Here is a 263,605-nt window from a genome sequence, read left to right on the forward strand (position 1 = left end):
AACGAAAGAGGTGAATCTCCAGAACGTAGAATGAGAAACGAAAGAAAGATGGAAGATCTCCCTATCGAGGATCACAGAGTGGCAGGAATATGAGAAATTCATATTATGAAGAGAGAGTCTATGAGGAAGATGTACTTCCTAAACTCTATGAAAGTTTGTATCCTGAATTGTCCTGGGCGCAAGACAGGAACAAAAACGACTAGGAAATAGGTCAAGCTCCAGTACAGAATTGGGCTCATAAAGATCATAGACCCTATGTAGACATAGAAATTTTCTGGAGGCATCGTAACATGCAATGGGCCAAGAGCCTTAGTAGATACAAGAGCAGAGGCCACTTTGATATATGGAAATCCCAAGACATTTAGAGGACAGTATTTTCCAATTACAGGATTAGGTGGTAAAGAGACCCCAGCAGTACAAACTAATCTCCAATTAAAGACTGGACAAATACCAATAAAAAGAATATAGTGTACTAGTTGTGCCCCTTACTGAATATATTATTGGAATTGACATTTTAAAAGAATGACACTATGTTTAGATGATGGATATTACCACTTTAGAACGAAACGCTATATCTTAGCTAATACTGTGAGAGTAGGTCGCTTGAAAATTCCTCCTGTGAAGGTGCCTCAGGCGACTAAAGTAATCTCCATGAAACAGTATAGAATTCCAGGTGGGCATGATGAGATCAGTGCTATCCAAGACTTGATGGATGCCGGGGTTGTGGTTCCGATTACTTCTGCATGGAACAATCCCGTGTGGCCGGTGCGCAAAAGTGATAACTCATGGCGCATGACAGTTGATTACCGCGAATTGAACAAACATACACCGTCTTTGACTGTTGCTTTCCCTGACACTGTCACTTTTATTGAGAGAATTCAGAAACAACCAGGGACTTGGTACGCGACTACTGATATTGCCAATGCTTTCTTTTCCATTCCTATAGCTCCTGAATGTCAGGAACAATTCAGTTTTTCATGGGGTGGCAGACAAATGACATTTCGAAGTTTGCCACAAGGTTATTTACACAGTCCGACAATATGTCACCGGCTGGTGGCAGAACATTTAGATGAGGTACAGATAACTTCTGGTGTGCAAATTTGTCATTACATAGATGATATATTGATACACGGTGAAACACAGGAGCAAGTTCAGACACAATTAGACCAAATTGTAACTCATTTGCAAAGCAAAGGGTGAGAGATTAATCCTGATAAATTACAGGGTCCAGCACAGAGTGTGAAATTCCTAGGTATTCAGTGGCATCAGGGAAATTGAGTGGTGATCCCACAAGTGAGACAGAAAATTAAGGAGTTTGCAGTACCCCGAAAGAGGAAAGAGACTCAGAGCTTTATTAGCTTGGTTGGGTTTTGGAGACAACACATTCCCCATTTGAGTCAGATTTTGGCCCCTCTGTACAAGATTACTCGAAAGAGGCTATTCAGCATGCTTTGGATTTGTGGCCAGTGCGTGATGGTGATGTCGACTTGAATGTGACCGTACAAGGCTTATATGCAAATTGGAGTTTATGGCAAAAACATGGTAAGACAAAAGTACCCCATGGATTTTGGACAAAGAAATTGCCCGACGCTGGTGAGCGTTATACACCTTTTGAGAAACAGTTACTTGCATAATATTGGGCTTTGGTAGACACAGAACAATTGACTTTGGGACACAATGTTAATTTGAGACCTGAGATTCTGATTATGCAATGGGTTATGAGCTCCCCTAAAACTCATAGAATTGGACACGCACAAGAAGCTAGCGAGATCAAGTGGAAGTTTTACATACAGGACAGGGTTCAAGTGGGTCCTAAGGGTACAGCAATGTTGCATGAGCAGGTGGCGCAGGCACCAATAGAAGAGACGAATGTGGAGTACAACGTACCTATAGTACAGGAATCCCCTGGTAAATGGGGTAAGCCGTTTAGCGATCTCTCCGTGGAGGAGAGGAAGCATGCATGGTTTACGGATGGTTCAGCCAGGTATGTTGGAGCAAAGAGACAATGGAAAGCAGTATCCTATAACCCTGTTACCCAGAAATTATTGAGTACAACTGGTGAAGGAAAGAGCAGTCAGTTTGCAGAACTTTATGCTGTTTATCAGGCTTTGAAACAGGAATTACCGGGAGTTTGCCATATTTACACTGACTCTTGGTCGACCGCTAATGGATTGGCGTCTTGGCTTCCCACATTGTATGCTCATAATTGGCTTATCAATAAGAAATAATTGTTGGGAAAAGAATTGTGGAAGAAAATGTGGGATATTCTTCCTCAAAGTACTGTATTTGTTTTCCATGTGGATGCCCACTCATCTGTTGATTCACTCGATAGGTTGTTTAACCTCATTGCAGACGAAAATGCTAAGATCTCTGAGGCAGAGGTGGAAACACAGAATTCTGACTGGTTGGATTGGCGAGATGGGCCCATCAAAAGTGTGGACATTTTGGAGAAAAGATTACTAGCAGGTGGGCAGCAGATAGAGGGATACATCTTCCCTATGATATGGTTAAAACAGTAATTTTGCAATGTCCTATTTGCCAACATTCTCGACAACGTGACGTACCACAGATAGTGAGAGGTCAGTTACACCGAGGTAAGTCACCAGCACAAATTTGGCAGATAGATTACATAGGTCCCCTGCCAACATGCAGAGGTTGTAAATATGTATGTACAGTTGTAGACACTTATTCAGGATATTTGGTTGCATCCCCTTATAAACATGCTACTCAGGTAAATACACTGACAACTTTGGATTTGATTGCTCATTATTATGGGGTGTCTTCACAAATTCAATCAGACAATGCCACACACTTTAAAGGGAGGATGGTGCAAGAATATTGTGCTCAACGCAATATCGAGTGGGTCTTTCATATTCCTTATTTCCCACAGGCTGCGGGCCTCATCGAACGTATGAATGACCTTTTAAAAGATCAATTGAAAAAACTGTCTAATGGTTCTTTACATAATTGGCAAATTCACCTAGTTGATGCCTTACAAATTTTTAACAATAGACCTGTACATAATTCTGAGACACCCATTATGTGAATGTTGTCCCCTTCTGTGAATGTGCAACCTCATACCGCAGTAGCTACCATTGTTTATTGGGAAATTACTCTTGGAGCCTTGGCTCCACACAGAGCGACTCCTGAAGCTGCTGGTTTAGATTTGCATACTTTGAAAAAACATATATTAAAGCAAGGAGATATTGTCCTCATTGAAACTGGAACTGGTGTCCAAATACCAGTAGGGCACTTTGGTTTGATCGCCCCACGCTCTGGACTAGCGCTGAAAGGCATCCAGGTGCTGAGCGGTATAATCGATTCTGATTATCAAGGTGAAATCAGAATTATTCTGTTGAACAGTGGTGATCTGAATTTGACAGTTCAACCTGGTGATCGAGTTGCCCAGTTGGTTATAATGCCAGTCCTTGGATGGGCGGTGAGAAAAGGGACTGCCCCAACCCTCCTAACTGTACGTGGAGAAGGAGGTTTTGGCTCAGCTGATAAAAACCCAGGAGCCAAAGTGTAGGTACAGTCGCCTAATCGACCCCCTGAACCAGCTGAAATAATCGCCACGGGCGGTGATAACACTATATTAGTCATGAAACCTGGACAGGAAAAATGGGACCACGTGCCCGCTGACAAATTTTATCTATGAGAATGAATAATGCCTGTTTTTGACTTGCTTTCTTTAGATCATTGGATGGATTGCCGCTGCGGGATGTGTCGTCGCTGGACTCCTTTTGGCATGGTGCGTTTGGGGCCGAGATGGGCCGTGGAGGATCGAAAGCGAGACGATCATCAGAGAGCGCAGGACGGATTTGATCCTTTTTGACACCGCAAATGTTTGGGAAATCTTGGCTACCAAAGTACTGAATCACTCCTATTTCTGCATGTCCAACATGAAAAGCGTCCCTGACATTTTGTCCACATGCCTTGTTTCAGTTCCAACTCCGACGGCAGTTTTAATCAAAGCTTTCAACGTTACAAATATCGATAGCAGTGTTGACATTGACACGGTGAAGTCGGCTGTCAGTGTATGACTATTGTGCCTCCTGCAGTGTTACCTGATCTTGACCCGTCGAAGACTTTTACCGTTACCACTTATAACATTACAGTAGGCGATAGTTGCTTTGATTTTACGTGTGATCCACGATTGATTGGCAAATGTATTCAATATAAATTAGAGAATGTTTCCATGCTCCCCGACATGTACAGATTTTGTGTTATAATCGTAAACCCCATATGTGCCTTTCGGTTCGTAACTCTATGTCCTGTAGAACGACAATTCTTTCAGTCAGTTATTACAAACACGTTCTATTGCCAAACAGATGGTTATTTTCCTGCGGGAATATGTCTTGGTCCTTTATTCCTGCGAACATTTCCGGTGGACCATGTGCCTTAGCCAGACTCAGCCTGACTATGTTTCCTTTGCTACCATCTATGCATACTCGAACTGCACGTGAGGCACCTCAATTGGATGAACATTGTGAATCTAATCTGCATTTACTTTCTAAAACAGAATATGTTACCCTAGCTGCTTCAATTGTGGGAATCCCTGGGCTCTCAATTTACAATTCTAGAGCCATTAGTAAATTAGCATGTCTCATGGCCAAATCTATCAATCACACTTCAACTGTTTTATCAGAATTTTTATTAGATGCACAGGGTGAGCGCCGAGCTATTTTACAAAATAGGGCTGCCATTGACTATCTTCTTTTAAAACATGATCACGGGTGCTCCGATTTTGAGGGCCTATGTTGCTTTAATCTGTCAGACCATTCGAGATCCATTCAGTCCCACATTAATGCTCTGCATAATTTGTCCATGGAAGTTCGTCAAAATTTGGATCAGGGGTGGTTTAATTGGCTTTTTGGGTGGCTGCCTGATTTTAATTTCCTTCGTTCTATTCTGGGTGGTGCACTGTTAGCAGTCTCCTCTCTTATTGCTATATGTTGCTGCATCCAATGAGTACCTAATCTTTTAAATATGTTTCGACCTGGTACTTTATCAAGATCTGTTAGTTATGTTTCCTATTATTCTAGTAATGATTTATGACCTGTTTAATGTCTATATACATTCGCTGGAATTGGACAATGGTCATGGGTGGAATGTAGTGATTGAGCCATTTTTATGGATAATTGGCTCAATTATGACCATTGCCCACTACCATCTCAATATATTTTGCTCTAATATAGTGCTATGTAGGCCTGCAGGATGTGAACTAGCTGTAAAATAGGATTCGATAATGTTCTTTTTGTATCTGACTGTATCTTCCTTAAAGGCAGGGCTTACCTATTGGCTTTGGCATACTCTAATGCCATCTTGCATACTAATTTGGGCTCTTTGCGGGAAAAGTGGCCTATGCTTAAGCGACTCCATTTTCTAAGCTGTCGCCATCTTCTAAGCCTTTCTGGGTGAGGAGTCATGTTTTACTTCTCACTTGTTTTCCGTACTTCGTATACCAGTAGGAACCGGTTCTTGTCGGAGGAATGTGCTCGCTCTGCCTCGGAGTCATAACAGACGCCTAGCTAGCTGATGCTGTGACCTTGGTGTGGAGTGGTACAGAATCTGATGGGAACAGAGGGCGAGGCTTGCTAGAAGCTTCGACCAACGTCTCCACTTGTACTAAAGGGGGTGTTCGGGTCTCGACCACTGGTAGTCCATCACATTGCAGACGTGCAGCTGTGACAGTGGGGCAGAGAATCCTGATTCGGCTGGAGAAACGGGCTCCCCTCTGGCGAAGTGGAAGCGGGATGTGTCGAAACTTGGTGAGGTGTTCCACTAACTCTTATTTCCTGACTGTTCTTATCTAACTATTGTCTCCTATTTTCGGGTTATATGCTGATTTACATATGATTTCTATATATGTACATTCTAATTGCATTAACAATTGCTTAGGGGGGGCTTGGCTTGAGCGCCACCTAAGATGGCGGCTTTGTAGCGGGGCTCCGCTGCCGAGCATCCGACGAGGGCAAAATACGGACTTTTTACTACACGTTGCTGCACAACAAAACGTCGTCTCCTGCTTGTGATCACGAGGTGAGCATCATGATCCGCTCTGCAACCTCCAAAATCGCTCGCAAGCCTTGAATTTCGCCGAAACTCGGCCCGTTTTTGCCGCTGCCGCCATTTTGTTTTTTCTCTGTTCGCGCTGGAAATCGTTTTTAAGCGCAGAATACCACAGAAATGCCCCAATGATGTTTTTTCTTGCTAACTTTCCCTTTCTTTCGTTTGGACTCTTATAATAACTCTTGCTTACTGTTTTTTCTTGATTTCTGCGTGTCATGCACCTCTGTATGCATAACAGTGCTGCTATTTTGTCTAAGGAGGCAGTCTGAGCATTTTTCTCCTCATAAATATCTTCTTGAGGATTTCTGACGCTCTTTTGCTACATTATTGTGGACATAATTAATTGGTACGTGCACTTGCGATCATTTTTTTCTGGATTGTTGCACTCTATTTGACTGGGCTGATATTTTTCTATTTTTCCACGTTTTCTTTATGGGGAAGCTGCGCAACCTTAAGCTTTCCACCTCCTCTCAGCCTCGTACTTGTTCAGACTCCGATTCTACTCCTCCTGACATGGAGGATTCTATGTCACAAAAAACTGATGCAACTTCTGGGGCTATTCCAAAAACAAAGTCCTCAAGTAAGCTCCCGCAATTGTCATCGACTAAAAGGCTCAAGAAAGATCCGCCTTCTCCAGGCACTTCCTCAAATTCTGCTGCCATGGATCTCTTCCTGGAAGAAATTCGTGCTCTAAAACCTTTCATGACTGAAACTACCAAAACTTTGCGATTTCTACACGATAAATGGTCTTCCTTGGAATCCCGTGTTCTTCTTCTGGAACAATCTACAGAATCTCTTCAGTCTTCCTGCTCTTGGATTACACACCTGGAAAAAGATATATCCCTTCTCAAGCGCCAAGCAGAGGATTTAGAAAACCGTAATCGCAGAAATAACCTCAGTCTTTATGGTTTGCCGGAGCATACAGAAGGTTCAAACCCGACGGAGTTTTTCCAATCATTTCTGCCAAAGATTTTGAACCTTCCGACTTCCTCTACTTTCAATATCCAACGAGCACATAGACTGGGTCCGAAAATCTCCACTAAACCTCGAGGTGTCATTATGTTGTTCCTACAATATACGGACCTTCTTCAAGTCTTATCTGCTGCCAAGTCTAAAAAGCAGATTATTTGGTAAAGTCACCGTTTATATCTCTCCCAGGATGTGGCTAAATTAACGGCTGACCGGCGCAAGCAATTCTTGGATATGCGTCCACAATTATGTGCCCTCAATGCCAGATATGGCCTACTTCATCCATGCCTCTTCAAGGTTACCTACAAAGAAAAAACCACAACTTTTGAAGATCCTCTTGCTCTGCAGGAATTTCTTCGTCGACATGGAGCTGACGTTATGGACACCTCCAGAGTTGTTTAATTACTTCTTCATTTATTATGTAACCTAATTTGTTCACATATTCATTATTGTGTACCGTCCTTCTTGTGCCCTCCCTTCATTTACATATGTACAATTGTGTTTTTATTTCTTTGTCTTTGTATTGTTGCTTATTGGGTCTGTTTTCGCTTTCGTCACCTTATCGTCTTCTTTCTCTACATTCGCAGAATTCTCCTATTTCTCATCATCCCGACTTACCCTTAGTCAGTTATCATGTTGTCCTTTCCCGGATGTTCGGTGCTGTTTTGCTCTCGCTGTTGAAGTCGTCATCTCCTGGCGTCGTCACTCCTGCTCTTTAATTTGTATTTGTAACTATGTTTTTCATTGTTTCTCTTTGTCATTTACTATCATTCTTTTCTCTCCCTTCTTCTTCTTCTCTCTCTTTCCTTTCCTTTTCTTTCTTCTACCTTTGCACTTGTATAATTCAATGTTACTGGTCTTTTTTCCCAGTTTACTCTCGGCTATTTTTCCCTTTTACTTAAACTCATTCCTTCTCTCACTTCTTTTCTAATGCTTTTTTCTGCATATACGTTACTTGCTCTAAATTCCGAGTTGTTACATGGAACGTTAAAGGGTTGAATAACCCTATTAAGAGGCAACGGGTTCTATCCCATTTGGCTAGACTTAAGGCGGATGGAGCTCTTCTGCAAGAGTCCCACCTCTCTGATGCTGAAGCCTTGAGGCTTAAACGTTGCTGGGTGGGTCATGTTTTTCATTCAGCGGCTATAGGTAAGAAAAATGGAGTTGTATTGCTTTGTCACAAAAAGTTGAATGTTTCTCTTGTTTCTCTTGTTTCTCAAGAATGTGATGCTGAGGGTCGGTGGGTTCTGGTTAAGTTATCCATAGATAGAATATACAATGTTTATGCACCTACTGGTATTGATAAATTGTTCTGGCCTGCTATATCAGGCAAACCTGCTACAATTTCTGATGAATATGTTATTTTCGGTGGTGACTGTAATCAAGTCTTGGATCCAATTTTAGACAGAAATTCTAAAGTAAAATTTTCTGCTTCCAAAATGCATCCCCAATTCACTGCTTCTATCCGCAACAATGCTCTAGTTGATATTTGGCGTTTATGTAACCCTGACCTTAGAGAATACAGTTTCTATTCCCCTTCCCATCAGTCCCAATCTCGCATTGATTATTTATTTTTGAGTAAGTCCCTAGCCCAACTTACCCTTCACTCAGACATTGGATCCATTTTAAGTTCTGATCACGCTCCTGTGTTTGTGGACATTGATCTCCTTCCCTTTTCCCCCCATCCTGGACGTTGGAGGTTTAATAATTCACTTCTCCTTGATCCCTTCTTTTGCACCAAATGTAAAATTTTTGCTATGGAATTTTTTGATCTTAATCAAACCCTTGATACCCCTTTTGTGATGGGATGGGATTCCTTTAAGGCGGCTGCTAGAGGTTTTATTATCAATTTTGTGTCTCAAAAAAAGAAACAAACCCAGGCTAATTCGACTCAGCTTTTAGATAATATTAAAAAACTTGAATATACATAATATCAGTCCAACACTGAATCGTCCCTCAAAGAACTTATCGATGCTAAATTCTCTTTTAATAAATTTACCACCACCGCTGCTTCAAATTCTTTGTTGAAATGCAATTCACGTTATTATGGTGGTCAAAACAAAATGGGGAAGTTGCTAGCCAATTATCTTAAAATACGTAAAAACAGACAGAAGGTTGAATCTATTCAGAGTCCTACCGGTTTGTCTTTGTTTAAAGATAAAGATATTTTAAACGAATTTGTTTCTTTTTATAAAACTCTTTATACTCCTGAACACTCTCCTGATTCCGCCAATCTTCTTTCTTATTTTCCCAGGTTTTTCCCTCCCCTCCTTCTTCTCACGTTGATTTTCATTCCCTGGACTCTGATATTACTCTCTCCGAACTTTCCCGCCCAGTCTCGTCATTGAAACTTGTTAAAGCTCCGGGCCCTGACGGCTTTACTATTGAATTTTATAACTCTTTTGCTTCCCTTCTTCTTCCAAAATTTACTTCCAAGAATTACACTGTTTCATTCTTTTGCTATTTCCGGCTTCTCTCGTGGTTCTTTCCAAAAGGCTTTGATCTGTCTGATACCGAAGGATGATAAAGATCATCCTTTATGCAAGAATTATCGTCCTATTTCTTTGGTAAACACTGATTACAAAATCTTCGCTAAAATTTTGGCCCTTATAATGGATCCTTTTCTCCCCGACTTAATTGGCCCGGAACAATCAGGCTTTGTAAAAGGTCGCCTTTCGTCCGATAATTCCCGTGTATTTTTTAACATTTTGAGCAAGGCTTCCTCACTCTCTCTTCCATTGGCTGCCATCTCCTTAGATGCAGAGAAGGCATTCGACAGAATAGGGTGGGATTTTATGTTTCAGGCTCTCAAATGGGCGGGCTTTCCCCCTAAATTTATTTCCCTTATCTCATTACTTTATTCAAGCCCTCAAGCTTCAATATTTGTAAATGGTATGGTCTCAGATTATTTTCCGTTACAAAGAGGAGTACGACAAGGTTGTCCTTTATCCCCTCTATTGTTTGTTTTAGCTTTGGAACCCTTTCTCACTAAAATTAGGAACAACACTAATATCTCTGGGTTTCAGTTTGGTTCTCAGCAAGTTAAACTCTCGGTTTACGCTGATAATATTCTTTTATATTGCTCTGATCCTCAATCTTCTCCTTCGTTTTTTCTACAACAAGTATCCTCTTTTTCTGCAGTTTCTGGGTAACGATTAAATGTTGATAAGTGTGAAATTTTGCCTTTAAATCCTCTTTGTCAAAAACATCTTTTTGAGCACTCTGGTTTTTCTTGGCAACCACTGAAAATTAAATATTTGGGGGTTTGGTTTGCTCCTCGCCTTTCTGACACCCTTAAAATTAATTTTGATTGCATTTCCAAAAAACTAACCACTGCTATTACACGATGGAATCCCCTTTTTCTTTCCTGGTGGGGTCGGGTAAAATGATGCTAGCGCCAATATTGTATACTATTTCTATGATCCCCATTCATATTCCCGCTCACTATTTTAAGACGATCTACTCCATTCTTCTTAAATTTTTGTGGAAAGGTAAGCGCTCACGCATTGCCATTGCTTCCTTGAAGAAAGACAAATCTATTGGCGGTCTTAAGTTTCCTGACTTTAAGTCTTGTCACAGGGCCTTCTCTTTGAAACAGGCTACTAGATGGCTTTCTTCTGATCTTCTCTTTTATCCTCCTCTCTGGCTTCAAATAGAGTCCTCCTTTCTTATTCCTTTTGATTTTCATGAAATCCTAGCCTTTACTTCTAATATAACCTCTTTACGCAATCCTGTCATCTCTCATTCTCGTAAACTTCTTACCTCTTATTTGTCCTCTTCTTATCTGTCTGCTGTTTCGAATCATTTACAACCTATTTGGCATAACAAACTCCTTAAGATTCGAAACCGTTCTATTTTTTGGAAATCTTGGCATTCTGTGGTCTCAAATGGATTTCCCAACTCACTTCTTCTAAACTCCCCCTTTCTTTTCCTGATCTACAATCACGTTTTTCCCTTCCCTCCTCCTCTCGCTCTCAATATCTCTCGCTCTATCCCGTTCTCACTCAATATCTTCATTCACTACCCCCTACCAATGATATTCCTACTTCTTTTCGTCCCATTTCTTCTGCATTGGACAGCGCTCCTTCGGCCTCCTTTTTCAATCAATCAATCAATCAATCATAACATTTGTATAGCGCACTACTCACCCAGAAGGGTCTCAAGGCGCTTGGGGGAAGGGGTCCGCTATTGCTCGAACAGCCATGTCTTGAGTTGTTTCCTGAAGGCGAGATGGTCTTGGGTCAGCCGAAGGTGGATTGGGAGGGAGTTCCATGTCTTGGCCGCCAGGTAGGAGAAGGATCTACCTCCGGCGTTGGCTCTTCGGATGCGTGGTACGGCGGTGAGGGCGAGGCTTGTAGAACGTAGATGACGGGTGGGCGTGTGGAAGGTCAGGCGGTCGTTAAGGTACTTGGGGCCCAGGTCGTGGAGAGACTTGTGTGCGTGGGTGAGGAGCCTGAACGTGATCCTCTTGCTGATGGGGAGCCAGTGCAGGTCCCTCAGGTGGCCGGAGATGTGGCTGCGTCGGGGGATGTCCATGATGAGTCGGGCGGAGGCGTTTTGGATGCGTTGGAGTCTTTTCTGTAGCTTGGCTGTGGTTCCGGCGTAGAGGGTGTTTCCGTAGTCCAGTCTGCTGGTGACGCGGTCCTGGGTGACCGTCTTCCTGGTTTCGGTCGGGATCCACCGGAAGATCTTGCGGAGCATGCATAGGGTGTTGAAGCATGATGAGGAGACGGCGTTGACTTGTCTGGTCATCGAGAGGGAGGAGTCCAGGATGAAGCCCAGGTGGTCTGTTGGCTTGGGAGTGGTGCCCAGGGCGGGGGGCCACCAGGAGTCGTGCCATGCGGAGGGCGATGGTCCCAGGATGAGGACTTCCGTCTTGTCTGAGTTATGTTTCAGGCGGCCGTTCTTCATCCAATCGGCGACGTCTTTCATCCCTTCGTGTAGGCTGGTTCTGGCGGTGTCGGGGTCTCTGGTGAGGGAGAGGATCAGCTGTGTGTCATCGGCGTAGGAGATGATGTTGAGGTTGTGCTGGCGTGCGATGGCTGCAAGAGGTCTCATGTAGACGTTGAAGAGGGTGGGGCTGAGTGATGATCCTTGCAGTACGCCGCAGATGACTTCGGTGGCCTCGGATCGAAACGGGGAGAGGCGGACTCTCTGTGTTCTTCCGGCGAGGAACGAGATGATCCACTCCAGTGCCTTCTCTTGGATTCCAAAATTGGTCAGGCACTGCACTAGGGTGCGGTGGCAGACAGTGTTGAACGCTGCGGAGAGGTCCAGGAGGATGAGTGCCGCTGTTTCCCCGTTGTCGAGCAGGGTTCCGATGTCGTCGGTGGCTGCGATGAGGGCAGTCTCGGTGCTGTGGTTGGCTCTGAACCCGGACTGCGAGGGGTCGAGGGATCCGTTCGTCTCGAGGAAGGTGGCAAGCTGTCTGTTGACGGTCGTCTCGATGACTTTGGCAGGAAAAGGGAGGAGCGAGACGGGGCGGAAGTTCTTGAGGTCGGTGGGGCCCGCTGTTGGTTTCTTCAGTAGGGCGCTGAGCTCGGCATGCTTCCAGCTCTCCGGGAAGGTGGCGGTGTTGAAGGAGGTGTTGATGATGTTTTGGAGGTGGGGTGCGATGGTGGAGTCGGCCTTGTTGAAGACGTGGTGGGGGCAGGGGTCAGTTGGAGATCCGGAGTGGATGGTGTTCATCGTGCGGGCTGTGTCTTCGGTGGTCACCGTGGTCCAGGTGCGGAGGGTGGCGGTGGGGGGTATAAATCCTTTCAGTATGTGCTAGATAGAGCGAAATCCAAGGTTGAATTGGCTTGGGAAAAAGATCTTTTGCAAGATTGGTCCATTCCCTTATGGGATAAAATTTGGTAGAAAATACATAGAACCTCTAGAGCTGCTAATACTACCCAAACTCTTTATTTTATTTATAATCGCACTTTATTTACACCATTAACCTTATCGACTTTTTCCCCTGATACTCCCGCCACTTGTTGGTCTTGTTCTTGCTCGTCTGCAGATTTGAAACATATGCTATTTGATTGCCCACCCATCTCCCGCTTTTGGAATCTGGTTTGGACTCAACTTCAGAAGATTTTTACCTTTCACTTCCCCTTCTCCATTGTCAATATTTTTCTAGGTTCCCTGTCCCCTCTTTATCCCCAATCCACACAACATTACGCCTTATTGGATCTCTTGATAGCTATTGCTTTTCACCTCATCGCCTCTAATTGGAAGCAAGCTGCTGATGTCACTTTTCGTGCTTGGTGGAATGCGGTTTGTTTCCATCACAGGCTAGACACAAATTTTGTTACTCCCATTACCCTTGCAGTCAAATGGGATCTTCTGTGGCTCCCTCTAACCACTTATTTATCCTCAGTTGCTTCCTCACCCCAGTCTTCCCACGTTGAAACTGTTGAAGTTCGTAAACCACCATGATTTTCTTCCAATGCCTTTTACCATTGCTATTAATATTAATATTGTTAATGAATGTGTATTTTTACATGCTTTCAATTATTATGTTTTTCCATTGCCTCTCTCTCTATTGTATACTTTTTATCTTCAATTATTCCTAATGCTTCTTTATATTTAATTTAGTCTTTTATTACGTGAGATGATTGTCAATTGATTGTAATTTTTGATTGTTTTTTCACTTTCTGTCTTTGCTTCTTTAATCTTCAATAAATTCAAACTTAAAAAAAAACCCAATTGCTTAGGGATTGATGTGAAGAAGGCCTATCGTGACATAGTAGTAATTTTTTTTGTCCTCCATCATTGTGTAATAAAGAACCCCTGGAATAAATACCCTTATTCCTTGGGATAGGAGGTCGGGGCCTTTCTGGTCCAAGTGCTGTAGCATCGGAAGGATGGTAAGTTTCCCTTCCTGCAGGTAGTTGTTGAAGGTTGGGTTCCGCTCTTATCCAAGGAAACCAAAACCAATAAGTAATCCACCCCGAGGCATTGTTAGGAGGAGTGCGCGTTGTTTTAGCTACACCAGGGTGGGCTTTGTTTCGCATTGTTGTTACCCTGTGGCCCTTGGTATTGGGTTGTGTTTTCGTGCCCTGGGGTACGTTGTTACCTTGTGGCCCTTGGTTTCTTGCGTTGTTTTACCGAGTGACGTTGTTTTCCCGGGTTGTTGTTTCTGTCGTTACTGGTATTGTTTTTGCATTGTTGTCGCCAGTTGGCGTTGTTATTCCATAGCTCCCCAGCACGAGCCATATATCTTTAGTTATTTGTTAGTATCATTCCTTTCTTAGGTAAGTATTGTGAAGTGTTGTATCCTTTTGGGTCCTGAGAAGGGATAAGGTAAGTAAGCCCTGGTGATTGGCAAAATTATCAGGTCATTACATCTAGTCACCCCATCCTGGATTCCCCTTGGTGTCTAGTTTTCAAAAATGTACAGCTTTTCTAGGTTTCCTTATGTGTCAACTGCGCTAGGGCGCAAAATCCACAGGTAGGCACATTGCTAAAAACAAGGCAGTGCCTAGTGGGCTTTCTGCCGCCCTGCGGGGGAAAACGGGGAGGGGGTTTGCCCCGATATGCCCTTAAGGGGGGAAAAAAGACTGTCGCTATTACTTTGGGGGTTGGGGGCACTGTATGCCCATTCTGGGCCGCCCCACCCCAACGCATAAAAAAAGCCAGCATAATCGCTGGCGCCTAGTGTGCTCTCTGATGCCCCTGGGGGGCAGGTCAGGGCGACTGCCCCAATCTGTCTCCTGGGGGGGCATAAAGACTATGGCATTTTTGGGGGCATGGTGGGAGCATTGGCATGCCCATTCTAGGCTGTCCCCACCCCGAACTTTGAAAAAAATAAATCCCTGGTGCCTAGTAGGCATTCTGCCCCTGGGGGGGGCCAAATAAGCGCAATTGCCCCATCTGCCTTCCAGGGGGGCAGAAAGACTGTACCATTTGGGTGGGGGCATTGGCATGCCCATTCTGGGCAGCCCCCACCTCAACGTAAATATAAAATAAAATCCCTGCGGCCTAGTGAGATTTCTGCCCCCCCCCGGGGGCAGATCAGGGGCTATTGCCCCATCTGCCTCCTTGGAGGGCAGAAAGTCTTGTGCCTTCTTTGGGGGGGGTAAGGTGGGGAAGCTCTTCCCCACCTCCCAAAGCAACAAAAAAAAAGGGAAATCCCTCTGCTGTTTACAGCACTTATGCCATGAGCATAGAAGGGGTTAAGGAAGTGTTACAGGATTATCTGGATGTGAGCGTAATTGTTTATATCGATGATATATTGATCTTTAAAAAAAATGCTGAGGAGCATGATTTACATGTAAAACAGGTGTTGCAGAAACTTCGTGATAATCGTTTATTTGTGATATTGGACAAGTGAAAATTCTGGGTTTCTTGTGTGGAGTGTTTGGGTTTTCTCATTTCCTCTATTGGTATCAAGATGGACCCTAAATAGACTGTGTGAATCACTACTTGGCCAGCTCCTACTTGTGTGAAGGATGTACAGGTACTCTTAGGATTTGCCAATTTCTATAGTTGCTTTATCTCACATTTTTTGGACTTTATAACACCAATGACTAATCTGTTGAGAAAAGGGGTGTCCTTTGTTTGGTCTTCTGCAGCCCAACTTGCTTTGGAGATGGGGGCGCCGACCAAGATGGCCGCACTTGAGTGAGGCTCTTGCAGTTCCGGGCCAAAAAAGCATCAAAATCCTTCCCGGATGCTGAGATAATTAGAAAATTGCGACTGGTACTGGTGTCGAAACATCAGGGACACCACAAGAAGTCATAGGAGCAAAGCAAAACGACTGCTGCACGATGAAATCCGGCCTGATGCACGGAGCTCCAGAGCAGACCTAAAATGGCGGAGGCGGCCCGAGACTGACTGCTGGAGACGCAGCAAGAGACGGAGAGAGGCAGCTGCAAGAAACAGCAAGTACGGCAAGGAGGTGGTGCTGAGGCGAGAGAAAGGATCCCAGAACATGTGAGAGATCCGGCGGACTGACAAAGAATCGAGCGGGGAGACTAGAGAGGCTAGACAAAGCCATACTGTAAGTAAAAGGGCGCGGGCAGCGGCGGCGATGACCGGCACCCCGCTCCCCCCGCTGGCGACACTAGAGAAGCCCCGTTTAAGGCCCAACATAGCGCCTGACAAGCAGGAAGAACAATAAGCCCGGCTCCCTCCAATTGTGTGGTTTGGAAGGCACTTATCTCCCCTTCTGTCCAGAGGGCGGCCTAAATAGACTGCAGGAAAAGAAAGCACCCAGAGCGGGTCTCACCTGACTACGCATACTGAAAAGAGGAAGACTATAGTGAGCTGCACATGAAGGACAGGCTATGAAGAGGGCTCATACTCTGATGCACAGTGACGAAGAAGTACTCCCAGTAGGGGGCTTAAATTATTGTGCATCCAAAGAACTGTGCGGCAGAGATGCGGGGACCAAATGGGGAGGAACTCGCACATAATACACAGGCTGCACGCGTGATAAAGACTATTACACAGCAGCCATTACACTGACAAGAACCTAGAGCAAATAACGAAACGAGCAGAATATCACCACGAGCTTCCCACACAACGGAGGCGCCGCACGGACCGGGAAGATACAATAAGCTGCGGACGATCGCAGAGGAGGGGAGGCTCCCGGACTCCCCTAGGGGCAGCAACTCGAAGGCCCCAACGGCCAGACACAGCGGCATCAGCTTTGAGCTCAGGCACCCCGAACGCACAAGGTAGCTACATTCACGATGTCTGTGGAAGAAGACTGCTGAAAGCAGCCCAACCTGCAGTATCCTAGAAGGGGGACAAGGAAATAGCCGTTATTGAAAGAAATAAGACCAAGCAATAAGCGGCACACAAATATAGACTATAGAAAAGAGCGGAGGATATACAGAAGACTAACACAAGGTCCACAGGAAAACACAAGAAAGGCGCCCAGAAGCTGCAATATTTGTACGGTGACAGATATCACAAAATTAACATATAATGAATACTCCCATTGGACTAAGGCTCCCAATCCTTCCCTCCTGGCCATAAGGAACTAATAGCAAGCCAAGACGCAAAGACGCAGCAACTTGGGGAAAGCAGATGGGAAACAAACCTGACTACAATTTGACACTCGCAAATCTGCCCAAACACAAAAATAACCTGTGCACACAATGACAGAAGGGCCAAGTTCAGACAACCAGACCTCTACAGAGGACCTTAAAGAACTTTTGCTCGCTATGAAAAATAGCCTTACTTCCATAGAGGCAAAAATGGACAATAACACACATGGACAATATCAAGCACAAGACTGACCAACCCAATGAGCGCATCAAAGAAGCAGAATAAGGCATATCTGACCTGGAGGACACTTCTACGGTTACTAAGCATGGAACACCTCTTAAAAGTTATTGCCCCTAAAAATGAAGACCTGGAATCGAGACCGAGCCGCAATAACCTTTGAATTTTGGGGATACCTGAATCCACAAATACGGGCAACATGGAGGATTATATAGAACGACTGCTCACAACGGTGTTTGAGAGGATTGCATTTCGTTGGCCACTCGACCGCCGCCTGGAGCCCCCCCCCACAACCGATAATTGCTGGACTGCTCAATTATCGAGATTGTGATACTGCCATGAGATTAGCAAGAGAAAAACAAACTCTCTCCTTTGAAGGCACGGAACTGGCGATCTATCCGGACTTTCCTATGGCGGTCCAAGAGGTCTGCAAGAAATTCATACCGATTAAAAAGATGTTCCAGCAGGCAAACATCGCCTACACTGTGCTCTTCCCAGCACGCCTCTGCATTATACATCAGGTCAAACAGCGTATCTTTACACAGCGTATCTTTACAAATCCAGAGCATGTGGCTGACTTCTTGAAAACAATGGCCCGAAGATCACCCCAACATAAAGCTGCCTCTAGCCCATCCAGATCCACAGATGCTCTCTCAGACATAGAATGAGATGATAGGGAATCAATGACTGTTAGCCTATCAGAGAAAGAGACAAGACAATATACGATTGAAACGAACTTACAGAAACCTCTTGCCGCACAGTGAGTCCGAAGCCACTGATCCACTGAGAAACATCCCATGTGGACTAAGGATGCCACAAAAAATGGAATGCTACCAACGCAACTTTCTGATCTTTCATTGGACTAATCAGATATAAGGGAATCAGAACTATGCCCTGAACACCCTTGTGACCACGAAGGAGAACCATGGCGTCCTCCTGTGCTACCCAGAAGGCCACCCCTAATATGACTAGAAATAACCTCTCTAATGTTAAATTGCCACAAGATCCCGACAAGGACCAAGTTAGAATGTTGAAGGGAAGGGAGAGGGAGGGGAATTACCACTTCAGGTTTGGGCTTCTCATGTCAGTTAGGGGTGGGGTGAAGGGTTGATAGCAACACCTAAAATTGCGATGACCACAGGAACAGATGTAAGCCACTACATTACCCAGATAAGATGTACTAAGATGGCACACCATGCATATTATAAGTTGCACACACCAAAAGAATTCCCCAGACATACCTAGCTATAACTTTGCTACATGTTATTGTTATGGTTAATTGGGATTTCTAAAGCGCATTATCACGTACTGGTCTCTAAGCGCTGTGAGAGAGAGCTCAACCTCAGCATATCTGCAGGGGTGTGCATCCAATTTGGCCTAGTATGTGCCCCAGGCTTCAGTAAAAAGGAGAGTTTTTAGTTTCTTCCTAAATGGGAGGAGGACTGGTTCTTGCCGAAGGTCTGGGGGCAGCTTGTTCCAGAGTTGAGGAATGGTTGTAGAGAAGGCTCTGCCCCTTTGGAGGTGAGGTTAATGCGGGGGCAGATCAGTAGGCCCGAATCCGAAGACCAAAGGGAGCGCCCTGACACGTAGTTTACCAGGCGTTCCTTAATATATGCTGGGGCCAGGCCGTAGATTGCTTTGTGGGCAATACACAGGCCCTTGAACCTGGTTCTCTGCTTGATTGGGACCCATTGGAGCTGCTGCAGTAAGGGGGTGGCGTGAGCTTGCCTAGGGAGCCTGAAAATGAGTCTTGCAGTATCGTTCATGATTACCTGGAGCTTTGTTAGCAGGTTCTCAGGGAGGTCAATATACAGAGAGTTCCCATAGTCTAGGGGTGAGATGATTATTGCAGACACTACCATACGAAGTGCCATGGATGAGAGAACAGGGCCGGTCTCCGTAGCTGTCTTAGTATGCCCACGCATGTTCCCATCAAAGAAAAAACCTGATGGGACATGGAGAGCTTGGCGTCAGTTTTTATGCCTAGACTCTTTACAACTGGGGCTGGCTTGGGGGTGGGGCCGAGTTCTTATGGCCAATAAAAGGTCACTCCAAGGGTTAATGTCTGTCGTAATAGCCAACACCTCGGTTTTGTCTGGGTTGATTTTGAGGGAATTGGCCATCTAGTTGACTATGTACTTCAGAATATTCTGCATCCGTTCATGGGCGGTAGGAGAGTTGTCAATCTGGATGATGATTTCAGTGTCGTCCGCATAGTTAAAGACTTGTCTCTCCATATCTGTTATGGTGGCCACCAGGGGCTGGAGATAGACATTGAAAAGAAGGGGGGACAATGCCGACCCTTGTGGGATGCCGCACGTTCTATCGCCCCGATCTGACACTTGGTCAGCCAGTTGGATCCTTTGGGACCGACCTGAAAGAAAGGACACAAGCCATTGGAATGCTGGTCCCTGGATACCTAGCTCCCTAATCCGCGACAGGAGCTGGTCATTGCTGACCGTGTTGAATGCCGCGGACAGGTCTAACAGGACCAGGGCACATGGCTTTTTGTTATCGGCCATCTGTCTAAGTTCACCCAGCTCTGCCAGCATTACCAGTTCAGTGCTGTGGTGAGCCCTGAATCCTACCTGTTTCGTTTGGAAAAGCTGGTTTCTCTCTTTGTGATGGGATAGGGTTTTCAGCACATGTTGCTCCAGTACCTTTGCCAAGAAAGGGAGCTGGGAAATTGGCCTAAAGTTTTTAAGGTTCGTAGTATCTGCCCCTGGTTTTTTCAACAGGGGTATGACTCTGGCTTCTTTGATGTTGGTCGGGACATGGCCGATTTCCAGAGATCGATGTAGCAGGTTGAGGATCTCACTCTCCACCCCGTGGAGTGCCATACGGAACACCCTAGGGGGACAGGGATCCGCTGGTAACCCTGATTTAATGCTGCCCATTAGGAGGCTCATGGATTCCTGGTTTAACTTGGGGAAGGTGGAGAGGGGTTTATCGTAGGCAGGCGGTACGGGTTGGTCACTGGAATAAGGTGGATGGCCGGGGTGTGGGTGATGATTGACAGGAGGTCATTGACTTTGTGCAAAAAATTCGATTGGAATTTATTGCAGTCATCGGGGCAATCCAGGGGTTTCTGTGCTTGTGACTGTCTCAACTCAGTTAGGATCCGGAAAGTTTATTTTTGTTTGTTATCGGCTGCCAGGATCCTAGATTCATAGTTTTCCACCTTCCTGGTTATAATGGCTTTTTTGTAGGTAGCAAACATGGCTTTATATTTGGAGAGAGCACCTGGATCGTATGATTTCCGTCATGCTCTCTCGAATTGGCGTAGTATTTGTTGCTTTCCTCTTAGAGCCTCATTGTACCAGGGAGCCCCTTTGCCTTTGTTCCTCACTCTTTCCCTGTGAGCGGGGGCAACCTTATCTATGGCATTCTTCAGCCTGAGTAAGAGAAACTCGCTTTCCTGGTCAAGGTTTCCCTGTACTGGCCATATTCTGGCTGAGTTCCGCAGGGTTTCTACCACAGTTGTGATCTTTTATTTTCTTCCACCCCCGTAGCACTTTCCACTCTGGGAGAGCTGGGGCCATTTGGCCCATGATCGGAAGCAAGCACCTGATCAGAAAATGATCTGACCAGGCGCACTGGCTAATATCTGTCACACTAGCTGAGAGGTGGGTTGCCCAGACCAGGTCATGGGTGTGGCCCTTGTCATGGGTGGGCATGTTCACAAGTTGGGTAAGATCCAGGGCAGTCAGTGCCTCTTCCAGTTGTTTGGCATAGTTATCTTTAGATACTTGATCCCAGTGAAAATTAAAATCCCCTATCACCATGATGTGCTGATAGCGGGAGCGGAGGTCGCTGACTAACTCTGTGAAGCGCTCAATACATTTGGGTGGTGTGCGAGGGCGGGGGTAAACCACCAGTAGGGTTAGGCAAGATGCTTTGGAGAGGATTATTATTCCCAGAACATCTGCGCCCTCGATGTTTTCGGTTACTAGCATCTCAATCGCCAGTTGTCGATTGTAGGGGATTGCTACCCCCCCACCTCTGGTATTTCCATCTCTGTTGCACCATAGAGCCGCGTAGTCCGGGGGCAGAGATGCTATTATGACCGGGGTAGATGAGTCTTCAATCCAGGTTTCCGTGACTCCCAGGATGTCCAAGGAGTCATCCTGGAGGAGCGAGAAGACCTCTAAGTTGTGCTTCTGTAGGGAGCGAGTATTCAGAACTGCCACCGGTAATTCATGTGAGCTAACAGACCTGGCGAGTCTGGGGGGGGTGTTATATTACCTACGCTTCCTACCATAGTTGGTGTCCTCAAAAGGCCTTCTGCTCTGAGGATATCCACTACATTATTGTTTGGGGGGACAGATCCCCGGGCTAAGGCCAGGAGTTGTTCCACGGAGTACGAGGTGTAAGGACCAGGGGTTCTGGCCCCTGACCCCGGTCAGACAGGCGCAGACGGCCTGCCTTAGGCGCGACAGCGGCGTGTCCGCTGCATGCTTGCTCCAGCGTGATAGATAACATGTCAGCTCCTCCCCCCCACTAATCAGCCCTGCTGTGCAGCAGCTGAGTGTCCCAGAGCACTAGACCGCTTAACAACAGCGGAAGTGCCGTCAGGGTAAAGGAAGTGAGGATAATAGAGTGCTTGAGGTGCCAAAGAAGTTTAAAAAAATTGAGGAAAGCGTTCCCTAATAGCAACACAGCTTTGAGTCAAGAAGCGTGATTAGGACCAACACAGCAAAAAAATCACAATACAAGTAAGTTATAACAAAGATCTAAAACAGCATTCTAATATCGCGCCCTAGGCAAAACCACCACGGGGAGGTCGTCACGTCCTGGCACACCTAGACAGACATAATATACCCTGTGCCATGTTACATAAAACACATATCAGCCCCTCTATTCTGACCACTTTTGAGGCCTGATGGGTTTCTCATAGATGTTGTTCGGCATACTCCACCTACGCTGGGGGAGCAGTAATTCTCATTAGAAAGATCGTACCTAAGTAGCCCTGGGGTCAATAGCAGAACCACAGGGTCGATACTGCATCATGTGGAGGAAGATGGCATCTCTATACATAACATTTGCATGCTGCTATGTCCCCAACACTGACGACACGGAGTTCTTCAATATACTATGGGGGAAAACTTTAGACATAGGCTCCACTCACGTAGTATGGGGCGGAGATTTCAATGTCACCTTAGATCCGACAATGGACCGGCTACACCCACAACCCTATCATTACATGAAAGCCCAGCGCCAGTTACGAGAGATCATTACTGAACATTCGCTATTGGATGCCTAGAGGGTCTGAAAGGGAGGGCACATGCTACTCTACGGTGCATTCCTCATGGTCACGTATAGATGGATGGCTACTGTCCAGAGGGTTAAAAACATGGCTAACTAACTTGCGACATTTATCGTGCACATACCCTGACCACTCACCTGTATTGATGACCCGCACCCCACCCTGTACAGCAACACCCTACCAATCTTGGAGGCTACCGGCAAATGCCCTGCTAGATATTCCATTCCGTACGGAACTGGAACAAGAAATAACAAAATTCTTCCCTCGCAACAGTAACACAGTGCCCCAATTTGTGAAGTTTGGGAAGCATTTAAAGTAACCATTCAGGGAGTATGTATTGCAAAGGGGGGATGAATCCTGAAGAATATCCGAAATGCGTTTTGGAAGCTAGAGACTGAACAAAAACAATTAGAGACCCAAAATGACTTAGTTGGCTCCTGAGGTGGAAGCCGGAACTTTTAAAATCTTTGTACCTGCACTCGCACTCGCGCCTATTTTTTAACCTGTACCCCACTATAATTTTTAAAATTGCACCAGTCTCCTCTCTCACCCCCTTTCACAGCCGATTAGGCGCTGTCAGGAGGGGTAACTTGTTGAAATTGGAGGTTGTAATCCCAAAGTGGCCACCATCTTTCGGCTATCAAGCAGGTAGCGGGCTAGTTTCTTCTGCCCTCCCTGCATAAAGGCAGCGACACAGTGCTTGCGCAGCACTTAGTTGGCTCCTGAGGCGGAAGCCGGGAGTTTTAGAATCTTTGTACCTGCCCTCGCGCCTATTTTTTAACCTGTGCACGCTCTAATTTTTTTAATTGCACCAGTCTCCTCTCTTACCCGAAGTGGCCGCCATCTTGAGGCTATCAAGCAGGTAGCGGGCTAGTTTCTTCTGCCCTCCCTGCATAAATGTCAGCTGTTGGGTGTTCGCGCAGCGGACGCGCGCAGCGGGCGCGCCAGAGGCAAGCCCGTCTGCGATCGTCCGCACCCGAATGGGGCCAGGGGCAGGAAGTGCTGCTCAAATTAGAGCTTACATTTCCCCTCAAACCAGGCTCACTTATTCACCCAAAGTTTTGCTAAATATTAGGTTAAAGGAACAACTCAACTTATCACCTACCATCTGCTGCTCCAGTAAGTTTCCCATTTCTTTAGACGGGCCGGCAGCATGTAGGCTCTGTTCCTTTCAAAAAGATCTCACCATGACCAGCTCCTTACTAAATAACAAACTCGAGCAAGAAAGCTCCAGCTCTAAGTATTTTTTGTGCAATGTTAGATCGCTAGCCAAACACGCATTTGAAATTTGGGACATGATTACGACGCATTCCCCAGAACTTTGCTTCTTCACCAAAACCTGGCTAAATTCAACTAACCACCCTCAGATTAATCTTGCCATTCCTGATGGCTATACATTCATTCATCTAGACAGGGAAGGAAAAATTGGAGGTGGTATTGCCTTAGCTTTTAAAGAAAATCTTAAGGTGAAATGGACTTCTACCCTAACTTGTGATAGCCTAGAATTGGGCATTTTTAATATCATTAGAACATCAACGGAGAGCTGGAATGGAGCCTTGATTTATTGCCCACCGGGATCTAGAGTCAACTTCTCCAACATTCTGACTGAACATATAGCTTTGCAGGTCTTAGCCTCCAGCAAATTCATCTTGCTGGGGGATTTTAATTTTCATGGCGAAGACATCTCTGATCCGGACGTGAACAAGCTTATAACTAGGCTTAATCTGATAGGTCTTTCCCAAAGGGTCGTAGGTCCCACCCATCGAGCAGGGCACGTCTCGGACATGATCTTCACTAATATTGACCATTTGACATGTGACCTCCCTTTCCCTTTAACATGGATCGACCATTTTATGGTCTTGTTCTCCATCCAAACCCAGGTCAGTGAGCCGTCAATAGGAAAATCGAGTCGAACTACAGAGTTACGTAGACTCTGGAATAACCTATCCCTCGAATCCTTTAAAGAGGTATTTTCTCCATTTCCAGCAGAGAACACTCCAGCTGTCTCTGAGCCATCTCGACTGCTGGCAGGCTTCAACTTCTCCCTAGAGTCCGCTTTTAACTCTATAGTCCCTCCTAAAAAAAATGTATCCAACACAACAGCGGCAATCAGCACCCTGGTACACCCTCGAGCTTAAAACTGAAAAATCCAAGTGCAAGACCTTGGAGAGACGATGGAGACTAGCAAAAATATTTTAGACAGACAGACCTATAAATCAGCCCTGTCCAAATACCATCAAAATATTAAATCCGCTAGTCAAAATTTTATCATGAACCAAATCGACCAGGCCAGTAATTCATCTAAAGCCCTGTTCACCATAGTGAAGGACTTCGTATCCCCTAAAGCCTGCAGACAAGCTCCGCTGGAATCACAAGAACTATGTGACTCATTAGCGGAATTTTTCCATGATAAAATTGAACAGATATACGCCAACTTTGCTAATCCGAGCCCCCAAAACCCCGACTCCTCCAGTAACCCAGTAGATCCGGACGTGTCGATGGTAAGCACCCTCAAGCAGCTCGAACTGATCACACTTCAAGAGGCCACCAACTTACTACTCTCTGCTAAATCTGGCTTGCCTAAGGATCTCTGCCCAGCCAGAATAATAGCTCGGCTAGCCCCTGTATGTGCTTTTGAGATTCAAAAACTGTTCAACTGCTCAATCCAAACAGGCCTAATTCCTATTCCATGGAAAGAAGCTTATGTCCGCCCATTACTGAAAAAGCCAACAGCGGACCACCTGATACTCAGTAACTATCGCCCCATTTCGTTACTCCCCTTACTGGGCAAGAAATTGGAAACAGCCATTAATAGTCAATTAAGCCAATACCTTGAAACTAATAACTACCTGGACCCCTCGCAATCTGGTTTTCGTCCTGGTTTCAGCACTGAGTCTGCCATTCTAGCAGTGACTGACTCCATGAGGCAGGTAGTGGATGCCGGAGGATCTGTTGTCCTGATCCTCCTGGATCTCTCCGCGGCTTTCGATACTATTTCACATCTAAAACTCGTGGAGAGACTCCATTCCTGTGGCATCCAGGGCATGGCCCTAAAATGGCTACAGAATTTCCTGACCGATAGACATCAAACGGTAATGTTGGGACCATTTTTCTCAAAGAAAACCTGTATGGACAAGGGTGTACCCCAGGGCTCCTGTCTGAGCCCAACATTATTTAATGTCTATATGGCCCCCCCCGGCAAAAAATATGGAAATAATCTCATACGCGGACGACCCCAGCTTATGTTCACAATTAGTTCTAATATAGAATCGGAGAAAGCACGTTTCTCGGCGGGCATGGTCACTATCTCAAACTGGATGTCTGAGAATTGCCTCCAATTGAATCCAAGTAAGACGGAGGTAATGTTGATGGGAAAAACATCAATGTTTTGGACAGATGACTGGTGGCCATCCCAGCTTGGACTGGCCCCCATCCCAAAACAATCTGTGAAGAGCCTAATCCTGGACCACTCTTTAATGATGAAAGATCAGATTGCTCATGCTATTACAGTCTTCGCCTTCTGCGTAAGATTCTACCCTACTTACCGATGAATCATCATAGAATCCTGGTCCCACGCTACTGGAACTCTCTGCCCCTTGCCTTGCGAGAATGTCCTTCCTATAATATCTTTAGGAAACAAGTAAAAGAATGTCTCTTCTAATTAACATAGTCTTCCCCCTGCTTCTGCGAACTCTTTGACACTAAGTAAGCGCCGAGATGCCTCCGGGTGAGTCGTGCGCTATATAAGTGTTCCTAACATAACATAACAACAATGCAATCCGAACCCAGTGCTGAACTGCAGAAAAGGCTCACGGAGTAGCTGACAGAATATCAGGAGACAGCGGATAGGGAATGCAAATTCCGGGGGAAATATCATTTTGCCCAGCAGGGGAAAGACCAGGAAAGGTTTTGGCGAAACTGACCCGAAAACCAAGATTTTCCAGCACCATCTTGGAAATGATAGGATCAGATGGACAAACAGAGACACCCCAGACATACTAAAAACATTTCACGCATTTTACAAGCCCCTTTATACAACGCATAGACATGAAACCGGTAGAGTTTGAAACATATATTGAAGACATAGCATTGGGGTGGTTGGGGGATTCCCAAGAGAATTTCAATTGGCATACTTTGAGGATGCTGAGATACGCACTGCAATCATGCAGATACAGTCTGGCCGAGCCCCTGGCCCAGATGGGCTTACTGCAGAATTCTATAAGACATACAGTGATTCCCTCATCCCGATCCTAAAGAATGTTTACGAAGAGGCACATGAGGCAGGCGTACTCCCGCAAAGAACTTATCATATCCATATTAAAAACCAGGGAAGCCAGGTGACAGATGTGATTCATACAGACCGCTCTTGCTCATAAACTGCAATGCCAAAATGTTAGCAAAAATACTCGCAAATCGAATAAGTCCCCTGATGAATGCTTTGGTATTGCCACACCAAAGGGCTTTGTGCTTGGCAGAGCGACTTCGCACAACCTGCGCACTCTTTTTGCCCTCATGAAAGACCTAGACCAGACCTAGCCGTTGTTGCCGTCTTTCTGGACGCCACCAAGGCATTCGACTCCCTGGAATGGGACTACCTGGAGGACGTCTTGAAGCGTAAGGGCTTCCCTCACCCTTCCTAGCCTGGATTAAGCTGCTGTATACTAAACCGCAGGCTAAGGTACTCATAAACGGGACGTGTTCCTCCAGCTTTCATATCACAAGAGGGACGAGACAGGGATGCCTGCTCTCCCCCCTCCTTTTTGCCTTGGACATGGAGCCATTGGCGGCCAAACTCCAGCAGCACTATCGAGAATACGCTCTCCAATATCCTGAAAGGCAAATCCTAATTTCATTATATGCCGACGACCTTACACTGTATTTGCACAACCCTGAGGTTAGCCTCAACCCAATACTGCGTGCGTTTTTACAATTTGGAATGTATTCGGGAGTCAATATCAATTGGAGTAAGTCCCAGATATTCCCCCTCACAGATGCGGTTAAGAGATACGACCTGACTACCCTTCAACCTGGTGCGATAGCGAAATAAAATACCTTGGGATAGTAGTAACCAGATACAGGGCAGAACTTATTAGAGTCAATTATGGCAGGGCACTAGACACACTGACGGATTCCATCACTAGATGGATCGCTATGCCTCTCTCACTACCAGGACGGGTATCATTGATCAAAATGGCAGTACTCCCTAAGCTACTCTATCTTTTTATCAACATCCCCTATGTGTCCAGCAAACACTTTTTAAAACCCTCAATTTTCAACTTATCCGGCTGACCTGGGGGGCGCAAACAGCCCAGACTAAAGTGGGAGATACTGACCTAACCTTTTGCCAAGGGTGGGTTTGAGGTGCCAGACATGGAGCTGTACTTCTGGTGCGCTCAGGCGCATTTCGCTGCATACTGGATGGACCCGCCACTGTACATGCAACATCTTGCAGTAGAACATTGGCATATGGTACCAGCTCCTTACATGGCATATTTAAGTACACCGAACAACCCTAACTGCAAAGACCCTACCACAATTGAATGCACAAATAGAGCATGGAGTGCCATAGCCAATCGACTGAAAGTAGACACAATATATTCTCCCCTGCAGCCATTACAAGGCTGCTTAGATATCCCGGTCACGCAAGAGGGGAGATGTATACAAATGCTCTGCAAATTCGATGCTCAGACCTGGGGGGCACTGTATGAAGAGGGGACTTTTCACACCCGAGAACAATTTTTTAAAGATTGTCAGCCTACTTCCATGGAGCACTTTATGTATGTAAGGCTCCGGCATGACGTTAGGACTGCCTCTCCCAAGTTTCCAGCTGAACCTCAACTCTGGCCCCACTGTATGCCTTACTCCAAAGATCCACTCCTACATATGTGGTATCTCTGCTGTACTAGACCACCCTGACAGATAGCCGCGATCTAGGTGGGAAGAGGACCCGGAAATTCCCTTAGTGACAATAAATGGAATACTGCTGTCAGCAAACGAGGCGGGTATCGGCCAGTAGTAGACTGCGCACCATACACTTTAAATACCTCCACCACCTCTATTATACTCCTGCAAAATTACTCTGTTTCTGTCTAAGGAAGAACGATGACTGCAACAGATGTGGGAAGGAGGGAGCCAACTTTTTACATTTAGCCTGGGAATGCGCCCCTATTAAGAAATACTGGGAGTCAGTACTTGAAGCCCTGAGTCAGATGACGGGACCCCCATAACTAACACCCCGCTCATCACACTATTGGGACACCCAAAGGATCTTGAAGCCTCAATCCGAAGGTACTTCTGGCTAGGCTTACTTCTGGCTAAACGCAGGGTGGCCTGCAGATGGGGAAGGGGACGGGTACCCACATTTAAGGATTGGCTAAATGACCTTATATTCTGCAAGGAGCAGCTAACTATATATGCAGAATTGATGCCACCCATGTCCCGTCTTAGGGACATTTGGGAACACTTGCGAATATATTTGCAGGCACGATCCGACGAGCGGAGACAGTAAAGAGAAGTACGGAAAACCCATAGGTCACTCAATATGGATCTAGAGTGAGCAATGAGGCGGGCGGAGGGTAAACGTGAGGAATGTATAGAATGCAGTCAAGAATGTACGTATGACTCATAAAATGTAACTAGTAGCTAAGCTAATGCAAATGCATACAAGATTTGTAATCTGTTGTAGATATCATGTATTGTCAACAATGCTGCTATTGTGTCATGACGTAAGGCTTGTTGAAGCCTGTTTATGTTACTTTCCTATTAAAAAAACAATAAAAAGATTTATTTTTTAAAGAAACTTGCTTTGGAGACATTGGTGGTGGTCTACTTCTGCTCCTATCCTTAAACATCTAGATCCTACCCTTCCTTTCTTTGTTGAGGCAGATGGTTCACAATATGCTGTGTGTGGGGGGAGGGGGTATTGTCACAATGGCATGTAGATTCGGAACGTATGCATCCCATTGCTTTCTTTTCCAAAAAGTTGTTACCAGCTGAGCAGAATTACACTGTGGCCGAAAGAGAGTTGTTGGCTATAAAGATGTCCTTTCAGGAATGGCAACATCATTTGTGGGGAGCCAGACATACAATCACAATTTCCATGGACCATAAAAATTTGGAGTTCTTTCGATCTGCACAGGCTTTAACTCCAAGGCAAATGAGATGGGTGTTTGTTTTTTTAATTAATTTGATTTTACGATTACATATAAACCTGTGGTTCAACAAGCTAAATCAGATGCCCTGTCTCATATACATGTGGCTCCCTTGGATGATGTATCAGAAGATAGGCCCATGATTTTAAGGGAAAAGATTGGTGGGTGTACTTCTATTGATGAATTCCTTGCTTCAGTCAAGAAAAAATTGTTAAACATTGACATGACTCCGTGGTTGATAAATCCCCTATTTCAGTTGAGGGATGGATTGTTGTATCATGGTGACCAACTGTTCATACCACCAGAGTTGAGGCATCAAGTACTTACCTGGTGTCATTCCTCTTCATTAGTTGGATATCCTGGGATGACTAAGGCAAAGGAGTTTTGTCTTTGTTGGTTCTGGTGGGACACGTTGGGGCATGATATAAGGGTGCTTGTGGCATCATGTCCTGTTTGTGCAGTCAGTACAACTTCACATACCCCTCCTGTCGGTCTGTTACACCCACTACCTGTACCCACTTCTCCGTGGCATACTATTAGTATGGATTTTGTTACCTATCTTCCCTTGGAAGCAGGGTACACCACCGTATTGGTGGTTGTGGATCTGTTTACTAAAACAGCTCATTTAATACCTTTGTCTAAAGTGACTACAGCTAAAGAATTGGCTGATGTTTTCATCCAACAGGTATTACAATTAAATGGTATACCCACTGCCATTGTGTCTGATCAAGTGACGCAGTTCATTTCCCATTTCTGGAGGGAATAGTGTTCCTCGTAAAAATGGAGCTCCGGTTGTCCTCAGCTTACCATCCGCAAATGGATGGCCAAACGGAGCGCACCAACCAGCCTATGGAACATTATCTATGTTGTTTATTGTCTTCTTTAATGGGTAGTTGGGTAACAGCGCTCCCTATAGCCCAGTTTGCATATAACAACAGCATACACTCAGCCTTAAGTATGACCCCCTTCTTTTGTTCCATGTGGTTTCATCCCAAAGCTATACCTATTCAACCCTCGGGAGGGTACCAGCAGTAGACACTTTGAGCCATGGTTTGGTAGAGATATGCGAAAAGGCACAAGAACACCTATTGGTAGCTAAGAATAGTATGAAGAGACAGGCAGACAGACATTGTTGTCCGGCTCCATCCTATGCATCAGGGGATATGGTTTGGTTGTCTACTTGAGATTGGGGGGTCCTAGGAAGTTACAGCCTTGTTATGTGGGTCCCTCTAAGATGGTGCAGATGATGAATCCGGTTGCCATGAAACTAGACTTACCTGATGACTACAAGATTTACCTTGTTTTCCATACATCTCTATTGAAACCCTACACTATCACCTCCCAGACCTTGCCCCGCCTCCTCCAGTGGTGAATGATGAGAATGAGGAGTTTGAAGTTAATGCCATTCTGGATCCCTGGAAAAGGTGTGATAGACTGTTTTATTTATTGGACTGGAAAGGTTATACCCCCGGTTGGTGCGTTTATTCCATGCGCTTCATCCATCTAAGCCCCATCCAGTGGGGGGTTGTTTGGTAGGGGGTACTGTGAGGTCCCAAGTTTAGTTAGGGTCTCGCGGGGTTTGGGTCTAATATTCTTTTGTTCCTTCTTACCTTTTTTCCTGGTACTGAGAGTGAACTGATGCGACTGCAGTGATTCCTGTGTGAAGTCGGCGGCTATATAAACGCCGCTCGCCTTCACCTCCGTGCTTGGTTTCACATCCGGAGCACACCGCCGGAAGGACTTTGCCCGCAGCGTCTCTTTGACTACACGCTGCCTTCTCGTTTCTTGCTCCACTCTGGACTTGCTTGTCGGACTTTGGTTCCTGAGGTATCTTTTCTACTTCCGTGGATTCTCTGGTAGGCACTCTGTCCCATCCTTCACTGGATTGAACATTCGGGACTCATGCCAGTGAGGTAACAGGGTTGTTTGTTTGATTTTCCCATCTCACACTATTCTCTGACCACCCTTATTTTGCAAAATATTATTTTCGTTGTGGGTTTCTTGGGCGCTTTTACGAAGCGTAGAGAAACCAATCATTTCTAAAGGGATCCCTTATATGTTTACTTAAATAGGAGCGGTTTTTGCCATTCTGTTTTTTTCTCCCGCATTGAGAAGGTGGCACTCGATGATATTTGGACATTTCAGCCTTTATGAGTTTTCACTTAACCAACATTGTGTGTTATCTACTTTAAATGGATTAAGTGGAACCTAGGATGTTTCGACTACCCTCTTTGGGCAAAGTTGTGTATAGAAAGAGGTAAGAAAACAAACATCATTGCTTTATGAGCTACTAACTGGTTATGTGTGAATGGAGTTCTTTTCAGTACCTACCCTCTCCTTTTCTCTTTATACAAAAGCTGCCTGTTCTTTACCTGTGATCCATCGACAGCCAGAGAGGGGTAGCCTAAGACGGATAGTCCACACCTTGTTTTTTCTCTTCCCCTGTTTACCCACCTTCTCTCTGTGCCTTCTTCTAAATTTGCCTTTATACATACATAGGCAGTTGTGATTAAGGCATGGGTAGTGGAATGGGACATTCTTCGCTCCTGCAGGGTTGGTTTTACCTGTGAGTGGTGGCGGAACAGCTAAAGGAACACATCAAGCTGCAAAAGGCCTTCCTCCTAAAGTGCCCCAACTGACTACTAGCAACTGGACCTGAACTGGACTCTGCTGTTGGTCTCTGCCTCACATCCTGTGGGTCTCCAAGTGCCTCCCCTGAGGTCCTGGGCATCTTAAAATTGTACTGCAGTGGTTGTTTGGGCAATCAACAAAATGTTTCTAAACTTTTCCTTCAGCCCAGTGGGACTTAGAAACTATTATGAGCTTTATGACCTCCACACTTTCACCAGGAACAATCCACTTGGTGTAACTGACCTGCACCCCAACGTGGTCTGCCTGAAATTACACTGCTGCCCCAGTCTACCGCAACTATTGACTACCAATGGCACTTTATGCTTTTTTGGTGCTATTTTCATTTAAATCTTTAAAAATTCATTTCTCTGGTTCCACATATTGGATCTTTGTCTTGTTGGTGTCATTTTGTTCATTAACCTGTACTCTGTTTCTTTACAATGGAATGAGATTTTTATATCGTCGTTTTTTGACTTTATAATAGTTTAAATACTACTAAATGCTTTACACATTTTCTCTAAGTTAGGCCTCTCTGTTAGGTTATGTCGGATTTATAGAGCGCGAAGCTACTCAAAAGAGTGTCCCGACGCTAACGGAACAGTAAGGGCACAAGAGAGCTATCTACTGGACAAAGAGCCAGGTTTTAAGCATTTTCTGGAACAGTCTTTCATCCTTCATACGCCTGAGTTCTAAAGGAAGGTTGTTCCAGCCCATTGGCCCCAAAAGAGAGAAAGATCCTACTCTTACAAGCTGGACTCTCGGGACTGTGGCTAAGAGAGAGTTGGAGGACCGTAATGTTTTCGACGGGTTGTAGAGGTAAATCCTCGACAACAGATAATCTGGTCCTGAGTGGTAAAGTGCTCTGAGCATAAGGAGTGAGGTCTTAAAAATGGTCCGCTTGTGCACAGGAAGCCAGTGTAAATTCTGTAAATGGGGAGAAATGTGCTCCCTTGTAGGTAAACTGAGAATGAGCCTTGCTGCAGAATTCTGCACAGTTTGAAGTTTCCTCAACAAATATTGCGGGAGGCCACAATATAGTGCATTGACATAGTCCAGCCTGGACATGACAAACGCCAAGATATGTGTAATCCGTTTTGGGAATATCTTGAGCATATTTAGTATACCAAAACATTAGGCAACCACAGATTGAATCTGATTATGAAAGGGCAATTTATTATCAAATTTCACACCCAGGTTATTGACTGTTTCCATATGTTTATTGGGTGGAGGCTCCCCCTCTGGCCAGTGCACTTCCAACATGAGGTAAAAATTGTGCCTCACACAGAGCACCTCCGTCTTTTCGGTATTACATTTCAGTTGGAAGAAACTCATCTGACAGAAAACGGCCGAGAGGCATGGTTTTATATCACCTTGTGTCATCGGCATAGGAGATTATTTTGCTCCCAACTGACTCCACCAATTCAGTGAGGGGATTCATATAAATATTGAACAGCGTGGGGCTTAAAGCTGACCCCTGTGGAACCCTGACCGGGACAATTGGGTTACCCGAGGAGAAAGGAGGTAGCCAGACCTCTTACCGCCTATTCTCTAGAAAAGATTTCTGTCACTTCCAAACCTTGCCCCTGATGCAGTACCAGGACCGCCCGACTCCCAGCATCGATGGTGCCTTTGATCAGTTCAGATACCTTCAAGAGGGCTGTCTCAGTGCTGAATCATGGCCTAAAGCTAGACTGACTAGGGTGTAATAATTTATTGACCTCCAGATGCTTAGAGAGTTGGTCATTCACAAACTTATTCAGCAATATGAATGGTGCAAGCAAAAGGGAAATAGGCCTGTAGTTGCCCAAGATGTCAGGGTCTGCATTTGTGTTGTTTTTTTAAAGTGGTAATATTTGAGTCTGCTTCTGAGAGGCACGGAACTGTAGCTGTATTCAGGGACTTATTTAAAAGGGCGTTCATAGTAGGAATAATAATGTCCACTCCCAGAGCCAGGAGGGAAGGAGGTTAAGGATCGGCAGGTAAACCCGATTTAAGATTAAGAATAGCCCTTATGGAGTATTCAAGGGAAATCTCATTACAATCAGTCATCACACAGGAAACCGCATCAAGGGACTGCATAGATTTAAAGGCCTCAACATGGAATGATACAGCTGTTATTAGACTTTTCTGGATCTCCTAAATTTGTGTGAGAAAATAAGAAGCCAAATCAGCGCTCCATTGGTCTGAGGGGGCCTGACTTCTACGGCATGCAACTGGGTCTGAGAAACCTTTTACAATCTGAAAAATTGCTCTTGATTTGTTACTTGCCGTTTTTGTCCTACCTTCATAGAATTCTCTCTTTTAATGGTTTATCAGCGTCACATAGCTTTTGAGAGACCTTCTATACAGTGCTCTGGTCTCCACATTGTAATTCCTATGCTATTCCCTTTCCGCCCTTTTGCATAGTTTTTTCTCCTGTCTGAGCTCCTCACTAAACCAGGGGCTCGAAACCCTGATTTTGCTAGACCGCTGTGGCAGGTGACAAGTTCTCCGCTGTGGTACTTAACCAATTATCTACCTTGACCAAGTCAGAAGCACTGGAGCCCGACAGAATCAGTGTGTTGTTTTCCAGGGCCAGCAGCCAGCTGTTTTAAGAAATCTTAGAGAAAGGTCTTGTCAACCGTGAGGTAGCATGGATCCCAAGACTGCCCTGCGGCGAGGTGCGCCAATCAAAGTGGATCCCATAATGATCACTCCAAGCCAGAGGAGGTTTCGGCATAGCAAGACTGAATTTGGAGAAAACCAAGTAAATTATATGGACACCAGAATGAGTGGTGTTGAGAACCCATTGGTAAAATCCCAACTGGAACATAGTGTCAGTCAAAGTATGTCTATTTTTATCAGACGGACAGTCCCAAAGAATATTGAAATCCCCCAAATTACATATTGGGAAAAAAGCACAAAAACCTGAGAGATAGCTTCATGGAGGGAGTTTAGGAACATCCCAGCTGGTCCAGGAGGTCTATAAATAAACATACCGCCTACCGACTTTGGGCATTAAATGAGGGGCAACAACTGAGCACTTCTGCTTCCCTAAGGTCTAAAACTGGAAAGGAGGAGCAAGAGTAGATGTCCTTATAAATAATACCGATGCCTCCCCAACTTCTTATAACTCTATCCAGGTTCAGCTTCTTGAAACCCGAAGAAACGAATGGATTGACATGGCAGCTAAACAGGTAGCCCCTGTGAAAGAGATAACCTTAAGGAAGCCAAGGATATCTTCTCCTTGGTATAGTCCTCAGCTCAAGGCTCTAAAGGTTGAATGTAGAAGAGCGGAAAGCCGGTGGAGACAAGATTATAGTGAAAGTAGCAAAGCAATGTACAACCTTGCATTGCAGAAATATAAAAATGAGATAATCTCTGCCAAAGAGCATTATTTTTCCACCAAAATTAGAGATGCGGCCGACTGTAGTAAAGAACTTTTTAAAGTAGTTAACTCTTTGGCAAAACCTCAGCAGAATAATGCTTTTAAGGCTGATCAGGAGATATGTAACAATCTGGCCCTTTTCTTTCAAAATAAAGTACAGATGATATTTGACGATCTTCTAAAAGCTCAGGGACTCCAGACTACTATTACACTCAATGCAGAGGATGTCTGGCCGGCGACGCAATGTAAACTCTCCTGTTTCCCTGAACTGGTAAACAAGGAGGTGCAAGAGCTGCTCCTCTCTATAAAATCAGGCTCTCCAAGTGATCCCTGCCCCTCAGCCATCATGCATCTAGCCCCTAAGAAGATTTGCGAAAAGTTGATGCCCCTTATCAACCAAGCACTGACAACGGGATCATATCCGGCTCGGTGGAAACAAGCGCCCATTAGGCCCTTACTAAAAAAAAAAAACCTAAACCCGGAGATTTTAAAGAACTACCGCCCGATTGCAGGATTACCGACGGTGGCGAAGGTCATTGAGAAATCAATGAACAAAGTGCTGGGTCATTATTTAAACGCTAACAAGCTATTAGACCCAACTCAACATGGCTTTCGCGCCTGCCATTCCACTGAATCTGCTCTGATTGTTGCAATGGAGGAAATTCGGCGGGTGGTTGACGAAGGAGGTAGGGCCGCCCTCATACTCCTAGACCTATCGGCTGCATTTGACACAGTGAATCACACGGTGTTAGTGCAAAGGCTGAAGGATCTGGGGGTTGAGGACACTGCCCTTTCCCTGCTCACCTCCTTTCTGGAGGGGAGAGAGCAAAGGCTGGTTTGGGATGGACTGGAGTCCAAGAGTTTCCATCTTCCTTGCGGTGTCCCACAGGGATCATCCCTATCCCCCATACTTTTCAACATATATGTCACCTCGTTAGCAAGGCTCATCAAAAGACATGGTTTCGTGTTGGTATCCTACGCTGATGACTCACAGCTTGTTATCTCCACTGGTAAACAGCCTGAGGTCACAGCTGCTAAATTCCACGCTTGCATATCTGAGATCATGGTCTGGACAAACCACAATTTTCTGAAGATCAACACAGACAAAACGGAGGTGATAGAATTTGGAGGGGGACCCCCCGTATGGAACAACTCATGGTGGCAAGTTGAGGCTGGGAAATGCCCGGTCCTGGTCTCTAAGGTTAGGAACTTGGGGGTCATTTTTGATGATAAGCTAAACTTCTCAGCTCAGGTTAATAGCCTGACATCGTCCTGTTTCTTTCTCCTAAAAACTTTAAGAAAGATTTTCCCATTCATCTCGCAGGATCTACAGAAAACGGTGATGGTGAGCCTTTTTCTCTCCAAATTAGACTACTGCAACACCTTGTTCATGGGCATAGACAGAATGCAGATGGGAAAGCTTCAGTCCCTTCAGAATGCGGCAGCCAGGTTGCTTCTGAAAATTCCGAGGGGCTGCCCCACCTCATCAGGTATTAAATCATTGCACTGGCAACCAGTACAGCTGCGGGTTGACTTCAAGGCCTTGTGCTTGGTTCAAAAGGCACTTTATGGAGGGGGTGCCGATGAAGTTTCCAAGCTATTCACGCCTTATGCTCCCCCTCGCCTTTTGAGATCCACCAATTTAGGACTTCTTAAAACCTTCAGAGTCAAACGAGCCAGATGGGGAGGTAGGACACTATCCAACAGAGCAGCACATCTGTGGAACAGACTACCTCTGGATATGAGATTTCAACCAAACATGAGGCTGTTTAGGAAGAGTCTGAAGACGCTGCTTTTTGTAACTTAGGCTGGCTCAGGTTGTAGCTTTCAGGATTTGGATTCACACACATTAGCGCCAAGACGCCACGGCAATCGAGCGCTTTACAAACATTAAAAATAGAAATAGAAAAATAGAAATAGAAATAGCAATTTCTACCACCGGTTTAGAAGATGCTGCCAGACAGTATTCTGTTATGAATAATATGTCAGGACTTTCGTCCAGAAGAAAATCATGAACAAAGACTGCATGCTTCTGGAAAGAGCGGACATTAATAAGGAAAGCTTTGACAAGGGTGTGTCTTAAGAGGTGTTAATAGTGGCATATAGGTTCTTTTTTAAGGTAAGTGGTTTAGTCTTTAGGCAAAAACCACAATGGTCACACAAAAAGGTATTGCTCGACAGTTCGGGGTCCAGTCTAGATAGGCATTTCAAAGGAGAGTTAAAACCGAGTAAGTCCACCCTCGCGTATGGCAAGCTGACCTCCTCTTCTTCAACCAAATGGACATGGTGGCTGGCGCTGGACGCTTCATGGATGCTGATGGGCGCAGACAGGCTTGCCTTCAGCGCTCCAGCGGGATGCCCACTGCATACGTCCATGCTTACACCATCTAAATAGGGAAGTTACTGTGGTCGCAAGCAGTCCAAAAATAGCCGCACGACTCTACGAAACTAAAATGGGACGCCAAAAGTGAGGGGGACTAGCTAAGCCAACCTCACAACACGGAAGAGAAAATGAAAACCCTCTTAAATTCCCACAGATCCCTCACATAAAAAGAATTTACAAGCAAAAAACTATAAACATCAAAAAGTAAAACTTTTAAAATTCACAGCAGCATTTGCCCTTACTGACCGCTGTGCGTCTGTGCTTCCACCATCCAAATAGGGAAGTTACGATGTTGTAAGCAGTTCAAAAGCGGCCCGCTCACTCCAAGAAACTAGTGAAGTAGAATAGCTAAGCTCTCCTCGCGACACGGAAGAGAAAATGATAACCTCTTCACTTCCCACAGATTCCCCTGCTTTATGCCATAACTACTAGGAGTTGAGTTCAGCTTTTAAATACTGAACGTTTGACAGGACATAGCAAAACAGAAACTTTATTACCTGTGGTGGACGCAAATCCACCTCAACTAATAAATCACTTTCTCACACTGCGCATCAAAGCATCAACTAGTGCGTTGTTTTCCCTTTTATGCTAAGCATGTTGGCATAACCTTAAAGACATCATTGGATTGCCACATTAAATGTATTGCCAACAGGCAACCTCCATGTTGGATGTATCACCAAAGTAATGGGTGCGAATATGTAAAAAGCAGAAAAATGTGTTAGAATTATATAGTTTAATGACAAGCAGCAAATTTCTAACATTGGAAACATAGGTAGGAGAAGATATGACTGTCTACTAGTGAAATATTATATCAAAGATGTCACCAAACATATACCTACATATATTAACTATTTATAAACACATAATAATATTGAGTGCACTTTAGTACAGTATATCAACAAGCACAGATTTTAGTTTATGAGGAATAAGGAATAAGAAATCTGAGAACTATTAACTGATCCTAATCGATATAATGTAAAAAAAAGAATAATATAGGGTTGTCTCCCTACATATGGCCTCACCAGCAGCCGAGTCTCCGACATTGGCTGCACACTATGCATTGATAGAAGGCTTAGTTCCGATGGTAAGTAGAATAATTAAAGACCGTAGTGGTAGAGACCCAAAGATAAGAGACAATCCATGGTACAACAAGGAGTGTCGAGAAGCAAAGGCTGATCTCACAATGGCACTTAAAACAAATGACCTAATGGGCATAAAGGAGAAAAGGCTTAATTTTAAACACACCCTTAACCAAGTGAAAAGAATATGGGATGATAATATTTGGACGGACCTAATTAGTGCAGCTAAGTCAAGGGACCAAGTAGGCTTTTGGCGACTAATAACAAAGGGCAATAAAACAGGTAAGGACACTAAGGATCTTTACCTTGATGCTAAAACCTGGGAGGACCACTTTTCCAGTCTTTATGCGGCTGCTCAAAGTGAGGAAACCCTTGCAAGCGTAGCTTTTGTAGCTAATTATAATACTAATGATCAGCAGCAAATCGCCAGGGCCCGATAAAATTCCGAGGGACATGTTGAAGCATGATAGCAGCATATGGAGGCCATATATAAATCGTTTATGCAATGCAATTGCATCTGGTGCCCCCATACCTGAATCTTGGAAAGGGGCAGAGATAATCACGATTTTTAAGAAGGGGAATCGTTACAATCCCGCAAATTATCGACCAATAAGTTTAATCGACATTTTACAAAAAATCTTCCCTAGGCACATTTTAATGAGATTAAACGACTGGCTTGATGAGAACAGTGTGCTGTCCAAATTTCAGGTGGGTTTTAGATAAAAAATAAGCACAATAGATCAAGTTTTTAGATGTATTTGTTTGTGTTGGAAATACGTTACTATAAAAAAGGGCCATTTATATATTGCTTTTGTATACCTTAGGGCCGCCTTCGACCTCATCCCATGGAATTTACTTTGGGAATCATTGCAATCTCAAGGTTTATCAGATGAAATGTTCGTACAGATAAAAAAATTACACGAGGACAATTACGCCAAAGTAAGATAGGGTCCGAGGAGCGAACTCAATAAGGCCATCCCAGTCAAAAGGGGCGTGCGCCAGGGGTGTGTACTGGCGATCACCCTATTTTCATTATATGTTAATGACATCCCAAAATATTTGCTCGGTGTATCAATGACTCGCCTAAGTTGGGGGTGAGAGGGGGATCTGGTGCCGGCACTCTTATTTGCCGACTATACAATACTAATATCACAAACCCTCAAAGGCCTACAAAGCTTATTGACTCCTTCAATGCATATTTTAAGAGCAAGGGCCTCAAAGTAAATGCCAGCAAAATGAAATGCATGGCTATAAACCCTCATAAGTTTTTTTAGACAGAATCTAGTATTCAACAACCAAAAATTTGAATATGTTCAATCTTTTAATTATTTGGGCATAACCCTGGATACAAAGTTGTCCTGGAAACCACAACTAGAAAAAAATAAGATTATCTTGCTCCAGAATACATTGCCCATAATAAAGAAACGTGGAAGCAGCATTTCAAAGGCAGTGTCTCCCGCCCTAGAGGTTTTTAAACATAGAGCTGAATCAGCTTCTCTTTATGGGGCAGAAATATGGGGGCCTAATTGCAAAAAGAGCTTTGAACCAGAAAAGAAAACATTTTTCAGAAGATTGTTAAGTCTGCCTGTATGCATACCTTTAATTCCAATTCTCAAGGATCTAAACATTAAACGAACAGACCATTATGCAATCTTAAGACCTTTACTATACTGGGTCCGGCTCTGGTCAACCTCACAATTGATCCACTATAAAGAAGGTCTAGAGGAGATCCTGAGCTTTGATCAGAGCAAAAACATCCCGTGGCTCAAACATGTCTCTTCCTGGCTAGAGAAGCTGGGCCTGTACCATCTCTGGGAGTTTCCTACACAGCTAACATCACTTTCTAGGGAATTGCTTAAACCTAGATTCTGGACTTATATTCAAAACAATGTGTTTTATGCTAGGAACAAAGGTTCACTAACAATCAAATTATTTTTGTTTAAGAAGGTAGCCAGTTTCGAGTCCTTCTTAGATGAAGTTCGTCCACAATTGGCCAAATCCCTATACATGAAATTTATATATGGAGTGTTACGAACAAATATGAACACATTAAATTGGGCCATAAATCAAGATGGTAACAGTAACAAATGTGAACTATGCCAAAACATGTCCAAGGAAACTGATTTACATATATATCATTCTCGTGCCCGGCGTATGCCAAACCGAGGAACAAATGGATTAAACCATTTGTCGCAATTTGAATATCAGACATTGCACAAAAGCAGGACGAATATTGAAAACTGATACGTCACAAAAAATAGTTTTTAATGTAAGTAGATTCTTATTGAATGTAAGTCTTATAAGGGCAAAAGTAGGGTTAAAACTGTAAGGCCCATAAACCCAATGAATATGTAGTATCATGTCAATGATTAATCTATGATCTGAGGGTTATTGGTGCTACAAGGCTGATGCTACAATTGATTGTTTTAAAGTATTGTAATTCGTGCTTAATTTTAGAGAATATTATTTAGAGTTGTATATTATGCCGCCTGGTGTTAAGGATACCAGTTTAAATGATAATGAAAATGAATTTTAAATTTCTATTATGTCTAGTTTTAATTATTTATATGTTTTATATTGTCGACCATTGCGCTTAAGAAATGGAATTTACTCTTCTGAACGATAGCCCTAAACCCGTTGAAATACCATTTAATATAGGTGAAGTTGCTACGTTTGCACATTCATATTTAAACAATTTTAAAACATTTATTTTTTGTGAAGCATCTTTAATGGTTTTATGTGAGCCGAAATAAAGATTTAAATGAATAATATATATGATTCTATCGGACATTCGTCAAGTAGGAATTGTAAATCAAAAGAATATCAGTCATTTCAGGTCTGTGTAAAAATCAAAAAGACTATCAAATATTATCCAACTGTAGTTTCACAGACAATGACCCCTAACAGGTGCAAGGATAATGTGATGGTTCTAAAGAGATGAATCACCTCCATAAATCAACATTGCTATGTACCTGTAGTTACATCTTAGTACAAGACTTATTCAAAACATATGTAGAGGCAGTTTTCATTAAAATGTTATAAGAACACATTATATTTAAAAAAAACATAGGTTTTGTGGAGAACCAATTTTCCCTTATTGTTCTGGTGGATTGTAAATGAGATACAGCACATAGTAAACTGTGTTATCCCTACTGTAAATTACTTTGGATTTGTTAGGCAAATGATCTCTTAAGCAAGGAACTTCCAAAAGGAAAAACCAATGTTAAGTTATTTCAACCCTGAACAATCTCCATTGAGAAGAACGAAATGCATTGGCTAGCCTGTCTGTTTTTGATTTAAAGGAACAAATAAAGAAGTTAACCAGAAAAGTGGAAACTTATTGTTCTTTGGGAGCACTCTTTAAATGAAAGCCCGAAATTGGAGGCTCAGTGGATCTTGAAGTGCCGTCCAAATCTTAATAGGCAAAAGAAATAGCTGTAGCTAATAAAGCTCGGCCCAGGAGGATCAGCAGCCAGCCAGAATTCAGGTTGTGGGGAAAGGACTAGAGTGTGCGATAATTTAAACCACAGCTGCTAATTCCAAATTGTGACACATCTTTACAAAAAGCTTTAGAGCTTTTGCTTCTTTAGAAACTCTGCGTTAAACAATCCATGCCCTTCGTGGTTTGTTTTGAGAAGGCGATCTGTGATAGGAAATAATCTCATTCATCGCAATCATTAGTTTATTATTATGGTGCTCAAGGATTGTTGCTAGATCATTTGAAGGTACTGTTCTGTTGTTATTAGCACAGACAGTGTTCAAGTATCTTTGAAACTCAGCTCAAAGTTATTGCCAGTTGATTCTAGGGACACGCCAGGTCTAACATTGACCTCACTTTTTTCACTTATACTAATAACATATACAAAGCAACGAAACAATGATCAGACCAGGGAATGGAAAGAGCTAGTAAGTATTTACAAAATCCTAAGTCAGACAGATGAGTAGGCGTAGAAACACTTTGATCTAAATGAAAAACGATCATATTATCCAAAGATTTCAAAGCAAGTAGATTTTTATAAGACTTCACTCATGTTAAAACCCCCAGCCACCAATAAATGTTATGTTGTTATGTTATGTTATGTTAATTGGCTCTTCTATAGCGCAACGGCTACTCACAATGGAGTGTCCCGGCGCTTTGGCGAAGAGGACCTTTAATGGAAAGGAAACATAACTGAAAATAAAAGACAACACGATTCCTAAATAAAAAGCCATGTTTTTAATGCCTTTCTAAAAGACAACAGACTAGGGGCCTGTCTAAGAGCAATTGGAAGTTCATTCCAAGCACGTGGGGCCAGGTAATGAAACGAACGCCCCCCTTGTCTGGCTCGTTTGATGGATGGAACGCGCATTGTAGACAAGGAGGCGGAGCGAAGAGCTCTGCTCGGTTGGTACAAAGCAAGGCGCTTTCTAATATACCTAGGGCCCAAATCATGGAGGGCCTTATAGGTAAGCGTCAGGCTTTTAAACAGCACCCTTTTGGCTATAGGAAGCCAATGCAATTCCTTCAGCAGATTGGAAGCACTAGCTCGTCTAGGTAGACCATAAATGGCCCGAGCAGCTGAGTTTTGCACGACCTGAAGTCTTCTTACAAGATACTTAGGAAGACCTAAATAAAGGACATTAACATAGTCCAGGCGCGACCCTACCAATGCCTGGACAATAACCCTTCGATGATTCACAGAAACCAAAGGGAGGAATTTCCTAAGCATCCGTAGGATACCAAAGCACTTCCCTGCAAGACAGGCTATTTGAGGTCCAAAAGTCAACTCGTTGTCAACAATAATACCAAGGTTTTTAGCCTTGGTACTGGCATTGGCAGGGGGAAAAAGATCCTGAGGCCACCAGTTCTTCCAGTTTGGTTCGGAGACACACCCGAAAAAGAGCAGCTCCGATTTATCGGAGTTGCATTTCAGGCCATGCCTCCTGAACCAATCAAAGACTGCCTCTAAGCAGCCTCTGATGCGGGTCCCATCAAACACCTCGTTCTTATTCTGAATGAACAAGAGCTGGGTGTCATCAGCATAAGACACGATCTGGGCGCCAAACAACTCCGCAACCTCTGCAAGGGGGGCCATAAAGATGTTAAAAAGCAGGGGGCTAAGAATAGACCCCTGAGGGACCCCCACTTCCAGGGCTGACATAGCTGCGGAGTGAGGTGGCGCCCAGATCGTTTGTCGACGGTTGGCTAGAAATGATTTAAGCCATTTCCACACCGTCCCCCTTAGACCACAATCCCAGAGTCGAATTAGGAGAGTGTCATGGGGAACGGTGTCGAACGCCGCCGACAAGTCTAACATAACCAACATGGCCTTTCCTCCTGAGTCTAAAACCTCCCTAATGGCAGTGGTGACTTCCAGTAATGTGGTCTCGGTGCTATAATTCGCACGAAACCCAGATTGAGTACTGTGCAATAAGTTGTTAATCTCGATAAAATCGGAGATGGATCGATGCACATGTCTTTCCGCCACCTTTGCCAAAGCAGGGAGTAGGGAAATAGGCCTATAGTTGGCATGTATGATGGGATCCAAAGTTGGTTTTTTTATTAAAGGAATAATACAGGCGCTCTTCCAGGCCTGTGGCACAATGCCGGCGGACAATGAGGAATTTAGAATGGAATTAATGGGACTATTTAGCACAGAGGCTATTTTGTTAAGACACGAGACCGGGCAAGGATCAAGGGGAGAGCCCGATTTCAAGCTTGTCAAATGATCCAGTGAAGCAGTAAGGCTTAGCTGCGGAAATTCCCAAAGAGTGGGAATAGCAAGAGAGATAGCATCAGGATCCACAGCCCGAGGCTGAATGGAATGAGTGGCAAGGTCGGCTTGAATAGTGGTTATTTTCTCAACAAAATAACGTGCAAGTTCATTCAGCCAAGATTCTGAATGACACTGCACATACGTGGCTAAGGATGGGGAAGTGAAGTCTCTAACAATTTTAAAAATTTCCTTACAGGAATTATCCGATTCATCTATCCGCCGTTCAAGAAAGGATTTTTTTTCACTCCAGATCATCCTATGATAGGATTTGGTCAGATCTTTAAATTTTTCTCTCTCACGAGGGTTATAGTCTTTCCTCCAAGTTCTTTCGGCTCTCTTGCAATTTTGACGTAATTCTCTAAGCTTAGATGAGAACCAAGGAGCAGAAGAACGTTTCATTCCAGGTTTGACAACTTTCTCAGGCACGAGATCCGCCAGTATGGCCGTGAGCCACTCCGTATAACGGGGTAGGTCAACTTCCACCTCACCGGACAAAGTGCAGGGTGAACGAGCCAAGACCTGGAGTAACGTGTCACTAGATAGCAGATGAAAAGGCTTAAACAAACGTTTGGCAGAACTAACGGGGTTCAATCTGGCAGAAGAGACACTTGAAAGACTAAAAGTGATTAAGGAATGGTCTGACCATAATACGGGTTGGGGGGCGAGTACATTAATCGAAACAGTGGAAAATACTTGGTCCAAAGTATGACCCTTATTGTGAGTAGGATCATGAATGAAAGGAGTAAGTCCTAATGTAGCCGTAACCTCCAGAAGTTTCATCGTGTCGGGGTTTACAGCCTCATCCATATGTATATTCAAATCACCCAAAAATAAACAATGTTTAGATTTGAGACATGGGACTGAAAGAGCAACCTGTAGCTCGTCCAGAAAAGAACCTAATGGACCAGGGGCACGATATACCAAAATGCCAGTACAAGCATAATGAGGAGACAAATGGAGAGTGAAACCCAGCGCCTCGGTGTTCTGGATGTTATCTACCGTAAAAGTGGGGGGACAAGGTTAATACACAGGCAATAAGCTCTTCAAACCATGAAAACTATTTAGATAATACATTTAGATGCTGATTATGTACTATGCAACCTAAAAAAACCTGTTTTTTAATTTTTTAATTTTTTAAAGACCTTTATTGTACAAAGTGCGTTATAGACAGCATACAGCTTACAACCTCTGAGGGCCAGCCGCGTAGAGCAATAACCATGTAAAGCACTGTCAAGTTTACACAGCCGTATGGCCGACAACCCTGGGGTCCGGCGGCATATCGTCTTCGTAGTGTGCACATTAATCATATCACAAATCCGAATAGGTAAATAGGTCTACAAGGTTTTATCATTTTGTAGAATAGCTATGACGCTCTGTTATCTTCATCACAGTAATAACAGTCCCCTCCCATTTGTAGGTATTGCAGGTGGCTGTATCAGGAAGTCTAATATGGGGGCAGGGGGCATAGACTCGAAAAGCAGTCCCTTGCGATATTGCAAGTGGGGCAATAGATGTGCGTCAGTATGGCTCACTATGTCTGAAGACGAGATATTCGCTCTGACAGCAGCGTCCGGCAGGAGCCGCCATAGCCTTGGCTGTGAATTTTAGCGGTCTTGGACTTGTAGCGCCCCGCTTTAGTGGCGATGTTAGCGCGATGGCCAGTTTTGCGAGGGTATAGCCAGGGTGACTAATCCGTCCCCGAGTAGTGCGTGTGGCAGTCTTGCCCCTTAGGTCGTGTCTTTTACGTTGGCGCTATGTAGTGGCATAGAGGAGGTGCTTGATGCGGTGGCCTAAACGTGATGCCGAAAGTCTCTTGCGTAGCGCGTACAATGTCTTTGTTACCAAAACTAAAAAGAAGGCTGGTCGGCAAACAGGGCCAGCGTAGTAATGAATACATGAACCATAAAATGGGGGCGTGGGTGGGAGAGGACAATGTATGGGTAGTTGCAGCTATGTGTTCGGGAAAAAGGAAGGTAAGGTTGCAGCGTCAGCATAGGCCCGGCGGTTGGGAAGAGGTATGTATCTTTCACTTAGTTTGTGTGCGGGGGGGGGGGCTCCACCTCGGTGGCTCGTGGATGACATCCTCAGAGTGTGGTCAGTGCAGTGGTCTCGATCCGCGCGTATGGCAAGAGTCTGATGTGTGGAAGGGGAGATAGGGTGAAGGGTGCTTCACCGCAGGTAGCAGGGCAAGTGTCATGAACATTTTGGAGTGCGGGAGGGTCGCAGGTGTAGCGTAGTGTAACGTTCGCAGTGTGGCGGAGCCGTGAAGGCGCAGGTTCCAGTGTGAATCTCTCCGCCGGACAGGGGGGGGGAAAGGGGGGGAAGCAGTGGGCGCAGGCACGTTTCGTAGTGTCTCCTATATGAGTGCGAGGAGTGTTTATGGGTTCCCTCAAGTGATTCCCTGCTCCAGACATTTCTGTTGAAAGGATTGGAGAATGTCATCCCAGAGGTGTGCGATGGGGAATTTTCTAAGACCCGCCGTCTCTTCCCGTCGTAGGACTGCGCTTTCCGCCCGAGCCCAGTTGGTGAGAGACATGGACCAGTGTCGTACATGCGGAGGTTTGGTGGCCTTCCACCGCTTGGTAAGCAGGCGTTTGGCCGTGATTAGCCCTAGATCCCAGAATCGGACCGGCACCTTGTTCAGTTTCGTGCGTTTGCATAGTCCTAGGATGCAGGCCTCCCATGATTTCGGCACTTTTTCGTTGGTGCAGTGTGTTAGCAGCGCTGTTACCTCAGCCCAATATTGCTGGATATCGGGGGAACACACAAAGCATGTGTAGGAGGTCTGCGCCTACTAGGGAGCAGCGGTTGCAGGCCGTATCAGTGACCGAGAAGTACTTGTTTATCTTGTCAGGTGTGAGGTAGACCCGGTGTAATATGTAGAATTGTATGACTTTGAAGCGGGGGTTGCGTGGGACGTTAACCGGCCCAGCTAGCGCCATCGCCCATTCCTTGTCAGTCCAATCCCTTCCTCTGTCTGTCGCCCATTTCTCTCTCAACTGCGTGGTGGAGGGTTGTGTATGAATCAGGAGGGCCTGCGCCAGCCAGTGCACTATGTGGGAGCCGTTTCCCATGACATGGAGGTATTGTATAAAGTGGTGCGTTGGCAGTTCCTCAGGCATGTCGCCCCAGGCTGTGGTCAGTGTGCGGACAAGGGATGCGTGCAGTAGGAACTGCCCAGCCAGGAGAGTCGTGCCTTCCGTGAGGTCCGCAAAAGAGAGAAGGGTACCGTCATTGTAGAGGTCCCCCAGTGTTTACACGCCCGCATTGGACCAGCTCTCCAGCATAGTGTCTGTCAATGTTCCGGCTGTCCAGGGGTGCCTAGTAAAGGAAGTATCGGGGCATATGGTACCGTCCCTCAGGTGAGTCGCAGGCTTCGTAGGAAGCACTTGCGCGCCATCGCCAGGTACAGCTGCGAGGGGCGAGGGGCCCGGGTCAGTGGATGAAACAGAGTGCACACCAGCAGCTGTGACCAGCCGGCGACATCCGTGGCGGTGTCCTCCAGGTTTTTACCACTCAGCCATCCCGATACCCACTGCATCTGTGCCGCTAGGTAATACAGCTCCATGTTAGGCACTGCCAGACCCCCCGAGTCAGTGGGCATATATAGCTTTGTCAACGCAACACGTGGTCGGCCTGTGTTCCAGATCAGATCCCGGAGCAGGACCTCGAGGTCCCGGAATATCTTGGTGGGGACATAGGACGGGATGTTGGCAAAGTAATATAGGAGCCGCGGCAGGACTATAATTTTGACTAGTGCTACACGGCTGGGCACATTCAGTGGCAGGGTCCTCCAAAATCCAATTTGAGCGCGGACGGAGGCAATCGCTCTCAGCAAGTTCCCCTCCAATACATCCGTAGGGTTACGGTAAATATAGATTCCCAGGTATCGGAATGTCGTGGGATACCACTGCAGTCTCTCCCCACCGAGGTATATGTCACTTTCGGGCGCATCCGGGTCAAAGGAATTTGCTCCAGATTTAGCCCAATTAACTCTCAAGCCCGACATCTCCTCGAAAGTGCGGAAAATGGCAGCGAGAGAGCGCGGGATATTAGTTAAGTCTCTGACATAGAGGAGGAGATCATCTGCGTATAGCGAGATCACGTGGAGTCCATCCCCCATCGGGAGTCCCCACTCCTCACCCCGAGTTCGGAGGATCATGGCCAGGGGTTCCATGGCTAGGGAAAACAGCAAAGGTGACAGGGGGCAGCCCTGCCTAGTGCCCCTTCGTACCCGGATCGCGTCAGAGAGCAACGTGCCCGTGCGGACCCGAACTGTGGGCCTCTGGTACAATAAGCCAACCATGGTCTTGTAGCCATCCCCCAGGTCGAATTTCTCCGTGACCGCCCTCAGGTATGGCCACTTCACGAGTCAAATGCTTTCTCAAGGTCCAGCACCAGGCATCCGGCTCGTGGCCAGTGGTGTGTTGCGTATTCCTGTATGCGAAACAGGCGGCGGATATTATATGAGGTGTGGCGTGTTGGGACAAAGCCATTTTGATCATGGTGTACCAGGGTCGGGACCAGGGGAGCCAGTCTCCGAGCCAGGGTAGAAGCGAGGATCTTGTAATCTGTGTTGAGGAGGGCCAAGGGTCGATATGAGCCCAACTGTGTGCCATCTCTGCCGGGTTTGAGTATAGAAATGAGATTAGCCTCATTGAGCGTGGGGGGGAGGGCGGAGTCCTCTGCGGCCGCGGCACACATCTTCAAGAGCTTGGGGATGAGTAAATCTGAGCCGGCCTTGTAAAATTCGGCTGGTAAGCCGTCTGGGCCAGGAGACTTGCCGTTGGAGAGATTGTAAATGGCCTCATGGAGTTCTCAGGAGTAAGTGATGCTCCGAGGTCGTCTTGTTGCGCAGCCGTCAGGTGAGGCAGCTGCAAAGGCAATAGATATCCTGTTATGTCAGGCTGCGGGTCGCAAAGCCGGGAGTTATATAAGTCTGCGTAGTGGGTGACGAATGCCTCGTGTATGTGGCGTTGTGTGTAGAGTAGCCCCCTCCCCTCCACGTATATCGCCGATATTGGTGTCGCGCGTTCTTCCCGAGCAATCAGCCAGGCCAACAGTTTGCCTGGCCTATCACCCAGGTGGTGTGTGCGGGCAGAATGTGCCGCAAAGTTGAGACTGCGCAATCGCTCCAGGAGGCGTGCATGTTCGGCTTTTGCTTCCGCCAGGGGTTCGGCCGTGCCGTCCACCGCGTCTCGCTCGTGGTCTAGTAGTGTGGTTTCCAGTCGTGCCAGGTCACCTTCTATGTGCCTCCGCATGTGACCCTGTGTGCCCAAGCAGTGTCCCCGAATCACCACTTTAAAGGCGTCCCACTCAATCTGGGGGGAGGATGCCGTGTCAGTGTTGTCGTCAAAGTATTGGGCAGTTTGCGCTAGGAGGGAGTCGCGGAAGGCCGCATCTAGCAAAAGATCCGGCTGGAGACGCCATGTGGGAATGGGTGGATGTGGGCGCTCCCATGCAATAGTCAGAGTGTGCGGGTTATGGTCCGAGTGGGTGCGGCCCATGTATTGTGTGTCCTCTACCAATGGGAGGACACCATGAATCTGTCAAGACGCACATGTAGGTTATGCGCACCCGACCAGGAGGAATAGGTTAGTGGTGCAGGGTTGTGTGCCCGCCATACATCGTGTAGGTCCCACTGTGTAGCCCAACTAATTATTCCTTTCGTAGCGATATTTGGCGGCACCCCAGCCGGGGGTAGGGAAGAGCGGTCCAGGGTCGCATCTAAGACGCAGTTATAGTCTCCCCCCCAGGATCCACGGGACTCCATGCCAGGTCACCAGTGTCTTCGATAGGTGGGTAAAGAAACTACCCTGGTCAGTGTTTGGTGAATATAGAGAAGCTAGCACTACGGGCTGTCCATCTAATCTGCTGCGGGCCACTACATACCTGCCGTCCGGGTCTACATGTATGTCCATGACTGTCCATGGGGTTCCAGGGCGGACCCACAGAAGCGTCCCGCGGGCAAAGGAAGAGTATTCAGTGACATATAGTTGCCCACGCCATCTGCGGTGTAGAGCACGTACCTCCACCTTGTTCAGGTGTGTTTCCTGCAACAGTGCTATATGAAATTTATGTCGTTTTAAGTAAGAGTAAATCTGGTATCGTCTCGTCGGTGTATGCATGCCCCTGACATTCCAGGTACATATCCTAATTTCAGCCATTGTCCTCACTCATGCAAGTCCCACTTCTGTCATCCAGCTCCAACCCTCCGAATGGGGCCCCCCATCGGCCTCTCAGTACCTCCCCCACCCCAGGACAAACACAGCTGCAATCACATTAAAGAACGACCCAGACAGGTCCCAAGGGGTGATGGCAATGAGGAAAACATAGCGCCTGTAAGAGGCAACACAATAGTAAATACCAAAAGGTCGGCAGCGTAACATGCCGCCGTCCAAACACTCTAGTGAGCTGGGATAAACTACTAACTTGACAGTTCTAGGGGGGTGGTGTGCAGGTGGCACAGGAGCGACACAACAATAGTGTTCGTAAAGGGAGTAATATCCCGCCCCGGGCCGGAGTGGGGTGGGTGATATCTAACAAGCATTACCAGGTATCAGCAGATACACTACAGAGGAAGAGTAACTGTACATTGTAGGAGTTTGTGTTAAAGTCTGTGCGTTGGCACCCATCTCCGACAAAGCCGGGCCGAGGATCACCAGGCCAGCAGCCGCCACAGCGAAAGGTGGGATGGCGCCGCAATGACAGGGTTCAAGAGTCAGTATTGCTTGTAAAGTATTACTCACTGCGTTCCGCTGACTCGATTCCATGTAGAGCAAGAGGGGGTTCCCCTTTCGTCCATTGTCGTCAAGCGACTCTCACCTCATGGCAAACAGGGGGGTTGCATGTGTGGCAGTCACCGCTGCATGAGTGGTTGGAGATCAGCCAAGCAGATCCACTGTTTGTGGCGTGACTTCAGGTGGGTCTGCGGATTGTTGGGAGTCTGGTAGGCCGTAGATTGCTTCGTCGTCGTTGGGGAAAGTGCGCTGACTGGCATGTGGGGCAGAGGATGGTGTTGGAGAGCTGCTAATTTCCGTCACCCTGCGTAGTGCATCTTGTTGTTCCTGCAGGACTAGATCCGCTGGTGGGGAGCGGGCCGCTGTGTCTTGCGAGTCGCAGGGTGTAGGTGATCTGCGCCTGCGTCATCGTCTCGGCCCCCGGGAGCGCGCCGCTGTGACAGTGCCTCGCGCTCGTTGAGGTGCCTCCTCTACCCCTCCATTCAGCCAAGCCTCAACCTCTTCAGGGCTGGTAAAGAAGTGTGTTTTATCCTGCGCCACCACTCGTAGGCGCGCCGGGAAGAGGAGGGAGTATTTGAGACCCGTTTGTCGTAGCCTGCACTTCACCGCTAGGAAGGAATGTCTCTGCCGTTGCACCTGAATGGTGTAATCTGGGAAGAACATTACCGTGGCATTGTCTATTTGGATGTCTCCTAGTTTCCTGGACTTGCGCAGGATGGCGTCGCGGTCCCTGTAATTAAGTATACGAAAGATCAGCGGTCTGGGGTTAGATCCCGGAAGGAGGGGTCTCGTGGGTACCCTGTGGGCTCGCTCCACCACAAAGTGTGGCAATAGTGTTCCCTCTGGCAAGAGGTCTCTTAGCCACTCCTCTACATGACGTGCAGGGTTCGCTCCTTCCCATTTTTCCGGTATGCCAACCAGTCTGATGTTATTTCTTCGCGCCCGTCCTTCTGCGTCCTCAGCACGTTCCTCCAAAAATTCAACCCTGTTGAGGAGGTCACCGACATGTTTGTCTGTTTGATTCCCAGGTCAGCCATCGTGGTTTCCAGCGCGGAGGTGCGATCTTGTAGCTTCTTGTTGTCGGCCTTGAGATGGGTCAGGTCAATTGCCACGCTGTCAATCTTATTTTCTAGGGAGGTGCGGGTCTGCTGTAGAGATTCTTCCAGTCGTTCCATCACTGCTAGCATACTGTCCAGTTTGGATTTTACATCGGTATCCATTGCGGGAGGCAATTTGGTCTGTTTCCCCTTTATAGATGTTCCACCGGTTCCAGTGCGCGTCTTCACTCCTCCAGACATGAGCAAAACGGCGCGTGTGAGTGATCGTGGCTCACAGGGGAGGCGGGTCTCAGGGAGCAGCCCCTGTGGTAGTCCAGGGGCAAGTGTTTCACCCGGTCTTCAGTCTTCCCTCGATCAGTGGGGTCCGCCCCAGTCGCAACGGGAGCATCGGTAGGGTACCTGCGCTACTTCGCGTTAAGGAGTAGCAGGTGGGCGGGAATGCCGTATGTGGGCAAGGTCATCAGGATGGGATAAGCAGGAATGATATCCAAAGGGGTGTGGTAACTCCTCAGTCAGCAGTGCGGTGGGGGGCGTAAGGCGTCAGTGACTTACCGCGTGTCACCTTACAGGAGCAGGGCCCCTAGGGGCGACGTGTCACATCCAGTGTTTACGTTGGCGATGTTGCTACTCCGTCTCTCCGTGCGGTCTCTCAGTGGGGGCAATAGGCAAGGAAGGGGGGCCGCGTGGCAGCGGTTGGGGCTATTGTACCGGTTTGTCGTCAGGGAGAGCGCCCTCGACTGCGCTGCGATGTACCTTGGTGGTGCCAATTTCTCAGGAAGTCGCCAGCAGGCCGCGTTCAACAGTTTGTCTTCCTCACCAGTCCAGGTCTCCCACCTCGCAGGGGATCAGTTCACCCAGCAGCTCACAGGTAGGTGGTCCCCACCTGCGCAGTGCTTCACGGTCCCCAGGGTCAGACGTGCGGGATTATAGCGCGGTGTCCATCAGGCAGTCACCCCCGGGAGCAGATCACGTCAGCGCCAATGGCGCGTCACACCCTCTCTTGGCGTCTCCAAGCTCCCGTCTGATACGTATGCCGTAGTGAGGCTCCAGTGGGGCGTTCAATGCATCATAACGCCTGCTGCTTTGTCGAGTGCCGGTGTCTATTCGGCGTCATCTCCGCCCTATTCCAGCAGTGCGGCAGCCTCCCATCAGGTGAAGGGCAAGCGGCGTCGCTCAGGAGCGGGGGGGGGAGAGAGGGGGATCCCCGCCGCAGTTAGTCAATGCGTAGGGCAGCGGGAGGTGTCCAGTCCAGAGCCACAGCCTCCGGGTGAAGGCGCAGGGGATAGTGCTGTCCGTTAGAGCAGGTCCCGCGCCGTCGCGTTGACGAGGCCTTGCGTGATGGGCGCTACAGCAGTCGATGGGGCCGCAGCACTCCGTCGCAGGTCCGCACCTGTCTTCAGGGTGTGTCGCAGGCACTTCGGTGCAGTTGTTCCCAGCGTAAGCACCGTGGGGGGGCAACGCTCCGTCCGCAAATCCCCTACGATCCGGCGACCGCTGCCTCACAGGGCCGGATGCTGCCCCCTCTCCCTCCCCTGCGAGATCTCCGTCTTTCACCGGATCTCGCACTGGTCGGTCAGTAGTGCCGCAGGGCACCAGCGGAGTTAGCGTGTTCTCCGGCTGCGGGGTCAATCTCCCAAGTCTCGTCCTCGTGGCTCCGGGTGCCCCCTTGTTGGTTCGTGCAGGCCGCACCAGTGGGCCTAGTGGCAGGATACAGACCGCGGCCTCTCGTGCCTGCGCACGCCGGTCGGGGAGCCGCTCACACGGCCGCGAACTGTCAGGCAGCGCCGGGCGGCTCTCGACCAGCGATGTGCCTCAAAGTCGCTGAGGGTGTAGTGGGGGGCAAAATGTCACTCCGCCTCGAGTCCCAGACGATTCTGGTGAAATGTGGCGGATAATCGGCACAGGGAAGGGGAGCTCAGGACGGAGCTCTACCCCGTTGCTGCCGCCGCCATTGCGTGCCAAGCCACGCCCCCCTAAAAAAACCTGTTGTTATTCAACAGAGCACTGTAAAGCTTCTGAATCTGGAAATTGTGAATAGGAGATTGCAGTTAGGGATAAATACTTACGATAAATGATCTTAAAATTAGTAGGGACTAAGAGCCAGATGTACATAGCAATTTTGCTGTCACAAAGTTTGTGATTCACAAAATCTGAGGGTATGAGACCACAAAACGGCTTTTTGTTATATACTAAATCCATTTTGCAATTTGTTAACAGGTTGAAGTCATTAACAGCAGTTGAAGTGCAAAAGAAAGTAAGGGAACTGTGATCCAAAGTGCAATTGGGACTAAGCCTGTTAATTTGGGTGCAGTGCCTGAAATGTAGTTACAAAAAATAAAATAGTCTGCAACTATTATATTGGCCTTTCACTTTTAGGGACATATCTAAAAATATAATCCATTAGACCTTACATTAAAAATAAAGTTAAAATAATCGGTGGGAAATGCACACTATTGCCATATGAAAGCTCAATTGGTTAATTACTGCAGATGTACTTCTGTGTAAACAGACACTCACATCAGTGAATCCTGGTTGGTGCATTGAGGAATAGTGACATGTATTTGCAGTACTACAAGGTCCCAACCTGCGACTGATAGCACTGTGAACATACAAGTCATTATTTTAATATTGAATTATGCATTATTTTATGATTGTGTAAGATAGGCTGCTCCAAAATGTGTAAAATTATTTAGTTTTAAATATAAAACTACTGCTTTCAAAATAGTTATATATGAAGTACAAACCTTTTTTTAATAAGTATTAGTAGGACTCACTCCAGAACTTAGATGGTAACACCTTTACATTACCTCTCAAAAAGAATACATCTTTGTCACCATGAGGCATCTAATGACTCCATCAATTAAAGCCATATACTGGCTCCGAAGTAGTCTTGACATTTCTTCCATGTTACAGGATCTGTGGTGAGAAAGCTTCTTTTTCCCAGTCTGCTCTCACTTTTCTTCACAGTACAGGAAACCTACCCCCTTCCCTTTCAGCCAGAGGCACCTCAAGGTTGGCATTAACGGTCGGGAATGGTTGTTTATTTTTAGCAAAAAAGTAGGGGAACTTTTTTGTAGCATTTTAAAAGATTGGGAATAGATGATCCTGCTCACTGTGAGCACTGCACATTTCACAATATTGAGTACGAGAAGAGAAAGCAAAAAGATCTGCAAGAGACTTTCGTTTATTCACTAAACACACACCATCAAGAAAAGCCAAAATCTGTATCCGAAACAGTGTCAGTACTGTAGATGATGCCATTACTCAACGTGTGCTAGACATCAGCATTTCCAGCAGGACATTTCCATTTATCATCCACAAAGAAGCTATCATCATTGTGATGACAGACAATGAATTTGCCAAGCTGCCAAACAGCGTAGCTCTTAAGCAGACTAGAGTAGAGCTTTTTGCTACCCTGCAGAGGTTATTTCAGTACCTCAATCTCACAAAAACAAACAAGTTGATTGTGAGATATTTGTGAGTGCAGCAGATGCTGAAAAGGGAACATTTGAGTTTTCAAATGGCAGTAAAACTGCTTCCACTACAAGTATGCCATCAACTAATTGCACAAATTGAAACTTCAGAACACTGTGACGTAAACAAACACTTCCCAGAACTATTTTGTGGACTAGCCAAGGTCAAGAACAGATCTGCCTACACGTATATAAATACAAGTATAAAATCACTATGTATGGGTAACCCTTTTAACGTTAAGCAACAAAATAAAATTGAGATTAATAACCTGCCAAAGACAACATCAAGCTGAAAGGTCCAATATCATGGGTGTGCCAGATTGATTCAGTGCCCAAACTATATTCTAGTGGTCATCCACACATTGTAGGTGTGAGCCAATCTAACATTGTAATTTAAAGGGAAAGATGCCTGATTCAAAATCCTGATGACATGATTCATTTTCTCAGTGGTGCTCAGTTACTGTCCAGACCCGACTTGTGCTGGAAGAGTAGTCAGTCACCCTACACTACTCCCTCTTTTACATATAAGTGTATCTTCAGATATAAGTGATGGATTTTCAGTGTTTCACCAGTAGCGGAGGTGCTCTAAGAAAGAAAATGCTAAGTGATTTCATTACAAGACCGTAGGCTCCAATTATGCTCAGGCTTTTTAATTACCACTCCAGCACCTTATTAAAGAACTTTCACAACAATAAACAACCCAGAACTGGAACTTCAATAAACCATAAATAACACAAGATAGGAATGGTCCTCCTCTTTTAAATATTGTTTCTGTTCAGATAATTACCTTAGTTCAGTTTTTCTATAATGAATGAGGTATACAGATGATTGGATATCAGTGTGTAAGCTTTTAATTTTTAGAAGCAGTACATGTGTGTGAAAATATGATGTTACTAGTAGCGAAGCGATTTTAAAATATACGTTTTGTATGTTTGGGCAGTAGGAAAGGTTTTAAAGAGTAAGCGGCTTGTAGTGGGAGGAGTTAGTGCAATGTGTCTCTATTTGTAGCGAAAGAGGTTATAATATTTTTTTGGGATTTTAATACTATTTAAAATAAAAAATCTGAAATGCCAAAATTATAACAAACTATAATGAAGTGTACTAAGTTCAAAGCGATTAATTGCGTGCAGCCGTGGTACAGTTGAAATAAGTCCAACGGCAGCGCGAGGCGAAGTGCTTACCGTTGAGGGCCACCTGAAGACTTTCACCGTAGCCACAATCTCACAGAGTCAACTGACTGCGGCTCCTCATGTGCATCCATCTCTCTGCCGGGAGTTGGTCACGTGAGGGAGCATGCGAGGTCACACTTTATCATGTGATTTGGGCAGCCTTTTTTAATTGGGCTGATTACCAGGTTATTAATAGGTATCACGGATGAGCGAAACATGCTTTTCATCTGTTGGTTAGCAGCAGTTTTCTTCGGATCTGAGAAAGCGTCATGACAGTTTTTAATTTTAGTAGGAAAGTCCATTGGTGTGCAGCAAGGTGTGTCAGACGGTAGGATGAGTGAGGACAGTATTAGGAAGTTGATTCCTAAAGAAGTGAGAGATTCAGTAAAGGAGGTTGTAGATTTTGTAATGGAGAAAGAAGGAAGGATATAGGATCTGGTGAGGAGTTTGTGTCTTTGTCAGATGAGAAGACAGGATTGTGAAATCAGGTGAAATACAAAACATCTAGAGAAGAAACCATTAAATAAAATAAAGAAGGATGGAATTAACTCCATCACAAAGAATGGTGTCCGCAGAGACACACAGAGCAAAGGTGTCCGCAGCCGCACGCAAGATCTGTCTAATGACGAATATATGAATGTAGATGGTGACTTCATAAAGAGTTCTGATAAGATGTATGATGAATACATTTTGGATATAAATCAAGATGATGATTTAAATGATGATCTGAGGATTGAAGCGGGTGGTTTATCAAAGGTGACAATAAAAAACCCGTTAGGTGAGGACATATGTGGTCTTTATGATATTCACCATTCTAGGAGTGCTGATTGGATGCCTCAAGATGATGTAGGTAAATTAATTAAGGGATGGATAAGGAAAACTTTGGAGAAAGAGGTGAAAAATGTGTTTAGGGCGGAGTGATCACGGCCTGTGATTGAGGGTAATGTGTGCAATATTCCGAACCTGGCATGATAATGTTTTTCCTTCAAATGAGAAGAGATCCACGCAAGGGCTTGGAGCGATCTTTGAAACAATGCAAAGATCAGCTCTTAGATGTTCTGGGGCCTTTGGCAAAATTATGAATATGGCAGAGGAGGCCCATTTAAATGAGGAACAAGTTAATGTGGATATGTTAAGAGGATGGAGCCAAGGACCGGCGCGAGGCTGAACTGCGACCGGGACTATGTACACGATACTTAGGTCCAATTCAGCTTACTTACTGAGGGGAATGCCAATTGCATTTGTTCGACCAGGGTTTGTCACCATTGTTCTCTATTTTCTATTTTTTTTTCTTCTCTCTTTCCTTCTGAGGAGGCTGAGACACTCTTTCTTATATATATTATAAACAAGTTTTGGGGTGACAGGCACTCTGCAGGTTGGGTAGTTGGGGTTGGCGCAACCGGGTTAGCAGGGTAGCAGGGTGGGGTGAGGGACATTGGGTATAGTTACTTGTTCATGATGTTCTTCTATACATGGAAGCGAGTGCTCAGGGGAGCGACAGATGAATCTGCCTGTGATCAATGCATGGAGTGCATGCCCCAGTTAAACAGGCCCAACGGGACCCGGCAAAAAGGTCAGATGGGGGAAAATTTAACATATGACCGAACATAAAGAAATCAAGTCTTCCTGGGGGCAACGCACTGCATGTTGGCTTCACAGGCTAGACCTGTCCGAGGCCCCAAGCCACCCCGGGGCCTAGCCCGGCCACTTCTACCGCACTAGGACCAGCCTCCAAGCAGCCTCCCTAATGGGATCTAGCACGCTGGATCTCCAGCCCACCGTGTGAACACCAGGATAGTGTGAGTAGGACCCCTTTTGCAATACCGCTACTCCCCAGAGGTCTAGACCGCAGCCTACGAGGCCCTCCTCCAGGCTCTGGCTCCACTAGGCTTAGTACGATCTTCAGCAACCCCGTCAACTCAATCACTGGGCATTGGGCCTCATCTGTCTAGTCTCTTATGGGTCTTGCCTCTCTGACCCGTAGTAGGAGGCCTGCTGGGTGCCACCTGGGTCTCACCGAGGTGGATCTACCTTATTGTGGCCTGGGTTTCTCTCCAGTGGTATGCGGCCCAGCTGACTACACCGCACTGAACAGGCACCACACCGGATCCCGCAGCCCTTAGCGGCCGCAACCCTGCTCAACGGCCGCAGGGCCATCAACCAACCATGCCTGGAGGCCTTCCCCAGCAGCCCCCGTGGCCATGTCCTCACACTATTGCATGTCGCTAGCCCGGGTTCACCAGGGGCCACAAGACGGCCCTCGTCTACCCTTAAACACTTTTTTCACCAGCCCGAGGGTGTCTCTTCACTCAGGGTGACAGACCGCATGGCGGGAGCGTCGGCCCAGAACTCTGTCTGACATGGCAGTCAGATTCCCGGTTGCAATCTCGCTCCGGGGTAGTGTCCCCCGCTCTAACCCGCAGCAGACTACCGAACAGTGTCTTCTGGGCCCACGCTTCTCGGGCCGCTCTATCACCAAATGCCGGCTACCGCAGCCCAGTAAACCTCACAGACGGGCCACGCCACGCCTGTTCTAGGTTCCATCTGGTTCCTGAATGTTTATCTGGAATACCCGTGAGCAAGATGATGGAGAATGGCAATTCTCCAAGCAAAGTGAAATGAGAATCAAAATGTCATTAAAGACGCGGAGGCTAACATTACGCATAACATCTTTTATTGCCACTCCTGCAGCACCTTTAAAGAATTCAGAAAAGAATAGAACACTAGAATTAGAACACAATTCCTTAAGTACTCCTACATCCCAACATTCTTCCTCTTTTAATGCAGTGAACTGTAACTTCTTCAAATAAACTCTTCTTCTTACAATCGCCCATCTTCTTCATAAAATTTCTTCCATTATTCTGTATAAAATAAAATAAAATTAACTCTTTAGACCAACTTTAAACATTAAACTTTACACATCATTTATAATCAGTTAAATCCCAAACAACTACTTCCTCCATAATTACCCACAGGGTCGTGGAGGGTGGGATAATGTTAGCCTCCGCATCTTTAATGAAATTTTGAATCTCATTTCACTTGGCTTAGAAAATCGCCATTTCATTACAAGACCGGAGGCTAACAGTATGCATGTTCAAAGCCTCTCATAACCACATTTGAAACATGCTCAATTGGTCTGAAATAATGTCTTGGAAAAGTCCCTGCATTTGACCAATCTCCTGCCTTTAAGATTTCCTCCAACCTGCCACCTGACAAATACATTTTACTTGCCATTGCACCACGTAAGGAATGTGATTTGAATAATCTCACATCTAAACCACACTCTCTCATCACATTCTTCACCCATCTCGAAATAGTAGCAGTACTAACTGGATGAAAAGGTTTCACACAAGAAATCAAGACTTAATTATCTCCACCTCTCCTATTCTCTAAGACTCTACTCTCATACTCATGTAAACAACTCACAACACACAACTTCTCCTCCTTAAATTCTGGATAAAAAACAGAAGTTGACATTGTTTTAGTTCTTTTACTAATCTCAAATAATGCACCATCTGGTCCTACTACTCTTTTATCTATCTCCAAAGCTTTAACATCGGAAACCCTCTTTCATGATACCAAACATAACAAACACGCCAACTTTTCAGTAAGTCTCTTGATTTCCAAATACGTATTATTGCAAAAACAAAGACAACATAACATTAACATCCCATAAAACACTATAACGAATCTTAGCTGGTCTCCTTATTCTCATGCTCTTCATGATCCTACATTCCACACATTTCTACCTACAGACTTCCCATCTATTAATGGATGCCCTGCCGAAATCGAAGATCTATAATAATTAATGGTTCTATAAACCGTCATGAAATTTCTTTGTTAAAAAATTCACAACTTCCACTATAGGAGCCTCCACGGGATCCAGACTCCTATCCATGCACCAACTACTCCAAATTCTCCAAACTCCTTTGTATCTACTCCTTATACCAGGGGCCCATGACTCCTCCAACAATTCTGCATCCTCTTCCGACCTTTGATTCCGCTAGACACTTTCCAAACAGGAAGGTTCAAAACCCCACTCAAAACCAAAGGATGTTCTTCTTCTTCTGCATTCTTGAGTAGTCCCTCTCTTGCAGGCATCAAAAATGGTTCTGCACAAGCTAGCTTCATTACTGATGGGAACCAAACTTGAGATACCCAAAAAGGAGTCTCTAGGACTATCTGACTACTCTCATGTCTCAACTTCAACAATACTCTCTGAATCAGTGCAAAAGGTGGAAAAGCATAACCCTTCCTCCCTTTCCATACTTGTTGAAATGCATCCATAGCTGCTGCTTTTGGATCCGCTCTGCAACTGAAATAATCCTTCAACTGAAAAGTCAATCGACTTGCAAAAAGATCCACATTGTTTATCCTGCAAAAACAACTCCTGTCCAATTTCCAGTCGCTGAATTCCCTCATATTTCTTGAATTCCAATCTGCATACACATTAATTTCTCCTGGTAAATATTCTGCCTTTATCCCTATCTTGTGTTATAGGCAAAAATTCCAAAAATCTCTCGCTAACTCTGCTAAATTTCGGGACACCGTATGTCCCTTTATCTTCCCCTTGAAACTCTGTAAAGCATACAAACCTGCTGTCAGTTCTAAGCAATTTATATGACTGATTTTCTCTTTCCTCGACCATATAACACCTGTCTCCAAATCTCCCAAACGGGCTCCCCAACCTGTCAAGCTCGTATCTGACTCCATCACAAAATCTGGCGTCATTGCAAAAATTGCTGTCCCATTCCAAGCCTCCATATTGTCCAACCACCATAAAAGCTCCTCCCAAGCAATTCTGTCTCCATACCATAAACCTTTCTACAAGGCATTTCCTTTCAATCTCTTAAGTGCAGCGGACCTGGAAAAATTGCCTGCACTGAAGATGACAATAATCCTATTATCCTTGCTAACTCTCTTAAAGAAACTGAATCCTTCTTTAAACTGTGTTGGATTTCTTTCTTTATCATTTTCAACTTTGTCCCTGTTAAACATAACTGACATGTCTTTGTATTCACTTGAAAACCTAAAAACTCTATCTCCTGAGTAGGTTCCATACAAGACTTTTCCCTGTTCAGAATAAAACCTAAATCTTCTATTTTTTTTTTACCACTTCTTGCTTTGTTTTCTCCAATTCTTCCTTGCTTTGTGATAAAATTAGGATATCGACTAGATATATAACCCTTCTCTTCCAATAAGTCCCTTAGACAATGTATCCCCTCCATTTTGAAATATCAATACACTAAAAACCTGCTTAGATCTCTTAGATTCATCACCGGACGCCACCTTTTGTCTTTTTTCTCCACCAGAAACAAATTGCTTATAAAACATTTTTCTTTTTCCTCTATTTCTATTATTGCATTCTTTGTAATCATTGAAACTATCTCTAAATCCACAATTTTTTCTTGTTCTAATGACATTTTGATTTCTCTTTGTTCGTTTTCCTGAAAAGGAAGATCCGTAAATTCTATTATAAAACCATTTACAATTTCCAATACCCATGGATCTCTTGTTATCTTTTCCCATTCTTCTCTGAACAACTTCAATCTTCCTCCTACTTCTATTTGGGAAGAACCAATTGAAATCGTAATACTCACCTTGTCCTCCATTATTGTAAGATCCACGTCCTCTTGAATATCTTCTCTTTCTTCCTGTCCTAGATCTACTCAAATAGAATCCTGCACCATACTGGTATTCTCTACCCCTATTCTGCCAGCCATTTTGCGAATTGTGAATTGAATTGTGAACCATATTGGGACCTCTGCATACCCCGGCCAGTAAAGGGTCCCTGCCAACTGGCCCTTCCAAAAACTCCAAACACTCTACTCATATTTCCCTGCGCTTTATCCAACGCAGTAAAAGTTCAAACATATTTACCTCTTCCCTTCACCGGAACCATCACCAAACAACAAGCCTTTTGTATCTTCTTTATCCTCTTTTTGTGCCATATCTCCTAACTTTGGATTTATTTTCATTAATATCGCCTTCCTCCTCTCTTGTAATAAACCTCATTTTCTTTTCCAGACATATTTTGGTAATCATAATCCTCATCCTCATGAGTGCCGCCAAGGGCATCCACTCTTTGTGTGCCGCATGGGATATCTATTCTTTTTGTGCTGTCGAGTACACCTTTTATTTCGGTTGATTTTCCACCAACCTTTCCCTTCTGAGTTATATCCAACTCTTCAATATGTCTGTTTTTTTTAGTTCTCTTTTTTCCCACATCAGAACTCATTCCTTCACCTTCCGATAGTGAATAAAATTCCTCTCCTCATATGAATCTCTTTTCTCTTCCTATTTTTCATATATTCCTCCATTGGCTCTTTTACTTGCTTTTTCATCTCATATTCAATTAACTTTTTACCTACTTCTTCTTTTATTCTATTATTTGTTATTTCAATTCCATTACTCATATCATTTTCCATCTTAAAATCCTTCTATATTAAATCAATCTCCTCTTAAAAACCTTATTTGTTATCAAACAAAAATCTAATTTTCTCTTATTTCTCTTACCATTCACTTCAAAACACACCTTTACACCTTAAAATCAATCTGCGCAATGTTCAACGATCGTAACCGCCTAAAGCACTAACATAACATCATTTCTTAATCTTACTTTTTTTCCAAATCCAAATGGCCGACAAGATCCTGCGAGAGAATGTAATAGGTCCTTCTCGCGATCAACGCGTGCTCATACTGTTTTCTTTTATAACAAAAAATCTGTTCCACTCACGCTCTACCCACGTATGTACGGCTCCTGAAAAAATACAGTACGCAACAGCTAAAAAATACACTCTCCTCACGTGGGGAAATTTAAAAAATAAACCGCATGCGATACTTCATAACTAACTCGCATACAACAGAAATCTTATCCCCAAACAAAAACGCTAAACATATTCTCATTTAATTCCTACTATAGACCACATGTAAACTACGCTATTTATTATTTAAAATTTCAGTAAACTACGTTAAAAATACCTCATAATACATTTCTAAACACTAAACTTTTATAAAATCCTTTCCACAAACCTATATATTTTTTTACTTTCTTCCATAAATTAGAAGCTAGTTCATTAAATACTAAACATACTTTTGTTAAAAATATCAATATATAAATAATATCTCTTTCATATTAAATATAAGCATGAAAAATATATACTTATCTCTTTCAGGAACAGCAATTAAAAGAGGAAGAATGTTGGGATGTAGGAGTACTTAAGGACTTGTGTTTTCTAATTCTAGTGTTCTGTTCTTTTGTGAATTCTTTAAAGGAGCTGCAGGAGTGGCAATAAAAGATGTTAAGCATAATGTTAGCCTCCGTTCTTGTAATGAAATTATTTGGCCACACCCCATCAAATGACGTCTGTAAATAGCTCTGCGGCAGATGACACAAAAAGTATTTTGTATTGAAAACGACCAACATGTGCAGTACAGGTTATAATAAACCTGCAGTCTTCTTCGAGTTCCAACTCATGATAACCTTTATTTAAATCAAGGCAAGGGAAGACCTTTGCACCATTTAGTTGTGTCAACATGTCAGCAATGTGTAGACCTGGATATCATTCTCATTCATTTGCCTTGTTTGCCTGATGTCTATCAAAGCTTATGCGTACCACGCCTTCACTGTCCATTTTGGACACAACCAAGTTGGGAGACAACCAAGGAGTTGGACCAGTAGAAGGCTCAATGATATCATGCTTAAGTTGCGATTCAAGTTCTTTTCCAACTGCATCTTGTAAATGAAAAGCAATTTGCCTAGGTCTCTGAGCAATAAGACGGATGTCCTCATTAATATGAAACTTTACTTTCATAGGGCCATATGTATGAAAATTTGGTTTTGCGATTCTCAAATAGCGATTATTAGAGAATCGCTATTTGAGAATCGCAAAACGCTATGTATGCAGGATTTGCATATAATGTTTGCGAATCCTACATATTCTTTAATTGCGAATCGCAAATTGTAATTCGCAATTAGGGAATACCTCCCCATTCATTCCTATGGGCCTAAATAAGGAATAGCAAATTTTGCGATTCATTATTTTGTGAGGCAGTTTTGCCTTAATACATACCACTAAGCCAAATTGCGATCGCAAACGCTGAAATTCTGCGAATTTCAACGTTTGCGATCGCAATTTTGCTTGATACATATGGCCCATAGTCTTAAGCTTTCCCAAACCATGAAACAATGAAGGGAACTGACTTACTATATCATGGTGAGAAATCATGTTGTAGTTCACTGAAATCAGTCCCATATCAGCGGCTGTGCTGAAGGTGACCAGACAGGCACTTGACGCTGTCTTTTGAAGCACATAGATGGGTGCTTGCAACTCCATTTTCCTGTTTCATCGTCGCTACAAAGGAACCTTGAGTTTTTAAGGGTGTCGATGCAGCCAAAGTATACACTTTGGTTTTTGATGGCATAAGTTTTGTTGCAATTCATTATATTTCTTCTCTGGCATAATGTTTATCGACGCACCATTGTCGATGATGAAAGTTATTGAGCAACCATTAACCTTCAGGGAAAGTTTCGAACAATATTTATATGACTTTGGTATGTCAACTTTTCTTTGACTGACAATTTTCTTTCCATGCGGCCAGTCTGACATGTGCACGTTTTTCTGAAGTAAATTTCGACATGGCACAACCATCTTCTTCACTTTCAATTGATACTCATATGGATGAACTGTTTGACGATGATTTAAATGACAATCGACTTTGTTCAGAGTTGATTTGTAATACCCGAGGCCTCCGCTGGGCTCTGTGGGTGTGCCTTGAGCTTTGCCTCTGGAATGTTCCGTTGGCCATTTTGATTTCACACCTTTACACACTTGTTTTTCCTTTACTTACTTGAAAATCGGCATCTAAAACAAACTTACTTTTACGTGTAGACATCATCATCTGTGTAAAAGCATAATTTATCTGGAAAGAAATTATCAGTTAATACACAGTCATGGTCATCTAAAGAAGCAATTTTATTTCCTCTCAGCCCATGACTGAAACACACAGAGTGCAATCTGTCAAATGTTTGAAATTGCTTGGGTTGTTATCTATGTTTGAACACTCATTATTTTCCATTTTAAGTGCTAAACTCATTATCCACGTGCCACTGCAATGTCCAAACTTCGATAGAATGATAGGTATACTTCATAAAGAAAGATAAGTCTGTCAACAAAGCAAATTTATAGCAAGAACATTGGGGTCTCCTTACTCCGTCCCAAGGTCTTTGACTGAAGTAAACAACCTTCCATATGCCAGCAGCCTAGCTGCCCCCCAATGGTCACATCAGGGTTACAAATTTGTAAAAGTTGCAGTGTTACGCACATGCCTCTTTTATCTAACTTAAATATAATGCTTAAGATTTGAGAGCTTTAATGTTGAAATGTAAAAGACCAAAGAAGATTTGGAGATCTTCCTACTCTCAAGACAGTCCTGTAACCTATCAGACTACAAAACACCTTCCAAGTCTTTAGTTCGTAAAACAACTGCGTATTATTACGCTGATAAAACTATGCTACCAAATATACTAAAGAGATTTTTTGAAGTTATCAACTCACTAGCTAACCTGGAGTAGTGTTAGAATTCTTTCACTCCCCCTCCATAGGTTGTGTTATATGATTCTAGTTTTTTCCATGAAGACGTTTCTAACATACCCCAATCCCTATAACTAAAAATTCATAAAATAACTTACTAGTGATTTCCAACAATTCATCAAAGTCACTTCTTACAAAATATGATCCCACTTTCAGAACGTAGAGTTCACCTTACAGTGCATTCATCAAATCAAGCTCCCACTCAATCAATTCCCTGCCATATCTATTAGAGCAGAGCATTTTACCCCTGGTCCAGGAACTATGCAATACCTCAAATAACTATGGTTTAGTTCCGAAATGTTCTTCGTGAAGAAAGACAGCTGACCCTATGCAGCCCAACACTCACGGGCGTATTTGTCAAATGCCATTTGTAATTTTAAAAAAGCTTTAAAACGAAATAAATTTGCAACTTATTGAACATCTGGACCAAGAAAATCTGTCAATCAGATTTCCGAGCCAAGCATATCAGTAACGGTATCAGTGGTAGTCCTAGATCATGGGTACTCACAAACCTTTGCTTGGGGGCCAAAATTACAGTCTGGGGTATGACCAAGGGCCGCATTGATGGTCTGCTGGAAGCATTGGGGTCATTTGCCAAAAGAGAGAAATACAATAAACAAAGAATGACTTCAGAGTATACAGAATAGGAGTTATGAGTGCATGCCTCTTCCAAGAATCTTTTTTAAAAGGGACAATAAAATGCAGCATTTTGAAAGAAAGAAATAAGTGAATATGCTTGAAATACAACTACATGTGGGGGTGTTTGAGGAGTACTTGATAATATTTCCTAATTAAGTATTGAAAAATAGTGCCTTTTGAGTACAAATCACCCACCACATTGATAGATGGTCCAGTGATCCAAGGTGGAAAGGCTTTGTTAATTTTTAAAATGTGTTAAAGTGTCGTTGCAGTTTAATTAACACATGTGTGACAAATAAATAAGGTGTTGAACTTAATTTTTGCATTAGTGTCTGATGTAATGGATGCCATTTGACAGGCACATATTTCGTTCACTGAAGCTTGATCTGTGATGTAGAAACAATTTGTTTTTTTTTACTTAACTTTTCTGTTGGAAAAAAGTGGAAATCTTCCAAATAATTAAGCTAAATTTCTCACAGGGAGAACAATTGCCACTACTATTGATTTATTTGAATACCTGGCACATATATCTAGTGCTAAGAAAGTCAGAGCAGAAAAATTATTAAAATATGAAGAGCTGTGCACCATGTGATCACTCTGAGAAGCCACAGAGCAGCTTAATTTGTGGGCCAATTCATGTTGGTGTGGTGATGCGGGGAAAATAAGTGATTTGCCACCCAGAATCACACAATGTTGAGCTCATGCCAGAGCATGAAGCAAAGCTTGTTCCCCTGTTCCAAAGTCTGAAGTTCTGCCAATTAAGCAACATTTCCTCCCCAGTTTGTCTAAAAAATATGAAAACACTATATGGGAGAAGGGGTTTGTGAGCAGATAAGAAGGATGAGATCAGTTTGATCTGAAGTGATGCCCAAACAACTTGTGTTTTTAAGTGTAAAAGCAGTGGGGACTGGCAGGGAAGGGGGTGGCATGAATAAATTAAAAAAAACACTTACCCTTTTTGCCTGCCGTCTCTCCTCAGTTTCGGTCGATTCTCATGCCGCCTTCTTCTCAGCTTTGGCAGAAGCAGGAAGCACACAGGCTCCCTCCCCTAAGCCAACCACAATTCTGCAATGCAGCATTGTGATTGGTCTGAGTGCCGTGGTTCGGCGCTCAAACGGGGATTGGGCGCGTGGGCCTGTTCCCAACCAGGTTGTGTAACGCAGCCTGGTGGGGAACATGCAAAGTAAGCATTACTGTATGGCCGGCTACTCCTACCCTTGTGACCCCAGCCCCGACCCGTCCCGCCCTAACCTAGGCACATAGTGAAAAATAGAATGATAATAACAGGGTTATTATCATTTTCTTTTTCCTTTCTCCAGCTCTGAGAGCAGTGGGGCAACACTCCTTCTCCTTAGCTGAGGAGCCGCAACGGTGTAAAACGTGTTTTTGTATTGCTGCGACTGTAACGTTTTCACTTTCTTAAAGTGAAGTGACTCCGTGTTTTAATAGATATATGCTTTTTCTACAGTCATTGCAGCTTGCTATGTGATCAGGTACATCCCTGGTCCTCAAACAATCTGAACTGGCTGCTTAGAGGAAATTATGAGATAGAAACCGATGTCTAGGACACTTAAGTATAAATGGTACAGTTACAGCAATACAAAATATAACTATACATTTTAAATTTCATAAAATTCCATTTGTAAGATTGACTAGAACATTTGGCTGGAATGTATGCATTTGAAAATCAGATTATGATAAACCTAGACAAATTCATATTTTCAAACTCAGAAACCTTTCAGTCCTGCCTGGCCTCAGCTATATCATGAATGTCAGTGTCAGAGGGTCGGGAGCACGCCTGAAGTTAGCCCCGTAACAGACTTTCCCTCTTCCCTACAGGACTGGGCTGGCCCCTTTAAGAACTGTTTAAGCTACGGCGAGGCCAGCTCCGCCCCTCTGACACAGCGTCAAGTGCACCTATCAGGAGCATCCTTATCCGAGAGAAAGGCGGACGCGGAAGACGCCAGGGTGTTCGTGTCCTGGGACTCGTGGAAGACGGACGTTGCAGCGGACCCGGAGGACGAGGCGACGCGAAACGGTATCCAAGGCAAGGTCCCGGGAGCAGAGGCGGCATGGCCGAATGAAGATCCGGAGGTCGAGAGGAAGTGCGACGAGACGGACAAGGAGGAAGCAGCCGCAGAGGAAGCAGAATGGGAGCGGAAGGACGACCAGGAGAAGCCAGGAGGCCACCGGTACCGCTCTTCGCCCAGCCACGCGCAGGAGGACGCGTGGCTAAGCCAGATGCGTGAACGTTTACATGCCTTGCTGAAGTTTAAGAGGGAAGGGACCGGGTAGAAGGGAGGAGAGGACCACGTTACCCACTGAACCGCACTGCACTTTCGGGCTAAAGTCTTTATTGGTGGTGGTACCTGTGTTCCACAAACGTACTCCTCACAACCCCCTTTTCCCATATCATGTGCTACTAAGTGCTGTGCCCTAACAGTCACGTTTGTTTTCTTTTGTTTTATGGTGGCAAGTGTAAGCAGTACCCCGAACAACCAGGAAGGAGACGCCCTGGAAGAGGAACTTCCCGGAGAAGCCACTATCTTGTCTTATGTTAAACCTGCCCTGTTTACAATAAACAACACTAACCCACAACGTTCAGTCTTGGTTCCGTCCCTCCTTGTACCTAAAGGTTACAAGTGGCGAGCCAGATAGGAGTTATCCGTCTGAACAGATGGAGGCCATTCTCACACAGATGTCCGAGGGGCAGGCCAAGCTAGAGTGGGCCACTGGACAATCAACAGAGCAGGCTGACAATGATAGGGCCACGTTCGCCGCCGCCATACAACAACAAGCGGACCACATCAGTAAGCTCACGGAAGGACAGTCCCAGCTCCTCACTGTTCTAGGACAGCAGAGATCTGCTGCACCCCCAGGTGCAGTGGTGCCTCTACAAAAGTACGTGGCAGGAGACGATCCCGTTTCATTTTTTTTTAACTTTGAAAGAGCAGCCCGTGCTAGCGCCTGGCCAGGTGAAAGGTGGCCGTTTTATTTGGCGCCCCTTTTGACTGGTGAAGCCCAGGCGGCTTACCAACTTGCTAATAAGGACGGCACTGCTGCCTATGAACATGTAAAGCAAATAGTCCTAGACAGACTAGGGGTAGACGACGAAAGTCATAGAATAAGGTTTAGACAAGAGAGAGGACAACCCAATGATACACCTAAGACGCTCTTTTACAAATTAAAAGAAGCCGCTGATCGGTGGTTGAAGCCTCAAGATGGCAATTTAGATGATGTAATGAACAAAATCTATCTTGAGCAGTTCATAGATGCATTACCCTATGGGACACAGAGGTGGCTCAGGCAACAGGCAGGTTTGACGCTTGAACAGGCCATTGAGATGGCCAACTCATATGCCCGGGCTCAAATCCGTCCAACGTTCCGAGAAACAGAAAAACCTCTTCCTAACAAAGCCCTCGCTAAATTTGACAAGAAAGCCACCAAGAGCTCTACTGACCCTCCACCACCCTCAAAACCTAGACCGTTAAGACCTGAACCCCCAGTCCTCAGTGGACCTCAATGCTACGAATGCGGTGAATGGGGTCACATCGCAAGACATTGCCGAAAAAGGAAGGAGAAGGAAGAAGAGCCGATGGAGGTGGGATACGTTCCACGTGCCATCCTCTATGCCCAGGAAACAGGACCGACCTATTACGTAAGTGTCCTCCTTGATGACCGCCCTATCCGGGCATTGTTAGATTCCGGTTGCCGTCACTCTGTAGTGAAAAGTAGTTCCCTGACTGACTCCTCTGTTTTTTTGAATCGTACTGTTAGGATAAAATGTGTGCATGGAGATGTTCACACCTATCCCCTAGCTAGGGTACGACTAGTTACAGAAAAGGGGACTCAGGTTCAGTGTGAGGTAGGAGTTCTTTCAAACTTGCCCGAACCCCTTATAATAGGGACTGACAACAAGTGTTTCCCCACTCTAATGGCCGAAGCTTTGAACCAGTGTAAATCACCTGTGATTGTTCCCGGCTTACTCACTACTGAACCCTGGGCTAACGATTGTAACTTTAGGGCTGCTCAGTTGAATGATGCGTCTTTAGCTTCAGCCTGGCAGAATGCGCAGGACGCTCAAGGGCAGGGCCAGCGTACGTACCCCTGTTTCCAAAAGAGGGACGGTCTCTTGTATAGGTTGAGCCATGAGAAAGCCACTCCTCAGTTACTTGTACCAACGGAGTTCCGTGACCAGGTATTGTTCTACGCCCATGCCCACTTATTGGCTGGTCACTGCGGGGCTGAGAAAACAACCGAGGCTATTGTGCAGCACTTTTATTGGCCTGGGGTGTACGCACAAATAAAGAAATACTGCCAGGAGTGCCAAATTTGTCAGAAACGCAATCCATATCTTCCACCCAAAGTTCCCCTTGTCCCTCTTCCCATCATTGGGAAACCGTTTGAAAGAATAGGAGTTGATATCATAGGACCCCTGCCTAAATCTCATAGGGGTTACCAGTATGTGATGGTAGTGGTAGATTATGATACCCGCTATCCGGAAGCGTTTCCATTAAGGGCTGCCACCACTAACGCCATTTCGCAAAAATTGGTGGAGCTTTTTTCTAGAATGGGATTCCCCAAAGACCTTATCACCGATCAGGGCACACCATTCGTCTCCAGGCTCATGAAACAGGTCTGCGCTCTTTTACAGTTAAAACACCTGCGCACGTCGGTTTACCACCCGCAAACCGACGGGCTGGTTGAGCGCTACAATGGCCTGATTAAAACTACACTTTAAAAACTTCTATCAGGAGATGGGAAGCAGTGGGATCAACTACTTCCGCTGGCCCTTTTCGTGTTACGGAGTCAACACCAGAGCAGTCTAGGAGCCTCCCCTTTTGAGCTGTTGTTTGGAAGGAAACCACGCACCTTGTTGGAGATAACAAAAGACAGTTGGGAAAAGGAAGGAGCACAGGACGCCCAAGAACTAATGGACTATGCCCAACAGCTGAAAAATAGACTACATAAACTAAGGACATTGGCCTATGACACCTTAGAAAAAGCCCAGGCCAAACAGAAGTTCTTTTATGACAAAGGAAAGAAGTGGAGAGAATTAGACATTGGAGATTGGGCTCTTGTCCTACTTCCCACGTCTACCCACAAACTACGTAAAGAGTGGCAGGGACCCTTCCCGATAGTAAGAAAAATTGGGAGAACCACTTATGCCTCAAATTTATCACATCAATATTCTGAAGAAATGGCTAGGTCCCCCTCCCCGAACCCCAGTGTCAGTATCCCTAGCCATGCCCACTCCACATACAATTGAACAAGCCGTGATAAATCCTGAATTGTCGGAGACACAAAGGAAGGAAGTTCTGGACGGGTTGTACAAACATCCGTCCATATTCTCCGATCAACCAGGCAGAACCACACTGGCAGAACATCACATACCATCACCACCGGGAATCACTGTCAAACAAAGACCCTATCGAACACCAGAGGCACGACGGTTGTTATTACAAACCGAAGTAAATAACATGCTCAAAGCAGGAATAATAGTGCCATCAAAAAGCAATTGGTCCTCCCCAGTGGTACTCGTACCAAAACCTGACGGAAGTACTCGCTTTTGCATTGACTTCCGTGGGGTCAATAAAGTGTCAAAACTGGACGGGTACCCACTACCACGGGTCGACTAACTGATTGAGCGCCTTGGTGAGGCCCAGTATATAACAACTATTGACCTCACCAAGGGTTATTGGCAGGTGCCTCTGTCCCCTCAAGACCAGGAAAAAACCGCTTTCACCACACTTTTGCTTTTGCACTTCAGGACTCAAATGCATGAGACAAATCTACACCAAATTCAAGGAGGGGTGCTGCAAAGTCATGTGTGTCTTCCCAATTTCCCTTTCCCATGTGTTTTCAGGAACAGCTTTTAGCCTCCTTGGAGTACAAGGTTGTCGAGCCAGAACAGTATCGAAGTCCAGATATCCCTGTACTGTTAGTCTGACATGAGACGCTAAAGCAATAGTTGTTTCCTGACTGTCTGGTCCTGACTCACCCTAGCTCCTTCCCGTTTACATCTGTGGTAATAACGAACGAGGCTGCAGCTTTCTAACTCTGCAAATCTCCTTCATCTCATAAAATGTCTTCTTGATCTCATCTCAGGTTCTCCTTACTGCACTCTTCAACAACTGTTGCAACCTGAAAGTCTTCTCAGCGAAATTCTTGATAAACTTTGAGTTAAATTCCAGAAAGCCCTAACATCGGAAACTACTGCTTGGGCAAGAAGCATTTTTATAGGCTTTTTTGGTTTGATGCCATCCTCGTAAACGTCAAACTCCAGATATGTGACAGAATGCACAGTGAACTATCAACCAGCCTACATGGTTTGCTCTATCATTCCCAATGCCTTCCTGTAACATCGGATGTGCTCCTGCTAGTGTTTCCCCATTATCCTTAAATAGTTGGTACAGAGTCTCTGGAGGTCTGCCGCTGTGAATGCCAATCTAAAAGCCATTTTAGCATATTGGTAACACCCCCTTATGAATGCTAATGAATATTTGCATCTGTGACGAAGGGCATCTGATGATACTCAGACAAGAGATCTACATTGGAAAAACAATTCATGGCATTGCTCAAAAACTATGTTAGCCTAATTTGGGGAAATCTGTCACCCTAAATTCTACTATTCAAGTTGTTTAGAACTAAACAAAGCCTGATTTTTGCCACTGGCCACCACCAAAGGCACACCCACTCTACAGACAAGACCTTCCCTATGATACCTGCCTTATGTAGTTTATGTCCAGTGTGACTTGCTCTAATACATTTAAGTATACACTACTACCTTATGTACGCCTGGCTTTGCCCCTCCTTCAAAAAGATTTTATGTTAATACAATTTCTAAATATACCAAGAAAACACCTTAGAACATTTCTTACACATTGTCTCTCATCTGTCTTCCCCTTCACCTAACAGCAAAACTTGCGCTGGGCTACTGAGACTAGGGGAGAGATGTAGGTGGCCAAATAGCGAGCGCTAATGCTGAAATTGCTGCGAGCAATGTAGGCGAGTTTAAACCTACTAGCAAAATAAGGAATCGCAAAATTGTGATTCCTTATTTTGCTCTTGCATTTAAGGAATCGGAAATTGCGATTCCTTAAATGCAATGTAAGTAACACAAAAGAAAGTGTACTTTAGCTTTAAGGAATCTCTAATTACCACCAACTTCAAGGTGGTGGTAATTAGCGATTTCCTTTAAAAAAAAGCACTTTTTTGCTTTTTTTAAAGTGCCATGTGGCACACATACATGCCCTTAGGGCATGTGTGTGTGACACATGTGCACACATGCACATTTCAGGAGTGCAACAGGGTGTCCTTTTGATACCCTTGAAATAGCGCCCGCTATTTGCGAATCACTAATAGTGAATCGCAAATGGAGAATATCTTCCCATTCATTCCTATGGGCCTCTAAGCCCATAGGAATGAATGGGTAGGTATTCCTTATTAGCGAATCTCAATTTGCGATTCGGTATTAAGGAATATTAAGGATTCATTAATATTTTAGCGATTCCTACCTACATTCAATTTTGCGATTCCTTAATAGCGAATCAGTAAAATTTGCTATTAAGGATTCGCAAATTTGATTTTACCTACATCTGGCCTGAAGAGTAATGCACTCAGCCCCAACATATTTCCTCCCATGATCATCCCACAACCATTACCATTTGGATGATCTGAATCTCTAGAATACTTTTGGTCTCTTTTAGCATACCTTAAGTACTTATAAAACAATGCCACAACCCGAACACCAGTGGTTGACTGTACGGCAGTTCCTGGTAAAAGAAAAGTATTTGCTACTTCCACATCCGTAACAAAAAAAATATTTATCTTTATTGGAATCTTGCGTACTGTATTTCCACATTCTAGATCCCGTCTCCACTCTGGATTGATGTTTTGCATACTGGGATAACACACTTTCGCTTGTTGAATCACTTTTTCAGCCATTGAATTTTCATAAGCCTTATACAATGCTGCTTAGCACCTTCTTTGGGTACTCTACTTTCTTCACTAAAGCTACCACATCTATCAAAGGTGAATTACAACTATCCCATAACATGTCTCGAAATAGCATATAGAAATTAAGGTTCTTGACAGAGAGACGAGTCTATGCACCACAAAGCTGTCACTAGCATGCAAGGTCACACAGCAGGAACATTGGAATATTGCTACAAGGTGTTTGTTGACAAGCAATATGTCTTCTCTTCTGTCATTCTAGCTTGCCTGGCAGTTGAAGATGGTCTTATAAAATATTAGATACTGCTCACTATCTATGCATAAAGTAGGGTAGAGTTCCTACACAATGATAGTTACCCTGTAGTGTCACTCCAGAGGCATGACTGTGGCATGCTTCATCATCGAGTGCTGAAAAATTTGCAGATGGTCAAAAACGTTCCCAGTGTGCACTGTGCCAAAATTGCCAGCAGGCTCTATTCGTTTGAACACATAAAATTGAAATGTATCTGAAGTTCAAAAAAATCAAATCTTTAATGATTCACCAGCAACATCCATTTTTGGGTTCATAAATGATTCTTAGTTGATAAGATTCCATTGGTTGCTCAAACAATGCGTTCCTACAAAACAATGTAATATACAAGGTTCTTCAAATTCCAATTTTATAAAGATATAGGTGAGCAACAGAAATCTCAAACAAGATGCCTAGCTCTAGCTCAGTTCCAGGTACTCAAGCCCAAAAATCGCCAAGCTTTCATGTATGTGGTTTATGCCTGCCTGCCACCACACTCTAACCTTATGTGTCAAGAATTGACAACAAATCAGTGACTTTTGATGTCCATTATTACATAAGAGCATCTTCAAATATGAGAGTTCAGGAAGATTGCTGTACAAGCACTTCTTGTTTGATTTTACAGACTGTATATAATGTTACTCCATATATAATAAGAATCTAGGCCACATGTAGGATACACCTAGGGTAGCCACTTGGCCGCTTTTATACTGGCATGATCAGCATTTTTGACACAGTCGGTACAAAAATTGGTAAAAGCACCTAAAAACTGTCTTTTCCCCCTTATCAGTACAAACTTTAAACAGTAAACCTAAGAAGAAAGCACATTCGAACAGGATAGACTATTACTTTATAAGGATCACTGACTGAAAATTAAAAAGACGTTAAAGATTATTACAAATATAAAGTTCTATTTAACCACAACTGACAACCCTCTAAATTCAGCAGTGGCGTTGTCATCGGGAGGGGCCAGGAATGTTTTCAAGTTTATGTTTAAAACTAAACACTTGGGGCTCTAAACGCATGGGTCGAGTACAGCACGGCCTAGAAACAAGCCAGCTGATGATTTGTTGGCTCGCCCATCTCACTTATAACGTCCATAACAGGGGACTCTGCTTATTGCATATATATGTATGTATATAAATAGTTCTTATAGGCGTGGCCTCGGTTCACAGAAGCTGCGACATCTGTAGCAAACACACTATGCTCCTGCTACACACCCACGCCTCCCGTCCAATTACCTCAACAAAACTAAAATTATAGTTCTTAATTACCCTCATTTTCAACCTCTGCGCTAGGAAGCATATCGCATACTGCAAGGTGCGTACAGTAGCTAACAGTAGCACAAAGCTGGCGTTGAGGCTGAGGTGGGAGTTGGTTACGTTTCAGTTCATTTTGAGGTCGGTCTCGAGGTTTTGTCCTCGAGTTCTAACAGCCCCAGAGCCGCTCCCGGCTGGCTGCTCCGCGGTTGCTTAGACACGGCGTCCCGCCCTTCCCGGCAAGCTCTGCGTTTGCAAGATGGCAGCGAGGTTCTGCAGGAGAACCCATTGATAGAATGGAGGACAGCGGAGGCGTGGGGCTGTCGCTGATATGCTTGACGGCTAGTAGCGGAGTACCGCTGTACAGCCGCAGCAGGGGAGGGAGCGGCCGGCAGGTGAGTAGACAGACGGACGTGCATCTATGAAGCGAGCCATTGACATTAGCGCCCAAACCGCCCAGTCCTTCTTTTATCTCCAATGTTTGCCGTGGCCGTCTTACAGCGAGTCTTATAATGATCTGTGACATATACAGGTGCTAGGTCTACACGGCAGCGCTTGTTATCGGCGAGAAAGGTTCATGTATAATACTACTGCTCGAAGTATGGTGGCAGCCTCGGCGCAGTCCATGGCATAATAGGGAAATTAAGTGCAAATGCTTAATGCCATATTTTGGTGTGTGTGTGTGTTTTAATGTAGATGTTAATGTTGCAGTGGCTAAAGGTTCCGTGTTAATTTGCGGCATGCGCCTTTATTAGAAAAAGTGTAATAAGAATACATTGTTCTGACTTACTATTTCATAGCTGCCAAGGTTTCAGATTGCTATGTGTGACATTTTCATAATTTCTTTGTAATTATGAGTGACATTTCAACGACTATGAGTGACACTTTCTCGTGAGCAAAATCAAGCAATGGAGACCAGGTAAACATATCAATATAAGAAATGACACCCATTTGAGCAACGAAAAACTCTCGGAAGATCTTGAAACTGCTGTAAACCACCAGAAATTAAAAGGTAATAACAATTGACAAATAGTTTGTCCAGGCTGTGCCACATGTAAGACCTGACCAAGCAGGCTGAGAGGCCCCAGTGAGGATCTCAGCTGCTTATTATAATTAATGTATTCAGTCACTGTGTTACAGGGTTAGTCAAGCTGTAATAATATTTTAGACCTTTAGTACTAATAAATATTACAAATTAATTCATGGACTGCACTCACTGTGTCAGCTGCGTGGAGGGCTGGGGCAGTGCGTCCTGAGAGCAGTGAGCTACAGGCAGTCGGGCAGAGCAGTGACGCTGTAATTAAATAAAATATACTCTTTGTTCGAAAGTTGGACTTCACCTGACCAGAATTAAACAAACAGCAGGATTTGACTGATTCGTACGTATATATCAATCAAATGAGATAATATTAATTTCATTTAATGATCATTGAGATCTGGATTGTGTTCAGAGCACACTCGTCCAGGGTGATGTGGCTCTTTCTCATCTTGGAAGGTGTTACACATTTACTCCCGACAAGGGCAGTAGTAAGTCATCTCCCAAAGTCGTAACTGGAATACAAGACCCTGAAAACAGTCGACTGTTGGGGTGTAGAAGAGAGCGTTCCTCTTGTCCTAAAGTTGCTCTCTTTGGTGAAAACTAAAGAAGTTGGGAAGTGCAGTTCCGTTCATGAGAGACCTACGCTGATTAGTCACTGCATGTTCCCTGGCTTTGCATCAGTGGGACAGGGAAGTGTAAATGTTTTCCAAGAATACTCCTCCAAGTCTGAATCTGCGAATGTCACCGTTTTCCGAGTGCACTTTCAGAACTTTTGTGAGTTCCAGAATTTCGGAGGCTTACTCCAAACTTTGGAGGAAACAATGCAGGAGTAAATTGCCTGTTACTTGCAGTACAGCTATGCCGGCCTCTATACAAACATTCACAGCCTGAGCTCTTGCAGTAAAAATATCCTTTTAAAAACGAACCTTTATTGTGTAACAACAGATGAGGGGCTAAAACCCCAAAGTTTCTGTTCCAAAGACACATTGGACAGCTCTCCGTTCATGGCATCTCTTCCACGCCCCCTCACTGAAAATATTCGAGCCAGCGCTGCGTGGGGGCTGAAACTTTACTTACTACTGTTGACCACCTGCTGCTGCCCAGCCACGATGTGCAGCAGTGACTGCCACTACTGCCAGGGCACTGCCTGTCTTCTGCTTGCTGCTGCCTCCACTCGTCGTCCTCCTGGTCAGACCAGCTGACCTTCGCCAGCTGCTGCAGCCTCAGGTTTGCGGGATGCAGGCGGCCGCCCCGCCCGGAATCGGTTTGCGGCCCCCTGCGGCCATCATGGCATGAGAGAGCACGCTGTGGCAGGGCACTCTCAGATTTAAATCCCCCACCGCCGGCTTTACTGTCTTCCGGGCCTCCGGACGTGACGCCAGACTGTACCGCCGTACATCCGGATTAATTATTCCCGGCCCCCCTGGTGACACGGTCGTCGGTGATTGGCTGCAGTATCACCGGTCGGGCCGAGAGCAGGGCACTGGCAGCCCGGCCCCTGTGTCATGAGCCGCAGGCAGCCCCACCATTAAAACTCATGTGTCGCAGACGCATTTCGTTTCCAGGGCAACAGGCTGCTCCTTTGTGGCAGAGTGCAGAGTCGATATTGCAGCGCTCTCAGAGCTGAGAGCTGCAGGACAGTGTGTGAGTGTTTAGGAACACGACGGGCGGCGCACCTCTCTCGGAGGGAGCAGCAGAGAGAGCCCGGCCGGGCACAGTGACAGGCGCCGCTGGTATGCGTGACAATTTATTTCAGTGCGGTGATGCGGACCACCGCACTGAAATGCGTGAGCGTCACGCCTATTGCGTGACGCTTGGCACGACTGCTATTTTTGAATATATGATACATGCATGCACTCCATTGACGTGTGTGACCCCGTCAGCGACTGCGCTGTTCTTTAAGTTATCAGCATTTTGCAATGTGGGAATTGTATACTGAGCGCTGTAAAATCCCAACATGAAGAGCTTGCTGTTGGTTAAAAGCCCGGGCAGTCTGAATAGGGCATATGACATAGGTGTTGTGTAGGCCTTGTGTGATAGCGGCCTACTGGCACAGTGATTTGCGCGCGTAGGCAGGAGCGCGGAGCGGCAGCAAATCATGGAGTACCACTTTCTGTGGGCAGTCGGAAGTGACGTCCCCGTCCGGCCGCTCTTCTTTTATTCATCCCCGCAGGCCACGCCTGGCCTGCGGATGTGTGGATGCATGAGGGGTGCGAGACACTAGACCGCTAACCATTACATCCCTATCCAACTATAACCTTTTTCAAGACATTTGACATTCTGGTACACATTGCGTTAGGTAAGGTACAGGTAAATATGCTCGGTTCTTGCGTGTCCCTTGATGGGTCTCAACAAGCAGGCATAGTCTCTCAGTCTCTGACTTGGTTGTGGTTTGGGCCTCAAACCATACCGCTGTGAGTGGGCATCCCCTCTCCCTGTGTCTCGACGGGGGCTACTGGAAGTTGCCTCCGGCGTCAGGGGAATTTGCGCGCCTTCATCTTCTCTCGGCTGTCCGCTCATCGGCATTTCATCTTCGCTATCTGTTGTCACATTCGTGTTGGGGCTCGGTACATCCAGGGTTGCTCTTCTGCCATTTGCCAGCGGGACTTCTTTGAACCATGAGGTGTTTCTTGACACTTCTTCTGCTCCCTTCTGTGCCATTACCATGGTGCCTCTGGTTGAGGTGACCGTCCATGTGCCTGGTTCAAACCGAGTTTGGAATTTCCCCCCAGGGCGCCTGTTCCGTAAGATGACCGGAGTCCCCGGTGACACCCTCCTTAGTGTCGCCCTCCGGCGACAACTTGCTCGCTGATTCCCTTATCTTCTCCTTTCCTGGGCCTCCTCTACGTTGGGGAGAAGGTCTCTCCGGGGCCCCTGAAACATGAGTCCAGGGACTCCTCTGGGTCATGCAGTGAGGGGTGCCACGATACTCGCGCAGGAACTCATGCAGTCTCTGCTCTGGATCAGCTTGCTCCACCAGAGCTATACGAAACATTTTGTTTAGCGTACGCATAAACCTCTCCACGTCCCCATTGGCTTGTGGCCATTGAGGTGTGATGCGACGGTGTCGAATTCCACGTTGCTGGAGGAATGTGGCAAATTCTGCCCCTTGGAACGGGGTTCCGTTTTCACTACGTACTTCCTGCGGGTATCCAAACATCGAAAATATCTTCTCTAATGCTGGTCCCACGTGGTTGAAGGTGGTGGATGTCACTTTGTCTACCACCGGGTATTTAGAGTATGCGTCAATAGCAACCAGCGTGTGTCCATCTCCCGGAAAGCTCCCAAAGTCTACGCTTACCCTAGTCCAGGGGGATGAGCAGGCTTCTTCAGTGATGATGGGCAGGGGCTTGTCAGGGTCGCTCGTCAGCTGGCATGCCATGCATCCTCGCACGTATTCCTCCACCATGTTCTCCAGCTCCGGGAACCATACTTTCTCCCTCATTCTTGCTTTCATCTTCGTGGTTCCTTGGTGCCCACCATGGGCAAGCTGTACTGCTCGATCTCTCAGATTCCGGGGGATGACCAAGCGGGACCCCCTTAGATCGTGCCGGACCCTCCACATTTTCGTGATTGATTCTCGGTCTTCCGAGGTCCAGGAGTTGGTGTGGCGGAGGTATTCAGCCCACGAACCTTCTTGAACCGCTCTCAATTTCCGGGAGTACACAGTGTCAGTGACGGCTGCTTCCCTGATCTCTTCTAGCGTCATGCTTTGGGGGCATGATGTGAGCGCTACCCACTGGGCAAACTCTTCGCAGTCACCATCCTCGTGTGTCTGTTCTAGCGCGGAGGGGTGACGGGAAAGGAAATCCGCGGGGTTTTTGGCTCCTGGTCGGAACACTACCTCCATTTCGTAGGGTTGTAGTTGGATCACCCACCGTTCTATCCGTGGTGGTGGGTGCGGGGCTGTCCCCTTGAAGAGTGATACTAGTGGTTGATGGTCAGTGACCATAACGAACGGATGGCCTCGCAGATACAGATGGAAGTGGCTGCAGGCCCATTTGATGGCTAGGGCCTCTCGTTCGATCTGCGCATATCTGGTTTCGGTCGGGGTGAGGGCCTTGCTGGCGAAAGATAGTGCTGTCCACTGGCCTGGTTCATGTTCATGGGTCAGCACGGCGCCTAGGCCTACGGGACTGGCATCAACCAGCACTTCCGTTCGCTTGGTAGAGTCAAAGTATGCTAGGGTGGCTTTTTCTAGAAGGGCGTCTTTTATCCCTCGGAAAGCTTCGTCCTCTTTCGGGCCCCAGTGCTAGGCCGCGTCTGATTTAGTCAACGCATGTAGTAGTTCATTCCAGGTGGCCAAACCGGGTATGAACCGACCACAGTAAGTGGCCATCTCCAGAAAACTTCTTATTTCCGTCGGGGATCGCGGTGCCGGGGTGTCTTTGATGACTTTGGATTTATACCACGCATAGAGCTCTCCCAGACACAATACTAAAATCTGTGGGAAGGACTTGATGATGAAGCATGCCACTAGAGTAAAATTCAGTGGGTGGGAGTCCTCTTATTGAACAATATGGTTTCCCTTAATTAGATTCACTCTAATACAAGTGCCCATTCTTGTATATGATTAGCATGGATAAATTGAGTGTGCGCTGAGTGGATCCACTACCATGCTTCTACTTCCCTCCTTTGATTTACTATAGTGTTATGCGGACATATTAAGGTGGTGAGTGATAGGGAGACGTGAAGCTTTTCACTACAGGCGTTGTTTGCACTGAGTGGGTGTGCGCAATATCCTTACACATCACACAGGAAATGCGTCTGTGTAAATGCCTTGAGCACCTATGGAGAAGAAATGTTGATCCAATAAGCACAAGCATTTACAATGCAATAGGTCTCGGGTTAATTATGTTTGAGCTACTGGCATTGCTAAACATTGCAACACCAACTGCAACAAAAGTCTATAAATTGTAGGCCAAAAAAAGTGTATTTATTTTTGTAGCAATGGTGGTATGCTGCGCTTTAGATGAATATGTTTAAAAGTAAAGTGCGCCATACTGCCATTGCTACAATAGTTAATTGTGGATGCATTGACAAATGATGTGTGCACTGATGTGTGTGTGCCTGTAGAAATTGTGCACTGATGGCTGCTGGTGTGTGTGCCTGGTGGAAGTGTGCACTGTTGGCTGGTGGTGTGTGTGCCTGGTGAAAGCGTGCACTGACGGCTGGTGGTGTGTGTGCCTGGTGAAAGCGTGCACTGATGTGTGGTGGTGTGTGTGTGTCTGGAGAAAGCGTGCACTGACGTCTGGTGGTGTGTGCCTGGTGGAAGCGTGCACTGACGTCTGGTGGTGTGTGTGCCTGGTGGAAGCGTGCACTGACGTCTGGTGGTGTTTGTGCCCGGTGAAAGCATGCACTGACGGCTGGTGGTGTTTGTGCCCGGTGAAAGCGTGCACTGACAACTGCTGGTGTGTATGTCTGGTGAAAGCGTGCAGTGACGGATAGTGGTGTGTGCCTGGTGAAAGTGTGCACTGATGGCTGGAGGAGTGTGCCTGCTGAAAACGTGCACCGCCTACAGCACCACTCAACACCCAACGCCTGCATCACGACTCAATCCCCACCGCGTACAGCACCGCTCAACTCCCAAAGCCTACAGCACCGCTCAATCACCCCTGCGTACAGCACCACTCAACACACAACGCCTACAGCACTACTCAACCTGCAACGCCTACAGCACCACTAAACCCGCAACGCCTACAGCACCACTCAATCCCCACCGCGTACAGCACCACTCAACCCGCAACGCCTACATCATCACTCAACCCGCAACGCCTACATCATCACTCAACCCGCAACGCCTACAGCACCACTCAACCCGCAACGCCTATAGCACCACTCAGTCCCCCACCGAATACAGCACCACTCAATCCCCACCGCGTACAGCACCACTCAACTCGCAACGCCTACATCACCACTCAACTTGTAATGCCTACATCACCACTCAATCCCCACCGCGTACAGTACCACTCAACCCGCAACGCCTACATCAACACTCAATCCGCAACGCCTACAGCATCACTCAATCCCCACCACGTACAGCACCACTCAACCCGCAACGCCTACAGCACCACTCAACCCGCAACGCCTACAGCACCACTCAACCCGCAACGCCTACATCACCACTCAATCCCCACCACGTACATCACCACTCAACCCGCAACGCCTACATCACCACTCAACCCGCACCGCCTACTTCACCACTCAACCCGCAACGCCTACAGCACCACTCAATTCCCATTGCGTACAGCACCACTCAATCCCCACCGCGTACAGCACCACTCAACCCGCAATGCCTACATCACCACTCAATCCCCACCGCGTACAGCACCACTTAACCCGCAACGCCTACATCAACACTCAACCCGCAACGCCTACAGCACCACTCAATCACCCCTGCGTACAGCACCACTCAACCCGCAACGCCTATAGCACCACTCAACCCGCAACGCCTACAGCACCACTCAACCCGCAACGCCTACAGCACCACTCAACCCGCAACACCTACAGCACCACTCAACCCGCAACGCCTGCATCACCACTCAATTCCCACCGCGTACAGCACCACTCAACCCGCAACGCCTACATCACCACTCAACCTGCAACGCCTACATCACCACTCAACCTGCAACGCCTACATCACCACTCAACCTGCAACGCCTACAGCACCACTCAATCCCCACCGCGTACAGCATCACTCAACCCGCAACGCCTACAGCACCACTCAATCCCCACTGTGTACAGCACCACTCAACCCGCAACACCTACATCACCACTCAACCCGCAACGCCTACAGCACCACTCAACCCGCAACGCCTACAGCACCACTCAATCACCACCGCGTACAGCATCACTCAACCCGCAACGCCTACATCACCACTCAACCCGCAACGCCTACAGCACTACTCAACCCGCAACGCCTACAGCACTACTCAACCCGCAATGCCTACAGCACCACTGAATCCCCACCGCGTACAGCATCACTCAACCCGCAACGCCTACATCACCACTCAACCCGCAACGCCTACAGCACCACTCAACCCGCAACGCCTACAGCCTCCACTCAACCCGCAACGCCTACAGCCTCCACTCAACCCGCAACGCCTACAGCCTCCACTCAACCCGCAACGCCTACAGCCTCCACTCAACCCGCAACGCCTACAGCCTCCACTCAACCCGCAACGCCTACAGCCTCCACTCAACCCGCAACGCCTACAGCCTCCACTCAACCCGCAACGCCTACAGCCTCCACTCAACCCGCAACACCTACAGCACCACTCAACCCGCAACGCCTACAGCACCACTCAATCCCCACCGCGTACAGCACCACTCAACTCGCAACGCCTACATCACCACTCAGTTCCCCACCGAATACAGCACCACTCAATCCCCACCGCGTACAGCACCACTCAACCCGCAACACCTACAGCACCACTCAATCTCCACCGCGTACAGCACCACTCAACCCGCAACGCCTACATCAACACTCAACCCGCAACGCCTACGGCACCACTCAATCCCCACCGCGTACAGCACCACTCAACTCGCAACGCCTACATCACCACTCAGTTCCCCACCGAATACAGCACCACTCAATCCCCACCGCGTACAGCACCACTCAACCCGCAACACCTACAGCACCACTCAATCTCCACCGCGTACAGCACCACTCAACCCGCAACGCCTACATCAACACTCAACCCGCAACGCCTACGGCACCACTCAATCACCCCTGCGTACAGCACCACTCAACGCGCAACGCCTATAGCACCACTCAACGCGCAACGCCTACAGCACCACTCAACGCGCAACGCCTACAGCACCACTCAACGCGCAACGCCTACATCACCACTCAACCCGCAATGCCTACATCACTACTCAATCCCCACCGCGTACAACACCACTCAACCCGCAACTCCTACATCACCACTCAACCCACAACGCCTACATCACCACTCAACCTGCAACGCCTACAGCACCACTCAATCCCCACCGCGTACAGCACCACTCAACCCGCAAAGCCTACAGCACCACTCAACCCGCCACGCCTAAATCACCACTCAACCGGCAACGCCTACATCACCACTCAACCCGCAACGCCTACAGAACCACTCAATCCCCATTGCGTACAGCACCACTCAACCCGCAATGCCTACATCACCACTCAACCCGCAATGCCTACAGCACCACTCAACCTGCAATGCCTACAGCACCACTCAACCCGCAATGCCTACAGCACCACTCAACCCGCAACGCCTACAGCACCACTCAACCCGCAACGCCTACAACACCACTCAACCCACAACGCCTAGCTAACAGTTTCATTTAAGTACAATGCACACACTTCTAAAGTATTCACGTATTATTGAGCAAGTAACTGAACAAACAAAACTGTGAATGACAGTTGAATAATGCTACCCAATATACAAAACACACTAGAACCTGCTTGTGCAATTTTGAGCGACGTATTACTCTAAATAGAGCGAAAAAAATCAACACCTGTTAATTTCCTCCAAACATGACATTCTAAACAGCCATTGGTAAACACAGGTCTGGGGTTACCTTTGTCAATGCTTATTTTGTTACGATTTTTAAAACGGTATTGTTGTGGTAGCTGCTGGGCCTTCAACAACATAAAAAAACAGAAACACTTACGAAAAGCAAAAATATTTTTTCGGTCTCAAAAAGTATACTATGCTGAAGTGGTTCCTGGCACTGAACTGTGTGTGGTTGTGATCCTCGTGAAAGTGCAGGATACCGTCACCAATAGGCAAGGAAGTATGCAGTAAATTGTGTGGCAGGGTTGACTAAATTATGAAGGAAGAAAAGCCAAAATATGTGAAATTTTATTATTGTATTAGTTTATTATAGTGACATTTTTACATATGTCAATACTTTCTGGGCAAACATTGCACATCATTAGTACCAGTTTAACAACCAAAATACATTAAAAAGCAACTGAAAGATGGCCAGTAAACCGCTGAGAAGGATGTTCCAATGCGGGTAAAGACATAACAACACATTTTAAATAACTTTTGATCCATTTGCGCTAGAAACCAATTTATTTTTTGTTAAAATATGCAGAAAATGCACCAGATAATAGATTATGAAGCAACTGTGGCGAATCCTTAACTATGTGAAAAATCTGCAGTCAGAGAACCACATAATTCCAGTGCCCCTGCCTATAGTGAAGTTAGCCAAAGGTTGACCTATTGCTTAATACTGTAATAGACAAAAGAAAACGTCAAAGACGCAACAGCAAATCAGTGGATGATGAGGGATGGCTGATAGACCCTATGAGGAAGTACACTGAATATATAATTTTAGTAAACTCAAAAGGTCTTGTTTGACAACAAACCAAAAATAACATCCTGTGACTCTTAACTGAACCCTGTTGCATGCTGGTGAGATTTTCTTTCATCTGTATACAAAGTCCATATGTTTACATGTTCAATTCCTTGCTCAACAGCAGTTTTGTGTTTTAGTGGGCGAGTTATTTTCACTGCAGTAAAATGTAAATGCGCCCTGAAATTTTAACTACCCCCGAACTTCATCTGCCCACTGAATACCTAGTTCACAACGTTAATGTGCTTTTAATAAGAAGTCTCCACTTGCAGATTTACAATGAAAATTATATTAATTGTGGCATGTCCTGTTTCGTTTCCAGATTAACGCAAACTAATAAACAGGTCAATCCGAAAACAGGCCCAGGATTCCACTGGGAGCACCCGAATGTTTCATGGTAAAACTTCATGCGAGAAAATAGAATAAAGACGGATTCATCGCAGATCTGTTGGCGCCAGGCCTTCCCAGACAAAACAAGAGGCGGGCAGCGCGATTCACACAAAAACACAGCCACGGTCGAATTGGCCAGCACATTTTCTGACTTGGACTAAAATATATTATAACACTCGCCAAAACAGGTGCCAATCCAGTCGGAATTTTTGAAACCATTTAATTATTTACCTTTCATTGGTCCTTTTGCCTTGATTTTAATTCAAAATTCTTTACCGAGACAGTAAATAAAGTTACAAAAACTACATTCCAGCCTTCCCCCTTAATTTCTCTATACTTTGTGACGTTTACCTTGTGCCTGAACACGCCGTTCTCAACATATGTTCATGGGTACATCTATGCTTGGTTAATCAGATATAAGTTGTTACAAAAACTACATTCCAGCCTTCCCCCTTAATTTCTCTATACTTTGTGACGTTTACCTTGTGCCTGAACACGCCGTTCTCAACATATGTTCATGGGTACATCTATGCTTGGTTAATCAGATATAAGTTGTATGGTCTACTGGTCGACCCTAACAACTCAGAAACGATAAACGCATAAGGAGTGGGGAACAGGAAACGCACACATGATCGCGACACAACAAACAGAAATGGGTCTCTAAAGACAGGCACTGCAAACACACAAGAAAACCGGCCTGCGAGCAAACACCATTATCCAGAAAAAGCAAACAAAAATGTACTCAAGCACACGAAGCACAGTTAAACACAAGCACAGCAAAGACGAAGGGTCCAACGCACACACGCACATATCACACACTCACTCAGAAACACGGAAAAGGACACAAATTAACCCAGGCATGGAAAATGTAAACTCATAGGAACTGTAAATAGACACAGGCTCTAAGAACATCAAAAAACATGGTCCGGCACAGCAACACCGAGGGACATGGGCAAAGCAAACATGCAGGGACATGTATAAACAAGCATGCTACCTTCCGTGAAGCCGGCCAGGAAGAGAGCAGTAATCGGGGCGCGGCGGAGACGCTGGCACTGTGAGCGCGACTAAATCCGCGCGTGGCCAGCTCTTGTCGCTCCTCTCCCATTCAGAATGCTGGGCGCGTGCCCAGCTCTTGTCTCGTTTGCCGGCTGAAATGATTACAATAGTTCTCTGCCGAGAACTCTCTTCGCGCGTCTCTAGGCCGAGACCCAAAAAACGCCTACAAACAGGCACTTAAAGCGCACTATGCTAAAGTTCGGGTTGAGAAAAAAAGCTTTCTGGCAACTAAAATTGAACAAGCCAGGAACAGTAGTAGAGAACGGTTTAAAATTGTCAAAGACTTTGCATCCCCCAACGTCACTCAGAGCCTTTTCACTCCCACCCTTGAACGGACGAATCAGGTTGCAAAATTTTTCTTTGACAAAATTAAGTCCATTCAGGATTCATTTGACAATCCTATCTGTATGAGTCTGGACGATGTACCAGATCCTGAAAGTCACTCTCCGGATGTAATACTTTTGGACTTCTCGCCTATCTCCTTGGATACATCGCTTACCATCATGAAGGCGCTTAAATCTGGTTCAACTTCGGAACCATGTCCCGCAAAAATAGTGGCATCTGTCGCTGAGGCACTGAATCTAGCCATTAATCAGGTCCTGAATCTGCCCTTGTTAGAAGGAAATGTCCCTGCGAGGTGGAAACAGGGTAAAATTCTTCCTCTTTTAAAGAAACCCTCAGCTGACCCAGCAGTGGTAAGCAACTATAGGCCCATAACACTGCTCCCTTTTTTCGCCAAGGCGTTGGAGAAGTGTGTGAATGCGGTTATTACAGACTGAGGCTACTAACGCTCTTCATCCCAGTCAATCGGAGTTTACAGCAAATTATAGTACAGAAACTACCCTATTGGAAGTCACTGAAACTATCAAGACACCCTTGATAGAGGAGGAAAGGCAGTATTGATACTGCTGGACCTCTCTGTGGCTTTTGAAACCGTGCCCCACACACGACTCTTACAGAGACTCTGTGAATGTGGCATTGGGGGCACAGTTTTCAGGTGTTTTTTTTTTCCTTTCTGGAAGGCCTTCAGCAATCTGTCTGGTTCCCCCCCTTTCTCAGAGGATATTCCTACGCTGAATGTTGGAGTGCCTCAAGGCTCAGTTTTGAGTCCAACTTTATTTAATATTTATATGGCACCGCTGGCACCCCTAGCTGAACAACATGGGCAAAAGTCTTAACTTATGCAGACGACACCCAACTGTTGTTCACTTGCAAGAAGGACTAGTTGTTTAATGATAATTCAATCAATTTATGGCTGACTAAAGTGTTTGATTGGTTCCGACAAAATCAACTGTCATGCAACTCCGCCAAAACTAAAATAATCTTCTTCGGACATACTCCGGATGACGAACGGCGAAATTGGTGGCCCCAGGATCAGCCTCCATCTTCTGGTCCAGTTACCACCATGAAAAACCTTGGATTCTTGCTTGACTCAGATCTTTCCATGAAGTCGCAGGATTCAATCTGTGGCCGGCATGTGTTTTAGGCTCTTAAAAATGATGAGAAACTTCTTACAGCTGCTCCCCTTGTCCCACAGGAAAACTGTGGTCCAAGCCTTGATCACGTCAAGGCTGGATTATGCAAATGTGCTTTTTCTAGGCATCCCAAATCATCTATTGGGCAGCCTACAGGTAGTTCAAAATGCGGCCGCTAGAGCTATTTCTCTGGCTGGGTCCAGGACTCATATGACGGCTCATTTAAAAGCTCTGCACTGGCTCTCAGTGAAAAATAGGGTTCATTTTAAGTACCTTGTGTTGGCCTTAAAGAGGCTCCATAATAGCGGGGCTCAGTACATCATAAATAAAATTATACCCTACACCCCAGCCAGGACTTTGAGGTCATGGACCAAACATTTGCTATCGGTGCCTAAATTCATCCGGGCTAGGAAGGGGGGGGGGGACGTTAATTCCAGGTGGTAGCTGGAAGACTATGGAATGGTCTGCCTCTTTCTCTCAGACAAGAACAAGAGCTTCTCAGTTTCAGGCACCAACTTAAGACCTGGTTGTTCCATCAGCAATGGGGACTTTGTTGGGATGAGATTGCACACTGTTTTTCTTTCAAGGGGAACCTGTTAGCGCCGGGACACTCCTTGGATTAGACATGCGCTTTATAAATACCCCATAACATCAACATAAAGAGGAGCCTGGGAAGAACTAAAGTACAGTAGGGTATAGGTCCCAGCGGCACAAACCTCAGACTGTCACCTGGTTAGTTTCCTTCACGTCTTACTTGGTCTTCACTGTTATCCTTTGTGTCACTGAGCTCGCATTACTTCTGATTTCTCTGCGCCCAAAGATTGTAGGAAAGTAGAATCTGCTTTAATGGTTACCCCCTCTTTTTGCTGGTATTATGGTGTTTTCTGACTAGTCTGACTGGGATCCTGATAATCAGGACCCCAGTCACTGTGCTCTCGCCCTAAATTTGACAATGGTTAGTACTTTGATACCCAAACCCTATTCCAGTGTTGGATGTACGATGCCATGTGCTGGGGGCTCTCCTAGGGCGCCCCCCTGTATTCCCTGTACCAGCCTTTCAGGGTCTAACAGCAAGCCAGTGCTGCTGCCGCCAATGACAAAATTTCTGCCCTCCTGCTGCTGAGCAAAGCTCCCCACATGGGAAGGTAGAATAACAGGTTTTCTGTTGCAGGGATGTGTGACCACCTCCCCAGACAGGACTTAGTGTATTGGGCTAGGGTGGGGGCGCTAGCCAGCACCACCAGACTGCTTTGAAGGCCACGTTTGGTGCCCTCCTTGCATACTACAATTTGAGCCAGTTCAGGGAGCCCTTGGCTCATGTTCTGGCGCAAAACTGGACAAAGGAAATGGGAACAATCTTCCCCTCAGTCCAGCCCCCTCCTCCGGGAGGGACCCTTGAATCGTCACAACCCTTTCCCTAGGGTACTTAAGGGCTTACCTGTGGGTGGCTCTTCAGATTTGTCATAGGACAAGATTCAAACTCAAAAACCACTTCAAATTCAACCGTCTGGGCACCTTGGACTTCACCTGGAACAGAGACTGCACCAAGGAAAGACTGCTGCTGCTCCTGGTCTCGCTGTTCTGCAAGTCTTCTTTGTCATCTGTGCCTGTGCTTTATCCAGGTTCCTCTCTAGGCATCTGGGCATCAAAGACCCCCGAAGGAATCTCTCTTGGAGTGAAGGAGTCATTCCCCTGCATTGGTAGGCACCAAAATGAAGCTGACCGGTCTGCTGTCAGTGTCGACTTGCTGTTGCCAAGGCTTGTTGGCTCTGCCCTCCAGAGATCTTCGGGATACAAGAAGGCCCAGTCTCCATGATCTCCTCCTGCCAAGATCTTCTTCCTCACCACAACCTCTGCACTGTGGGCATGCATCTATGATCAGCTGCTTGTGTCCTCTTGCAACTCCTGTGCTTTTGGCCGGTGGGTCCTCTTGAGGGTCTTCTTTGGCTTCAGTGGGCTCCCCTGCTTGCTCGGAGCTTGCTCTGACTCTCCTGCATTTGGCGAGTCCCTTGGACCTTGCTGGTCCCAAAGTTGCACTTTCTTCATTTACCACATATGTTGCTGCTGCAAAGGCTTGTTGGTGCTCCCGCCGGACACCGACCCCCTGGTTCTTGACTCTCAAAGTGGGGCAGCTGGTCTTTCACAGCATTGCCTGGTCTTCACAGCTGCAGCGACAAGGTCACCGTCATCATTCCTGCATCTTCGGTCATCGGTGGTCATTGGTCTTCCGTGCCTCCTGGTCACTTCCAAGTGGAATAGACTCTGTCCCCTCTGTTTGCACGTACTTCTCTTTGAGAATCCATCCATGGATTCCTCCAGACCCTTCCACCTTCTATGCCAGCGGCACCTTTCCTGAAGTCCTCCATTGTGGTCTACGGCGGTTTCCGACATTACTTTGCACCCGGCTTCCCTGGTGTTGGTATCCAGGTTCCTGTGGTATCCACTGGTGGGATGACTCTCCAACCTTCTGTCTTCCACAGGGTTTCTTCAGGGCCCTCTGGGAAGGGTCTTTCTTCTTGAAAAGTGCAACAGCGACTTTCCCACGGCCTACACAACACTGGCGACGAGGGGGCCCAACCCTTGCGTCTCCCGCTGGTACCGCGGTGTGCCGACGCCGCATTGAGACTCCGGACGCCCGTTGGGATTGCGGTGCGGTCTGGTGCACGCCACGTGGTCTGGGGAGGCCCTGGCATACATCGGAGAACGCGCTGGATGCGCGAGTGCGGTCCTTCCTGCTGTGTGCTGACCTGATCCGTCCCCACTCGTTTGAAACGAGACCTCGGCAACCGGATAAGAAGAGAAAAAAAAAAACAGTAATAATAAACGGACACAAAATAAAGGGGAAATGGGACGATGAGAAGTCCTTTGGCCTTGGCACTACTTTACTTAATAATGATGGTTCTGTCGGACAGAAATACCTAGTGATTTAGTATTTCAATGTTGTTTTTTTGTTTACTTTGTCCCTAATCAGGATACAAAGTTGGCAATATTTATAGCAAAACAATTAAATACACTGACCATAGGATAGGAAAGAAATCAAAATTTTTACTCAAATACTTTCATATTTTGAATTTGAAACACAAATAACTACAGTTGCTGTCCCTAAAACATACTTAAAACATGATTGACACATACATTTTGTGCAAATGATTGATACACAATTAAAACAACAAGTACAATTGTTAATTCATATACTCATTGACAAAGACAACTACATATACAATAATCTGATAGGTGCAATGATTTGATGTTGATTCCTAAGAGATTTTGAATAGTTGGTTCAAAGAAAGAAGGGATTGCGTCGACGTTTCGACCCTGGGGAACGATGCGGTGATCATTACAGAGGTACGAGGAGCATCTACGCTGTCTGAGTCGGCTGACCGGCACTACGTTTCAGAAAGTGACCAGGACTCCATGCGGAGCAGGTTCACAAGAGCCTGTCCTACGTATATACAGTCCTGATGAAGACCCGCCCTTGATGTGTTAAATCACCGCATTGTTCCCTAGGGTCGAAACGTCGACGCAATCCCTTCTTTCTTTGAACCAACTATTCAAAATCTCTTAGGAATCAACATCAAATCATTGCACCTATCAGATTATTGTATATGTAGTTGTCTTTGTCAATGAGTATATGAATTAACAATTTTACTTGTTGTTTTAATTGTGTATCAATCATTTGCACAAAATTTATGTGTCAATCATGTTTTAAGTAGGTTTTAGGGACAGCATCTGTAGTTATTTGTGTTTCAAATTCAAAATATGAAAGTATTTGAGTAAAAATGTTGCTTTCTTTCTTATCCTATGGTCAGTGTATTTAATTTTTTTGCTATAAATATTGCCAACTTTGTATCCCGATTAGGGACGAAGTAAACAAAAAACAACATTGAAATACTAAATCACTAGGTATTTCTGTCCGACAGAACCATCATTATTAAGTTCATTACCCGCCCAGGTTCTGAGGATTATAGGGTTACCCCATTACATGTAATTGGCACTACTTTAAGCGCACAAGTGCCCTCAATCAAAGTATTGTCTTTTTAATCTATGTGCCCCCTGACCAGATTAAAAGCAAAATGCTGATTCAAAAGAGTTTCCTTATGCACTCTGCATCTGCAGATTGGTCAACATGTTTCTACCTTCCTGTGCCCGTCCCAGGTTACTTGGCTTTCATCTGGACCAAGAATTATTAAGATCCTTCTCAAAATAAGCAGGATATTGCCTCTTATATTGGCACCCATTTGGTGTATAGTTATGGGTGTCAATATTATCACTTATTAGTACATTGTCAAAGTGCTACTATTTGATTTCTTCATTTTAGGGGATAACCTATTTATTTGGGTATTTAGTCTGTTACTGCATTGTTAATATGTCACTTATTTACTTCCTGCTTTCCATAATATCAGGTCCCCCTTTACCAGATGCCATTTTCGGGGAGGATTTATCATGGAATATGTTATCAAATCAAATCAGGGGCATTTATACAGGGCGCATATCACTCGGAAGTCTCATGGCGCTTGCAGACGGCTCTGATAGTACTCGATTAGTTGTCAAATAGCCATGACTTCAGCTTCTTGCGAAAGCCGTTGTGATCAGTTATAGTACGTAAGTTTAAGGGGATTTTGTTCCAGGACGCAGGGGCAAGAAAGGAAAAAGACCTTCCTCCTTTTCTGGCAGTACGAATTCTAAGAGGTGTAAGAAGTGATTCGTTGCTAGATCTTAACATCCTACGAGGCTGGTACCAACATAATGTTCGGGACCAGTACGCCGGGCCTTTTCCATTCATATTTTTGTGTGTCAGACAGAAAATCTTGACACCGTGTCTCCCAAACCTATAAACTTCCAGCGACAAAAGTTCACATTTTCATTTGTGTCCAGGGGATGTTGTCATTTAACCCTTCTAAGTGGGAATGTAAGTGGAACACCCAGCGTTGTCCCTTCCTAAAGAGTATTTTGCTGGGATTCCGTGTACCCTCCTCAAGTTGTTCCTGTACAATCCACTTCAGGTCTGTCAGTTTATGGTCTTTGATAATATAGTGACTGGCCATTTTTTTTGTATTGTTCCTGCACTTCAAATTACTCCTGTGCTTCCCTATTCTAACCTCAACTTTTCTACATGTCATCCCCACATATCTCTATTTGCAGTTCTTGTGTCTTCACAAAAACCAAAGTGTTCCTAAACTAAGGTCCAGTGATGTTGTTAAAACACACTCACTGCATTTACCACATGGAAAATGCCCGTAAAGCTTGGGAGGCCCCAAATTGTCTGTGTATGGCTCTGATGTTTATGCTCAGGGTTATTTCACATTTGTACCAATATATCTGTTGGGTTCCTACTCCTCCTATGTGAAAAGGGCGGGGTGATAAAACTTTAGGGAACCTGTGTTCAAGAGATACCAATATTTTTGGGTGACTCTTGCCACTTGATTCAACGGTTTATTATACGTTGTGAGGTAATACAAGGCTAAGACTGGAGTTAGGTCTGGCAAGCCCAGACCTGTTGTGCCAGGGGGAGACTATTTTTTTTGTTTGAATATCCTTTATTGATGTCACAGGAGGAATGAAAACATGAATGCTACAACATACATATCTCTACATCTCATAGATGTCTGTCATGTGTGTGGGGCATGTCATACAATGCAGTAGGTCTTCGCTCCATACATCAAGGCATTGGTTCATCACAAATGTTTCTACCATGTCGGCACGATAAAGGAAATAACATTCTGAGATAAACAATGAAGGAAAAGAAAGGAAAGGGGGAAAAATGTAAAGGGGTTCGTGGTCATCTGTTTTGGAAGTGTGGCGTGTGTGTGAAGTTGAGGGCTCATCAATGCAGTGGGGGCGCACAGGCGCTATTGGATAGGGACAAACGGCATGAGTGTGGCGTTGGGGAGGACAATGGGTCTGCCGTGGTAGGCAGTCGGTATGAGGGGAGTGTCGGGCAGAGTATCACCCTGTCTGTCCGCACGGAGCGCCAGTAAGGGGCGTATCAGTGGCATTGTCTGGGTGGCCGTCATGTGTGGGGTTCCGTGCCTGTTGACATTCCCTACGTAAGGAGCTTAGTATTTCATCCCATAGTGCTGCAATTGGGACTGTCGTAGCCCTGCTGTTTCCTCGCTATGGAGTGTGGCGCTTTCTGCTCCTGCCCAGTTGTCCAGGGACACGTGCTAGTGTGCCGTCAGGGGTGGGGTAACTCGCTTCCAGTGTTTCGTGATCAGCCGTTTGGCCGTGAGGAGGCCAAGGTCCCAGAAGCGAGAGGGGACTCTATTCAATTTGGTTCGTTTGTATAGGCCTAGCACGCATGCCTCCCATGTGTGCGGTATCGACACAGCTGTGCATTTATCTAGTGTTGTTAGTACAGTTTGCCAGTACGTCTGAAGCTGTGGGCACCGCCACAGCATGTGTAGCAGGTCCGCTCCCTCCAGTGCGCACCTCGGGCAGCTGGCCGCAGTATCTGGGAAGTACTGGTTAATTTTGTCGGGTGCGAGGTACGCTCTATGCAGTATATAGAACTGGATTAGCTTGAAGCGAGCATTGCGGGGGATGTGCCTGGGGCCCATCAGTATCATCTGCCATTCCTTATCTGTCCAGTCCCTCCCTCTGTCAGTTGCCCATTTGTCGCGCAGCGGCTGCAGCGTGTGTGTCAATAGTGCCTGATTCAGCCAGTGTACCGCATGCGTGCCGTTTCCCATGACATGTAGGGTCTGTATTAATTGATGTGTTGGTAGTTCCTCAGCGATTGAGCCCCACCTTTGTGTATATGCCAGAATTATGGAGGTATGTTGCAAGAACTGTCCCGCTGGGAGACCCGTGTCAGTAGCTAGTGTCGCAAAAGGTATCAGGGCACCGTCATTGTACAGGTCCGCCATGGTGTCCACTCCAGTGCGCGACCAATGTTCCAGTGCTGTTTCCGTGACAATAGTGGCGGTCTTGGGGGTGCCTAGGAGCGGAAGTGCCGGGGCATATGGTTTGATGTGTTTCGTGAGCCGTAAGCTCCTGACGTAGCATCGCACCGCCACATCCACATGTAGTTGTGACGTTCTCCTCGGGTGTGTCAGGGGGTGGAACAAGGTATGTATCTGCATGGGGGACAGGACAGTTGTTGTCGTGGCCGTGTCCTCCAGGCGGTTTCCCGCGAGCCAAGCGGTCACCCACTGCAGTTGCGCTGCTAGATAGTAAAGTTCTAAGTTCGGTACTGCAAGGCCGCCCTCGCTAATTGGTGCATATAGTTTTTGCAGGGCTACTCTGGGCCTCCCAGTGTTCCATATCATTTCCCTGATCATGGATGCTAGTTCTTTGAAGGTGCGGACCCGTATGTATACTGGGATGTTGGCGAAATAATATAGGAGTCTGGGGAGAATGATCATTTTCGTCAATGTCACTCTGCTTGGGACATTGAGTGGTAGTGATTTCCAAAAGGTAATTTGGGATCTAATGGACGTTATGGCGCGTGTTAGGTTGCCATCTAGGACATCCGGGGGCGTCCTGTAAATATATATTCCCAGGTACCTGAACGTGGTATGATGCCACGGCAATTGCTCGCCGTTGATCCTAATTTCAGCGTCTGGAATATCGGGGTTGAATGAATACGCCCCTGATTTGGCCCAGTTGACCCTGAGGCCCGACACTGCTTCGAAGGATCGGAAGATCTCCGAGAGTTCCGGCGGTATTTGGGTGAGGTCCCTGACGTATAAGAGCAGGTCGTCCGCATACAGCGAGACTATGTGTATACCATCTGCCAGGGGGATGCCCCATTGCGTGCCCTTAGTGCGTAGTACTTCAGCAAGGGGTTCTATCGCCAGCGAAAAGAGCAATGGGGACAATGGGCAGCCTTGTCTGGTGCCGCGTCGTACCCTTATGGCGTCGGACAGCAGCTTGCCCGTGCGGACCCGCACTATTGGGTGTCTGTATAGCAACCCGACCAGTTCAATAAAGTCTTCCCCAAGCTCGAACTTCCGTAACACGGCCAGTAGGTAGGGCCATTCGACCGAATCGAATGCCTTCTCTAGGTCTAGAACTAGGCAGCCTGACCTAGGCCAAGTTTGTACTGCGTATGTTTGCACTCGGAACAGCCTCCGTATGTTGTGGGAGGTGCATCTAGTGGGTACAAAACCGTTTTGGTCTCCGTGTATCAAGTCAGATACCAGACTCGCCAGTCGCCGGGCGAGGGTCGATGCCAGTATCTTGTAATCTGTGTTCAGCAGCGCTAGGGGTCTATACGAGCCAAGGAGCGTACCGTCTCTACCTGGCTTGAGAAGGGATACCAATGTCGCCTCATTCATCGACTGGGGTAAGGCCGAGTCGTCCAGTGCCGCTGCGTACACCTTGAGGAGCTCCGGAATCAGGATGTCAGAGCAGGCTTTATAATATTCCGCTGGCAACCCATCAGGGCCAGGGGCTTTGCCATTTGAGAGGGCAAAGATGGCCTCGCGGAGCTCCTCTGCTATTAACCGCGACCCGAGGTCGTCCTGTTGGTCTCCCGTGAGGGCGGGAAGTGCGACGCCGTCTAGGTACTCAGTTATGGTGGGTTGTGTGGTGAGAAGTCGGGACACATACATCGCGCTGTAATGTGTCACAAAGGCCTCATGAATTTTCGCCTGGGTGTGTACCGTCGGGCCAGCTACTGGTTGGATCGCCGTCACTGGCGCCGCGCGTTCTTCGCGTTGTATCAGCCAAACCAGCAACTTGCCAGGTTTGTCGCCGGTGTGATGTGTGCGGGCTGAGTGGGCCTTGTAATTAATATTTTTCAGCCTGTCAATCAGCCTGCCGTGTTCTGCCCGTGCCTCCAGTAAGTCCGTGTCCGCGCCCGCAGCCGCTGTTTGTTCCGCCTGCAACAAGTCTGATTCCAAGCGCCTGAGATCCGTCTCCAATTGCCTTCGGGAATGTGCTTGAGTGCCAAGACATTGCCCCCTGAGGACCACCTTGAAGGCGTCCCATTCAATCTGTGGTGTTGATGCCGTGCCCGAGTTTTCTTCGAAGTAATGTGCTGTTTGCGTGCATATGGAACCGCTTGTGACAACTGGGCAAGGAATTCCGCCAGCCCCGCGTTCGGTGCATACACCGAGGCCAGTACTAACGGGCTGCTATCCAGCCTGCCGTGGACTGCCACGTATCTACCTCCGGGGTCTATGTGCACGTCTAGTGTGGTCCACGGAGTGCCCGGCCTGACCCATACCAGTGTCCCTCTAGCATACGACGAGTAACCCGTAGCATGTATTTGTCCACGCCATCTGTGGCGTAGCGTGGGGATTTCTGTGGCGCCAAGATGTGTTTCCTGTAGGAGGGCAATCTGTATGTGGTGGCGTTTGAGGTACGAATAAATTTGGTAACGTCGGGATGGCGTGTGTATGCCCCTCACATTCCACGTACAAATCTTAATGGCTGGCATTACAATATTTCAATGATAACATCCCTCGCCCGGTCCTCCCGCCACCCGTCCATGCATTCCGTGCCCACCCACATGCAAGCGGTCCCTGCAATCGAATAAACATTAAAGTTGTCACACCACTTCTCTGAGACCAAATGAGGGGGAGGAAACATGGCTAACGGAACAATAAGCCAATAAACTTCATGAACAATCAAAATACCAAAAGGTCGGATGCGAAACATGCTCCCGTCCATACTCTCTAGGAGAGCAACAAAATTCAAATCTAAGGGGGTGATTGTGCTATGCGCACGTTATCAACGGTTCTGAGTCAGTACAGTTTCTGTATGAAAGCCCATCGCCTTCCCGGGAGGAATGTACCAGCCTAAACCGCCCCTGCGTACAGTAAACCCTGTATGTACATGCATGCAACTCTATACATTACGTGTCCCAACCGAGCTGCAACCAGGCGAAGCAAAGCGTCTCTGTAGCTGCACCCCGGCCTAGCACGGGTGCTCAGTGTTGCGTCTCGGACTCGTGCACGCTGAGGAGGTGTCTGGTATGTGCGTGCCACTTGTGCAGCACGCAGGGTCTGTGGTAGAGTTTGCTGCCGCGAGTGAGTCTCGTTGTCACTGCGGCGGCGCTGCATTATCATGTTCCATGAGCTCCCCTGCGGCGGTCGTTGGCTGATATCTCTTCAGAGTGCTGTACTCGTCGCGCAGTTAGCTGATGTAGTCCGCCGTTTGGGGAGTGACATCGGGTTGTTCTTCCGATGCGGGGGAGTCCGGCACACCATAAATGGCCTCGTCGTCACTGTGTAGTTCCTGAGCGCTGCTGCCCGCCACGTCACTCCGTGTAGGGGACCCGCTGAGTTCCATCACCAGGCGGAGGGCGTCTTGTTTCTCCTGCCTCGTGGCATCCGCTGGAGGGGAAGTCCTCTTCGGTGTTCGTGGCCTGGTCTGGGACCTCTGGCGGGGTCGACGTCTCCGCCTGTTACCTCCGGATTGTCGTCGGGGCGCATGACCCTCAGACATTTTGGGGTCCGTGTCCACTCCGCTGTCCAGCCAAGATTCCACTGCCAAAGGGTCTGTGAAGAAACGCGTCCGTTCTCCGGCCACAACCCTCAACTTCGCAGGAAACAGCAGAGAGTACTGTAGGCCCAGTTGCCTCAGTCGTTTTTTCACTGCCAGAAAGTCATGTCTTTGCCGCTGGACCTGTACAGTGTAGTCCGGAAAGAACATTATCGTCGCATTTTCAATTCGGATCTCCTGAAGTTTGCGAGTTTCGCGCAATATGGAGTCTCGGTCTCGGTAGTTCATAATGCGGAGCAGCATGGGCCTCGGGTTGGAGCCGGTTGCTAGAGGTTTGGTGGGGACCCTGTGAGCGCGCTCAATTACGAAGTGCGGGGAGAGCGATCCCTCCGGTAGTATGCCCTTCAGCCACTGTTCCATGTGTTCCTCTGGGGTCCTCCCTTCCCATTTCTCCGGGACCCCAACCAAGCGCACGTTGTTTCTGCGGGTCCTGCCTTCTGCGTCCTCGGCTCTGTCCTCCAAGAACTCCACCCTTTTCAATAAATCCTGTATTTGCTTGTGTGACTGGTCGGCTTGAGGCTGTAGCGTCTGTATGGGGCCCTCCAGGGCCGTAGTGCGTTCCGCCAATTTTTTATGGTCCGCCCGTAGGTGCGTTAGGTCGATGACTACGCTGTCAATTTTGGTGGCCAGGAAGGTGCGGGTGAGGTGTATTGACTCTTCGAGCCTCTCCATCGCTGCCAGCATGGTGTCCAGCTTTGTCGCCGTTTGGTCCGGGTCATTGCCCTTCCCGGATTTGTCCATCTTGCCCTTCGAGTTCGCGTTGCCGGTCCCGGTTCGTGTCCTCGGTCCGTTAGACATCTGCGTCACAGCGTCGAGTCCTTTCCAGCAGCGCGTCTCACCCCCAAAGGACCAGCCTGTGTGTGTAGCCGTCAGGCGGCTGGGCCCCGGACTATCCCTCAACGTTCGCGGCCTGCAGGCGGGTGTGCACCTTTTCCCGTATCCACGTGGCGGCAGAGTGCAGTGTTCGTCGTCCGCTAGGACGGTGTGTCCGAGGTTGTAGGCAGCACAGGGCCAGCGCGCGTCCCTCTGCAGCTGGTCAGGCACGGTGGCGGGCTACGCGGACCACTGCGTCCCGCACGTGGCGTTGTGGGCGCTGTATGTCCCCAGTGGTCCCGCCGCTTCCCGCCAGTAAGTGGGTGTGAGGCAGTAGGTGTTTTTACAGTCCGGCCAAGTCCGCCGGTCGGTCGTGTGCCGGACTCCAGCACTGTCAACCACACGGTGGGGGGTCAAGGTGTCTGGCACGCCTAGCGGGCAGGAGTAGGCCCCCGCAGTCAGCGGGTCAGTTCCGCTTCCCCTACCTCATGCAGGTCCAATTCACCCCATCCGGTCGCGCGCAGTTGTGCCGCTGGTCAGGTGCTCGGGCTCGCAGCACACAGTCAGCAGGACCTTCGATTGGGCCAGGCCGGGCGCCACGGCCCGCCTCCTCTCCGCAGCTCCGTGTGGTCTCCGCGCACGTAGGCCGCCGTTTCAGGCCCTCTGCGCCCGCCGGAGCCTCGGCCTTTCCTGGGCGTCTCCCAAGGTTCGAAGCGACGCGCGCGGTCCCAGCGCCGCTGAATCTCCGGTGCGCTCGATGTGTGCCGATCTCGCCCAAAGTCGGCTGGGTGCTCAGGGGCAGGGTCCTGCGGCAGCGCCGGCGGTTTTCAGCCGGCTGCAGGCGGTGGTTCTCCGGAGAAATGCGCCGGGAAGGGGAGCTCAGAGCGGAGCTCTACCCCAAGGCGTCCATTCCCGATGCGTGCTTAGCCACACCCCCCGTGCCAGGGGGAGACTATAACGTTATATTTAAGGATTTTAAGGCCACCGGCTAACTCCCTAAAAAATCAGCTGAAACCAATCTTTGAGGGGCCAGGTTCGGCCTGGCACTCCAGCCTTGCTAACGCAATTAAAGCTTTGAAGATCGAGGAAGAAAGCATCAAACGGCCGGACATCCCTCTGAATGCCTGGAAGAGAGCAGTCAACAAACAAGTGCGTGTAATCTCCTTCAAACGAGATCTTAAATCTCTCTGTCGAAGCGCTCACTTAGACCCATTGAATAACTCTTACGTGGCAGGTAAAGCTCAACCTTACCTAAGCGAGGCCCTCACCACACAGGCCCGTAGCAAAATTTTGCTCATGAGGCTGACCATGCTAGGGATTGCGGAATTCAACCTGGCATGGGCTCGAAGAGGGGAACTCACAACCTGCAGACTGTGCCACTACAAGAGGGAATCTTGGCTGCATCTCCTATGCTGCTGTCCCAACTTTAACAACGAACGTCGGCGACTCCTGCGCCGGATCTGCATTAAAAATGGTATAAAGTCATGCAGCGAAGCATCAGCCCTGTGTTTTTCAAATACCAACACTACGGTACTAGCGAGACTGGCGAAACTCATCCACCAAATCAGGATAGCCTTAAAAGATGCTGACAAAAGTAGCGCTACCCCGGGGAAGAGCATGGTAATCTCCGTGAAGGAAAGCTAATGGGTTTTCTCAACGAGGAACCAGTGTTGCATCAACAGTGCCCTCCTTGCATGCTCTACAAGAGAATTTCACCTACTGAGAGACGCTTACTGCACCACAAAGGGCAGTCTAAGAGCCCTGCATACCAGATCATCTTCAGGGCACAAATGGGGCGTCAAGAACACGTGCTCACACGCCGGGGAAAGACAATACGGGTCTTGGGGAGGGACCTCAAAATTTTAAACAGTATTAAGGTGTTGAATCACAGTTTTTAGCCTTTTGTACTGATCTTTTATACTGTAAAGATTTTAATTAATTGAACAGTCAATAATAAAAACGTAATAATAAAAAAAACGTTGTGAGGTAAATGAGACCCACTTCTGTCTTTTGCTTCCTTACTGTCTCCAACAGAGCGTTCCTGTTCTGGTGTTTTACTTTCTTTTGTGTTTTCCTTATGTGCTTCCGTAGCCTTAATGTGTTCACCAGTTCCTCGGATTGTCTCTTGTAATCTATTACTCTTGTGCAATTTCTTCTTAGCCTTAGGAACTGGTCATGCAGTAAATTCCCTCTCAATGGTCGAGGGTGAAACTGTCAAATATACGTATGTTATTTTTGTCAGTTGGTTTGTGATGTGTAATTGTATACAGGCCCCTTTCTTCTGTACAGATATTCATGCCCAAAAACATTAGTTTGGAATTACTAACTATATTCGTGAATTTCAAAAAACGATCCTGGTTATCCAGCCAGGGGAAAAAAGGTGTCATAGAGTCCCGGTCACCCTCCCAGACGAGGAAAATGTTGTTGATATATCTCTTCTAGATAAGGATCCCATCCTAGAAAGGGTTAACTTTGCTCCACCCGAATTTCCTTTCAAAGTTGTATGCATAAAGCCCAAGCGCTTGGGGCAAAGGTACTCACCATCATTGTTCCGTGTTTCTGTTTATAGCGAGTGCCTTCTGATTCAAAAAGGTTTTCTACCAAAGCCATCCTTGCACACTCCAGGACACTTTGCCGTGGTGTATTGTATGTCGAGGTTTGGAAAAAAATGTCTTCTAGGACGTGTAGTGTCTCATTTTGAGGAAGGCTATTTCCCGAAGTTTCGTCGTGATTAGCAAGGACCCCCTGGGTAATACTCTATTAGACTCCTAGGGCAGGGTAAACAACCTGTGTGCAGAATTGCCTAGGCAGTCAAGGAATTACAATAAAACTAAACAAGTGGGAAACCAAATCAGGGACAATTGAAAAGGTGTATGGGTGATAAAAACTCGCTATGTTTTAATAAAGACACAATTACAGTTCATTGATCAACACATACAATGTACAATAAAGATTAAAATTAAACAACTGAATGCTAAAAAAATCCACAATGAAAAGGTTACATTAAAAACAATGACCATATCAATTTATAACAAGAACACCAATCAAGGGGGTGTCCATAAATCAATAATACAGTACTCGACGCGCGTTTCGGCGACTGAACGCCTTCTTCAGGAGCCACAAAAACAATCTGAAATGATAATACAGAAACATTACATAAGAAAAACGGTACTTTATACCTTCTAAGGTGTGGCAATACAAACATGCATACATCGTTCTATATTTCATTTAAATTGAAAAGGCCATTACATCTATACACGTAATACAATTGTCAAGCCATGAGAACATACATTTCGCTCCCATATGTTTGATAAGTTCATGTAGTCAGGTACGGTGATAATACCTAGAACAACTTACTTAACATAGACCAGGGATTTGCTCGGTCAATGCTCAAGGGTTTGAATGTATTTGGACCAATTTACATCTAAACAAGAAAGAAAAGAAAGAGGGAGGAGACGGTGTTTAAGGAAGGTACCATTTCAATCTTTTCAAAAAATAAAAGATAATTAAAGGGAAAGGAGGATACACACTTGTTAAAAGATTTGGGCACAAGTAATGGCATTGGTGCAGGCAGCCAAGAGTATTTATTAGATTATAATGACACGTTTCTTGTTGTCAAAGGATGCTTAAACAGATAGTTGCTCCCTCACTCTGTTGGACTGTGGTGCGGCCATAGTTAAGTATTGCATGCTTAATCTAAAAAACTACATCTTTCATACTAGTGGTCCTACAGTGGTATCGCAATTTGCGGGCCACAAGAAAGGGGGGGGGGGTTACAAAAATATATATGCATAGTACCTGCAGAGTAAATACTCTTGGCTGCCTGCACCAATGCCATTACTTGTGCCCAAATCTTTTAACAAGTGTGTATCCTCCTTTCCCTTTAATTATCTTTTATTTTTTGAAAAGATTGAAATGGTACCTTCCTTAAACACCGTCTCCTCCCTCTTTCTTTTCTTTCTTGTTTAGATGTAAATTGGTCCAAATACATTCAAACCCTTGAGCATTGACCGAGCAAATCCCTGGTCTATGTTAAGTAAGTTGTTCTAGGTATTATCACCGTACCTGACTACATGAACTTATCAAACATATGGGAGCGAAATGTATGTTCTCATGGCTTATGCTCTCACAGTGTATCTTAAAAGTCTAAAGATTAAATGTGTGTTGTACTCTTGTAATATCAGATTATATGTACCAATCAGTGAACATAAAGTAAACAAAGTTGTTCGGGAAACCTTTTCTCTTGTTGACAATTGTATTACGTGTATAGATGTAATGGCCTTTTCAATTTAAATGAAATATAGAACGATGTATGCATGTTTGTATTGCCACACCTTAGAAGGTATAAAGTACCGTTTTTCTTATGTAATGTTTCTGTATTATCATTTCAGATTGTTTTTGTGGCTCCTGAAGAAGGCGTTCAGTCGCCGAAACGCGCGTCGAGTACTGTATTATTGATTTATGGACACCCCCTTGATTGGTGTTCTTGTTATAAATTGATATGGTCATTGTTTTTAATGTAACCTTTTCATTGTGGATTTTTTTAGCATTCAGTTGTTTAATTTTAATCTTTATTGTACATTGTATGTGTTGATCAATGAACTGTAATTGTGTCTTTATTAAAACATAGCGAGTTTTTATCACCCATACACCTTTTCAATTGTCCCTGATTTGGTTTCCCACTTGTTTAGTTTTATTGTAATTCCTTGACTGCCTAGGCAATTCTGCACACATATTTCCCGAAGTTTACCAGTAAATTCTTATCTGTATCAAATCTGACAATTCTTTTGTGTACTCTAAATATATGCGAGTCTTCTGGACCAAGGCTCTTAATAATGTGTGACAGAACTGTGAGAGAGGTTTTAAAACGGACCCAATGCCTGACACAATAGGGTGGCCTCGGGGTGGTCTCCTGTTCTTACGGATTTTGTGGATGGTATAGAAGTACGGTGTGACCGGATCTTTACTGCTTAGAAAATCCTGTTTCCCATTCAGATATCCATCCCCCTGCTTCCGCTTCCTCCACCATATTGCCAATCTCATTAGTGAGCCTGTGTGTTGGATCGAAATTGATCTTCTGATAATTCCTTTTGTCTTCTAGGAGTTATATGCATGCTCGCTCATCTGCAGAACCACAGCACCCCCTTTATCTGCCGGTTTAAAAAACACTATCTCTTCGTCCCCACTTAGTTCCCTTAGTTCTTTTTTTCTCCTTTTTGGATATATTTTGGAACTTTTTGTGGGCGCACTGATCAGATGAATTTTCTTAAGAACTGCTTGCTCAAAAGCAAACATTTAAATGGGAATTGCTGATGTCGGTGGGTTAAAAGTAGACTTTATCTTTAGCCCTGTGTCTCCCCTGTCAGTTGTGTCCTCTTTATCATGGACAAATGCCCCAAGTCTAATTCTCCTAAAGAATTCTACAAGTTCTCAGTGTAACTTGAGCTTGTCTAAAACAGGGGTCGGTACATATCCTAGTCCTTTATTTAGAACCTGTATTTGTACCTCACTCAACTGCTTATTTGTTAGGTTCACCTCTGGATTCCACTTGTGCTCATCCCTGGTGTTGCCTTCTTGCTTGTATTGCTTAATAAAAGAACACTCGACCTCGCAGTGATACTGCATGCACTGTCTCAGGCAAGACCTAAAAGCTACTTCATATTGAAGATGCTGTCCTCTGTACCTGAGAATTCTGGAGACCAGCGTAAGGGAAACCACGTGCCACTGAACAATGAAAGCAAAAGAAATAAGAGTGACTAGGAAGCCAACCAATGGTACGTAATAGGTGGGCTCTCTAAGCCCTTTTTAGATTTTTATTTTTTTAAGGAACAAAAGATCTTGCAGTGACAACGCATGCACTCTGAGGTGAGACCTAAAACGGCTTGCTTCATATTGAAGTTGTTCTGTAGTCTGTACCTGTGAGTGGAGAAGACCAGTGCAAAGGGTGTTTCCATACTCTAGTTTTGAATTTGGCTAGGCTCTCACCATATCTTGCAAGACTCGTTAGGTAGAAAATGGAGTACTTTTAGTAGATAACATAGCTCATACTACCCATCTCTGATCACGTTAACAATTTGTGGAATTATACTCCAATCTGAATTCCACACAAATCTGGGGTCTTTAACTTTGTATTTAAAAGTAGTAAGAACCCATAGTACCATTAGAGTTTGCAAGCAGAGTGGCCAGGTAGACAGTAAGTGTTTGGATGCTAAGTTGGATAACCTACCTCAGTTCTATCCACATTTAGTTTCAGCCCCGTCAACAAGTTCAGCGTTTTTTCATAAACTTGATGCAATGGCCACAAATCATTAGTTGGTCGGTTAACATGAAGAACACTTTTTGTATTATCGGCGTATAACGTTCAAGCCTTCAGCTCTTGACTATTCTAACAGGGGTCAAATATAGATATTGAATATAGCTGGTAATAATGCTGAACCCTATGTTACTCCATGAGTAATGTACAAGGATGATGAGATAATAGAGGAGAGTTTGACTTGCTGATTTCTTCCTCCTACAAAGAAAAGATGTGGTCTAACAAACAGCCCGAACAGATGCTGCCACTAATAATCTTACATGGGCGATGCACATTCCAAATGATGAGGAGGGGTCCAAAATAATTAGTACAGAAAGTTCTCCTTAGTTTGTGCCATGTAAGACATCCTAAACATTCACGAGTGATGTGTCAATGCCATGTTACGGTTGAAACCGGACAGATGTGTATTCTGGATTTGATATTGCTCATATTCCTCTGTGGCTGGTTTCAAGTATCTTCTCTACCCAGCATTTGAGTGGCAAGTGTTCAAAACTGATAGACCCAATGTGTTTTGTAAATGAGTCATACTGGCCTGCTTTAAGAGAAGATGGGCAATGGCTGAAGTTTCAAGACTTACAGTTATGCATGCGTTTCTTAGTGGGAACCATTAAGCTGTCGACTTGCCTGCTGGTTTTAGAAATTGTAACCTGTTCATGCAATCCTTATTGGGAACTTCCTGAACACTGAACTGAGAGATTGAGAACTCCAGTTAGCAGCATCCTGAGTAGGACGTTTCAACTAAAAGTGCAAGTTGGACAGACAGAAAGAATTGTACAACTTAGTGCAATCCAAAGAAGCAATGGTTTTCTCTTTAGTTATGAGCGGAGTTAAAAATATATACTGAACTGCTTCAAACAGTTATCGTAATTTATTTATGTATTGTGATTAGAGTCCACTTAAGTAGATAATTCTTTTTGTTTTTGCTATAAAAAATTATCTTCAAATAGCTGCTGCAAGCAATCTTCTAGTTATCCTGGGCAGTTTCACTCTTAGAGGACCTTCAAAGACACTCATGGTGCCCACATAACATTTTCTCTGCTGCTATCACTAATAAGCTGGTTCCTCCTTGAGCAAACCGGTGCCCAAATGTCACTTCGTTTTCCAATATAACTGATCAACACAATCAAGTGAAATATCAAGGTTCCTAGGACTACTTTGTAGTACATCATACAATGTTGCCGGTTATTTTACGCTTTAACCAAAAACCTTTTTGAGAGATGCCCTTATTGGTTTTGGAAACTCATAGAAGTGGTCACCTAGTCAGGAAGTGTTGCACAAACTGATCTGTCCACGGAACTGGAAGGACTTGGATAAAGTGACTACTTTCTGCCATACAAAGGATCAAATCCAAACAATACACATAATATGTGATGGACAGAGGAATTAACCTTGTGTTCAATTGTTAAAACTATTGTATTAAAGGCAAGCGTATCAGAGTCTGAAAAGCAGTACCATCAGACATTAAAACCACCCAGACGAAGACTATAGGCAGAATCCAGTAGCATACATGAGCTTCCTCAACTACTGGTGGAGAAAAGTGTCAGTAGTACCTGTCGGTCTGTAACAGGTTACGGCCTTTATAACTGTTGAATCATCTCACTATTTTGAAGAGCTCCAAATGATTTTTTCAGAAATCAGGGTAACAAACCCTGAGCATCCTCATATCCTGAGCAATAGATAAGTACCAGTAACGTAGGTTTTGCAGCCTTGTTCCCTATTATGAGTTGCATGATTACTAAAATTACCGGGCCTGGAATAACTGATTCTGACCGGTAATTGTACATGTCTGTGTCCCTGGCAGGGAATAAGATGTGGACCAAGAATTACAAGGTTCTTTTTTGCATGGAGATTCCTCATTCCGGGACAGTTAAGTTCCAGAGCAGGTGGTTAAGTGAAAGCAAGAGGCGTAGTGAGTCCCAGGGGTCTGAAGACTGTCAGCGAGCAGGGGAAACTGTGGGCTGGCAGAGCCGAGTAGTCTATGCTGCCTAAGGGCCGCAGGAGTGGGTCAGGCAGGGGGCAAGCTTTGCTTGTGCCCGCAGCCCCTGCCTAATCCTCCCTTTATTTTACAGATTGCCTTTTCCAGGCTGATAAAACCATGTTGGTGTTCCTGCACCCAGAAAATATAAATGTGGGAACATGGACATTTGTGAATAGGTGGACCAACATGTTGTGAGAAGTTGGCCTGGTATATGCGGACCACTAATTAAAGTGGGCACCTTGTACCAGTCCAAACAACCCTTATTGATGATTAAGTTAAAGACAACCGTTATTGAAAGCTATCCTAGTGGTAGCTATGGAGAGCAGCCTTCAGGCTAAGTCTCGAAGTAATGTAAAGCAGCTTGCTTTACCAGATCAGAACCTGCTGGGTGACCAAATGAAAGAAGAACCACACAAGGAATATATAAAATGTATGTATTTATTACTAAACACTCTCTACTAACCTCTTTATGAGATTAGAGAACAAAGCACACAATATAAAATTACTAGAACTACAGTAAATCGCACAATACACAGCGGGCTATATACTAAGAAAGTGGTATAACAACCACGACTTGACTTGACACAGTGCCTAGAGCACGTAGAATCACTGGGACCCCAAGGAACCACCCAAGGTAGTGACACAGGGGACCCAAAGTGGACTGGTGCAGTGTGAGAACACAGGTGCGAGCTCCGTACAACTCTATGGGAAAGTCGCGGTTGGAATTTTAAAGATTAAGGACACTTCGGAGAGGACTTTGAGCAAACCCTTTCAAACATAGAAGGTTTTAAGGCCAGCACCCTTGTGAGCATCAGAGTTCTCGTGTTACCTAACCCAGGGAAGCCGGGTGCATAGGTGTCAAGTGATGTCGGGAATCTTCGTCGATTTCAATGGCGTGATGCTGAAAAGTGTTACTACAGTGAAGAGGAAAAGTTTCCGGTGTGATCCAAGCCTGGATTGGAGATGAGAAGAACCTGAAAGCAGATGGGACAGAGTCTGGGTCACTTCAGAGTGACCAGGTGCTCGGTAGACGAATGACCACCCATGTCGGGTGCTTCAGGGGAGTTGACACGATGCTTGACTCTGCAGCCACGTGGACCAGGAGATGTCGAGGACAACCAAAGTCCAGAGGTGAGCTGCCCTACGAAGGATGTCGGCTGCTGGGGGGGGTCAGTGTTTGGATGGAACACCAACAAGCCTTGGCAACTGCAACGCACGCTGTCAGAGGAAATCAGTTCCGGTGAGGACCAGCAAGGTCCTGGGGACTCTCCAAGCAATGGAGAGTCCGGGCACGTCTGGAGCAACTAGTTAAGCCCACGGAAAGTTAAAGTTACCTTCACAGGGACCCACAGGCCAACGGACCATGGATCGCGAAGGGACCTCGAGAGGAATCACAAAATACCAGCCCACTGAACACTCGTGGAGTGTAGGCCGGAAATCTTCGGTGGAAACACGGCTTGGGTTCAGTATTGCAAGTAGCCCAAAGCACAACCTCAGGTCGCCGGAAAGCATATGCTGCTGCAAAAGTACACAGTGCCCAGGGGTTCGGGTTGCACGGTCCCCACGAGGGACACAGGCCTCAGAATAGCTGAGAGCGCAGATCAACCTCAGAGACCACAGGAACCCACCTCCTGTGTTGCAGAAGTCTTCTGAGTCCTCAGGAGTTTCAGAGATGCGAACCGGTCAGATGCTTTTCAGTGCCTGCTCAGCAGGGAAGTAACTCCTTTACTCCAAGGGAGATTTTTCAGCCGTCCAGCGTTGTGCAGATCGTCCAATTACCTGGTTTCTGTAGCAGAGTTTAGTCCAGGTAAAATCTAAAGTCCTGTAGTCAGGGGTTCCTACTTTATACCCAAGGAAGGGATGGGACAAACTCTGGGGACCCACCTATGGGAGGGTAAGGACAGAGGGGTGGCTACACCCATGTCCTTTGTCCAGTTTCGCGCCAGAGCAGGAGCAAATGGCTCCCGCAGCCGGTTTAAGCTGGGCTATGCACAGGGACACCAAATGTGCCCCCAGTGCAGACATCAAAGCACTCTGAGAGTGCACCCACCCAGCCTGTCTGGGAGGTGGTTACACCTCCCTGTGACAGCTTTCCCTTACTGGAGTTTCGTCCAGCAGCAGGAGGGCAGACTTGTGTCTGTGGCTGGCAGCATCCGTCTTGTGATGCCAGGGTCGAGAAAGCTGGTACCGGGTGTACTGGTGTTGTCATATTTCTCCCTCTAAGAGAGTGGAATCATACCCCGCCCGCCTGTTACTGGCGGGGAGGTATGATTCCAAGATGTTTGACACCAAACTCGACATGTTTTAAGCAGCCGTTTTAAAGTTAGCATTTACCGCGAGGTTATATTGCACTTAAGAGTATATGGTTGGCTGCATCACTGAACAACCCCAGAGAATAGGTTCTGAAGGCTGCAGAGGGGCTGTGTTCATGCATGGGCACCCTCTCACATAAAACCCAGCACCCTGCCTTCAGGATTGATAAGGCCTGCCATAGGGGTGACCGATAGGTTTATATGTGCAGTGATATAAGGTAGATATAGTAGACCTATATCCAAGTAAGGGGTGCATGCACCACCTTACACAGCCTGCAGTAGCAGGCCTGTGGTGTCAGTTTGAGTGGTCTCTCAGGGGTGGCACAATACATGTTGCAGCCCCTGGGAGGTCTCTGGGGTACCTATGCCCTAGGTACATAGTATACCATTTACTATGGACTTATAAGGGTACCCCAGAATCCAATCTGGAGTGTACCTAAAGTACATGCAACAATTTAGAGAGAAAGCCGCTAGGCTGGGGTACTGGATAGCGGAATCCCAGCCAGACTGAGTCAAAAACAGTGAAACATCCGCAAAAAGTGGAAGGAACTATAAGAAGCAGACCCTACTCTCCTACTCATGTTGCCTGGAGATCCTGCTATGTCAGGTTTATGTGCATCCTCAAAAGATAATTATGCTCCCTAATACTGGAAAGTTGGTTCCGGTTCCTGCCTTCGTGAATTTTGCAGCTCCCGGTATGTACAAACATAGAACTTGGTCTGAAAAGGCAAAAGGTGAATTAACTGGCAGATATGGTGCAGACTGGAAATCATATGACCCTGCAAATGTTCTAAAACGATCTTTGAATGTCACCTTTGGGAAGCTTAAGCAAACTGTCTCTTTAAGTATTATTGCTACACCAGATTATTCAAAGATAGTTTGATCCACAGATGAAGAAACAACCTACGCCATGCATAAATAGGTCTAAGCACTCTATTTCATGGAGCTCTTTCTCCTCTTTAAAATATTGCTTTCCTTCTCTGATCTCATTGAAGAAGAAGCACTTGCCCTTGCTGAAAAAGAACAACCCAGTGCTTTGGCCAGCTTGTCCAAGGTTCTTGCTGTGTATCGTTGGTTTGCTGATGTCTTTGACAAACCAGCAATATACACTGTGCTTCTTCATGTATAATATGGCTGTGACACAGGCATCCCACCCATGGTGTGATATGCTTAGACTGGGTCTATTCTGTCTCCGAAACTGAGAAGGATGTTTTAAATTAATGAGTGGGATACTCCAAAACAAATATATGATCTTCATACTGTGCCCACTCTCTGAAAGCTGCTTACCTTACGTGGAGCACTTTATCATCATCCATCATTCCCCCTCTCTGACTCTACATTATAAACTCCTACTGCCCTTTTGGCAACATGGACCTCTTTCTTTGATCTTGGCTCCATCCTTTACGTAGCTCCAACTGGGACCCCATCATAGTATTTCAACTTTAAACTTTATGTTAAGAAATTCCACAACTTCCCACATTTCAGTTTTCTTGTGATCACTTGCTCTCCAACTTTCACTCTCATGTCACACACATTCGAAACCACTAGTTATCTCATTAATTCACATTGCATCTAATGTCATTCCTTCCTGTTCGGACTACTCTCTTATTCACATATCTGTCTAAATGTTGCCACCCACCACTATATTTAATACTCTATGCATCCCCAAGCAAAATATCCAAGTGGCAAATTCAAAAACTATTCTCAAAGAGGCTCGCAGTACCTGTGTTTTTGATGAAGCCAAATCAAGGTATTGCACAGACCTTCTCTTCTCACGCTAATCTCTGCCTGGGAGGGTATGTCTCACCATCAGCTCTCTCCTTCCTGCTCGATTCCCTACTCACTGTTAATGCTTTTGCTTCCTACCTCACCACTAAGGATCTCAACTACAAGAAACAGCCTTGCACACTAGACAAGGCCCTAGCTCCTCCATCCGGCTCGGTTCCTCCCTCTGCTGCCATATACTCTACCTGTGTTGACTCTTTTACCCACATTTTCCTAGTGAAAATAATCCCTTTTCTCTCCCCTGCCAAACCTTCACGCACCTCCTGAGAGCTATTGCCCAGCCACTTAGTTAAGCCCCTTTGTCTAGCACCTAACTTCTGACCTCACTCTTCAACCTCTCCTTCCTGCCTGTTTCAGAGTTGCATTTATCCTGCCTTTGTTTTAAAAAAACTGAATTCCCCCTCTCCTCTTGTTCCACTTACCATCCAGTATACCAACTACCTTCCTTCAGTGCTATCCCACTGTCTGTTGCAATTTGCCTTCTGTCATTTACGGGTGTCTCCAACATTATCCCTTCCACTCACCACATCCTTCTGTATGAACCACTCTGCAGTGCTGTTGATGATCTTTCCTGCTCCCCCGGATAGCTTTGGAAAAGCTATAGAATTGCTTTCTTTCTACTAATCATTATTTTTCTCTCTGCTGGTGTCCTCTCATTTTCTCTGTCTCCCAAAGCAGTCAGTGTACCTCAGGAACCTGTCCTTGGACCGCTACAGTTCTCCTGTACACTACATATTCTGGGGAATTTCTATTTTTCTTTGTCGTTTCATCATCATCATGCTGGAGACACTGAAATAGTGTCTGGATTCCCGACTATCATGCTGTAGCTGCAATCCAAAGTTTCCAAATGCATCACAGCCATCGGACATTGGATGTGTTTTGATCTCTCATGCTAAAGTTCTCAAAACCTATAAAAAAAGGTTCTCTCCAAGTGTCAGCACCTTTTCCTCCTGGAAACGGTTGCTTTCTGATCTAAGTCATAGTATTGTTATCACTTGACTATATCTCACAGACTGTTCTCATAAGTGAATCTAGTCTGCAGTTTGTACTCTGTACATATCTCTATATTGTGTATTGATGTGATCTTGCCTGGGTAAAGTGCTTTGTTGTCTGTGATGTGGTCCGCTCTATAGAAGACCTCAAATCAATGAATAAATGTACTTCCTTAATCCAAGTATTGAACTCTCCATACCCTTCCCATCTCTTTTCCTCTTGACATCCTCCCACTACGCCAGATATGAAGGGTACATTTTATGTACAGTATGAATCCTTCACTGCCTCCACCACTCCCTCTTGTTTAACATATGAAAAATCCATCAGCATCTCCCTTTGGAAATGGACAGCTCGAGAAACGACGTAGTCTTTAACAAATTGGGCTTCCGTAATAGCTTGCTGATGAGACATCCCAAACATACATTTAAAAATATACCTTTTACCACAAGAAGCTTTTTTAACCTACCACCAACACACCCACGTTGTGCAGACAACTAGTCGGTGGCTTTCTGCTAAGACCAGGCCACATTCAAGCTACTCGCCCTAGCGCCTGAACCTGACCAGGCTCCGACACACCTTCGCTTCCCCAATGGGCGAAAAAACGGTTTTGGTTGGCCAGTTTGCTCCATTCAGAGGTCTGGATGAGTTCCCTGAAAGATCTGATTCTTCCGGCTTTTTGGACTAATACTGTGGATGCCCCACCACACCATGTTTGAGACACTCAGCCCATTGACAATTTCAGAGGAATACTCCAAGACCATATTTTTCCTTTTGAACATTCTAACTCCTGACTTTATTTCCCACCTGACTTTTGTCCCTTTGATGTAAATATGTTAATAACTCTCCTGCCAGCGGATTTGCCTCATGTGTAATGTGTTTAAATAGAAGTATCACCATCAGTGCTATAATGTTATTAATGTATCTGTAAGAAAAAAGTTCAGTTCAGTCCTAAATAGTTTGCCCACCACATGTATGTATTTTATTTTTTTACTTGTTATTAAAATGTTTTCTCTAAATCACCTAAAAATGCAGCGAGCAGTAGAGTAAGTTAATAAAAAACGATTGGAACAGCCATGCTACAACTGATAGCCGGTCGTTAGCAAGAGATGTTTCAATAGTGCTTTGAATTTAAAGCAACAAAGAGGAAGATCGTACTGCAAAACAAAGGTGACTCCATTACCAAGGAGTTAGTAGCTCAAAAGAATGAAATCAGAATGAGGCACAAGGAGGACTCGATTTAGACATCAGTCATAACGAAGCAGAGCATAGAGAATCACAAGGAACATAGGATGAGATCAAGGAGGATTCGCAGGGTGCCAAATAAGAATAGCATTTAAAAACAAAACATAAAAAGTGCCTCATTCTGTATGTGCATGCATGCATGACTACTCATGCGTGCACAATCTGAAAGACGTGGGCGATATTTTATTCATTCTTTTATTTCAAGATTCAGATACCACTTAGAGCCGCAAGTAAAACATGAATTGGGTAAAAGCTATTGTTTTTAATGGAGCAGTCTGGCTGCAAGTGGAAGCTGTCTGCCCCCTGAAAAAAATTAACAAAAAAAATTAGTATCAGGAGGGGTGATGAGCAACAGAGTAACCAATGGGAGGAGACAGAATTGTGGAGAGGGACAAGTGGAAGCAAAGGAAAATGGGCAGGGGAAGCAATGGAGGAGCTTGAGGTGGAGGGGATGTGGGATGGAGAAAAAAAAAACCAGAAGGCAAAAGAATGAACGAGTTGGAGGTGTGGCCAAAAAGGAGCAACACGGAGTGCACAGGAGGAGGTTGGCGGGTGGGGTTTTGCGGGAGGGGAAGCAGCACACGGGGCACTGAGCAAGAAACATATGTACTCTAATGACGTGCTCAAAGAAAATGAAAAATTAGTTCCTGAATGCGAGCAGTGGAAGTCGTGCTATCAAATCAATGATAAAGAAGCTATGCTTAAGGGGAGGGACAAATACAAGAAGAGGAAGGAAAACTATAGAATGAGGTCCTAGCAAATAGGAGGGACAAGTATCCAACCCATGGTAAGCAATGGGATGGCTCCAAACCCACTGTAATTTTCTGGTATGGTCCACAAGAAGTCTTTTGACAACGGAGAGCTAAAAGCTGCGTGTAGGTGAGACCTAAAAAGAAGACAAACACAGGCATTCTGAATGGACTGTAATGTAAGTGTTAAATATTTGGGCAAGCCCACATACACAGATGAACGATATCCAAAATGGGGGAAAAATCTGCATTTCCAGCAGTAATTTATAGGCTGATAATGGAAGAAGATGTTTGATTTTACCTTTCGTTTTGAAATACAAGATTTTACATTAGCGGCTCTCAGTGGTGCAAAGGCCAAGTAGGACCTGAACTGTGAGTTCCGCGTAGGGGAATAATAAGGAATAGAAATAGGCGTGTACGCTACTCTTGGGTGCAGTTTAATTACCAATAAGGGATACTCAACAAATAAATGCAAGGGGAATCTGCATAATGGCTTGATAGTACCTTCTGTTTTGCCTGATGGGGACATCCATTGGCATCATCTGTGACAATTTTGATTTATTGGGTCTCTTTTGTGTAATGCTGCTGCATTACCCCCTCCCGCACCATCCTTCTGTACCGTTCTCCCTCTAATGCATCTGCTGGTTGTACTCTGAGCTCTCTGTTGCTGCTGATATCAGCCACTGATACACTGGACTCTAGCCATGGCCAATCCTGCTAATGCACTCTGATTACCTACTGTATGCCATGCGGAGGTTGCGAACTAACTCTGCACCATGCCACTGCTGATGTGCAGTGGGTAATATCCGGGTCACCTCTGGATTCCTTGAACAGCCATTGTGCCATGCCATTTGCTTCTGATACACTATTTCCCCTCCCTCCCCTCGGTGTCAAAGCTGTCAGCCCTCAAAAGCCATGGTGATTCTGTGGGTCTTTATTCCATGGTAGTGCTGTGGTTCCCTTTGTGCCATTCCAGTGCTCTCCGTCCACTTTGTGGCATACCGCCACTGATATCCCACAATTTCTTATGCCCTGATCCCTTCTGTGCCATGATGCTCCTGCATGGTGCTACTTTTTTTTGTTGTTTTTTTTGTTTGCCTTAACTGTCTCTGTTTAATGCCATTGTTGATGCCATGCACTGTCTGTGGCTTGACATTGGTGATGCTCTGCTTCTAATTCTTCTCAGTTCTATGTGACTTGTGGAGCTGTGTTCATAACAATCTGCTCTTGGTCCACAGCTCCCCTTCTCGGTCATCGGTGCCTTAAATGGCGTGCACATGTTCGGTAATAACCAGGAGGTCCTGCTGACGGCCACCAGCACCGAGAACACCAGGGTGGTATGGAAGTCTTTCCACGACAGGTGAGTGTGTGAGCGGGTACTGCTGTTCAGTGCTAGCCTAGTGTCCACCCCACCCTGCTTCCTCCTCAGCTAGTTGTCTTCAAGCACTGCCCTGTTCATCATGGTCCACTCTCTCTCCTGCACTGCTCTCTCTCCCATGCTGCCCCCTTCTATGCTTCTCCTTTCCAGCTCTGTGCTCTTAGGCTCTGCCCTAAGTTGCTCTTTTTACAGTACTCCCTTTTGTGCTGGCCTTCTTTAGAGTGCTGCATTCTGGGTAGTACTGTTCAGCACTGCTCCCTCCTGGCCATTCCAGGGACCTCCATCCTGGGCTGCCCTCTTACCCTGCTACCATGTGCGCTTCTCCCTCCGGTACTTTTCCCCCCCTATGCTGCTCTACTCCAGACCTTCTCCCTTCTGGGGCTGTGGCTCTCAAGCACTGTACTAGTACCTCTGGCTGGTGGCCATAGAGCACTGTGGTCTTCTAGAGAGCGCCATCCTGTACTGCTCAATTAATGACTTCTTGCTCCTGCAGTACTCCTTCCTTGGCTCCTTCCAGCACTGCCCCTCCTGGCTGCTTCCTCCTTTAGGGGTCGCTGCCAGACTGCTCTGCCTGCACAGCTCCCTCATGTGCTGCTCCTCTTTGATATTGCTTACCTCCATGCACCAGAGTGACCCCCTCCACCGTTCAGCATGTGCTGATCCTGCACTGCTTTCAGTCCTCCATTGATTCCTCCTGGCGTGTTCCCATATGCGCCTCCACGTGTGCTGATCCCTGTTTGCGCACTGCTTACCTTACTGCACTGGGGTTGCCCTCTGCCTCAGATGTAGCTCAGATGCTGCTCGTCTCACACAATGCTTACCCTCCTGCACTGCTCTGCCCCACTACTTTTGTGCCCTCTGGCATGTTCTCTTTCAGAAGAATTTCACTGAATACATGGCAATCCAAAAGGGATATATTATTTAAATAAGTAGAGTTTACTTTGTTAAAGCATGCTAAAGATTTACATTAAGAATAGCCGAAATGAAGCTCCATGATTAGGTTTAAGTAATGACCTCTTAAAAGTAAGAGCCTCCAAGTAGCGGGAGTCTGGGAGCACGGCAGGTGAGGCTTCCACGGGTCCAGCCATGAGCCTGGGGGCTTCAGTGAACCTCCCTCTTCCCTCTGTAAAGTTCCCCATGCCACCAAGCATGAAAGCGGTTTCTTTTGCACGGACTGACCACTCCCGAGCAAGACGTGGACAGGGACAGACTTGGAGCATCCAAGCCATTCATCCCACTACAGCCTCTATTGTAAAAGACCTATGCTGTGTTTTCCCTTTGATCTTTGCAGCATCAACCTGATTGTGATGTCATCAGAGGTAGACTCCAATGATCTGTACCTGAATCGACTGCTGGACAATGTCTTCCACGCAATGGTAAGTGCTCTTTGATCTGTGAAGTATTCTATTGACTTCCAACAACAAAGGTGAGTTGCATCTTTCATCTGGTTGGATGCCAAGGCTTTTGTGATTTGCAGTTGAGGACAGTGAATAGTTTCTCCAGCATGTGTGGTTGCTGCAGCATTGAAGATGCTGGAATGTGACTGTGGCTGTTTCACGAGGCTTTGTCTCTCAGACTTTGGCTGTGGGCAGTAGAACTCCACTTGCTGAAGGGGGTGTTGTTGAAGGAAGGCAGATCCTCCCTGCTAACATTTTAGGCCATTTGTGTTTAGCAGCTGTTTTTATGGAATCAGGTGCTGCCAATGTATTTTATAAACAAAATGCTTACAGCTTCATCCACTTTCTTAAGATCCTTCCTTGTAGGTTTTCCAATGCCCCCAAAGATGTGATGTAGATTCTGAAGATGATCTGCACTAATCTACCTTCTCTTGGACATTTGCATATCCAATGACAGCTGTAATTTCTTTGCTTCACAGTTGTTTCACAGAGGTCTGACATTTTATGTATCTTCTTTAAAGGGAGTCAAAATCTCCCAATCCTTCTTTGACAGGAGTAATCGATGTCAATTGGTCAAACGTTGTCTGAGCCAAAATAGTCTACAGCAGTAGTCCTTCTCACCTCTATCTCTTTATTACCTTTATACACCTCAGTAGTTACGAGGGCTGTTTATTCATCTCTTCCTTCGACAGATAACAATCTCTTTAACACGGGTACACTGCCTGTCAATCAAATGACTGTAGATGAAACCGCTTACTTAAATTCAATTCCATCTACCTAATTTTAAATGATAAACTGCCACATGCATCAACAGAAGGAATTGCGATTTCTAAATAGTGATTTTTAAGGAATCGCTATTTAGGAATCGCAAAAGCCTATGCATGTAGGAATCGCTATAAAAATAGCGATTCATACATATTCCGTAATTGCTATTCGCAAATTGCTAGTCGCAATTAAGGAATGCTGTCCCATTCATTCCTATGGACCTCCAGGCCATAGGAAAGAATTGGAGATTGCATGAGCAATTTCAAGGGTACAAGGGTGTCAAAATGACACCCTGTTGCACCCCCCTGAAATTGATCTGTGCACATATGTTGCACACACACGTGCCCTAAGGGCATGTGTGTGCGCAACATGAAACTTTGACAAATGCACAAAAGTGCATTTTTCAAAGTTTTTGTTCAACTTCATGGTAATTTGCTACTCCTATTAGCGAAATCACTATTTTTTTTAACTTTAATGCATTGCATTTAAGGAATCTCAATTTGGGATTCCTTAAATGCAATCGCAATTTAAGGAATCGCAATTTAGAGATTCCTTAAATTGCGATTTTTGCATTTGGGATGATGCATCCCAAATGCAAAAATACTAGTCGCAAAGGGGCAGATTCTGAAACTCTGCACGTTTGCGACCAGTTTTTCCTTTGATGCATGTGCCTGAAAGACGCTGCCCTCCTTCCCCAGATATTATGGATCAACACTGTCTCCGCTAGGAATCAATGTATACAAATGCGATTTTGACTGATAGATGCCCAAAGTGACATTATTATCCCTGATGCATGTGACCTTTGCTGAGTCAGTGTAACTCTGGTGGGTTATAACTAGACATTACCAGTGCTTGTTCTCCCTGCTGCATTAGTGATGAACGACATTGTCAACAGTATTATTAATGTTTATAGCTATTGTCGGCATGAATCACTTGTGATTGGTTTGTCGTCTTGCAGGTGCTGGTGGTCGGCTTGGACGAACTGGTGAACATTAAAAATGTGGAACGGCTGAAGAAAGATTTAAGGGTATATTTTACATTTATATATTAGCATTTTTGTCTAGTGTGAGCCATCTCATGATAGTGGATAGTGGATGGCTCCATTTCGCAGACACAATTGTCCAGGCCTGTTATTTCCTTTTACGATATATAACATTTTGGGAGATGTGTTTCCTGTTCTTGTCAACTAAACAAATTGGACTAACACACAGAAATTAGTGATTTAAATAATAATGCCCAGAGATGGCAAGTTTTATTCCAGAAGACATAGTAACCTTTGGTGAATAACAGGCATTGAGAAGTAAATGAAGCAATTTGGGTGAAAAACAGGGAGCGAAACATATGAGAGTTCTGGGAACAGAGATGCCTAAAGGTGAGTTGCACAAACCGTTCATATAAGGGAAACAAGAGTTCATATAAGAGGTTTACTTAGAGCAGGAACTTTTCATTCATTTTTCGTTATTCCTTATAGTTTCTTCACCTTTTCAGGTTGGATCCTGAGGATGAATCCAGTCTGGTTTCGCTCACGTAGACTCTAAGTGTCCGCCTTCCCAGAATCGAAGAGTTTAGACATGGGCTCTACGACAAACAAGCTGTTTCCAGAGACCAGGCTTTTCTTTTTTTTTTTGAGTTTACAGTCGACTTCATACATCTCTGTTTTTAAAGGCACTGTATTGCTTCTATGTTGAGCAAAGGTTCTATTTATGGTCCCGCCCTTCTTCCAGCAGGCGTTTATTATAGGGTTTTGAAAGGCCAACTTCATCAGTGTATTTTGGCAGTTCCAGCAGCGCTTTTAGAGTGGGGCAAATGCCTTTTCTGAGTGTAAATATGCTCAGCATTAAATGTGAAAATAGTCTGACCCATTTTGGGCTTCAGAAACCTCTCCAAGTATTGCCTTTTCCTACAATTTGTAAGTCGGTACTTCTGATTTGATAATTGTGTGTCACAACAGGAGATGGAAATAGGTGTGACATATAGCTGAATAAATCACAAGTGGTGTCTCTCGCTCTGTCTCTGTCAGGGTAAAAAAAAGAGCAGATCTGCCCTTGAGGTGCAATTAAAAATGGGATTGAAGATGTCTGTGATCCTCCATCTTTCCCACTGTCCCTGATCGCTTTAGGCTTGTGCCTTTCCACCACAATAGGCTGCATTTTCCTCCTGCTCTCCCATGTGTCCCCTGTACCCATCTTCAGTCTTGTGTTGGCTTCTTCTCTGCTTTCCAATATCTTGTCTCCTTCCTCTGGCTGCTGATAGATATTAGCTCTCCTGAGCACAATAGTCTGGGGTCTGTTATCAGACTCCTGCTATATATGCTGATCTTTTCTACAATCCCACCCGGGCCTTCTTGCTTCAGGTTTCTGCACTCCTCAACCATCATGTGCACACATGTGGCTTCTGTGATCTTCTCATGAGCCTCCAGCACCCCCTCCCTGGAGTGTGGCAGTAATCCGCAAGATGCCTAGTAAACTGCTGTCTACTCCCTCAGACTTTTGCTCTCTGTGTCTCCATCCCCAGAATGTTGTATAATCCTCAGATGATGTTCTATTATTTAATGCCAGTGATCTAGAGGTAGCCTAGTAGCGGACAGGCTGTTTGCCAGTTTCTCAAAGTTCCTGATTTATCACCGTCTCGCATGCAAATAGTGGTGTTTTTTCAGCAGTTTCCATCCTCAGATTGCATGTTTCTTCAAAAAGGCTCCTCTATCGTCCTAAAACTGTGCTTGAAAAATTACCTTGACTTAAAACGTTCAACTGATTACTTTTTTTTGCTTTCTTTCTAGTGACTCGCCCCAAACACTCCATCGTTTGCATGCCTCATTTCTTGGCCTTCTCTAAATCACTTGCATGTTTACATTAGTTACCTTTAATGTATTTCTCCACCATGCCCACATCTCATTTCATTGATCACAAGCTCTCCTTCTTTGAAACCATTCCACTGCAATCTAACAATACCTGATCTCCTCTAGCTGTCAGTTTGCATGAACTTAAATAGCCCCTTCTAATAATCAAATTTAACCCTATCAGTTTAACCCCTTGGCTGCAGCTGTAATTCCGCCGCAGCGCTAGGGGGAGGGGGGCCGCGCGGCGCCGCCATGCTCGTCACGAGCCTCGGGCGCGCTGTGCTTGCAACGGAGTGGTTCCGTCACGGCCCCGCCCGCTCAATAGAACGCTCAGCGCAGGCGCGAAATCGCTGCCGCGCAGGTGTGGCGGCAGGGCCGTGACGGAACCACTCCGTCATTAGCACAGCTCATCCATGGCTGGTGACGGAGTTGTTCCGTCACCAGCACCCAAAGGGTGGTACCACAAATAACCTGAAGCAAATGCATGAAATGGTCTGACTTATAGCATATGACTAATGGAAATAACCACAGGATTTTGGGTTCCAGAGCAAAGTGCTACCAGCTGAAAGCGCTCATTACAACAATTCAGTATATGTTTACCCTTTTCTCATCATGCCACACACTCTTTCCTTACATGTTCTTTGCTTGTATCTCAGGTCTCTGTAGGATACGGCCCTACAAACAGACCTCCTGTCCCCTTCCAGGCCTGCTCTGCCGTTCCATTAAGACGTCTTGCCTGCTCTGGTCTGAGATGCTTTTTTTGCATTCTAGTCCTCTGCTCCACTCTTACATTGTTTGGTCACTTCTCTAGGCCTGCTACCGGCTGATCGATAGCTTCCTGATGGTGTCCGAGAAGAGTGGTGACCTGACGCAGTGCGTGGATTGTGTGGTGCCCTACGATGGCCCCATTCTGCAGGTGAGCAACAACCCACAACAGAAATTAGAAGGGATGTAACGTGCTCGCGCAAAGGGGGCTGTGATGGGTACAAAAAAGGTCACTTGTGCATGTGTTCTAATTTTTTTATTGATTCACTGTGATTCTTTAGCCCAAATATAACTTGTTAGCAGCTAAGATGTTTTTTTCACGGAACTAAATAATGTGGGCGTCTGACCCACAGTTTGAAAAATTTTCAATTGTTCCACAATCATGGAGTATACATATTTTGAATTCTAGAAGTCTCATAGGACTTGTCTTGCACTAATTTGAGTTATTTTATTAATTTCACAGCTAACTGAACGTTCCTAACAAGGGAAATATAAATGTTAAAAGCTCTCTTCAAATAAACTTCTATGGTGCAGAATATGATAAAGTAAATCATACCTTCCAACTCCCCCTCATTTGACAGGTGTCGACCTCTTTTCTATAATGTATATAAACCATTCAAAATCACCACATGTGCAAGTAGACTTTCACTAGGCCATGCTCCATTCACATTAAAGGGATCCGACTGTTAGATATCTGGCTTCATGAATTTTTATCAGAATGTGTCAAGGGTGCATTCTAATGGGCCAAATGTAGGCCCGGTTTTCCTTGATTCTGGGGATAACCTACAAGTCCTAGATTTACATAAAATGGGCGTCCAAATAGGCACCATGATACAAATGGTAGAACATGTAGAAAATGAGGTAGGAATTTTCAGGTTTTAAAAATACTGATTGTTATAATGACAGCATCACTAGGAATTACATAACCATTGACAAAATTGCTGGAAATGTATATGAAAAATATGCTGCGAAAGGTTCTCTTTTTCATTGGGAAGAGGCTGAACGTCCAAACGTGTGAATCGCGGAGACCATAGGAAGAATATTAGGGGTTGTGCAATTTCAGAAGTAGAAAGATCTGGTAAGAAGTCCGTGGGCCCCAATCACCGCCACAACGGCTGCCATCTTAAATCTTTTAACCAAACGAACGCCTACACATTGTCTCTATCAGCATTTTCAAAAAATGTATACTCTACATAATAGAAACGTCCTACCTGTACAAAAAGTCTCTGTGCACATTTCTAAAAATCAGATAGAAGCACATTTGAAAATCTTGCATTAGTAAATGAAGCATGTGCAGCAAACCCAAACCTGTACCCAAATCTTTTATTAATACATAATTATGAAAATATGCCACCGAAGAACTGTTCCAAGATATGCAAACACATTTTTGTGGATTTTAGTACCTATATTTAAAAAAAACACCAACACTAACTTTACGCCCTCAAGGAAAGAGCGTTTAATAAAAAGGACACTGCTGGTGTTCTACTTGTTTATTTAAAGTTGCACCCAGCAGTGATCTTTTAATTCCATGGGAAGGAGGGAGGGAAATAAAAAAATAAAAAAATTTAAACCACACACCAGCGGAAGGGGTTTAGAGGGTAGCCTTATGTTTCTCTGAAAACAAAACTGTGTGAAGACCGCAGAGGTCAGGTTCTCTGAGCGGAGTTGTTGCACGCACTCCCAGTCTGGAGTCGCCCAAAAGCAGCAGGAAGTTGGTAGCCTGGTCTGGACGAGGCCTAGTGAACTTTTTTTGTGGCTGACGCACTGTCCAGTTGTGTAAACATAACCCAGGCCAAACCAGGACTGGCTCAATCGGAAACTTTAGAGCAAATTGCACCCACTACTAGTGTAAGCAGATGGAGCTATAGTGGGAATGGAGACTCTTTACTTGGAGTTTAAGTACCCCCATGTAGACCCTGATGGGGCCACTCTTGGGAGCACAGCCCTACATATGAGAAAAGCAATGGACTGTGATGCGGATCTGAATTATTACCACTGGCAGAAATTAATTCTAGCACTCCTCTCATCGCTTGCATTCCTCAGTATGAGGCTCACAGTGCGATAGGCATCCAGACCCAGACATGGGTCCTGTGCTCACTGTACTGCAGGACTGGTGCTATACCATACTGATGAGCAGCTCTGCCAAGTGTCATCCATGACGTGTTAGACTAACATATATAGTTAATTGTCAGACCCCTCGCAGGGGACCTCTGTGCAAGCCAGAGGTACTGGGCCCAACCACAAGGGTAAGGGCGTTTTACTCCTGAGGCCCCATGGCTAAAACTACTTTGTGTCTGCTGGGCCAAGTACTACCCATTCAGAACGTCATTCCCAGTGGTAGTGATGGTTGAGTTGTCCAAGGATTCTCAAAGGTGGGGTTGTGGGGAGGTGTGGGATGTGAGGAGGCAGATGCAAGGTGTACACATACTCACAAATCAAAACACGCTCAGCAACCTCAGTAAATGAATGTCCAGCCAAATACTTGCTATTATGAATTGTGGTATTTATATACAAATACAAAGTGAAATACGGCAAAAAACAAATAATACTCACAGTCTCCGTTAGGCCGGCACTCTAGCGTTCTCCAGGTATGTCCTGTAGTTATTCCTCATTTAAGTGAGGTGATCATTTAGAAATTCCACAATGGCTTCCTAAAAGTCAAAATGTCCAGGTGCAGTAGCGCTTATAGTCAGTTTGTTCCCCCTAGAGGCTTGATGACCCAGCAATCAGTCTTACCTGCTCTCTATTGGACTTGCGGTTTGGCAGGCCTGTGCATTTATCAGTGGCCTGGCGGTGAGCAGAAGACTGGATGCTGCGGCTAGGTGACATGGATCTGTGGTGCTTCTCCAAACATGCTGTTAGTGTTCAAGAGTCTGGCGGCTCTTAGGTGCAGGTGATGGAATCTGTGCTCTTCTACTGTGGCTCACAACCGCCTACTCAGATCCACAACAACAACCCTCTTCTTCAACCCAGCCCTCTTCTGGCAACGTGCGTCGCGAACAGTGCATTCCAGCAGATGGCAATGGCCCCCTATCTTCACTACAGCCCCTACCTGGAATTACGGGATTCGTGAACAAACTTAGACCAGGCTATCGCCCCTTCGAACCACTTTGTTGCACGGGCAAGGGCCAGCTTCTTACCACAGCGCTTTACCAGGGTGATGGCCCTTATCTTCAACTTGCCCCCTCCCTTTGCAATGGCAGTCATGACAGCACCCATAAAATGGCGGTACCTTTGTGTTACAACACAGCATGGGCGATGCTCCATTTCCTGCCATAGCGCTGTATTAAGGTGACACCCCTTATGTTCACCACGGCTCCCAACAGGAAATGGGGGTCGCGAACAGTAGTGCTTGGGCGTACAGCCCGATCAGTGCAACAATCCTCAATATGGACCCAGAATCTCATCCTCTGTTTCAGGTATCCCGTCAACGGGGTCTCTACTGGACCTTACTCTCTCCAGGCGCTCTCCTCCTCCTAATATTGTCATCTGGTCTTGGCAGGCAGACGCTGGTGCTCCAGGGCAAGTGGTCTTGATTTTCTTGGGCAGTGTGCCCTCACGAGGCTCGGAGACTGGCAGACCTAAGTCCCCAGTTCTGGTCACAACAGGCAAAAGTCATGCTGAGCTTCTCCACGCTGATGTACAGCTCCAGTTTGACAATTCTGCGAAGCTGAAGCTCTCCTCTTTATAATCATTTACTAGACACAGGTGTTATTTATTGTCTGAGTCTTTCAAGTTTGTGATGTGGGGTTTGCCTCCTTTGAATTGCCCACTTCAGTGTTCTGTCCTTTTCCAGGAAGCAGTCTGTCACAGCAGGAGCGACTTCAAACTTGATAACCCCACACACAGGCCATGGGACTGACTAGAGGACAACTCCTGGATGTTAGCCTCATTGATATATGCCTATCAAAGCGTTACCACAGCTCTCAGCTCTGTTCTTCATGATTCTCAGATCAGCCCATCTACTCCTTGAGATGTGTCCATGCCCCACTGACCAGTGATCTTTACAGAATTAAAGAACTCTTTTGAAGTGCAAAAGAGCCTGGCTCAGCCTTCTTCTGTTTTGACATCCACATGACTCTAGATAGAGGAGACATGGCCTCATCCTTCTGGACTTCTGTGCAGCATTTGACGCAGTCTCCCATCCCATGCTCATCCAATGCCTGCATAAAATCTGAATCCAAGGATATGCACTCCAATGGATCTGCTCCTTCCTGACTGGAATGATGCAATCAGGCAGTCTGGCACTGTGCACCTTATACACCTGTGACCTCGTCTGAGGAGTTCCACAATGATCCTACCTGAGCCCGACCCTCTTCAGTACATATATGATCCCTCTAGCCAGCATCATACTGTCTCACAAAATCAACATCCTCTTCTATGCCGATGACACGCAACTAATTTTCTCCCTCAGGGATAGATGCCCATTACTCCGATCAAGATCAATGCCCGCATGACTAAAATCGTAGACTGGATGAAGACAACGGCCTGAAGCTGAACACTTAACACCATTTACACATACGTTTACTCGCATGTGAGCACTGACTAGGATCTCCCAAGTAACTTGCTCCTGGAAAAACAGCATGCATATTTGGTTGAAACATGTCGACCTAACACTAGGATGTGAGCGGCCTTTATTATCTTATTTCACGTCGACCATCACTGTTTTTAATCCTACATAAGGGATCCACGATTAAAACTTTCTAAGGGACGGATCTCCTTGAGGCAGTTTTAATTCACCAACAAATTCACGATTTTACAAAAAATAACAGCTCCACTGTAATCAGGTGTTGTAGCACACCTGAGATGCATTAGGCGTCTTGGGTGGGAACCCAATGATGAAGCATGCCATCAACTAGGTTGGTGGGGGAAGGTTCATTTAAAAAACCTAAAGGTTTGTCTGGCTACATGAGAGAAAGGCATTCATGACGTTGTACTGGTTTGGTAGCTAGCTCATTTTCATTTGTTATATTGATAAGGGGAAGAGAAACATGCTTACCTCATCCTCTCATTCTCCTATTTTCTTTGCCTCGCTTGAAGCTGAACACAGACAGCACTAAAATCGTGATCTTTGGGAAGAGCTCTTCACAGTCGGACTCCACCTGGTAGCCAACACAGCTAGGGGAGACACTCAACTCAACCACCTATGCCAAAAACCTTGGGATTGTCATTGACAGCAAACTTGTCAAACAAGTGAACCCCTTCACTGCCTCATACTTGCATACCTTGAACATACTGAGGAAGATTTTCAAATGCCTCTCAATCAACACCCAAAAAACCATCACGCACACCCTGGTCACAAGCAAGCTGGATTCCGGAAGAACTCTCTTAAACCTGTATCACCATAAAAATTACCAGAAGGCTGCAAATTGTTCAAAATTCCACAGCCAGAATCACTTTCAACATCCCACGCCACACTCGCACCACACCAGAAGGAGCTCCACTGGCTCCGCACACACACTTTCAAGGCACTACATAACACTGGTCCAGCATACCTAAACAATTGCATCTGCTTTCACAAACCTTCCAGACGACCTGTGCTCATATAGATTCCTACTTGAACAAGTCCCATGCATACAGAAAATCAGAACCTGCAGTCGAGCCTTCTCCAGGTGCTTCCTTGTTTAGGAGAAATACCTCGATATATGATTGTCCAACTCTTTGCAAGCAATCTGTCGGGACCCTTAGCGCAAAAACCGAGAGTATGGTGCTGCTGCTAAATAAGTGGTCCTGTGCAGAGAGCCCCAGAGTCCTACCCTTCCTCTGCTGGCCCGGAATTACGGACCACTTATTTAGCAATCATATATTGAGGTATTTCTCCTACGCAGGGAAGTACCCTGCACTGCACATTCCTCTTTAGGTGTAGTTAGGGATCGATTAGGTCATGAAGAAACGCCATTAATTCAGCTGGAGCACAAGGTATGGAACATGTCAACCACGTTTATATGTTAGGCTACCTTGGTCCATTGAGCCCTTGTGATAACCTCCTTTTCATTGTTTTTATCCCTGCCAAGGGAACCATCATATTAAAATAATATGGTATCCCTTAGAGATCTGTCTTATAAGTAGCCCTCTCGCGTGGCCCGTAAGGCATTGCAGTGCTGGCCTGATGAAGAGCACACCTTATGATGAAGCATAACATCCATTTAGTAAGTGCACTAAGAAATAATCACAAGGATTTCCTGGGGTTATCCACTTTCAGCCTAGCTCCCCTTTCTCCTTTTCTCTAGCAATAGGATGTCCAAGATGTATTATTTTTTAAAGTGAACAATACTGCCCTGCAAGGCTCCTTGTGTTGTTGGTTCTAGAATTCGTGGGACCAATTACATTTTCTTGACACTGGCTATTTCAATCTTCGTACAAATAACTACAACAATAAACAAGAAGAGACAAGATTAAAGACCCTTTTGATGACGCTCAGGCTTATCACAGGGAACGTCCACAATCTAACATTCCAGTTGCGGGTGATACAAGATGAGTAAGGAGATGCGCCAAGGAGAGTTATCGCAGCATTATTGGCCAAGTCATCTTGGAATGGGAAAACTCTTCACATCCTTGTCCCCTTTTCATGGATGCATTTTTAATGCACTGGTGTGAAAAAAATTGCTGTCTTTCTACTGGTTCCCTTGGTCCCAAAACTGATCATCAAACTGAAACAAGCAAATTGAAATCATAACTAGTGGTTTACAAATCTGCTGATTTACATTAGCATGGGCCCCTCCAAAAAAAACTCACCCACCACAATGCTTTCTTTTGATTGAAATGTTGAATTTTGGCCAGAATGTCACTGCAGGAGGACAATTAGTTATAATAATTGTGTTAGGATCTAGACTCGAGTCTCATTTATTGGGTGTTAGACTCATTCTTACTAACTCAGTCTTGCAGCTGGTCTGTCTCATCCATTTGATATAATTGATACAATTTCATTTGTGTAAATCATAATCCTTCTGAATTAAAACAACTTTGGTGCATAACTCTCACATTTCACAGCAGTGGACTTGGACTTTCAGTTGCTCATTGCAGTACAGTTTACCTCTTTGTCCACCTTTTGCAAGGTGCTAAAAACCTGGTTATTTTAGGTCACTTTTGAGGCTGTGGCACCTGTTCCGAAGCGCTCTGAAACCCTATAATGACCTGCGTAAATGGGAGAATAGAGACAGACTCACCAGCAGGAAAGACGTTCACCCAAGGGCAACAGAACTGCCCAATTGATTATATATTCTTGCAGGCCTGGAATTTCACCCAGATTAGGGACTTTAGGTTAGAATTAAAAGAAGTGAGTGATCACAAACTCCTACACATAATAATATCGGGGGGGAGGGAATTACAGAGAGAAACGGTGATTACCCAGGAGGTCGAGTACCCCAAACGGGTGACGACACGGCTAACTGAGGAATACATGGAAAAACTGAAGGCCATGCAATTAAAAAAGGCACCCGAAAACTGCGAGAATAAAAAATTGGAATGGTTTATAGGGAAATTAGAAGAGGTGGTTCAATGTCTAAAGACAAAACTAAAATGGGTTAGACCCACAAGGGTAAAACAAATAAATCGAGGCAAAGGGTTCTCTGTGGCGTGCCAAAATAAGAAAAAGGAGATACGAGCAGTACAAAGAAGACAAAAAAAGAACTTTACTCAAGAGAGACAGGACCAGCTAGTTAAACAGAAAAAAGAATTCAAGTTAATGGTAACCAATGCTAAAAGAATATATAAAGAAAAATGCTGGATAGAACTATTAGAAGCCATAGAAAATAAAAATCTAAGGCAATTTTGGAAACTAGTAAAGGCTGTAGCAGGAACATCAGATGGAGAATTAAACTGTGTGGCGAGTGAGGCCGCATGGGATGGGTACATAAGGGAACTGTACGGGGTAAGGACGCCCAGAGAGGAGGTGGAGACTAAAATATGGCAAGAAATCTCAGATGACCTATTTATTAAATTTAATGAAGAACAAGTTGAGCTCACTATAAAAGAACTTAAACTAACTCGGGCAGCAGGACCTGATAATCTTCCTGCTATAATTTTGAAATCCGAGGTTAAATGGTGGGCAAGATTTCTTGCCAAGATGTTCCAGGTAGTTCTAAGAGAAGGTATAATGCCACCAACCTGGAAGGGGGCCATAATTAGGCCAATCCACAAGAAAGGGAGCAAAGAGGCGCCACAAAACTACCGGCTGATAAATCTCCTAGATATAGGTGAGAAAGTGTTTTCTAAAATTGTACTGAAACAATTAAATGCATGGGTAGACGAGTTTCAAATAATACCCACAGAACAGGGTGGATTTAGAGCAGGCCACTCTACAATAGATCATGGATTTGCTCTATGGGCGATGGCAAGGAAGTCGACTTAACAGAACGGCAAGTCGTGTTGCTGTTTCGTCGACTTCAGAGCAGCCTTTGACTCTGTGGATCGGGTCTACCTATGGGAGCTACTAAAGAGGTTAAATATTCCTAAAGATCTCCTCACAATAATAAAAGAACTACACAGGGAAAACTGGGGGCAAGTAATTAAGGATACGGTGGGTTCTCTGACCCCCAAAATACCCATTGCTAATGGATTAAGACAGGGTTGTGTGCTGGCACCACAGCTATTTTCGATCTTTTTGTCAGATCTCCCGGCACATCTAGAGGTGGAGGGAAGTGCCAGTCCGAAAATGGATGGCAACAAGATACCCTGCCTATTGTACGCGGATGATCTGGTAATAGTAGATCAGACCGAGAGGGGCCTTCAAAGAAAGCTTAATGCTTTTAATACATATTGTGCCAGTAAATTTTTAACTATCAATCTGGATAAAACTAAAACCCTATGCTTCGGGAAAAAGATAAGCAGATTCAGTTGGTACATAGGGGATCTCAAATTGGAGACAGTTAATGAGTACCGATATCTGGGTATATGGTTCGACAGGGCTCTAAATTGGAATACCCACCTGGAAACTCAAAAAGCAAAGGCACTCTCTTCCATATGTGGCCTAAAAAGATTTAATGGGGACTATGGAGAGATGTCACACCGACCTCTGCTGAGAGCTTTTGAAGCAATGATCCCCTCTCAAGTTTTATACGGTGCTGAGATCCTTTATTTGAGCGGTAAGGGATCCTGGGACGTGATAGAGGGGAATTGCATAAAAAGGCTCCTATCACTTCCTCAGTCTGCTATGATACAAGCCATCAGAACTGAAATAGGCACAAAGTCCTGGGCGATACAAACCCAGACGGCTGTGATTAGATTCTGGAAGAGATTGGAAGACCCCGAAAGCCAAAAAGTAGCACACTGGTGCCGCAAAGAAATTCTGAGAAGTGAGCTAAAATGGGCAAAGGTCAGTAGGGAAAAACTGAAGGGAATCTGTAACTCATTAGAGATCGACTGGGACCAGGAAACGTTTCAAGTTATAAGTACCAATGGTGAGCTGAAGCAAAGGGGGAAAGAATCTTCTAAATCGCTTGATATAGGTTATTTAACAAAGAAAAAATCAGTGGCGCATATGCTAAATGCTTGGTCCTATGAAAATTGGTTCCCCTACCTTGATAGATTACCCAACCGTGGGTTTAGGCAAGAGATCCTGAGGTTTCGAATTGGGATTAACCCATGGCTAATTAATAAAGACCTTAAAACAAAAATGATGGATCAGGAAGGTCGTTGCAGGTGTAAGCTGGGAACTAAGGGAGACCTGCTACATATCTTGTTGGATTGTCTGTCACTCCTAGAGCAGAGAAAACTGTGGCTGCGCCCGGTCTTCTTAAAATATGATATAAAAACAAGGTCGCAGGCAGCCAGCCTTTTAACAGAAATCCCCTTTATTGACATTGCAATTGCCCTCGGGAAATTTATAAAGGTGGCCCTGAGTGCACAGAGAACCAAGGAATAACATGTAGTACTGTATGAATTTTAGCCGACAGGTTTTAATTTTACAATCATAAGTTTTAAGGTAATTGGAATTTTTATTGGGATTTTGTATTTTGTACTTTGAATTTTGTATTTGTGATAATGATGTGTAGAACTGTTTTTAATGATCTAACTTTTAAAAATAGGTTTATGAATTTATTGTACATTCTCCATATTGCGTTATGATCACTGCATTGTTTAAAGACCAATGGTCATAATAAACATACATTTGACTTGACCTATGAGTAGCTATGCGCTATACAAGAAATCAATAATAATACAGTTTAGTACATTTCAGAGAAAAGTAACATCTTTAGATTTCAGGAAAGAGGAAGTCAATGCCTTCGACTGCCACCCGTCCTGGTTGCTTCTAACCTCCTCATTCCCCATTCTGCTTCTCTGCCCTCTCCATTTATGGCACAGACATCAAGTGCCCTGTTTAAAAATGACAAGTGGCTGATTTTTGCTGAAGACCTGGCTTTTCAATTCGTCGTCTTATGGGACCATCGTGACTGCCTGTACTCTGGCCCAGACTCAATATATGCCTACTCAGCGCCTGGATACCCTCATGGGAGACAAGCAGCGCTCTACAAAAAACTATCAGAGAGTGCCATGCTAGTTGTGTTCGTGGGAAGGGTAGGATCTAGTAAATGGTGGCTCTGGTTACTGCCTGCTTCTTATGTAGGCAGAGTTGTTGGTTACTAAATAAACTCGAAATTGGGGCACTGAAGATACGAAAACAGATCAAAGGTTAAGAGTAAGGAGTGTTTCTGCCTAGTGCAAGCTATCCAACAGGAAACAAATGATGGAAAACATTTAATTATTATTCAAGGAGATCTTTTATGTCATTTTTAAATAAATATTTTTAGGAGTTATTTGAATTTTAAAAAGTTATGTATGTGGTCTGTTGTATAACTTCATGCTTATGGTAGTGTGTTCATTCCAGAAAGAGACAAGTGAACAATACTATCTAATAAGTTAAATCTGCAGCATCCGATTTTATTTTAAAAAGTATGTTTAACAATGAAAACAGCATGAAAAATTACAACGAATCTATCCCAAAAGTAAGTATGGGGGAGACACCTGCAACAAGAGTATTAGTTGATGTCATAAACATATTTTGGGTCGCATTATAAGTACAACGAAGCAGTATTTCCAAAGGGGATACTGTTCCCCCACGCTTTGAGTTGTTCAGTGTTTCTGGGTCTGAAATCACCAGGTCCGGGAACAGTAGATAAGTATCTGCGGTCCAGAGTGCTGCTTGAGAGGAGCTGCAGGCATTGGCATAGACCAGCCTTCCCTCCCCCCTGCACCACCGGAAGGGGAATAGACAATGCTGTGCAGCCCACAAGTTGCTCCAGCCTGCTACCACCACCCCCTAACCCTCCGCATTCCCCCAAACCCATTTCACACCTACTTTGAGGAGCTGGTAAATGGGATTGTTGGGCCTGAACCAGGTTTGAGGTGTGGACTTGAACCTGGTGATACCGGGTCCACGTGCTTTCCCATTCGCAAGTGAATAACGCGTAATGTCAATCATTTGGTCTTAGGATACAGCTGGAATTGGAGTTCCTGGCCCCCTGTTAGCCCAGCAGCATATAATGTAGAACTTGTAATGATCCTGTTCTTTGCCTGCACAGGAATGTCTGGACGCGTTCACACATGCCGCGGAGAGTAACTTTGGCTGCCTGATGGCTGCAGGAAGGGTGGTGGTGGCGACGGAGAAATGGTGGCGGCTGGCAGCCCAGGAGGTGATGCTGTTGGCATGGCTGGTGGCTTCATTAGCTCTTCACTCATCTCGCGACTATCCGGTTTACCTACCACACGGCAGCCCAACGGTAAGGTTGCAAAGCCAAGGTACGGCCCTAGAGCTGTGTGCATACTTTAATGAGGGTGTAAATCGTAGCCTCTGTAAGCATGGGGGGATTAAATGTGGTCTAGTGGATGGTATTGGAACCTGAAGACCTGGCTCTTATCCCATCTTTTGTACATCTGCGATTCTAGTTAAATGTTTATGCTTTGTGCTTCACATTGTAAATATGTGTAGTCTAAGCATGTATGAAATGCACAGTCTACTGTCTAGAACTGCTCCACTTTCATTTTTATCCCTTCCTCCCAATGATTTCCTACATTCTAGGTTTCACTGCCATAAGATTTGATGTTTTTCTAAGTAAAGTTCCTCATGTTTGACAAATCCATTCTATAATGTTCTCTGTGAAGTGCTCAGCTGCTCCACTGTGCTTTGTCCGTGCTAAATCATGTAGCTAAAATGAAAATAATGATTAATGATTGCTAAATCACATTTTGAATGCGGTGTCTAGATCAGCTTTTCATGAGTTGAGGTGTGATACTATACTCATTATAAGCTCATGAGTGTGTCTGGCGAGCACAGACCATGTGTGGGATGCACCCCAGGACGTCAACCATTGGGCAGCTTCAGGATTACGTTACCAGGGGACATCTTGGCCAGTTGTAAGGATGCACCTCCGAAGACCCAGCATTCAAAGGAAACTGACTGCTGTAGTGTTCTGATCTTCGAGGGGGTAGCTGTTTGTGTCTTCCTCTCCCAGACCCTTGTGATTCTGCGTTTCCTTCTCCCCGACCCAGAATCCCCTTTCAGTTCGTCTCTGCTGATTCTGTGGTCTCTCTGCCCCTGTACCCTCATTCTCAATGGTCTTTATTACCTTGGCCGTGACTCCCTGTCTAGATGTCTATGTTCCAGTGAGAGTTAGTGCTTGCTTCTCTTTTGTGTGTACCGGTGCGTGCTGGTCAGTTATTGTGTCGAAGGAAACCGCATATGGTGTTCGTGAACGTGGGGGCAGTGGAAGGCCTGGTTCAAGGCCATCGATAACAATGCGTAAAGGTCGTGTGTGGTTATGAAGGCTGACACGAAGGAGAATCTTACCTCTCTTGAGTGCAGATTACCTACTGAGCGAGGAGTCGGACGACCAGCAGCAGTGAGGAAGCCTGCCGAGTGCTCCGTGAGCCCCGTGAGCCCCGCAGGTGTCCTCAATCAGCCCGCCGCAGGTCAGCATCGGTGCAGCAGTCGACATCGGAGCTCGGAGCTCACAGGAGCTTGAGCCAGGCAGCGATCTGCAGGCAGCGGGCGACACCGGCGAAATAGAGAAACGCCGGTCGGAGGCTGAGGTGAGGTGAGGCGGAGAGAGCTGAGCACGAGCTGAGCACGAACGTCCGTCGACAGCAGGGGCATGCTCTAGCTCGGTCCGGCAGCGATTTACGAGTCAGCCTTACCCCCCACCCGGTTCCCGAATCACCGCTGTACCACCCAGTCACCTCCGCTCCTCGGACTTCGGTGGACCTTGGTGGCATTTCCAGCACTGACGGCGGACTGCGAGAGGATTGCAGGGAGGTACGCCAACGACTCCATAACGTCCCTCGGCAACTGCCTGTAACTGTCTGGCAGTAGCGCGGAGTTGGGGGAGAGTTGGGGGTGTTGGGGACTTGGGGGAGAACAGAAGCAGGAGGACGCGAGTGGGAGAACGCTGAACAGCTGACGGCTCCGGTCCCCGCTCCCCTGCTCTCTAGCTGTTTCCCCGGTGGACGTCTTCCCTCCCTACCCACAGGCTAAGCACAGGCAGGAACAGGAGCCTAACACTCCTGGTTGGTGAATGCGGTTTGTCAAAAAAGGAGGACGAATTGACAGAAAAATAAAAATAAACACACAAACAAACAGAAAACAAACAAAACAGAGAACACAATTTTTAATAATCTGCAAAAAAATTAATAATAACAACGACCCTCTTCAAAAAAATCCACAGCCTCGCCTTAAGCAATAAAATTTTTTTAAAAAAAAGCAACCAAGTCGCAAGGTGGGCGGGCAACAACCCAATCATGAGATCCGGAAGAACAAGGGGGGATGAGTTAAAAGAGAAAAAATCACCATCTAACTCCAAAAAACCTAAAAAAGAAAGGGAGATGGAATCGGAAATAGAAACGGAGGTCACCAAGGCGTTGGTCATGGAGGACAACAGTACAGCATTAGGAACCGCGCAGGAAGGAATGTCACTTACGGAGCCGAGGCAAACAAACAGCGACAAGCAGTATGCGACGGAACTCGTAACACAGGGCATCGCAGTTACCTCCGGATTCGCAAACGCAAAATCAACTGTCAGCAAAAAAGTGGCTGAGACAGCCCCGCCTGTCACTAATGAAGGCGGCAAGAAGGGCATACCATTGGCACCCACAAGGCATTACTCATGCCCAAACATCAGCAAACGGGCATTGATCACCACCTTCCTAAAAGTGGCCACAAAAACAAAAACAGCTAAAAACAACCAGGAATGCGACGACCCTAAACAATCTAAATATTCTCAAGATACCAGTCTCCGCATCGACACCATTGACGGCCTAAGTGAAGCCGATACGAATATCCCCCACGATAAGTGCATCAAGAGCTACATCAACGAAAAAGCAGAACTTTGGGCAACAGGACCAGATCTGGATCACGCATTAAAAGGCGAAGCCCATGGCCCCCAAATTCCAAAAATCATACCCCTCCCAGTAGGTGGTCACTCCCACAAAGTCAATGCCATAGAAGCAGAAATACACCATCAGCCGCTTATCTTAGAACCATAGTCGAAGGGGCAACAACAACTGTCACCGAGCCATAACGGTCTTTACGGTAACAAAGAAGCCATCTCAATACATCAGATAAGCACGGGCATTCTAAGCCCTTTCGGAACTATACACATGCCGTCGCCGGCCCTACTCACAGACGACCCTGTTATAGCCAAAACCAACAAGCATTATCTACCGGATTCCGTTCATCGAAGTAGTAGAAAATCACTGCCCTCAAGGCAACATGATGACTCATTTCTTAGTTTAAAAAATCTCAAAAATTCTCCCACGGTGCCGCAGTCGCAAAATAGGGAGAAAGAATACGAAATTCCAGCCTCTCTGGACTTCTTGCCTCTCGAGCATACACCTTCATCGGTACAGGCAGCCAGCTCACCACCCTCAGCAGTCTGGCCCCATTTGTTAAACACTTTGGACACCATCGGTAAAGCCATGACTTATCACGCAGACAAGTTAGATACCCAAGTTGGCCTGTTAAACATACTAGCTCCCTACGTTCAGGGGGTGGAACAAAAGCTGCAAAACCTTAATGAAATGATAGAGCGGGTGCAGCAAGATCGAGAAACAAGCTACCTAACAAGCCACTGCACGCAAATAATAGATCAACTAGCCGTAGTCCCAAACTTAATGTCCGAACTACTGGGGGTCGCCAGGGACACCTCAGCACAGATTAAACCACCAACTAAGAAATTCAAAGAAGCCCAGCAGGAAATGGATCAGGTTTATCCAAGTCCCCCAAAAGAGCACAATGTAAAAGCAGGGGGGCTTAACAGTGCTCCAACACCGGAAAGCACAGAAACATTACAATTAAAAACCGTTTCGGACAATATAGTTGTCTCGATCAGTCCATCAGTTGATCATCGCAACGAGACACTTGCAAAAGAAGCAAATATTAAAGCTCCTCTATCGAAGCGGGAGAGGAAACGACTAAGAAAGGCTAGAAAGGGAAAACAAACAAGACATGCACCAAGCGTAACTGGTACCGCAACGGAGCTAAATGTTACCCAAAGTGAAGACGACACATCAATAACAAACACAGAGAAAGCAAGCCTAGTGGTCGAGACAACCCCACCCACCAATAAGCTTACCACCTCAACAATTCAAAAGCAACCAAAAACGGAACATTTGCAGCCAGCAAACGTATACAGCATATTCAAACCCGCAGAAAGGGAAGTGAATCGGCATATAACACATCCACCTAGATGACCAACTTGATAAAGGTGCTACCGACCTCTGTCAACAACTATCATCCCTTCTACTCCACATTAAATCCAATGACCCTACCCACGAAAAGGGTCACTTATTAGACCCTATCTTTGCCAATTGGGAAGGCATTGAAGTAAAAACGCCTGTTCCCATTCCTTGGTCCGACCACCTGATAGTACCGTTCAGTATTACGATTGTCACTGGAAATAGTCGTAAATGTACTAACTCTAAATATATGAGCCGGAACTGGCGGGCTTTTTCCACATCCAAATTCCAGGCTGAATTGACTAAAGGCGGTAGACTTGGAGGTGAAGATGCTGATACGTTATCAGATAGACTAGAAAGCCGCATCAATGATGCCTTAGATCAAACTGCCCCTCTCTGTCAGAAAAAATTCGGCAGTAGACCCCAGAAATCTGCCCCTTGGTTTAGTGATGAGTTACGCTTAGCGAAGTCACAATGCAAGAAATTGGAAAGACAGTGGCGGGTAGCTTACCTTGACCTAGCTAAAGAGAGTTATTTAAATAAACGGAGAGAATATCATAATTCCATCAGACGTGCTAAAACTATTTACTTTGCAGGCAGGATAGGAGAGGCCAAGAATTCAACCAAAGAGCTGTTTAGAATCTATAAGGAGATTTCCTTTTGCAACTCAGCTGTCGACCCTTCACTGGTCTCGGAGGAATCTTGCAACCGGATTGGCGCTTTCTTTTCGAACAAAGTGGCTACCATCTATTCCTCCTTTACAGGGGGGGGGGAAAAAGGGATCTGAGTTGAGGGAAAACACATCAGAGGCTGATGGTGTCAGCAGACTGGACCATTTCTTTACTCCCTCCCCGGACAGGCTCCAACAGATATGCCGTACCATTAAGTCTGGGTCTCCTCGTGATCCGGCGGCACCTAAACTTCTTGCAGAAAGCATTGAGACTCTTGAACCATATATTAGGGAGGTTCTCGATGTATCTTTTAACTCCTACACTGTACCCAAAACCTGGAAACAGGCTGTTGTCCTCCCTCTTCAAAAAAAACCGAATCTTAGTTGGGACCGGATGGACAACCTGCGTCCCATCTCACTCCTTCCCTATCTGGCCAAGGTGGCGGAAAAGGTAGTGAACCTCCAGCTTATGGCATTTGTTGAGCAAGCCAATCTATTACATCCTACTCAATTTGGCTTCCGGTCCCGCCACTCCACGGAGTCTGCGCTGCTGATGGCCACGGAGACCATCAGACAAGGAGTAGATGAGGGCCAAACCATGGCCCTCATTCTTCTAGACCTAAGCGCAGCGTTTGACACTGTAGCACATTACACTCTGCTGCAGTGTCTAAACAAAGGCGGTATAACGGGTTCAGCACTGAGATGGATTCAATCGTTCCTCACTGGTCGGAGCTTTCAGGTTAGACAGGGTGAACATTACTCCCGGATGTTCAATCTTGACCAGGGGGTACCTCAGGGCTCGGCCCTGAGCCCCACCCTGTTTAACCTGTATGTCTCCCCAGTGGCCACCATAGTTGAAGGCTATGGAATCCAGCTAGTGTCATATGCGGATGACACACAACTGGCCATCTCACTGTCACGGGCGCCGGACGTTGCGGCGATCAGCTTCAGTGCCTGCATGCAGGAGCTTGCATCCTGGATGTCTGACAACTGCCTGAGGCTGAATGGGTCCAAAACTGAGGTGCTCGTGGTAGGGGGTGGTCCGAGTGTGTGGTCATCGACATGGTGGCCGGCCTGCCTAGGAACGACCCCAGTGCCTTGTCAACAGGCAAAAAATCTTGGGGTTATGTTTGACTCTGCCCTCACATTTGCTCCCCAGATAGACCGGGTCACCGGGATGTGCTTTGGTATCCTAAAGAGTATACGTAAGATCCTGGATATACTTCCGGTCGGTGCCAGACAGACTCTTGTGCACGCCTTGGTTACATCAAGATTGGATTATTCCAACCTTCTCTATCTGGGTATAACAGCTAAAAGCCTTAACCGCCTCCAGGTACTACAAAATGCCACAGCACGGCTGGTGTTGAGGCTCCCAAAAAGAACTGCTTCTAGAGCGGCTCTAAAAACCCTCCATTGGCTTCCGGTGAGGGAGAGGATAACTTTTAAAGCACTATGCGTATGCCACCGTATCATCAACGGCAAAGCACCTATCCCTCTTTCTACCCTCTTCACTCCCTATAGTCCTGGACGCAGGCTTAGATCCTCTGACACCGGGCTACTCGCTGTCCCTAAAATTAAGAAAACCTGAATGGGTGGCAGATCCTTCAGGTTACTGGCGGTGAAGAGATGGAACATGCTTCCGAGGGAGTTACGCCTCGAACCCTCCGAAGTAAAATTCCGCAGAGCGCTGAAAACTTATCTCTTCTGCTCAGCAGTGGTATAGCCTCCCTGTCATGTCTTCTCACCTTCTCTCCTAGCGCGGGGACACGCCGGTGTGCGTAATGCCATGCGCTTTATAAAATTCCAAAATAAATAAATAACACCTCAGCCCACTCAAACCCTAAAAAAAAAACTACCAGACGCAACACGATAGAATCTGTTAAAACCAGCTTAAATGACGCAATTTGGCCCAATGAGGGAGACAGCAAGGACGGGAGTACCGCCGACAAAACATACAGGATCCACAGGGAAAGCAGTGTCCCAATCACTGCAATGAACAATGATATACCTCCTCTAAACACTACATGCAACACTCAGAATCTTCGCCCAATCACCGCGGGACAACCCTCAGAGGGAAAAGAACTTAAAAAAAGCCATCACACCGAGCTGGTCTCCTCCGACAGCAATAACTTCTACAACAACAAGCTGCATTTCATCCCTCACTTCGAATTGAGGGGTACCCATGATATCCTTAACAGAAGCGTAATATTAAAACTGCCTAAAGCACTCCCGTCCCTGCGTCACATCGAGACGGGCAATCTTGAAAGCGTTGAATTTAGTCCAAATCCTGACCCATCTGGTCGAGAAATCACTATAGTAAGCTTTACTGATAATTCCATCACAGAGCAAATCTGGCAGCAGCAGGTCTCATTTGCTAAATGGGGTATAGAATTAAAAAAAACAACCCCCACCCGCTATCCAACCCCACTTCAACAACTAAAGTCATCAGAGAGCTTGTTGAGAGGCGCGAAAGGCCCAGAACACCAAAGCCCAAGTATTGGCAAAGATCAAGAGGGGAGGAAAATTACCATAACCTTCGTTCATCCGGAAGCAGGAAAACACACAGGGCAAAGGAAACAGAACCCAGCCGGAACCCGCCAATGTACGGCATGAACAAACTCATCCAAAGCTAAAACAACAGACCACGGGTGTAATATTTGCTCTTGGAACGTAAACGGCCTGAGCTCAAAACTTGAAGATCCGGACTTCATGGAATTCCTCAATCAACACGATTTAATCCTCTTTCAAGAGACATGGCAAACAAATCCTTCACCAATAGTAGGATACAAAGAATATCTTAACCCGGCCCAGAAAGACTCGAAATATGGAAGAGCTAAAGGAGGGCTTTCAATCTATGTCTCGACCCACATCTCTTGGCAGGCCACGGAAGTAGATTTAGATACAACATGGATGCTATGTATCAAATTAACAGCTCCTACCTTCTACAGTTTATTAATACTGAATATATACATCCACCCATCATCCAAACAAAAGAGATTGAATATCGATACCCTAGCAGCAACATTGGATACATTAAAACTGGCTCACCCACACTCCAACATTATTTTATCAGGAGATTTTAACATGAAATTACTAAATCTCAGGAAAGATAGTCCAACAGGCCACGTTCCATCTAGCAAACAAGGTGATACACATGGTAACAGATGCGCTTCCCTGTTGGCAGAACGAACATTGGGCGTGTTAAACGGACAAGTGACATCAGAGAGCCACCCAGCATATACCCGGGTAACGCCGAAAACATGCTCCATCATTGATTATACATTAACAGACCTAGACCTTCTCCCACACATCACTAACTTTGAAATAAAAGATAGGTCAGAAAGCGACCACCATCCTCAAACCTTCACTTTACTCCTAAATACGGCCGACCCAGTAAAAGGAAAAGTGATGTCCCAACTCACAAAATGTTACAATCTGAGACGTTTAATTTGGAAAAAGGAAAATATTGGTGACATCATGGCCACATGTATAACCCTTTCGGAGAGTTTTAAAGTCAGTCCATCATGCATAAAGGCTTGGGAAATCTTTGCTTAAGACCTAAACAAAGAATTCTCAAAAAATGGCCGCAAACCAGGCAGACCAGAAGGGGTAGGATGGCTCACCAAAAGTTTAAGAAAAAAAAAATCAATTGAATATACATCTAAGGCATTTGCGAACTCGAGGCCCAGAATCCACTCAGGACATTCTCTCACTAATATCAAAATCAAGAAAAGACCTCAAAAGACACTCCAAGGTAGCCAAGAAAGCCTTCAGAGAAGAACTCTGGGCAAAACTCCTCCATGCCAGCAACCAAAAAGACTCTAAGCTCTTCTGGGATTTAATTAACCAGCTATCGAACGGCAAGAACAGGCATTTCAACTCTGACGTAATGGAGGACACCTGGAAAGCACACATCGAGCAAACATATAATGACATCCTACCCTCAGGAGCCACAAATCAGGAAATCCCCATTGCAGCAATAGCTTACGATACACCTAAGATTGAACTGCCAGAACCACTTCTGCAGATCTCCCAAGAACGGGTCCTTAAAACCATAAAAAACTTAAGGCCTGAGGGAGCTCCAGGACCTAACGGATTGCCTAATGCATTATTCCGGCATGACCCCTCATTCTGGTCTGACATCCTCACTTCATTATTCACACACGCACTATCGTCAGATACGGTTCCAGACTCCTGGAGAGGAAGCATCCTAAATCCCATATATAAATCTGGTCCACGTTCAGACCCCGCCAACTACAGATTGATCGCACTCATCGATGTTGAAGCCAAGATTTACACCTCAAACCTGCTGACAGATCTAGAAGACTGGGTGAGCTATTCAAGCTTGATGCCAAAGACACAAACAGGATTCCGGCCTGGAATGGGCACCCTTACCAACATCTCTGTGGTCACACTCCTAGCCAATCAAGCCATGGCCAAATCCCGCTCCCTCTACGCCTGCTTTATTGACCTTAAAGCAGCATTTGATAAAGTACAGAGGGCAAAGCTATGGGCCAAAATGCAAAGCTTGGGGGCACCAACAAAACTTTTGGAGGCAATTATCAACCTTTACTCGGATACATGGGTCCAAATAAAAAAAGGAGACGGGCGCAGCATAACAAGTAAGATCCAAACTAAAAATGGGCTGAAACAGGGGTGCGTGCTGGCCCCTTGCCTCTTCAACATCTACACCGCCGACCTCGAGAAATACCTTCAACGAGTCCAAACTGACCCCCCAAAACTGGGCAAAACACTAATCACTAGCCTTCAATACGCAGATGATATCGTCCTTCTATCACAAACACCGATAGGTCTTCAACGATCAATGACTCAATTAGGAGCCTACACCATTGTATCCCAATTAACAATTAATCTCAAGAAAACTAAGGTGCTGTGCTTCTCAAAACCACATAAAAAAGGGTCAAAAGGCAAATTCATCTGGAACCTGGGTGACAAACCAATAACCCAGGTGGAATCTTACAAATATCTAGGGTTTCAACTTGATCAAAATCTTAACTTCAAACATAAGCTGAATCAAGTGAGAACGAAAGCAAAACAACTTCTCTACGCATTTAAAATTTTACACAGGAAATTACAAGGCTGCTCAACAGGGCATCTGCAGAAGGTAATCGCAGCAAAATTCATACCAACTATATCATACGGGTCAGAAATAATGCATACAATAGACGCAGCCGCCCTTAACCAAGCCCAATCAAGCTTTTTCAAGAGGTTGTTCACAATTCCCCAGCACATTGCTCAAGCCCAGATTCGACTGGAATACGGGCTAAAAAAACCGAAACCAGCCAGACAAGGGGCGGTTGTCAAATACTATTGGTGGATGAGGCAAGCAGAAGATAACACATTAGCCCACTCCTGCTGGGAAGAAATCGAAAAGCAAGCGAGGCTAAATAATTCCATCGCCACGGTCCTAAAAGGTTCACTTAAGGACTTACACCTCGAAGGGGCATGGCACACAAATACTTCTTTCTCTGGTTTCAAAAAGGCAGTAAACAGCGCAACCAAACAAATTTCACAGCTAATGGACAAAACTGCATTCTCAAAGAAAAAACACGCTTGGGCAGTGATTCGGTCTTATCAGTTGCTTAAACCACAACCATACTTGTTAGAACATTTCTCACAACACAAAAAGCATTATCTGACTATGTTACGGTTGGGGTCATTCCCCAGGAAGAACCTAACCCCAAAATGGAAACAAGTATGGTTAACAAAAGAATGCCGGCTGTGTGAACAAGAAGAAGAGAGCCTCTTACATCTCCTATGCATCTGCCCCACACTTCTAGAAATTCGGAAAAGGGTCCTCCGCAAGTTGCTGATAAAAAATCAGCTACGGACATGCAGAGCTGCAGTCATACAATGTCTTTGAGGCCACTCCATAGAACTTTCTTGCAAAGCCATTATGCTTTGGAAAATGGCAGCCAAAGAATTAGACAACAAACAAGAATGAACTGGAGCGGTTCCGAAAAGACTGCTTGGACCCTTGTTCTTCTCCTGCACCAACATTATTTCTGGGCCCCTTGTGTACAGTACCGCCTCTCACTGTTCAAAATTTCATTTTAATATGAAAGTTATATCTAATGTATTATCTATGGATGATTATCCAGGTCATGACAGCATTGTTTTTTCATTTTCTTAGCACCTTTTTAACCTTCAATTATTTATCTAATTATGCATTTTTGCTTTTTTTAACATGTTTGTATCATTGAACTTCTTCCACTCTTTTATGATTTTTAACGAGATCAAATAAAAGTATTTCTGACTGACTGACTGGCTGACATGTTAGCAGCGTGACGCACTGCAGCGGGCGGATACATAGTTGAGGATGAAGTGTGGTAGTGGAGTTTTTCTGCGGGAGGCTTGAGTGGGCAGGAGGTTGTTTGGACTGATGATCCATGCGTGTGTACTGCAGGTTTGAGGTTTATGGGAGAAGAGTGTGGAAACGGGTACGTGGTCTCTATACAGTGCCTACATATCTCCATTCCCTCCTTTTAAAACAGAGGCTAGTATCTAAATCCGGTGTCCGCAAGACAGTATAGCCTTTACACAAGCCAAGAATTATCATGTCGATAAAAATTAAAAGCTGTGAATTCTAAATGTTACGATAAATCTTATCAATTCAGGGTGTGGTAAACACGTAGAGAAGGATTTTTTTTAAAGCGAGCTAGGTTTGTGATTCAAGGAGATACTGTAAATTTGACTATGGAGACGTGATGGCTAATGACCCAATTAGGACGAGCTTTTTATATATAATTGGTATAAATTTATGTTGGTAAAGAGTTTCTGTAACAACAGAGATCACATGTTTTTAAACCTTTTATTTAATCATTTATATTATAAAGAAGGATCAAATATACATTAGTAGAATACAAGCAGTATTCCAGTTCTTGTTCTTTTCAACTCTATACGTTTCACAATAGCGCGAATCTCTGGGGAAATGTAGGGTGAGGCTTAGTCCAAACAAATACTTATCTATTTAAACAAGAACATGGCAATGCCAGTCGATCTATCAGTATGTATTACATGCGCTGGATTAAAACCTACCTAGTCAATAAGGGCATCAACATTTGTCGACATAGCAATGCATGTTCTTAGTTCGGGTCCTGTTCCTGAAAAGATGAAGGCATTCATTTGTGGATAACGTTTCTAAATGTATCATACCAAGGTGCATCCTTTTAGCTAATATGTTCTTCAAATGCAGTCCTGCCAAGCGTCACGCAACAGGCGTGACGCTCACGCATGTCAGTGCGGTGATCCGCATCACCGCACTGAAATGCATTGTCACGCATTTTCCAGGCTGTGCCAGGGCGCTCCTGTGCCCCGGCTCTCAACCTCTCTCTGCTGTTCTGAGAGAGGTTCTGCTCAGCCCGAGTGCCTAGAAAGTTAATCCGACTGCAGCTCTCAGCTCTGTAGTGGCTGAGAGCGGCGCGCTACAATGTATCAGTCTCTGCCAGGAGCTGCCAGGCTGCTGTCCGACTCTGCCCTGGAAAGTAGAATGCGCAAATGGTGCAGCAGCGCCGGCCCGCGGCTACTAGTCTCACTCCTCAACACAGTCTGCAGGGGGGCGGGCTGCCCTCTCAGTGAGTGGATTACTGCAGCTCAGAGCTGTCAATCACCGCTGCGGCCTCTGTCTGACAGCAATGCTGCTGCTTGCACCAGTCAGACCTCCTGTGCTGTGTTGGCTAAATACGTATAACGCTGGCCGCCGGCGAATTGTTATTTTCCGATCCACTGCCTGGCCGAAGGAGAGCTATGCTTAGGGTGCCGCTGGCAGGCTCATCATTTAGTGCTACAACAAAATGTATCTTATTTATGAGATGATTCCCCGCCCGGCGCTGTGCGGCCGTCAGACACCATGACTCCAGGGCTGGGACCAGTCAGGTTTTTTGATTCAAGTGGCCGGATATAGATGTGTCTGGGACGTCACGTCCTACTGCCAGAGTGCAGTGGGAAGTTTGAGAGGAAGGCCAACGCGCCGTGGGGCCTCACTGGTTTGCGGGTGGTGCTCGGCTATCTCGGAGCTGCTGTCTGCTTGCAGGGGCCCCCATGCTGTGGCCTTCTGATGGCTGCCGCCGCCGCATGCTGTGAATGGGATTTTGCCGAGCCCGAAAGAGGAAGAGTGCAGTGGAGTGAACGACGTGGGACTCAGTGTCTCCTACCCCGCCCCGCATGCCCCCTATCTCCTTGCTGTGCTAATATTTTTCACTCTCTTCAAAATGTGCCCTGGGTAAGTAGTGATGAAAAAATCAAAGCTGTGTATTAATTATTTACCGTACGAGCCAAGTTAATCTGAAAACTAACGAAAAGGTATAAGAGGAGTTGACCTCCTGGCCCCAAGGGAAGGGTTCCAGTTCTAGGAATAGGATTAATCATTTTTTTCTCAATATTCTTTCGGCTGGGGAAATGGAATATTATGCGCCAGGTCTGAAGTGTTCATTTTTCGTAGTATGCCGTTTTACAATTTGTTTGAGTTAATGTCAGTCACAGCCTGAGTAGGAGTGATCTGTCACAATAACTGAACAGTAAGGTTCGTGCATTAACGCGCGGCCAGGCTCATCAGAACTCACAACAGGGACAGTCAGCCAGCACTAAGGCTGGCGGAATTTTGAAAGGAAATGATTACAGTGGGGGAGGGAATGGGGGGAGTTGGAATCATCACGGCCTGAGCTGGCACTAGTGCTGCTGTGTCCGATGTCAGGCTGCATCCCATTTTTTCCTCTCACTCTCTCCTACTCACCACGGTTTGCCCCACACAGATTTTCTTGTGCCTTGAGAAGACACAGGGCCTCAGAATTCGAGGACTCACTCCTCTCCGGCCCTGTGTGCTGGCAATCATTGTTTCCTGTCAGCACACAATATGCTGGTCCCTCAGGTAAAACGGTAAGGCCCCCACTCGGGCTCTTCTCCTGCCACGCCTGGGGATCTTCAGTGGACTCTTTCTAAGTCCTTGCCGCTGTGTCCTCACGTTACCCCACGCTCAAACCATCACCAAGAACGCACAGAAATTCAGCTCTGCATTTACCCGGTGCCCCTCACTGTACCTGTACCTGTACATTCTGATCCTAATCTTTCTGGCTGCAGTCTTAGTTACATACAATTTTTTAGGAGTCACGTTGTGGAGCGATCCCTCATTTGGTGACATAAGTTGAAGTCACACAGCGTTTACTAAATGGTTTTAATTGGCCCGCACCAGTTCAGGCAAATACTGAATTCACAAACCTGAACTGAAATCCATGGACCACAACAGTCAAAGGTGCATATCCAATTCCGTCAGTTGCAGTTCAGTTGATACTAAGCTAAGGGAGCAGTGTGAGCATGTTTTAATGAAATGGAGGTAGTGCACCAGTGTAAAGGTTGGCGTGACTTGCAGTGCTTCTGGTCAGTGGTGACGGACCCGACCAGTCGTCCCACAATAACATATTACTTTCAGCAGGGTCATCAGCACAGCTTTGTCTAGATTTCTGTGAGAGCCCTGCTGTGGTGTGATCTGTGCAGAGGATATGTTGTAATTATTTTTGGTGTCACTGAGTCGAGGGGTCGTTGTTATAAAAAATAATGCTGCCTGCTGTGAGTGACCTGTGTACCTCAGCTTATTAGTGCTACTAACTTGTTGCCCAATCACTGTCCGTGCCTGTCTGCAGCGGCGTTCACAAGTCAGCTGTGTTGACTCTTAATTTTAAATTTAGGCAGCTCATCTGTCACTCCCCCTCTGTGCCTGCAGCCTGGGTGTCCCCCTTATGAGCATGGGAGGCATGGTAGGGCGGAGAGAGTGCTTCAGAACTCAAGGAGGGCTGGAGGTGCCGGGGATCATTGGTGTTAGGTGCTTAGAAGCAGAGCACCTCACACATTTACACCTGTAGTACGAGGCAGCACCTGCTTTCTGTGCCTACAACCCGGGTGTCCCCTTAGGATTGTGAGGCATAGTACGGCGAACTCAGGGAGGCAGAAGGTCCTGTGGGGTCGGTGAAGGGAAGTGCTTAGAAGCAAAACACCTCGCACATTCACACCTAAGTGCCGTTCTATTTCTGGTGCTTTACAGCAGTTTTAAGATCTTAGAGTTTTCATTCCTCAAATGAGTGCAATATCTGATATATGTATGTATGTTTTCCTCGTCTTCATGGCTTCCTTTTGCTCGCGAGAAGTGTCACTCATAGTCGTTGAAATGTCACTCATAATTTTACTGAAATTATACAAATGTCACACATAGCAATCTGAAACCTTGGCAGCTATGCAAATGCTTGTGGTACTTTGCTACTAATTCCGTCTTGTGTGTAAACGGGTTTATGCACAGGACGGAATTTAATGAGCCACTCATAATTAGGCACTAAAATGTTCTTTTTCCTAAATGTTATTTAGTTACTTACTCTGTAGGTGCACTATGTCTGCAATAATCTAAATAGTTTATACCTTCGTGTGCTGGAATTTTACTTTGCTAGATTGGCGACAAGTTTCTTTTGTAGCTCAGACTGTTAATTGCTAGCAGGTCAAGGTGCCGGAACTGACGCACCTCGTTCTTTATCCGAGCCGTTCATTTCCGGCACTTCATTGTCAGCACTGGCCCTAGTACCAGTTCACCACACGGTGGTGCTGTCTGTCTAATTTTGAGATTAGCACAACATTAGTTAACAAATCAGTATATATTGAAAATGAATGATACTGCAGCCCACTTCGTTCTTACCCCGTTGGGGCCTTAGAATCGTCTGAATTGTCCCACTTGTAGGAGTGCGATGGTTAGTTGTTGTGCTGGTTCTGCCATTGGCAGCGCTGGGAGGGGCAGTGGCATCCGGAGATGGGCACTGGCCGACATTTTATATCCGCCATTAAGGACATCGCTGATTTTCACTCTGACTTGTCTTAGGTCCATCTCGGTGCTGTGAGCGGAACTGCTTGCTCTCTGCTGCTGACTTTGCATGAACATGTCTCTGAAGTGAGAGAGCTAAATAAAACTCTTGAATTTAAGTCCGAACTAATGACGAAACTGAATAGCCGCACAAGACTGTCCTCTTTGTTGTATTTTGGCGCCACCTACTGGGGTACATTATAATTGTGCATTTAATATGCTTACAGTTCTCTTAAGAATTCCTGGAAGTGAATGATAGCTGCCTTTTGGCAGGGTCGGACTGGCTTAAAGGGCTATCAGACAGTGCCCGATGAGCTGGTCTGAGCTGGGCATGTTTTAGCGCTGGGTGGGCCTGTTTTCCCTGTTGATTTCCCTGATTTTACCACTAATATTTGCTACAGTAAATACAAATGCATTAGGTCTCCTATACCTTGCACAATAACTGGACAGCGAGTCTTTACAAGTTTACAACTGGTCTGGTTATGAAATGCTTGCCCCTTTCTTAGCTAGCTGGATCGCTAATGGGGGGCACTTTTTTTAATCGCCAGAGCCGATATTTTTTATCCAACTTCAACCCCTGAATGTTGCTGAGATGTGTGCACAATTATAGTGCAGAAAAATAGTGATGCTTCTGTACATCTGTGCTGTGCACACAAACACGACTAAGCGAGTCCTGGAAGCACAACTCCATGTTCTGCACGTCGGTGGTGTGCACACAATTTAATGGAGTTTTTACCTTTGACGCTCTTCATCTACTAGCGTAGTATTAGACTGTCATTTTTCGGGCTTACATATGACTTTATTAATACTATCAGTCGTTTATTTAGTTAAGATTTGTGTTGTATTATTTCCCTGTAGTATTCAAACATGCAATTCAAACCTCCACCACTACCTTGGATATGGTGGAAGGACGAGTTTACCACATACATGTTTGCCACAGAAGGTGATAAAATGTCGACTGCTGGGATAAATATCATGTAACTTTGGCTATTTTACTCAGAAAATGGCACGGGGCATTAGGTAACACCTTATTACAAGAAACTATGGCTATGGGTAAGGCTATTAAGCATACAGCTTTATGGGTTCAATCAGTTAATGAAGAAAAGAATGAGAGTGTGAAACCACGAAGTATGTAGCATAACCATTTCCTTATCCAAAGAAGAGTTAAACGTCAAAAAGATTGGAACTAAGTGTTAACGAAGGTGAAAGTTACAGCCACGTTGCCTTGTAAAGAACTGCCTTGCAGTAGGAAAGAAAAGTAAGAACTGTGCTAACTTTTCCAGGATTTGTAGGGACATAAAAACCTATACTCCAGATGCAGAATATTTTGTGTTTGTGAGAGTAACAAGAACAGAACATCAGACAACTTGACTTACAGTGAATGTGACAAAGAAAGTGTATTTGCTTTGGCTGTAAAAGACAAAAAGAGGAAAGAGGTACTGAAGAAAGAACTACCCAAAGAACAACCCAAGTGTCAAGTTAGAATCTTGGACCAAGAATTGACCTTAATGGCTGACTTTGAGCTTCCATGGACCATAATTGCAAAATAAAAATGTATTGAGAAATTTAAGGGTGTACTTGAGATGTTCGATGCGCAATAATCTAAAATATGACCCAAAGCATTTGAAGGAGACACTGTTGATATAATAAGATTTTGAAGAGTTTATTTAAAGACAGAGACCACAATGTAAAATCGTATGTTGCTGAAAAATGGATAGATGTGTTATGAGCATATGACCAGAGGGACCTGCGTATTAAATGTAACCCATGGGCAGAGGAACAATTATTGGTAGTCAGGCCAACTTTTGATGCTGACACAACCATGGAAATATTTCAAAAACCATTTTACAATCAATTTGGTAGAATGAAAAACTTCTCACGTGGAATACTATTGAAGAAGGAGCTAAACCTGCGAGCACGTACCTCCTGAGGAGTACCTAATAATGTAAGGGAAGAACTGAGGGATATTCTTGATCAGCTTGTAAATTATGGCATTATTGATGACATAGAATCATCTGAATAAGTATCTTGATTGTACTGGCTAAGAAGCTAACAATTCGCTCAAACTATGTGTTGGTCTAAGTGCATTCAATGCTAACATAATAGTGAACAGCCACCCACTCCCAAATATCATTGAACATTTAGCCACATTAGAAGGTAAATCAGTATTCAGCCGTAGATCTTAGGATGGTGTTGAAAAGAACCACTCAAATGCACATGGGGTGATAAACTGTTGTTTTCCTTCATGCCCAAAGAATTGGAGTAGCTGCCTCAGCTCTCTAGTCACTCACCTCTACCATTCTTCTTCAAAACCCAAATTTCAAACATTTTCGCATGGACACACAAGTCAAAAGACATACTATATCTCCCTTTTTTTAGTGAGACTAACTCATCAAAAGTAATATATAAACAAGAGGAAGAACTGAGACAAAAATAGGCCACTACATTGAATAAGAGAGATGTTCAATAATATGTGCACAAGATGTACTGGAAGGAAGAACCCGGCATTGGACACAAAAAGCAACCACTGGGAAGACAGAAATAAAACATAATGTTTCTTCCATGCAGGTGTAATTCTGCACCATTTCCCAACAAGGGGCATCCGTCCATCAGTGGTTGTGGACTTTGTAGTAGGAACACTCAAAGTCAAGAGAAGGGTTTGAACAGCTGGAGATGGGAAAATCCCTCGAACGATCAGACCTTTCAGCATTGTTGTGACAAATATCTTTGGAAACTGGAAGGAACAGGTGCCATTGAGTATTTATTCCGCTGCTTCCCTCAGCTCAGGTAGTCATCCCCGAAACCTATCCTATAGGCGAATTGACCTCCGGTAACTTTGCACTTATGCTGGCCAACTTTGCTGTTAATCTGATGTAGCGTACACCAGGTCTACTCCAAATAAACATAAGAGGGTTGTGATAAATCCTGCTGGTTAAATGGGTGCTCCAAAGGTAGCTTTAGAACTTCTGGATTGCCTGTGAACAGGTTAGCATTCACTTCTCAATAACAAAGTAGGGGGTTTCAGCTTTTTCCGTAACACACAGGATGCAAAATCAACAGTGTGTTCCCATTTTACTCATGTCTGCACAACAACAGCCCATAAATATCTTTTACTTGCATTAGCACTAATACAAGACAGGTAACCAGTAACAGATGGATGTAAGAGGGGGATTTTCAAGAAATCATTTTTGATGCATGAGAATGCATCCTTCTGCTCTTCACCCCGGGAAATCTTTTTCTTTTTTTCTTTCTTTCTTAAGTAAAGTAACTCTGTGATCGATTCAGCCACAGTGGCGAAGTTTGGTAGATATAGCTCATAAAATTCACAATGTCCTCCAAAGAACATGCCTTCTACTGGGTTTGCTGGAAAAGGAGCCTCTTTATTGGCCTAAACTGAGCCCTGCCTTGGACTGACACCATCTGCACTAATGTCCCAAATATTCAAACTGTCTCCATCCAAATATTCATCTTTCACACCACAGTCATAAATCCCTCACTCTCTGCCTTCCCAAAAGAAAATTGACTATGTTTGTGCTCTTGCCGGTTCTTCCAAACTTTAAGAACATCATCATCCACTTCCCCAGCATCTTCTCTATCACAGTGTGAAAAAGAATGGCTGTCGGAACCAAACCAAACCAAATACCATTTTCTTTATATTGAAAGACTCCATCTGGAATGACAAATGCTGTTAAGTGACACAATGAGGCTGCAAGAGCATATAGGATATACCCTGACTGGAGGTCCAGTCGACTGAAAACAGTGGCACTCTCTAACTTGACCATTAGATCATTGATTCTGCATAGCCAGCGAGAATCCACCCAAAAAACCTTGTTCAGCGCTCTGAGGTCCATGCATACATTCAATTCTTTGTTTTGTTTTCTGACTACCAGGGTAAAGCCAAATGGAAAATTCCACTAGTTCAATGGCACCGGGCAGAGCGTGCAAGGTAGACCCTGTTTTACTCAGTGGAAAATTCCTCATGCTGTGCTTAACAGGAATTGAGCCCTCTTTGAGTTTATTCTCTAATTCAAACTCTTCCATGGGCTTAATTCATCTTTAAAAAAATCCTGATCTTCCTGTGTATCATCATCATCATTAGCACTAACTCAAACTTTTTTTCACAGGAACATAAAATTTCACTCAGGTTACAAGTCTTTTTTGCGGCTGCATAAAATTTGAAGGACCCCCCACATGTATTGAAGATCCACTACACGCTTGACTGTTAGTTTGCAAAGAAATTGATCAAAAATGTCTTCTTGTGATCTATTTTTCCTGATGAGGAAATAGCATAGTTCTAAATTGCACAGAATGGTTCTTTGGAAACTTTTATATTTATTTTAATTTCTTCCCGTGAGGAATCGAATGTACTGGCAGCATTAATAGCTTAAGTCAACGGTGGGAGTGTGCGTCGGACGGCTAGGGGCCGTCCAATCTGCGCACGCGTCAAATTCCGCCGCACCGCAGCGGAATTTGGGCTGCGGCAAAGAGGTTAAACTAGAGTAATTTCTACTACATTATCTTACTATGACCTCGCACAACTAACTGATCCTTAATCATCTGGTCTGTGAATTTTTCAAATTGGCAGATGGAAGCTAGAATTCTAAGAGCTATAACATGGTTCTTAACAGATTCATCAAACTGCTGTTACCTTGAAACAAATTGAAGCATCCGACTGCAATACTTTTTTGTGAACTGAAACATTCCTCCGGGCATTGAACAGCCTCTGGAAGTTCACCCAACTCTTTTCCCTCAACAGTAGTAGAAGCTGAGATGGAATGGAATGAGATTTGTAAAATGCTCTAAACCTGAAGGTGGCAAGGCGCTAGTGCAAGTAAAGAAACAACCAAAGGAGACCAAGGAACTGCACTCACTGAAGAAAAATGAGCCAGGTTTTAAGTTGCTTGCAAAACACTGTACAGACTCTAGAGCCGCAATATGCACAGATAAAGTGTGCCATAATTTAGTTGCTGCCACCGAGAAGGAGCGGCCACCCTACCTGACTTAGGGGGATATGGGAACCGTCGCCTTCCTGAGAGGATGATCTAAGCAGTCTTTTAGGAGTGTACCACTGGAAGGCTGTTCTAAAAGGTCCAGGATCATGCAAAGAGCTTTATATCTACCACCCGCTTTCTAAATGGCTGCCCTTTCTCAGCAAGAGATATTTCGACACATTCAGGAGAAGGCGGGCTGCCACATCCTGAATGACCTACAGTCTGTTCAGCGAGGACTTGTTGATGTTCAGATATAAAGCATTATAATAGTCTAAGTGTGATTCAATTAAGGTGATGACCACTGCAACTCAAAGTTCAGAAGGGATAAGAGCAAAGATTTTCTTCAAGGTTCTAAAGGTGAAGAAACAGGAGCTCGTAGTCCTGCTGATCTGAGAGTCTAAAGTGAGAGTAATCAAAAATGACTCCCACGTTTTTTTGCAGATGCAACCGGAGATGATACAAGACATCTTGAGGATGTGCTGACCCTCTCGTCCAAGACTATGTTCAAGAATAAACTTTCTCCTTTCTGCTCTGAATCGTTGTGCATCTATTGCTCCCAGATAACTAATGGGGGGGGGGGGGGGGAGTTCCTGGAGTGTGGAAGGACAGATTGATTGAATGGCACCGTAGGGGGAGAACATTCAATTGATTGTAAGTGAAAAATACATGGGTAGCAGCCTTTTGAAAAATCAGGTTAATATATATTGAAATATTACGGAAAGCAAGTGCCTGTATATACAATTACTAAAGAATTGACGTACTGCAGTACAAAAAACAAAGTTAAATGGCATGCTTATATAGGAGCGCACCATACTAAGGGGTTGAACTAGAAAACAGCCCACTAACGTACACACAGCAACACAGGAGCCCTCTAGTGGCTTGTCCCTTTCTCAATGCAAGTTTAGAGATTGTATTTAGATTCAAAGAAGAGCTAAGTACCAGCTCAGAGGTGTTAACTATAAATATTCAAAGCTGTTGACACTTTAGTGAAAGCAATTAATGGGGCTTCTCCCTGTGAAATACATGTATGCATCTTTCTGGGCTTTCTAGTACGAAAAAAAAGAGAGAGGATAAATGAACAAGCATTTACAATGCAATGGTTTCGCCTTTGGAAAAGTTAGAGCTATCCTAATAAAATATTTGTTTCCTTCACACTGCAGAATTAAAACAAAAACTTGTTTCTCAAATGCTGAATTAATTTTGAAATATGTGTACAAGTGATTTACAATCAATTTAATTGTATATTAGAAGGAAACTGAAGTCCTATAGCCTTACATTTCACAAAGCATAACAGTTCACTTTACTTTTCTTTCTCTGACTGCGCAGTCAGAGTATTTTGTAAACACGATCTCGATGGATAAAATAAAGAGTAATTTGTAAGTAGATATAAGCTGATATCTGGCAGTCTTTGAAGCCATAGCAAATGTAACAAGACTTAAAGGTACCTTTATTGCTCATTCACTTTCTGGATTTAACGAACACCTGTTCTTTTGCAGCTGGAGTATCTCCCCAGACTTGGCCAGCAGTCCCTAATAAAAGTTGGCGCTTATAAAATCTGCCATAGCAAGTGGGCGAGTTGATTTTTCGAGGCCTGGCCATTGGGATAATCGGCTTGCCATAAATCTTCTGTTCGATCAAGTACAACATGTCCCTTAAGTATGTGTAGCATACATACCAGCATTTGGCAGTAGGAAAGAGGGAAGATTATGAAAACTAAATCGGGGAAATGTATTTTGCCCACGAACTTACATTGAAGTGGAGTCATTTTATAGAAACAGAAAAGTAAAAGAAAAGAAAAATCAGGTCTTTAGCCTGAGTAAGACTGCATATTGTAGGCAGTGGTCCTGTTGGGCAGCCCATGACACGCTCCTCCTGCCATACGTGCAACTCTTAGGTACTCCGGGCTTTTAGCTACCAGCACTTTGCATTCTGGGTCTTGTAGTTTAAAAGCGATTCCTCTTACGCCGCAAAGAAGGCGTTGAGGGATAAAAAACAGAAGAAGATGGGGCAGTGTGGTAATACAATCGGGCTTCTCTATTTGAAAAAAAGAAAAGCGTGCCGTATGTACCCTTTTCAACATACGCGTTAGTACTTCAAGTGCACACACTATACAGTTTATAGTAAGGCTATTAAAAAACTAGAAATCGTGGTGAAATATAACGTCCAGCATGTATTTACCCATACCTAACCCTACCTAATCGATATGTGAACCTCATAGGTAATTTGATTTTTCCCTTTTCTTCAAGGATATAACGCAAAATCGAAAACAACGAGTCCAAAAGAAAAAGCAGTCAATGAAACCGGAGACAAACAAGAGCAGTCATAAATCCCAAATACCAAGAATGAGTGAAGGCAACGGTGGAAACAGAGGATACTCTTACCTCTACTCGTTCGGTCCGCTCCCTCATGGAAAGCGGAGGGCGACGCTAACCCCCTACATCAGTCTATGGACCGCTGCGATTGAAGCACGGAGGAGTTTCCAGAAAGTAGCGAGCAGAGTCCCTTTCCTTTTCTGGGGAAAAGAGGGCAGCAGCAGTGCTCGCGCTCGCACTGTGGCAGGGAGGCGCACTGAGGGCATGTTGAGCGTGCTGTCTAACTAGCAGAGGAAGGTAGAGGAGGGGAGCGGTACAACTCAGCACAGCACAACCGGGGGAGTTCTTGTCGGGAAACTGGCCCGGACGGCGGGAGGGGGCGGGAGGGGGCGGGAGAGGACACGAACGGCGGGAGGAGGGCGGGAGAGGACACGGACGGCGGGAGGGGGGCGGGAGAGGACACGGACGGCGGGAGGGGGCGGGAGGGGGCGGGAGAAGACACGGACGGCGGGAGGGGGCGGGAGAGGACACGGACGGCGGGAAACGTGCAAAGGACAGCGAGGGGGGGGGGCGGAAAGGCACACGGAGGGGGCGGGAATGGACAGCGCATCTGAATTCACTTTCAGTGAAAGGGGAGGGAACGGGAAAAAACGTAACTCCGCCCTGGGAAAAAATCTCGGGAACGCCCCCGAATCTGGTCCGGCCTTGACGGACAGATCCGGCACTCAATGGCTAGCCTCCATTTATGGAGCTAGCCAATGAGAGCCGGGGGACGTTCCCGAAGTGCTTATTGTCAACATAGGATTTCACCTGCGCTGAAAAGCTGCGCAGAGCGCAGCCTTCGGCAGGCGAAACCCAAAAAGCACCAAATTATCTGACATATTAGCTCCACTTCCCCGATGGTCCATTTTCCAGGTTTCAGTTGCTTGGCTTATCTTTGTGCCACTGTTCACATCTACAGGAAGAAGGTAAGGACTCCTAGCCCTGCAGCTTAATTTAAAACAGACAAAACAACAGGCTTGGAAAACTGGGTATCTAAGGGTTCGGCAGGAGCAGTGCCTGGGCAGAGACACATTATCAGATGAGAAAAGACACAATAGCCTTACTTACATCAATAGGACCTCAGGGGGACAAGTGTCAAAACCTGTGCATGAGGCCCCCGCCACTTTTAGGTGCACCACCACCGTCTGGCCCTAGTTTGGTCCACACTGAAGCAAGGACTTGGGTCCTGGAAGGGAAGCACTCAAGAGCCACCACCCTCGGGGACCCGCAAGTCCGAAATTGCTTGTCGGCACTGAAGCTTAGAAGTCAACGCTGCCATCAAAGCTGAAACCACCCGTTGGCGTGGAAAAATCAGTTGGCCATCAACAGCTGACTCCGAGAAAAGATCTATCCTCGAAAACCAGCAACAGGAGCTAGATGAAAGGCAGTGGCATATCATCACCATCCGTCCACCCACAGGTTAGATCTCAGCAAAGACTTTGCCTCAGAATCACAGGCTCGCCTTCGAAGATGCTCCATCTTCGGACACTCCACTGCCATACAAAAGGCCTTAGGACACTTCTGTCGCACCTACTCCTCTCCTGGCAAGGTATTTTCTGGGAGTAGACAACAACTTGGCAGACCTGCTCAGTAGGTTGTGTCAACAAGTTCTTGAGTGGGAACTCCACCAACTCCTTTACTTTTGCCAGTCGGACGCCCTAGACTCAGACATTTTCACGTGTGAAAACGCAAAATGCCCAAACTTTGCCACAGGTTCCAAGTCCATGGGCAATATTCGGTGGATGAACTGGTCAGGGATTTGTTCGTATGCTTTTCCTCATCTCCTACTTCTGCCATACGTAGCCAGGAAGCTGAGGCAAGCATGCCTCACCTTTAGCCTGGTGACTCACACATGGACTAGACAACCATGGTTTTCAGCCCTTCTAGAGATGTCCATCGCCCCCCATTAGAAGGTCCCCTACAGGTTGGAGCTTCTCACAGAAAATCTGAGTAAAGTCAAACACCCAGACTCCAGGCAGTTCATCCTAGGAATCTGGCTCCTGAGGTCCTAGAGTTTGGTTACCTTAACCTACATCAAGAGTGCATCAACATACACAGAGAAGCCTGTGAGCCTACCACACACACCTGCTATGCTGCCAAGTGGAAGCGATTTGTCTACTACTGTACTCCAAACCACATAAACCCTTTTATGTCTACTGTACAACACATTATTAGCTACCTTCTACACCTGCAAAAGTCAGGATTACCATACACATCAATTCAGCTACACCTAGCCAATATCACTTGCATACATGCAGAACAGGGAATAATCCTCACTCTTCAAAATACTTGTTGATAAAGCTTTTATGGAGGGCCTTAAATGTGTCACTCCACCAAAGGTGCCTCCTGCCCCAATCTCGAATATGAATATTGTCCTCACCAAACTCATGGGCTTTCTTTCGACTCACTGCATTCTTGCCCTCTGCAGTGCCTTTCCTGGTAGGTTGCCTTTTTCGTATCCATAATGTCACACTGACATATCCGTGAACTCCAGGCCTTCACACTACGGGAACCTTTCTTCTAGGTCCACAATGACAAAGTGGTTCTTAGAACCAATCCTACAATTCTTACCTAAGGTGTTCTCCCCGTTTCACCTCAACCAAACAATCGAGCTCCTAGTCTACTAACTTGGTAGCTGAGAGAGCACTCCACACACTTGATGTCAGTGCTCTCATGTACTATATAGATAGGACCAAGTAATTTCACAAGACGCAACAGCTTTTTGTTGTCTTTTCACAGCATCATAAAGGTCATCCCATTTCTAAAGCAGATATTGCCAGGTGAATCGTTAAATGCATGAAACCTGTTACCTGAAACCTAAAAGAATCCTATCTTTCTACCCCAGACAATACTCCATCAGCAAGCAGGGCGTCACTATGGCTTTTCTCGGGAACATACCTGTTAGAAATGGGGGTCTCTAGTTGGCAGGGGTAGGTACCACTGTCCAAATAGTGACCCTTGCTTCTAGTCAGGGTAAGGAGGAAACCCTCTGAGATAACCCCTGCTCACCCTCTATGTAGCTTGGCACGAGCAGTCTAGGCTAACCAGAGGCAATGTGTAAAGTATTTGTACCAACACTCACAGTAACACAGTGAAAACACCACAAACTGACTCCACAACAGTTTAGAAAAATAAAGGTATTTAATCTAAACTACACAAGACCAAAACGACGAAAATCCAACATACATAGTTCAGCAATATGGTTTCAAAAGAGTTCTTAAGGTTGCGATAAAAATTCTTCAGGTTGCGTTAAAATTCTTTAGGTTGCGATAAAAGAATCCACAGTTACGTGAAAAGTTCACAGTTGCGTCAAGTTAGCTCACAGTACCTTTTAGTTGCGACAAAGTTCCAAAAGCAGAAGTTGATGTGGTGGAAAACAAGCGATGCGTTGCTCCCGAGACCCTGGGGAGGCGTTTGCGACAGCCCCGCTGCAGCAGCGGTCGTGTTGCGACGAATCCGGTCTGTATGGGGAGGAAGGCCACTTGTATGGGTTCCGGTGCGGAGGTTCCGTAGGAAGTTTGTTCTCGTAAAGGTACTGTTGGAAATGGGATCCCTGGCTGGCCAGGGCTTTCGCCAAAGTCAGTCAGAGACCACCACCCCCAAGTCAGGGCAAGGGAGTTACACGCCAAGATAACCCCTACTCACCCTCTAGGTAACGTGGCGCGAGCAGCAAGGCTAAACTTGGAGGCGATGTAAGTTAAGTATTTGCGCACGCACCCCAGCAACAACACCCAAAGGCCCACCACAAAGGAAACTCCACACAAGGTTATATAAAAATAGCCTTTGTATTACACCAAAACACATTAGATAAAACACACTTTACAATGTGCCAGAGGCACGGGCAGAATTTACAAGGGATTATTTACAAGACAGGGCCACCTGGACCACTGTCAGGAATCAGCACTTTTAGAAGTAACAATACAATACTTGTAGGCCTAGAACTTAGAACATAGCCTATCAGACAGTACCTTCCGTCCTGGTTGCACGGGATAATGCGAGTGACCTCCTTAGTAAGCTTGAGCGGGCGACCCAGCGAAGCGGCGCGGCTCAGGGGAGAGCGGCGCTGCTCGAGGCTTGGACGGGCTGCCGGCACGGTACAAGCGTTTCTCTGGAGCGACCAATGTGTGCGGCTCAGAAGAGGAGGGGAAGGCAGGATGCGGGCGACCCAGCGAAGCAGCGCGGCTCAGGGGAGAGCGGCGCTGCTCGAGGCTTGGACGGGCTGCCGGCACGAGCTGCCGAGGGGAACGAGCGAGGCACACTTCAGCGAGGCCCCAGGGGCCAAGGGAGATCAGACAAGTCCCAGCAATTTGGCAGGGAAGGCACCATAGAGTCCACTGGTCCTGGGACTCTGGTCAGGGGGCAAGCTTAGTATCAAGCCCTTGGGATCACTTATAACAGAAGATCACTGTAACACAAAATAGGACATAAAGCACACAACCAGTACCCACTGGTAACTGGTAAGTCCCCCCTACGCAATCCTAACCACCCTAGGAACAGGTCACGCAGGGAACCAGGACCTTACTAGCACCACCTGCACTAGCAAGAACAACCACCTCAGTATCACAATACAAGTAGGGGCATAGACCTGGGGACAAAACACATGATGCAGAACCTACATTCAGCGGTGTAAGGAACACATGACGCATCAACACACGTTCAGCGGTGTAAGGAACAGGGCACATAATGTATCAACAACACATTCAGAGGTGCAGAACACAGGGTGCGCAAAACATACTACACATTGTACATTTCCTAACACCCAAAAGCAATAGGACATAGATCATCACAGCATCTAAACCTCAGATAGCGCATAAATCACCTTTAGCGCAGAACTCACAAAGTCCAGGTTGCGCCACTGCGCCAGGACCTAAACGTAGCAGCTGCCCACTACTTGCTGGGCAGCTGAGGGACAGGACAGGGGGCCTAAACGCTGTAGCTGGCACTAAGTGCTGCGCAGCTGGGGAAAGGCCAGGGATGAAGGAGTGCGCCTCACTCCTGATCCAAAGTACATGTCCCTAGGAAAAGAAAGACCTACACGGTGCAGCTGCCCACTACTTGCTGGGCAGCTGAAAACAGAATGGCGACAGGGCTCTTACTAGCCCTCTGGAACCAAAACTGCACAAACTGGGAGCCCTCTAGGCTCTGGAAGAAACATAGGTGCACTTTTGAGCCCCCTAGGCCTGGAGATCAGCTGTGCCCCCGGAGCAATCTAGGCTCTGAAACTAATGGGGGCTTCGTTGGAGCCACGGGGCTCTGAAGACTCGAATGGGGCCAAAACAGGTGGGGGCCACTCGGGCTCTAGGCATCACTCTGCCCCTGGCGACAGATATGGCCACATCGTGGGAGCGGCCCGCTATCATGTGGGGCCGCTCGAAGAACAATCAGGACAGCCCCGAGGCCCCTCTCCTTACCGGGCTCCGGGCGTCCATTCTCTCAGTGTCCCCTCTCCGGGGACAGCGCAGGACTTCGCCTCTGGGGCTCCCCTCCCTCCTGGGAGCCCCAACACGCAACATCCGGCTCCAGGAGGGGAGGGGGGCATCTTCACCCGGTCCCCCATCTCGGGACCGGGACTTGGAAAGTGGAGCCCTCAAGGCTCTGGGCTCCTCTTCTCCGGCCGGGCGCCCCGACCAATCACAGCGCGGCGGCGGGCGGGACTTCCTCCGGCAGACCGGAAGTCCCGCCTACAGTCAGGCGCGATGCTGCCTGACATCCTGGTTTTGCCCGCGGCCGCGGCGGTGATTTCTCAGGGCCATAGCGAGGGGTGGGCACCCTCGAAATACAACGTAAATGGCGGGGTGGCACCCGCTAGGGCTCTGATAAGCGGGGTGGCACCCGTGCATGAATATCACGAAAATCGGGGCAAAAGTCAAAATAAAGCGCTCCGAGCGCTAGGAAACAACACAGCGCTTTCAAGCGCTATAAGGCAAATAAAGCGCTCGCCCAGCGCTAGGCACACAGAATAAAGCTCTCATGCACCAGGGGTCAAAGGAGAGCGCTCCCAGCGCTATGAAGGCACAAAAAGCCACAAAGTCCTTCAGGAGGTGGTCATCAAAAGTCCAGGGGCTGGGCAGGGCTCAGGGAGGCAAGCCATCCCTGAGCCCAAGCAGCAGCACGCCCCTGGCAAGATTCAAGCAGCAAACAAGAACCTTTTTCAAGAGGTCACAGCCTCTTTTTATACAGAGCAACCCTTTGTCTGTAGGTGCAGGGTGGGGGCAGAACCAGTCGCAGCTGGTTCTTGAGCACTCTTGATGGCCCAACCACCCATTCTATTCACTGGCAGGGCTTGGGTCATCAGTCACACCACAGGGGGGCGGAGCCAGCATTGTGTGGGGAAAACCCAGCCCATCCAGGACACAGGTACACTCCTCCCACACATCACTCATGCTAATCTCCCACTCACCACCGGGCAGACCCATCCAGACTTCCTGGAGCCTGGCATGCCAGCCAGCTCCAGCCAATCATGCGCCCGCACCCTCACAGCACACGTACAGCCATGTCTAGAAATGGCGCTTCCCTACTAGACACATACATGCCACACATACCGTTGCGCAGCATTCCCTCCCACGAGTTCACACATACCAAACTCGAGCCTGCACTCCCCACGCATCAGGAACTACCAGGGACACATACATTCCCCATGCATTCCTATGGGAGGGCAGGCCTATCTCACACACGCACTCAAGGAGAGCACGCACTTTACACTGCGCCACAGTGTCAAAGTGCGCAAAGACCAGAAATCACTATAATTTCAAGGCAAAAAGTTCAGGGGTGACCCTGCCAGAAGGCCCAAGTCCAACACGACCCCCTTCCAGCCAAAACGCAGGGTAGGCCAATCACCACCGTGATGGACTTCCCTGCTTGGGGCGATAGAACACGGACGCGGGCCCGCACTGCAGGGACACCCTCCGGTTCTACTCCAAGTTGATCCATAAGACAAGCACATCCTTAAAAAAAACACCGGCCCAACTAGGCTACCCCACTGGTACTCCTTAGCTGTCCACGGCTAGGACCAGGCCCTAGGCCACCTAGATACCACTGGTCCTTGCCAATCCACAGAGTGGGGGGTAGTAACCCCTGGCCTGCACTAGCCATTCTCCACTCCCTCTCAGTGTAGGTCCAAACTACCACTGATCCTCCAACCTAGGGTCCGCACCCTCAGGCTGACCAGAGGTCACGGGCAAGAATGCCCCACCCTACCTCTACTTCTGAAGCACCCTCCAGAACACAAATCTCCCACCTGGGATCCAAATTCACCGAATGCACCGGGGTCAGACTCCCTCTGACCCCCTTCCAGAGTTCTGCACCCTCCCACTGTAGAACAGGGTCCCTCCACTTAAGGTAGGCCCCACCTGCTCTCAGGGTAGTACCACAACACTCAGCCAAGAACCCTAAAGATCCCTGCTAGGCCTGTACCACCCCTTCTGGGAAACACAGGGTCTCTTCACTTAAGATGAGCCCCACCTGTGTTCACAGGGGTACCCCTAGAAGACAAACCGGCCAGGACACTGGCTACAGTCGCCCTGCTGTCCAGGACAGGCAACACCTGACCCTGGCTCCCCAACCTAGGGACGCTACCCTTTGGTTAGATGCCTGGCGCACCAGGACTTCTACAAGTTGGAAACAAAAATCTAAGACTTTCTCTCCTCCTTCAGCAGCAAGGCAACCACTGCAGGTCAATACCCCATACAGCTTACCCGGTTCCTTCTCTTCAGGCAGGAGTTCCCTCTTGTAACTTCAGGACACTACATACAGTTGCCCTGACGTCCAGATCCGGAAACACCGGCTACTGGCTCCCCAACCGAGGGACGTACCCTTTGGTCAGATGCCTGGCGCACCAGGACTTCCTTGAGGGTGACACAACTAATGTGTCGTGTACAAGTCTGCCTGACACTCAGGACAGAAGTGGCATCACCATGGTCACTCCCTGGCGACACAACCCTTCTGGTTGGCCCCTGACCCACTGGCTCTTCCACTGGGGAACCTATCCCCCTCGCACCCCTCCATCTGGACTTCTGCACCCTCCCAACTGGAGCGGTACTGCCAGACACCAGAACTACTGGAACCCTGGTTACAGAGGTTCCACGTTCTCCAGACACTCTGGAAGATCCTCCTCAAATGACCTATTGGTACAGCCTAGGCCCCCGGCCTGATGTTCCCTTCAGAAACAATCCAGGCCCTGACACTGGGTTTCGGGCACCTGGAGACATGCAGTCCCACCCACTCCTTCTCCTCTTGAGACAGGACGTGGGCCCCTACACCGAGACCTAGCTGGGCTACACTGAGCCTCTTCCACCACGCTGGGCTGGAAGACACCTCAGACACTCCTTTTGGAATCACTCCATCCCCTATGCCTCTCTCCTCCCAGAACATTACCAACTCCAAAATTCTGTCTCTCAACAGACCACAGAAATCAACAAGCAGGCTCCACTATCTGCAGACGTTCTTGGGAAAAGTTCAACACACAGGACTTAAATATCTGAGCAAAACTAGCATTCAGCAAGCTCCCCGTCCAGAGAACTCACAAACACGTCCAGTGCCACACACCATTCATCCACACACACCCCTCCCCAGACTGGTAAGGCAGTTTCTACCACCCCTGACTTCTCAACCTGACCACACTTGACACAGGTACCATTACTCCAGGGCAGGGACGGGGGACACATGCACTGGACACACTTATGCTGCCACCACTGGATCCCACCCTTCTGGTGAATCCAGAAAACATACTGCACTTAGGGGGATGATCTACCCTCCCGAGCTAGGGACACCTAACTCGAAGTGCACAAGAAACACATTTCCACAGAAATGACATTTTCAGCAAACTTAAACAATAATCCCCAAAATGTTGTTATCTAAAATGCAGAGTTTTGTGGTGCAGCCAGCTGCTACTAAGGTACAACGCAAACACAAATCCTTATCCTCACCGCTTGCCGCCAATGTTGGAAATGGGATCCCTGGCTGGCCAGGGCTTTCGCCAAAGTCAGTCAGAGACCACCACCCCCAAGTCAGGGCAAGGGAGTTACACGCCAAGATAACCCCTACTCACCCTCTAGGTAACGTGGCGCGAGCAGCAAGGCTAAACTTGGAGGCGATGTAAGTTAAGTATTTGCGCACACACCCCAGCAACAACACCCAAAGGCCCACCACAAAGGAAACTCCACACAAGGTTATATAAAAATAGCCTTTGTATTACACCAAAACACATTAGATAAAACACACTTTACAATGTGCCAGAGGCACGGGCAGAATTTACAAGGGATTATTTACAAGACAGGGCCACCTGGACCACTGTCAGGAATCAGCACTTTTAGAAGTAACAATACAATACTTGTAGGCCTAGAACTTAGAACATAGCCTATCAGACAGTACCTTCCGTCCTGGTTGCACAGGATAATGCGAGTGACCTCCTTAGTAAGCTTGAGCGGGCGACCCAGCGAAGCGGCGCGGCTCAGGGGAGAGCGGCGCTGCTCGAGGCTTGGACGGGCTGCCGGCACGAGCTGCCGAGGGGAACGAGCGAGGCACACTTCAGCGAGGCCCCAGGGGCCAGGGGAGATCAGACAAGTCCCAGCAATTTGGCAGGGAAGGCACCATAGAGTCCACTGGTCCTGGGACTCTGGTCAGGGGGCAAGCTTAGTATCAAGCCCTTGGGATCACTTATAACAGAAGATCACTGTAACACAAAATAGGACATAAAGCACACAACCAGTACCCACTGGTAACTGGTAAGTCCCCCCTACGCAATCCTAACCACCCTAGGAACAGGTCACGCAGGGAACCAGGACCTTACTAGCACCACCTGCACTAGCAAGAACAACCACCTCAGTATCACAATACAAGTAGGGGCATAGACCTGGGGACAAAACACATGATGCAGAACCTACATTCAGCGGTGTAAGGAACACATGACGCATCAACACACGTTCAGCGGTGTAAGGAACAGGGCACATAATGTATCAACAACACATTCAGAGGTGCAGAACACAGGGTGCGCAAAACATACTACACATTGTACATTTCCTAACACCCAAAAGCAATAGGACATAGATCATCACAGCATCTAAACCTCAGATAGCGCATAAATCACCTTTAGCGCAGAACTCACAAAGTCCAGGTTGCGCCACTGCGCCAGGACCTAAACGTAGCAGCTGCCCACTACTTGCTGGGCAGCTGAGGGACAGGACAGGGGGCCTAAACGCTGTAGCTGGCACTAAGTGCTGCGCAGCTGGGGAAAGGCCAGGGATGAAGGAGTGCGCCTCACTCCTGATCCAAAGTACATGTCCCTAGGAAAAGAAAGACCTACACGGTGCAGCTGCCCACTACTTGCTGGGCAGCTGAAAACAGAATGGCGACAGGGCTCTTACTAGCCCTCTGGAACCAAAACTGCACAAACTGGGAGCCCTCTAGGCTCTGGAAGAAACATAGGTGCACTTTGGAGCCCCCTAGGCCTGGAGATCAGCTGTGCCCCCGGAGCAATCTAGGCTCTGAAACTAATGGGGGCTTCGTTGGAGCCACGGGGCTCTGAAGACTCGAATGGGGCCAAAACAGGTGGGGGCCACTCGGGCTTTAGGCATCACTCTGCCCCTGGCGACAGATATGGCCACATCGTGGGAGCGGCCCGCTATCATGTGGGGCCGCTCGAAGAACAATCAGGACAGCCCCGAGGCCCCTCTCCTTACCGGGCTCCGGGCGTCCATTCTCTCAGTGTCCCCTCTCCGGGGACAGCGCAGGACTTCGCCTCTGGGGCTCCCCTCCCTCCTGGGAGCCCCAACACGCAACATCCGGCTCCAGGAGGGGAGGGGGGCATCTTCACCCGGTCCCCCATCTCGGGACCGGGACTTGGAAAGTGGAGCCCTCAAGGCTCTGGGCTCCTCTTCTCCGGCCGGGCGCCCCGGCCAATCACAGCGCGGCGGCGGGCGGGACTTCCTCCGGCAGACCGGAAGTCCCGCCTACAGTCAGGTGCGATGCTGCCTGACTTCCTGGTTTTGCCCGCGGCCGCGGCGGTGATTTCTCAGGGCCATAGCGAGGGGTGGGCACCCTCGAAATACAACGTAAATGGCGGGGTGGCACCCGCTAGGGCTCTGATAAGCGGGGTGGCACCCGTGCATGAATATCACGAAAATCGGGGCAAAAGTCAAAATAAAGCACTCCGAGCGCTAGGAAACAACACAGCGCTTTCAAGCGCTATAAGGCAAATAAAGCGCTCGCCCAGCGCTAGGCACACAGAATAAAGCTCTCATGCACCAGGGGTCAAAGGAGAGCGCTCCCAGCGCTGTGAAGGCACAAAAAGCCACAAAGTCCTTCAGGAGGTGGTCATCAGAAGTCCAGGGGCTGGGCAGGGCTCAGGGAGGCAAGCCATCCCTGAGCCCAAGCAGCAGCACGCCCCTGGCAAGATTCAAGCAGCAAACAAGAACCTTTTTCAAGAGGTCACAGCCTCTTTTTATACAGAGCAACCCTTTGTCTGTAGGTGCAGGGTGGGGGCAGAACCAGTCGCAGCTGGTTCTTGAGCACTCTTGATGGCCCAACCACCCATTCTATTCACTGGCAGGGCTTGGGTCATCAGTCACACCACAGGGGGGCGGAGCAAGCATTGTGTGGGGAAAACCCAGCCCATCCAGGACACAGGTACACTCCTCCCACACATCACTCATGCTAATCTCCCACTCACCACCGGGCAGACCCATCCAGACTTCCTGGAGCCTGGCATGCCAGCCAGCTCCAGCCAATCATGCGCCAGCACCCTCACAGCACACGTACAGCCATGTCTAGAAATGGCGCTTCCCTACTAGACACATACATGCCACACATACCGTTGCGCAGCATTCCCTCCCACGAGTTCACACATACCAAACTCGAACCTGCACTCCCCACGCATCAGGAACTACCAGGGACACATACATTCCCCATGCATTCCTATGGGAGGGCAGGCCTATCTCACACACGCACTCAAGGAGAGCACGCACTTTACACTGCGCCACAGTGTCAAAGTGCGCAAAGACCAGAAATCACTATAATTTCAAGGCAAAAAGTTCAGGGGTGACCCTGCCAGAAGGCCCAAGTCCAACAGGTACGTTGCGACGATCTTTGGAGGTGCGACGATCTCCGGGGCGACGATGCGCGGACCAGCGGGGATCTTCTCTCTCGCAGCTCCTCGATGCGATGGATTCTGCGACAACACTCTCAGCGACGTGATGCGGTCCGCAAGCAAGCGGGGCGGCGATCTCACCCAGCGACGACAGGCTCTGTGACGACACTCGCAGCGATGTTAGACTTTCCCGCACCGGTCTGGTGCGTCCCGCAAACGAAGGATGCGACGGCTCTCACAGCGGCAACAGGCGCTGCGACAATCTCGGCCTTCGTAGCGGCGGGAATTTCCTCGCACTGTCGGGGATGCGCTCCGCAGCGAGCGATGCGATAACTTTTCAATTGCAAAAGTCTCTCAAGCTTAGTTTCAAGCTTCCCAGCACCGGTACAACTTCCAGAGGCCCCACAACTGGATCAAGCACTCTAGGAAAGACAGAACTCTCTCAGCAGAGTTCAGGGAAGCTGGGGTGAAGTCCGTTTGTTCCTGGGACTTCAGAACAGGGAGCCAGCTCTTCTCAGGCCCTTGGAGATTCCTTCAAGACAGGGGACACAGCACAACAGCAAAGTCCTTCCCCTCTCCTTGGCAGCAAAGCAACAGGTCAGTCCAGCAGAGCAACAGTAGGACAGTCTTCTTTCTTCAGATTCAGCTTTCTCCTTGGCAGAGGTTCCTTCTTGATTCCAGGATTATCTAATTTTCTGTTGTCAGGGGTCCTGTACTTATACCCCTAAAAGTCTTTGTTCTCTTTGTGCAAGTGTCCCTGAGCCCGGTCTGAACCAGTTCTGGGTGTTGCTTGAGCACTTTGTTCTCCTGGCTTCTCCTTTCCTTTCAGAGTGAGGGGCAGGGTCGTCAGCCGCCCAGCAGGAGGTGGAGCCAGCATTGTGGAAGGCAGGCACAGCCCTATTCAGGCCCAGGTGCTATCTCCTCCCACCACTCAAGTTGCAAATGCAGTCATTCAGCCAGTCTCCTGGGGAATCCCCAGCCCCTGTCACTCTCAAACCAGACAGTCAATACACAAACAGGCCAAGGCACACAGAAGGGTCAGACAAGAGAACAGCAACTTTCTAAAAGTGCTGTTCTCAAACACAGGATTTAAAAACAACCTTTCCTAAAAGATGTGTTATTAAATTCTGAGTTCAGGGATACTAGACTCTTATGTCCTATCTTGTTCCTATGGGAAGAAATGCTGGTAGCCACTGTAGCCAGCATCCCCCATGTTAATCTATGGAGCAAGATAGCCTTACAATAGTGAAAAATGAAAATGGCTGCCATTCACTACCAGAGCATGTCACCTGCACCAGTACATGCTCTACCTTTCACATACACTGCACCCTGCCCAGGGGGGTACCTTGGGCCTTCCATAGGGGTGACCAATGTGCACAAAAAGGGAAGGGTTAGGCCTGGTCAGTGGGGACACTAACCAGGAGGACATGGCCGTTCACAGACTGCATGCAGGCACTGCAGTGGCAGGCCTGAGACACCATTTTAGGGCTACTCATGTGGGTCGCACAATCAGTGCTGCAGGCCCACTAGTAGCATTTGTCATCACCAGCCCTGGCACACCCAGTGCACTTTACTAGGGACTTCATGGTGATACAAATATGCTAATCATGTATATCCAATCATAATAACAATTTACACAGAGAGCATATGCACTTTAGCACTGATCAGCAGTGGTAAAGTGCGCAGAGTCCTCTTGCCAACAGCCACGGGTCAGGAAAAATAAGGGAGGAAGAAGCAAAAAGTTTGAGGATGACCCTGCAAAAAAAGGCCAGTTCCAACAATACCCAAAGTGGAGATCTGTAAAGCTGCCATATTGCTCACTCCACACACATTCATAAAGCACTATTGTGTGGTTGCAAGGCAGTAAGCTAAAGTTATTCAAACTGTTCTTAGAACTCTGTTTCAGACCTCTGCATCATCCACTGGCTAGCCACGTTTTGCGGAGTACTGCTTTATAGTCAGTGCAGACCATGTTTATCTACAGCCACACAAGCTACGAACCGATTAGGTTACTTACCCTGTAAGCATCTGTTTGCATGTAATGTTGTAGATCCACATGTGCCCACCCTCTTCCCCAGAAGCCTGTGTTTTCAACAGATATCTTGTATCTATCCTAAGTATTTACTTATACCACATGCACAGCTACTGTCCTTTTCTACTCACTACTCCATACCTACTCTCACATGATGTCCAAAAAACAAACAATGCCCATGACTGTGCCCATGTGCATTTGCAACCAGTGGATGAGTCCTCGAGAGCTCGTGAATCGAAAGACTTCTTCGAAAAAACAAGTTGCAACAACCCAAGCCCAACACTAGATGGTTTGACTATACAGAGCGTGTGAATCTACAGCACTATATGCAACACACAGATGCTTACAAGGTAGTAACATAATTCCTACTTTACCTTCCTTTTGATTACATGACTTGTATCCTTCCATGACTTGCATTAAGGGAACTACAGTTTTAATTTCCTTTCAGCACTCCATGAGAGTACATGTGTGTTCTTGCTTTCACCCCAATATGCAGCCTTTCCTCATACATCTCTGCCCTCTACACTCTGTTGTCCCCCCAGCATGTTGATTGATTCCACTGTACCCTTGTGCCGCTCTGACCCAACAACATTCACTCTTCGAATGTATGACGTTACAACGCATACATTTACAATGCATGCCTTTACAACACAGTTTTTACATCGCAACATCCTTTACAATGCATTCTTTTACATAGCCTGCCATTACATTGCATTTTCAGAAACTACCTTTACAACGCATTCCATTACATCGCATTATACCTTTACAACGCATACCATTACAATGCATACCATTACATTGCATTTAAGGTAACTGTGGGATAGTATAGGGGTAAAAATTACTATTCTAGCTCCAGTGAGTGCAACAGTAGGGTAAGTGTGGGATAGTGTAAGGGTACTGTGCGTTGTAATGGTATGCGTTGTAATGACTTGCGGTGTAATGCCTGCTTTGTAGTGACATGCATTGTAATGACATGCGTTGTAGTGACATGCAATATAATGGCTGCGTTGTAATGACATGCGATGTAAAGGATGTTGCGATGTAATAACTGCTATGTAAAGGTAGTGCGATGTAATGACTGCGTTAAAGGTTGTTTCCCTCACCCTTTATTTGCTAACTCATCCTCCCAGTCTTCTGTCGCTCCCCCACTTGTCCTTTCTGTTGTTTACATTACTGTTCTTTACATTTTAGGGAAGCCCTGCAGCTTCGGTTTTGCTGCTGAGATTCTCCTTTCTTTACAATGCGATTGTGTGCACCTTTTATTGAATGTCTGACATCTAAGAATGGCAAATTATAGGGCTGCTCTATAATGGCATATGCACACATACATTATTGCGTAACAACCACAAGGTCATCTTTTTTATGTAGCTGCTGTTCAGGATTGGCAACAAGCACTTTTTCTTTTTGCAGATGCTATTCAACACCATCCGCAAGTATTGGCAAAACCAAAAGGTCAGCTAACGCCTTTCAAAAGTGAAGCTGTTGGCTCAGCCAATGCTTGTTCTGTTCCCGGAAAACCACCTCCCTTGCCTAAAGAATTCCTCCATTACCCTGTTGTAGGATAGTCCAGTGAAGATCAGCAACGTGAAGCACTAAAGTGCTACATATGTTTTTCCATGTACTCGCTCGCCTTAAGTGATGCTCTGGAGCAGACTATCTGATAGGAACTTGGAAGAAAGAAGAAATGCCTCGTCCCTTTAAAAACATGAGATTTTACTCTGGGCAAAGGACAGTTCTGTTTTACAAAGACGCCTCAAGACAAAGCTTTGAAAAACTCTGAAATTACAAGAGCTTTAAAGGGTGCAGTTCAGCATGCACCCTTCTAGAATTCTCAAGTTTAGAGCTACTTCCTTAGACTGGTTTCTGAAGCACTGAGCTCTTCACCGTTAAGCTGGGAATCACTGCAACAAATCAAGGATTGACAGTGTACATTGGACATTTTTACTTGTTTACATGAATTTTACAATTTCCGTGCCCTTACCATTACTTTTCTATTAATAATACTTCCGCTTCCATATTTTAGATGGTTGTCTGTCGATAAATACTTTTATTTTTCTTAAACTATTTATATGCTGTTGTCTGGTTGTTAGTTGTGCTGAGGAGGAGGAGCTTTGTTCCGATAAACCAATGTGCCATATTTTATTTGTTATTGGGGGATGTTTATAAAGTAGAAGTCTGTCGCTCTAACTAAAAACAGGATGTCTAGTCAACATGACGTGTATGATATGAACTGAGGACAGTAACCCAGGGTAGGCAAGGCGGGTGACACGACCTACCATTGTCCGGTTATCCTTAGCCTTTCCTGAATTTCACCAACAAAGGAAGAAGTCTGAGGAGCTTTGGGAGGTTAGTTTATCCAGAGACCCAGGCCATGTTGATTGAAAGCCTGTGTGTAGAGCTTTCTTTGGAGTCTTTTGGCTTTTAAACCTAGACAGGGAAGCGCTCCAGGTAGTGCGTACAGAGATGAACCCTAGAATTGCAGTGCAGACTGTCCCCTTTGATGTGACACCAAGAATGATTTGCAATTGGTTGTACCTGGTCTCTAGTGGCACAATGGACTTGATTGTGGCCCTTAGAAATCGGCAAGTCATTTGGGCCATCTCTTTGTTCTTCTAAGTACTGGTTGGATATTTGTGTGTTCAGCGTTTGGCCTGGAGATGGATGGAGTTCAAGCCGTCTTACCACGTGGCCTCTTTCATAAGACCCATCTTCTTTCCTTGGCCTGTCCTACAAAAGATGGCCTCTTTGCACTTATGTCTTCTCTTGTCTCATGTCACAAGCCCCATCACCTTTCTTTAATCCTTGTGCTTCTCTAACTTTTTTCTTGTGTGCTCATTAGGTGCCCCACAGGCTGCTCACATTCCAGCTGGTGCCCGGGGTGGATGTCTGTGTTCTCTGTGGACCGACCCCCTCCCTTCAGAAGGTGGAGACTGAGGTGAGTGAATGAGTGTGCACATATGTCTCATGCCAGAGCAGCAGCAATATCTTTCTCCTGTCCAGTGTCCAGAGGTCTGGAATAGGACCCTATGACAGCAGCTCATGCCTAAGTGAGTGAAGGATGCATGCCTATGAACCACATCTGCTGCTGGCATGCTTGTCCTGGTTTTGAAGGTGAGTAACTTCAGAACCTCATTGGGTCATGTTGAATCTTAAAAGCATATGGAGTCTGGTTCTGTAGTTTAAATAAGAAACAGGAAATTCACTGTCTTCTAATCCTGGTGAGTCAAACCCCCACAAAATGAGGCTAGAGGTGTTACTGGAACCCAGCACATCCAGCAAAGTGCCTTGCCACGGCCTGTTTGTGAGTTGCTAACCACAAACCTAGTGACAACTGTCTCACTTTCTCACCCCCCCTCTTTTTCTCATTTCTTTTTTCTTTCTCACCTTCCCTACCCTCCCATCCTATCGTCACTGTTGCACCTCTCCGTTTTGTTAGTTCCTTCTTTCGTCTAACCATGGTTTCTTGGTGTATCCTTTTCAGTACTCTCTCTGTACACTGCTCGATTTCCTTCTCCATCTTCTATCCTTCTCTATCTTATTTACGCCTTTTCTATCTCTCGCCTTTCCCCATTTCACCCACCATCATGGTGAGGCCTTCCTGCTCTCCTTTTCTCTGGTCCTGGGTTTGTCAGTTTGCTTGGTGGTGCTGTGGGTCACCACTGTGCCACACTGCACCACTCCAGTGAGTTTGCCAAGTTACTCACTTTGAGAACTTGTCACTCCAGTGATGGCGAAGTTGAGCAATGAAGGTTTACTCTAAAGGGTAGCAAAGGTTGGAAACATGGATACCGGATGAGATAATGAATACGACTAAACTCTTTGTTAGAGCAATCACGTCCTAGAGGAACTTGCCTTTCTTTAGAAGCTGGTAAAGTAGGAAATTCTGGGGTGCAATGCACAAATAACAGGCAAAAATAAAAACCATTTGGGAAGTGACTTATTCCTCAGTCACAAAGGAGACCGGGTGATCAGATTTTTAGGGCGCCTAATGTACAAAGCTTTCAGGTCCTGTGTCGTGAATGTGGCCAAAGGTTTACTTTTTAGTAACACACATGGAATTAGAGCTACCCTTTAGAATCCACTGGCCTGACCAGATAATACTGGGACCTGGCATTTAGGCTGCTAGGATTTTAAGGACTCGTAACCTGGAACAGTTGAACCAACAGTCCACAACCCCGGGATGTGACGGCAAAGAGGAAAGGACTCGGTGCTATTCTGGAGCGTATTATCAGCAGATGTGGGTTACCCTGGGGTCAGGAATGGTACCAGGCGCGTCAGGGTGAGGTAGACTGCACTTTCAGTGCTACATTCTGTCATTTCAGGTTCTTGATCTTAATTTGGGTAGTAGTTATTTTTCGGACTATTCTGCCCAGCAGAGTTCCAATTCCCTCGTAGCTCCTAGACATCTCACACCATCACGTCCCTTCTTCTGCCAAACAGATCACATCAGGTGTGTGATTTCCAGATACCAGCAAAGTCCTGTCCTGAGCATCCATATTCATGTTCTTTGGGGTGGTGCACACCGCCTTCTTAGGACTCAGGATTTACAAACTATTAGTCCCTGAGTTAAGTATTAACTAGAATGTGTGCCCAGTGTAAACCAAAATGCAGCTTTATTACAAAGTGTTGGCATTCTCATCAGGAGTATTATTTTCTCAAGACTTTCTGTCTATTTACCATGCTTTTGAGCTTGTAGGAAATTGAAGGGTTGATTTTAACCAGTCAAGATGTTCTGTGATTTGTCCAAAGGCATCTTCTGCCAGGGCTCCTTGGTTGCCAGACAAACCCTAGCACAAAAGATGAAGGGGGAAGGAAGAGTTTCAGGCCCAGTAAAGGCAAAATAATTTTTCGGGGAAGCAGATGCACATGTCTCAGCCCACAAAGCACCTCCTACGTTTCGGGACAAAGTGCATGTCACATCAGTAGAGCACGAGGAAACGGGGAGGGGTCCCGCCGTTTTGTGTAGGACATCCACTGTGTGTATGGCAAATGCATGAATGTATAATAGTCTCCTTGTCCCAAACAGCAAGTATACATGTAACACACAGCATTGCTCACCAAATATGATGATGAGTAGGGATAGAAGAATGCATATAAGTAATGGAGGACTGCACATATCTTATAGGGGACCTAGAAGTTGGGCATTTTCCTTCCTGGAGTACAGGTCATAATGCCTGTGTATATAATCCCTGCTACCAACCAGGAGTCCTGCCAGTGGAATGCAGTACCCACTCTCAATTGTGGATGAGGGTACACTCCCTACCACGTCAGGATAGGAACCCCTCCAGTGAAATTGCATGCTGTCCAGTTCAATGGGAAAAGCATAAGGTAGGCTTGGGCAGGGTTCGCGGGGCCATACAGCTTTTCTGGACCAGCTAGAACTCCTGCCACTACACCTGCTGCATTTGATTTTTCTGATGTTCTTTTCCCTTCACTTGTTTGTTTTCTGCAGTTAGTGGAGCGCTATTGGCGACCCCTACAGGATCCTGTGAAGGCCTGCCTGAGAGTGCAGCTGCGCTCCTTCCCAGCATCCTTCCCTCTGCATCAAGGAATTCTGGGGTACGTGTTCATTGCACCTGTTAGTTTGTGTCATGGTGGAGAGCAGGCCATTGCGCACCAAAACCTCACGCGGCCATGCCTTGTTTTGGCTTCTCTTACTCCTTACCTCAGAAAACCATATTTGATCATGTTGGTGGCCCCCAGATTTCTACAAAGACTAATATTTATAGGGCTCCTCTTGTTGTATTACACCCCCAAACCCTCATGAGCAAATCTATTCTCTGGTTAAATAGAACACTCTTATGTCCCTTTACTTAAAGTTGTCAAAGTTTCAGTTCTACCCCTTCCTTGATGCGATGGCTGTCACCTGTAAAGTAGTCTTGTAGCGGCCTGGACGATATTTTTATTTCAAGACGGATGCAAAAATTCTTTAAAAGTATAAAAATATTGTGTTTTTGTCCCTTTCAAATATTAACTTAAATTAACAAATATATTATGAAATCCTGCCTAAATGATTTTAACACTGTAGAGTATTCCTAATTGGGGTTTAGAACATATGGAGGCAAAATACAGAGGATTATACAATAACTGTTAATAAAGTACCAGTTCCTTGCCTTCCCACACTCTCTCTCTCACTCAGACACACACGCGCACACACACCATCAGCCCTCTTTTCCCTCGAGAAAAGTGCCAAGCCTACTTAAGACAAGCTGTCTGTGATGTTGATACTTTGTAGGGAGAAGTACATTTCTTCTACTCGCCTAAATGAATTTCCCCACAGTGGGCGTTGTTTATTTATCAAATGTATTTATAAAGCATGGACATGAAATGATGGGCACATCACACAAACCAAGCTTATTAAAATTGCAGAGTAGATGGTCATGGTAGCCTTCTATGTAGGCTCAGTATAGATTGCTTAATCAAGATTTTCCTGAAGGAAAGCAGGGTTAGATTGAGTCTGAGATCCTCAGGTATGTAATTCCAAAGTCTTTTTGGTTTGGTTAGTTTTCAGGATTTCTAGCTAGTGTTCCCTTTGCCTCCTGTCTAGTGTTTATCTTTCCAATAACTGAGCTGATTAAAATGTAAGACTTTGTGGGTAACGCGCTATTTTGACTTGGACTTAGGCTTCGAGTGGGAGCCACTTGAGTTCTATCATAATAGGTATGCCTTTGCCTGATTATTTGGCACCACCGACGAGGCGGCCTGCAGCATGGTGGATGGCTTTGGGAGGGGGAAGCCCTGTTTTTTTTGGACTATCCGTTAATATTGTGCTGCCTCCATCCAGGTGTCATAACTAAAGTTTTTTACAGCAGTTCTGAAGTCTACGTGAAGAATAGATGGTTTAAACCTTTGAGAAGATTGATTTGGAGTGCGGGGGTTGAGAGATGTTGGGTACCATTGTTATATAGTACCCGCCCTGAGCTGGTTTTGCTGCTTCTGGTAAAATTTGCAACAATGACCTTGCAGTGCCACTTGTGTTTTCACAAGTCACTATCACATTATTTAGCTGTTGTCAGTAAATTGTAGACCAGCATTTGTGCCTAGCCTGCCATTTGTTGTACTCAAATTCTCAATCAAACTCTATTAAACATTGGACGACTTTGGAATAAATCAATCAATCAGCATTTGCATAGTGCAGCACTGTCATCCCTAGGGGTAATCTGGGTGCTGAGGGTCCTATGTCTTTCGAAAAGCCAGGTCTTGAGCTTCCTTCTTTAGTCCGCATGGGAGGGTACTGTTCGGAGGTGGAGTGGCAGGTCGTTCGAGGTCTTTGCAGTGATGTAGGAGAAGGAGGGGCCCACGCTGTGGCTGCGACAGTTGTGGGGTGGGTGCGCGAGGGCTAGTGAGGAGGAGTGCAGGTGTCTGACAGGTAGATGGAAGTTCAGTCTAGTTGATGCAGGACTGTCCTTGATTGTTTTGAGCTTTGCAGGCATAGGCGAGGATCTTGAACAGGCATCTCTGAGGATTCTGAGGTCTGCTGTGATGTGGGTCCGTTTGGGGAGGTCTAGAATGAGTCTGGCTACAGCATGCTGTATGGCCTGGAGTCTCTTGAAGAGCTGGGTGGAGATGCCGGCGTAGAGAGTGTTGCCGTAGTCAAGGCGGCTGGTGATAAGAGCCTGAGTGATGGTCTTTCTGGTGTTGACTGAGAGCCATCTTAAGATTCTTCAGAGCATTCGCAAGTTGTGGAAGTAGGAGGATGCGACTGCTTTGACTTGTTGTTTCATGGTCAGTTCGCTGTCGAGGATGAGGCCTAGGTTACGTGCATGGTCTGTTAGTGTGGGTGTTGGTCCAAATTCTGATGGCCACTAGCTGTGGTCCCAAACAGAATTGTTCTTCCCAAAGATCAGTAATTCTAGAACTTATGAGTTGAACATCTATGACTTTATATAATACTAGACTATACGAAAAGTTACTTAACTTCAGTAACGCAGTTAAGTAAAGCAGTCTATCTCGCTGCAGGTACCTTACCTTTGAATTCCCCAGGCGTCAGGCGTCAGGCTGGACCCAGAAACTTTAGCTGAGCAATACTCCGCGTGTTGTCGCTGGCGTCGGTAGCGTCGGTTATGATGTCGCGGTGCTTACATAGGCGCCACGCAGGCGCACAGACGTCCGTACTTTTAGTTTTTTCCATACCAGAAGTGCAGAGCCACGAAGTGACTGACGAAAACGTGTGCAAAAGTAGGGCCCTGAATGGGGAGAAACCCTAGACGTACAACATCAGTCCGCAAAGCGGGGAGGCATGGGTGGAGCTTTAAGGAATCTGCAGCTTGATAGAGACTCTACCAGATAATGAGTTACCGAAGGTAAGTAACTTGTTCATCTGATAAAGACTTCTAGCTGCAGATTCCTTACCTTTGAATCAGATACCCGAGCCATACTATCCCGGCGGTGGGATGCGGACTCATGAGCTAGTCTAGAAAGTCTTGCAGGACTGAGCGGGCAAAGTGCCCCTCCCTGCGCACTTGACCATCAAGGCAATAATGTTTTGCGAACATGTGCAATGGTGCCCAAGTCGCTGCCTGACAGATGTCTTGAAGTGGGATACCCCATGCCAAGGACGTAGTCGCAGCCTTTCTCCTGGTAGAATGGGCTCTTAATCCCTCAGGGGGCTGCTTCTTCGCCAAGGCATAACCGATTTTAATGCAGAAACAACCCAGTGAGAGATGGTTCTTTTCTGCACTGCCTTTCCCTTCTTTGCTCCCACATACCCTACAAAGAGTTGATCATCCACCAGGAATTCTTTTGTGCGGTCAAGGTAGAACGACAACGCTCTTTTTGGGTCCAGCCGGTGAAGAAGCTCTTCCTCCTTATAGGGATGTGGGGGAACAAAGAAGGTGGGCAAAGTAATGGACTGACCCAGATGGAATGGGGTCCCAACCTTTGGCAAGAATTATGCCCTGGTGCGAAGCACCACTTTGTCCGGAAAGAACATGAGATAAGGGGACGAGCTGGATAACGCCTGCAATTCACTCACCCTCCGAGCTGATGTAATCGCTACTAAGAACGCTGCTTTGATGGTCAACAGCCAGAGGGGAAAATTGTTCAAAGGCTCGAAATTACCGCACATTAGATAAGTGAGGACCAAATAAGGTCCCATTGTGGCATATCAAAGGGTGTAGGTGGGAATAAATGAACCAACCCTTTCAGAAATCTATTAACAATAGGAGATTTAAAGACAGAGGGCTGATCTGGCAGCTGCAAAAAAGCAGAGAGAGCACAAAGGTAACCCGTGAGAGATCCCAAAGCAGAGCCCCGCTGGGCAAGGGTTAGAATGAACAAAAGGACAGTAGAAAGAGGAGCAGAAAGAGGGTCAATAGACCTTTCTGTACAGTATAATACAAATTTCCGCCAACGGCAGGCGTATAACAACTTAGTGGAGGGACGCCTTGCCACCAAAATAACATTACGTACTTTGGGAGGAAGGTCAAAGGCCATCAACTGCCGCCACTCAATCTCCACGCATGGAGGCACAGAGTTGACATAGAAGATCCTTCTGAACGGACAGCCTGATTGGAGGATCGACACTCATGCTCAGAAGCTCTGGATAGCTCCAGACTCTCCTTGTCCAGTCCGGCGCCACAAGGGTGACTTGGGCCCGGGCGCTTCTGATCTTCTTCAGAACCCTGTGTATGGGCGGAAAGGAGTACAATAGGCCTGGGCTCCACTCTCGACGAAACGCGTCGCAGAGCGATAGCCGCCTTGGAAACTCCAGAGCGCAGTACAGCTAACATTGCGCGTTCTCTTCGGAGGCGATCAAATCTAACCAAGGTTCTCCCCACTGTTGAAAGATACCTTGCACCACTTTCGACAAGAGACGACACTCATGTTTCTGAAGACATCGACGGCTGAGGTCGTCCGCCCTGGCGTTCAGAGAACCTGCCAGGTGTTGAACTACCAGGGTTATGCCCTGCTGTTCCAGCCATGTTCAGAGACGCAGGGCCTCTCGACAAAGGGTCCACGACCCCACCCCGCCTTATTTGTTGCAGTACCACATGGCGGTGGTATCGTCCGTGAACACCTGCACCAACTTCCCCTTGACAGATGGAAGGAATGTTTTCAATGCCAACCGAATTGCTTAGAGCTCCAACAAGTTTATATGGAGCCCCGTCTCCGCCGGTGACCAGTGACCCTCTGATCTCCGCCTCTTCCATGTGGGCGCCCCATCCCAGAACAGACGCATCCGTCACAACTGTGAAATCTGGTTGGGGAAGGGAGAGAGGTAGGCCATTGACGCACTCTCGGTTTGCTAACCACCACTGCAGATCCTTTGCAGGTCCTTCCGAGGTCTGAACCACGTCGGTGAGATTTCCCCAATGATGTGCCCATTGGAACTTCAAGTCCCACTCCAAGATCTAAAATGGCGCAAAGCCCCTTGTTGTTCTTCGGAATTAGAAAGTAGCAGGAATAACAGCCACTGCCTACTTCTAAAGCTGGGACCCTTTCTATAGCTCCTTTGGCCAAAAGATCTGTAACGTCCTCCTAGAGCAGTCTCAAATGATCCTCCGCCAGCTGTTCCTGAGTTGGCGGATGTTAGACATAGCATTTCTTGGTGTGATTACCCCAGACTTTTTGCCTCTACCTCCTCTACTTTTGGTACTGTGATGGTTTCGTTTTGCGAACTTAGATGCTTTGGTACTTTGCCACTGCTGATCAGTGTCAAAGTGCAAGTCCTCCCTGTGTAAAGTGCAGTGGTAATTGCACTTGATTAGTATGTTTGCCTTAATAGTAAAGTCCCTAGTAAAGTGCACTATGTGTGCCAGGTCTGATGAGGCAACTGCTACTAGTGGGCCTCCAGCACTAATTGTGCCACCCACACACGTAGCCCTAAAGAGGGAACTCAGGCCTCCCATTGCAGTGCCTGCGTGCAGTTTGTTAAACTGCCATGTTGTTCTGACAAGTGCACCCACTTGCCAGACCTTAGCCTTCCCTTTCTTGGCACATCAGACACCCCTATGGTGGGTCCAAGGTACCCCCTGGGCAGGGTGCAGTGCATGAGAAAGGTAGGACATGTACTAAGGTGTGTGTGTACCATGTCCTGACAGTGAAATAATCTCCATTTCGTTTTTCTGTGAAAAGGCCATTTTGCCCATAGGATAGAATGGGGAGGCTGTGTAATATGTTTTCCAGCCTATCTTCCCAAAGGCTTAAGATGGAGAGGTGAAGTTTAGTATGCCTGAACTCACAATGTAATAACACATCCTTCTATGAAGGTGGATTTTGCATTGTGTGTTTAGAAGCCACTCTTTTAGAAGTGGCTGGGTTTTTGTGCTCTAACATTTCTGTGTGTCTCTGCCTGGTTGTGCATTGACTGCCTGGATTTGAAATTGATAAGATCTGAGGAACGTCTTGACCCAGGGGAGGAGGTGAGACAGCAACAGGCTGACCTGCATCTGGAGTGCAGGGGGAGGAGTAGCCCCTAGAGGTGAAGAGGCCTGGGTTGCTGCCATAAAACAATGGTCCCATCTCATGATGAGTGATTGAGAATCCAGACCCCACTAATCAAAGGAAGAAGGTGTCACTGGTAGGGAGGCACCCAGAACTGGTTTGAACAGGGGTCAGTGCCCCCCTGAACAAAAAGACTTCAAAGACATTTAGGGTATAACTATGAAAGCTGAAGCCCCTTAACTTTGGAGAATGGATTGAGCAAGTTTGAACAAGTCTGAAGCTTCTTCGTGGTCAAGAGGAACCTTTGCCAAGGAAGAAACAACTGAAGAGACTGAAGGAAAGGAGTTACCCTTGCTGTGTGTTCTGGGGCTGACCTGCAGTTTGCTGTTTTAACCAAGGAGAGGCTAAAGGGACTTTGCTGTGTTCTGTGTCCCCCTGCTTGGAAGGACTTTGCTGTGTGCTGTGTTCGAAAGTAACTTATCCCCAAGGGCCTGAGGTGAACTGGCTCCCTGTTGCAGAAACTCAGGAACACAAAAGTTTCCAGTAGTCTCAGCGACGCTGTGTGCGGTGCTTTTTGTAGCCTGAGACCCTCGTAAGAAGTGCCATGTGATCGTGGGCACCTGGAGTCCAAGTGAAGCTCAGCAACGCTGTGTGCATGTGCTTTTTGCAGCCTGAACCCTTCATGAAGATTGTCCTGTTATCGTGTGCACCGGAGTCCAAGTGAGACTCAGCGACGCTGTGTGCATGTGCTGTGTGTAGCCTGAGACCTTCGTGAGGATTACCTTGTTATCGGGCACACCCGGAGTCCAAGTGAGTCTCAGCGATGCAGTGTGCGTGTGCTTTGTGCAGCCTGAGACCTTCGTGAGGATTGCCCCGGAGTTCAAGTGAGCCTCAGCGATGCTGTTTGCGTGCGCTTCATGCAGCCTGAGACCTTCGTGAGGAGTGCTCTGTGATGGTGCACCCGAAGCTCAAGGTAGTCGCAGCGACGCTGTGTGAATGTGCCCTGTGGCAGCTTGAGATCTTCGTAGCATCAGCAGCCCGGACTGGCAGCCCCGGAGGAGCAGAGCCACCGGCCCAAGCCCGCCGTTGCCAGATCGGGACCTTAAACCAACCTCATGCATCGGAGGCCCAAGTCGCTAGAAGAGGAGAGGGGAGTGAGTTTGCACCCTCCAGGTAACGTGTGTCGACTCCTGGGGTGCGGGCTCGGAGGGAGATGCTTTCCCATTCCTGCAGAGCAAGCCTCTGCTTCGGCTCGTATCGCGGCCCCTACTTGCCAAAGGAGTGGCAGTACCGGGCCCGGAGTGTGGAGCTGCTCTTTTTGTTACCCCATACCTGTGTGGGGGCAACTGTTGACAGAGGCTGACTGCGAGTCAGCACGAGTGGCGGAGAGACCGCCTAAGGCACCGTGACCGGTGTGGGAGTGTATTACGCATTGCATTATTTCTGCATATCGAACTACCTGATTGTCATATTACACATTGCCTTATTTCTGAATAATGAACTACCTGGTTAGTATATTACGCATTGCATTATTCCTGCATAATGAACTACCTGATGAGTGTATTATGCATGGCATTATTTCTGCATAACAAATTACCTGATTGTCATATTACTCATTGCATTATTTCTGCAGAACGAAGTACCTGATTGTTGCGTTACGCATTGCATTATATTTACATTGCAAAGTGCCTGATTCTAGCATTACAAATTGCATAGCATTGCATTAGGACTGCAGTGGAAAGTTTAGAAGTGCTCATTAATATCGCCAGAACTTACAAGTGCTGGCTGGCCTAACAACCGGCGAGAAGGAATATTACAAATACACATATGTTGGATTTATATTGTGTGGTCTTATCGTATATCTTTTTATATAAGGTTATACTCCTTTTTATGAAACTTGTCTGGAGTCCATTTGTGGTGTCATTGTTGGGTTGCTGTGAGCGTGGTTGCAAATACTTTACAGATTTGCCTTGAAGATAAGCCTGGCTGCTCGTGCCAAGCTACCAAGTGAGTGAGCGGGTGCTATCTGCAAAGGTGTCCTTCCTTTCCCTAACGTGGAAACGAGGGTCCCTAGTTGGTCTCGGGGGCCTACCTCAGCCAACCAGGGATCCCGGGTCTAACAGCGCAATAGGAGGAGGAAAAGAAAGGAAAGGAAGAGAATAGCCCTCCTGACGATCTGCAAGACCCACTTGTCCATTGTAATAGATCAACCAGCGGGGGAGATGATGATGACTACTCCCACCCACTGGAGTAGTGTGGTCCTGCAGAATCAGCCTAGGAGTGCTTGGAGGCTGCGACTGCTGGGGACAGTGTGGTAAATGACTTCTGGCCTCCATTCCGAGGACGGAATGTACCGTGTCCACGCACGGCTTGGGCAGTCTGTGCAGGACGGTGGCTGGGATAGGGCTGATGCGGCTGGAAACTCCTTCCGTTGCCATGAAAGGGACCAAAAGAAGATTGGCCACGAGGAGTGGAGGAGAACCCCAAGGATCTGGCCGTAGCTCGAGAGTCCTTGAACCTGACCAGGGCCGAATCTACCTTTTCCCCAAACAGGCGGGTTTCATTAAAGAGCATGTCCATCAAATTGGCCAGGCCATCCCCAAGAAGCCAGCCAGGCGTGAAGCCTCAAGGCCACTGTCGTTGAAATTGATCTGCCTAGCGAATCGGTTGTATCCAAACCATACAGTATGGCGAATGTAGCTGCATCTCTCCTGTCCTTGACAGCTTGGGAGAGCACAGCCCAGGCCTCCCCCGGCACTTGTGGCAGCACCTGTGCAACCGTCTCCCAAAGAGAGTGGGAGAAACGGCCCAACAAGCATGCAGTATTCACTGACCCCAATGCCAGACTGGAGGAAGAAAACCTCTTCTTCCCAAATGAGTCCAGTCTCTTGTATTTCCTATCCGGAGGGGCGGAGGGAAATGCGCCCTGGGAAGTAGAGGCCTGCGCCACCAAACTTTCTAGGGTGGGCTGTTGGCTGAGGAACTTTGGGTAACCCGGAGCTAGACGATGGCGGCATGAAATCGTCCTATTCACAGGAGCCCCTGTGCTAGGCTTGGACTATGTTCCTAGAAAGACGTCTGTAAGTGCCACAATAAAGGGCAATAGGGGTTCAGAATTGGAAGCCCCTGGAGAGAGCATACCAGTGTGTGGGGAAGTATCCAGACTACTGGCTTCCCCAAGTTCCCCATACCGGTCCATAGTCTCCTCAGAGACATCCTGGTTCTCTAGTGGGTCTCCAGACTCCTCCCATTCCTCTCCTGAGTCCAGCACGTCCACAAAGTGCTCAGGCGACAACATAGAACCCCTGGGTTCTGTCGACATCGGAATCGGCGTCGCTCAACGCTGTTCCGGCTCCAGTTCGTCAGGGATGAGGAAGGGGCTTGCGTCACTGACTGGCATCAGCGACATTGCAGGCACCAACTTTGGGTTCGACGCTGGGGGATATCGTGCTGGTACAACCAGCATCGACCTGGCTCGGATCCCTGAGGCCCCACCAGCACTGTGGCCGAGCCAACGTCTTCAAACCCGATGGGGCCCCATCTGGCACCGCGGGGCCTGAGGACTCACCAACAGGGTCTTCCCACTCAAATACACCGCACATGGCCTTGTAAAAATCTTTAATCTGAGCGGGAGTCGCTCCGGCTCCCGGAAAGGGAGGGAGGCCTGAAGTCGACTCAGGCTCCGGCTCTGCAGAACCATGCCTAGAGCGTTGGTGCTCCTTACCTCTCTCGACGACAGACGCCAGTTGAGGTGAAGTCGAAGTCCGCTTGGACTTCTTCTTCTTCTTGTACCTCTTCCCCGAGTGTCCAGACAACCTCGAATGGGAGGAAGAGGACTTAGGGCTCTGTGAGCAGTCCTGTGACCTCCTCTTCTTTGGAACGGGACCGTGAACTCCTCGGAGTCTCGCTTTACGGTGTTGACTGCCCGGCCACGAGTAACTTCATCGCCCGCTCTCTCAAGGTCTTCTGAGTCATCGCCCGACATGACTTCGAATTGTGGTCATGTTCAAGACACCACAGACAAACGTGGTGTGATCGGTAAAAAGACATCATGCGGGAACAAGTCCTCCATGGTTTAAAACCTTTTTCCTACCAGACATCCCTCGCACACGAAGTCGCTACTCAAAAAATGTCGACAAAAGTCGAGAAAAATGCCTGCAAATTGCGGCAGAGGGGTAGCTCTTCCCTGGTCGGCGCTTAACTGGCGTGGAAAGAAAAGAACTGAGGTCCGCACACCTGGGTGGCGCCTACGTAGGCACCGCGATGTCATAACCAACGCTACCGATGCCAACAACGTCACGGCACGCAGAGCCGAATGAAGCCAGCTGACGTCTCGCTCACAGGGTATTGCTCAGCAAAAATTTCCAGATCCAGCCGGACGCCGAGGGAATTCAAAGGTAAGTATCTGCAGCTAGAAGTCCCTATCAGAGTGTGCTGCTGTGTATTTTGTTGTCTAAAACAACATGTCTCTGGGAGTCAGAGACACGTTGCTCATGTTTCTCAGTTGTAGTGAGTGCATGAAAGCACAGTTAGCATTGTGTGACCCACCCTGACAAAGACCAGCCATACCATGGCCTCTGTTTTGTTTTTAGACTTTTATTAATCAATCGTGAGCAGAAGAAGGGGGTCTACACTGTGCAGGCACAGCCGTCTGAGGACAAGCAGCAACAAGGTGACAGCAGTGCTCTGCCCCTCTCAATTGTATGCATGGTGTGTGTGTGGAGTATGGGCTGCCCCTCCTTACTGACAAGGCCCTCTTGACATTTACTTCTTTTCTGTACACAAATGCTTTTCTACTCCAGTATATAAAGCACTCCTGGATCTTGGGTTTGTGATGTGGGAATCTTGGCAAGGAATGAATGAATGAATCAATCAATATTCATTGTCAATTGAATGGACCCACCAGAGTCCAGACCTTCTCAGTTCAGCCACAACATCCATAGCCTGACCTGTCCATAACCTCAATCATGGTCTGCAGTATACCCTGCGCTGCCAGTTCAGTACTGAGCCCCTTATGCAGTACTGTCCATGTACCTGACCATTACCTGCAGCATGCACTGGTATTTCAGTACTGAGCCCCATGTACCACACTGTCCCTGTACCTCAATCATGAGCTTCAGCATACCCTGCTACTTCAGCACTGTCCATATACATCAGTCGTGCCCTGCAGCAAACCCTGCTGCTTCAGTACTAGACCCTTTACATATGACTGTCTGTGTATCTCGATCTGACCTGTCGCATATTCTGCTGTTTCAGTACTGAGCTCCACCCTCTGCTCTGCAGATGCACCTTAATCCTTAGCTGTGGTCCCAGTACTGTTCGGTAGCGATGTACACAAACCGCTGCGGCATACTCCATAGCTGTCCTAGTGTGTGCCTCTTGTGCTGCGCTTAATGCAGCACCTGTCTTGTGTTTTCTGTCTGTATCTCTGCAGTTTTGCCCTAGCATTGATGTCTGTGTCTTCTCCTCTTCAGGAGTCAACCTCTCTCTTGAGCAGCGGAGAGCTGCACTGCGTGCTTTCTACACCCTGGCTGTGTCCCAGTACTTTCCCTCTGAGCAGGGGGACGAGAAGAAAGGTAAGGCTGCTTCTGAGCACTGCTGATAGATAACCTATGTTTAGGACCAGCACCAGCCGTCTGTGGACTGATGGGGCTATTTAGAGAGCTTTTCGATGTGCTTTCCCGCCCACTCATACTTGTATTCCCTAATCTGGCACTATTGGGGGGGCGGGGGGTTAACCACCGGGGGTGTATTGGAAGCCTCTTGAGTGTCAGTCTCTGTGTGCAGTGAATACTCGCCATTCTTTTCCTTTTTCCACAACACTTCTCTGCATCACCGGCACTCTGTGTGACCCTACCACACAAAGACGCACACTTTCCTGGTCGTGCCATCTTTACTCCGCACCCTCAGTACTCCATTAAGTGACTCCCACTCAACTATGCAATGCCACTACCCAACTCACCTCCTTGCACCTCTTTACACACTACTCCACTTACTGATGTATTTATTGAGAGAGTTTGCCTAGCACTTGCCTCACCTTACTTTCACTTCAGAGTGCTAGATAAGGCCAGGTATGTGTGTAAAAGTGAAATACGAATCCAATCGGTGATGGGAGGGTCCCAGTCTGAACTTCAACACCTGCTGCCAAGTGTGTGTGTAATTCAGTTGTAGGCAAGCTCGAACGAGTTCAGCTTCCGGCCTGCTGTGATTGGCAAACAATTGCATTCTTCCCTCAGATTTGAATCCTGTTCTTCCAGAGTTGTGGCCATGAACTCTCAAGGTCTGCCCTCCATGTTCAAGCCATCTGAACACTTATTGGGTGATGGGCTGTGACATTGCTGAGTGCACAGTTTTACAGGGGCAAGGAGCGGTGTGTTAGATTTTACAGATACCCTGTCTCTTCGCCTCAGTTGGTTTTATGAACATTGAAAAGAACCTTGAACTTCATACATCCAACAAAAATGCGTGTTTACATCTTGTTGTATATGTAGTGCATCCTCAGATTCAAGCCTCCATGTTTAGAAACCTTTGTTACCTCGTAAGTTCCTTTGAAATCCCAGTCTAACTGAGTCTACAGTCGTTGTCCATTCGGAGAATTGCAAGAATTTTCTGAGGTAGGGAAAGGTGCCCCAGGCCAATCAACTTCAGAAGCAAAGGAGAGCCCAGAGGTAAATGGGACTTGTAGGTTCCAAGATCTGAAAGGTAGATTCTGTTCCGCCAGTACTTTGATCTCCATCTTGGCTCCATTCAGATGAAGTAAGCGCTTTCACGCTGCTGAACAAGTCGACCAAGTACGCGTTGACATTTGCCTGGCTCAGTGGTGTTTTCTAGTTGGAAGCGTGAATGGGGATTTTTGGCTGTTATTTGGAAATTCACCTACCACTGCTGCTGTAGGTTTTGCGCCTGTAGGCTAGTATTCACTACAAAGGACCCTTTGTGAGGAGATATCATTGGCTCAATCCGAATATTACACTTGGCTCTACACTCACTTACATTCATTCTTTACTCTCAGTTCTCCACTCACTTATGCAGGCACAATACTTCAATCACCTACTCATGAACATTAATACTACACATGCACACTTCTCCTATACCTTTGTTTACAAGCTGGTCACTTACCTATACATTCAACCAAAACCCACACACAGCTCCACTTGCCTTCACACAGTCACATCTCCACTCACACCACAACTGATTCCTCCTATCGTATTCCCTTCACAGCTCCCTTCCTCCTCTCACACCTTTAAGGAAGAGTGCTTCTGCCTCACTTTGCTTCTGCCAATGACGTGGCATAGAAAACCTAGCATAAGTTAATGCGGTGATCATGTGGGTCAGTTTACAGCTTTCCTTTCTGCAGAAAATTCTCCTACTGCTCCAAGCTGTCCACCGGGTGGCGCTGAGGTGCTCTGTTGGTGGCAAATGTAAATTACTGCAGCCCTCAGCATTAGACATTTTTTCACCAGCAAGTTGAATGGTAGCAAGTATGGTAAGGTGGCTATACTAATTGAAATGCGTCGCCTGTATTGGTGACGTCCCCCCGAGCACAGCTGGAGCCCACGAAAAAGTTGGTATAAATATAATAGGCACAATTGCCGCACAAAAGAGATTTAAATCAAAATGGTTGAAACTTTGCATTTAATGTTCATTGATGGTTGATGTTATATTATTCATTTCAATCCACAACATGTAAGCATGATGTCAATCACAAAACAATCAGAGAATGCAAAGTCCCAATGCATTTCGGGCACTCCAAGCCCTTCATCAGGGGCCTGATATCTGCAAGTAATCAACAAGGAAACAAACTGGACCAAAATAACAATGGTGATCTTATAAAAAGTGAAGATGTAAATCTTGAGTGATCCCAAACAAGTATAAACCAAGCGCGTACAGTCGCTCTAGCGTTGACAAATTCCTTATATCCTTGTAGTTGGGCACCATAATTAAAATGAAAAAAATGATGTACAACTAAAAACGAGTGTGGAACAAATATACAGAACCGAAAATGAAGTGTGCTAAGATTACGAGTGTCAGTGCGCGAAAGCCAAGATAAAGTGCATAGGGGCAAAAAGAACTGTGAACTATATGTTTCCGCAGCTTACTTGAGTCAAAGTTTTCCGCGTGAACCGGAAGCAGGGAGTATGTGCCCCACGGTGTATGAACCGCCATATTTGAATAAAAATACTAGTGCGTGAAGACGGACTGGATGGTTCCGGGAGGCGGCATCTCGTGAAAATACGAGTGTGCAACGCAAATATGAAGGAGGAAAAAATCTAGCCAGTGCCATACGTGCATCCAAAAACCATGCAAGAGAAATATAAACAACGGTTAACAAAGTGTACGCAACTAGCAGTAACGTAACACTAAATAAGCAGTGCCATGAGGTAAAGAGAACATGTTACCATGAAAAATGGAAAATAAATAAACATGATGTATACAATAACCAATGTCAGAACTAAGGATGACCAAATTGTAAGAATTTGAGCCAAATAAGAACAAAGTATTCTGGTGAGCCCTAGATGGGCCCTAAGGCTCAGTTGCAAAGATGATTGGAAAATCCAGACAGAAGAAAGGAAACTATTAGCCCAAGCATGTGTAACTGTGAAAACAGAAGGTTCGAGGCATGTGGGCTGCTAAATTCATATCTTAGCATTAGATCGCCGCCTAGTGTTGGGCTCGGATGATTGCACATTGTTGTCCTGGAAGAGTCTTCGAAGTATCCTGAGATAGGTGGCTCCTCCCCTGGACTACAGTGCGCATGGGCATCGGCTCCATCCCCAGATTGTTTTTTTCCGCCATTGGGTTCGGATGTGGTCTCGACGTCTTACTGTCGGAACCAAGTAAAACTAACTTTTAGCGGCCAAAAGGCCTCGATTTTCTTGCGTCGGTATTGTCTGCGCACGGTCTCGAGTCTTCCGTCTCTTGGAGCCGGAATAAGCGGAGTTTTCTTCGCTCTCTAAACTTTGAGGCCTTCTCGTCGCGACACGACTGCAAGCCTTTTCGGACATGGAGCGGAGCCCGTTTAAGTACTGCCCGCTCTGTGGGTCCAAGTACCCACACATTGATCTACACCCCGTCTGTAACAAGTGCCTTTCGCCTGACCACGACGACGGAAAGTGCAAGGCCTGTGCACAGTTCCGATCAAAGAAAACTCTCAAGCTTCGGCGCGCGGTGCGCTTGGAAGCTAGGCAAGCGGCCCCGGATCCGGAGAACATCTTCGGCGACCAGGACGAAGAGGTCCAGGGTCACCATCTACAAATCTCCCCACCGGAGACGGAGGTCGAAGCGGATCCGGGAGACGACGACGGAGTCGCGGGTCAAGACCTCGAATACGTCGAAGAGGTAGGAGACGACGATGAGATTTATGGGGCCGCGGCAGACAGCTCGGGGGACGAGCTCTGCCCCGAAGGTTACGAAGATACCGACCGGGACACGGGATCGCCTGTCGGCCTTACCCAGGACCCGTTGCCGCAAGCCACAGCCCCGCCTTCAGGCCCGGCTACGGACTCACTTGCTGGGCACACTGTTTCGAAACCGAAACTGAAACCGTCGGGATCGACGACACCTAAAATGGCCGACCCGAAAACGAAACTGAAACCTAAGGACTCGAGTGTCCCTAAGATGGCTGCCGTGCCGGTGAAGAAAACGGTGCCCGTCACCCCATCGGCTCCGTCGACCTCCGGTCCGCAGAAGCCGAAGAAGTCTGTCGATTCCGATGCTGCAAAATCGAAACCGACGCCCGAGGAGGGGTCCTCCAAGAAAGATGGTCGGCACGGATCAGCGGCTACGACGCCGTCCAAGCCCGCCAAGGTCGGCTCCAAAGAGGCTACGCACAAGAAGTCTGCGCCCCAGCCTCAAGAATCGGCGGTGCCGAAGACGGGTTCCGCGCCCAAAGCGCACAAGGCCCACAAAGACGTCGGATCCGAGGGACCGATCAAAGCATCCTTGTCGGCGACGAAACCCACGGGGAGTGAACCGTCCCTCATTGCGGAGTCACTGCAGAGAATCAGGGAGAAAGCCTTTGCCCCATCGGCTCCGATACCATCGCCGCAGCCGCAAAAGGACACTCCGGCAAAGCCTTCTGGAAAACTCCTCTTTCTCTTGCCACCTAAGGAGGCGCCGAAAGCGTTTTCAACAAAATCGGCTCCGAAACAAGTTTCTTCGCCGGCTGACCCTCTTCCACGTCGGGTACTCGAATCGGAAGACGATTCAGAGCATTTCATCGACGCTGCAACAGGCAAGCTGACCCTCTATAAAAGGAAAATCACTTCGGAGCCAGTGGACTCCTACATCATCCCACTGAAGAAAAAGAGGGTGCCCCTTGACGCCTCAGGCCTCACGGAACCAATCCAGCCTCCTCCAAGACGGAGCCCTACTCCCTCCCCAGAGCACTCTGTGGGTGAGGGGTATGATGAGGATGAGCAGTACAATTTCCCTATCGATGAACCTGATGTACAACCGGATTCATACGATGACACTGGTGACCAGAACACCCAAGGTGTGGGCCAGGACCCGCAGCTCTTTAATGCACGTGCATCCCCGACTGAGGACTCAGCAGGCTTTCATGCACTACTTGAAAGGGCGGCAGCCAATCATGATGTGGACATGCATGCCGACCCAGTTGAGGAAGACTTCCTTTTCGACACCTTTGCCATCTCTGAAAGGACAGTAAAAACACTTCCTATGCTAAAAGGTGTCCTCAAACATGCTGGGGACATTTTTAAGGAGCCTACAAGAGCGAGAGTGGTCAACCCTCGCATTGAAAAGAAGTATAGGCCTGCACCTGCGGACCCCGCCTACATCCGGGGACAATTGCCACTGGACTCTCTTGTGGTTGCCAATGCCAGGAAACGTGCCAACTCCCAGACAACGGGTGAAGCTCCTCCCCCGGATAAAGAGTCCAAAGTGCTAGAGGCAGGGGGCAAAAGAGTAGCTGCACAGGCAGCAAACTTTTGGCGCATCGCCAATACACAAGCGCTCCTGGCGCGTTACGATAGGGCGCACTACGACACCCTAGAACAGGTTGTACAACACCTGCCTCCACAGTTCCAGGAAGCCACACAACTGCTCATTAACGAGGGGAAGCTCATCTCAAACGCAGCCATCAAGTGTGCGCTTGACGCTGCAGATACAGCTGCTAGGGCTGTCAACACTAGTGTTATGCTAAGACGACAGGCGTGGCTACGCATCTCAGGCTTTAAACCGGATATTCAGACAACAATTCTTAATCAGCCGGTCAATCCTGATAGTCTGTTTGGTCCAGATGTTGACACCACCCTAGAGAAAATAAAGAAGGACACGGAAACTGCTAAATCCATGGGGGCCCTGCAGTCACAACAGTTTCGTGGCAGCAATTTTCGTCGCTCAGGCGCACGTGGGGTCACCAGAGGACAAATGGGTCAACAATCCCAGTTCTCGAAAGGTGGGGCACAATCCTCTTTCACTAAACAGAACAAGGGAGGTTACAGGAATAACAGCAACAGAGGTCGCGGCAGAGGAAACAACAACCCCCGCTCCTCTACTCCAAGCAAACAGTGACTCTCTGTCACTGCCCCCCGACCACCTAACACCTGTCGGGGGGAGACTGCAGCAGTTCCTGCCCGTCTGGAAAAACATCACCACAGACAGGTGGGTGCGACAACTAGTCCAGTATGGTTATTGCCTAGAATTAAAGTCCACTCCACCCAACATCCCGCCAAGGCAAAGGCCTATGTCCGCAGAGCACTTGCTCTTATTGCAGCAGGAAGTAGTGGTGATGCTGCAAAAGGGAGCAATCGAGCAAGTGCCGGTGGGAGAGGAAGGAACAGGGGTATATTCCCTGTACTTCCTTATTCCAAAGAAGGACGGATCTCTCAGACCCATTCTAGATCTACGCCCCCTCAACCTGTACATACTATCAGAACATTTCCACATGCTTACGCTGCAACAGATTCTTCCCTTGCTAAACCAAGGGGACTTCTTAGCAACCTTGGATCTCAAGGATGCGTATTTCCATATTCCACTACACCCGTCACACAGAAAATACCTCAGGTTCACTATTCAAGGAAAACACTACCAGTTCAAGGTCCTACCCTTCGGAGTCACAACAGCCCCGAGGGTGTTCACCAAGTGTCTGGCGACAGTAGCGGCGCACCTCAGGAGGCAGAACATCCATGTCTACCCCTACCTAGACGACTGGCTCGTACAAGCCAAGTCAGAGCAGCAGTGCGCCGCGGACATGTCAACTACAATTCACCTTCTTCACGATCTGGGTTTCTCCCTAAACTACCCAAAATCGCACCTTCAGCCGGCACATGTCCGGCAGTTCCTAGGTGCAACGATCAACACCCTGACGGCCATGGCTCAGCCAAACCAAGTCAGGATAGACAGCATGCAGGCCCTGATCCAAAGGTTCAGGCCACAACACTCGCTGCCAGCGAGAGTGTTCATGCAGTTGATAGGCATGATGGCCTCCTGCATCTTCATAGTCCCTCACGCACGTCTACACATGCGCCCGCTCCAGGAGTGCTTAGCGAATCAGTGGACACAGGCTCGTGGCTAATTGACAGACCTAGTGTTGGTTACCAGTCGGGCATACGACTCTCTGCATTGGTGGACTCCACACAACCTTTGCAAGGGCCGACTGTTCCAAGAGCCTGTGCCGCAGATTGTCCTGACAACGGACGCATCTCTCCAGGGATGGGGAGCTCATGTGCTCGACTTCACGGTGCAGGGACTATGGACAACGCAACAACAGAAGATGCACATCAACTATCTGGAACTGATGGCAATCTTCATGGCGCTCAAGTCCTTCATTGTACATCTGTGCAACAAGGTCGTGCTAGTCCGGACGGACAACATGACCGCAATGTACTACATCCAAAAGCAGGGAGGCACCCACTCGCCACAGCTGTCTCACCTGGCTCAGAGCATGTGGAAGTGGGCCATTCAGAGGAACATTTTCCTCATGGCAGAACACCTCCCAGGGAAGGACAATCAGATGGCGGATCTGCTCAGCAGGTACAGCCATCAAATGCACGAGTGGGAGTTACACCCATCTGTCCTCCACCCGTACTTCCAGCAGTGGGGTCATCCGGAGATAGACCTGTTTGCCACAAAAGAGAACGCAAAATGCCAACACTTTGCCGCCAGGTTCCCTCACCCACAGTCGCAGGGAAATGCGATATGGATGAACTGGTCAGGCAAATTTGCGTACGCTTTTCCGCCAGCCCCCCTAATACCGCTGGTCGCAAGAAAGCTAAGGCAACACGAGATGACCCTCATCCTAGTTGCTCCAACGTGGGCGCGCCAGGCTTGGTACACCACGTTCCTCGAACTCTCAGTGGTACCGCATCAAAGACTGCGCCTCACGCCCAGTCTTTTGACGCAGAACCATGGAGAAATTCAGCATCCAGATCCGCAACAGCTCAACCTGGCGATCTGGCTCCTGAAGTCCTAGAGTTTGGGTACCTTAACCTACCTCCAGAATGCATGAGCATCATCAAGGAGGCGAGGAAACCAACTACTAGAGCATGCTATGCTGCTAAGTGGAAGCGTTTTGTCATCTACTGTACATCTAATGACATCAACCCACTAGATGCATCTATCCCCAACATCATCTGCTATCTGTTGCATCTCTACAGGTGCAATCTGGCGTACACTTCCATTCGGATACATCTATCCGCCATAGCGGCTTATCTTCAGAACAGGCAGCACCTCTCTGTCTTCAGAGTGCCCGCCATTAAAGCCTTCCTTGAAGGTCTGAAAAGAGTCATTCCCCCAAGGACACCACCAGCTCCGGTGTGGAACCTCAACGTCGTCCTCACCAGACTGATGGGACCACCATTTGAGCCACTGCACTCATGTGAGCTCCAATTCCTTACGTGGAAAGTGGCTTTTCTTATAGCTATTACGTCTCTGAGGCGTGTCAGTGAGCTGCAAGCGCTCACAATACAAGAGCCATTCATTCAAATTCACCCAAATAGGGTAGTGCTACGCACTAACCCTAAATTCCTTCCTAAGGTGGTGTCACAGTTTCATCTAAACCAGACCATTGACTTACCAGCATTCTTTCAAAACCCGCAAACGGTGGCGGAAAGGATGCTCCATACATTAGATGTACGAAGGGCGTTGATGTACTACATAGACAGAACACAACACTTTCGAAAGACAAAACAACTCTTTGTTGCCTTCGCACCACAACACAAAGGCAACCCAATCTCCAAGGCAGGGATAGCCAGGTGGATTGTTAAGTGCATCCAGATATGTTATCAAAAAGCAAAGCGCACTTTAACAATACCCCCCAGAGCGCACTCCACACGCAAACTGGGGGCATCCATGGCTTTCCTGGGGAACATTCCTTTAGAGGACATTTGCAGAGCAGCCACGTGGGTCACACCACACACCTTCACAAAACACTACTGTGTTGATGTGCATTCCAAACAGCAAGCTGCTGTAGGACAGGCTGTTCTCAAAACACTTTTTCAGGTTTCTGCAGCTGGCACGGGCAACCGCCGCTGATGGAGGGACTGCTATGTATTCTATGCTAAGATATGAATTTAGCAGCCCACATGCCTCGAACTGAATATGCTACTTACCAGTATGCATCTGTTCTTGGCATGTAGGGCTGCTAACATTCATATCGCCCGCCCTCCTCCCCGGTGCCTGTCGCAGCTGCAGATATACTATTGTATTTACTCATTAGCATGGACATCCTTTACACTTTTCACTCCATCTTCTGCCACAATGGCGAAAAACAATCTGGGGATGGAGCCGATGCCCATGCGCACTGTAGTCCAGGGGAGGAGCCACCTATCTCAGGATACTTCGAAGACTCTTCCAGGACAACAATGTGCAATCATCCGAGCCCAACACTAGGCGGCGATCTAATGCTAAGATATGAATGTTAGCAGCCCTACATGCCAAGAACAGATGCATACTGGTAAGTAGCATATTCAATACGTGACTCATGTTAAACATGGAACTCTAACGGAAAATGGAGAAACAAATAAATGCTGGTGAAGCCACCAAGGTGTGCTGCCAAAGGAAATGATAAAACCACATGGAAAAATACACCAGTGCTAGGATAGACCAAGGATAGGCAAATGTAATGATTACTGAACATATTAAAAGAGAGTTTCACAGGAGCTACAGATAACACGAAAACTCCATTCTGTCTTTCAAACCGAAAGGTTTCAAAGAGTTGAGGGCTCTGATCAATAATTCTCTCTTTGTAAAAGATAATTACTGTTGTTTCTTCCTTCAATCTTCTCAACCGTTTCCATTACTAAAAACTTCAGTTGACTTATGTTGTGATGATTATCTAGAAAGTGAGCAGCTACTGTTGATTTTAAATTCTTGGTTCGGATACTACTCTTGTGTTCATGCACTCTCGTCTTGATTTTTCTCTCTGTCTTACCCACGTAGGGTAACCCACAAGGGTATTTCAAAAGATACACTACATTGGTAGTATCGCAAGTAGCAGTCACCTTAATATTGATTTGCGTTCCTTTCATGAGATTAGTCATCCATGAACCTTTGATAACATTGTTGCAGTTACTGCAATTCAAACATGGTGTGGTGCCCTTATAAGACTTGGTAAAGATAGCTTTGGTGGGTTGTGTTAGAAGTTCCTTCAAGTTCTTTCCTCTGTTGTTAGCGAAGATGGGTTTTTCACAAAAGAGGCTTTCGTAATCAGGTTCCCTAGCTATACTACCATAGCTGCCCAATGCACCCATATATTCATCTTTTCACTCACAATTATTTTTTTCGCATTTTTGTTCCTAACCATGTAAACTTTTTTACACCTTATTTTTGAGCACTTCGATGCCATGTTTATCCTCGGTGGCATGAACAAATATTATTAACTCATTACATTTTTAGTTCAAATGACCCTTCAATAGGAAATGCTTTTCTTCATTGTTAGCCTAAACAAATGCATTCATTTAAATCAATATTTTAAACAAATCTATGCTGCCATCATTATTTCCAAACTTGGTGGTATTTTTAACTTCATTCTCCGTAAAAGAACGTTTCTGCACATGTTGCTCTAATCCTCTTGAAACCTTTTTGACATTCTATTTTCAAACACAGTTATCAATATTTATTAGCTTGAGTTTATTGCCACATGGCTGTTTTCGGTTTAGATCGAGCCTTTAAGACCTGTTGTATACAGTTTGTGGGCTTCCATCCTGCCCATTGCTTCCAAAATGCTTGCTGGCTAGTGGTGAATCCTTCCTCTTTGGCCTCCCTTTTCGTCTTTTGTTTCCTCCCATGCAGCAGGGACCAATTCCCGTATCTTTACGCTCTGGTTGTTTATCTGTTCGTTAGTGGGACTTTTTTTGTTGGTTTCCTGCTCATGTTACTATTTGCCTGTGTTCAGCCTCGGCGCCCAAAGCTGCATGCATTTAATGCAGCATTCGTCCCTCCCACCTCCTCCCATGTTGATGCATGCTCCTCCCATGTTGCTGCATGCCCCTCCCACTCCTCATTGTGCCTCGTGCTCCCATCCCTCATCCCTCCCGCCACGTTTCTTGTTCTGATTGTGATGATCTTGGACTACCGCTCCCAGGCTGCTTCACGCTAGTAAATAGAAAGCCTGCACTGGAACTCTGTGTTGCTGATGGCATGCGTGGTATTGGCATTTTGTGAGTGCTTGCCAACCCATTGCAAGGCTCAATGTGCTTTCAGGGTGGTGGACTCAGTAGCTACACAGTTTGTAATACTTGTCCATTGCTCTGTTTTAAGTTGTTAACGTAAACTATGTTTTAAAACTTCACAGCAAAAACTAACTTTCACAAAGAGCACTAATCACAAAGAACACTAATGCAGAGAAATTTATAGAGGAATGCATTAGCGAGATGGATGGTCCCGATTGAGGCAGACGGACTACACTTACACTGAATGCTGTATCCTGGTTTTGTGGAGTTGTTTTTCTGCCTCATTCAGTACACACAAACTTGTAACTTTCAAGCGTTTGAAGCCCTGCTTTCCGCTACCTGGGATCCCAAGACTAGTGTAACTGAACTGTAGTTGTTTTTATTCTCGGGGATTCGGTTGCAGTGCGTGAGGCAAAACGCAGAAGAACAATGTGTATCTATCTTGTGTTAAGCCTGTCCGCCCTGCGAGTTTTACCTGCTATTTCTTTCAGTGACTGGAGAAGTTTCGCCCACGTCTAAGTCACAATAAACATCGCCCTTTCACTTTCCTATATATTATGTTTTTAAAGAGAAGCAACCATTCAGTGTTTGTGTACTGCTTGCAACATTCGGTCTCCTTCCCATGACCCAAATAAATTACGGTGTAACTGTGCTATTCATCATTATCGAAACTTTTTATCAGCAATACATTTATTTATATATATATAGCTAAATTGACGTTAGACAGAGCCATTGGAATTATGCAGTTTTGCACTGTAGTGTTTCCGGATAATTTTGGATTTACCACATAATCCATCCTACATTGCATAATCTGCAGATTTTAACAAAAACTTTTGATTCTAGTTCAAATGTATAAAAAGTTACTAAAAATGTGGGGACACGTTGCGCATTGGAAGGTACTTCAGAAAGGTTAGCTGATCACTTGTCAGTTGCTTATTGTTGTGTTTGGGTGTTAAACTGGCACTAATGAGGTGAAACCTTTGCCCAGACAGTATTGACACGAGTAAAAATAACAAAATGATAAAGTTATACTATCAGAAAGTGTTCTGCATTACGCCACATAATTTGTCTTTTCTTGCCGCATAATATAGTCAATGTGCTGCGTAATTTGGTCCTACCCTGCCGGTCCGCATAATTTCAGTGGCCCCGACGGTTGGCTCTAATAATTGGTAGCCATGTGACGAGTACTGCTTGTGTCCTACGCCTTGCAGGTTGCTCAGGTGAGAATGTGGAGATTTGAATCCAAAACTACTGGCTTCAATCTCTGAAGTTGAATCACGAGACTGGATATACCGACTAAGCCAGACTTCAGCACAGACTCGTGAGCAGGATCTGTGCACAATTAGGACTTATATCTTTTATACCAAAACATGTAAAAACTAAATTTTCTTAATTATTATGTAAGCAAGAAAGTGAGAGGACCTGGCATGAGTAGCCCAGCAGTATCGCTCTTGTCGGAATTGTTGCCTGGAGTTGGAGCCAGGTGTCGAGGGCCAGACAACGCTGAGATTGTTTGCGGTTGCACTTGTAGAGACACATTTCTGTTGAGCCACAAACCCAACAGCCTGGGGCAATAGAATGGGTCAGAGTGTCATCTTTGATATTATGTACCCCGTCCTAATTGCTAACACAGTATCTGCGAATCACGAGATTGCCCAGATGCGCTTGTAATCTGCTGCAGGCTGGAACCATTTGTTTTGGGAACCATGTTTTCAAGCCTTCCAACCCTCCCATCATTGTTTTTTAATCCCCCCTCCCACCTTCTCATCACTGCTTTCAATTCCCCTCATCCTTCCACTGTTGCTTTCAGTTCTCTCCCACCCCACCGTCCCATTGTTGCTTTTAATTCCTGAATGCCGCCTAGGAAGAAGTGCACAGCAGAGGCAAGCATGTATTCCTGAATCAGACTGCATGACCCAGTGTGTAGTAATTGTATAGCTATTTAACCCCTGGTGGCACAGCACCCAGAATAATGGGCTGCATGGCTAAGAACTTATAAGGCCCTAAAGGGAAGACCTGTTGGCTATTCCAATGGCTTGTTTAGGTCTGATCTTTGGCACAGTTAGAACTAGCACTCCAGACTATTGTTTTTCAGAACAATTCACGCATGTGTGTGTGTGTGTGTGTGTGTGTGTTGTTTGTGTAAGCAGGCATGTCTTGTTGGGGCTTCTATCGAATGTGTTGAATGGAACTCGAACTACTGATTCATGCTGTATTTAATCTGTGTTTTGAAGGAGCTCTAGCAGACTTTTCCCCTTCTAATGACAAGCCTGCGCTGCATTTACTCGGTGCTCGAGGGCAGCGCTGCTCCAAAATACAGCTTTATCTGCACTGCCGTGCAAAAAGCAAGCAAAAACAAGCATTTGCAATACAATAGGTCTCGCATTACTGAAAGTTTGAGCTATTGGTGTGACAATAATAATGGAACACCAATAGCTCAAACTTTCAGTGATGTGAGACTTATTGCATTGCACATGCTTGTTGTTTTAAACAGGCATTAGAGTGAGACAGAACACAATGATCCAATGGTAATTACTAGTTGAAGGCAAATCGCATATAGTACACTAGGTACTATACACTGCAATTATTTACATTGATTCCGAAGGCCCATGGCTGCATTCAGCACATGAATATCACAATTCAGTCTCTTTAGTGAGTGGTAATACCTTACATCCTAGCTAAACAGCTGTTTTAACTGAATGTTCCAGGCTTTAAAAAAGGGATGCCTAAAATGTTGGCAGGGAGTCAACATCCTGTATCTAGGCCGTATGAATGTTACTTCATTGTTTAACTGAAAGAAAAAAGCTCAACTATAATCAACTCCTAGTCATCACTGCAACAACATTCTGCCAGCTAAGCAAGCTGAGGAAGAAGGGATGAAACTACTGCACATGTATAAAAAATAAAGGATACCCTAAAGTGTACCATCCGTACACTACATAAGGACACAGAACTGAAATTCGGGTGCTTTATGTAACGAGAAAAGTTTTATTGCAGTGATGCACAGTAAACACACAACGTCCAAAAGTGAAAGTCAGCTTCAAATGACCCAGTGTTCTGCCTGTATTCTAACGACATTTGGGCATCTGGCTACTGCGTGTAAGATACAAGTGAGTGGGATATTAAGGAACAGCTATCAAAGCCTTTGGACTCCAAGAACTATCTACCTCAACAATGCATTATTATAATATTGCCTCACTTTGCACCCAGTCTCTGATCAATACAAGCAAATACTTCCCACATTAAGTATTTCCGCTTTCTTGTAATGCAATCTAGGTATTTAGATTAGCAAGTGGGGGCATTCTGGTATTAAATGTTATTAGTAAACACAGTGTAGATGAAATATGTTGGTTCTATTATAACAAGCTATGAGATCCGGTCAGCAGTAACCATAAATATACGTAGAATTTATCGCTTATACCAGACTACTTTCATTTCGTTCAAAGTCAGGCTGAAGCTACTAAGGGGTCTATTCTAGACCTGATTTGATTATTTTTAACTGTCTGTCCCCTGCTCATGCGGGGCATGATACAGCATGTAGCAGCCCTCTGGTAGTTCATACAGCAGAGCACGCTAAGCTAGATATTGACCTTTCGAGCACTATCTCTCTAGGACCTGTGCAGGCAAGTTTCTAGCAATATTCGTCCAGTAGACCGGCTCTACCTCTCACTATTCATGAAGCAGAATGAACGTCCGCTATAAGCCTCATCATATGGACAGACCACTTCAAACTAGCAGTTCATGCGGCACTGGTTTTAGTGCAGCAGATGATAACGCTCAGACATGGCTCTAACACGATGAATGAAGTTACTGCAAAATGCATATCGTCGCCAACACTTAAATACCTTGTTTGAAGACGTCGGTAATCTAGTGCAAATTGAGTGAACTATTCTTACAGCTACTGCTCCAGTACTTGAGGAAAGACGTTATGCTAATCTAAAACAAGCATTGGTATAGCCAATAGGTCTTGCCGTTGGTAGGTGTAAGTCGTTTTTGTGAATATGAGTGCTTAGTAATATTTTGCAAAGTGTTCTGTTAAAGAATTTTTTTTACCTATTGCAGCAGTTTACAGTTGTAGTGTAGTTGAAGGCCTATTAAAGGGAGTTTGTGTTGGCTAGTGCTTAGTATCTATTATAATGCATTTAAAACACCATTAGAAACGTAGTCACTTTTTGTGTTATTTTAAAGCACACATTTGTTTATTATATACACACACTACTAAATACGATGTTGTAATTGCAAAATATTTATAATAGGTAGATAAGAGTAACTTTATTGGCAGTTTGAAAATATATTTGACCCCTAGTGTGTTATGACTGCTAGTGTGTTGGCAATGCAATAGGTCTCGCATTTGCGAGTTTGAGCTATTGGCATGGCAGGGTACATTGAAGGGGCAGAGAATATACATGGGGCGGAGAAGGCAGGGTACATTGATGGGGTGCACAGAATACAGAGGCGGAGAAGGCAGGGTACATGAAGGGGTGTTGAGAATATACAGAGGGGGCGGAGAAGGCAGGGTTCATTGAAGGGGTGCAGAGAATATACAGAGGGAGAGGAGAGTGCCAAGCATATTCCAAGAATTGAGAGAAGATACAGCGGGAAAGGGGAGTGCAGAGAGGTACCAGAGCGTCTCTCTGGAATCTCTTTGTACCTCCCTTTCCTGCTGATTATTCAGGGACTGAGGTAGAGCTGAGAACTCGCCCTCCGAGGAGAGAGCTGCAACTCTCCCCATTATGCATTCCCCACCTGTCTGCTCTCCAGGAGCTTGCGTGAAGGATGGCTGGGCTTGCTCTACACAGAGATAATAAAAACAAAGTTAAATAAATTTTAATGAAGTGATAAAAGTAATGCAATGTGTGCGGCAGCGTTGCAGGATGGGCGCGCGAGCAGGTGAAGACTGCAGCTGTGACTACTCACCTCAGAGAGAGCTCGGGCGCACTACAGGAGCCTGCCTTGGACCACACGTGACAGGGCTTGTGGGGCCCTTACATGCTGGGAGACAAGGAACGCCTATATCTCGTGGGCCGAGGAGCCACACATTACGGGAGCAGAGAAGGCAGAGTACATTTGGGAGAGAGAGAGTGAGATGGGGAAAGGCCCCTGCACATACTATGCAGTATGCACCAAGAGGCCACACTTTACAGCGATAGACAGGAGGCAGGTCCCCCAACAGACCGTGCACAAAAATGGCCACGTTACAGGGAATGTGGGTCACTTAGAAGTAACACTCAGACCAGGATACTCTACATGCCATGCACCGTGGGGCCACACATTACAGGAGCTGTGGGCCCTGAATACATAATACAAAGCGAGGGGCACCCTGCACAGGCTGCGCACTGAGAGGCCCTGCATTGCAGGGGATGTGGCTCCTTGCAGTTATACACAGAGAGCAAGTCCTCCCAGACGTGCACTGAAAAGGCACTGTGCCTCCTTACAGTGATAAAGAGGGAGGGATAAAAAGAGAGAGCGCGACCCTGTAGACAGCGCTTTGAAGGGGCACAAACTCCATGGGCGGTGGGCCCTTCAGGTTTAGAGAGAGAGGTGGGAAGAACGAGGAAACAGAACCCTCCCTAGAACAGTGCCCATAAGGGGCACACATTACATGTGGCTCGTTACAGGAATACAACGAGAAGGCAGGAACCTCTACGGGGCCTGGACAGCAGGGTCACACGCCGCTGTGATCTTTAGAAGCGATGGGCAGAGAGGCCATATACTGCAGGCAGAGGGGCAGTTCGCTGCAGGCAGAGGGGCTTTTCCCTGCAGGCAGAGGGGCCATGCGCTGCAGGAGGGGCCATGCGCTGCAGGCAGAGAGGGGCCATGCCCTGCAGGCAGAGGGGCCATGCGCTGCAGGAGGGGCCATGCGCTGCAGGCAGAGAGGGACCGTGGAGTGCTCGTGAAAGTGACTGGCAGCTCCCGAGAAATGCCATGGAGTGCTTGCGAAAGTGAAAGCAACCGGAAGCAACCACACTAAGTCCCTGGCAGCGCACCGAGTGAGGGCCAGGGAGGTGGGGGGTGAGAGAGGGGGAGGGGGTCTGGTGAATGAGGGAGGGGCTCAGTGTGTGCAGATGCCAGGCAATAAGCTCGTAGTGCGCGCTGCTTTAACAAGCGCGCGCATATCGCACTGAAAGTTTTTTTAAAAAAGGAATGCAGCGTCCCAAGAGTGGCACCCGCGAGAGTGAGCACCAGGCCATATATTTTGAATTATCGCGCCCGTGTCTTTATAATTGTAAACATATGGCGCACGTGCGAGTAATGCTCGTGCGTGTGTGGCTTGTTGTTTGCGGTTACTCGCGTGTGGTGAGCTTTTGAAAGCCCCTTACAATAAGTTGCGAATGCGCGCTGCTAGGCGAGACCTAAAAACAGAGAATCCTTGGGGCTCAAATGATGCTTCTGGCAGCCAGGGTGGAAGCAGTAGCAGCAGCAGGGGCCCCTGCTTGGTGTTGTGGGAATGCCTCGTCACACGATGGCCTCTCCTCACAGGCAGCAGAAGCAGAGCTTTAGCATCCAGTGTTGCTGCTTCATTGCCATGCAGTAGCAGAGTGACGCACAAGTAGAATAAAAATGCTGCTAAATGCAGATGGAGTCCCAAGTCACTATTCCATTGCATTTTTTACTTCCTATTTCTTAATTTTCAAAGCAATTGCGGCACCTGCGCTAAAGCGCGGGTGCCGCGATTTCAACAAATATAAAGAAACAGAAAACAGGGCGTGCGGCTGCATTTTTATTTCTTTTTTTTTAATTATTTTATTAACATAATCAAAAGAAAAGCATCAGGTGACATACATTACTTTCACATTAGTCAATTATACATTTCCATGCGGCAATAATGCGTTTAGGATAACATTAGGGATCACTGGGATTCCAACACTACAGTTTCTTCACCAACATTCGGTGGAGTACATATATCCCCTCTGTAACCATTCCAAGCTCCCCAGATCTTCCCCCATTTCACGGGGCGCCCCCTGGCAACGTAAACCGACCTCTCCCTGAACATGCACTAGTCTAGATCTTCCATCCACTTCCCAATCTGCTGCACCTGGCTGGCACCCCACAACTGAGCTATGTTACGCTTGGCTATCATGTACGCCAGGGTCACCCATTGTTTGCCGTGTGAATTCAGATCAGTTGGCTCCCAGACATTTAGGACACAACATCGGTTCTCCACCACCAACTCCACCCCCATCACATCTCAGATTTTTTCGTGAATCTTGACCCAACAGTCCTGTATTGCCGCACAGTGCCACAGAACGTGCATGAAAGTTCCAGTCTCTCCACATCCCCTCCGACACTCCCCACTCTCTGCCAAACCCATATGTACTAACCATGGACCTGTAATGTAGGTTCTGGGTAAAATCTTCAATTGCACCAATCTAAGTCGCATTTGGATGGCAACTACTTTCGGGGAGGAAACCGCCTATGTCCAATCTTCGTCTAAAACTAAGCCATCCAGCGCCCCACTGCTCCCTAATAGTCACCAAGGGATCCCCCATGTGATTGATCAGTTTTTTATATATCAGTGAAATAGTTTTTGCTGGAAGATGACCGTTCAAGACCCGGTCCTCCAATGGGGAGGCTTCCGGAGGCTCTGTATCTCTGGGAATATTTGCAAGCAGGGCGTGTCTGACCTGGAGGTATCGGTACAGTTCGCACTCCTGCAGCTGGTGTCTTTCCTGTAGGTCGGCAAATGTAAGGATTCCATCCTTCCCCCACACGTCCTTAATCTGTGAGATCCCGATGAGGTCCCATCTATCAAAGCCCTTCGTTTTCCACAGGCTACCCAGTCGCCATTGTAAGCCTCCCTTCCCACTTAAGACATCGATTAGCGGCATCCCACACTTGGACCGCATGCGCCGCTGGCCCAACGAGGGGAACCGGCCATTACTAGCGTACAGTGCCCTAGTCGGTCCATCGCGTATCCGGGGTCCAGGGGAGACCCATAGATGTTTTTTTTTTTTTAAACACTTTATTGAGGCAAATGTTGCAAACCACAGTTGCATATGAAGAAAACAATGCCATGTTACAGAGTCTGTACGTAAGATTGTCAAGTAGCTTAATCCGCAAAGTGATGAGTACGTAAGACAGACATCCGGGTTGCACCATGCAGCATGAAAACTGTTACAGTAGAAAACATTTTCTAATAAAGCAACTTAAATACAAATTGAACAGTACCAATAGGTCAGAAAACAAAGAAAGAATAAAAAAGGACAACAATAACGATAAGTAGAGTGCAAGACTAGTACAGTAAAGCTATCAGTATCACATTAAGTGGCATCCTAGCCAATGACCACATCACCGTAAACGTACACCCGGAACCTTTCCACCCAGGAAGGAGTTGGACCAGCAGCATGAGTTCGCATAGTGCCGAGTCGTCGGTAAGAGCTGAAAGGTGGGCTGCGTGAGCGTGGAGGGGGCATACACCTGCATAGGCCCGAAGACCCCTAGTATCGGGAACAGCATCGGGGTCCCCGCCCATCAGGCCCCGTCTCCACACCAAGAAGGTAGCGGCCAACAGTCGCAGAGGCACAACCAGTGTGGAAGTGTGGAATGCGGGACCCAAGGTCTAACCCATTCCGGTCGGATTGTTGGGATGCAGGGACTGGGAGGGAGCCACTAGCGTTTTCCGTGAAATGTATTGGCGGTACGGACCCCAGATGTCTGTAGGGCGGGAGGAGGCCGGGAGTTGGTCAGAATACTCCACACTATTTACATTGCAGAATGCCACGCTCCTAAGCCAAGTGGCAACTGAGGGAGCGCATTTCGAGCACCATAGCAGCGCGATCTCTCTCTTGGCCAGAAGGAAGCAGATAGACGCCAATTTGCGGAGCGTGCGGGGGAATTTGGACATGTATCCCATCAGGGCAATTTCTGGAAGGACCGATAGGGACAGACCCAAGATCGCACCCAGTGTGTCGTGTATTTCAACCCAATAAGAGTGCAGCTTCGGGCAAGTCCAGGCAAGATGAGCGAAGTCGGCCTGGGGGGCATTACATTTAGGACAAGTATGGGGACGACTCGGGTCGATTCTGAGAGCCAGCGCGGGGGTGTGATACAGCCTACGAAGGAATTTAAAATGTATAAGTTTGTGCCTGCTGTTCATAGAAACTTCCCTGGTCATGGCACAACATGCGCCCCACTGGTCATCAGTTATCTGGATGCCCAGGTCCAGTTCCCATGCGGCTCGCACCGCCTCGTCTGACACTGGAAGGGAGGACAGGCAGAGTTTGTAAAGTTTGGACACAACGTGGGCCCCTGAAGAGGTCTGGATGATGTATGTGAGAGCCAGAGTGTCTGTGGGCGGCAACGGGAAAGTGGGGAATGTAGCCCGCAACAGTGCCCTCAGTCTTGCAAACACAAACGTGTCCATAAAAGTGCGGTCGGTGAAGCGGGGGTCTTCGGAAATAGAAAGAGCGTGGCCGTCAGGGAATAAGTCACCCATAGTGTGCAGTTGGTACTTAGCAAGTGTTCGACTAATCAGTGTTTCGCCCGTAATGGGGAGCCAATGTGGGCTGGGAAGTGTTGGGGCTGGGGAGTATAGTATGTCTACGCGCAGCAAGCGTCTGAGTTTGTCCCAAGCCCAAGTCGTAGTAGTGAGAGGGAGTATGTCGTGAGGGTCGCGGGGGAAGCCTTTGGGAAGCACGGCATCCAGCGACACTGGGAGCGCTGCGTCTGCTTCGGGTTTTAAATGTTGAATCCTGGCATCTGGGTGGTACCAGGGGTGGGAGTAAGAGCATTGGGCCACCAGGTAGTATATGTGGAAGTCCGGCACCCCAAATCCGCCCCTCTCGTAAGGCAGTGTCAGCGTGCTCCAGGCGAGGCGAGGGCGTTTCCCCCCCCAAACCAGTCTGAGTAGGGCTGTGCGCAATTGGGTGAAAAAAACCTGCTTTAAAGGGATGGGGATGTTATTGAACAGATATAAAAACCGGGGCAGAACCACCATCTTTACTATTGCTATGCGCCCAGCCATCGATAACGGAAGGCGGAGCCAGCGATCAGTGTTGTCTTCTAAAAAATCAAGGGCATGGCCATAGTTCAGGCGGATAATGGACGTAGTATCTAAGTGGATATGTATCCCTAAGTATTTGACTGAGTCCTCGCACCACTCCAGCGGGTGGGAGCAAGGCCATCTCGCCGTGGCGTTGGTGAGAGGGAACAGCTGCGATTTGTGCCAATTAACCCTTATACCAGAATAGTCCCCAAATCGCGTAATTTCCGAAAGCAAAGGCTGCAGGTTGGACTCAGGGGTACGGACATAGAGAACCATGTCATCTGCGTAGAGTGATACCAGAAGAGGCCCAGTGCGGAACTGGAGCCCCCTGTGCAGATGCTTCTCTTGAAAGTGACAGACCAGGGGGTCCATGGCCAGTATAAAAAGTAAGGGGGACAGGGGGCATCCCTGTCGTGTACCCCTGGATAGAGTAAACCTATCGGTGACGGTGCCATTAAGGTGAATGCGAGCCGCGGGAGCTGTGTACAGCAGTTCAACAGTCGCCACAAACATTGCAGGCATGCCCATCCTACGCATAACATCTAAAAAAAAGGGCCACTCCAGAGTGTCAAAAGCTTTCTCGGTGTCCAGAAAGACCGCAGCAGCCGGGACGTCAGGGTCAATTCTATGCAGAACCGAGAAAAGAGTGCGAAGGTTAAGGGAACTGGATCTCTGAGGGACGAAGCCAGACTGTACCGGCGAAATAATAGAATTCACCAGCAGCGCAAGCCGCAACGCGAGCACTTTGGCCAGGATTTTGTAATCCAAGTTCAGGAGGGACAGCGGGCGATAAGAGCTGCAAACCGTTGGGTCGCGGCCCGGCTTGGGTAACAGTACTATAACCGCCTCACGGAGCGTGGGAGGGAGAATACCGGACTCCAAAGATTCGGCATAAACCTCAACCAGAATGGGCACCAGTTCCTCTTTGTACGTCTGATAGAAATCGGCCGTAAAGCCATCCAGGCCCGGCGCTGAAGACCCCTTCAGTGAGTCTATCGCTTCCTCGATCAACTCGAGTGTGATGGGATGTGCCAAGAAATCCTGCATATACCTCTCCAAGAAGACCATAGCTATTTCATCAATATAGGGACCCGGGTCACGGTGGTCGTCGGAAAGGGCAGACCTGTAAAGGCGTTTGTAGTAGGTCAGGAATGTATTGCATATGGCAGGAGTAGTGTAGTGTGGCATGCCATCGTCATCAGTTATTTGTGTAATGTACGCAGCTTGTCGGGGTGGGCGCAGCAATTGGGCCAATAGTTTGCCAGGTCTGTCTCCCTCACCGTATTGGCGCGCTGTGTGATACTTGCCCAGATACTTCAGCTCTCTGTCCGCCTCGTCCCTGAACTGCAAAAGGAGCTCAATGCGTTTCGCCTCGTTGACAGGGGAGGGATCAGCAAGAATTTGGGACTCGATGGCCAACAGGTCGGTCTCTAAGCGGGTCAGGGAAGTTCGGATTTCACGCAGCGCACCGACATGTTTGGTAATGCAGACTCCCCTTATAGTAGCCTTGAACCCCTCCCACAGAGTGGCCCATGTGGCCACCGAGCCAGTGTTGAGGTCGAAGTAGTCCTCGATCGCAGAGCGGATCCCCTCAGTGAAAACTGAATCCGCAAGTGTGCGCCCAGGGAATCGCCACTGCCGTTCGTACCCACCCAACCTTGGGATCGCAAGCGCCAGTGCCACAGGAGAATGGTCAGAGAGTGTGCGCGGTAGGGTGCGGAGATCAGTGACCCAGCCCGCCAGGCCCGGAGAAAGGAGCCAGTAGTCTATCCTGGTGCTCGTGTTGTGGAAGCCGGAGTGGTGCGTGAAGGAAGGGGAGGCAGTGTGTCGCGTCGCCTCTATGTCCTAAAGTGAAAAGTGGGAGCAAATATCAGCCATCACAGCGCGGGATAGCGGTTTGCGGTCAGGGGAGATGGATGTGCTATCTCTGCCTGGGTTCATCAGCAAATTAAAATCTCCCCCCATCACCAGCAGGTCAATGTCAGCGTGTAGTAGAGATAGGTGCAACTCCTCAAGATGGGCCGGGGAGTCTACATTAGGACCATATACCCCCACAATTGCAATCTTATATCCAAAGAGCACCCCCTGGAGAATCGCATATCGCCCCTCCCCATCCACCTTGCTACCCGTCAAGACAAAAGGTATACGTTTGTGCACCAAGACTGCCACACCCCGTGCATATCGACTAAAGCACGAAAACACTCTATGGGCACCCCAACCCCGCGCAAAGGAAGGTGTGTCAGACTGAGCCATATGTGTCTCCTGCAAAACAAGCACATCAACATTATGTCTCGTGGCATACTGTAAAACCTGTTTCCGCTTCCGGGTGGAATTCAAGCCTCGGACATTCCATGTCATTAATGTTAAACTAGAAGGGCCAATCTCTAATCCTATCCGGGCCATAGAGTCAAATCAAGAATCGTGGGCGTGAAGAGGCCATTTAGCAAACCTTTGTCTTGCGTCTCACAATCAGTTACCAAAAACAGGAAAAAACAAGGAAAAAACACAACCCCCCCTCCCAACCCACCACCCAGCCTCCCAACACCCCACGAGAGGCAGAACCCCATTAGTTGCAAATCAGTAATGCAGAACAATAAATGCAAAATGGGGAAAACATGCGAAATCTGCTGCATATTGCGATCTAGCAAAACCAAGAAAAGGAAACAAAACAGTGCGGCACGCGCCATGGGGGGAGGCAACGCAAACCCCCGAGCGGGCAACCCAACGGAACGGTGGGAAGGTCAAGGACGAATGTTAGTAGAAGAACTGGAAGTCATCCCTGCAAAGAAGAAGAATGCAACAGAACTAGAGCGATAGGGGCATTCAGCCCTGTCCAGCGTCAGTAAATAAATCATCGCTCGCCTGTGTGTCATGAATTATAGGAGAAGTGGATCCGGAGCCCGCAGCCGATCCAGGCCCCTTTTTGTACGAGTGGCAGAAGTCCTGAGCCTCAGCTGGAGAGTCAAAGATACGGAACCGGCCAAGGGCCTCCACTTTCAGCCGGGCCGGGTAGAGCATACTGTACTTGAGGCCCAGGTTTCGGAGCGCTGCCTTGACGCTGGTGTATTTCCTCCGAGCCTCCTGCACCATAACAGTATAGTCAGGAAAAAAGGACAGTTTGCTCCCCTGCCATCTCACCTCACCCATCTCACGTGCCGCCCGAAGCGCGGCGTCACGGTCACGAAAGTTCATTATTCTGGCAATGATGGGTCGGGGCAGCTGACCAGAACGTGGTTTGGGTCCCAGGGACCTGTGTGCTCTTTCCACAACAAAACCAACCGTAAAGGTGTCTTTGCCAAACAGTTCAAGAAGTAGGTTCTCCACGAAGGTGTCAAATCGGCCAGTGGCTGTAGTCTCCGCCACGCCAAGGATCCTGATGTTATTCCTCCGGCTGCGTGCTTCCAAGTCCTCGTTCTTAATGGCGACATCCTTCAGAATCTTTTCCACCCTCTCCAGGCGTTTCAAAGCTTTGGAAGACCCATCCTCCAGGTCGGATATTCTAGACTCCGCAAGATCCAGGCGCCGATCGTGGGCTTGCACCGTAGAGTTGATGGCAGAGAGTTTCTGCTCCAGACTGTCGAACCTAGTATCCAGTGCCTTGAAGCCTGCACGCATCTCCCCCATCATGGCGGCCATCATTGTCGCTGCGTCACCTGTATCCAGCGCCACAGAGGCTCCCGATGTAGCACCCGGAGGGAGGTCAGCAGCCGGGGGGGGAGGCTTGTCGAACTGTAGAGTTCTCTGAGCAGGGTCCTTTTTCACCATTGTGGAGGATGGCTGGCGAGGTCGCAAACGCTGCGACAATGGCGGGGAGCAGGGATCAATTGTAGAGCAGGCCAAGCAACAGACCACCAAGGCCAGGAATCGCTGGGCAGCACGACGGGCAAGTGGCCAGCCCGCAGCCAGAGGAGCAGAAGCAGGGGAGACCAGGCAGTTGCAGGCAGCGCTATATGAAGCTCCGGTGTGCAGGCGGGAGCCACCCCCATCGTAGTGCAGCAGGTAAGGCCTTATGACCGCAATGTAGGGCGGCACCTCGCCCAGACTCTCAGCGGGGCTGTAACGTGGGCTCGGGAGCGCCCCCAAACCGTCCAACAGGCACACAGCTCACCCCACCCCGCCCCCTCCTCGCGCCCGCAGCAAGTCCCCCAGCTCCGCCCGAGCCCAAAATCTAGTCCCCGGCTCCCGGGCCCCAACAGGCCCACGGCCGCAGCCGCACCCAAGAGCCCGGAAAAAAAACGGGGAAAGAGCGGAAGCGAGCGGAAGCAGCGAGGCAATGCGCAAGGCAGTGAAGGGCAGGAGAAGAGGGACTAAGCCGCGGCCGCGATCGGCCGAGCGGCACTCACCCGGAGCACCAGCGTCGCAGGTAAAATGGCGCCGAGGTCCGGAGTTCTCAGCTCCCCTCCGCCGTGTCTGAAGCGATCAGCCGTCCCCACAGCTCAACAATCTTTCGCGGGCCGCCTGTGATCATCCGGAGGCTGGACACGGCCGGCAGTAGCAGCGGGGATGCAGTTTACATTCCTTTTTCGTCCGTTTCGGGCGCCCGCCCGGAGGAGCCTCACAGCGATGCGGCCATTACGGTTGCCGCCGTGGCCACGCCCCCGGGGAGACCCATAGATAGCGTGGTTTATCGCCGCCAGCTGGAAAGCCTAATAGTATTTCCGGAGGTCTGGCAAACCGATCCCTCCGTCGTACCAGGGAAGAGTAGGCTTGGAGAAAGCAATACGGGGTCTGCCCTTCCAGAGAAGCTGTCGTTGGAGGGACTCTTTGTCCTTGAAATATGAGGGGGGCACCGGATCTATTGTGTACAAGAATCGGGGAAGAGCCATCATTTTAAATAACACTGCACGACCCAACAGGGAGAGTGGTAATGATTTCCATCTCGCCACATCCCTGCGGAATCTGGCCAGTGGGGGCTCCAGGTATTTATCATATCTCAATTTCGGATCTTTGGTCACATATATGCCCAGATACCGAAAACCCACCGGCTCATCCCGTAATGGGCAGGAACTCAGGATAACCAGGGGGTCTCCGATAAGGACGAAAAGCACCGATTTCGCCCAGTTAATGGCAAAACCAGAATGTCTCCCAAATATGGCCAGGACCTCCATAAAATTTATCAGAGAGTCCCTGGGAGTAGTGAGATAGAGCAGGATGTCATCTGCGTAGAGCTAAATCTTGTCTTCCCACTCGGACATCCAGCACAGCCCTCGAATCGATCGGTCCCAACGGACCCATGCCGCCAGCGGCTCAAGCGCCAGTGCAAATAGCAGTGGGGAAAGAGGACACCCCTGTCATGTGCCTTTTTCCAAAGGGAAGTCTGCGGATTTGTGGTTGTTCACCACAACCCTGGCAAGGTGGCTAGCATACAAGAGACGGACCCAATCGATAAATTCCTTGCCAATACCCATCTTCCCCAGGACTGCGAACAAGTAGGGCCATTCGACCCTATCGAAGGCCATGGTCGCATTCAACGACAACAGGACCGCCGGTTGATGTATGCTCGACGCGCCGCCCAAAATCCCATGCAGTCTCCGCAAATTAAGGGCTGTGTTCCGGCGCGGCATAAAGCCAGACTGATCCGTGTGGACCAGGGTCGTAATGACCTTGACCAGCCTGGTCGCCAGCAATTTCGCCAACACCTTAGGTTCAGCATTTAGTAGTGAGATTGGGCGGTAAGAAGAGCACACCGTTTTGGGCTTGCCATCTTTATGGATAACAAAGATATTTGCTACTCGTTGGTCGTATGGGAGCTGCCCTTTTCTTTGCTTTCGACGAGCATGGCGCGAAGAAACGGTGTTAACTTATTCGCATTAAGTTTATATAGCTCTATGGGGATTCCGTTCGGGCCAGAGGCCTTCCCGGAATGAACTCCCCCTAATAGCCTGCGCTACCTCGTCATTCGTGAGGGGGAAGTCCAGGTACTTCACGCCCTCCTCCGAGAGCCCGGGCATTGGGATATCATAGCATCTGCTATCATTTGTGGGTCTGTCACCCTTCCTGAGTCTCTTCCGTCTGCAATTCTGGCACTAACCTTGATGCCCACTCCCCTTTCTCCAACCACGCAATCAATTTTCCTGCTTTGTCGCCATGCTCATAGACCCTGCTCTGAGTGTCGGCAATCTGAACTTTAGCCCTATCCCTAGCCAGACTCCTATATTCATCTCGGAGACGTCTCAGTCGGTGCAACCCCTCCTGGGTGGCATCCTTCAAGACCTCCCCCTCTAAAGCCATCAATTCTGCCTTTACTTTATCCACCTCTGCTCGACCCTTCCTCCTCCTCCTCGAGACCTGCGATAACACCTCCCCTCTGACGACCGTCTTGTACGCCTCCCACAGGGACTGCATCGACTCAAACGTCCCCACATTTTCCTGGAAATATCGTTCCGTGATCCGTATCACCTCCTTCTTGGTGTCAGGGTCTTTCAAGTGCCATGCATTTATAGGGGCAATCATGCCCACATCTCTCTGTCCCACCTCCACACTAAGCCAGACCAGGGGAGTGATCGGAAATCCCCCTACCCATATGTCGCACCTCTCGAAGCCATGCCGCCTGTGAAGCCGGCACCAAAACATAATCTATTCTTGAGAAGGAGTGATGTGCAGCAGAGGCGTGCGTATAATGCACTCCACGTGGGTTCTTCAGTCTCCACCCATCCACAAGTCCAGTGGTTTCTACAAAATCCGACAACCACCTCTGAGACGGTGTCAAAATTCGGGCTGGGTACCTATCCATTTCACTCTTCACCACCGCATTAAAATCCCCCCCACAACCAGCAGCCCTACAGGCAAAGTTAAAAAAAATTGTGGACAGGTCCCGGAAGGTGTTGGTCTGCAGACCTGGCGGAAAATACACGGACAGAAACGTCACAGTTCTACCCTCCCACAGCCCCGAAATGCCAATGTATCTGCCTCGCTTGTCCGCCCATGTGGCTTGGACAGTCAGTGGGAAGGAATTCCTGACTAGGATACCCACCCCCCTAGACCCTGTGGTGAATCCAGCGTGCGCCACTAACTTGTAGCCTCCCTTGCATAGCGCCATACAATGATTACCAATCAGATGTGTCTCCTGCAACAGCACCACATCCGGGGAGTGTCTCGTGATCATTTGACTAACCATCCCCCTTTTAATCTTGTCCCCTAGGCCATTCACGTTCCCACTAAGCGCGGTAATCCCCAATCCCTGTCTACCAGGAGACATAGTAATGGTAAATCATGTCAAGGTCACCTGATGCAAGAAAAAAACAAAAAGACATTGTCAACATCTTTACACAGAATAGAATCTCAATTACAAAAAAAAAACTAATTCTCAACCCCCCTCCCCCCTCCCTGCACCCCTGCACCCCTGCATGTAGCATACGCTAATCCCCAACTAGCAGTGTGCATGTCGCCCCAACACTAATCTAAAGCTAACTAAAGGTAGAAAATAAAGGGAGGGCCCGATCGAACCGGCCTCTTTCCCCCCCCTCCTCCCCCTGCCCACAATCGCTACCCCTGTACAGGTCAACACACTGCATTTTCTGTAATGGCACAACATGATAGAGGAACCATTATGCCCCCACCACACCCCCCAATCTCAACATACTGCCAGTAAAGCCCTTCGGTTGCCCCGTTACGTTAGATTATTGTTCATCCTCTCCTCCTCGGTCATGGCTCTCCGTCTCGGCCGCATATGTACTGTCCAACCAATCCGCCGCCTCCTCAGGATTATCAAATAACTTGGCCTTCCCATTGAGTTCCACCCAAAGGCGAGCCGGAAACATCATAGCATATTTCAGTCCCTTGTCCCTCAGTTTCCTCTTCACCGACAAGAAGCCCTGGCGCTGCTTTTGTACCATTTGCGTGAAGTCCGGAAAAAAGGAGGGAATGGCATTTTCATATTTCAAGGGGGGCCCCACTTGGAGGATCACATCCCTATCTTGAAAGTTCCGGACCCTTGCAATCATAGGGCGTGGGGGCGCCCCCGGCTTCGGCCTACCCCCCGGGACTCTGTGTGCACGCTCAACAGTGAAGACATTGCTGAGGCCTTTAGGTTTAAGGTGGTTGAGAACAATGTTTTCAACGAACAGATCCGGTGTCAGGACTTCAGATTTCTCGGGCACCCCAAGAATACGGACGTTGTTGCACCTGGCCCTGCCTTCATAATCATCGAGCTTGCGATCTGTGAGGACCCTTGAGGCCTTGAGATCCCGCACCTCTTGCTGCAACAGATACACGTCATCAATCAAGCTAGTCGTCTTAAGCTCCAGCGTCTTTACCTTCTCACTTGCTTTTGTGAGGTCCGCCCGTATCAGCCCCATCTCAATCGTGACAGTGTCAAGTTTGTTGTCAAGGGCCTCCATCTTCTGGCTCAGTGTTGTCTGAACTCCATGTATGGCCACCATGAGTTCCGTCAAAGTTGGCTTAGTGGGGGCGAGAGAGACCTCCTCTGCCCCCGACACTGACTTTTTAGGCTCCACAGGGGATCCTTTAGTTACTGTGTGTTCTTGGATCCCTTGGAGGGCCGAGGCAAAGACCTGTCCGAGTCTGTCTTTGTCGCCATCACGTCAGCTTACCCTCAGGGGTCAGTCCCAGCCAAACCCCGCACTTGAGGTCAAAGTCACAGGGCAGTCGCCCACACTGCTGCCCCCACTATTGGCACCCCCGGGGTCTCCACACGGCCCCTCTCAGCCACACGCTTCAAGTCACGCTTGGCAAGCACCACAGCACCCTGGAAGGCGACCACAAGACCATTGGCTCCACACCACTGCGAGGTTTCCTGTCCAATCTCATCGACCCGCCAACTACGATGAGGTCGAACCGCACCACTTCGGATCTCCCCTGGCACTCAACGTCGATAATTGGCGTGCCACACTGTGACTCTCCTGTGGCGCGACTATCCTCAGCGGAGACCTTTCCCGGTGCCCCTTCGTTGCTCCGGGGGATATTCCACGGCTATCCACTCTTCCTCATGTCTGGCGCGTCTCACTCTTCCCTGCTGGGGCAGCACCGCCAGTAGGCATCCCGCAGGCACTCTCCGACCACAACACCAGCAGCCTGTATGGCAGGGCAGTCAATTATGGCCCAGGGCAGTCCTGGCAGATCCCCCCCCCTCTGTGCCGCCACCGATGCGCCCTGCTTTAATTACGGGCCTGTATGCGGTTTCTCCACAGGCCCTGCCACACCCGAACTCCTCTGGGCCCAGCGGGCCCATCGCTCAGCTCTCGCACCTCTCCTGCATGTCCCCACGCCTCCGTGGGGCACTATTGGCTCTTCTGCTGTCCTCGGGACCCAGTCCTTCAAGATCCAGGCCGGGCAGGTCTTCGTCAGACCGCGGCCCTGGATAGTCGCCTTGTGGGGCAGAAACCAGTCCAATTGGGAGCTCCTTGGGTCGGGGGACGCACCACAAGCACCTGCACCCCCACCATTCAGCCACGCCATCAGTTGGTTTGAGCGGGGCTCCCCGGGCACTCCGAGGAATCGGCTTTGTTCCCCTCGAGCCACACCGGAGTCAGCAGGCGGCTGCCAAATTACTTGATTCCCCGGCTTCCGCGCCGGAGAAGGCCCCAAACTTTTGGTCGGTGTAGCTCAGCCACCCGACCCGGAAACGGCTCAGGACAGCACCGGCAGGCGCCGTGGGCATTCCGGAGCACGGGGTAGGGCTTCGGCCCAGGATGGGCTATAGGATGTTGTGGAGAGGAACGAAGGTCGGCGGAGCCGATTCCTTACGCGGCCATCTTGGTCGCCGGCTAGGCTCCTCCCCCTTTTTATTTCTTTTTATTGACTTTTGACCCCTTCAATGTATGCTCTAATTGGTCCCTTCCTACAACAAATCTCGAACAGGAGGGAATTCCTTTATATTTCGAACTGCCTTCAGCAATAATAATGGTAATTGTCGACCATCTTGACTCTCGGAAAGCACTAAGAGCCTGCCTGACCCTTCCAATGTATAACTAACGTGTTCTCAACATGACAACTAGTCGGGAATCTGCTTCTGGAAAGCATTTGTTGTTCACACCAATCAGCCATACTTCATACTTGTAAGAGCTTTCATGTCTCCGCGCCTCACCACACATCACCCATATACATCATTCTACAGCCAGTGAATTTCTCGACCCTGCACTCTGAAAAAGACACGCAGGATCCCAAGGCAAGGCGGTGCTCTTCAATACCTTACCATGGGTATGAAGTGCTAGACAAGTGCTAGAAAAGTCATACAATTGTACCGAATGTACTCGGGTATAGTTCAGAAATGAGCTGTGCAACCTTTGCGCTATGACTGCCTTGGCAAAGGGGTGATTTGACATTTCGGCCTCCCATTGTGCAATAGGGCGCAGGGGATTAGTGTCGTCTTAGTGCACATGGACCATTGCTGCTTGTAGCCAACATTAGGGTTTTGAAAAGTGCCTTATGGAGAAATGATTTGCTGGTGGGCTGCTCACAGACACTGGGTGCAACTGAGAGCAGAGGAGACTAATGACCTTCACCTGGCAATGGATTGGATACTGGAGACGATTCTATCATCCTTTGATGAATGCTGTGGTGGAGCAGAAAAATGAAATCATCATAGAATGAGTAAGAGTGATAGGTTGCTTAGGGTTTAGCCAGGCTCGTCCTTTCATGTCCCACTTACACTGGCTATTGATGCCTTGAGGTTCTCTGTACTGTCCACCGCCTTTGTTAAAGCCTCTTATTGCCATTTTAGTCGTCTTTGCTCCTTCAAGTTGATCTTGCTTATGGTTCCTAAATTTAAGATCAATGGGCCAGAGAAGGCAAAAAATGTGCTGGTCTCGCCTCCAGACAATGGTACATTATCACTATGTCCATTCCTTTCATTTCACCTTGTTAGGTTTTCGACCAGTCTTTAAAATGTGTCTCTTCACATAGCTTTTTTTTTTATTTCCTCTGGTTGTACTGGTCTCATAGACCGTGGAACCACCAACAATGAACATGCACTAAAACAGGTCTACTCAGATTAACATGGGTAATGGAATAATGTATTTAGGTTTTTAGGTTAATTTCACATATTAGAAAAGGGTTCCTTGTGCAAATCTGTCCAAAAACTGTTAAGATGAGTGTGTCGCAGAAGGTCCCCATTCTTTCAAAGAAAGATCAGAGCTGTTCTGATGCGAGAAAGTCAGCTAGTTTGGTTGAATATAGGACGGATGGTCTAGTTTGGATAAGATTTCTTAGGAAGGAAAAGAAGGTGTTGCTGCTTTATTCGGACCGTGTAAGTGTGACACCGAGATTAGGCGAGGCAGTTTGGGAAATAGGTGGATGGACCTGGAATTTAAACAGGGATCCATACGGAGTCGGAGAGTGAAAATAACAGCAGCGACAGTACTGCAGTTCAGTGGACAGCAAGTCTTGGTACTAGTAAAGTCATGGCGAAAGCCAGGGTATTTTAGACACATCGGTTAGCTCACCTCTACTCCTATGCGGTGGCAGTGGTCCTACGGTCATGTGTATCAAATGAGCTGGATAGATGGAGCATGACGTCCGGCATGTTTTTTAACCTCAAATTTTATTTGTGGATCAACAGATAATTCAAAAAGTGGTAAACAATGGATTTTAGGTGCACAAGGTGCATTTTGGAATAAGGTAGTGCAAAACATGGTCACCTCTCCAGCCATACTTTTAAGTAGTCTTGTTTTATTAGCCCGCATGATGAGTAACTCAAGGTGGAGAATTTAATTTGTATTTTTTTAAATAAGGAGTTTGTCTTTGGGAATAGGCTGATCAAGGTGTGTCGTACACAAAGGTAGAATTTCTCCGCATATGCATTCTCCTGGGTTTCCACAGTTGTGCGTCAGCAAATGTAACGCAACTGGTGCTCATGTAAAGCGCTCTAATACCTTCGGGTCTAGTCTGTGCTATATAAAACTCCCCCCACAAAAAAGTGAGCAAATCAATCTCAAGGTGCTCTGGAGCATTGTGATTGGCTCTAAGGGCAGTCATTTTACGAGAAATTGAAAATAGAATTTCTACTGCACTCGGGATTTTGGTACACAAGGTAATTGAGCACCGACTCACATAATGTTCCAATATGCAATCCCCACGATTAAGTGATATAGTAAAAATGTTGCTCAGATGCTCAACTTCATGCATGACCTTTCATTATTTGAAGTCGATGGTAGTGAATGGGATCTCCACCCAGTGCGTGACACCACGGGCCTTCGTACACCATTGTAGGTAATCCTTGTCCTGCCATTTCCTGCTTATGCAGGCCCTGAGTGGGTTTGGACCTCGATAGAAGGGACCAGGTGCATCTGTCGAGAAAAGGGTCATGCATATTGATAATCCAGGGAAGGGAGAAACAAACCGGATCACCTAAAACTCTGAGAACAAGGTTTATGCCCCCTATGCAAAAATATATGGCGACTGAGAGAGAGAGCCTTGGTTTCGCTTTTTAGAGCTCGGCCTACGTCCCACGAAGTGGGCGTGGCTTAAGAGTCCTTTTCTGAGGGCTTCGAAAATCTTACCTACCGAATTCCAGAAAGCTCGTGATTTTTGCTGGTTATTTTTGGCAGCTGCATGGCAATTGGGCCTCGCATGCGTGTGTTTTTACAAGCCAGCACGCAATAGGCCATAGGCGTTAGAGTTGCTCCGCCTAGTGCATATTCCGTGCGGACATGCGGAGCAGAAGGGCATATTTCTTCAATTACCAGCTGTCAGGGCCCGCGGTAATTAAAGACAGATGCTGGGCGCGCGTGCACCATTCTTTGCTGTGTGCTCTCGTGGCCAGGCCCCCTCGCAGCGCAGACGTGCCTCCACGAACCGTCCCGCTCTTCGCCGTGCATTTTTCAGATGCCTCCGGCTACTCTCTGCTCTTCGGTCGCAGTGGCATGCGCATGGCACCACTCGAGCTTCTTTTGTAGGTCTCGTTATCAGCTTTTTTCATCCTGCTTAAAGCCCTGGGGGAGTGTATGGAGAAGATGAGCTGTACCCAGCAATGGATCAGGATGGGTAATGTTTTATATCTAAGGTTTGTGAAGTGAGGAGAAAACAGTAGCCAAAAATGTATTCGTAAAAGTTGACATATAACACATTTTAAAAGCGCGGCTCTGGTTCTTTTTAGCATTTAAAGGCTGGCACGGCGGGAAAAGACTTGATGTTGACGGCAGCCGACGAGCCGCAGCATTCGACACCTCGCGTGTCAGAAAAAAAATCACACATAGGTGCTTTAGGGCTGGTATGTAAATAAATGATTATCTGGGAAGAAAACTCAATTTCCGACCTCTGTGCAGAAATGGCCTCTCCCTTTCAACACTCCATATTACGCACACATTTATAATACTGCGCAGAGAGCAGGGCCGAGAGGCGCTATAATTCCTGCAGTCGGCGCGCAGGTATTTATGGCTGTGAAAAGTGGAAATATGGCCCTCCGTGCACATTAGGGAACAGCCCATCACTGCCCCCCCCCCCCCAGGATGGCAGGTGAGTGAGGCCATGCCCGCCGCACTTACCGAGGGGCGCCAGGTCGGGAGTGAGTAATTGAGCGTCTGCAGGAGATGGAACCCGGCAGCACCCACTGTGCAGATTAAATCCCCCACTGACATGCAATGCCTTCCGTGCGGGAGGAAATTGGAGCTGTGCTGGAACGCTGGCTCGTGCATTCTTCAGAAATAGCAGATGACACGATAATTACCAATAATAGGCGACTGCCTTTTAAAATATATCTGTAGTGCTTATTGCGTGGATCTGCACTTTTAATTTTAATTTCTATTACAGGCATGGAGATGAATATTCAATATTGCGATAATGATATTTATAAACTGTGGACAAAGCCAGGATCACCGTAGAGCTTCACAGGGAACAGGAAACATAACCGCTCTGACCTGTAGGAAGTAAGACTTTTGCGATTTCCTTGGAATCCCCGCCTCCTCTTGAGGTGTGGGGTTTGTTTTTCAGAGCGTAGAAAGCACAGCGTAGTATGTATGTGAATGAGGCCACTCACGGCTTTAAGTGAGCCGGGTCAAAAAGCAGGTGCTGAGATTGGGCCCTCTATTAAAATACATCTTAGCTCTGTCTTTGATGTAACTTCGAAGAGACTCGTTATATATCGTTCACAGTCTCATCATTTCAGACCTGACGCATTTTCAATGTTCTATACAACGAAGCCAAAGTTTTTGCTTATTTATCTTATGCAACTAACAACCATTGACAAAGCCAATAGTCCTGGATTGTTGTAGGGGTAATGTTACTTGCTGTATTATATATCTGGATGCAGTCAGAAGCAGCAAAATGCCAGCTGGGCATCACACTATGGTAAGCACAGATTTTAAGCTTACGTGTTTCAAGTCACGCTCTAAATGAGAACGGACACACCCCTTTGAGAGACCTCCCCAATTTTTTCATCCCACTTAAAGCCCTGAGGCCACTGTAAGGCCACCTGTGGCTTCAAGGAGGAGCTGATGAAGTTCTCTCACACCTGCATTTCATACCTGCCAACTTGAAGAACAATCTCATAGTGAGAGGAGAGTGCAGAGTGAGTGTGAGTGCAGAGTGAGTGTGAGTGCAGAGTGAGTGTGAGTGCAGAGTGAGTGTGAGTGCAGAGTGAGTGTGAGTGCAGAGTGAGTGTGAGTGCAGAGTGAGTACAGAGTGCAGAGTGAGAGTGAGTGCAGAGTGAGAGTGAGTGCAGAGTGAGAGTGAGTGCAGAATGAGAGTGAGTGCAGAGTGAGTGCGAGTGCAGAGTGAGTGCGAGTGCAGTGTGAGTGCAGAGTCAGTGTGAGTGTGAGTGCAGAGTGAGTGAGAGTGCAGAGTGAGTGAGAGTGTGAGTTAAGAGTGAGTGCAGAGTGAGTGCAGAGTGCAGAGAGAGTGCAGAGTGCCAACTTGAAGAACAATCTCATAGTGAGAGGAGAGTGCAGAGTGTGAGTGCAGAGTGAGTGCAGAGTGAGAGTGAGTGCAGAATTAGAGTGAGTGCAGTGTGAGTGCAGTGTGAGTGTGAGTTAAGAGTCAGTGTGAGTGCAGAGTGAGTGCAGAGTGCAGAGTGAGTGCAGAGAGAGTGCAGGGTGTGAGTGAGTGCAGAGTGTGAGGGGGTGCAGAGTGTGGGTGCAGAGTGAACAGTGTGTGAGTGTGCAGGGTGAACAGTGTGTGAGTGTGCAGGGTGAGCAGTGTGTGTGTAGGGGCAGTGTGTGAGTGTGCAGGGTACGAACACTCAAACTAAGTCCACCACACACACACACACACACACATAAGACCACACACACACACACACACACACACACACCACTCTCACCACCACACTCTCACCCCCACACACTCACCCCCACACACTCACCACCACACACTCACCACCACACACTCACCACCACACACTCACCACCACACACTCACCACCACACACTCACCACCACACACTCACCACCACACACTCACCACCACACACTCAGCACCACACACTCACCACCACACACTCACCACCACACACACAACCACACACACACCACCAGCCGTCGGTGCACACTTTCAGCGGGCACAAACAGCACCAGCCGTCAGTGCAGGCTTCCACCAGGCACACAACACCAGACGTCAGTGCACGCTTTCACCAAACACACACACACCACAAGCCATCAGTGCACACTTTCACCAGGCACACACAACACCAGCCGTCAGTGCATGCTTTCATCAGGCGCACACACCACCAGCCGTCAGTGCACGCTTCCACCAAGCACACACACCACCAGCCATCAGTGCACACATCAATTGTTAACGCATCCACAATTAACTATTGTAGCAATCGCAGTATGGTGCACTTTACTTTTAAACATATTCATCTAAAGAGCAGCATGCCACCATTGCTACAATTCCAATCCAACCCACATAATTCCACTACACACCACATGCATACACTCCATAACACATGGCTAAAAGACATTGCCATTTACAATGCCATTAGCTCTAACTCAAATAAATCCGAGACCTATTGCATTTCCAATGCTTGTTTACTTAGAAGTGGCCTCTGTGCTTCTGCAGGATATAGGGTATTTAACAACTAGCTGCGCCTTGCATTTCTGTTGCTGTCCTAGCTAGTTACTAAAGGGTTGGCCAATGTCCTAGGAGCTGGGTTGGAGAAGGGGTATATACACACCTAAATCTTGTTAATTAAACATAACTGACTACAAAGAGAACCTGGCTTCTGGGAATAAGGAGACGTATTGGGGATCCTATTGAAGAGACCCTGGTATTCAGGGACAACAGTTCTTATAGTGGGACTCAGACTCTAAGAGACATGCCTATGAGCAAATCGAGGCATATAGAGGAACTGTGGACAGTTTTAAGTGGTAACTTATAGAGTGAAATGCTTAAAGACATGAATATTCTGTGGGTAGAACATGCGTTAAGGCACAGGCGGCTTATACGGAGAGTTGTACCATAGACCATATGAGGAGAGGAGCATTTTGAGGCTCAGAGGGGCCTGTCGCACACAGTGGAGTGTGGTGACCTGGATGTCATTGTTCAAGGATGACATGTTTAGTTACCTTTCCTTTTCTGCTCACAAGGCATATACCACAAGGAGCTACTCCCTGTTTTCCTGGCTCTTAGAGATTAACCACAAAAATGTTTTGTTTTTTCCAGTACCCCATCATGAGGAGTTCCAGTCTGGATTTACCCACAATGCCCTCGAGTGCTACGTGGCATCTGAGGAGCACAAGTGCTATGGAATTCAGACCGAGCAGCACCAGCTTTTCCTGCTCTACAAGCCGGACGTGCCAACCTTTGCCTTGCGTAGTACCGCCACGAAGACCCTGCAGCTCTTCACCAAGGACTCTTTGTTCTAAACCAGGAGGCGGGGAGGGGCAAAACATAGGGCAGCCTCTCTTTGGCTGCCCAATGAATATAAGCCGCTGCAGGACTATGCTTGAATAGCACTAGAGCAAGTGCACAACTGGGCATACGCAGCAAGATCCACTGCAGGAAACGGTGTTGTGATGGCAGACAAGAGCACAACAAAGAGTGATGGTCCAGAGAAGCCTGCATGATGCAGAAGAAAAACCCAACTAGAACACCCAGTTGAGGTGATGCACCCCAAAAACCATGGGTCCTTGAGCTTTCGGTCTGCTAGGTGGGAACTGAAGGGATTGGGTATGTCGCCACACAGGATCGGCAGGATGATTCTCAGCCTTTGCTATGTTCCCTGAGGAGAGCTACATAGCTCACTGAAGCCCATCAGCAGTATATTAGTAATATTTCCAGGGCACTCCATGCGCAGTATCCACAGCAGAATCACTCCTTTGAGTGCAACCAGAAAAAGTCACAGCTCACCACACAGGTTCAACGTGTCCCTTTAATCTTCCTAGTATATCCTAAAAGAACATTTATAAAGGACTTACCACCAAACGGCTCTCGGGCTGAAACACCCCTAAGCACCTTCTTACATGTCATTCAGGGTAAGAATGACCACACAGCTCAAAACACATTAAATACAACTTGCATTTAGGAGAAGGGCCTCTGTGTTCACCTATGACGTTTAAATAACACATCCCCAGGGATTTCTAATCTATTGGTATCTGATGTGTTGTAGGTTTTGATACTGATGTTTGTACTGTGTTTCTCTGAATAGTGGACTCATCCCACTTTAAAGAATTTAATAAAAGATTGTCTCAAAGGTTCTGCATGAATTTGTCCCTCCCTCTGCAGGGACAAGGGATACTAACCACATTCAGAGGCAGTGTATGTCCTCCTCGGAGTGGGAATACCTGTGCCCCAGGGGCCGAGTGTTGTCCTAGTTACAAGTAGAAAGTCAACCACTGAAGGTCTGAGTGTCTTCCAGTGAGTTTAGTGCCCACCCCATCAGTCAGATTATCCACCCAAGTACTGCATATCCTCAGAGTGTACACATGTTTGAATACCCATTTACTATGCATTGAATTACTAAGAGTGTTGCGGTAAAGCACCCAAGGGCTGTGGGGAAATATTGTAAGCAAGTTCCGGAATCATGCAAGCCGAACAACGACTTACCCGAACAATGACTTGCGTGGTTAAGGCTAAGTCGGTCTATTGTTCGGGATGGGCGGAGTTGAGAGGAGGGTCGAACAGGACATGTAAAAGGGGCTCGGTGGGGGGTTTATGTTAGTTTTTAGGGGGTGGGAGTAGTTTTTAGGTTTTTTTTGGAGTGTTGGGGCTTCGTGTTAGTTTTTAGGGGGGTTTGTGTTCGTTTTTAGGGGGTGGGAGGGTGTTGTTAGTTTTTAGGGGGGAGGGGTTTGGTGTCGTTTTTAAGGTTTTTTGGGGGGGTAGGGGTTTCATGTTAGTTTTTAGGGGGGGTTCGGGTTAGTTTTTAGGGGATGGGAGGGTTTGTGTTAGTTTTTAGGAGGGATGGGTTTGTGTTAGTTTTTAGGGGGTTCTGGGTAGTTTTTAGGAGTTAGGGACGGTTTGCGTTAGTTTTTAGGGGGTGGGAGGGATTTGGGTAGTTTCTAGGAGGTTGGGAGGTGTTAGTTTTTAGGGGGTGGGGGTTTTGTGTTAGTTTTTAGGGGGTGGGAGGGATTTGGGGTAGTTTCTAGGGGGTGGGAGGGCTATGGGATAGTTTTTAGGGGGTGGGAGGTTTGGAGTAGTATTAAGGGGTGGGAGGTAGCCACAGATGGCTGTTTACCATGCATGCCTTTACCACAAAAATTTGTGGTAAAGGAATACGCAGTAAAAAAATTGTGGTTAAGTCACAGTCGTTGTAGTGACTGCGTTGTTAAGGAGGTCACACACTCAGGGAATAAGCGTCACGTTACTGAGAGTGTAACGATCCAGCTCCCAAGGGCTGAGTGTCCTCACAGTGAGTGCATGATTGAACACTCAGGGACTAAGCTTCACATCACTGAGAGTGTAGTGATCAAGCACCCAAGGCCGTGTGTCATCACAGCATATACATGGTTGGACAACCCAGCAATAAGTATCACATTTACTGAGACTCTACTGATCCAGCACCCAAGGGCTGAGTGTCCCCACAGCGAGCACATGGTCCAACAGCCCGGGACTAAGCGTCACATTAATAAAACTGATGACACTCATGGGCTGAGTGCCTGACTGTTAGGAAGCCTCAGTATATTCCTGGTAAACTCCCACCTGCAAGTTGGATGGCCCAATACCTATGAAGGGCCCTGCAAGTATTGTATAGTGCCAAACATGCAGACACTGATGTGTGGCGCAGAGGCCTAGTACGTGTGCATGTAGTGGCAAGATGGCTGAACCGACGAAGATGGGTGCTCGAGGAAACAAACGCTCCTGGTGCTTGATACTGATAATACTGGAATAGTAAAGACTGTATTTTAACTATGTATTCATGTCAATCTTAGTTTTCATTATAATAAAACAATCATTATTTGTATATTAACTGTTAATAACAGTGGTCAATATTTGACCATATTATTCCAGAAACACCCATAATTTGTAATTTTTATAAATTGCTCATTAGCGGTCTTTAATAGGGTGAGCTAACCTCTCTATCTGTTGTTAAGGTTATGTTACCTATTATCGCCTCTGCGTGGTTGTTTGTCAGGATGAGATTTCCTAGTATACAAGCGTACCATGCTGGGCTCTGGCCAAAAAGAGCGCTACCAGAAAAGAGAAAAAAAATCCAGGCACTCTTTAAGAGCTGCAAAAAGGCTGCTAGCGTTACCTCTTTGTAGCTCTCTAAGACACAGTCACTCAGAGGGCAACGTTGCAGACATGCTGGTCTGTTTTCATGTTTCACAGATATTGCCTTCTACCACGCATGCCACGGTAAAAGGCGTGAAGGCTGATGTCAGCATTGCTAATGTTCTTCTGAAGGACATACATCAGGAGGGGTCAGCAAATAAGTCCTCACATGTTCTGCATTGACTGTCAAAGACCTTCATCTTGGTCTCCAAAGCTGATAAGTCCATGGACTGTGGTACTGAATGTTACCACTAAGGGTGATGTGACAGTATATGACAGATTTAACCACATTCACATCATGAGGATTAGACATAAAGTTTCTATTCCACTGTCAAATACTTCAAAATGTATCCAGTCCATTAATGACAAGGATATACTTGATATATTATGCATCTTTGAGTGACATCAATTTTTGTGAGGTCTTAGAGCGTGTTAATTGGCCGAACCACAACTTCAGCACACTCCTGAAAGATGTTTTAAGTGCCTCTTGGTCTTTGGGAGCTGTATAGGGAGGCATATGCAGGTTTATTTCAAGTATTTGGCTCAACCCTACTTTTTCTGGTGTCATTGTAGCTACACCCTGTTCAAATGGTTTCTAGCCTATGCTTCTCACCAATGGTTTGTAGCCTATGCTTCTCACCAATGGCATGGTGGATTATGACCCATGGACCGATGCTAGAACAATCCCTGTCTCTTCAGCTTATGTTTTTCATTGAAACAATATTGAAGTGCTTTTTTCATGTTTAGCTGTTTTACAATATTCTGCCTGGAGGGTCAAAGTGCTGGTTGGTTTAGAAAAAACTCCACTCCATGTTCTGGGCAGACACTTCAACCCAGACTGGATCCCGTCCTCTCACTCGGCCACGGGGAGTGCTAGTTTAGACCCTCTAAGAGGCTAAGAATGCTGCAGCACTAGAAGTGATATGTGGGGACCATAGCAGAGGACAGACGCAACTGCTAATGGTCTATCCTGGGTCTCAGCTGGGAATTTCATGAAGAGACCAGGCTTGTTGGATTCTTGTCTTTGTAGTAACCTTGAATCTGAGGAACAGTCTGAAACTTTCTGCTGCAACACCATGCAGGCTCTGTGCTTGAGGGGCAGTTTTTTGAGGGTGTGGTTTCTCTGTATGCTAGGGGGATCCCAAAGGATTGTATAGGCACTGGCAGTACCCCCATGCTGATGTTAGGCACGCAAAGGGAAGAGTTCAATCACAGTGGAGTACTGGAGATGGTGTATGGTGCTGCTGTCTGTGTAGGCCCTGGTGGTGGAGCTCAGGAACTATAAGCCTTGTGGGAGGTTTAGTGCTACTGTGGGTGACCACGGTACCCCTAGCTATGGGGTTTTCGCATCACAGACACTCCAGTCCTTTGGACCTGGACCTGGAAGACATCCCTGAACTTCATAGGAGTGTCCAAGCCAAAGTAGAATATGTACAAACCATGACCAATAGATTTGGTGGAGCAGAAAGTATTTATTTGGGTTTACAAATTGGCTGGAGAGTTCCTGTGGAACTTGCGCTCAGCACACGTGTTCTTCTTTCATCTTTGTTTTTCATGCCGGATGCTATTTCTCAGGCCCTCTGCACATTTAGTGATAATTCCCAGTAGGTCACTTAGTCCTCGCACAAATATGATTGCCCATGCAGGCGCCACCTAATGCCAACATTGGGGTTTATCTAGGTTGTTGGCATACTCACATTTTCCACGGCCCAAACGCACTACGTCACCTTACCAGGATGTGTGCAGCTCCCCCACACATTTTCACTTTTTTTTACTCTGTATATCTTGCTATAATACCCATACTGTCAATTTCTACCCAACTCTTTGCCAATATTTCTCACATCTCATGAACTCTCCCAGTCTAATCCTCCTTGTTCGATGTCAGATCTGAGGTCGGTCATAGCTGCCCTCCAGCATTCTACAATTTCCTGAAGGTCATAAATTGGTCTGCAAAATGGGCACTTAGTGCCTTCAAGTCACCTCTTGGAGTTCTGTCTCATTTCTCAAGAGCGGAGAAAGGTCGGCTTGGATACCTATCCACTGAGGCAGGTAGGCAGCTTCGTACCGGAAGACTTGAAGGAAATCTGACTCTGGCAGTGTAAAGTTGTTGAGATACACAGTCTCACCACCCACCAGGTACCCCACCCAGAACCCAAAGGTGCCAATAGTCATGATAGTGTGGTTACAGTGGGTGAGCAGTGCAAAGTCCCGCCCAGGTGAGACTTCAACCCCATTTCCTGCAAAATGAACTTCCCCCAGAGTGTTATCGATATTCTGTCGACACCAGTCCATGTCATTGCTGGTGACCACAAATAATGGTCTAGTGTATCTGTTTCGGAAATAGTCCATGGCTTTCTTTAGGTAGGCCTTGTCTGCTAGCACCCCTTTCCAGACCTTGGGCATGATGTGAACATAGTCTCCTCGGCGGACATGCACCCCTATAAAAGTGACATTTTGCCTGTTCCCTCGAATCATTGACAGATAGGTGTTCGCCTCCTCCTTGATGAAGTCATGGAAAGAGAATTCACGTAAGATCTCCTCCTGCACATGGTGATAGAAGGTCCAGGAGCAGGGGTAGCCAACAAACTTGACATGTTCTAGTGGTATGTGTAGGTACTCTGATGACATCCAGTCATGCAATTTATACAGCATCCACGGTATGTGGCGGTCCACCTCCTCGTGGAGAACGGGCAGTGTGAGCTTGAATACTTTGGACAGTTCCCAGTGCATCTTTGGCAGAATGTAGGCCTGCTTCCTGTTACGCTTTGCTAGGGCATATAGTGTGGCGTACTGGCCCATCAGGTTCCCCAACCTTCCGATGGGCTGCACAGTCCACATCCCTCTGGACACACTCATTGAATCCAACTCCATGCTGGCTGGAATCCATTTCGAGGCAGCCTTCTCTTTCCTCCAGTAGATGTTTGGATGCCGTATGGAGGGCTGGGTTATGATGATCATTGGAACGATGTGGAAGAAGATGGAGAGCAGCAGAGCTGCACCAAAGAGGAAGAGTCCTGCAGTCTTGAAAATATGGAAGCCAAGCTTAATGCAGGGTTTGAACCTGCTCCCCATGCTCTGTCCCTGAGTGTGGAAAGATAAAACATGAAACAGGTTGAGAACATGTGCACGCCTACAGTCTATGAGACTTCGTTAGATTACACCCAATGATGTGAGTACTACTATGGCACATAACTAGGGATCCATTATGATAAAACTGGTAGCCTGTAGTTCTCAGGACTGACTTATACGTATGTTGAAGCCAAGATAATAAGTCCTTCACTTCTCCATTGTTTACTTGTCTTTGACCACAGATAGAGGCATTGGGGTAAAAGTCTCGGGTGCAGTCGTGCTCTGCACACTGCTCCTGAATTCATTGCTACTCATTTAGCAGGTGACTCACATCCTGAGTTCCCTGGCAGGTGCTCTGCATGATTTTGTGATGTGTTCGCCATTAGAGGACTTTCTTCTGCTGGAGATGGAACCCACCCAGAGTGGTCTTGCTTTAAACATGGGCGATTCCCGGACCAAGCTTGAGAGCGTGCCCAACTAAAGGTTGGTGGTAGCTGATTACGTAAGGTATAGCAAGGGGTATATGCCGCTCTACCTACACCTCAAATGTGGGCCCACTGACCTTTAGTAATTCTGTATGGTATGCATTGTACTGTGATGTGCTGGGTGTATGTATAGCATGGATGAGGTGTAGATGAGCAGTGGGATACACTGGGAAGGTGTTCCACCAGTATATGTGTAGGCCCATGAAGGTGAGTTGCTAGTATAGACCGCGTAGGTCTTGTGATAACTCTGTCCCACTACATATGCCTTCATAGCATAGCCCTACTCCTCTCTTCCCAAGCCATTGATTGTTGTGCGTCTGGCTCTAATCCACAAAAGTCTCAATGTAAGAGCAAGAGTTCCTGAGTGTCTATCCCAGTGATTGAGGCCATTTTGGCAGGTCTGCCTGTGCCTAAAAGGACAAAGAAGGTGATGTGAGTAATGCTTGCAATACGTTTTACCTCTCACAACCCATCGTTCTTTTTCAAACACAAGTAACCCAAGATCGGTTTTGCCCTGATTGGGATATTGCTGGTTCTTGTGGCACAGTGAGCACGGGACCCGCCTCTAGGCATACCCTTGCCACTTAGGGCGTACATCAAACACACAAAGGGTGTTAGGAAAAATGCTTGCAATTAGTGTAAACATTGGGAATCTCTCGGGGTAGCATTCCAACCCATCTCTTTTACCCACCATGCCACCCAAGTTTGGACTTAGCCATATGCACATCAGTCTTGGCCTTGCTATGATAGGAACATCTATCCTGACCTGCCAAGCCTTGTCCTCCCCAAATCACAACACAGTCAACCTAAGCCCGGTTTCATCCTGACTGGGGCTTTTCAGTCGGTTGTAGCTTAGTTCCAGTGGCACAGTGATCGTGGTACCCATGTCTGGCCCTACCCTTGCCAATGAGGGCGGTACATCAGACACGCAGATGTTGCTGGGAGGAATTGCTTTCTGCAACCACTCGGGCAGATTTTCAACTCATTGTTCTTTTGTCTACTATGCCACTTTAGTTGGACCCAGCCGTATGCAAATCAGTCTTGATCCTGCTCCAATAGGAACAGTCCAGCCCGAACGGCCAGGCCAGGACCTCCCTGAACTGGAACACAAGCAACTCAAGACCAGTTTCACCCTGATTGGGACTCTTCAGTTGGGTGTAGAAAGCCTGAATTTCCTGTAAGGAAGCATCACCTTTATCAAGTGTGTCCCAAGAGTTATGCCACTGCAGTCCCAGAAACAAATTAAATGTGCTTAGCACTCATCCCAACCCCCTGTGACCAGGGCTTGTGAATGAGGACTGACGCCCAGCAACAAGTACTTGGTTAGCTGAAAGGCAATCTGAACTGGATGCTCAAAACCCTGAGATATTATGGAATGAGACTGTGGGATGTTGAGCATCATTTGCTCCTCCAAATACTGAACTGCTATGATAGAGTGGCTGGTGGGGATCCTCTAAGTGCCACAGTATGAGGACATAAGCTGGTTCTGTGAGCCAGGAACATGTGGACTCAAAGCTGAAGCTATGGGCAGGACAAGCTGCTGACATTTTTAAGCTGGTGAACAAGGGAGATCAGATTAAACTGGGGAGGGGGGGAGCTCATTTACTGAACTTTCACGCAGTGCAGCAAGTACAGTTGTGTTGTGTGAAAGGGAGAGAGCAGAAATGGTCCACTTTTCAAAAGGTATAAAGCATTTCTACTTTCTACTTGCCCTAGTGCAAGGGTGCCTGCATGGCCGGTCTTAGGCATGGGTGTCACGGCTCTAGAGAAATATAATGTTTGCAGCACAAAATCGTGTCGGACAGCACTGCAAGCTTATCTCATTCCAACAAAGAGCACAGCACAGAAGCAGCAGTATTAAGTTGTGTGTCTTAGTGATGGGGGGACTATGGGATGGTGGATTAGGAGAGGTGCTTAATTTGGTTTTGCCCAGGATGTGACTTCAGCACAGATGGCCCCTGGGTGCCTGAGTTATGGGCAGGATTGTCTTTGTGCAGAAAGTCACTTTCTGCACAAAAACAATCTTTAGAGGCATCTTCCTCTTTCTAAGTGTACTTCAGAATGCAGCACACGTGGCAAGAGGAAGTAACGAGCAGAAAAATATCTCCTTGTTAAGCCTCACTTGGGAAGGCGTAGCATTTTGGCGCATTTCCAGTTCGACAAGGCTTTGTAAATCTGGGAATGCACCCAAAATCCATGGATGGATGTGTGGGAACGACCATGCTCCTCCAATGGAACGCCACTGAAGTTGAAATGTAAAATAATGTAGCACAACGGGCGTGGCCACGACCACCGACTAGATGGTAGTTATCTTGTGAGGCTCCGGTAGTGGCAGCCTCTAAGAATTTCTAAATTACTGCCATCCTCGCATCCTGCGCAGAGACACCACCCGATACTGCACTCAAGGGCCTGATCTTTAAGGGGGAGGGGGGCAGCCTGCGAGTGAGATTTGTGCCCACTGACTGCCAGTTCTACCATCGACGGCCAGTGTGGCCCGCGCAGCCTCGGAGGCTTGACTCCCATTTCTACAATTGAATGCCAGTGCGGCCTAGCGCAGCCTCGGAGGCCCGTGGCGACTGGGGCTGCGGGTGAGCCTGAGGCTAAGGTCGTTCGACCTTGCTGGGAGCTCGCAGTGTGCTTAACCCTCTATGTTAGAGCTTTCCAAACTGTGTGTCCCGACACAGTACTGTGTCGCCTGCAAATGGTGGGTGTGTCGCAGGATGACACCAGTATTAAGGGCACTTAGCACATAACTGCTGCTAATTAAGAGGCCTTCCTTTGAAAGAGTGTCTCGGAGTCAGCCACAGCAGCTCGGACTCCGAGACACTCTGCTCTGTGGGGGCCGGGCGATTAACACAAAGCCCCATTAACAAGTAAAGGGTGGAAAGTGAAACGTTATTAGCATCCATGTGTAATAGCATGTACTGCGGTGCTTGCACCTTCTTGATTTTATGCTGTATTTCCAACTTTTATTTTATGTCCCATTGTAGGACACAAGTCTTTTCGAAAATGTAGCCTGTGACTTTTGTCCATGAATAAATCCTGTTGGACTGGTGATTAATCATGAGATTAAAAAGAAAAAGTACGTGCTATTCTTGCCAGCATATTATAAGGGCAATTTGCACAATGTGGCACCTTTCCGAACTGGCACGGCTTTGCCAATACTAATTTTAGAGTTAAAGGGAATGTTAGTTTGAATGAAACCTCATTTGATTCTTAACAATGTTTCAGACGTAAGCTATCTCCGTTAAGGAGAAACAGTAGACATCTGTGTTCTTCGAATTACATCTGCACCAAACTAGGGTGAGGTGACAGAGGGTGACAGGCAGAGGGAGGGAGTGAGGGAGGGAGAAAGGGAGACAGAGGGATGGATACAGAGGGACGGAGACAGAGGGAAGGATACAGAGGGAGACAGAGAGGGAGACAGAGAGGGAGACAGAGGGAGGGAGGCAGACAGACAGATAGAGGGAGACAAACAGAGGGAGGGAGGGAGACAGAGAGAGAGGGAAACCGTGGGAGACAGAGAGAGAGAGAGGGAGACGGAGAGAGGGAGACAGAGGGCGACAAACAGAGGGAGACAGACAGAGGCAGGTAGATAGAGGGAGGAGGGCAACAGAGGGAAGAGGGCGACAGATGGAGGGAGAAAGAGGGAGGGAAACAGACAAAAGGGAGACAGACAAGAGGGAGGTGACAGAGAGAGAGGGAAACTGGGAGACAGAGGGAGGGAATCCGGGGTAGACAGAGGGATGGAGAGGGCGACAGAGAGAGGGAGACAGCTAGAGGGAGACAGACAGACAGAGGGAGGGAGACAGGGAGAGGGAGACTGAGGAAGGGAGACAGAGAGAGAGGGAGACAGAGGGGGAGAGACAGAGGGAGGGAGACAGAGAGAGGGAGACAGGGCGACAGACAGAGGGAGACAGGCAGAGGGAGGAGGGCAACAGAGGCAGGAGGAAGACAGATGGAGGGAGACAGATGGAGGGAGACAGACAAGAGGGAGACAGAGGGAGAGAGAGGGAGGGAGACAGAGTGAGAGGGAGGGAGACAGAGAGAGGTAGACAGGCCGCGAGAGAGGGAAACAGACAGAGTGAGGGAGACGGAGAGAGAGGGGGATACAGTTGGAGAGAGAGAGGGAGACAGACAGAGTGAGGGAGAACCCCCCCCCCCAAACCCCCAGTGGCCCCCTTCGGTGGTTCGGGCTCGCTACGCTACGCTCGCTCGCTACACTGCCTTACTGTGTCTCAAAATTATGCATCTCCAAAAAGTGTGTCCTCAACATGAAAAGTTTAGAAAGCTGTGCTCTATGTGGTAGATGCTTGGGGCTTCTGACTCGTCTGCTGGGACCCCGGGACTGGCGGCTCCTATCACTCCTTGCTTGTGATCCCGCTCAGCATTCCCGGCGCTGCGTGACATGCTCTACAGGCACTATTGGGGGCTCCTGTTTGGCTGCGGACACCTGCTGCTGTTGTCGGCTGCTAGGATGACGGCCTCTTGCTTCGCCGATACTGCTTCTGCCACTCCCTGTGTAAACATGACCCTGGACTTGCTGTTCTACATAGGCGAGGGCCCTGCTTCGTCCATCCACTGATGCAGTAGGTGTTCCCTCACCCTTGCAGGGCCCCCTTCTTATCTATGGGCCATATCTCCGCCGACTTGCAGGTCGGGACCACCGGCTTGCCATACCTTGTGCCTCCCTTGGGTTGCTGTGCATCCGGCCCCCCTGGGCATTCCTGAATCATACCGCTGGGGGGGCCCTTTTTGAACCTCTTGCCTCCAGCTGTGTAATTGGGCTGTCTCCCAAGTCCATCAACGTGGGATTTTGGCTGGGGCTTGGTGTATAGACAGAGTATGCCAGATCTTGCGCCCGGCTAATCTGGCCCCTTACACAACTGCACGTTTACTGAAGGGACATGTCTAATATATCTCTCCTGCATCCTGCCTTTCGATCTTTTGTCCAGGGAAACCCCCAACCCATTGCTGCGTCTGTTGGAGACACGGTGTGCCTCCCTGGAGGTCATCCTGGCACTCCAGACCTTGGATCCTCCCATTGGTACCGTTACTATCTTACTGTGTCTACATTGACTGTGCATCTCCTCCCAGCGGCCTCCTGTACAGCCGTTGCTGCAGGTGGTGCAGCGCTGTTACCAGTGTGGTCCACCCCAATGCCATAATGGGCCACATGGACCCTAAACAGCGCAGGCTAACCTTTGACCAGCCCAGACCCACAGGGGCCCATGGCTGCTATTCTAACATAGATGACGTTGCGGGCCGTGAACCATATGCAGCTACCCCCAACAACATGTCCACTAATATGGCTGAGCTCAGTCTACTTTCCCGCAATGGATGTGTGTTTGGACACACTGGCAGGCTGCATAGACAAGAAGGGAGAGCGGTTGGATTGTCAGGAAACAAGATTTGACGGGCAGAGGAGAGTCTATTTGGGCTGGAGGACGGCGCTGCTACCATGCAGAAAAAACTGGACAAGAGGGAACGCATCCTGAAGCAAGTTTCGACTCGGAACAAGGACCTTGAAGTTGGTCTCAAAGGAATGACATTTGCATTTCTGGCTTCGCAGAAACCACCAACATGGGATGACCTGATGTATTCGCGGAGCAACTTCTTATCGTTCTCTTTGACCGTACCAGTTTTTTCTACCACCGTTGCTGTGAAGTGTGGCCATTGCTCCCTTGGTCCTCGGCCCCTTGAAGGCACTCCATCTCGCTATCTCATAGCCTGTTATCTCAACATCCATATAAGGACAGGGACAGTGACCTCCTTCTTGCCCTGGAGTGTGGTCCACTCCACTACCAGGGCACCAGTATCTCTCTCTACCCGGACTTTACCCTCACTGTGCAGGAGGCCCACCGAAAGTTTGGTGATGTTAAGAATACACTTCGTAAACATGATATCTGGTACACAATGCTTTACCCGGCCAGAATGTGCGTTGAACATAATTCTGAAAACCTTTACCTCCAGGAAACCCATTTCCCTCCTAGAGACAACCACACGTATGCCAAAACCTGGGTAACCCACTGTTATTTCTCCTGTTACAGTTTGAATATTCGTGGCACATGCATTCTCATCCATTAAAGTGTTTCCTTCGCCTTTCACATGTCTTTCTGGCCCCAACGGCTATTATGTTCTCCTTCAGGGTACCATCTCGGAAAATGCATAGTATTGTTGAACATCAATGCACCAAATGTAGATGACCCTGATTTCTTTAAAAAACTATTTGCTCTGTTGGGGCAAGTAGACGCCAAACAGGTGATATTGGGTGGTAACCTCAATATGCTGCAATGTCTACATTCCGATACCACTAGCATACTCCCTACTGATAAACCCCGGGCCCAAGATGTATTTAGACACATAATTGACACACATTCGCTGGGTGACGCTTGGCACACACAATATCTGTCTGCTTCCGGATTCACTTTTTAGCCTGCTCCCCATTCGGTCTGGACAATACTAGACTACTGGTTTCTGTCGGCTAATGTTAACTTCTAGGTTTCTGTGAGATCTGTCATCCTTCGGACGCTTTCTGACCACTGTCCCGTCCTGCTCTAGATACTGTCTGGTTGTGGTGTGGAACACAACTGGCGGTTCCATAATGAAGCCCTTTATGACCCAGGGTTTCGTAGCGAACTTCTTGAATCTATTACTGATTATTTTTTGTGGAACATGGGAACGGTTTCGACCCAGGCCACCCTTTGGGAGGCCTCTAAGGCCTATATTCGTGAAGTGTGCATTTCCAAGCATACTCGTTTCCTTCCGACATCCCTACTCAACTACAACGTATCGAGATAGAATTGGGAAACATAGATTGCGCTGTCATGACTTTTGGGGACTCTCAACTACATCAAAGTTCCGTATTGTTGATGGAGTTCTGTGATCTCGCTGACGGGGAGGCCGCTCATCTGGAAAAACACGCCAGAGCCGTTTGCTAAGGGGAGCGTGATTGTCCTGGACGCACCCTAGCTTGCCTGTTGCATCCAAACCGACTGCATAATTATATTACTGAACTACAGACAAACTCTGGGACATGAATTGTGAGCAGAGAGGAAATTATGGTAGAGTTTTAACAGTATTACCAATGTCTCTATGCCTCCTGAGTGCCAGACGTCCCGTCTGAGATTTCCTCTTACCTTGAGGGAATTGCGATGGTCTGGCTCACGGATGGCCAGCGTCAGTTTCATCGTCAATCGTCTTGGAGGAGGTGACTCAGGCTATTAACGCCCTCAATGGTTTTAAGACCCCAGGTCTTGATGGTCTTGCAGAGGCCTTTTATAAAGCATTTTTAAGCAGCAGCTGACTCCCCATCTCTTGGCATTAAATAATAAGTCTCTCACTACAAGCACATTGCACCTCTCACTCAACATGGTGTTTCTAACACTAATGTTAAAACCAGTAAAAGACCCGGACGTGTGTGCTTCCTACCGCTCCCTCTCTCTCTTGAATTTCGATAATTTCATCTTGACGAAAGTCCTCGCTACAAGAATGTCGTTGCTGATGGAGCAGATCATTTCGCCTGTCTAAACGGTTTTGTTTGCCCCGATAAACTTCCTTCAATCTATGCACCACTTTTGCTGTTCCTAATAAAGTCTCACCAGCTATCCCTGCAGTCGCGGTCTTGTTGGACTCTGAAAAAGCATTCAACTCTTTGGAGTGGTCCTTTTTTCATGCCGTTCTAGGTACGCTAGGTATTCCTCACCTTTTCATGTGTCTAATCAAGCTCTTATACTCCGACCCCGTGGCCGGATAACACTCAATGGTTCGCTTACTGAACCAATTTCCTATTAAGTGAGGGACTAGACAGGGCTGCACTCTGTCCTCCCTCCTTTTCATTATAACCATGTACCCCTAGTTCGATATTTGATAGACCACCATGCACATCGTGGTCGACAGCTTACTCATAGTCCTTTATTGCTTTCTTTATATGCAGATGTTGATATGTCATTTATTTGCCACCCTTAAGATAACCTCGCCCTTCCCACCCCTCCTCCCCCCATGCAGGAAATTATCCGTTATTGTAATATTTCGCTCTACATATCAATTGGGACAAATCAGAACTATTTCCGTTAACTGACTCTGCACAGACGCCTCCGGCAGAATACCCTTTCAAATGGGCTGTGGATGGTACCAAATATTTTGGCATAAGGATCCACAGAGACCAGGAGCAAATTATACAACTTAACTACCGCCCGGCACTGGCTGATCTAGCTGCCTAGGTAGAACATTGGGTTAAACTACATATCTCTCTATAGCTGGACATGTGGCTATTATTAAAATGGTCATGCTCCCTGTTTTCTGTACCTTTTCTTAAACATCTCTATCCCAATATCATTGGCTTTCTTCAACTCAACACATAGCCTCCTTTTACGCTTGATCTGGCAGGGGGCTACCTCCGTGTCCACTGGGATACTCTCACCCTCCTTTACAACCATGGAGGTCTCTGTGTACCAGACCTTCATCTTTACTATCTTGCTGCTCAGTGTCAATACACACACCGTTGGTACCACCCTGACGCCAGAATTCCCAATTTGAGGCCTGAGCGGGATCAACTGGAAGGCCTCTTGCACTCTAATATCCTGCAGAAGGTGATGTTCAACCGTCACCACAACCTGCTGGGCATGGCGCAGATTACGACGGACTTTGGGCCATGGCCCTCTTCATTCCTCAGCCCTCCCACTTCATGATAATCCGTGGCTCTCTTTTACGCTGGAAAAAATAGTGCCGTGCACGCTTCAACACCATAATTTATTCACCATGGCGGATCTTTTCCTTGATAGCCATGTTGTGTAACCGCCTGCTGACCCTCACCTGCAAATGTGTCACCTATGGAGCTCTTCGTTTTTTTGCAGGCTACAACATGCTTTAAGGTCCCTCCTTCCCTCATACCCATTACCTCCTGTTGATTTCCCTCCCTTATTGCTTGTTGTATCGGATGGTGACCGAATGATCTCTAGAGTATACCTTTTGTGTCTTACCATGAAGCAGGATACTACAACATGTGTAAGGGAGGTGTGGGCCGGAGACTTGAGCGTCCCTCTCATGGTCAAGATGTGGTCTTACTGCTGTCCTCAGATTAAACGCATTTCGATTAAACACAGGCATAAACTCCTGCATTTTAAATTCCTCCAACGTGTCTACCTCTCTCCACTGGACATTACAAAATTTGACCCAACTGGGTCTGACTTCTGCCCAAAATGCCACTCTCCGAGAGCAGACTTCTCACACCTCACTTGGGCGTGCCTAGTGATCTCTATTTATTGGGCTTTTGTCTTCACACACGATACCCCATAAATGACTATGAGATCACAGACGATCCTCTGATTGCTCTGTTACGATACATTAGGGACATATCACGATGTACGTGCCAACTCACTTCATTGGCTTTTTTATTAGCTAAAAGGTCAATTACACTTCATTGGGGGAAGTAACAGACCACCTACCCCTTTAGACTGGCTTAAAAGCATGAGATATTGTCACCGTGTTAGTGAAGACTACACTTTTCTTCAACCACCTGCATCTGCCAAAGGATATCTCTCAGCCCTTCCGTGAATATCTTCCTACCCTTGAACAGGGCTCTACTACTCAGAATTCAGCCCCCCACCTCGTCTCTATTATTATTGATAGGCCACCACCTATGTTCCATTTGTACACACTGTGCACCTGCGACATCTTGTAGTAATGGTGTCCCTGATGCTCTCCTATTACTTTTTTCCCTTTTACTTGGATCTTATGACGTGTATATAAAAATAAAAATAAAATAAATAAAGTATGGTAATGTAATTCTAAACAGCTTGTTACTGTTGTCCGCCTGTTATATTTGAAAAACTAATAGACACTTTAAAAAAATTAATAATAATGTAGCACAAGCAGCTGCCTTGTTACAATTCTTTACAAAGCAACATAAAGTCACGCTAATCAGGCCTTGAGTGGCTTTGTAAGTATTACTGAACTGAAGCCTTTGCGTTTTCCTTGCATCGCCTGACGTCACACATGGACCCCAGGATCTCCTCTGTGGGAATATTGGGAACTGGCCCCTGTACACGGATTTTGAGCATGGCACAATCTTTGGCCCTGGCTGTGTGTGACGCATCGGCCTGGAATTATATCGTTCTTTAGGCTGCTTTCACAAAAATGCCTTATTTCTGACCTGATTGTGGTTCACCAGTCACTGCCCTTAGTAGAAAGGCACCTCCCAGGCTCTGTGTTCCATCCACAGTGGGCGGGTTTAACCTTTCACCTTTCGGATGAGGTCTTTGATTCCCTCCATCATGATTGTACATGGCTCAGAATGTGGGGTAATGCTGTGCTCTCCGGGGCAGAGTTTTATAGCCTGCAGTAAGTTAGCAAGAAGGAGTGCAGTATTGCTTTAGAGAGTGCCGTATTTCTTAGAGATTGCAGTATAGTCTGGGAGTGATGTATAGCCTGTGGGAGTGCACTATGGCCAGGAGAATGCAGAACAGCATGGGAAACTATAGTGCAGCTACTAGGCATTCCATATAGCCTAGATGAGTCTAGCTTAACCCGGAGAAGTACGGCATGGCTTGGACAGGTGTCCTTACCATATGAAGAGCAGAGGTGTGCACTGTTGCTATTGCTATGGCAGCGTCAAGAAGCGCAGTGTGACCCTGGCGAATGCAGTAAAGTGGCCTGAGGGGCAGTCGTAAAGACCAGTGGAGGGTGCTCATACAGGACAGCTAGGACCACATGTACGACCGTCGGGTTTTGCAAATCGCAAACTGTGATTTTTAGCGACTCGCAAAACCTGCTGTACAACAGTCTTTCAGATACAGTTTGTGATTCCCAAATGGGTCACAAGGAATCTGCCTCATTAATATTTATGAGGCAGGTCGTAACTTGGGACCCATTGGGAATGGCCAGCACTCATAGGGATGGTGGCCTGCTGTGGTCAGCAGACCACCATGTCTGTGATTGCCTTTTAAATTAAGCAGTTTTTTTAATGCATTTAAAAAAAAAATGAAATGTTTCAGTTTCATTTATTTAAGAACACCACTGCCTGCTCATAAAAAACGTTTTCGCAACCATTCACAAAGGCGAAGAGGTCTCTTGGGACCCCTTCCCATTTGCGACTGGCTTACCACCTATTTGAAGTAGACAGTAAACTGCAATTGTTTTGCAACTGCATTCTGGTTGCAAAGCAATCTTACATCCCCCTGTGAATCACTATTAGAAAGGAAAGCCCTGGCACACCCTTTCCTAATAACGACAACCAAACCCTATTTTGCAAGTCTGTAATAGGTTACTAACTCGCAAAATAGGTGCTGGCTCGGGGGGGGGGGGGGGCGGGCGAAGGGTGCGCAATTTAAAAAACCCTTGACTCGACGGGTCTCGTGTTTCTGCTGTCCTCGTCAGACAGGCACAGTAAGTTCAGCCAGGCTCCCCTGACCCATCACAACGCTGCAATGCAGCATTGTGCTTGGTAAGCACCCAGGCACCCCCGACCAATCACAACACTGCAATGCAGTGTTGTGATTGGTTTTGAGCATCTGGGTTCGACACTCAACTAGGAAATGGGGGCCTGGGCTTGTTCTCCATGCAGGCAGTAATGCAGCCTGCATGAAGAAGGGGAAAAGTGCGCATGACTAGTTTGGGTTGCCCGTTTTACCCTGACCCCCCCTGACCCCCCCCCCGCCCCTGACCCACCCCCACTGCCCCCTCAAAAGAGGGAGGAAACATAAAATGATTATAACTCTTAAGTTATTATCATTTTATGTTTCTTCTTCCTTGCACTGCTTAAAAGCAGTGGGGCGATGCTCCTCCGCCATAGCGGAGGAGCCGCCCCTGCAAAAGGTTGAATATCCGTTTTCAACTGCTAAAAACGGTCGTACATGTGTCCCAATGTACAGTATGGCAGTAGGATGCTGGGTGGTAAGTGCAGTTTAGTAGCCTGAGCAGTGTAGTACAACAGCTAGCGGAGTGCAGTTTTGCCCAGACTTCAGACTGGCAGTCAGATGGTGTGCAATATTGTCGTCAGGTGATATGTGGCAGACAGGGCGTGTGGCAACCAGGAGGTGCAGCCATGCAAATAGGTGCAAACTAGTAGTTGAGGAGCACAGTAACACAGCCAGAAATGGAGTTTGACAGCCAGCCAGAGTAGTCACGGAGGTGAGTAGTGCAGTATAAAATCGAAAAGAGTGCAGTATAGCCTGCTGGAGTGCAGTCCTGCAACAAGGTGTGTAATAGACAGTGGCGTAGCAAGTGCATCAGAAGACCCAGTGCAAGTAATGGAAATAAGCCTCATCCCATGGGTTTTTAGCAACAAAAAAAACATCCATAAATGTGTGCCACACAGTTGGATCACGGTAGCACTGCACCTGTTGCACTGTTAATAACAACCCCCCTGGCAGCCTGGCATTCGAGAGTGTGCAGGGCAGCAGCACGGGAATGCAGTGCGGTGTCTATGAAGTGCAGTGCTGCGGGGTGCAGTGTGGCAGTTTGTGAGGATAGCACCAGTATGGTATCCGGAAGTAAAGCAGGGCATCAGGCCAGGTGATCCGGGGTGTAATATTCCAGCAGGGACTGCACAGAGACTGTACACTGGGTGGCAGCCGCGGAGTGTAGGAGTAGCAGCTAAAGTCCCCGGAGAGCAGTGAGACCAGGCCACGGAGCCCGCAGAGTGCAGTGTAGCGGGAAGGGAGTATGTGGGACTGCAGTATGAATCCTGGATTCCGGCGGTGCTCGATGGGAGATCGGAAGTGCAGAGGGGGTAGTAGGAGCGGGGGAAGTAGGGGTGGTGTGTACGGCGGGGAGTACAGTATAGCAGGCTGGCGAGGGCAGTATGGTGGCGGGAGAGGGCAGTATGGTGGCCGGGTTGCTGTCTGGCAGCTGGAAGAGTGCAGTGAGGAGTAAAGCAGCAGTGTGACAGCCAGTGAGTGCAGCGGGTATCGGAGCCATCTAAAGAGAGCTGTGATGAAACAGCACTAGCCCCCCCCCCCCCCTCCAGTTCAGCTAAGGACTATCTCTGGGGGACCCTCTCGTCATATTGGGGGGGTTGGGGGCGTTAGGCCCCTGAGCGTGGGGTCCAAGTGAGAGCAGCCGGGGTGTCGCGGGCCCGTCAGTGGCCGCACAGGGTCCTGTTCCAGCGATTGGTACTCGCCTAGTCTGCCTCATTAGCATATTCTGTAGCCCCGTGTATCTCCCTCGGTGACCCTTGGGCGGGGTCCCTGCCCCGCCCCCTCCTCACTCCCGCGCCCTCAAAGTTTATAGGGGAATGACTTACATCACTGAGCCCCCTGCTGATCACCGCGGCTCCCGAGAGATCGTCACAATCCAGCATTCAAATCATGACATTCCACACTTTAATCCTGACACTCCAGCACTCAAATCATGACATTCCACCCGGGAATTCCACATTCCAGAGCGTGACGAACGTGTGCCCGATGGAAGCGAGTCGGCCGCTCACCCTTCTCTCTTTCCACACACACATTCCTCAAAATGGTTTCTTATTTAGTTCTTTTCTCTATAGGGGTAACCCCGGCGGGTGAAGGTTCTACAACAAAAAGCCTTGTGCTTTTTGTACAAACGAGGATTAGCCCACATATCTGAACAGGGCTCTTATTTTTGGTGTACTCTCAAATAAGGGGTGTGAGCTCTCCTCTGTGTTTCCCCCAGTTGCTATGTGTTAAAATTAGGAAAAGCACATAGCACGTCCAGAAATAATAGGGCTATGCTCACAAATCATTAAAAAAAGTAGTGTGTTGCAAAAAGATTAGGAAGAAAACGTACTTGGGCCATGCTCCAGGGAGGAACTAACAGAAGAAAGGAAGGGAAGCCTACAGAAGCTTAGCAAACGACATTTTGCAAATGAGAGTGTAAAGATGACTAACACAACAGGTAAGTGAAAGGTCTTTATTATCTTAACCTGACACCAGGGCACATCTGTTCGCTGCCACCATAACTTCGTAACTGACAATCAACTGTCAACCTGCCGGTGGTCAGTTAGACACACTGACGTCACAATGCACCGGCAGGTCGCTAGTGCAGAGACATGGCACGAGAGCAATACATTAGAGGAAAGTACTTTATTAATAAACACAACACATCTCCCTTCCCAAAGCAACTGGACAGAAAGAGGATGTCCGGCTGGAACATGAGAAAGAGGAGGATAACCACTGCTAATCACAAATGTAATCTTGTAATTTAGCTGGTGGTTTCACCACTCTTCCATACCTGCTCATAGAAGGTTCATCCTGACAACTGGCGTCTTGCGACGTAACATCTTCATAAATTGAGTCATCGGAATCAGAATCTGCTTCACTGTTGGTCTGGTACCTATACTCTTCACCTGCCTCCTTACTCAGACTACTACCACTGTCTTCTACCTGAGAGGCATCCGAATAATTCTCACTACCCGAAGGCACTTCATTCATACCCAGAGATACAATATTGGTACCACTCGGTTGAGAACTTTCTCTATCCTCTCGGTCTAGAATCCAATCATAGTCTTGAGAACCGGAAACCCCTTCCTCATCAGAAATGGATTGAAAGTCAATCATTCCTTTCCCTTCTTTGCATAATGATAAAGCAGAAAAATGCCAAGTTTTCCCATCACTCAAAAGGGCGGAATTACAAAACACTTCCTTAACCTGCAATGGTTGTGAGTAGTGGTGTCTCCCATTGATGCCACTTTTGTTATTCCTCACCCTCACATAGTCTCCTGCTTTAATGTTAACCTCTTTACATGAATGTTTTTTGTCATAGTATTTTTTTCCTATGGTTTGACACTTTCTTACATTCTCCTTTATCTCCTCTGGAGACCACATTTCTCTTTTAGGAGTAGCCCATCCTACATTATCTTTTGTAATGGGGGTCCTCCCTCTCAGAATCACAAAAGGACTAGTACCAGTGGACACACATGGCGTAACTCGGAATGACCAAAGGTTTTTCATAAGTTGTTTCCTCCATGACATGTCATTCTGATTAGCCAATTGAATTATGCCTTTGATCACCTGGTTAAACCTTTCTACTGCTCCGTTCCCTGCCGGGTGATACACAGACGTGGTTTTATGTTCTATTCCCTGGTTTCTCAGGAACTCTTTAAAAATTTTAGATTTGAATTGTGGACCATTATCTGACACCATGCAATTGGGAAGGCCTTCTCTAAGGAACAGCTTCCTCAAAAATCCTACAACACTTTTAGCATCAGCTTCCTTCACCACCTCAACCTCTGGCCACTTTGAGAAATGGTCTACTAGCACTATTAGGTACAACATCTCACCTTGTTCATGAATGGGCCCACAAATGTCAATTCCCAATCTTGTCCAAGGCATATCAGGACATGACAACGGTTGAAGGGGTGGTCTCAACGTGTGTTTTGTCTTGTCCGAGTTTTCACAAGCTGTACAATCTCTGACACCCCTTTCGATTTCCAAGTCATACCCAGGCCACCAGTAAGAATTCCTGACCCTGCTCTTGGTTTTTCCAATGCCAAGGTGTCCCTCATGGCAAATTTCCAACAGTTTTTCACGTAAATTCTTAGGTGGAACAACTTTTCCATTTCTCAAGATAAGATCCCCCTCTACAGATAACTCATCTCTTACTTCCCAAAATGGACGCAAAAGGGGAGACAATTTTTTCTTTTCTGGCCACCCTGTTCTTATTTTCTCCTTCACTTCCATTAGAATGACATCTTTTCCCATCTATTCACTCCACTCTGCCCCCGAGATACATGGTACTTCTTCCGTGATATTAGCTACACAGAAGGTGTCAATGTCCTGAATCTGGTCATCTCTGATTGGAAGAGGTAAACGGCTTAGACAGTCCGCCACCTTGTTTCTCACACCCGGAAGGTATTCAACTTCGTAGTTATATTCTAACAATTTCATTGAAATTCTGGACAAGCGAGGAGAAGCAACCTGAAGACCCTTGGTAGAAAGCACTTTCACCAAAGGCTTATGATCACTTCTAAGGGTGATTTTGTACCCCCAAATGTATTGCCTGAAATAGTTCAAAGCCCAAGCACAGGCTAGTGCTTCTCTCTCAATCACAGAATATTTTTCCTCTGTGGTAGTGATAGAACGAGAGGCAAAAGCAACAGTGACCTCTTTACCACTTTCATCAATTTGTGACAGGACTGCACCCAAACCCTTGTTACTTGCATCAGTTGTCACTATGCTTTTTAGAGAGGGGTTAAACCCTTGAAGGGGTGGAGCCTCACAAATATCCTCTTTTATCTTTTTGAATGCTTCTTCGCACACAACATTCCACTCAAATTTGTTTTTCTGTTTTATTAGTTCTCTGAGGTGTAAGGTTTTAGATGAGAAATTCTTCACGAATTTGGCATAAAACTCTGATAAACCTAGGGATGCTCTAACTTCCTCCTTATTCTTAGGTGAGGGAGCTTCCCTGATGGCTGATAGTAGTTCTTTTTTTGGTTTAATGCCATTCCCATCAATCTCGTGTCCCAAATATGTGACTTTATTAGTCGCAAACCTGCACTTACGCAGATCAGCTGTAAGTCCATGATGTTCTAGCAACCCTAGGACTCTGTTTAATTTAGCATCATGTTCACCTCTACTTTTGCCCGTTATCATGATGTCATCCTGGAAAATTAGTAGATTTTTCTCCTTCTTGAATATTTCACTCATTAACCTCTGAAACATGGCCGCAGCAGAGGCCAGTCCAAAGGGTACTCTTTTAAACCTAAAAAAAGATGACTAACACAACAGGTAAGTGAAAGGTCTTTATTATCTTAACCTGACACCAGGGCACATCTGTTCGCTGCCACCATAACTTTGTAACTGACAATCAACTGTCAACCTGCCGGTGGTCAGTTAGACACACTGACGTCACAATGCACCGGCAGGTCGCTCGTGCAGAGACATGGCACGAGAGCAATACATTAGAGGAAAGTACTTTATTAATAAACACAACAGAGAGTGAGAACAAAAACAACGAATGGTAAACTGGGGATGGGTTGTAAGCTCACTGAATAGTAAACAGTGCGTCTCGTAGCACAGCACATGCCCCGTGTAGGTGAAAAAGTATATTATTTGTATTTCAAGTGTCGTGTTCTATCATGCAGATTCCTTAGAATGTCATCTGGTACAATGTTATGACATGAACGTCTGTGGTTCCTGGAGTTAGTTGAAATCCGCCTGGGAAGCGGTTGGAGCCTGCTTCTAATAAAACTTGAAGAAACTGTCATCGGACTCTGGAGTCAAAGTAAACACATAAAATTAACTTAATACTATTGTCTATCCAGTAGTGGTCGTTGCAGTTTTCAGGCTGTTTTTGAAGTACATGTTTTGAGCACTGTGTCCTTTTTTGGTTGCACGCTCCGACATTATACAATTTGTTGCCTTTTCCACAGACTCTTCCAGATGTCCTGGTAAGATTTAAAAGTTTTTCTTCAGTTTTACAATCAAAGACGAGCTTTTATTTGCAGAATGTGCGCAGGTAGGTGGATCAATATTTGAGAAACATTCTTCAATCCTCAACTTCTCGCTAGTTGCAGTTAGAAGGCTCTATCCTGTGTGGATTTTTGATTTGCTCTGTGTCGGCCAGTCTTTGTTTCTAGACTCTGGTCACTCAGGGATTTCAAATGCAGTTTGGCCCTTAACAGACAAAAATTTCTTCCCGGTGACCCAGCATCGGATTGGTAACACGGGCACTCGGGCAATGACCGAGGGGCTGGTATCTAAATTCCAGCTGTGGGCTGCTGTTTTGAACAGCCTGTGGGGACCGATTTGGGCGGTTTCTGCGTTGTTCGATGCCGCCAGCGGCTCAGTGGGTGCCTGAGTGGCCTTTCTGGAGGTAGATTGGCGTCCATTACCTCCCTTTATCAACCGCAGGGGTGTCACTGACTCTCTCGTTGGGCCGGCCCATTAATATATGCATAATGAGCGGGGGCAGAGGGCCTGAGCAAAAATGGCCTCACTTGTTTTCAGGTGTGTTTCACTAGTGTAAACACATTTTTTTTACACCCCCTCCTCTTTTTTTAAATAAAATTTCGCCGAAGCAGTGTTTTGCGGAAAGGCAATATGCAAATGTGGGCCTCTTTTTTTTAGTGTGCCCGGGCCGATTTTTAATCCCAATCCAACACTGCAGTGACCTGTAGCTCTATGGCATGTTGCATTCCAGGTGTGTCTCCAACTAGGCGAGTGGGTCCTCTTTTGTGCATGTTCTAAGTTCTGGGACGTTCCTTCTGCTGGTGGTCTCATGCGCTACTCCAGGGCTACCAGATAGCATTCTAGGAAGTCTCAGGAGGGTCTGTCTGCTTGAGGTTTCAGCGTTTGACAGTAGAGAGTATTTGACTCACTTTCATTGATGTGACACAAGCATTTAAAGAGGTGCTTCAGGATATTTAATAATGTGGAAATGCCTCTAGCCTCTAGCTCTCCTCTTTACCTGTAATTTGGTCAGTTTCTATACATACAATGAGCTCAATGGCAAAGTGCATGTTTCCTTGCTCTCTCCCTCTTCGCCTCTTTAGGAATTGCTCGGCCATTTAAAACTGACCCTTGCCTTGCTGCTGACTACGGTGTAGATAGACTTTATTATGTTGTATGCTTCCCCCTGTTCCAGCTTGGAGTAATTTGATCTTTAGTCCTGGGTTATAATTGAATCAAATGCTTTCCAGAAGTTTATAAAGTAAGCAAATATTATACTTTATTTTTCTCTGCACATCTGGTGCTAAGAGTGTGTAATGTGAAGTAGTGGTCGGTGGTTATGTATTTCAGTAGGAACCCTATCAGGCTTTTATGTTATCCAGGAACCTCTATTGTGTAATCTCTGCCTCATGCTTACTCAGCAGCCTACCTCCCTACACCAATAGGGGTGTGTTATGATGACAATTTGTTAATGTAACATTTAAACTTACCGTATTTCTCCTGCTTCTTGTTATGTATGTTCCATTCTTACCTCGTGCTGGAACTTCATGTATTCCATAGAATGTAAGGCTCACAACACTCGACCATGGGCAGTTGCTGCTGGACCGTCGAGGGTGTTGGATGCCAGGTTGAAGGTAGGCAATCAGAAAATCTTGGGACATATTACTGATCCTGGTAAACCTTGGCACACAATTTGCTTAGACTTCATTGGTCCTATTTTAGAGCTTACTTTGGACTTCCGTTTTGCTGTTGTTATTAGACCTCCCTCTTATTTACGTGACTATGTCACTGTTTAAGTTTTTGTTGTGTTATTTATTATAGGATTGTAACAAAATGTTTTTTAGGGCTCGGCCAAGCGTACACTGCGCAGCAGTGTTGCGCAGCCTAGATCTTATGTTCCCCAGTACTGGGGCTTGAACCCGCCTTCTCTTCCATTGGCTAGCTTCATAAATGAAGGCTAGCCATTGGAAGAGATGTGTGTCACTCACTTCTGTCCCCGGCTCGAGCAGATTCGTGGGCGTTTCTTGCTTTTTTAAAAACCCACCCCTTTTTTTCGTCATTCCGAGGTGGGCGTTTACTTTTTTTTTTTTTGGGCGACGCTTTTGTTTTGCCATTTCCCCCGACCGCCGCCGGAAGAAGTCGTCCTCAGGTGAGTGCTTGCTGTCCCTTCTCCCTCGTTTGGTTGTGCTGTCCGCCCACCGCCCCCGCGTTCGTTGTGCTTGCTGTCCCTTCTCCCTCGTTTGGTTGTGCTGCCTGCCCTCCCACCCCCGCGTTCGTTGTGCTTGCTGTCCCTTCTCCCTCGTTTGGTTGTGCAGCCCGCCCCCGCGTTCGTTGTGCTTGTTAGGTCTCGCCTGTCGATGCGCATGCGCATGGAGCTTGCGAGACTATGGGGGCTTAAACACTCTTTAACCAACTTGCAAGGAATCGTGGCGATTCCTTGCAGTGCCCGTGAAATTTAAGCTCAATGCGCATGCGCATTGAGCTTAAAAGCGCGTGCACATGCCCCCAGCCGCCTGCCTTGCCCACTCTCTCTCTCACAGCCTCCCCCAGCTCCGCCCCCTCACTTCTTGATTGCACGGCCGCTAGGCCGTGCCTCCCCTACTCTCCTCCCCCCTCCTCCTCCTACTCTCCTCCCCTGCCTGCCGTGTCGCACCTCTCCCCTCTCCCCGCTCCGCCCCCTCCCCTGCCGGCCGTGTCGCAGAACACAGAAGCTTGTTTCCACTGGGGACTTGCTGCCGATGCACCAAAGCTGGCCTGCTACACTCAGGGCCACACCTGGAGGCCCCGGCCTCCCTTGCCAAAGCATCCCTCCTGGATGCCCGGATCCAAAATGCCTGCGTGGTGCTGCCGATTACGCTGCCGGCATTCACCATCACAGGCATGTGGATAGTGTAAGTGCGTCTCCTTGTACCAAAACGTGCATGCTCTCTGACAATGTGTACAGACAGTGTAATTGTGATGTGTATATCTTCATTTGTAGGCGCCAACTGTTTCCCCATCCTGGAAATGGCTGGTTGTGTACCATCCCTGGAAAGAATTCAGCATGTTTCTTGTTTATTCATTGACCGTTCATATAGGTCGAACCCGTACATTCCGCACTTTCGGTAAAGAAGGCAATAACACGTTTCCCATCTTTAATAACCACCAGTAAGGAACAAATGCGTAACACCACCCACACCACAGCTTTTTTCCAATCGAAAAATGTAATAGCATTTCAACAACTTTTCAATAAATTGTGCTCTCCTCCCCCCTCCTCCTCCTACTCTCCTCCCCTGCCTGCCGTGTCGCACCTCTCCCCGCTCCGCCCCCTCCCCTGCCCGCCGTGTCGCATTTCTCCTCCCCTTCTCTGCCTTCCCTCCGTCTTTTTTTTTTTTTTTACCCGCTCCGCCCCCTCCCCTGCCCGCCGTGTCGCATTTCTCCTCCCCCCTCCCCTTCTCTCTCTTCCCTTTTAAACTTGTTTGATGAAGTTGGCAGGTCTTCTTTTACACTTCTTGCACTTCTGCACGGTCAGCTCAGCTCTGCTCTTTTAGTAGCCACAGTCCACGACAGTTCATGCTCACCACAAGTGGGCTGCTCCTCCTATCGGCTACCACCCGCCCACTTGCTCGCCCGCCTGCCTCCCGGCAACAGCTCTAGCGCCTCTGCTTTGACTCTGTTTTGGGATCGGGGATCACACCAAGAGCTAACGGATTGGGCTTCTTAGGCGCTTTCTTTGCCGTTCTCGGCGGTCCTCTTGACGAGGCACAGCGCGGATCAACTAATCTCAAGGAGCAGGTCGCTTGCCTATCCGTTGCTTCTACCTCCAATCCCAGCGTACTCGCAATATGTCACTTTTGGTGCCCAAAGTCTTTAGTAGGAAATATCAACACGTCTACATGTTTACAAAATGTATTTTCAGCTCAGCTCTGCTCTTTTAGTAGCCACAGTCCACGACAGTTCATGCTCACCACAAGTGGGCTGCTCCTCCTATCGGCTACCACCCGCCCACTTGCTCGCCTGCCTGCCTCCCGGCAACAGCTCTAGCGCCTCTGCTTTGACTCTGTTTTGAGATCGGGGATCACACCAAGAGCTAACGGATTGGGCTTCTTAGGCGCTTTCTTTGCCGTTCTCGGCGGTCCTCTTGACGAGGCACAGCGCGGATCAACTAATCTCAAGGAGCAGGTCGCTTGCCTATCCGTTGCTTCTACCTCCAATCCCAGCGTACTCGCAATATGTCACTTTTGGTGCCCAAAGTCTTTAGTAGGAACTACTCTTAGGCAAGAAGTACAGTAAAAACAGTTCGCTTTATGTACAGTGGTTCCAATATAAACACGTCTACATGTTTACAAAATGTAACCATTGTGACCATTTACAATTCGACAAGAATGTTTCTTGATTACATGAAAAACAAAGGATGCACGATTGGAGACGGTTTTCAAAATAAAATGTACCCAAACAAAATGTGTACCTTGAAAAAAAGAAGTAAGAAAATTACAGGATGTTTTCTCGTAATTATTGCGCAATTCTTAAAGTATAATTTTAATAACCATTTCTCTAAGGCATCAGTTATTAAAAACATGTTCAATACATGCCATTAATTACAAAAAAAAATGATAACTAAAATTCAGTGTTAAACTATTATTGGTCACATGCAGATATAGATATGGGCAATATTCTTAAAGATATATGTACGAAAAAGATGCCTTCCCACTAGACGGAAGCCTTTTTCCTGTATATTACATCTGAATCCACTGTGTGTAAATGGAAATATCACACTCGACATTTAATGTTTTTTTTTAAATATGTTCCAATAATTTATACACAGATAGGTCAGAGCACACTAAGTTAAAGAACATTGCTTGACATGTTTGCCATGAGTTGAGCAAAAAATGTGACCCTAAACAAAGTGCAAAGCTAATCCATCAGGTAACGCCACTCACACACGCAACGCCACTCACACACGCAATGCCACTCACACACGCCACTCATCCACGCAACGCCACTCATCCACGCAACGCCACTCATCCACGCAACGCGACTCATCCACGCAACGCCACTCATCCACGCAACGCCACTCATCCACGCAACGCCACTCATCCATTTGCAAAACGAAAAAGGTCAAACTCTTCTATTGCGAGACCTATTGCATTTTCAATGCTTGTTTTTTTAAAGTCATCTTGAATCTTTGACTGCCATAAGCTGTTCAATTAGAATTCATCAGCAGTGCTGTTGCATGGGTCATTGTATACATTACTTCATTTCTGAATGAGGTGCATTCTTTTCCCCTTACACATATAAATACTCCCTAAGCTTCCCCTCTTGGCATTATACGAGAAGATTCGAAGACGTGGCCAAACGTTTTGCTTTTTCCCACACTCGTATCTTTTCCCCAAGTTCCTTTTAAATCGTGTCTTCCCCACCTTCCTGCCCAGTGTTTGAACTTTGTTTTTTGTGGGGTTTTTTCTTCATGAGCTCTAGACGCGTTTTGCAGTGCCAGCTCCGTTTTTTCCACCTTCCCAAAAAAATGTTTATATTTTTCTTTTCCCCTGGGCACCTCGCAGCCACTCTTTCTTCATTTCATACCGACACTCACTTTCCTTCCTCCTATATTAAATCTTTGCCGGCTCTTTCATTGGAAATTAGAGCGGGGATGACAGAAACATTGAGTTTGCGTCCAAGGCGGGCCACTGCCAGACCCAAATAAAACTTACGTTTGCAGTTACTCCTTTTTGGCAAACACGCCGTAACCCTGGGGTTAGAAGAGAAGGGCTGCTCTGAATAATGGCCTCTCTTGTCGTGCTTCACGGAAGAGAGGCCTTTCTCATGCTTCTGGTCATCTGAAAGCATAAGACACTGAACGCTACCCTCACAGGTCTGAGAAGAGCCAGATGTTTTTGTAGCCTGACCAACGCAATAAGAATTTACATTTTACTATGATATTATAATGACCTAAAATCGCCAGCTAGAGCCTTCTGATAGTTGTACCGTGCAGTTGACTGTTTGAATCATTTTAAACGTACCTGCTGCTATCCTGGCCCGACTCTTTGAGATGATAAGCAGTTGTTAGCTTAGCATTAAGTTACAGATTTACAGGGTTTGCTTTACTCTCATAAATATTTGAATAGTGATATCGTATAAACGAGGATAATCTGTGCAGCATAGATTGTGCTTCAAAAATAACTGTACGCAGGAGGAAAGATTATTTTAATGAGAAAAACCCTACTGTGTAGTAAGTAATTTGCTTCTTTGCATTGAGTATAGCGTGAATGGAGGGTTCAACATGCATTAGGAGAACAGTTTTACAGACCGTACTATTTTGATAAATAGATATCTGATTTGTGGCAGAAAATGTCTCGGTGCTGTCTCTGCTTTTGTTTGTTGCTGTTACCTCATGCCCTGCCACTGTGAGTACCGTCTAATTAACACGCGGTTAAAACCAGTGTATTTTGTGTTTGGTTTTTGCATTGTTTCTGTCATGTTTCCATGGAGTTTGCATTTACACGGACTCCTCTTCTTCCGCATTGCTTCGTTCGCTCCATGCTGGTGATCCTCAGTTTAGAGTCGGAATTCCCTCGGGCTAAGTCTTGCCGAACAGATAGCATGAAGTCTTGCTTTGCTTTCCACGTGCGGTCCGACAACTTTAAATGGGCTTAGACTTGGAGCCAGCCCATTGCTTACCTCTGGTTGGCTTTATTGGTACTCTTGTTTACTTGCTACTGTGTGCGCGTGGGTGGCTCTGTCTGTCTGTGTGCGCGTGGGTGGCTCGGTCTGTCTGTGTGTGCGTGGGTGGCTCTGTCTGTGTGTGCGTGGGTGGCTCTGTCTGTGTGTGCGTGGGTGGCTCTGTCTGTCTGTGTGCGTGGCTCTGTCTGTGTGCGCGTGGGTGGCTCTGTCTGTTTGCGCGTGGGTGGCTCTGTCTGTGTGCATGTGGTTGGCTCTGTCTGTGTGCGCGTGGGTGGCTCTGTCTGTCTGTGTGTGCGTGGGTGGCTCTGTCTGTGTAGGTGGCTCTGTGTGGGTGGCTCTGTGTGTGTGTGTGTGGGTGGCTCTATGTGAATGAATGTGTGGGCGGCTCTGTATGTGTGTGTGGCTTTGTGTGGGTGGCTCTGTGTGGGTGCAAATGCAATAGGTCTCGCATTTGCGAGCGATTAAGCTATTGGCATTGTAAATGACAATGTCATTTATTTATGTTTACAAAACAAAAACATAAATAAAAATGATGTCATTAGCAATGCCAATGGCTCTAACTTTAACAATGCCGAGACCATTGCATTGTAAATGCTTGTTGTTCTTTTACTATAAGAAGGAGGATGTGTTATGATGTAAATTTGTTAATGTAACATTTAAACTTACCTTTTCTCCTGCTTCTTGTTATGTATGTTCCATTCTTACCTCGTGCTGGAACTTCATGTATTCCATAGAATGCAAGGCTCACAACACTCGACCGTGGGCCGTTGCTGCTGTACCGTCGAGGGTGTTGGATGCCAGGTTTCCTTCTTCCAATGAACAAGCTTGCCTTCATCACCTTTTTACCGAGTTGTTCTTCTTAACAGGGTGCATGGGAGTACCCTGTCTAAGGAGTCTCTTCGGTGTCTCTTCGGTGTCCAGAGTAAGGCATTAGACACCAAATAGGATTAATGGGACTGTGGCAGGAAGACTCTTAAGCAATTCTTAAAACCAGGAGATAAGTTTATTTAAAAGTCAGGAAACAATGGAGCTCATGTATAACCAAGTCCTGGTGTGAACCGCTTATACCGATCTTAAGGAAAACGGTCTACAACAAGAACTCGGTTGGACTATGGAACCAGATTAGAGTTACAACAACAGCAAGACAGGAGCGGCATGACTGAAACAGCCCTGCAGCTCGTGCACAATGGGATACAAGCAAATGTCAAAAACAAATAACACTTATTAGCACAATACAGGGACATATGGGGAATGAAGATGAACCAAGGCAAGTGTGAGTATGGGATGGAGAGAAAGCGTGCTCCACTGTTCTCCACTGTCATCCCACTCTACGACATGACATTCCACTGCACTCCTTGACACTCTACTGCACACCATGCTACTTTACTCCACTCTACACCACTCCAATCTACACCACTCAATTCCACACCACTCAATTCCACACCACTTAATTCCACTCCCTCTACAACACTTTACTCCACTCTACTTTACCACACTCTACAACACTTTACACCACTCCAAGCTACTTTACTCCACTTCATGCCACTCCACTCTACCCCACTCTACTCAACGACTCAAAAATCCACTCTGTGCCACTCCACTCGACAACATTCTACTCCACCCATCTCTCATACATGTGAGCTATTGGCTTTACCATTGCTTGTTTTATTCTATTTACTGAATTAGAATTGCACTGGGCAACCCAAAGGTCCTCTGAAAACTTTTGAAAGGAAGCTGATATATAAGCAAAGGCAGACAGAACGAAGCTAATCTGTTAACGAGAATGAGTTAGTCAAGATATCTTTCAGAAAACACATCAAAGGCATGTCAGAAGGGAGTCTTCACTGAGTTACTGTGTTCTTGAATCTGATTAAGTTGTTTTCAGTTTGGAACGATTTAGGAAGCAAGTTACAGAGGGAGGATCCTGTTTATTATTTATTTTGAAAAATGTCGTCAATAACCGAAACATCAAAACATTACAATCAGTTTCTTTCATGTAGTCATGTAAATGTATTATCAAGCATTAATAGAGTGGTCATAATTGAACTGGGCAACAAGCAGCATCTCCGCTATTTTACCATACTATGTAGGTTAACATGGTACAAATACAAGGTCAATGACTCGTACTATATTTAATGGCTGGCCCAGTAACATTTGTTCAATATCCCCTTTCTATCTTGTAATGTGGTGCTTGGCTAATATTATGAATCCAATGGTATGCGTACGGTGCTTGAGCTACCAGATAGTACATTTCAAAGTTTGGGGCTGCAAACCACCCCAGCTCATATGGTAGTTGCATAGTATGATTTAGTGGTAGGCTCTGCAAAAGATAAATTAATTGAGGTAGGGCTATCATTTTCATGGATGCCATTGATATTGGCAGCCTCTTCCATTTGTGAACACGAGCAGCTATCTACTCCATGCACACCCCAGAGTTGGCACGGTTCGAAGTGTCTATATCCCAGTCGTATTGTACACTTAAGAATCTGACCGGGTCCCCACTTCACTGTCTAGAGTGCTCCAATGTAACAGCACTGGTTCCCTCCGTCAAAGAGATCATAATGCATTGGTCCCAATTAATAGTAAGACCAGACCTTCGGCCAATACCATATTATTTCTCCGATAATGGGATTGAGTGTGTCCACAGGAATTCTGACTAGGAACATGATGTCATCCACGCAGAGCGAAAAGAGTATTTTATGCCTACCTAACTTGATAACCCCTCTCCATGGAATTCCCCTAGTAAGCCCCCTAGGGGCTCCATCCCCTCAGCAAATTATATCAGCAACAGTGGCCAACCCTGGGTGTGCCTTGCTGAATGTTTATTGGCCCAGACAACATCTCGTTCACCCTCAGCCGGGCTATTGGTTGCTTGTATAGTATACAAACCCACCTCATTACGTTGCGTCCCAGTCCAATTCTCTCCAGCATAAAGAAGAGGGATGTCCATGCAATAGAATCGAAAGCCGTGGCAGCATCTAAACATACTGAGTCTGCCTCATTGTCCGGGTCTGTTTGGTGCTTAGTGGCAACTAGTGTCCTTAAGTTGTCATCAGTGGATCTGGCAGTGACAGAGGGAGGATCCTTGAACTGCAATGACCTGCGCTAGTCTTTCTATGTTGCTGGGTGAATGACAGCAGTTGGAAGTAGCTGCTCTTCTTCGTACAGTAGGCCATGTTTTTGGCAGGCTGGTCTGCATGTACCCTACTTGAGCGGCCTTCCTTGAAAGTCACTGTGAGGAACATCTCAATACTTCGGAAGCAACAATAGAAGTATTGATTGAAAGATAAGAAAGACATAGGACATTTCTTTTTAGACATTCACTTGAGTAATCAGTAGTATATTGGCATCAGACATAAGTCCGCCCTCCCAGGCATTTTGAGGTTGTTTGTGAGACAGCCACACAAAAAAGATTGAGCATGGATTCCCTCGGTCAGGGATCAGTGTGTCTGTTTTGGAGGAGGCGAGACCAAGCTGATTCGTATGTCTTAAATTTTGAAAGTTCCACCAGCATTCCTTGCACTGAAGGCAGATACAGCAGTCAATGGAAAGTTTTAGATGATTTTAGACGGTGCACGCAGATGTGAAATTACGTGTCTCGTAGATGGATGCAAGAAATATCATGTAGATGTTGAGAGCAGGAGAGAGAGATGGGCGCAATAGAAAGCATATGATTTCCCCTGCCAAAAGCTATGAGGGAAATGAGAAAAAAACAATTGGAGGGCATTTCCTAAGTGCTTAAGTTAGTTTCATCCTCAAACAGGAGGATCTTATTTTCAATCATGTCAAGAGCTGCTGGGATATTGAGGGAGATCAGGGTACAAAATTGTTTTGATCTCCGTGAGTATTTTTTTCACAGATTTTGACAAGAGTCTTCTTCACTTCACGGAGCAACTGAAGCTGGACTGGAAATCACTCAGTAGGTTGTGTTGTTCTAGGTGGGTTCAAAGTTGTGAATTGACTGCAGACCCCAGTATTTGAGGTCTGCAGGGAAGAACAGAGAGCAGACAGAACTTGGCCAGCGACTCTATGTTGGAATTTGACTTCTTTAACAGTTGAGTAATCTTAGGGTATTTTAAAGCGGAGGTGAGCAGGGTGAGGCTTCACTCATAAGGGCAAATTTACAAGCCCCTTACGCCAGATTTGCGCCGCCGCTGCGTCACTTTTGTGAGCGGGGGTGGCACAAAGCCAGCGCAATGCTGCGGGCTATTTACAAAGTGACGCATCTAGGGAGATCCGTCATGTTGTAAAGCCCTGCGCCACATGTGGGCGTTCCTGCACAGGGGGGGGGGGGGGGGCATTCTGGAGCAAGAACGCCTCCGAAAGGTGGCTGAGTGAAATCTAAAAGATTTCACTCAGTCACTTTTACGGCCATACTGCGTCAAAACCCTGCGCCTGCTTGAAGCAGGCATAAGGATTGACGCAGCATGTTCGGGATAGGGGCACCCGACCCTTGCTGGAGCTGCGTTGCGCTTGCGACGCAACTCCAGCAATGCACCGCCTTTCCGCCGGGGGATGCGACACGCATCTGCCCATCCGTCTGCCACGGTGTGCCGCATTGTAACTGCGGAGCATCAGTGGTGGCGCACGGGTGGGCAGATGCATCGCAACTCTTCTGGCGCTTCCCTGCTGATTAGCAGAGATGCGCCAGAAGTAGTAAAACTGCCCCTTAATCTGTATGGACTCTATCACTGCCACTGTGGTGAGGTGCTGCTGTTGGGTTTAGGTAAATTCATATTGCATATTTTGGATTCGAACTACTGAGAAGTCAGTAAACATGCACATGATGTCACTGTGCGGGCAGTAGAATGAGACGAAAGGGAGGAAGCAGAATATTGGATCCGAGGTAGAGTATTTTGTCCTAAGAGGGGATAGTGAAGTTATCATATAGTAACTGAGAGCGTAGCTACTTAGTAAAGGGAAAAGCAAGAAGAGGGAAACCTCTGTAAGCTTTAAAGACCTTTTTTGTAGGGTAGTGTTTTCCTATATTAGAAGTGTCTTCCTATGGCCTATTGAATATGGGGTAGGAGAGTGTAGATACCTAGGGCCGTGTTATGCTTTTTCATTGTTTGTGCCCGGCGCACCTATTTAAAAGGTGCGCCCGTTGCAAACAATGAAAGTGCGCCCCATGACGGTGAATGCGCTGCCCCCAGGGCAGACACAAACTTGCACTGCCCTAGGGCAGCGCATTCATGTGAAAACATGGAGCGCAGCCGGAGATCCCCTTGCAGGGGGTGCAGTCAGTGACTGCACCTCTTTGCAAGGGGTTGTCTGAGGGGTCCATAGGGCCCCCTTTTCTCCCCTCTGGAGGGCGCACTCACAATGCACCACCTTTTAGGTGACACACTATAAGTGTGCCCCCTGAGAGCCTCTTTGCATCTGTGCCCATGACGGTAATACGGCATGGGCGCAAAGGAAAGGAATTCCCACATTTGCATAGGGCACGCCCCCATGGAAACGAGGAAACACCCCCTGCAGATAGTGCTGGCGCTTTAAGTGCGCTAGTGCTATTGGTATTACTGAAGGAGACGCACAAGCGTCTGCGCCTCCTTTCTATAATACTAAATTGCCCCGGGGTGCACAAAGCGGGCACAAACGCCCATTGTGCCTCCAAGGCACTTACT

The 263,605-nt window shown here is 46.8% G+C and overlaps 2 protein-coding genes across 4 annotated transcripts; one reads left to right on the forward strand and one right to left on the reverse strand.

Moving 5' to 3' along the window:
- The first annotated feature begins 69,558 nt into the window (after positions 1 to 69,558).
- Positions 69,559 to 228,395, forward strand: FUZ (fuzzy planar cell polarity protein). Of its 3 annotated transcripts, none has more exons than XM_078655249.1 (11): positions 69,559 to 69,759; positions 118,252 to 118,373; positions 119,683 to 119,767; positions 121,512 to 121,580; positions 124,204 to 124,308; positions 135,677 to 135,874; positions 175,647 to 175,742; positions 178,260 to 178,366; positions 188,785 to 188,864; positions 189,667 to 189,768; positions 227,366 to 228,395. In XM_078655249.1, the coding sequence occupies exons 1-11, from the start codon at positions 69,718 to 69,720 to the stop codon at positions 227,566 to 227,568; spliced, it is 1,209 nt and encodes a 402-aa protein (XP_078511375.1). In that variant the 5' UTR covers positions 69,559 to 69,717; the 3' UTR covers positions 227,569 to 228,395. The 3 variants fall into 3 exon arrangements, with proteins under 3 accessions (XP_078511375.1, XP_078511373.1, XP_078511374.1); XM_078655247.1 differs by lacking the exon at positions 69,559 to 69,759 and adding an exon at positions 70,494 to 71,225; XM_078655248.1 differs by lacking the exon at positions 69,559 to 69,759 and adding an exon at positions 77,240 to 77,466.
- A 3,947-nt stretch (positions 228,396 to 232,342) lies between these two features.
- On the reverse strand, positions 232,343 to 233,251 carry LOC144767569 (galactoside alpha-(1,2)-fucosyltransferase 2-like). Its single transcript, XM_078650990.1, has one exon. It carries the CDS (start codon positions 233,249 to 233,251, stop codon positions 232,385 to 232,387), a length of 867 nt encoding a protein of 288 aa, XP_078507116.1. The 3' UTR covers positions 232,343 to 232,384.
- Positions 233,252 to 263,605: the final 30,354 nt, after the last annotated feature.

Source organism: Lissotriton helveticus, chromosome 7 (genome assembly GCF_964261635.1).
Source record: "Lissotriton helveticus chromosome 7, aLisHel1.1, whole genome shotgun sequence".
NCBI classification, from domain to species: Eukaryota; Metazoa; Chordata; class Amphibia; order Caudata; family Salamandridae; genus Lissotriton; species Lissotriton helveticus.

Coding starts and splice junctions, on each gene's coding strand:
- FUZ (XM_078655247.1), top strand. CDS start 70,809: ATGAACAAAATCTATCTTGAGCAGTTCATAGATGCATTACCCTATGGG. Junction 121,581..124,203: donor GGCTGAAGAAAGATTTAAGG/GTATATTTTACA, acceptor TCACTTCTCTAG/GCCTGCTACCGGCTGATCGA. Junction 188,865..189,666: donor TGAGGACAAGCAGCAACAAG/GTGACAGCAGTG, acceptor TCTCCTCTTCAG/GAGTCAACCTCTCTCTTGAG.
- LOC144767569 (XM_078650990.1), bottom strand. CDS start 233,251: ATGTGGACTGTGCAGCCCATCGGAAGGTTGGGGAACCTGATGGGCCAG.